The sequence below is a fragment of the Poecile atricapillus genome, chromosome 21, assembly GCF_030490865.1.
Source record: "Poecile atricapillus isolate bPoeAtr1 chromosome 21, bPoeAtr1.hap1, whole genome shotgun sequence".
NCBI lineage: Eukaryota > Metazoa > Chordata > Aves > Passeriformes > Paridae > Poecile > Poecile atricapillus.
This window is the reverse complement of record NC_081269.1, coordinates 3,901,134-4,126,035: the sequence shown is the minus strand read 5'-3', so window position 1 is coordinate 4,126,035 and position 224,902 is coordinate 3,901,134. Positions and strand designations below refer to the sequence as shown.

Here is a 224,902-nt window from a genome sequence, read left to right as displayed (position 1 = left end):
GCCACAAAGATCCTGAAGCTGTCCTGTCTTTGGCTCTCTGTGCTGAACAGCAGGTGCCTGTTTTTACCAAATACTTTTTTTTTTCTTTTTTTCACAGCCTTTGAAAGATAGAACTTAAAAAGAGAGATTTCATGTGCTTTTCTAGCTCAGCTCTCCAGCATCTCCTTGAGTGTTCTTCACTTGCTCCACTCTGTCCATTTAACAAAATGTCAGCTGAGGAATCTAAACCACATTTTGATTCTGACATTTGCTGCTTTTCATAAGCAAGAAGTTGAACTCAGCCCTTCCCCTGGCACAGAGGAGGAAATCCTGTTAATTTAACTTGCAGCTAAGGTGCTACAAGTTATTCCAAGGAGCATTTTGAGGAGGGAGCTGTCCTGGGTTTTGCATAGTTCTTGCTATTATCTTGTACAGCTACATCCAATTATTACCACATCACTTCAGGGTTTGGAGGCAACAACCTGGGATTCACCCATGTCCCACTTCTGTGCCCAGCTCCACCAAAAATGGAAATTTGCTTTTCAGCTGGAGCAGGGAAAGCTGGATCCTGCTACTTCCAAAGGTTGTTGAGGCTTTGAAATTCAGATAGGCTGACTTGTGACCTGACTTGTGACCCACCTCCATTTTAATTCCTGCTTCTTCTCCTATTTTGGGAGTCTTTTTAATATAAATTTTGGTCCTTTGACTTTTTTTTGTCTTCTGTGAGCTCTGCTTACTACTATCTTTTTTGACTGTTCAGCATGCTTTTTAAGTCTTTAAGCAAATCTCTTTTTATCATGAACTTCCCCATCTGACCTGAGCCATGGTCCTGGCTGTGGCTTTTCCCAGAGTGCCCCCACAGCTCCCCCTTTTTGCAGAGGAGTGGAGTCCATCAGGGTAACCCCTCTCCTGAGGTCTCTAAGTCAGCTGGAGCCCAGCTGAAGGAAGCCTTGGGACAAACACCTTTTCAATAAGCTTTTGTGCAAGGCAGGCTCCCTCCTCCTCGCTGCCTGAAAGCCAACTGAGTGCCAGTGGGGCTGTTGAGTCTTGTTTCAGTCCTTGTGCCAATCATTCCCATTGTTTCTTTGTGTCCCTTTCACATTTTCCATGGCCTGAACTCTGTCCACAATGCAGCCCACAGACCAGGGCTCTGTGTGACACAGTATCTCCTTCTTGTGAATGTGAGATCAGCCACAGCTTTCAAAACAAGTGATGCCATAAATGAACTGAGCTGCATTGATTCCTGTAGGTTCCTTAAAAACCTCTCCCTGTTGTTCATCTTCTGTACCTGCTTTTATGGTCGAATGGGTTTTGTATCTGCCTGGGTTATGTGACTTCCAGAAAACTTGGAATTTCAGACTAGGCAGACATTTAAGCAGAGACTGAAGATTGTAGCTGAAAACTTGAAGTTCTGTGAGTGTGGTGTGTGAGCTAACAGGGCATTATTTGATTATTTAGACTCTTGAAACCAAATACTGCACAGTTTATCTTCCAAACCAAAGTCCTCCCTCCCCAGGCTCTGCTGGGTGCTTTTGGAAGTGGGGTAAGGATCAGCACAAAGGGCTGCTCCCCAGGGCAGGGCAGGGCAGGAGCCTGTCTCATTAATTACTGTTAATTGACTCCAAGAGAGGAGTGAGGGTACAAGGAATGAGGGTAGGGGGGAGTCTTGAGCTCAGCTTCTCAATGAAACACCTCTTGCTGCTGTAAATAAAGAATAGAGCCCACCCCAGCACTGCTCACCTCCCAGTTCCTCTAGAGTTCCATAGCTTTGTCATAAATAGCTCCCTTTATTGTTTCTTAATGATAGAATTAAAATAGAAAACACTGCCAGCTCCCAGGCGTGGGGAGCACGGGGTATTCCTCTGTCTCATTCCAGATCCCACACTTCCCTGAAATCCACGTGTCTCACCCAGCTCAGACTCTGCAGTGCTAAAAACGCCCTCAGCCTTGTTTCCTGTCCCTAACTGGCCAAAAGATGTCCCTGACAAGGACCAAAAGGGACATCCTTCCCAGGATGCTACCTCATTCCTGCAAAGGTTTATCCCTGCTGACCATTGGGATCACTGGGAGCTGGGACATTTGCTTCCAGTGTGTGCTTGCCAAGTACAAGCAGCACAGTCATGACATGAAAACCTTCTGGGCTGATGGGTGAGAATTTTACAAGCTCTGGAGAATCCATCCACCTCCCTGCCCTTGCTGCCAGGCTGGGTGGGTGCATTGCAGCACCATTTCCCCAGGCATAATGTAATGCTCCATGCTGAGAGCTCAGTTTTTTACTCTGTAGATAATCCCTTATCCAAATTCCCTTGGGCCTGCACAGAGCTCCAATCTGCCTGCAAGGATGCTGACAGGATAAGGAGGAGCATTTGCATTAGGCAATGGTCCTATGAGGAACATTCCTGCTTCTACCCATATTTTCTTCAATGCACACCCAGCTTTTCTCAATACACCACCTGGAAGGGCACTGTCAAGCCCAGCCTGTTTTGCCTTCTCATGTTGCCTCCTGCACACAAGTTTTAGCAGTTGCTCATGCCATTCTTCTCCCCGGCAGGGTGTTTACTGCTGAAATTTGTGCAACAGCTTGTGAAATGTTCCTGCTGAGCCACAGCCCAGGAGGTGTTAGTGAAGCCAACTGACCACAGAAGCCAAGCTTGGTGTGTGGGGGGAATTGTGGCTCCACACAATCTGAAGTCAAAGGGCACTCCCAGCTTTCGGAGGGCCGTGTTGATGTGAAAAATGGGATTAAACTTTGCAGGAGAAGGGGTGCTCTGTGCTATGAGCCCCCATCAGCTGGGCAGGAGCACCCAGGTGCCAGCTCTGTGTCACGGAGGTGTGGCGGGCACAGACTTGGTGGCTTCCAGCTGCAGCCGAGGAGCTTTAGCAGTAAAAGCCCTGGGAAAATCGTGTCACGAAAGGCAACCTGTAACAACCTGCGTGCAATTTCTAAATACCCCCCGTGCTTTTCCTAGAACAACTTCTGGCAGGTCTATTTTTAACCGGAACGTGCCCAACCTTGCCCGAGCTCCTTTCTCTGCGGTTTTTAGGGTTTTTTTGGCTCGCTTCCCACGCCGCGATTGTATCAAGGTTAATTCGACCGTCCTGCCGGGCTCTTCCTACCTCCCCCAAAAGAGCAGCACCTGCCCGGCTTCGCTCGCTCTCCGGGGCAGGGCAGGGCAGGGCCAGCCGCGGGCTCGTTCCCCGATAAGGTTCCGCAGGGACTCTGCTCTCCGCCCCGGCAGCGTTTCACAACCGGCCCGGCAGTGCCAGCCCCGCTGCCGCCCGCGGAGCCCACGGAGGACGGCGGCGGCCTCGCAGCGCTGCCAGCGCGGCAGGAGCGACCCCGAGCGCGGCGGCCAAGGTAGCGAAGGGACCCCCGGGGCGGGACACGTCCTTCACCCCGCTCTGCTTTCGCCTTCTCCCCTCTCCCACCCAGATCACCGGGCACGGAGGGGGAGCGGGGGCCCCGCGGCCTCGCCCGTTCCGCTTCCGCCATGTGAGCGGAAAGAGGAAGCGGCGGCGGCGGCCCCCGGTGGGCGGCGGGGGCGGAGGGTCCTGCCCGGAGCCGAGGGCAGCGGCTGGGGGGAGAGCCAGCGGCTCGCAACCACCGCGCCGCAAGCACTGCCACGCCTGTCGCCTCAGCCCCGCTGTCGCTCGGGGGTCCCCGCGGTTCCTCGTGGGGTCCCCATCGCGCCGTGTCCTCGCCGGGTGTCGCTCGATACCGCGGGGCGCTCCGCCCCGCCGGGGGCAGCCCCGGCTTCCTCGGTGACATCCCCACGCTCCCACCAGCGCCCTGCGCTGCTTCGCAAACTTTTCTAACTCGGGAATTACGTAAGGCTGCAGAGACAGGCGGCGTGTGAGGCACGAAGGGCGGCGAGTTCGCTGCCCGGGGATGGGGATGGGGATGGGGATGGGGATGGGGCGGGGGCGCGGCCGGAGGCTGCGGGTGGGTCCGGTGCCCCTGGGGACCAGCCGGGCTGAGCTGGGTGTCACCGGTGTCTCCTCAGTGCTCAGCGGCCATGGAGAGGATGCAGCAGATCGTGGGGCGGGCGAGGGCCGCCTTCAGCTCGGGCCGGAGCCGCCCGCTGGAGTTCAGGATTCAGCAGCTGAAGGCCCTGGAGAGGATGGTGCAGGAGAAGGAGAAGGAGATCCTGGCAGCCCTCAAGGCGGATCTGAACAAGGTCTGTGCTGTCGGGGAGTTTCTCCCATCAGCCGTGCATGGACAGTGGTTGGCCCTGAAGGGAAAGCAGGAAGGCCAAGGGCTGCCTTTGTTGTGTTAAATGACTTTTGCTCTTGTCCCCCTTGGCCCTGGCTCCCACTGTGGCCTGCAAAGACCTGCTGCCACCACTTGTAAGATCTACACCACTTGTAAGGAGTTAGTCTAAGGCAGGACTGCAGAGGCAATCCTGGCTGTCAGCTTTTTGTCAGTTCTGCCTCACACCCTTAGGTTGGCTAGCTTTGGCCAGGGATCATTTGTCGCTGCCAGTGGCAGACCCTTTGAAGCAGCAGGGCTGTGATGGTGGCTGTGGGAGGTGGGTGCCTTTGCCATCCCTTTCCCCAACCCCCCTGTTGTTTCAGTGTGGGCCCAACGCCTACAGCCATGAAATTCTGGGCGTGCTGGGGGAGCTGGCCCTGACCATGGAGAAGTTGCCGTCGTGGGCAGCCCCTCAGCCCGTGAAGAAGAACCTGCTGACCCTGAGGGACGAGGCCTACATCAACTACGAGCCCCTGGGCGTGGTGCTGGTCATCGGGGCCTGGAACTACCCCTTTGTGCTGGTCATGCAGCCCCTGATCGGGGCCATTGCAGCAGGTGGGGATCCAGCACGGCCCCAGCCTTGCTGGGCTGGTGGCTGGGAGCTGGGGCAAGGATGTGAGGGCTGAGTGTCCGTGCTGTGTGTGCCCTGCAGGCAATGCCGTGGTGGTGAAGCCGTCGGAGGTCAGCGAGAACACGGCTCGGCTGGTGGCCGAGCTCCTCCCACAGTACCTGGACAAGGTGAGTGCGGCCCCGTGCCTGGCATGACTGTCTTGATCTGTCCTGCTTCCAAAGGGCTCCTGCAGGTTCAAGCCACATCCATTGCCTGCTCCCTTCAAAGCAGCATAAGCAGGAGGCAGAGGAAGGGCTGAGTTAGAGTCCAAAGGTACATTGACAGATTCTCCCCGTGTTTGTGTATGAGCTTACATAACACTGCTGCAGTGTGACAGCCTTATTGACACCCATGACCATATGGAGAGGTGTGTGTGTACTTCTCACTGCAGGAGCTGCTCTTTTGGAGCTGTGCTGGGGATGTCCTTAGGTCAACACAGGTTGTGTAGGATGGTGGCTGTGCCTGGCTCTTCCTGAGAATTAGGCACTATGTGTTCCATGGCAGCCTGTCCTGGGTTTTTATGTCCTGCTGAACTGCACTTGGAGGAGGAGGTGTTGTTTCTCCTCCTCTTGCCTGGCAGTTCTGTCGTCCCCTGTACTGTGTCACAGACTGTTGCTGTCACTGCACAGGGCCCTGTGGAGTTTCCTCCAGGGAGTTAGCACCTTCTCGAGGTGGGAGGCAGGAGCAGAGGAAGGAGGCAGCTCTGGGGAGAGTCTGGCAGTCATGTGCACCCTGATTCTTACTGTGTGGGAGCAGCTCCGCAGCCAGACTCAGCCCTGGCCTCAGCCTGCATTTCTTTTAGTTCTTATGACACAAAGTGTGATATGAAGCTTCATTTCAGGGGAAGGAGCAGAGCATATCTCTGATACCACTATATTTTGTTCCTATCATGAAGTAGGCCACAAATAAGCGTGCCCTCTGCCACCTGCAGAGCTGCTGCCTTGATCTAAGTGCTTTGAGTCAAGGTCTCAGGCTCATGTTTGCCCTGCAGGATCTGTACCCTGTGATCACTGGAGGAGTTCCTGAGACAACCGAGCTGCTGACCCAGAGATTTGATCACATCCTCTACACCGGCAACACTGCAGTGGGCAAAATTGTGATGGCAGCAGCTGCCAAGCACCTGACCCCTGTCACCCTGGAGCTGGGGGGAAAGAGCCCCTGCTACATCGACAAGGACTGTGACCTGGCTGTGGCCTGCAGGTCAGCTTGCTGCTGCCTTGATGGGCCCTGAGCAGCAGGGCAGGGGGAGGTCTCTGGGCCAGCATCCCCAGCCCAGGGGCTGCCAGCAGGGCTGAGGGGTGTGGCAGGGGTTGTCCATGGGGAAACCGTGTCCCTTTTGTCCCTTGTCCCAGGCGGATAACGTGGGGCAAGTACATGAACTGTGGGCAAACGTGCATCGCCCCAGACTACATCCTGTGCGACCCCTCCATCCAGAGCCAGGTGGTGGAGAACATCAAGGCGACTCTGAAGGTGAGGGAGGAGTTCCTTGTGCTGTGGGAATTGTTCCAGGTGTGATTTCCTGGAGCTGTGGCTGTTGGAAGGTGTGCTGAGCACTTTTGTTTCTGCTGTGTCCTTGCTCAGGAATTCTATGGGGAAGATGTGAAGTCGTCTCCAGACTATGAAAGGATTGTCAACCAGCGTCACTTCAAGAGGGTGAAGAGCCTGCTGGAGGGGCAGAAGATCGCTCTTGGGGGAGAGTCTGATGAGGCCTCCTGCTTCATAGGTGCTCCTGGCAGCTGCTGTGGAGGGGAGGTGGTGGTGGGCGCTTCCTGGGCTCCGTGTGTCTGTGCCTGACTTGGGTTGTGTTGAACACAGCAGTGTCCAGGACAAGGTCCTGTCCTGGGCCAGATGTGTGTCCTGCTCATGCTGTTCTGCCATTGTCCCGTTTGCCTCAGCTCCAACCATCCTCACGGACGTTTCCCCGGAGTCCAAGGTGATGGAGGAGGAAATCTTTGGACCAGTGCTGCCCATTGTGCCTGTGAAGAGCGTGGAGGAAGCCATTGAGTTCATCAATCTTCGGGAGAAGCCCCTTGCCCTTTATGTCTTCTCCAACAACAAGCAGGTGGGTCTGGGCTGTGCCAGGGGAGATCAACATTGTAGCTCCCTTTCCAGTATCCTCAGTTACACGGTCTGGTCTCTTCTTTAAGCCTTTTTTAATCTTCTCTTTTGTTTTTTGGGTTTTTTTTCTTTTTCTAGTTAATCAAGAGAGTCATCTCGGAAACCTCCAGTGGTGGTGTGACTGGAAATGATGTCATCATGCATTTCTTCCTCTCAACTTTGCCTTTTGGTGGTGTTGGTAAGTTACTGGAGCTCCTTAAGAGTTGGTACTTATGGCACAGTGTGTGCCAGGGAACAACAACTCATGGTTTGTGTCTGGGTATCCCTGTGCCTCCTACAGCCCAAGTCTCTTGCAGCAGGTCTTGTTAATGATGATAAATTCTGGGAGTGCATTAGGACAGGGGCCAGGAGGGAAAAACCTTTGGATGTATTTTTGGAAAGATTGAAACATTTAGTGCAGCCTGATGGGAAAGGTTCATTAAAACCATTAATGAGTGATTGGTGGAAATGAGGTGAGGAAGGCTGGAGTACATTGTAGAGACTGAGAATGCTGCAGGGGAAGGGGCAGTTGTGGACAGAGTTTTGGCTGACCTGCCTGTCTGTGTCCCTCAGGCCACAGTGGGATGGGCGCCTACCACGGCAAGCACAGCTTCGAGACCTTCTCCCACCGCCGCGCCTGCCTGATCAAGGACCTGAAGATGGAGAGCACCAACAAAATGAGGTACCCACCTGGGAGCCAGAAGAAGGTGGATTGGGCCAAGTTCTTCCTCCTGAAGCGGTTTAACAAGGCCCGAATTGGGCTCTTTGTCCTGGCCCTGCTGGGGGTTGTGGCAGCAGTGATGATTAAGGTGAGTTTTGTGTCTTTGCTGTCTATGGTAGTGCATGAGTGATTTGCCCAATCTGTTCTTTGCAACTGCAGCCCTTTTATAAAGCCTGACCTCTTTTTCTGTCTTGGGATTTATTATATCTGTCCCATCTTAAATTCTTACCTTCTCACTCTTGCAAGTGATCTGTAGAATAGGACTATCCCTGGAGTGACCTCGCAGACTGCTGAACTCCTTATTGCTCTTCCCTGGTAGGTGACACTGGTGGGATGCTCCCTCCAGAGGCAGAGGTTGGTAATCTTGGACTGGTTAGGAGTAGTTTCCATTCCAGGGCTTCCTTCAGCAGTGTTTGAGCTGCCTCACAGCCCAGAAAGCTGCAGTCTGTGCCGTGGCACCCTGGGGAGGGAAGCTGTGTCCCAGAGCCAGGGTCAGTGACGAGCTCTTGTTCCTCCTTGCCCATTGCAGCCCCTGTCTGACCTCAGCTCAATTATTCTCATTTCCTCCCTTGTTTCCATCTGGGTCCTGTGGAAGGGTGGGATGTCCTCTCCTCTCTGCAGGAGGCAGAGGCTTGCAGGACGCTCAGGATGCCTCCTGAGGTGGAGGAACAAGATCTGAATCTCTAAGCGTGGTCACTGTTGGTTGTTCATGTCTGACAAACCAGACACTACATGTGCCTTCACTGACTGCTCTGTGGCATTTAGTGAGCTTAAGGGAGCAGCTCCTGAGGGCACAGGAGGTGGCAGGGTGGATCAGGACTCTGCCTTTCGTCTGTGCAGTTGCTGCTGCAAGGACACATTCAGGAGCCCAGCATCCAGGGCAGATAACCTGCTCACATAATCCAGGAGGAGCTGTAAGAGCCAAGAACTGGCTCAGGCCTTGAGGCAGCAGCCAGGGAGGCAGGCCCTGTGTAGGGGAATGAGAGGGGGGAAACTCACAGCATCTTGAAATCATTTGGGTTTCTCAGAGCCACCAGTCTGTGCTGAAGAGAAAAGCCCTCTTGGTTGTGCTGGCTGTGCAGAGGCTGGGCTGGCCCAGCGGGTGGTAAGGAGGAGCAGGTTTCAGAGCACTGCTGTGGCTGTCACAGTGAGGTAGGAGCCTTTTTCTTCTCCTGTGTGTAGACCCAGTTTGAGATTGGGAAAAGCTTTGTAGATGAGTGAATGTGGGGCTGAGCCAGAGCACGATGCTTCCCCTGACACCTGAGATAACCAGTGCATGCTGAGGGGCAGGAGAGCTGCACGCTGGGGAACCCCCCTGACTGAAGGGGCTTTGCTTCAGGCTGTTCTAGAAAGGGGATTGGTTTTGTCTCAGCAGATCCTTCACAGGATGTTGGTGTTGTGTTTTGCTTTCACAGGTGGTTAACTGATGAAGAGAGGAGAAGGCACCATGTGCGCGTCATACTCTGGGTGCTCGCTTTGTGTCTGTTTCCTTAAGCTGGAAAGTCATTATTTTCTTTTGTTCTGGGTGATTTCAGTGAGCTGTCGAGCACACAGAGTAGACTTAGAGAGGCACTAACCACGAGAAGGCTCAGATTCCTGTTTACTTAAAAGCCATGCTGGAACAGAGGGACCAGTGCGGACAAGCTGTTTGAAGGAGGACTGTAGAGCAAGAAATTCCAGTCCCTACCTCCACCCTGTGCCATGCAGAGCTTCCAGGGACACAGTGTCCTGCACCAAACCACTCACCATCCTGCAGTGACCAACAGGAGCTGAAGTTTCAGCAATCCTTGGGTTGACAGTGTTTTTCCTGCAGTTTAGGGGATGATCTGAACACCCCTCTCTTGGTGACAAGCCTGAGACAATCCGTGCTGCCCAATGCATTTGGCCAAAAGTGATGGCTGTGAATAAACTCGGTGAGGTTCCCCTTGCCATTTAATTGAGGTGAAACATTCTCACATCTCTTCAAACCAGAATCATCCTCAGCTGGTCAGGGGCTGCTTGCTGGGTTCTGTGTTTCATCATGTGCCTTTAACAGTTATTTAGCAGTTAGAAAATTCCAAAGGTGATGCCTGCACTGCCTGTATTGTGCTGATGAGTGTCTCATGCTGGAGCAAAAGAACTTTCAGGCCTGTTCAGAGAAGTGGGAATGACAAATAATACCTTGTGGATTAGCCCAGCCCCACACAGCCATTTGCTTTTTCCCTGTGGGATGGGGAAGAGAATTGGAAGAAAGTGAGAAAACTTGTATATTGAGATAAAAGTAGGTGAAGTGAAAACTGGGCTTCCAGGCAAATCAAAGCAAATTAAAGAATTTGTTCATTAATTCCCCTCATCAGGCAGGTGTTCAACCATCCCCAGAAGAGCAGGGCATCATCATCACACCTGGTGGTGACTTGGGAAGACAAACACCATGACTCCCAATGTCACAAAGAAACTTAGTGTCTACCATGAAAATTAACTTCATCCCAGCCAAAGCCGGTACAAAGCTGTTCCTGGTCAGATTCCTCTAAGGAAAAACAATTACTGGAAGAGTGTGTGTGCTCCTTCATGTTTGAGCTTCTCAAGATGCTGTAATCTTGCACTGGGGGATAATGTGGGGCTTGTTCTAGCTTGGGGGAAGGATGCTGAAGGAATTGAAGGTGAAAGAGCTTTAGAACTGCTTCACAAAATAATTGAACAATTATTACTAAATGCAATTAATATAGAGTAGAAAATTATATTTACTGTGCAATAAGTGGGATTTCTTCATGTCTGGTGAAAATCCATGTACTAAGCCTTTTTGATGATACATTTTGCAAGCCACTAAATAAACACTGAGAATTTAAATAATAAACCGAGTGTGGTAAGTCCTTGCAGTCTCCTGAGGAATCCTGCTCTGCTGGTCCCAGCTCTGGCCTTGGCTTGGCCGAATGGCACACTTGTGTTGTCAGGTGTCCCTGGCACCCTGGGAAGGGTCCCCAGGAGCTCTCTTGGGCACTGAAAATGCTCCTGGGAAACCAGGCAGGGAGTGGGGTGAGCCAGTGGAGGAGCTGGCCCGTTTCCCCCTTTCAAATCCATGCCTGGTGGATGCCACCTGCCTGCTTGGGGTTTTTTGGCTGCCAGATCTGAGCGTTGTCTCCCGACAGCAGCTGTGGCATGTGGGCCACACATCCCTGGCGTGGGCAAAGCCACGTGGTCTCTGCCATCCCACACCGGGGCTGAGTCACTGCCCTGGCTGGGAGCAGCAATCCAGGGCTCCCCAGCCCAGCACAGGGTTGGGTAAAGGGCATCTTGTACCCAGCCAGAGCCCTGGGCCAGGGCCAGCTCTCCTGTGGGAGGAGGGATCGCCCCCAGCCATGGAGGGGAAGGGCTTGTGCCTGCTTGCACTTGCCACAGGAGGCTGGTGGAGAGAGAAGCTTCTCTGAAGGTAACTTGCCTTTTTTCTTCTTTTTTTTTTATGAGTCACTTTCTTGGGCTGTGTCACACAGCTGTGGTGGTGGGTTGGGAAGGATTTAATCCTTGTCAGGGGATCTTGGTGTCTTGGTTGGTTGGGCAGGGATGCAGGACCAGATCTCTGGTTGTGACTAAAGAGTGAAATGCTGCTCCTGGGAAGCAGGATGAAGTCTGTGCAGTGTTTTGTCATTTTTCTGTGAGGACATGTGAGAGCCTCAGGGTTATGGTACAGATGGGCTCAGGCTGGCTCTGCGCACACAGCTCTGTTTCCAGCTGGCTGCCCACCCAGGCCACAGCGATCTCTGTGTTTTGGCTCCTTGGGAGCATCCCTGTGAGCAGAGGGTGGAGTGGCTGGTGCCTTTGAAGCTTAGAGAAAGCACCCTCAGAGCAGGAGCAACCAGCAAAGCCCAGGTTGCTGTGAGAGGTGCCCTGTGCTTGCTGTGAGCCCGGAGCGCTCAGCCTGGGAGTGGGAGCTCCTCTCCAAGAAGGACAAATCTCCCAGCCTGGCTCGGGGTGGGACACCTCATGGTGGTGTTCCCAGGGCTGAGCAGCCCTCGAGGGCCCGCGCTGAGCTGGGTGTCACCGGTGTCTCCTCAGTGCTCAGCGGCCATGGAGAGGATGCAGCAGATCGTGGGGCGGGCGAGGGCCGCCTTCAGCTCGGGCCGGAGCCGCCCGCTGGCGTTCAGGATTCAGCAGCTGAAGGCCCTGGAGAGGATGGTGCAGGAGAAGGAGAAGGAGATCCTGGCAGCCCTCAAGGCGGATCTGAACAAGGTCTGTGCTGTCAGGGGCCTCTCCTTTTTGCTGTGCATGGACAGTGGGTAACCCTGAGCAGAGCAGGAAGGCCGAGGGCAGCCTCTGCAGTGATGAATGGTTTTTGTTGTGTCCCACACCATGGAACTGGATGACTCTGACTCTCCAGGGTGCCACAGTGGCTGTGGGAGGTGGGTGCCTTTGCCATCCCTTTCCCCAACCCCCCTGTTGTTTCAGTGTGGGCCCAACGCCTACAGCCATGAAATTCTGGGCGTGCTGGGGGAGCTGGCCCTGACCATGGAGAAGCTGCCGTCCTGGGCTGCCCCTCAGCCCGTGAAGAAGAACCTGCTGACCCTGAGGGACGAGGCCTACATCAACTACGAGCCCCTGGGCGTGGTGCTGGTCATCGGGGCCTGGAACTACCCCTTTGTGCTGGTCATGCAGCCCCTGATCGGGGCCATCGCAGCAGGTGGGGATCCAGCACGGCCCCAGCCTTGCTGGGCTGGTGGCTGGGAGTTGGGGCAAGGATGTGAGGGCTGAGTGTCCGTGCTGTGTGTGCCCTGCAGGCAATGCCGTGGTGGTGAAGCCGTCGGAGGTCAGCGAGAACACGGCTCGGCTGGTGGCCGAGCTCCTCCCACAGTACCTGGACAAGGTGAGTGTGGCCCTGTGCTGGTGCCCAGGTTTCTCTGAGCCACAGTGATGAGCTGGGCTGGGGGGACCCTGACACCCCTGCCCTGCAGGATCTGTACACCGTGGTCACTGGAGGAGTTCCTGAGACAACTGAGCTGCTGACCCAGAGATTTGATCACATCCTCTACACCGGCAACACTGCAGTGGGCAGAATTGTGATGGCAGCAGCTGCCAAGCACCTGACCCCTGTCACCCTGGAGCTGGGGGGAAAGAGCCCCTGCTACATCGACAAGGACTGTGACCTGGCTGTGGCCTGCAGGTCAGCTTGCTGCTGCCTTGATGGGCCCTGAGCAGCAGGGCAGGGGGAGGTCTCTGGGCCAGCATCCCCAGCTCAGGTGCTGCCAGCAGGGCTGAGGGGTGTGGCAGGGGTTGTCCATGGGGAAACCGTGTCCCTTTTGTCCCTTGTCCCAGGCGGATAACGTGGGGCAAGTACATGAACTGTGGGCAAACGTGCATCGCCCCAGACTACATCCTGTGCGACCCCTCCATCCAGAGCCAGGTGGTGGAGAACATCAAGGCGACTCTGAAGGTGAGGGAGGAGTTCCTTGTGCTGTGGGAATTGTTCCAGGTGTGATTTCCTGGAGCTGTGGCTGTTGGAAGGTGTGCTGAGCACTTTTGTTTCTGCTGTGTCCTTGCTCAGGAATTCTATGGGGAAGATGTGAAGTCGTCTCCAGACTATGAAAGGATTGTCAACCAGCGTCACTTCAAGAGGGTGAAGAGCCTGCTGGAGGGGCAGAAGATCGCTCTTGGGGGAGAGTCTGATGAGGCCTCCTGCTTCATAGGTGCTCCTGGCAGCTGCTGTGGAGGGGAGGTGGTGGTGGGCGCTTCCTGGACTCCGTGTGTCTGTGCCTGACTTGGGTTGTGTTGAACACAGCAGTGTCCAGGACAAGGTCCTGTCCTGGGCCAGATGTGTGTCCTGCTCATGCTGTTCTGCCATTGTCCCGTTTGCCTCAGCTCCAACCATCCTCACGGACGTTTCCCCGGAGTCCAAGGTGATGGAGGAGGAAATCTTCGGACCAGTGCTGCCTATTGTGACTGTGAAGAGCGTGGAGGAAGCCATTGAGTTCATCAATCTTCGGGAGAAGCCCCTTGCCCTTTATGTCTTCTCCAACAACAAGCAGGTGGGTCTGGGCTGTGCTCCCTCATGGGAGTGTGTCTGCACAGCTGGATCCTGAACATGGCTGGTCCCAGACACAGCTCTCTGTAGGGTCTGTGTCAGTTCCTTTTCCATGTAAATTGCAGCATTTGGGGGCCATGAGAGTGCCCAGAGCTGCTGGAGGCTCCCAGTTTTCTGCTGAAGGGCTCTGTGTTTGCACATCTCCACCCACACAGGTGGGCGCTGCTTCCTGCCGTGTCTGCTGCCCCCATTTCCAGGCTCTGTTTTCCAGCTCAGGAATTCAGGTCAGGGCTTTGCCCTGGAACAACAGCCTCAGGCAGTTTGGGTGGGAGGGCTGAGCAGCACCCTGGGCTGACATGAAGCCTTTTCATTTTGTGGCTGTTCCAGCTGGGCAGATCCTGTGCTTAAGTGGTGTAAACTGGCCTCTCTCATGGAACAAGGCACAGCCTGTGCCCCCCAGAAAGGGGGATGGAAGCATCACCTTGAACCCTCCCTGCTCTGGTTCACGGTGTCCCATCTTGATTTGTGCCCTCTCCCATTGTGGGCAGCTGATCAGACGGGTGATAGCAGAGACCTCCAGCGGTGGCATGACAGCCAACGATGTCATCATGCACTCCGTGGTCCCAGGTCTGCCCTTCGGTGGTGTGGGTGAGTCCTCACTCCAGCACATGCACAGCAACGAGCAGCAGCCTCTGACCCAGGAGCTGTCCTGCCCACTTGGCGATTCAGGAACTTCCAGCTGCATTTAATGTTATTTTCTGGGGTGGGTTGCTTTGTAAAAAGGCTTATTGGGCCTCCCAGTGAGAGAGAAAACCCCCCCAGCACATAAATGAGCTCTGGTTCTCCTGTGCTGAGGTGTGGGATGAATTTGTCCATGGCCTGGTTGAGTTTCCACAGCTGCTGTCGGGCTCCTGTGGCACAGACTGTTTGGCTGTGGGGAGGGCTGAGGTCTTGGGTGTTGTTAAGTGTCCTCCTCATGTCCCACCCCCTGAAATCACAGGCCCAGCTCCTCCTGTCCCTGACCCCTGTGAGAATTTTGTGGGAAAAGCAAGGCTGGCCCTGGGAGGACAGAACTGGTGTCATTAACATTTTACGGGTGGTCTCACACAAGCAGCAGGTCAAGGCAGTGAGCGTGTCCTCACTGGTTTCTGAGAAGTTAAAAAAGCTGCTCTTTGCTCCTCTGCCCTGAGCAGCAGCATGGCCAAGCTTTCCCTGTGTCCTGGGGGCTGCCAAGCTGAGTTTGAGAAGCGCAGGTGTCCCTGTGGCTGGTGTGACCTGCCTGGCTGTGTCCCTCAGGTCACAGCGGGATGGGCGCCTACCACGGCAGGTACAGCTTCGAGACCTTCTCCCACCGCCGCGCCTGCCTGCTCAAGGACCTGAGGTGGGAGGCTGTGAACAAACTGAGGTACCCACCTGGCAGCATGGAGATGATGCATTTGGCCAAGTTCTTCCTGCTGAAGCAGTGTAACAGGAGCAGGGTGGGACAGTTCATCTCGGCCCTGCTGGCGGCTGTGAAAGCCGTGGTGGCAAAGGTGAGCTTTGTGTGTCTGCTGTGCCTGTGAGTGTGTGCTCCCAGTTCTGTTCCCTGAGCCCCACCTGCCCTCAGCCTTCATCACCCCATTTCTTTGAGCTCTGCTCCCTCCCTAGAGGACTCATCCCTGTTTCTGTGCCTTTCCAGGTGTTGTGCCCCCAGCGAGAGGTGTGATGGGCAGCCGGCCCTTGGACCTGCTGCTCGCTCCCTGCAGTCCTGCTGCTGAGCTTTCCTTTGCTGCAATTTCATTTCTTCCAAGGTAGACAATGCACTGAAGAGGTAGAAGACAAAAAAAAAATGCATCTATAGCAGAGACACCCCAAGCTAAAGGCTCCAGCTCCTGCTGAAACAGGAATCTATCCAGACCTAGGCTGTGGGTCATGCCTGAGCAGTGAGTAGCCGATGGAAGGAAACAGCATCCACCCTGCTTTGTAAACAGTAGCTCCTCTAAAAACTCCTGGGAACGTGGGAGTGTTTATCACAAGGGTGTCTAAACAAAGCCAGTCGTTACTGAGCCTGTTATCTGTGTAACACCTCACCTGATCCCCAGAGGAAGCCCTCATCACAGAGATAAGCCTGGAAAATGAGGGTCTCACTGCAGGGGACAGCCCAGGCTGGTTGTCCCCAGAGCAGAGGGAAAGAGCCTCGAAGGACCTGCAGCATCTCATCCTTGAAGGGTCTCATGACTGAATGGGTGATGCTCCTTGCAGAGAAACCACCTTTAGCCATCCAAGGTGTGCAAAGGCCACCAGAGGTTGTGGCAAAAGCCACCTGAGCCGTGGCCATACTGTCCCAAGGACTTGAGAAGTTCCAGGGACTGTTGTACTGCTGCATTTGGGGCTACTGGGGCAAAGACAGGGGCACTGCTGCAACTGGAGTCCCAGGTCTGGGGCATCCCCAGCCAGAGTGGTAGAGCAGCCACAGCCATCCCCTCTGTAACTGAATTTCAGGGTTTTATTCATTTATGGGTAGTCTTTTACCTCCAAACTTGTAACTGAGCGCTTGACCTTGACCCTTGCTGAATAAAACCTTTGCTTTACTGCGAAGGCCACATGGGGCGGGGCAAGACCCACTTGTGGATGTTCCCTGTTCTGGCCCCAGCCCTGCCCTCAGCCCCCACCCCAAGGAGCCAGCCCCACTCCAGCCAGGTTTATTCTTTATTGGGCATTTGTCATGGAGCAGCAGGGGGAGCTGGGCTGTGCTCAGCCCCAGTGGGTGGTGGCAGTGTGGGCCGGGGGTGCCCCACACGCTCAGGCAGCCCAGAGCAGCATTTTGGGTGCCAGGGCAGCCTCAGGGCCCATTCCCAATCAGTACCTGCACAAACGCTGCTCAGCCCTGGCAGAAGCCCTTTGGCTCCTGCGGGACAGGCGTGCGCTCCATTTTCTCGCTGGCTGGTCCGTGCTTTGTACGCCTGTCCCTCAGGAAAGGCTTTCACCCCAAAAACAAGTCCCCAAAGTCCTTGGTGCGAGTCAGCCTGTGCTGCTGATCAGCTTTATGGCGATGCCGAGCGCGAGCGCGGCCACGGCTGCGGCCACCGCCAGCCCCCGGCGCAGGATGAGCTGCTTGGTGACCACGGGGGTGGCCGGAGCGGGGGTGGCCTCCCGCAGCTCCAGCTGCTGCGAGGCTCCCTCCGTCTTGGTGATGCCCGTGAGCACGACGTCATCCTGCACTTCTATTCCTGCTGCAAGGAGAACGGGGCTTGAGGGGTCTGGGGGGGCACTGAGGGATTTTTGGGGAGGGTTTTGTCACGGGGTGGAATGCACGAGCAGCCCAGGGTGTGGAGACGTCAACCAGGTCCTGCTCCTAGAGGTGGGACCGAGGTGAGGACTGACCACCCTCTGCACCCCTCCCAAGCCCACACTTGTAATTACTGCTCTCCCAGTAACTGAGGGTGTCACCAGCACAACACTCTCTGCCCCATTTGGTGGGCTTGTTCCTGGCTTATGTGAACCCTCAGGGACCCTTCCCAAACCCAAACCCTCCCCAGCATGCAGCACCCCGCTCCTGCTGTACCGACAGACCCCAACACTGCCCTGGCAGGGAGGTAAGTGTGGGGCTGGGGGGCTGGTCCCACGTCCAGATCCTTGCAGGAGGGCTCGGGGCCCAGGCTCGGCAGCTCTGCTGGTGGCAGCTGGGTCACTCCCGCACGGCGCTGAGCCTGGGGAGGGAATGTGCTGGCTTTAGTTGGGAATTCCCACTCTGTTGCCTCTCTTGAGGTTTCCCTGGAGCTGTTGAGGCACAAGGTGATGCTCAGGGCTGCAGGACTGAGGTAGCCTGGGTCACCCCATCTGCTCTGAGCTTCATGTCCCCAAACAAGGAGCAGGGGGAAACCCTAAGGCCACTGAGTGCTTGTGCAGGAGGAATACGGGGATGTCATGGGAGCGCCATTCAGGGCACCAAACAACAGCACTGGCCATGAGATTGAGCCTGTCTCATCCCAGCAGGGCACTGGGGACCTTCCCAGTGCAGGGATGTGCTGTCAGTGCCCGGATTACCTCCTTAGCTGCCTTCTCCCAGTTCAGGCGGGAGATGTAGGTGATGAAGCAGGTGCAGAGGATGAAAACGCAGACGAGCATTGAGATCCACAGGCCTGCGGAGGGCACGCGGCATCAGCCAGAGCCAACCCAGCATCCCAGGACAGCAGGTCCAGAAAGGAGATGTCACCCAGGTCAATGGGGACACAGGGTGGTCATGGGTGCCTGCTTTGAGGTTGTAAAAGCTCCCAGCAGCTGCAGGAGCCACCCCAGTCCAGCCCAGTGTGCCCAGGCAGGTCAGAGGGGGGACAGAGCCAGGCACAAGGGTTGTGGTGAGCCCCCAGTGGAGCTGCACCTGCCTGTGGGGGGTTTGGGGGTGCAGTGCTCAGTGGTCAGTACCGATGACTCCGATCTTGGCCACGAAGAGCAGCACAGCTGCCAGGGGCATGCCCACACCGTAGTAACTCACGGCGTTGAGGATGGCGCCGAATTTCTGCTTCCCGACTCCTCTGAGCACTCCACTGCAGGCACCCTGCCAGGAGAGCACGAGGGGCTGGGGCAGGGAGCATCTCCATGGAATTCAGGAGGTGACCCAGCCCCCCCACCAGCTCCCTGTGTCCTGCCCCAGTCCTATGGGTCACCATCTTTTTATGAGCTCAGTGTTTTCTAAGGGATGATCCCAGGATCCCAGGAGCTCTGCAGGGTCCTGGTGTGGGCACTGGTGCTCAGCTGACGGACCCTTGGCTGCCTGATCCACAACGCTGCTGCTGAGCACCAAGGTTCCCCATGGAAAATAGCAAACATTCCCTGGGACTTACAGTCATGGCTTCAAACAGGTGGAAGACAACGTAGATAGGCATGACCCACGCCACCAAGTCAATGATTTCCCTGGGGATGGAGGAAAGCCACAGATCACCTCTGAGAACTGACCTCCACATACCAAGGCCAGGAGCTGGGGGCACTCACTTGTCCATGGTGAAGATGTATCCCAGCACATTCCTTGTGGCAGCTAAAATGGACCCCACAATTACGGAGAACACCCCTGAAAACATGGCACAGAGCTGAACCCAGCCTGGCTGGAGAGCAGGGGGAGAAGAGGCAGGCAGAGAACTGCAAACACTCCCTGCTCCATGGGAAGGAGCAGGAAGAGGCTTTCCAGGCTGTTGTGGACTGACCTGTGCAGATCAGGCTGGTGCTGGAGGATCTCTTGGCCGCCTCGATGTCGCCGGCGCCCAGCGCGTTGCCCACCTGCACACCAGCAGCTGTGCCCAGCCCCAGGGGGATCTGCAAGCACAGGGCTCACATGTGTCTGACCACGGGCTTGTCACAGTGATGGGGGATCACCACCCAGCAGAGAGCAGGATGGAGTTAAAGCATCCCTGCAAGGAGGGATGGGCAGGAGCAGGGAGAGACTCGAGTGCAGAGGGGGAGGACGGGGCTTTGCTGGAGCTGATTTTTGCTGTGTGCCTGTCTCAGGACAGCCCCCATGGAGCCCTGGTCTGCAGTGATAACCCAGCCCTTACCATGAAAGCCACAACAGACACCTCATAGATGATGGACTGGACGGAGAGCTCGACAACGCTCAGCAGGCCTGTGGGACAGGAGGGGTCAGTGCTGGCTGTGGCTGCTGCTCTGGGTCAAGCCTGGCCATCTCCTGGCAGCTCCCCTCTCCACTGACCTATCAAGAAGCTCCCAATCTCATAGGTCCACCACTCGATGCACATCATGAGCATGCTGGGGATAGCCAGGGAGGTGAAGCTGTCCCACTCCAGCAGGCACTCGCTGGACCAGCCTGTTGAGAGGAGAAATGACACCTGATGGATGATCAGGCTGGCCATGTGCTCCATCCTGCACGGCACCTGGGGCAGCTGGAGGTGCCATTCCTGTTCTCAGAGCCAGCAGCTCCACAGGAGCACAGTGTCCACCAACAACCTCTCTGCTGCTGTCCCATGGGCCACAGAGCAGCACAAGCCTCAGCCCATCCCTCCCTGAGCGGTGTCCAAGGACAGCCTCCTGCTCACATCTGTGCTCATCCGGCTTTGGGGCTGAACTTCCAAAGCCTCAGCAGAAAGTTTCATTTCCGCAGAATTAATGTTTAGTGCTGATCACACAGCTCTGCCAGCGCTGGCATGTGATGAGCTGCCACTGAAGCAGCACTGTGGCACCTCGGGCTGGGGTTAATATTTCACCATCAGGATGAGCAGAATTCCTCTTCTATCAAGAACACCCAATAGAAGCTTTATGGACACTTCAGGGTAAAGCAGAGGAACCAGGGGAGATGCCCTTACCTCCCCACGTGTTCAAGTGGAGTTTCCTGCCTATGATGAACAGGAACAAGAAAATGGTTTGTGAATACTGAGCGATGGTGTTGGCCCAGGCAGAGCCCCTGCAGAGGAAGTGAGAAAGGTCATTGGAATCCTGCTTGTGCCCCCCTCAGGGTGGAAAAAGACATCCTGCTGTACCCCTGAGATCTCAGCATTCCCCTGCCATTGCCAGGTGCCCTGTTTCCTCTCCAGGGGACGCAGGTGCTACTCACGTGACGCCCAGGTGGAACACGTAGAGCAGGACGTAGTTTGCAGCCACGTTGACCATGTTGCCAATGACCCCACTCAGCACCAGTGGCCACATGATCATCTGCAAAGAGGAGGAGATGGGGGGGTCTTCACAAAGGTTTTGGGAGAGATGAGTGAAGGTTCCCCCAGCCCCACTCTCAGTGCTTTTCCCCCCCCCAAAAAAAGCCCCAAACTTCCAGTGATGTCATCTGCTTGGAAAATGAATGTGATGGAGGTAAATCCTTATGTGGGGAAGTATGAAGGGAGATGGATGGATGCAGCTGGCTGTGGGATGGGCTGATCTGTCACCCTGAAAACTCAGTTTTCCGATCTTGTTGACAGTTTCTAAGAACTTTCCCAGGACAGTGACTGTAAACATAGATAGGTACACATTCTTTCTGATACATGTCCTTTGATGGATGTCTCACACGACCAGTGTGATTGGAAAGGTGGTAACCTAACTATCCAATCCCTGGTCATGGCCAAAAATCTATAAATACTGAAGTTGTAAGAATAAAACCAGGTTTTTTTCCCTGTTATACGGGAGCTGTGTCTGTGTGAGTCATTGTGTGTCCTACAGCAACACTGATCTACAAGGTCAGAGCTGTTTTGGGGCACCTGGGCACCCTGTCACTGGGAACAGCGAGCATGGAAGCCCTGGGTGCACTGTGGAAGGGAGCCCTGAGCCAGGGTGGGTGTGAGGAATTTGGGACCCACCTGGTTCTGCAGGTATCTTGTCTCCAGGTTATACAGAAAAACCGCCTGCAAAGGAAATTTTGGATGGGATGAGCCGGTGCTGAGCTGTAGGATGGGGACAGCCTGTCCCCATGGGCAGGGGGCATCCAGGATGCCCACGGGCACTCACCGGGAGGGCAGGGAGAAACGCATTCACGTAGTGCTGGGTCAACCTGGGGGTACACAGAGGGGTGTCAGGGAGGGGCATGGCCATGGCCACCCTGCTCCCAGCCCGTCCACACTGGGGAGGGATGAGGGGACCACCCAACCTGGAGACTTCGGGATCCTGCTGCATGACCAGCATCAGCTCCTCGATGTTGATGAGGATGGCGCAGCAGGGGAAGCAGCAGAGGAGGATGATGATGGTGGCACGCTGCAGGATCACCCCCACACGCAGCAGGTTCTTGCTGCCATAGGTCTGCAAGGTGAGAGGGCAGCAGTGAAATGAGCTGGTGCTGGGGGAAAAGGGGCCCTGAAAAGCATGGAGCAGCCCTGACCACCCTGAAAACCTCCTGGGAAGGATTTGGAGAATGGATCTTCTCGTTATGGGATTGTTACCTGGGGATAAGCTTCCCCAGCTCACAGGAGCAGCCAGGGCTCCATGTGGTGCCTGGGCATCATCGGCTCATGCTGGAAACCACCCCACACTCCCTAGGACGAGTGTCAGCATTTCCTACCCACCTGGGATATCAAGGTGTCACACGCTGAAGTCAAACCGTAACCTACAGAGATGGCAGTGACATTTATAACCTGTGAGTTAAAAAAAACAAGGATGGAAGGTGAGCATTTAAGACTTTCAGGTAGGGAAGAGGGGCTGAAAGGAAAAGCAGGAGTCTGAAATCTCCTCTATCCTTTTCCCATGCCACATCTCCTCCCGGTGTCAGCAGGGAGGGATGTGGTGCCCGGCCCCGGGAATGCTTACAGCGATGGCCAGAGTGACAGAGGCCAGCTCAACCTTGCCCAGGTGGCCACAGAATATGGAGCTGACAAGGTGGATCAGGAAGATCAGCAGCTGGATCAGGATCTAAGCACGGAGGAGAGCCGAAGGTTAGGGATGGAGGTGAGCAGGGGTGCTTGTGCTGGGGGAGTCTCTCCTCCCGGCTCCTTACCAGCGGCCCCGCCAGCACCAGCAGCTGCCTCACGTCCTCCCAGAAGTTTTCCGGAATCCAGCGGCGTTTCTTCTGGCAGCTCCCGGGTGTGAGATTGCCCTGGCCAGCATCCCTTCCCTCCCCGAAGCCATTCTCCTCGGGGAAGTTCTCCGGCTTCATGCTGCCCTGCGGGGGAGTGGAACGAGCCCCTTCCTCCGCGCTCTGTTAAACCGGAGCAATGTGTAACCACGCTGGGGTGAACTTCAGCCGGGGCCGGACGATCCGGCCCCAAACTCCCTGCTCTGGGCTGGCCACGGGGAGCGTGGGCAGCGGGGCAGGGCAGGACACGGGCGGCGGAGCCCAGCGAGGCTCCGGGCAGCGCAGAGCAGCGCGGACGCACCGTGCGAGGCTCCTGCTGCCTGTCCTGAGCCAGCCTTAGGGGCTGAGCCAGCCTAAATCCACCCTGTGAGCCCTCCTCCTACCTCTCCTGCTTCGGCACAGCTGCCCCGGCCGGCGGGCTGGGGCTGCTGCTCCGGTTCTGGCTGTGGGAGCTGCTCCGGCCGCTGTGTCCCGCTCGCCCCCATCACAGCCGCCAGGACAAGCCGGCCCCCTTGGCTCCAGCTGTCCCTGACACGGCCCCACCGTGTCGGGTTTCACTGGCACCGCTCCCCCAGGCCTAACACAGCGTCCTTGGCCCGGCAGGGAGGCAGGGGAGGGGAGATGCTGCCCGGTGCAGACCCCACCTGCACGGAGCGGGGCTGGGATAACTGATGGGACACACCGAGACACCTTCCTGCTCTCCCCTCACTCCCATCCCAAACCTACCGCGATTCTGAGCAGGGAAGAGTCTGACACCTCCTCCCACTGATGTTGGGGATGGTGGCAGCTTCAAGCTTGTTTGTGTCACACTTTTTCATTCACAGGCTACCAACAGCAGGAGAGCTGTGGGTGACAGGGAGGTGTCGCACACCTGTATGAGGTATTGACTTGCCAGGAGCCAGCAGCTGACATGTCACAGTCACTCAGCCACAGGACAGGCCCAGATGGATTCAGAGCTGGGCTGTTTTGCATTATGACATAGGGAGTTCTTTGATGGCTCTGTAAGGTTGAGCAACACAGCCTCCCTCTTCCATGGTGCTCAACAACCACGACAACAACAAATCTTGTTTTTGTACCCAAGGGGAAGAGTGATAACACTGTCTGGAGCCAGCCCCAAACCCCAGGGCCAGCACCAGACCCACCCACAATCCTTCCTCTTAACAGCACTGTCCTGACAATGACCAGAGTCACGCTCACACCATATTAAACAGCCTAATATTTTCTCAGAAAACTTTATTGTATCAAAATCCCACCTTACAAAAGTGCAAAGAAGAGTTGCTTTAGGCCCTGTGCCTGCCCTGCAGAGGGAGAGCAGGGTCAGGGCCAGCAGCCAGCACCCAACAGCAGAGTCAGGTATCTTCCAGCAAAACCAATTTTTCTCTGTGCTGCCACAGTAGCTGCAAGTGGGATTTGCCACCCCAAGATGCTGGTACAGGCTGGTGAGTGAGGAAACGTGCTGTGGGCAGCAGGAGCTTCTACTAAGAGCAAATGACATGGTCCAATGTCCCAGAGAGCAAGACAGCAGCACCAGGACCCTGTCTCCTTCCCAGGTCAGCCCCAGGATACACTCCCACCGCTCCTGAGTGACATCCCAGTGCAGTGCAGGAGAGGAACCAGCTCTCAAGCCTTTTTTATCCAGGTGCCACATCCTCACCCCCTTTAAGAACTCTGCGTGTGGAATAAAACATTGTGAGTTAACCAGAAACAACAGAAGGACTTTTTGTAAGGCACCAAGGGGGAATTACTGCCCCACACCATCCTCTGGGACATTGCCACATGCCCTCCTGCTCCGTGCACAGCTCCCCAGTGTCCCTGGTTTTAGCCATTGCCAGTCAGGAGCCGGACCAGAATTCCCACCAGCAGGACGGTGATGGCAGCAGCAGCAGCCAGCACACGGCGGAGGATCACAGACCTCCACGCCACAGGAGGAAGAACAGGGACAACAACCAGCTCCTCCTGTGTGGTGAGCTCATGGTCAGGCTGCCTCTCGCCCACCACGATGCTCTCAGGCAGGACCGTGGTGTCCCCGGTGTCCGTGTCAAGGGAGGTGTAACCTGTGGGACAGAGAGTGCTGCAGGGAGGCTGCACAGCCCAGCCAGGGGCCTCCAGGCTGCTACAGCACAAACACCTGTGATAGTCCTCAGGAGCCTTTCCCAAGGCTTGAGGACACTGGGACACACAGCTGCAAGCTGTATCTTGTACCCCATTACTCAGTGCAGGACAAGTGTCCCTGGCCCAGGGCCGGCACCAGGCACTGTGCTCTTTCCAGCCATTTGAGCCTCCAGGACAGACATGGTTGCCACAATTGGGAAGGAAAGGAAGGGGTTGGGTGGAGAATTTGGGCTCCCTGCCTGGTGTCAGGCCCAGCTACATACCCATAGCAGATGTTTTGTTAGCAGCTGTGCCATTGGAGTTCACATCTTCCACTTGTTCTTTCTTTCCAGCTCGGACTTGAGCCTAAGAACACCGGGAAGAGTTGCTCTTCTCAGGGCAAGGGTGTCCTGCCCAGCCCAAAAAACCCTCCACTCTCCCAAGACAAGCATTCTCAGTACCAAACCGCTCTGCTACAGGAGAGGGACAGACCCCAGTTCACTTCTCCCACCTCCTAGAGGGCTGTAGTGTTGTACTGAAACAGGAGTTAACTCAGCACCTTGCAAGAATTACCAGAGAAAAGCACAATTCTCACCTCCTCTGCAGCTTTCCTCCAATCCATTCGGATAACAAAAGCCAAGAAGGAAAGGGCTTGCACGGAGATGCAAATGATCATCCCAACCCACAGACCTGCAGCAGTGGGAAGTTACTTCAGGGAGGGCTTGAGGAAAACCTGCCTTCGCCACTCACTGCCAGAATACCCGAGGACTTCACCCCAAGAGCTTTCAAGGAAACAGCTCCTGGGGAAGCTGGGAGTAAGCCTGGATTTACTGGGGTGTTTACTGGGATTTACTGCCTGCCCCAAACACAGCAGTGTGCAATCCGGCCCCAATGAGCCAAAGGAAGATCTGGGCACGATTTCCAGGGCTGAGCCTTTGCTCAATACAGCTAATACCATGCCAGCTGGAGGGCACACGTACCTAACACCCCCATCTTGGCTGCAAACATCAGGGAGATGCCGATGGGGAAGCCGATGGTGTAATATCCCACGGCGTTGGCGATGGCGCCCAGCTTCTGCCTGCCTGTGCCTCGCAGCACCCCGCCACACGTCGCCTGGGGAGAGCAGCCACAGGGGTCACTGCCAGCTGACCCTCGGGCAGGACACAGCCCTGGGGACAGGGAAACCCACAGCACTGCCCCACCAAGCCAAGAGGCAGCAAAGCCACGTTGTGAAGAATGTGATGTGGGGCTCGTCTCGCTCCAGCTGCCAACACAGAAGATGCCCAAGAGCTTCCCCACAGTGCCCAGGTGCCTCCCCCAGGACATGGCAGGAGGAAACAGGCCAAAATTACTGTCTGTTGAGTATCCCAGTGCGCTGGGAGAAGCTGGTATCTCTGAAGACCCAGCTGCTCACTTGTGCTGCTTTGATAAACAAGTAAAAAGCTGGAGCCTTGGCCAGGGGAAAAGAGGAGGAACAACTGGGGTGTCTGCAGCAATGCCAAGGGACAGCTACAAGCCCAGAGGGTACCCAGGTACTACAGGTAACACAAGCAGCTGCTTTGACACTTTCTCCATTTGCTCCTCTGGATCATTTTAACAGGTCCAGAGTGGGCCTCAGGCAGCTTTGCACCCCGAGCTGCAGAGAGGAGTCACTCCATGTGCTGGAATACTCACTGCTGTTGCATCCAGCAAGTGGAAAGGAGCAAAGATGAGCATCACTTTGGACACCAAGCTGACAATCTCCCTGTTGGGAAGATGGAAGGACTGATCAGGGGAATCAGCACCATCTGGTCCCTGGTTCAACCACAAAGGCTGATCCCAATTCCCTGATCCCACCCTGCTACCACAGTAGTGTCCCAGTGTTAGAAGCAGCTGTGCTGCCCAGGGAGGCTGGGAAATGGGGAGGAACCTTTGAGGAACGTTTGCCAGATGGGGGTTTATGAACTCTTATCTGTCAGCAGCTTCTGGGGTATTAATAACACCCTCCAAGAAGGCAACAATACTTAAACAAAGCTGTTAACCTACTTGTCATTGGTGAAGATGTATCCCACCACATCCCTTAGGCTCCCCAGTAATGCTGCAACCACCACGGCGAAAACTCCTGAAAGAAAAAGGAATGGTCAAATTGCTTCAAGGGCAGCACATCCTGCTCCTGACCAGGCCCAGACCTCAGGGGCTCCACGTGGTGGGGATTGGAGTCTGCTGACCTCAAATGATACTGCAGCAGAGGACAAGTCTGTTTTCCTCTCACTCTCCCCAGATATTCCCTCTACTCTCTGGGAGTGTGAGGACAGAACACTAAGCCGCATTTTTTATTATCAAAACCTTTGCACCAGGCTCGTAACAGAAAAGATGAGTCAGGATCTTGCCTTGCCCAAAGGGTCTAAACAAGTGGGACTGTGTTCCTATGGGAGATCCCTGGCCTTGAGGGAGGGAAACTGAACCATTTGCTGGTAATTGCCCTTTATTCTGCTCTGCAGGACTGCACTAACCTGTGCACAGCAGTGCAGTGATGCAGGAGGTCTTGGCTTGCTCCACATCCCCTGCTCCCAAGGCATTCCCTACTCTGACACTTGCAGCCACGCTGATGCCCAGAGGCACCTAAGAAGCAGGAGACAAGAGGAGGTGAGTGACAGCAGAGCCTGCAGGGACAGCAGAGCCTGCAGGGACAGCAGAGCCTGCAGGGACAGCAGAGCCTGCAGGGACAGCAGAGCCTGCAGGGATTTTCTTCTTCCCCAGTGGGGAATTTGGGACAAACTGGCATTGCTGCAGTGAAGAGATTTTCCATCTGCAGCACATCCTGGATGTGCAGGCTTGAGAGGCACCACCTGCCTGGTACCAACCCCTGCTTCCCACCTCAGCACTGACCCACAGAGCCACTGTTTTGGGGTTCCTCCCAGGCTGTTTGGGGATTCACACCCCCAGCCCTTACCATGTATGCGACACAGGCGAGCACATAGATGACAGATTGTGCACCCAGCTCCACCACACCGATCAGCCCTGGAAAAGATTTGCCACCTCCTTGGTTTGCTGAAAAGGAGGCATCTATCCCCAGGGAATAGATGGGAACACCTGCAGGGTGCTGCAGACCCAGCCCTGTGGGTGAGGAGGCTGCTGCTGGCAGCGGGGCTCTGGGGACACGCTCAAGCAGCCATCAGGAACCAGAGGGGAAAGAGGATTTGGACTCACCAGCCAAGAAGCTCCCAATCTCAAAGGTCCACCACTCAATACACATCATGACCATGCCAGGCACTGCCAGCCAGATGAAGGAGCCCCAGTCCACGAGGCACTCCCTACTCCAACCTGACAGGAGGAGGTGAAGCAGAATGAACATGTGTCATCCATCTGCTCCCCCAAAGGGGAGCCACATCCACTCTCTGAGGACAACCACCCCTGCAGCTCACAGGACATCAGCCCAGGACTGCTGCTGTGCCACGCTGCATTCCTGAGACACAGTATTTGCCAACAATGTATTTGGAGCTACAGTAAAGGCCTTGAGGACATGGCTACAGCATCTTCCCACTGTGAGGGGGTGGCAATCCCTTTGTCACGTGCTGATGACAATGCCAAATTCCCAGGGTCAGACACTGGAATTCTGAAGGGTTAAGATAGAACAGTACCTCCCCAGGTCTTCACATGGATCTTCTTCCACCACATGTAAAGAACGAGGAGGATGACCTGGGTGTACTGAGAAACCATGTTGGCCCAGGCAGAGCCCCTGGGGAGAGAGACAGGCAGGTCACAGCTGACATCCTTGCCCACCTCCTCAGCCACAGCAGGACAGACCCAAGGCCACCCACAGTAACCTTGCTGCAGATATGGGACAGACCCCTCCAGCCTCAGATTTGCAGACTGGAGAGGGGGTGGCAGAACTGGGCACCCAGGGAACCCCCTCATGCCCTGAGCAAACCCCTGCACCCAGGGAGAGACTGTACCCTGCTCACACTTACACCAAGCCCAGCTTCAGAGCATAGAGGAGGAAGGCGTTCATGGCCGCATTGAGGATGTTGGCTGCAATCCCTGTCACCACCTGAGGCATAATGATCTCCTGGAAGCCAAGGAGGAACTTTGGAATTTGCTTCCCCAAAAATGCAGCCCAAGCCCCATCCAGTGAAGACAAAGGAGACCTCCAGCAATGCCCAAGGGGAAAGCCAAAGAATGCAGCTCATGTTCCAGGTGAGGCTGGGCTGTGTGAGACATGCAGGAGGTGACAAGCAGAGCCCAGGAGCTGGTACAACCCATAAAACACAGAGCTGGGAAGTAGGAAATAGAGCCAGCTAAGGGTGGTTCCCATGAGCTCAGCCAGGGCTGGCTCATTACACATACCTCAGCTCTCCCCAGAACTTGAGATCCCCAAGTTTATCCATGTTCCTGGGAATACCTTTATTCCATGGCCAGAAGCTGACTAATGATACAATACCTGACTCAGTAAATATCTTGTCAGCAGCTGGTACAGAAACGCCGCCTGCAAAAGTCAGAATTCAGTTCATCATCACCACTGTGGTTCAACAGGCAAGTGACCACTGACCACTGACTGATCAACCCCTCTCCACCTTCTTCCAAAACCCCTGTGCTCCAGCTGAAGCACTGCCAGCACCCAAAACCAAGAGAGACAGAAAGCACATTCCCATTGCAGACAGATCAGCCTCCAAATGGGAAATCTCCAATGCTTCCTCATCAGCGTGAGAAAGCCTGGAAAGCTTGGAAGAAAGGATAAACCTACAGATCCTAATCCTACAGGGGTGATGTTCCCTGCTTCAGAGGAGTCAGAGCCCAGCCACTGTAAGTGTGGGAATAGCTCCAGCCTTTATCTCAGGGCTAAGAGTGAGCCTGGAGGCCCTGGTTCCAATGTCCATCACAAGTTATGTGGCCACAGCCAAAGCCTTTGCACAGGAAGATGAGAGAGCCCCTGTTTGCTGGGCCAGCAGCTGCTGGCCTGTGCACATCTGGTAAGGCACAAGGTCAAGGGACATGCTGTAAAACCTTAAAGCTGCCCTGTGAACCACACAGCAAAGGCCCTCCCTCCTTTCCCTGGTGTTACTAAGGTATACATAACTTGTAACAGCTTTAGCAGAGACTTACAGGAAGTGCTGGAATAAAGATCATCACGTAGAGCTGAGTTAACCTGGAAAGAGAGTTGTTTCCCCAGTTAATGATACAGCAAAGCAAGAGCCAAGCCAAACAGCGGTGCACTCAAGCTCCATGAGCCTTGATTTCAACATTCCATGGCAAATGCCTGATCCAGAAGGGCTGGATCTCACCCCTGACCTGGAGACCTCGGCGTCTTGCCGGATGAGCAGGAGGATCCTCTCAGTGTTGATGAAGAGGGCCCAGCAAGGGAAGCAGAACAGCAGCAGGATGAGGATGCCCCGCTGCAGGATGGTGCCCACCTGCTTCAGGTTCTTGCTGCCATACGTCTGGGGCAGGAGAGAGACTCAAGGTGGGCATCACAGGGAGCCAAAGGGGCTGGGCAAACGCTCAGGGCAACAACAGGACAATTAAATGCCTTTCCCATGCCCTGCAGCTGCAAATACTAGACTGGTTGGGTGTAACTTGCAGATTGCAAACCCTTGGCACCCAGGGCTCCTTGGGGAGGGAGCAGGCTCCAGCCAGAGTGTTTGCAACCCTGTTCTGTCTGGCAGCTGCCACGGCCCTGCCCTTTGTGCCCAGATCACACTGCACAGGAGGAGAGACACCACCAGCAAACAGCCCCAGGCTGGGGGAGCTGCTACTGACCTGGGTCATCAGCGTGTCACATGCTGAGGCTAAGCCAGAACCGATGGAGATGCCTGTCACGTTGATAACCTGGAGGAGAGACAGGGGAACCTGGCCCACAGTACTGCCTCCCTCCCAGCTGGGTGGGGAGACAGTTCTGCTACAAGTTTTTGGGAAGTTTTCCAGTCCTTCTCTATTTCTCAGAATAACACAGCCTCATTAACTAAATAGTGGGGAAAAGGATCTTCTAGCAAAGGGTGAAGATCTAAAGCACCACAACAGTGCTGCTCCTGGCTACATGCCCAGGTCTGGTGGGTTCAGGGAGCTGGCCAGAGGCTCTCAGGTGCTGGCCTTGCACTGCTCAGCTCCCCTCTCCTTCCTGTGCTCAGGGCAAGGAAAAAAAAAAAGAACAGAGCCCTCACATACTCATTCCTACAGGTCTGTTTTTGTTTTTTTCTGGTGATATTTAATTAATCTGTTTTAAATCCAAGGGGAACTGGAGCAATACATACGGACACAGCCAGGGTGACAGCATCCAGCTCGGCTTTCCCCAGGTGGCCACAGAAGATGGAGCTGACCACGCTGATCAGGAACCCCAGCAGCTGGGCAAAGAACTAGGATGAGAGGAGAAGGAGATGGTGAAATGAGGACCTGTTAGGGCTTGTGGAACACCACCCCTCCCCCAGGAGATGGACTATGAACACTCAGGTTTCCTCGTGTTTCTGTCCATGACTCGAGGCCTGGGCTCTGCTGAGGGCCTGGGAACCTGTCCCTGCTTGCCAACACTGCTGGGCAGAGGAGGCAGCTCCAGGACTCAAACACAGTCTCAGTAGCTTTGTCTTTCAAAGCCAACCTGCCCTGTGATATTTTGGTGTTACACAGCCAATCTGCCAGATGACCCCATTTAAGAGAGGCTTAAGGACTTCACTAGAAATCCTCTTTCCCAGGATGAAGGCTTCATAGAGAAAGGAAAATAAAACATCCCAGTGCTTTTCCACATCTGTGTGCATCTGTGGAAAACTATCCTCCAAAACCACAACATCCTCTCCTCCTGGAGAGACACAAAGGCCAGTCTGCGTGTTCCTTGCCAGCAGTGTGTAACAATGCTGCAGCAGAGATTCACTCCAGAGCTCATTTTCCTTTGGCAAGAGGATGTCCCCCTTACAGGCACCCAGGGCACAGAGTCATGGCACAGCTTGAAACAGATGGCAGGAGTTAGGGACATTTATACCCACTGAGGGGTGGGCACAGCTGGAAACCATGCCCAGCAGCTGTTCATGCTCCTTCCCACACAGCAGTTGGCAAGACCAGAGCCCAGAGCTGCTGGAAAACCAGCTCTGAGGGGTCAGAGGAAGAGCAGAACAATCCCTCCAGCCCTGCAGACCTCCCACTGCTGCCTGCAGATGCAGTCCTGCTGCCAGGCCCGGGCATGTTTGACTACTGCTGTGAGTAATCCCCACAGGAGGGGTCTGTACCTCCAGCATGGTCCCAGCAGAGTGTTTATCATGCAATGATCATTAAACAGCAGCTGTAGGTTTGGGTTTGAGGTGTCTGTGCACATGGAGGAGCAGGCTGTGCTGCAGGCAGGATGGTTGAAGGGAATGAGAGGGCTTGATGTGTTCAGCTGCAGAAACTGAAACTAGACTTCCTCTGCTGACTGGACACAGCAGGTCAGGGATTTGATGTCAGGGAGAAGTTTAGCAGCTGATCCTTATTTACCAGATATAGCAGAAGACTAAAAGCACAAAATTTCACACACGAGTGATTAAGACCAGGGCTGTGGTGCATGGTTCCCCTTGGCAGAAGCCTCTGCAAAATGTGCTCAGCAGCCTGTGCCAACTACCAAAGAGTCCATTTCCCTCCAGATGGTCCAGATAAATGGCAAACAGCAGTTCCAGGGAGGATTTCAGGACAGAGAGACATAGGGCACCCAGAGCCCGCTGGAAGGGTCAGCTATGGAGCTGGCACTACACAGAGTGATTCACTTGTCACCCAAGGGGTGAATGGCCAGGGCTCAGGTCTGATTTCACTGAGCAGTTTAACAGCTTGGTCCCCTTCCCCGAGCCCACCTCTGCTCTTCCACAGCCGCGCTGCAGGGAGCACGCTGGGCAGCAGCAAGAGCACGTGGGCTAAAATGAAAGGATCCGGGCGCCAGCCCCGGCACGGAGAGCGGCGGAGGGACCGCGCTGCGGCCCCGGCGAGCCCGGGAGGCACAGCTCCGGTGGCACAGCCGTGCCCGGAGCCTGGAGGCAGCCGAAACCCGGCGGAGCGGGACCAGCAGGGTCAGAGGTCTCCCTCCTCGGCATCCCGGAGAGCCCGGGGAGCGCTGCCGGACAGCCGAGCCCAGCCACGATCCCCGTCCCGGGGACGCGCTCCTGCACCTCCGGCGGGAGGGCACCGTGTCCCCCGAGTGTCCCTCCCCGTCTCACCCAGCCCAGGGTCTCACCACGGGTCCCGCCAGCCGGGCCAGCTCGAAGCACTCCTGCCGTGCTCCCGCGGGCAGGAGGCGCCGGGCTTCCCGCAGGCACCGCGCTGCCGCCATCGCCGCCGGTACCGCCCGCGCCCCTCCGCCCGCCCTATGGCACTGCCCGCCCGTCCCCGCCCCCGGGGCCGCGGGGCTGTGGGCGGGGCGGCTCGGCTCGGCTCGGCTCGGCTCGGCCCGGCTCGGCCCGGCTCGGCTCGGCTCGGCTCGGCTCGGCCCGGCTCGGCTCGGCTCGGCCCGGCTCGGCTCGGCTCGGCTCGGCTCAGCCCAGCTCGGCTCGGTTCGGTTCGGCCCGTCCCGGCTCGGCTCGGCTAGGCTCGGCTCGGCTCGGCTCGGCTCGGCTCAGCCCGGCTCGGCTCGGCTCGGCTCGGCTCGGCTCAGCCCAGCTCGGCTCGGCTCGGCTCGGCTCGGCTCAGCCCGGCTCGGCTCGGCTCGGCTCGGCTCGGCTCGGCCCGGCTCGGCTCGGCCCGGCTCGGCTCGGCTCGGCTCGGCTCGGCTCGGCTCGGCTCGGGCAGCTGGACATTCCCCGCACACACGTGCTGGCCAGAGCCGGGGCGCATCGCGGGGGTTTTGGGGGTTGGGGATCCCGTGTTGGTGGTTTGGGGATCTGCTGTGCAAAGAGTAGGGGACCCCCTTGTTTGTTCACCGACATCTTCAGCTCTCCTGCTCATCCTCTGGTGATCCCCTGAGGAGACACGTGTTGACCAGGGAGTCACCAGATGTCCAGAGACCCGCAGGTGGTGGTGATGGACTGGGGAACTCCTTGTGGGACGATGGTTTATGACCCCCTAAGTGCTGTCTGTGAGGTGGGTCTCCAAACTCAGGGGCTGTCAAAGACAGGAACGGGACATCTGAGCAAAGGAATGTCCCCTCTGCCATCAGCATCATGGAAACAGCGGAGGGCAGCTGGCTCTGGGCAGCCTTCCCTTCTCCTCCATGCACTCACCGATAGCTCGTGAGCAGGGGTTGTCTCTGATCCAGGGATTGCCACCCAGCAGGCCGGTGCCCAGCGGTGCAGCTGGCAGGGTGAGGAGGTTGGAATGGCTGTGCTTGCCCAGCCCCTGGCAAGGAGATTTGGTTTGGGTCAGAGGCTGGGTTGTTACAGGAGTGAAATTTTACCTAAGTGCAGGTACTCGTAACCAAATAGCTGTAACCAAACCTATTGCTAATGCACGGAAAATTACAGTGGAAAGTGGGTCTCGGTTTTCCAGCTGTTTGAATGCTGCCGTGGTGCCTTATAGCTGTGGTGTCACCAGCCCAAAATGTGATGTCTTGTTAATATTTCACTTGCCCCCTTGTCCCTTCAAAGACGATGTGACATCATGAAAAGTCTTTTAGTAGTACTGGTGAGACACAGTCCTTCTGATTTTATGTGCCCTGATGAAATCAGGGTATTTCCAGACAAAAGAGAACTCCTCTCAATGATCTTTCCCTCATCCCCTGTGGCCGGTGGGTGCAGGATGGTGCTGCAGGGGCAGCTATGAAGAAATAGAAATGGTTATGGGAAAAGGTGATAACTGGCTGGTGGTGTGACTGTCACCAGCCTGGCTGTGACACGGCCGGAGGGTTCCTGCTATGCTGTTATCTCTGGTGGAGGCAGAGGGGAAATGATAAGGCCCAGATGGTGCTATTCATGGTTCTAAACGAGAAGTGCAAGTGTGAGTCCCTTTGAAGTTTACTGGTGACCCTGCTGAGATCAATACCCTGGGCTGGTGAAGAGCAGCGAGAGAATTGGGCAGAAACCTGAGGGAAAAGAACTTTGAAAATAAAAAGGCCCATCTTTACAAGCTTGGAGAGAATAAGTTCCCTCCCAGTCCCAGGATCCAGGTCCTGGACTAGCCCCCAGATACACACAGAAGGGCTGTGATTGAAATCCCTTTCCTTGTGTTTTGCTGGTGGTGTTTGAAATCAACTCCAGTCGCTTTCCAAAGTGCTGTTCTGTGTTTCTGTGGTTACACGTGGATCCCAGTCCTTCTGGAAAGTGTCAGAACAGGTACCCCAGGACCTGGTTGGATGAGCAGGGGTGCCCTGAGGCCTCCTCCATCACTGGCACAACAGACCTGGCACTGCCTCTGCCTCTGTGACAGGGACAAGGACCTTGCCAGTTGCCCGACGTGATTCAGCAGGACTCATCTTCTGGGGCCACAGACAATGAGGAGGGTCAAAGGTACCAGCTTGCCCTCAGCAATCCGGATATTAACAGGATTGCACCACCAGCTGGAGGAATTTGAAGGGTCAAATTCCATGCGGTTGTTTTAGACCTCCAGTGAATCTGTAGCAGCGTTTTGGGAGGCTGATAGCTTAACACAGATCTGTTTAAAGGAGTTAATGTGTGACCAGCCACAATCCAGCTGGAGCAGGCCTGCCCTCCTGGAGCTGGTTTCAGCAGCTTGGACACTGTGAGGTTCTCAAAAATGCTGATGTCATTACAGAAGAAAAAAAATGAGAGGAGAAGGATTGCAGTTGACTTGCATCATGTGCAAAGCAGAATTAGCCCTTTTTTCCCCTGCATATTCCCATCAGGATGGCTACCCCAGGCTTTCTCTGGATATGGATGTCCATAACCTGAAACACAGCCAACATCTTGCTGCTAAAATACACCTCACACATGTAATCATGACTAAGAACTGACCAGTAGGGAGAATGTCACGACACAATGGGTTTATGGCAAACATAACTGTTTGAACTGTTTGAAGTGTGTCCCTTTCCTTTAAAGGACCTTGCTGCTGCCTGATGTCCACATACTGTGGAAAATCCACTGCCCTCAGCGCAATGTGGAGTTCAGAATGCAGCTGAATTAAAACTGAAGCCTTTCGCAATCAAATTAGTTCTTATGTAAGTGTCATGCCATAGGATCATGATCAGAGCCATCAGTGGATACTTCAGGGTAACTCTGCTGTTTAAGTGCCACATTCCAGACAGTTTTTGAACATTTCCAGTGATGATGACTCCACCACAACCCTGGGCAGCCTCTTGCAGGGCTCAGCCACCCTTTCGGTGAAGAACCTTTCCCAAATATCCAGCCTGTTGCAGCTGGAGGCTGTTTCCTCTTGTCCTATCGCTTGGTACCTGAGAGGACAGACTGACCCACACCTGGCTACAGTGTCTCTCCAGGGAATTGTGGAACTCCATAAGGTCCTTCTGAACCTCCTTTTTTCCTGGCTGAGCTCGCTTTGCTCCTTCCCCGGAGCGCGGTGTCCCCGGCAGATGGCACCAGAGCCCCGCGGGTCCGAGGTCCCTCCCGGCGCTCCCGCAAAACCGAGCGGGCTCGGGGGGAGGACACGGATCCCTCTTTTTCCACCCGTTCTTGTCTCCGACCCTCGGGCTCGGCACTTTTAGCCCTGCCTCATTTCGTCAGTGTTTGTATTTTTCAAGACTCTAATGAGCACCGGGTGTCTTTTAAACATTCAGGGAAATCCCAAAATGTGGCAGTCGCTTGCCAAATATACGCCAAGTATTTGGCAAATACTTTGGGAAAAAAAAAAAAAAACTTGCTAAGTACTCCAGTGAAAAATATAGTATGTATTAGTCAACCTGGGGGTAATATTTAAAAAACTCAGTACTTATAAAAATAATTAGGAGTAAGAAAAATACAGATAGGCATTGGCTTTATATGGACAAGAAACTGATTATTAAAAACCTTGGGATGCTGTTCTGACTCTTTAATTCCAGTGTCTCAAGCTGGTTCTCAAATGGGCATCCTTAATCTGTGATTCTGCTGCAGATCCAGCACCTGGACGAACACTCACCCACCAGATTTTAAGCACTCTTGAGGTGTAACTTTGGCTCAGTCCCACCTCACCTTGTGAAATTTCTCGTTAAGAATAGTTGTTTCCTCATTTTATTTTATTGTTCCTTAAGAGAGAAATGCTTTTGACTTGTTCTGTGTTTCAGAGCATCTTTCTCCTGCTTTGTTCACTAAAAGCGGGGCCACACATACTAACTGCAGCCATAAATATTATTTTTACAGCAGAATATTTATCTTGCTGCATGGGTTGGTTGAGTTCAGGGTTGCAGACTTAAAAAACAGCTTCTCTGCCCTGAAGAATCCAGATACTTAATTAAGGCAGATAAGGAAGGATGAATAAAAAACAAGACAAAACTTCTCCTGCTTTGAACCACCTCTGGGGAGCAAGCCTTGGCAAGAGAAAAGAGAGATTGTAAAGCTGTAATAATAATAATAATGTTAATTAATTGTATTTATAAAGCATCCCCTAATGGCTCTGGCTACACAACGATTTTAAGTACAATTGAAAGCAACAACAGTAACGAGAAGCCAAATAAGGAAAGTTTGTAAAGATAAAGATGCTTATTACAGTAGATGTAAGATTTCAGTGTGCTGTTTTGGGGCTCTTGTGCAGCATGGACACATGGTCATCAGTTGGGAGCAACTGAGGATCCTGCAGTGAATTCTGCAGGCTTGCAGATTGCAGGCTTTGATTACAAAGAGCAAATACATTTTACAGCCTGGTTTGCATGCCACTGTCTCTGCTTTATTTCCTTTCTGTATCCCAGCCAGCCAGACGGTGTAACTCAATGCAGTCCAATTTATGTTTAAGCTTCTGGATTGGCTTTCAGGTTTTTTTTGCCTACATTTGGTAGGGGTAAATATGTATTTATGTTCGATTTTGGAAGTAAAAAAGGGAACAAATCTGTGGGTTTTGGGGAGGCTGGATCTACCCTCATGGAGCCAGCGGGAAGTCACAGAATGGTTTGGGTTGGAAGGGACCTGATGGAAGGAGCAGCTGAGGGAGCTGGGGGTGTTTAGCCTGGAGGAAAGGAGGTTCAGGGGGTGTTTAGCCTGGAGGAAAGGAGGTTTCAGGGGGTGTTTAGCCTGGAGGAAAGGAGGTTCAGGGGGTGTTTAGCCTGGAGGAAAGGAGGTTCAGGGGTGACCTTATCACTCTCTACAACTCCCTGAAAGGAGGCTGCAGCCAGGTGGGGGTCAGCCTCTTCACCCAGGAAACAGCGACAAGAGGACAGTCTGAAACTGCACCAGGAGAGGTTTAGGATGGACATTAGGACGAAGTTCTTGACAGAAAAAGTGATTGGACACTGGAATGGGCTGCCCAGGGAGGTGGTGGAGTCACCATCCCTGGAGGTGCTTAAGGAAAGACTGGATGTGGCACTCATGGTCTGTTTGACAAGGACTTGGACTCGTGACCTCAAAGGTCTTTTCTCATCCTAGCTGGTTCTGTGTGATCCTGCATGTGTGATCACAGGCGTCCCACGGGCTGGCACTGGAGCAGGCTGCTCAGAGCCACATCCAGCCTGGCCTCGGACACTCCAGGGACGGGGCATCCACAGCTCCTCCGAGCAAGTTGCGCCAGCGCCTCACCCTCTCAAAGAAGAATTTCTCCCCAGCACCCCAGCGAACCGTGCGCTGGGTCAGCGTGCAGCCCTCGCCCGCCGTGCCGTGGCTCCGCTCGCCGCCCCGTGCCCGGGCTGGGCGGCCGCGGCTCTGAGGGGGTGGGGGGGGCCGGGCCGGGGCGGCGCTGCCCGAGGCGGGGGCGGGCACGGGGCCGCGCGGCGCGGCAGCGCCCCCTGGCGGGGCGGGGCGTGCGCGGCCGGCGGGCGCGGAGCGGAGCGGAGCGGGCGCGCAGCGGGAGCGGAGCGGGATGGCGGGCGCGCTCACCGACGTGCTGGGAGAGGTGCTGGTGGCCGCCGACGGCGAGGAGGTGGCCGTGTCGGCGCTGGCCGCCCGCGGGGTCTCCCTGGTGGGGCTTTACTTCGGCTGCAGCCTCGGCGGCCCCTGCGCGCAGCTCGGCGCCAGCCTGGCCGCCTTCTATGGGCGCTTCAGGGGGGAGGCGGCGGCGGCCGGCGGGCAGCGCCTCGAGATCGTCTTCGTGTCGGCGGAGCAGGAGCAGCAGCAGTGGCAGGAGGCGGTGCGGGCCATGCCCTGGCTGGCGCTGCCCTTCGCCGACAAGCACCGCAAGGTGAGACCCGCGGCCGGGAGGGGGGCGGCGAGGCGCGCCCCGGGCTTTGTCTGGGGGCCGCGGGGCTCGGCCGGGGCTCGGCGCCTTCCAGAAAGTTCCCGGGGGAGCCGGGGAGGTGGCGTCTGCTGCCGTCCCGCAGGGCGACGCCGTCTCGGCCGGTTCCTGCGGGGCCTGGGAGCCGCGGCGCCGGGGGAGCCCCGCGGGACGGGAGCCCCGGGCTGGGCATCGTGGTCTGTGCGGGCGGCCGGAGCGGGGCTGCGGGCGAGGTGTGAGGGGAGCAGCTCTCCCGAGCCCAGACACGGGCACGGCGTCACTCCGGTGGGCACCCCGGGAAACCAGACCTTGGTATGGGCAGCGGACACGGTGCCCGTGGGCTCCTGCGTGGGTTTGGGCACAGAAAGGAGCCGTGGCCTCTGCCGGCCGTGGGAGGACACACGCTGTTTGAGGAGCGAGTGAGCCCGGCTCGACTGGAGCTGCTGGCGAAGCTGCCCGGCCAGTTTGTGGGATGGGGTTTGTTCCTCTCGTTTGGTGCGTTCGATACTCTGCGAGTTACAGCTTCTCATCCGTAGAGTTTAATCTGAAAGGTAATGGACAGAAAGCACGCTAACCCCGGGACGGGGCAGGCTGTGAGGAAAAGGAAGGCACAGGCTGAGCCTCCGCTTCCCAGCGAGCTTGCAACGCTTAAAAGAAAGAAAAAAAAAATACTCTTTACAAATCTAATCTCTGGAAGCAATTGAGTAAGAATTGAAAAGATGGTGTCCCGCAGTGCCATTTCTAAGCATCTTTCTGGCTAGTGGTTGAGGCAGCAGGTGTGGAAGCAGTGGGCAGAGTCTGGCTCGGCTTTGGTTGGGATTGGGATAATGCTGGGGATGGCTGAGCCCCTCAGGCATCGCCTGTGTCTGGACACCTCCAGGCTGTGTTGGGATGAGAGGGATAACATCTTCCAGGATGGGTCTCTGAGCCTTGCTCTGTTCCTCAGGTAAAGGAACTGTTTAAGGAAAAGTTTGCTGTTGTCTGGCAGCACCGTGTGATGTCCCTGCTGCTGAGAAGAGATGCAGCTTTGAAATACGGATTTGCCTTTTTTTACCTCGTTTGCCACCTTTTTTTGTCACTAAGCCCCCAGTTCTGCAAAACCTCAGGTATTTAATGCTGTGCACCTGGATGATAATGCTGCCCAAGGCCCCCAGTTTGCCCCTTTGAAGTCCAGACACTTCTAACTGGGAGCTCATCCAAGTGGTTGGGATCTGAGCAGTTTCATTAATCAGAGGAGCTGCAATAGAAGCTTCATCCTTGAGAGAAACTAGTTTAACTCAGGTTTCTTTTAAACCAAACCCTCTTCCTACAGGGATGTGAAAACATTGTGGTTCCAATTAGTACCTGACCATTTCCCTACAGAACATTTCAGATTATTTAGATGGTGGGACTTCTGCTTGCCATATTTGCTTTAAAAATTCCACTGCAATGTAGTTAAATGGTTGGGAAATCGTTGAAGTGGAAGGTGGCATTAATTTTACATGCTGGCCAATGTTTCCATCTATTAGATGGCAAGAAAGCATTAAATAAAAAGATTATGGGGTCTTAAACTCTATTCCAAGAAGCCCTGAGTTAAATTCAGGATTATTTTTGTGTAAAGTAATTGAAGCTCATGCTGTATATTTTCAAAACTAAGCAGATGTGATGTGGCTTTGGAGGAAGCTTAATCTACGGATAACAGAGAACCTATTTGTAAGTTGTAAGGGCAATTATGTCAGAATATCAGATTTCTAAACAGGAGATTTATAACCTGTAGCTCAGGCAGTTAAGAGTTTCTTTGTATAATAGGCTGATTTTTTAAATAGTTGGGTTAATGACATGACTCCCTAGAAAAGCACAAACTTTCTATTTTTCAAAAACACGCCAGCAAAAGCTGGGGATGTCGAGCATATGTTCAGTACCTCATGGGCTTAATTTGTTTTAAAACAAAAGCATTAGAGGAATGTAGGCAATGCTTTTGAGTTATGGTTCCTTTGCACTAAGGGATCCTCCTAAACCCCAGCGAATTATATAGATTTATGGGAAGAAAAGGATTTTATAGATGCAGGGTAGAGACAGCAAGAGAGGTGGGAACACTGAGAGCTCTGTCCCTGAGCTGTCAGCTCCCTATCCTTGTGGGTTACAGGGCTTGTTTGGGAGAAGTTCTGCCCAGCAGGGTTGAATGTGGGTGATGTCCACACTCAAAGAACTCCAGAAGTCCTTTCTAGCCAGCTTTTCCCATTGTGGGTTGGTTACTTTATCTACTGAAGCCATAAAAGCCTTGTGGAGAGATGATGGGTTCCTATCCTATATACAAGCATCACTTTTGTTGCTCAGTGTTACTGAAAAATATGACTTTTAAAGTCATTTATCACTGTCCTTCTCTGGAATACTCTGCATTTTTCTACATCTCTCCTTTTACCAAACCCTGGGCACCAGACACTGATAGCTCTTAAAACCCAGGCTCCTTTCTGGGTTTGCAGTACAATTCCCACAGTCCTAAAAGTAAATTTGCATCTTACTCCGATGGTTATTGGGGAAAGTAGATGGAATTGTCAAAGCAAACAGCCACTCTTTGTTGAATGCCTCAGTAACTCAATAATGCCGGGGTGCAGTTACCAGGGACAACCAGTTCAATTGGAGTAACTTCAGCACACAGCAATTTTTGCCTCCAAACCAGTAATAAAAGAAAGCAGTACAAGTCAGCAAACATCTGGCCGTGGGGAAAGCCTTTGATTAATGAGGAAGATGGCATTATGCCTTCGTCTGAGCTGCAGCCAGACCTATTATTGGGTGGGTTTTTTTCAAGGACAGAACCAGAACGTGCCAAATGAGATTGGAGTAGGCCTTTAACTTGTGGTGCACGTCCCTCAGTTAAGTTGTTCAGCCCCAGATTTGGGCAGCCACAGGTAGCTTTTGGTAATTGATTTGTCTTGTGATAATGCCTGGCATGGCTGAGCAGAGCAATGGGGAGAAGATGTGACTCCATGTCTTCGTTTCGGTTGTGGTTTAACATCACCCTGTTGTTGTCTGTTTGCGTGGACATCTGCTGGAGTTCTGGAGGGTTGATTTAATAACAGCTTTAATATCCTGATTGCTGCTGAAAGCCTCAGTATAAACAGCCCCCATCCTCCTACATGCCCTGATATCCCCCAGCACCCACAGTGAGGTATCTCCCTTCCTGCTGTTGGAAGGATCCCAGACTTCTCCTGGTGAGCTCCACACCATTCCTGCTGCAGAGTCCACCTACACTCGGGGTGAATTTGGGTGCTTTTCAAGGCCTTATGGCACACAGGCTGTTGGAGGAGTGCTGTGCTGCTCTGGGACATCTTGGTTATCTCTGCTAAAAAATGATAAACCGTCCACATTCTCCATTGGGTAGATCCTCTCACATGGTTCTGCGTAGGAGTGAGAGAAAGGAGAATTGGGGTGCTGGAGGAGAAAAAGCTCTACAGTGAGAGAGCAGCAGTTTATCTCTTGCTGTTGTTTATTTGCCTTTGCTTTTGTTTTTACTTGTTACTTTCTTTGCCCAGTCGTCTTCCTCATTCCTTTTAATCTTGAATTTTCTCCTGACTTTTCCTTGGTGCATCCACAGAGTGCTGCAGTGGCAGTGGGGCTGGGCTTTGGCTCTGTTGTGTTTTCTGTTTTTCTGCTGTATTTATGCATCTGGGTGAGTGTTGTGCAGATTCTTCTTGGGAAGGCTGAGATGCTTCTGTTCTGGATTTAAATAAATGCAAAACATGTTGATCGTTTTTCTGTGATTATTCAGTCAAGTATCTGAAAACAATTTGAGGATCTCCCTTTGCTCACACTGCTGAATTCTCTTTGGTTGGGACAGAGTGTTTTCCCTTTATCTGAAAAGGTCATGCCATGGGAGCCTCTCCTAATAAGACACCAGGTACTAATTTTGTAGGTAGACTTTATACAAGAAATGGTGAGGAGAAGATAGAAATGTCATTAAATTAGACTATCATCAATTTTTTTTGTGCAGGAAAAATCTTCAAACCCTTGATTATAGTTTAAGGTACACCCTGATTTTCAGGGACTCTGAACTTTTCTGTTTGAAATTGCCATCTGCTGAGATCTGGGAGGCAAGTGGTCAGCACAGATGTGGGATTTGTCTTACAGAAGATTTTGTAAATCACTTGAAGCAGCTTTTGAATTTCATCATATAAAAATATCTAAGTAATCACTTTCAGCTGTGTTCCTGACTTTATATTTCTGGGGTGGGAATGTATATGAAATCTTTGGCTTGCCGAGCTGTAGATTTGAAAAATATGGTCTTTTCATGACATCAGGCTATTGAGTAAGAAGCAAGGCATTAGCAGCACCAACGGATTCTTTGTTTGCTTTGAAACTTTGATGGTTCTGAAATGTAAGAATGGGAGATGTATGAAGGGAGCAGAGGGAAGCCTGTGTGCTGTTTTTCATTGTGGCATCTTAATCCAGATGTTGAAATGAAAACGTTTGTTTAAAAATGCACGGTTGACAATTTCATTCGTTACTCTATGGTTGCAGGACTGAGCAAAGGAACTTTACTTTGTAATGTAATCAGTGCATAGTTCTTCTCCAAAAATGCATTCTTTAGAGGCTGAACACGTAACAGCTTTACAAAAGAAAGTGCAGAACAATGGAGAGTTTTTCCCTGCAGTTTTGGAGATGTTCAACAGTGAACTCCAATTATGAGTGAGGAATAAGCTATTCAGTATTTCCACATTGTGCAGATGACATTGAAGCCAAAACATTTTGACTTGTTGTTGCTGATGCCTTTTTTCTAAATTATTTTTCTGTGTGTTTTACACAGCTTTGCAGTCACCCTCCTTACAATTAGCAGTCCTCTCTTGTGCCAAGACCCTAATCCTTCTGTGAAATCCCCATAAGTGTCAGTTGTCTGCAAGTCTGGGGACCATGTCCTGGTCCTGCAAGAGCTGCAGAAACACCACTGACGTCTGTGGAGGTTGGATTTCCCCCCATATCCAAACTGTTGCCTGCCTGAGCACTTTCCCTGGGGTAGAATTAGTATTTTAAAAGTCTTGCTGACGTGTCGTCTGCGATGGTGTTTATTACATCCTTCAGTGGGTAATTGCCCATGTTTTAGGACTTGCTCCGAAAGTCCTTGGGCATCTTTCCATTATCAAATCCTCCTGGCTCCAGGGTGGGGACAAGCAGTTTGCTGTTCACATGATTAGTTCTTGAACAGGGCTCTGTGCACATCTCATCTCAAAAACTGACATCAGGTTTGCGTGGCCTTTGCATGGTGGCTTCTTCAAGTGGGTCAATAACATTTAATTTGAAATGCAGTAGCTGTCTCCTTGTTCACTACTCAATCCTTCTGTATTGTTGCCTACAGATATTGCTTAATACTAGAAAGTTTGGGTGAAATTCATATTGAGTTAATTGCTGGCAGGTTCAGGTTTTGGGAAAGTCCAGGATGGTTTGGAGTTTTTTGATCCTTTCTCATGGACAAACTTTTAGTGTTTGAAAGCAGCACTTGGTGGGGTGAGTGTGTGGGACTGGGGTAAGGTTTCGCTTCTGAATTTCATCTGGGTAAAGCTCTCTGTTTTGCATTCTTGTTTTTTTCAGCCACGTTCCCAGCATGGAAGTTGGAGCATGGTTTTAATCTAAATCAAATCAGAAAATATTGCAATTTTTGGTGACTGCACCACAGGGATTCTTGTCCCAGCCCTCCTCCCCAGCAATCCAGATTCAACATAGTGATTGCGTCCTCCTTATTGTGAGAGTTTGATGTGAAATGTACAGATCTAGGGAAACTGAGATGGCATGGGAAGTTGTGGTACAGCAGGCTGAACTCTGAATTCAGCAAAACAAATTTGAGCAGCGCTTTCCTGAGCGTTTGTTTGATGAGAAGCTCACTGGTGTGTGTGGATTGCTTCCTCCTCTTTCCCCTCCCCATTTTTTATCAGGGAAACAAGTTCCAAGCAAAATATTCCAAAGTGATATTTAATTACTCTTTAAAATGCAACTATTTGTCTTATCAGCCATGTGGATTTCTATTTTCTGCTTTGATTTGACAGTTAGTAGTTTGTAATTTTTGAAAAGCTTACACGCTCCAGGAATCTGTGATTTTTATGCTTTTGAAAGTCGAGATGTTGAATTAACTGCAGCTTTGAACTATTCACGGATAATTTCAGGCCCCCCGCTTTCAGCAAATAACAAGCTGGCTCCTGAGCTTTCAGGCTGGGTTGAATACTGAATAATCACGACTTTATAGCTGCGTGTGCTCTCTAAACTGGTTCCATGGCACATCACAGCGTAATGCACAGTAGGTTTGAAATGTTGTTGTAGACAGATCACTTTGTGCCATCTCCAGATAATAACAGTTGGAAAGGAGGGAGTAGTGCCAGCCTGGGGAGGATGCTTGGATTCATTACAAGCTTGGGCTTTGGGCACATTAATTCCTTTCTGTTCTTGAGGTGGGAGCCCAGATGGGGGACTTGGGGGTGTTGTGGGGAGAGGGCTTTCTCCAGCACTGCCTTGATGTCCCTCTGCAGAGCAGCTTCCTCTGTGCTGGCAAGAACTGCTGCTTCTCAGCTGATGCTCTGTAGGCAAAAACCACAATCAGAGTTAAATCTGTAGGTTGTAAATTAAAGACAGGGTCAATGGAGAAACTTGGAGTGGGGTGAGTTGACAAGTAAGCAGATAGACCTGTTAAATTCTCTCATGGGAAAGTGAATTGTATGACTATTTCAGATTGCAACATGAGTATCTTGTCTCATAGCTGATCATATTTTCATCATCTCAGTTTTCCAAGGAAAATGTGGTGTCTTATTGATTTGGCATAGAGTACACACAAGTAATGGAAGGGTGGAACTAAAAAGATGCATGAGTGTTTTCTGCATATTCTCATGTCTGTCTTTCAGCACTGTGAACAGTTGCAACCAACAATTAGTATGTAAAGAATTTGCAGTCTTTATTTAGTGTGAGTGAGTGACTGCTCAGTTGCATCAGGGTGGTAGCTGAGCATCTGCAATCTGATCAAACCCATGCTGGGGCTCACCAAGGCCTTCTGGCCTAAAAACAAAGGGATGGGAGCCCTCAACCAGACACAGGGCAGTGTGGGGGTGCTGCCTGTGTGGGGAGAGCCCAAACACCACAGAGAATCTGGTTCCTAAAGGATGTGTTCCTAATGGTGCTGTTCCAGCTTTGGAGACCAGGAGTGGTGCACAGAAGGGGAGCAAATCCTCACCACAGCTGAAGGCTTGTGATGAGGAAAAGGCAGCAGGGATACCCTGGGACAATTCTTGGATGCATCTCTAGGCAGACAAGGCACTGTAGCAGCAGGGTGGCGTGAGACATTCATTGCTGGGAGGTTTTTGCAGCATTGAAATCTGTCCTGTCCAGCCAAGGAGAGAAGCTCCAGGGTCCTCCAGCAAAATTTTGTCTGTCTTTGCAACTGTGGCTAAATCTAGCCGGACTTTAAAATATTTTAGTGGAGAAAATGTGCAAAAGTCCCTATTTAAAATGAAATTGGCATGAGGAACCAGATTTTAGTTACATGTTTGACGTATAAAAGATAGCTGGTGGTATCCTCAGCTGTGGGCTGAGACCCCATGGAGTGGGTGGCAGCTGGTACAAGGGGTCAAATCCCACCAGGAGGGATCTCAGCAAGGCTGGGCTTTGACAGCTGAGAAAAGAACATTCTTTCACATTTCAGAGCAAGGATTTAAAAATCCTTTAAAAATCTGTGTGAGAATTAAATAATATTTGCAGAAGAGCGTATAAGGCGACTGAAACAAATTGCAACTGCAGGAGTGAGCCAGAGAGAGAAATTCTAGTTCTCCCTCGTTCCCAAGAGATTTCCACTGGAGAGATGAAGTCATAGCTATGACTTCATTAGTGTTAACTCAGGATGCTGACAAATGAGCCCGTTTGATTTGTGTCAAGCTGACGGGGACGCTGCTCAGGCTCTCTCTGTGTGCCCCGGTGGTCACTGCCCTTGCCATGACGGTGGCAGAAGCAGGCACCGCTTCCCCAGCCAAGCTGATCCAGCTCAGCATTTGCTTTTGAACTGCCACTGGTTCATCCTTCGTTCCAGCTCTGAGCTGGCTTTGATAAATCCTGCTGGGCAGAAGGCAGCAGCCCAGGGATGGGCGAGCAGCAGCCTTGTAGTAGCCAAAATGTCTCCATCAACACAGGAGCCTGTGCCTGGCATGGGGAGCATTAATGGTACCCAGCAATTCCAGCCTGGCTTCCTGAGTAAACAGAGGGGTGGAGGATCTCACCCTCATGACTCTCAGCATTGCTGTAGGAGTCCCTTCTGGAAAAAGTGTGAAATTTATTGTAATACACACTGAGGATCTTATGGCAGATCTGAGCTGCAAATCCTCTAAACCTGAGCCTGCAACTTCATTGACAGGGCCTCTCACTTCACTCAGCTCCAAGCTTATGGTTTCACTGCTCCAATATTTTTCCATACATGGAAGCATTCCTGCCCCAGCCTGGGCTAATCCTGACATGCCACTGCATCTGGATGTTAGCTCATTTCTCGCAGCTGACACTGTGCGAAGGCAAATGTCTGAACTTAGTTTTGTTTAAATAGATGTAATTCAGCCAGCAAAAGTCTCACTACATAGGTGAGCATGGGGGGGGAAAAAAAAGAAAGGAAAAAAGGTGCTTTTCCATTTTATGAAGCTCCCAGGGCTGTTGGGTGGATGAATGGGTCACCAGGAATGCCGTGCTTTGGAAATTTATACTTTAATTTGCAGAAGGGTAACAAAACACGTATTGGATGTCTCTAAACCCATCTCCTTGCTGTGGCCCTGTCAATGGAGAGGGGCCCCAACCCATCCCATCAGAGGATGCTCCTGGTTGTTCTGCTCTGCTGGCTCTTCAAAGTCTCTGGGCTGTTTGATGTGTGTTTAGCAGCTCGGTGGAGCTGGGACTGCAGTGCTCCTGCAGCTGAACCGAGCGCCTCAGCCATACCAGAGAAAGAGATGCTTGTGCTGCTGAGCTGCTGCTTGAGCTGGGGGCCTGTCTATAATCCCTTCCTCACTGGGGCGGGCTGTAGAATTTAATTAAACGTCTGTGAGGTGCTCTGCGAGCCTCTGCTGAAAGGCCCTGCGTGAGGGCAGTGCCTTTGAATAAAAGCTAGAGACCTTCCCTGGAAGGGGCTGGAGCTGAAGCAGTGAGACCCAAGCTGTTGAATCTGAACAGATGTTGGTTCTCCCCCACTTGGGTAGTTCAAAAGGATTATTCTGCCTCTCCCAAAATAAAGGAGAAACACAGGGATTTTAGTAGTATTGCCAGGGATCTCAGCTCCATCCCCTCGTGCTCGCCGCTTGTTGAAAGGTTGCACGCTGGGCTGGAGCTGTGTGTGGAGTGTTTTGGTTGTGGGCTGTGCCCTTGTGTTTGCAGTTCAGAATCCACTTGCCTGGCCCTCGCTGGGGGTCCCAGTTTGTCCACTCTGCTTGGCTGCTGCTGTTGTGTGCAGGAATAAGACAAGCTGAACTGAGCCAGGAGAAAACAGGTTTCAAATGAACCAAGCTGTGTGATGGCGTGGGAAGGAGATGACAGTTTCCAGATCTGCTGTCAGATCTGTGAAGCAAATGAAACTTCCTTTGTGTGACTGTTTCAGCCCCTGAGAACCAAGAGAGTCCAAGAGCTGTTGGGGTCTGTGGTGTCCTCGGCCCCACTAAGGGACTGCTGTCCCTCTGGCTGCCCTTCCAAGTGCAGCTCAGGGTCTGAGCAACAGCAGCACCCTGATCCTTGTGCACAGTCTTGGGTCTGCTGGGATTTTCAGCATCAGACGGGTCACCAGAACATTAGAAATGTTCTTCCCCTTCATATTTTTCTGACTACTGTTCTGTCGCTCTCAGAGCAAATCAAAGGGCACCAGGCTACAAATCCTGCCTTGCAAGTACTGCCTGGGTGTTTGACTTGCAGGTTTGCTCCTCTTTTATCAGCTGATATCTGGTGTTTTAAGAGGGCAGGGAGCTGTGCTTATTTGCTTCTGAGAAGCTGATGACTCTACGAGCTTTTTTAGGATGCTGCTCCCTTTTTGATTCAAGTTTGTGGCCGTAGAACAGAGGTCCCTGTGCTGTTACATTACAGGCTGCTTCTAATGAGCTCTTCCCTGTAATCTCTGCTTGGAAATTTGCAAATAGCTGTGTGCTTAGGGAAATCCTGCTGGCTTCACATCATGGGCAGGGAAGCAGAGGTGAAAGGGGACTGGGGGCTGGATGAATGACCAGAGTGGGGCTCTGCCTCTGCCACAGTTGTGATTTCCAGGTCCCAGCACTCCAGGCTCCCAGGAAAAGCCCCATCATCTCACACAGCACTTGAACATGACCCCGAGACTGTGCTCTGCTTCCCCTCAGCCATTGCCCCCTGCTGCTGCTGTGCCATGTCCTTCTAAAATCGCTTCGTTCCAGGGTTAGAAAAGACCCATTTTTATGTCCTAAAGCGCTGGATTTCACAGATAGAGAAGGGGAAAGGTCTTAATGCCTGCAGCTTGATCTGCTAATCTGAAAGCATGGGAAGTTGTTCCTAGGGAGATTTGCTGCCTGACTTTCTCAATGCAACTTTGCACAAATAGGGTTTGTTCCTACAATGAGCCGTAGCAGCTGGATGTCTCCCACCAAGATTGCTGATATTTAGGTCTTTGATTTTGGTGGAGACACACAGCAATAAATTAAATGAGTCGGGGAGTTTCAGAGAGTAGTACAGATGGTGGGAAACTGAGGGTAGGGACTACTTAAGTGCTAACGTATGGCACAGCTCCATTCCTTCCTTTCTTAAAGGATTGGAAAATGCTGTGGGCTGCTGTTCCAGGGATTTTGCCTTCTCCTTGTCATAAGAGACCTGCAGACCACCTCTATTTGCAGTATTTTCAAGAAAAGGATTTTTCTGTGTGTGCTCCTGCCTGTAGCACAGCAATGCCCTCGGTGCCTGTTTTCATCCCAGCCTGATCCCGGTTTTGCTGCATGCTTGGTTTTCTGCTTTTCTCTCTGGGAAAAGCAACTGTTAAATGAGATTTCTTCTATCTTTGCATTTTTCCTCAATAGGTCTGACCCGGTTTTGCTTTTGTTAAACTGTGAAGATTCAAGTGAAATTATTTCATTCCTTTGTCACCTTCTGTCTGCATTAATTCGCTGTGTCCCGACTGATGGTTTAATTATTGTGTGTGACAGAAGCATCCAGGGCCTCGATCGGTGTTTATCTCTTAGGTGGCGCATGAAATAGATGTTTGTCACCCTGGTGGCTCCCAGGATGAGTTTTTTGTCTAGAGAGGCAGTTTTCAAACCAGTTAATTGCCACGTTGTGAAGCAGAAGAGTAGGTGGCTGTCCCTGCCTTTCCCTGCCTTTCCCTGTAGGCATGTCCCTGCTGCTGCGTGGGACCAGGGGCTCTTCAGGTAGAAAGATGGGGATGTGGTAGGCTGGAAGGAGCCTCCTAGGTTGGGAAGAGATGTTTTTGAGAGGGATGGTGAGTGTGGGACAAGCAGGTGAATGTAGGGATGGATGGAGGGAGAGAGGCATGAGGACCAGGTTGGAGCGAGGAGCAGTGCCTCACCAGAAAAGTCACTTTGCTTCAGACAGCCCAGATTCGCAGGACTTGCTCAGTTTTAAAAATGAAACTCCCTCTGAGCCCTGCATGTTTTGTGTTGTTCTTTGGCTCGGGATGACTGAGCAGTGGCCTTGTGTTGAGCCACATCCAGATCCTGGTTTGATGTTTGTCCTCACAAGGATTTGCTGCAGGCTTTGCTGCTGAAAAAGTGGAGTCATCTGCATAAACCCCAATAAGTCTCTAGGTTAAGAGGCCACCAAATACCACCTCTGTCTGTGGCCATCCCTCTAATTATGAAAATAATCACCCCAGGCAGAGCTTGTGGCCCTGCTGGCGGCTCAGGGTCTGTTGTGCTGGGCTCTGTTCAAGGAACTGCATTTAAAGGAGATGGTCCTTTACCCTGCAGTTGGTTATGCAGGGCTGTGTGTTACGTCTCCCCCACAGTGACAGGCCAGGCTTGATGCCTCCTGCCTTGTGGACACACAGGTTTGGGATCTGGAAGGGGAAGTGCAGACTTCCCTCACCTCCCTTCTGTCTCCATGGCTCTGCTTTCTCAGGCTTGAAACTAGAAATGGGATTTACCCCGGCAGGTGGCTTTAAGTTCCCTAAAAGTGGTGGCTGCCACCACTCTGGCTGAGTGCATCTTCATCTGTTTCCTCCCCTCCTGAGAGCAGGGATTATCCAGAACAAATCCTGTTACCCAGCTGCCTCCTCAACCAAGGAGTCACAGGATGGGAGCGTCCCATGGAACATAAATCTGTTAGCAGATGACATCACAGGTAAAGGCTTTTAGGGTTTCTTTGCCAGAAAGTGGCAGTGTTGATTGCCAGGCTTAGTAGTGAAGAATTTGAAGTTGTGATTCATCCTTCAATCTATGTCTGAAGTATGTAGTGGTAAAGCTTAGGAAAATCTCTGTATGTATGAAGTGTTTCCTCCTAGGGAGCTGAGAGCCCCTTAGGTGCAGCAATTACAATTTTACTTAATTGGGATTGAATACCAAACGCTCAGAACATGCCAGCTCGTGTCTGTTGTGGGGAAAACTCAATTGCTCAAGAAAAAGGGCTTTTCATCCTGTCTGAATGAAAATCTATTGAGAAGAAAAATACCTGACATTTTTTGGTCATCTGCTTAAACTTCTGTCTGGGTCCATGGAGGTGGTTCTTGGTGGGGAAAGTCATTTGTGAGAGGCAGCTTCCAGAAAGGAAAAGGGTTCTTTGCTCATTCTCAGACTTGTGGTATTTAGTTTGGTATTTTACTTTGTAATTACTCCAGTAATTAGCACAGCTACAGATTTTGTCTTTCCTCTGCTGCTCTGTGTGTGCTTCTTGCACAGCATTTGCTGGCCCTGAGGATAAACCTGCCTTGTGCAAAGGCACAGGCTGGCCCTGGAGAGGCTTTGGTGAATTTAAGGGAATCAGGATCCATGTGGATGTTGGCTCTGACCCTTTGCAGTCAGTGAGACTGTGCCTGGCCCTGAGCTGCTCCTGCACAAGTCAGTGCTTTGCCCGTGTCCACCTACAGCTGCTTAGGGACATAAAAATGAGGGGCAGACAAGCTGTACCTGTGCTTTCCTTCAGCTCTTAAATAACTCCAGTCATCCTTTCAGTAGCTGAAGATGCATCAGTGTTGGTGCTGTGGGTTCATGGCCAGAGTGATGCTGAGAACATGAACCTTGTAAAAAAAATTAAACCTCTTCTGTAGCTGAGCAGATTGGATGTTGTGTCACAGAGATAGAAAAGTCCTACCTGATACGAGCTTGGGCAAACACTTTTCATGCCATTTTGGTTTTTTTTCTCCACCATTACTCACAGCATTTGCTTTGTCCAGAGCTTCAAGCTATGTGAACCGGTGTGTAATTGCCCTGGAGGGTACATCACACTGCCACAGAGCTGCCAGACACCTTCTGATTTCAAAGTGCCATTTACTCACACATTTTCTTGTTTGTGCTGGTGAAAGCAGCTCCCAACAGAGAAATGGATATTGGTGTGAGCAGCTCCTGCTGCTGTGCCGAGCCTGTTCAGTTCCTCGGGTGAGTGAGCAGCCTCATTCCAGCTTCCCTGCTAAGAGCCACTGAAGGACACCACAGGGTTCTTCCCTGCTTGCTTAGCTAAATGTTACTAAAGAAAATAAGTTGATAATCAAGTCCAGACCTTTTTGCAGGAGTTGCCATACTCTTCTCCCACCCTGCTCTCCTTCCCCTCAGAGTGAGCAGAGGACCCTCATGGTGTTGGAAGAGCCTTGTTGACTTGGTGGGGTGCAAAGATCCTGCAGGCACCATCCAAAGGAAAATACAAAATCCCAATGGTCTGGTTGCTGTCCCTCCACTCTCCTGCCTGTGTCATCCCATCCAAGCCCATTTTCTGCTCAGTTAGGAGCTCTCCTTCATTCTGTTTATGCTCCAAAAGATGTCGGAGGCAGGTGATTTTTCTGCAGAGGATTTAATTTCATTGGAGAGAAGTGGCAGTTTGTAAAACAGTCCATGGGATTAGTGTCACCCCAGCTCCTACACAATATTCCCACCCCCTTCTTGAGTATAATTTCTTTGAAAGCTGAAATTTCCATTGTTGTTGATGCTCTGCCAGGCACTCCAGTAGGGCATACTTTCCCTTGGATGCAGTTCAAGAAAACATCATTCCTTTTCTCTTATTGTTTCTCATCAAAGGAGAGGAGCACCTTCCCTTCAGTGCTCTGCTCCCTGCAGCACTGGCCAGAGCAGCCATGGATGTTCATTGGTCCAACCATACTGGAAATGTGACATGGAAATCATGGTGGCATGGGAGCTGAAGCATTTGTGTCCTCAAGAAAATAGACTTCAGCATTTAAAAATGTGTTCAGAGTACTGGTAGAGGTCTTGATTAAAGCCTGTGCATGTCATTGGAATATCTTTAATTTTGGGGATGTATCACCTGTGTTGGGTGAACTTGTGTGTGTCTGCTTCCTATGTGTTCACTTGATTTACCTGATGTCTCCTTAGCCCCACCTTGACTTATCATAATGAAAATACAGCAGCTGGGTTGTTGGGGGGAAAACCCCTTTTCCTAGAGAGAATACAGAGGTTCAGTGGATTTTCAGAGAAAATGTAACGAGCTTCACTGGCAGGAGAACCAGCTGAGCAAGTCCGCAGTGGATTTGAGATGTTGGCTTTGTGGCTTTTGTCTAGCAGAGCCTGAGCAGCATTTGATGTGTGGACATGTTTTCAGACATTTCGAATGGAGAAGGTGTTGGCAGGTCTGTTGTTAACACCCTCGCCTTTAGGCCAAACTATTGAAAATTCAAGTTCAGCTTGAATCTCATTTCAATGGCTTGGAAGGCTGCAATCTGATGGGCTGCAAAAACCTCATCCAACTCTAGCCCTTATTAGGAGCTTAATCTGAAGTACAGCCAAAGCCCAATAAGAGAAAAAAAAAAGGCAGTAAAATGGAACAAGAAATGTGTATCCAATTTACAGTATTCCTCTGCAACCTTAATTCATCCCCTTTTATACATTACGATGCCATTCCTAATTACAGGATCACATATGGTTTTTTTTCCATGGCACACCTGCCCTTGCTGCTCCTGGAGGGCAGCTGAGGCAACCCAGTGAAGGATGGGGTTCCATGTGTGGGACCTTGGAGGCAAGGGAGTGAGGCAAGTGATGGAAAAAGAGAGGGTAAAGTGCTGGTTAAGGAGACGGGAATTCATGCTCTGCTGCTGCTGCAGGGCTCGGGGATGGTGCTGGGTAAATTGCTTTTCATGCACAATGAGGGACTTGATTTCCCAGGTCCCCAGGGTGAGTGAGGGTTGGGTTGCACAAGTGCCGAGTGCTCCTGCTGCAGATGATCTCATGGGAAGTTGTACGTCAAACATTTAAAATGCTGCTCCGTGCTATTTATTTTTTTAAAAGGGAGCTGGAGGCTGATTCTGGAACTGAATGCCTAGAGTTTCTCTGTGACTCTTTTCTTCATCTGTAAACCCGAGGTGTTGTGAACGTAGTTCTCTAGGATTTTATGAAAATAAATTCAGAATCCTTGTAGAAGAATCCCAGTCTGCAGTGGCAAGATGCCTTCGTTTTTGCCTTGGAGCAACACATGAAAAGTGTGAAGAGAACTGATGCTGTGCATGCAGAGCCTGCTGAAACCCAGAACTGAGTAATTCCTCTCTTGTTGAGCATCTATTCTTGGTTCTAACTGCGTCAGGACTGTGTGCACACATGGTATGTGGCCATGCTGTAAAGCCCCCTGCAAGTGATCCAGATTAAAGCTACAGATACAGCATATTTCCAGCACATCCTCCTCGCTTTTCAGGGCTTGGCAACTGTGCTGTTTTCTTATTGCAGCCCTTCGGGTGCAGTATGGGATAAATTACAGCGCTGGGTGAAGCAGGAGGGTACAGGCATCACTCTCCAGCAAACAGTAACAAGGAGGAGGCTGAACAGCTCAGTCCTGGAGATGGTAATTCCTTTGCATTTCTGACCTGTAGCATAAAGTGGGAGGTTTTTGGATCACCCAGGAAGTGTGTAGTTTAGGCTGCTAATGCCAGATGTCTGCTTTTGGCTTATCTGAACGTGGGCTGTGTTTGATCTTTAGTCTGGACCAGTGCTGTGTGTTGGAGCCTCACTTGTGGAATAACTCCTTGTGTCCACTGAAGATGGAGGTCGAGAAATTATTTTCTTCTGTGGTTTTATGGAGCTCTATATGGTTGTCTGTCTCCAAGGAAGAAATGACTCACAATGGCTTTGCAGCTATGCAGCTGATGGAGAGGCACATAGCTGTGGATGCTGCCTCAGAGATGCTCCAGCAAGAGGGGTAGAGAGCCAAGAGGCAGCCGGCGTTCCTCCCCCTGCTTCAGTACCCTTTGGACCTCGTTCCAGCTTATTTTCTTCCTCCCAAAATGTGGATTAGGAGCTGCAAAGCTCTCTGCAGGAGGAGCAGTGAGAAGAGCCCCAAGAGAGGTGCTGTTGGGAGGAAGTGCAGCACTCAGCCCTGCTCCTCCAGGGCTGTGCAAGGGTTTCAGCAGAGCTCTCTTCCATCAGCAGATGTTGTCAGGCATGCACAGGCAAAACCTTGCTCTAATTCAGTAATTATAAAAATTCCTGGCAGAAGCTGTGTGTGACTCAGCTGCAGAAAAATTACTTAAGGGAAAAAAGAAAGTTTACAGAATTAGGTTGACTTTAGCACAAGAAGAGAAAGAAGCTGGGGCTTTCTGTAAATCCACTTGCTCGTCCAGCTTTAGCCCACCATGTCTTTTCCTGGAGAGAGATGAGAGGGGAGAAGCAGAGCAAGGAAAGCCCAGGAGCTCATCCTGCCCTGGCCACAGCTCCCTGAGGCAGATGGAAGAGGAGGGATAGATGGAGAGTTCCCTTTCCACTGCTCCTCAGAGCCAGCTGCTGTCTGCTCAGCATTTGCCTCTCCCCTCACTGCACACACTGCTACAGGAATCCGAGGAAACCTCACCGGCAGAGAGGAATCCAAGGACGCCTCAAACAGGTCTTGACTTATCTGCAAAGGGTGTTTGCAGCACTGTCTCCCAGGGAAGCTGCCTTTTTTCCCTTTGTAAACATTGGATTTCATTTTATTTTTGTTAAAACCCACATAACTAATTTCCCTTGGAATCTTTTGCAGGCGTCTGCTCTCAGTGTGTTTTGGCCTCACTGCCCAGTGCTGGTTTTGAATCCCAGTCCCAATGGTGGGAAGTTTTTAGAATGAATGCCAGTTGTATTTTTTTCTTCAATAGAATCACAGTGTCTGCCTGTGGGTTTTGAACAAATATCCTTGGTTTTATGTTTTGTTTGTAAGCAGCCAGGATCCAAAGGGTGTGTAGGCAACCATGGAGATTCGGCAGGGATGCAGCACTTCCCCTTTGTCAAAAATGGCTGCATTTTTATTTTTATTTTTTGTACCCTGGCATGCACCTCCCTGCTGCTGCTGCTGTGCCTGCCTGGCTGTTCATCCCTGCCTTTGTATAGAGCTGTGGTGCAGGACCCAAGGGAGGTGTGTGACAGCCCCAGCAGTGAGTAATTTAAAATCACACCTGGGGAGTGTGGAGTAGGAAACAATCCTGCCTGGTGCCTCGGGGAGTGGATGTGTCTTCACTGGCTTGACTTTTCAGGTAGGCAAAATGTATTTGCTTGCATTTGATGCTGAATTTTCTGCCTCCACTGGTTCTGCTGTGGTCAGCCCCTCACAGCCACACGTGTGTTACACTGGCTCTGTTGTCCAGGTGCTTTTCAGTATTTCCATTACAAAATGTAGCTGCAGTAGCACTGAGTTGTCTGCAAAGTTGCTGTTATTTGGGGTTTTTTTGTTTGTTTTGTTTTTTTTTTAATACACCATTCACTGAGGAACTTCTAAGAACACACAGCTCCCTGGTGTCTGCAGTGAAGCAGTAAAACTGTAGCACTCATCAGCTGTACTTTTTATAGTTCCTTTAGTCTGCAGTTTTCTTAGTTCTTTTCCCTTTGATGTTGGTCACTGTCTGAAAAGAAGTTTGAAGCCAGTTGGATAAGTAATAGCTGATAGATATTATAAAGTATTAGTAAAGAAATGGGAAGTGACTGTGTGGTGGTGGTATCAGCAAGAACACCCAGTGAGAACAGTTGATTCTGGTGTTGGGAAAAATCAGTATAAACTTGTCTTTTGCCTGGTATTGGAGAGGGAAGCAGAAATCCTGCAAACAGCTTTGTACCTGCATGAAGCTTCCATAACTGAAGAGCCATCTATGTCTTAGGGGAGACATTATTTATTCCTTGGAATCCTGAGTTTTTAGAGCATGTGTTGGCCATGCAGACTCTCAGCTTTGCCATAAATCTGTGTTTTGGCAGTGCTTGTCCAAATGCCATATTATCCAGAAAGGAGTAGATAGGGGATTAAAGCAGAATCCTTTGCTATTTATGGACTCCCTTGGGGAATACATTGTAATATTCTTTTGAATGGGCTCAAAGATAACCACAACAACCTGAAGCTGCACTTGCTAAATCTTCCCTGTGGCCCTCCTGTAGATCTGCAGGGGGGATAGAGGGGGATATTTCAGCTTGCAGATCTGAAATAGCCTTGTTCTGGCTTTAACCATCTGCTACCTGCTGATTCCCTGGGATTCGGAACAGAAGCTGGGACTCTTGCTTACTTATTTATTTATTTTTACAAACAGCCTGGCTTTGGAGCTTTAAATCTCTCCTTTCATAAGCAAGTACAGAATTGAAAAGCATTAATTTTGTACAGTCTGTGGAAGCATCTTCCTTGTAGAAGTTGTTGATCCTTTCCCCTTGGCTTTGGAACTGCCGTAACCAACGCGGGTCCTGTGTATCCGGGTGTCCCTTTTGGCACGGAAAAGGAGGAGCAGGCTGGGTGCCAGGCTGCCAGACAGAGTCTGGAAATGTTCAGCAAAGCTGCTGGCTCAGGCTGTACTGATGCCCTTCAGCAAACTGAGCAGCAAGAGCTTACCCGAGAAGGGCTTTTCTCATCCTTTTGAAGTTGTCAGTAATCCAAAGTGCTGCCAATTCTGTGCCCAGAATTTAAAGTGTCAGGCTTCAGCTCTGCCCAGTGGAGGGAGGAACAGCTCAGCCTTCCTGGAGAAAGCACAGAAGACCCAATCCAGCTGTGTTAGAGCTACTGTAGAAGGTTCTGTGCAGGTGGACCTCTTCCTTTGGCTACTTCCTGGCCTGGCTGGGCACCTGGACACTCAGACCCCCCTTCCTTTGGTGTGTATTTTATAATGTGCAGAGCAAACACCATAAACTTCATAACTTGAAGACAAAACATTTCTGTGGGGTTGCAGCCTTACAGACTGGCTGGCTCTGGTTTGGTTTCTCAGAGTTTGGGAATTCCCTGGGTTTGGGTGCTTATCCCAGCTGCCCAACAAGGGGGCCAAGGTGTGCTCCTTTCTCACTCAGTGGTGGGGGAGAGCAGTGCAAAGACTGTGAAGCACAGCTTTCTTTTGCAAAACTCTTGGTTTTTGTTAGGAGCAGCAGGTTTGTTCTTGGAGAAGAGAGCATGTGCTTCATGCAGGACTTAACGTGGCCCATTTCTGTGTGTGCTCACTGAGAAACAACAAAAATCAGGAGCAGACCAGGCCAGGGCTGCCTTCTCTTTTATGTGCCTGTTTAACTGAATAATATGCGTGGCCTTGCCTTTGTGTTTACCTTAGGGTTTGTTATGACATTGAAGATGGATTTTTCTTGGCTCTTGCACACACAGCATGTAAAACCAACACAGCTCAGTGCACGGTCAGTGTGTGAACCCTAATGCAACCTGGGAACTCAGGCTGTACTTGGATGCACCCCATTGACAGCAGCTTTGATGATCCTAGTGGGTCCCTTCCAGCTCAGGATATTCCATGATTCTGTTCTATGATTCATTGCTCACACACTGGGAAGCTCATCTCTTCTCGTACTTGTAGCCATTTGTACTGCTTGTCAAACACAGGGGCTTGTTTCAGATGGGTTTTTCTGGAAATAGGGATATTTGGGAGAAGAGAGACCTTTGAGGTATTTCTGTCTTCAGCTGTGGACTCGGTGAGCTCTTGGTAGCCATGGGGAAGGAGTGTTTCTGCATCTGCAGCTGGTTTTGCTGTCTCCTTTTAGTACAAAAAAAATCCTCCTAATCTTGGGATGATTTTTGTACAGACTTTTCCTTCAGTTCTCAGTTTCTGAGCTCTTAGTTCTTACCTAGGGAATTGGAGGTTTTTTTCCTCATGTGCATCATAATTCCTGGGAGATTATATAATTTATTGATGCTGGCTTGTCAGGGGAAACTTGGAATAAAAGCCTTTGTAGTGTGCTGCTTAGCTGGCTGTATAAACATGAAAGTACCAGGTTTTTAACTGGCTCGCTCACATGGCTTCCCTCTGCAAAGCTTTAGCCAAAACACTCCTCTAGATAAAAGGATGCTGAGAAAGTCCAGGTCAGGCAGAGTTTGTCTGAGAAGGGATATAACATTGATCTTTGGTTTAGTTTAATTTCTTGTAACCTCTCAGTAAGAGCAGGGAATGAGGATAAATTGTTTTCATCTCTCGGTGGTCAAAGATTAAGACGGATGAGGCAGTGGATTGCCTGGAAGAAGCTGTTAAGTAAGAGCCTGGCTGTGACTCCTCTCTCTTGGATCTTGGATGAAGCTGACTTTGTGCTTCCTGCTTCCCAGGAGCACTTCCCCACACTCCTCCTTAAGTATCCGAGCTGCTGAGTGATTGCCTTGAGTTTTCTGAGGTCTTTGAACTAAAATAAACGAGAAGGGCTCTGGGAATGAGGCTTCCCATCGGTCACTTGCCTTTCACCTCTGAGCACAGGGCTTTGAATCAGGTGAGGCGTTAAATGCACAGGGTTTGGTGCCCCTAAGGTCGCGTCCTGCTAAACCTCTCGTGGGTGATTGGGAGGCCCCTGGCACCTTCTGCAATGCTCTCTTGATGTTTTCATTTTGTTAATAAGCATCTGAAGAAGATGCTGGTTGGATCTTGATGGGGTTACAGGTCTGGGACCAGACTGATGCTCCCTCATGTTCTGCTCTGGATGCTCAAGCACTGATGGAGGAGGAATATTGGAGAAACACCCAAGTTTTGGGGCTCCCCAAGGTGCTGCAGTAGCTGGAGTTTTTGAAGCCCCAAGAGAATTGCCTGCAAAATACATGGCTGCTGTTTGCTGCTGCTGGAACAGACAGCCCCTGGTTGGCATCTTTCCTGCTATTGAAGAGGCATTTTTACCCTCTGTCCTCTGTACCCCGAGCCAAGGGTTTGGGGAGGAGAGGTGGTGGTGAGGCAGAACCCTGGACACTGGATCATGGCAGGGTGGCTGCCTTCCTTCTTTTCCTGCCCTTTGATGTACTGTGGGATATGTAATGAGCATCTGCCCTCTAAGAGAAAACAGATTTGAGTTCTGAAGTTGAAAAAAGAGGGAGCAATTTTGTTTAATCATTTTCACACAGATCCACAGGCGTTTCTGTAAGAGCGAGCAGCATCTGGTTCAAGGGCAGCCTTGACTGCTTTGAGCTCTCCTGCAGCTTCTGCACTCTCAGGCAGAGATTGATGTTCCAGATGCTGTTCTCAGCAACCAGATCAATGACGTGCTTATTTAGACTTTTCATTTTTTAAAGGGAAATAAAAAAGTAGATTGCACTTTATAAGATCATTTGAAGTATCAAAGATCTGTGATGGGGTTTTGTTTTGTTTGTGTCCCAGATCTGGGCCCTGCAAATTCTTTCCCTGGTTTTGAATACCACTCAGAAAGCAGGAGGTGAGCTGGCTGCATTGGTACCTGGGTATTCGCCCATTCCCTCCCTTCAGCTTCTAGCCTCTGCAAGAAATACAGGATTTTTTATTCCAAACACAGAATATTTGTTTTAAGGAGAAAATACTTAAATGCAGTAATGCCCCTGTGCCCTGCAAGCTGCACTGGCTGTCTTGGTGTGCGCTTTGGGTTGTCTCCAGACTTGTTTGTGTATGTGGGAAAATTACTGAGTGATGGGGAAAGTGCTGGAAAGCTTTGGGGATTTGATTTAAATCTGATGAAAATCAAGGCTGCTGTTCTCCTCTGCCAGCGCCCATTGGGGTGGCTGTAAAAAGAGCTGCTGTGAGTTTGTTGCTGTGGTTTTCCAAACCCAGGCTAATGATTTACCCATTTCCATCCACCCAGCATCAGTGTTGCTCTCCCAGAGCCCTGTGGTGGTTGGTGTGTGTTGCTTTTGGAGGATGTCACTTGCCAAAGTCCCTGGATTTGTCAGGAGCATTCCAGGAGTCCCATGGGAATGAGACTCCTGAACCACTGTCCCAGCCTTTATCTGCTGCCTTGGCAGATGAGCTTTAATTATGGAGATCACAAAAGCTGTGGTTCCTTGGGAGGCTGAGGCAGTGTCTGGCTCCTGGCACACCCTGGGGCTGTCCTGGGATGAAAGTCTCTGATGGTGATCAGTGAAAGCTGCTCACCAAGAGGAGCAACAGCATCTTGTCCCTCTCAGGACGGGTTTGGCTGCTGGACTGAGCCCTGATTCCACACTTGGCTTCAGCTGACAGGAGCATGTGCTGCCTGAGCAGACCTGAGGTGTGGGCCAGGGTAGGTGGCACATGTTAATTTTCACCCCTTCAGGTTCTGCTCACAGTGTGAGATACAGAAAAAAAAATCCCACAAAGTAAGCCGGAATTAAGCCGCGGGTTTTGTTCTCATTAGTGTAAAATCAGAAAATCTGGTGTTTCTGATGCCTCTTAAGGAGAGAAGGAGAATTAACTCCCGGTGAATGTAAGCAGAGGATACTTAAAAGGCAAATTGTTCACATACTTTCTTTAAAATTTGCATGAGTGTAGCAAAAGGTCATCGCAACTGCAGTCTCCTCCTCAGATCCTGCCTGCCGGTGGCTGATTGCAAGAGCCTGTTGCTAAGTGTTCCTGGAAACAGAATAAAGATGAAGCAAGATAATTGAACAAGAGGAGGGAGAGGGAGAGGAGGGGAAAAGCTTGGAGCTCACAGCAGAACTGCAGGGCTGCCAAACGAGATGAGTGTCTTGGAGTTTGACTCGGTGGCTGCATTCAATCAGTGCTGACCCCCAGGGGTGGGGAAGGGGTGACTGAGCCTGAAGCTTCATGGCAGATCCTTGGAAAAAGTCACTTGGACACAAGTGGATTATTTGCTTGCGTTTCCTGTGGCTCATCCAACTCCAAACATGTTGCTTCCTAGCCCTGAGGCTGGAGTGGGGATGGGAAGATAGACTGTGCTCCCACAGTGCTTTTCCTGGATAAAACCTCTGTTCTTGCAGCATGGATTTACCTACCCTGGAATCATCTTCTGGACAATTCAATAATCATGGAAAACAAGAGGATAAAACAAGAATGCAAGCAGACAAATCCAGAGCTTGACTAAGGCAGAAAGCCTTCAACTCCGCGTGACTTGAGGGGTGTTTTCTGTCCATCTCAAGTCAGGCTACTCTCTGAGGAAACAACTGATGGTGGTTTTGTATGTTGCAGAATCAAATAAACCCCAGTGCAGCTCCTTTTTATTGCTGAAAAGACAAGGAAGCAAAACTTCCTGCTTAACTTTGGTCTTTCTCTAGTTGAAGCTCTTGTAAAAACACCAGGCTTTCTCCAACTCTGTGATTCTATTTCCTGGAAATGGTTTTACTGTTTCTGTAGTGATTTTTATCATCCCAGAGCATTTTACAAACTGAATATAGTAACAGTTGAAATACAGCCCCATCTGAGGAGATTCACTGCCAGCGCACAGAAGTTTCGACATCTTGTAAAAGAACACACAATTTGCTTTTTCTTTTGTACAGAATCTCCCTTCTCACAAAAAACATGAGGAAGCCCTCCTGTCACCCAACCCTCTGTGTCACCTCCTGCTTTGCTCTTCACTCAGGGACTCAGTGGCAGAGCTGGTGCCAGGTATCCTTGGCTCTCTGAATCCTGCGGTCTCCGAGCCTCCCCCTCCAGCTGGGGCTGGCTGTCAGCAGAAGGAATTAATACACTGCATCTTATCTGACATTTTGAACACCCCCGTGGGATTCATGTTTCATCAGTTCCTGGCAGCAGCTCCTTGTTTCTCCAGGACTGTCTGTGCCTGTTTGTGGTGGCAGGAGGGACGTGGTGGCCAAGGCTCTCTCACCAGTGTCCTGCCATCATCCATATGCTGGCTACAGGCTCTTGGCTCTTTGGGAAAGTGTATTTTCTGACTGTCATCGGTGGAGCTTTTGACCTTGCTACTGATTTTTCAGTGTTTGTGCTCATCTTTACTGGTTTGGCTGTTGCACAGTGCCTTAAAATGAAGAAGGGGGAATTGCAGGCTGCTGTCCCATTCCTCCCCGGTCGATGGCTCTGGAGCTGGGAGCCTCCTGTGGCTCAGTGCTGATTTCAGGGATGGATCAGGTTCCCATTCCTGCCCTGCACCTGGCCCACCATGTGTGTGTGATAAACCCCTCAGCCTTTTCTACTGGCCCCATACTGGTTGTCCCTCCCCTTCCTCTGTGCCCAGCCCATGCCAGGACTCTGCTCCTTTCCCTGTCCCTCCCTTCCCTGTTCCCCAGCTTTGCTGGAGCACAGTGGGATAGAAAAGCTGCTGTGCAAAAGGAGTGGGTGAAGAAATGGCTTCTCCAACTTCTCACCTGCTGGTTTGTGCTGCAGTTGAGGTGTTGGTGCATCTGAGCTCGGGGCAGCTTTGTTCTGCCCTGGTTTTTAGTGTGTCCTGGTGATTAATTGCAAACGTGGGACTCTCAGTGGGATTTTCCCATTTACGAGATCATTGGTTGGGGCAGGTTTACATTTCCAGCACTGTTAGTTTGGGGAGCAGGAGGGAGAGAAGTGCTCAGCAGGAGAGCATTTTCCAGCAGCCTGTGTTACATCTGTCCTTCCCATGTCACACCCCACTTGGATGCTCTTCCCTGCAGTGCTGGCTCAGGCCAGCGTGGCTCTGGGGCTCAGCTGTGCTGGTGAAGTGTGACAGGAGGACATCATCATCATCATCATCATCATCATAAGGATGGACTTGGGGCTTCAAAGGAGAGGTCCCCATGAGTGCTGTAGCTGCTCTGGGTCAGCACAGGCTGTGGGATCCCTTCCACCCCAAGAGCTGAGGAGGAGCAGGATAACTCAGAGCTGTCCCTGGCAGGGCTTTCTCTTTCCAGCTGGATCTGGAGAGCACCTGGCTCTGGTTAGTTGCTGGCAAATTTTGATCTGTGGTTACAGAGCGAATCCCTTGAGCTGTGCCGCCCTCCCGAGCTGTGTGCGGAGCCTGTTGCATGCAAAGCCCAGAGCTGCCCCCGCAGCCGGGGCTGTGGTTGTGGCCTTTGTAGCTCTGCAGCTGTGTAACCTTTGCATGAAAATCCTCCTTGGCTTGCAAACCAGGAGTGCTGCCAGATGAGATTCAATGCTGTCGGCTCTGAGACACCGAGATGGATGCAGCTGTAGGGAGGACCAGACCAACCAATGCACCCTGTCCCGAGGTCAGCTGGAGAAAAGTGGCTGCTTTTGAGCAGTCTGAATGTTTGCAGTGATACAAGGGCTGTGTTGAGTGGAGGTTTTTGTAAGGAAGCATCACAGTGATGAGATGGATGAGCTATTGCATTTCAAAAGCAAATTTCCCATCCACCCAGTGTGTACCTCAGCAGCAGTGGGCACAAGAGGATATTTGAGATCTCTTGATAATTTTACAGGAATCTTTTGTGTAGCTGGTCTGGGGGATGTCCTGGTGCTGGCTTGTGACTGTTTGGGAGGCTCCTGGCTTCGAATTCCTGGAGCTCTCACTCCCCAGGGTGTGTGACGGTGCTAACAAATACTCCATTGTTTTCCAGGATTTTGTTGGTCTGATTGTGTAAGGTTCCCTCTCGGATTAACCACTGAAAACAAAACAGAAACCCCACTAATACCTCATTGTGTGCATTAAACAAAACAAAACAAAAAACCAAATCCCGATTTCCCTGCTGATTTAAAAGGCTTTTGTGTTTGGTGGGAACTCTGTCTAAACTCAAGGCTTTTCAGAAGTGTTTGTTTCTTAATGATCCGGGATTGCAAGGTGTTTGACCTTGAGATTACTGCCGGCACTCAAGTGAACAGTAGCAGCAAAGGCGAAGGCAGTGGGTAGGAAACCCATGTTCTGGCAGCTGTCCCACTTCCAGTGACAGATGAGACATGGGACCAAGGGAGACCCTGAACTCCAATTCAACATCCCAGACTCCCATCCCACCCCTTGCCTTTCCTATAAACTGATGGAAAAATATCCCTTTCCCATAGAGAGACAGAAATTACTATTTTTTCTTATCGCCTTTGTGTTTACATAGCTATTTCTTACTCAGCATTAGTCATTTGGGGGCATAATTTATAGAGGCCATGGATGATACACTTCTACACATGTCTTAAATTTTTCCCACATACACTTTTAACTCCCGCTGCCCTCACTGCTTTTTGTGTATTTGCAGAAAGAAAAAATGTTTATTAAATACCTTGCTCATGTGCAAGCCCCCTTTTAAGCGGTAAAACAAGATGCGGACATAGAGGAAAAAAAACCAACCATTTATTTGAAATACATGGAGATGTATTTCCTGGTCCTGGGTACAATCCTGCATCTTTAAATTCTGCACCATCTTTGGCTATTGAATACAATGTGAGAAACACTTGAAAAAAAAAATATTTATTTATGAAAAGCATCCTCATAGTGTTGATAGACCAGCCTGTCTGGTGGCATCCTCCCTGCTTGATTTCCTGCCTGTTTTGTTATCTGTGTGTTTAGTCAAATGCTGCTTCCTCCTGATCCTGAGATCAAATCAAGCTGCCATCGCAGCACCCCTTTGAAACCTGCACATGTAAAACAACCGGGCCAGCTCCTGTGTCTGCTGCAGGCCCTGGGGCTTTGCTCTCCATACATCATGTTAACTGCTCTTCAACTCTGCTCAAATTAAATGTTTTCCTATCAGATGTGGGCTGCGGAGGATCCAGCCTGTCAGCCTGGGTGTGTGTCAGGGGGAGAGGAGGCAGCTTGTGCTCGGAGCCAGCCACATGCTGCTCTGCCCTCAAATAAAACGCTCAGCTCGCAGTGCCATGGATGGCACAGCCTGGGAAATTGCAGAGAGTAACAGCCAGCATTGGGGAAACAGGGTGCTGAGGGAAGAAGATGGGAAGAAACGCCAGGACGTGAGGTTGGGCTGGCCCAGATCCCTCATCCCAGTTCTTTGGCTGAGGAGCTCCTCAGGGGAACAAAGAGCAGCCCTCAGCCGCCGTGCCAGAAACTCACGGAGAGGATTTCCTTCCCCTTTGCCTCCAAACCTGCGGCTGCTGTGTTCCCTGATCAGGAGGAACAAAAGCCCAGGATCCCCCTTGTCCCCCCACAGCTGTGGGGTGATGAAGGGCAGCCACCAGCTGGATCGTGCTGTGCCAGTCTCCCACCACGGAGCTGCAGCGAGGAGAGGTTGGAAGTGACAAGCAGAACTTTTAGGTTGATTTTTTTAGATTTTTGCTTGCACTGAGTCATATTGCTGTAATGTCCACAGCAGGTGCTGCCAGGCTGTGAGTGCCAGGGGAAACTGGTGCTAAGGTTGGTTTTAACTGGGCTTTCAGCCATTGCAGGCAGCGTGCACATAGAGGGGAATGATGGGGTCCGTGTGTGCCCTGCACTGTCTGTCTCAGCTGTTCACATCAATCTTGTTTATTACACTTCCAAATCCTCCCTTCTCAGCTCATTAACGTTCCCGGAGCAGACATCTCTCTCACCATTGTATTTTGTAATTAGATTTTGATTTGCTTTCAGAGAGAAGCAACAGCACAATGGACATTAATTTATCCCAAGCCTCGCTCGATCTCCTCCGTGTCACGGGGTCAGACCTTGGCGTGCACCATCTGGTCTCCCCCCACTGCTTGGCTGTGTGTTGTTCCCTCTCTGTGTTCCCCTTCTGCTCAGGGGCTTCCCTGATGCACGAAGGAAAAGAAGCAGTGAGGGAGGGCTGGAAGAGGAGCTTTGCCCAAGCTGAGCTTGAATTGCAGGGACAGGCGTGAACTAGATTTGAATCGACAGGGAGAGGGAGCAGCCTGTTGTCTGCAGAGCCTGGGTGGCCCCTGGTGCTTGTAAACCCTTTAAGGCACGATGTAAAAGCTGTAGTGTAACACTGACAGGAGAGGGGTGCCGGAGAACTGGGAATGACCATGGCTACCTCAGCCTGGAGCTGCCCTGTGAGACAGAGCTGGGCATTGAGCTCTGCTGGTCCCTGCAGCCCTGGACCAAGGGCACTTTTCCACCTGAGTGCTGCTCGTGTGTTCCTCAGACAGACTTCATGTTTCAGCCTGTGGCTCTTGAGTGAGAGACCAGCAAGAGCTGAGCCCATGCTGTAATGGAAACCCCTCTGTGCTCTCATATGGTCACTTGTGTGCCTGTTGGAAGGTGGGATCTTTCCAGTGCCTCACCAGAATTTACCAGAGCCTTGGGGGTATTGCCTCTAAGAGTCAATTATTACAAAAATGGCTTTACATTTGCTTTAGTACAAAGCAGCACCCATCCACAGCAGGAATATGTTCATTTATTGCTGCCTTTGAGTATTTAAACTGGCTTTGTCTTTTCTCGTTGGTCGGGTGGAGGTGTGGGATGCAAGATGAGTAGAGACCATGCCTGCCTCTGTATCCCTGGGCAGAGTCAGCTCCATATGCTATGGAAGAGGGAAGCATGAGAGCTTTCATGGTCCTGTTTCACACAAGAGCAGAGAAATGCAGCCCCCAAGGAGGGTGGGAGGACCACTTTCCCAGCAGCCAGGGCTCAGTGTGCTGCAGGCAGTTGTGCTTTATCTCTGCCAGCATTCACCGCTGCAGCTCAGGATTTATATGAGCGAGTGAACGCGACCAGGACTGATAAATCAATCAGCACAACCAAAAATAGCACCCAGCAGCTGTTGGAAGTGGGGGATCCCTTCCCCACCAGAATGAGTGGAGCAGGAGGGGATTTCATCCGCCCCGGCCGGGTGCCAGCCCTGTGCAGAAACAGCCGCGGGCTGCTGGGGAGACCTCTCGTCTGACACCTTTATCTGGAAAAATTACTGTGGCTGTCTGCAAACGTCTCCCCAGCCTCTCAGCCAGGAATTCCCAGTCACCAGGATGAGGGGAGCCAGTAGTGGTGGGGAGAGCAGCCTTGTGCTGCTGCATGGTTGATGTCTGGGGGTCGCCTCATCCCTCAGATCATGAGTGATCTCTGAAAGCCTCTCACAGCTGGCTGTGCCTGGAGTCATGGAGGGAGCCCACGGAGTTTGTGGTTTCCAGGACATCGTGGTGATGCTTTTGTGCAGGGATAAAGTTACCGAAGGAATCTGGTGACTCTGTTTTTTCCACTGGACAGCTGCTCTAAACCACCTGCAGAGGAGCCAGGGAAGTTTCTGTAAGGCTGCTCAGCCTGCACAGAGTCTTGTGAGGGGCTGTATTTCCTCACTCCTTCTCCACTGGGTGTCCTGGGGTGAGCAGTGACTGTAGCAGGCCTGAACCAGGAGCGAAGGGCACTGCAAGAGGATCAGCTGCTTTCTGGCTGAATAGTCCGCAGATTATTTCCACATCTGTGTTAGCTTTGGCTTGATCCCACAGATTTGCAACAGCTGTTGGGAAGCGGAGCAGAGATCCCCTCTTTAAATGGATGATCAAATCCTTAGAGTGTGTGGAGTATGTTATTTCTGTGTCATCTCTTCACAGCGGGAAAAACAGCTTTTCAGAGTTGCTGAGGCAGCACTCTGCCCTGCTGCCTGAGCTATCATCCCATCAGCCCGTGGTCTCACAGCAAGTTGTAATTTGCTTTCTGCATCCCACACCCAGCCTGACACAGAATCCTTTGTGAGGTGTGTGGTTGTGCAGGTACCCATACCAGGGATGCCTTTTTTCTCCTGGATTTCCCTTTGTGCATGCACCACAACCAGTGGGTGTAAGCTGAGCTTGTCCCCTTTGCAGAACATTCACATAGGCAAATCCTTGGCATTTTACCCTGAGAAAAGCTAACTAGCACAATGGTTTGCCACAAGACAGGTTGGGTCATCCAGTGGTTTTAGGTGGAGATCAGATGTCCTTGCTGGAAGCTGTAGTTTAGGTGCAAAATAGTGGCACAGCGTGGGAATCCCATAGGGAGATGTCTTCAGCTTGGCTAAAATGAACCAGCCCATTTCCTATCAAGGTTCTACTCTTTCAGGTCAGACCTGCAGTAAAAGGAGCCATCAGGCTTCCTCCCAAATGTCTGACAGGCTCTGGAAAGGCTGGAATCTGGCTGATGAGGGCCAGGCTGGTGGGAATTGTGGTAGATCCTGGCACTCCTCCTGCAGCACGTGCTTTTCTCATTCCCCATCAGCTTTCCTGGCGCACAGGGGAGTCATCAAACCAAACTGCTCCCACTTTAAAAAGCACATTCCTGCGTAGAATTAATATGGTTAATGCATCGAGACTGCTAACTTCCAATTCAAGGCTTTTATAGTAGGCTTCAAATGACAATCCAGTTCCAGTTGGTTTATATGCAGTCGTTGTGTTTGTTCATTGGTGTTGTGTGATGTGTTTCAGTGATAACCCAGGCAGCAAATCTGTTACAAATAGGAAATGCTGCTCAGTCCATATGAAGCTCTGAAACTTGGTTTGGAGTTACCTGGGCTGGTGGGTTGTGTCTGGGAGCTTTTGCACAGGTGCAGGGTAGAACCTTTCCATTTGAATTGCTTTTTTCTCATTCACCCAAGGTGTAACTGAGCATGATATGATGTTTCTTAGGTTCAAGTTTTCAGAGCTCAGTGATGGACACACTCCCCCAACAGCAACAGATGTCACATTGACCTCTTGATGCTTTTTGACCCTTTTGAGACACACCTGGCTTCATGCTTGCTTGAGACATTCTGCTGTGGACTCTCATTGATGAGTGAGAAGTGGCAACTCCTGATTTCATGGGAACAGAGTGTCTGATTTGTATATTGCCTGTGCCATCGATGTCTAGGAAGCCAAGAGCAGTGCCTGCAGTTTGGGTCCAGTAGGGCCTGGTTTCCACATCCTGAGAAGATCCAGAACCAGCTCTTGGCAAGAGCTGCCACATGTGCTGGAGCTCGTAGACTGCCTGGAGCCAGCCATGCCACGCTTGCTGCAGTGCTTTGAGCAGGTTTGGTTTGCTGTTATCCCCTTATCTGGGTGTTCCAGCCCCATCCCTCTGAGCACAGCCAGTCCATGCAGCCTCTTGGCTCCAAAGTGCAGACCCTGCTGCTTCCCCAGCCAAGCAAAACTGCCAGGACCCACCGTGATGCCCCGGGGGAGCTGCTTCTGTATACAAAGGACTTGGCAAAATGAAGTGTAATGTAAGCAACTATTTAAAGAGAACGATCCGATTGCTAGCTGTAATTTCCTTATTGTTTGCAGCACCCTGTTAAATGCTTGTGATCCTTATAAAGGGCTTTCCCCCACCCTTTAAACTTCACAGAAGTGGATTTTACCTTCTGTGGTTTGAACTGCTGTCATTGTGAGGGGGCTGGTTTGCACTGAGTACGGTTTCTTTATTATTTTCATGCCCAAAGCCATTTGGTTTGTGAATCCATTAATGTGTCTGCTGGAAATGGAAGGCTGGTAGGTAGGACACAAAACCTTGCCTTTCTCTACATCCCCAGATCATTCCCATCTCGGGAAATGGGATTGCCTCTCTTTGCAGATCAGGGGCAGCAATCTGAAGAGTTCTTCCTCTGGGAACACGTGGGTGCAGTTTCTGTGTGAGGTACTGGTGGAAGCAGCAGCACATTGTGTGATGGTTTCTCTGGCTCTCGTACTGGCTGACACTGGTGGGCCCCTTCTGTGCTTCTCCAGTGTTGGGCTTTTATTCTCCAAAAACTGGAGTATGTTGTAAACACACGGAGCCTGAGGGGCTTTGTAGAGCAGAGCTTGATGTTAGGGAATGAGAGGAAGGTGGAGATTTCCTTCCCCATTTGGCTCTTGGTTATGGTTTGGCTTTTGTTTGAGAGTTTGATAATTCACCACTGGGCAGTTTGGGTTGAAATACTTGGAGAAATGTAAGGAAAATGAGGTGATGGCAGCAGCTCCTCCATGCATGGTGGGGAGAGTGGCTCTGCCAGCAGCTGTTGTGGTCCTGTTCCTCTCCTTATCCCAGCCAGCTTCTGTACATGAGCTAAGCTCTAAATTATCCTGTGGCAGAAGTGTATCCTGGGGAACATGAGCCCACGAGTGACACCCAGAGGGCTCTGTCACCAATGTGCAGAGCTGAGCTCGCTGTGAAACGTAGCAGACAGGCCCATCCAGACTGGGATGCCCAAAATGTGACCATCAGCCTTCAAAGCTGGCAGTGCAGGATGGATCAGCTGGGCTTCCAGGCTGATGTCAAAGCCCTTAATCAGCTCCTGGGAACAAACCCGGGAAGCCCCAGTTGCAGAAGAGTAATTTTTTTTGTGTGTTGGCCTTTGTGCTCAGCCTAGCAGTGTCTTGGCAGGGGTTGCTGGTTTGTTTAATGAACATGGAAGTGGGAGGGGAGGAAACAGCCAGGGAAGCATTACAAATTGCTTCAGAGCAGTGGCATTGAAAGTATTTGTGCTTACCACGTCTTCTAAACAAAGAGCTCAAAGCATGGCAAGTATTGTCCGCATTTTACTTGCAAAGAGGTAAAAGCAGGAGGAGGAGAAGCTTTGCCTGTGCTCATGAGCAAGCCCACAGCAGGTGTGAGACACACAGGGGTCTCACCTGAGATCCTGAGGGGATGGTGGTGGTGGTGAGGGTCTCTCTGGGAACTGGCCCAGCAGCTCTTCCTCACATTCCTTCACACTCATCCCTGAAGCACCAGCTCTGTTTCTTTGCTCGCCTCTGACCTCTGCTCTGAAAGATGCTAATGCTCAAAAATCTTCCTCTTCACACAGCCAAGTCTACCTTCCTTATCTCCCCTTCCAATCTCTTTTACAGCTGAAGCTGTGGAACAAGTACAGAGTGTCCAACATTCCTTCCCTAATATTTATCGATGCCTCCACTGGGAAGGTGGTTTGCAGGAACGGCCTCCTGGTCATCCGAGATGACCCTGAAGGTAAGACCTGGAGTCCTCTGTGCCACAGAAACATGGACACACAGCTGCCTTTTCATCTCAGTTCATTTGGAATGGCCTGGGGGAGTGGGAACAAAGAACTATTGTTGTACTTAACTATTCAAAGCACTGTGCTATTTTCGGCATAAAATTTTCTGCATCATTCCTGCCAGATCTTGTGTTTTGGTTTTGCTTACTGAAAAGAACAAAGAATTTCCCTCCAGGATTTTTGTCTGGAGTGCTAATGAGGAAAAGGTTAGGCTAACTGAAACACGAAGGTTGGATTTTTCCCTAATGGAGGCACATGGACAGACAGACTGAGGGCCCAGACCTTCCATAACTTGGGAGCAGAATCCTTCCAGAATACTGAGTGGGATTTTTATCACTGACATCACACTCAGGTTAATGCATTTCCCATTATTTAGAAATTAAACAGAAAAACGTTACTATTCTTCCTTGCTGAGGTTTGCTGTGCTGGGAGTTGGTGTTAAATCTATCTTCCTGCAATTTGGAAAAACCCATATGAGCCAAATTGGAAAGAAAAAAACCACCAAATGTGCCCTTACTCACAGACCCTGCAGACCCATCAGTCATCTGCTGTCGTTGCCCATCTATTTCTTTTATCACTGGCTCATTGTTTCGTGGTGCAGTAAATACTGACAGAGTCTTTAATTCAGTGGCAGGAGCTGTACAGCAGGAACATGTTGTGGCCTGAGCCATCTGTGATGTTTCCTCCTCTCTGGCTGAACACATGCATTGGCTGCTCTGGGAGCTGGCAGCAGATGATTCAGAGCATGTTTGTGTGTACACACACAGCTTGCTTTGGGGTGCAGGGGGTTAGTGTAAGATATATATAGAGATATATGGATATAAACATACCATCTTTTACATGTATATATACCTAAGGTTTATAAATAAAGCCATGTATGGATATGGGTAAAAATATATGATTAGTACCAGCATAAAGGACAGATTCTGACTGCATTCCTGAGCATGTACCACCTTGCCCTCTCTTGCTAAAGTAAACACTGTTGATAAGGAAAAGATGCCTCATCAGGCACAAAACCAGAGCAGGCTTTGCCAAGCTGAAGGTGCTGCCTGCCTGGGACAAAGAGCTGACCCTAGCTGCAGTGCAGAGCTTGGCTTCCTCACCTCAGGGCAGGGCTGTGGTGGTGCCTGACAGCTGAGGTGTTCTGCATCCTCCTTGCATGGGAATAAACCCCAGGAGGGTTCCTCAGACAGGATCCCCTATATCCTGAAGATGGGATGTTTTTTCTAGTGGAATTTTCTGAAACTGTAAAAGCTGCATGCACATGTTACTGTCTTGTGTCTTCTTTCCCACCCCTATCCCGACCCCTCCCCAGGTCTGGAGTTCCCTTGGGGGCCAAAACCCTTCAGTGAAGTTGTTGCTGGGCCTCTGCTAAGGAACAATGGGCAGACACTGGACAGCAGTGCCTTGGAGGGCTCTCACGTCGGAGTCTATTTCTCGGCACACTGGGTGAGTAGGAGCTGCTGTGCAGAGCAGTTGGAGTGGGCTCAGGGAGAGTAAAAACCCCAGGCTGGTTGGTGCTGAAGAATTTAAGATTCTTTGATTATCAGCATTGCAGTGGCCTGTCATCCTCAGCTGGCCCTGTAAGGGGGATAGTGGTCAGATTTTAAAAATGGAACAGGTCTTGTTGGTAACTCTACAGACCATAAACCCCAGCCACGTTCAGGCACTGCAGCAAAGATGAGGTCACAGCATTTCATGGTCACTGGGTCACCTGGCCCTGCAGGGTGTGGGTCTGGTCCTGAGGAGGAGACAATGTCCTCCTTGTGCTTGTGTTTTGCAGTGCCCGCCGTGCCGAAGCCTCACGAGGGTGCTGGTGGAGTCCTACCGGAAAATCAAGGAGGCAGGCCAGAAGTTTGAGATCCTCTTTGTTAGTGCAGACAGGTGAGGCAGCACTGACACCCTGTGCAGGCAGAGCAGGTTGGCTCTGGTATCAGAAAGGCTGCCTGAGTCCTTTCCCTCTGCCCCGTGGGGAAGTGCAAGAGCAGGTCTGTGCTTCACTTTGTATCTTGTGGCTCTGGGGTCTGAAGGATGCTCAAGCTGCTGCTGTCACCATGGGTTGGCCCTGGAGAATTTGAAATATTTTACAGGGGAGAAATACACCGTGGACTTCTTCATGAAGGAATGGGGGCTTTAAATTTGGTCAAACTCTCTCCCAGCTGGTGGATTTTGGTGGGAGGGATAAAGGGCTTTGCAGGCCAGGTTTTTAATGAGAAAAGAGACTGGCAAGTGGAGGGCTCTGCAGGCCATGCCCTGTTCCCCTTGCACAGGTCAGAGGACTCCTTCAAGCAGTACTTCAGTGAGATGCCCTGGGTGGCTGTGCCATACGCTGATGAGGCCAGACGGTCACGCCTGAACCGACTCTACGGCATCCAAGGTAGGAAAGGCCACACTGAGGCACAGATCTCCTTCCCACCCCCCCTTTCACTGAGTATTTGTAATGTCTCCTCTTGTTTAACTAAACCAAAAAAACAGCAAAGCACAGTCCCCCAGGCAGAGCTGCTTCATGTTTCTGCTTTCCACAAACTCACATTCCTACCACCTGCCAGGCAGGCTGTTAGTTGAAACAGGACTTCCATAAACAACCTAATTCTTCCTGGAAACTTGGAAGCTGTTTTTGGCTTGGATGTTTTTTGTCTAATTACTGATTTATTTATTTTTTGCTATTTCTTGAAGGTTTAAATTTCATTTTCTTGCTGGTTTATGTAATGCAAAGGCAGGCCATGGTTCTGTGCAGGGGCTGAGGAAGATGGCATCTGGTTTATGTTAGTGACATGAATTACAAAGGAGAGAGTGTTTGATGTAAACCATGGCTTTGCTTTTACTGTACGTGCCAGTGCCAGAATTCCAGCAGCCCTGACTGCTCATAGGGGCAGGGAGAGACTCTGTGTGTCTGGGTGGCTTCAAAGAGTCACAAAGATGATAAAAGCTCACAGCAGCTTTCCTGGGGGCTGGCACCTTGTTCCTGCAGGGGACAGACCACAGCACAGAGGTGTGCAAGGTGGCTGGGTGGCGAGGAGATCGTGTGTGTGTACAAATAGTTTCTCCCTGTGATTAAAGGGTCTTGCTGCAATGTGGCTGTTCCTCATCTGTTTCTGTGTGATGTCATAGAATCAGAGAACACGGTGAATTGGAAGGGACACATCAGGATCATAGATCCAACTCCTGGCCCTATGTAGGACACCCAACAATCCAGCCCTGTGCCTCAGAGCTTTTTCCCAACACTGCTTGGGCTCAGACAGGTTTGGTGCTGTGAACACTTCCCCAGGGAGCTTCTTTCAGTGCTCAACCACGCTCTGGGTGAAAAAATTTTTCCTGATATCCAACCTAAACCTCCTCTGATTCAACTTTATGTTGTCCAGGTGGGTGCAGGTTGGCAAAACGTTAATGTGATCTGCAGGGAAGGAGGAGTGTTGCCAAAGGTGGCTGAGGGCTTGGGAAGAGTGATAGGAGAAATAATCCTTCCTTGGAGTCCTCTCCAAACACCCCTTCTGGCCTGAGCTCAGGTGCTGCCACTCAGTTCTGTTCCTTGACCTTAGCCCAAGAATAACCATTTGCCTGCTTTAAATAGCCATCAGTTTGCTGCTTAATGACCTTCCCATGAGGTGAGAGCTTTCCAAATTCATCTGTCTTTTCCCCAGCCCACTCACAGCCCTCTCCAGTGCTGGTTTCAGCAGAGCCCTGCAGGACTGCTGCCAGTTTCTCTGGGACTTTCTGTAAATAAGGTGTCCAGACATGGATACTTGAGCACCAGGCATGCTGTAGTCAGGGAAACAGTTCCAGCAGCTTTCCCTCCAACTCCAGCCACTGCCTTCTTAAAGGTATCTCTCTTTGTTGTGTGCTGACCTGAAAATGTAAATATTGGCTGTTCCCCTGCAGCCCAGTCCCCTCCTCTGCCCAGGTAGCTCCCATGTTATCCCTGAATCTCAGCTCCATGCAGACTTTGGATCTGCCTGCCTGTTTGCAGTCAGGCTTTTCCCACCAGCTGGGACAAAAGCTTCCTGCAAGCAGAGCTGGATGTCATGGGCTCTGCTCATCATCACGTGTGGTTATTCCACCTAAATGAAAAATCAGACCTGTGTAACCACATCTGCATTTCCTCACATTGATGGTTCTGATGCTGCCTCTCTGAAAGCTCTCTTTGGAGCTGCACCTGTGATTAGTGAGTGTCCAGGTTACCATCCTAGTGCCTGTGCTGTAAGCACAACAGGTTTCCCTCTGTTTTTTGAAAGCTGGGTACTGGAACAACAGAAAAGTTTGTCTTCCCTGTCTGCTTTAAGTTCCTGAGTGGAGGAAAGCAGCAAGAAAGTCAAACCTCTGTTGTTTTAGTCCTGTGTTGGCCCCTACAACTTTTAAAAACTCGGTATAAAATGCAAGTTGAGTTATAGGCCTTTATTTGGGTTTACTTGAATGCCTCTATTCATAACTCATGTGCAGTCAGAGGCTGTACCGTACCACCTCTAGTAAATTGCTTCTGGGTGCAGTGCTGTTCTGAGAAAGAGTCATGTCTTGTGTTGTGGCTGCTTAGAAATAATTCCCCTTTGTGCAGGCAGCTCCCAGTCCTGCCCTGGCTGAAATCCCCTGGTCTTAGCTCTCCTTCCAGCAGGATGGGGAGCAGTGATAAACTTGATGCTTTGAAAGGAATCACCCCTTGTTGTTGTGTATCTCATGGGATCCTGGAGTTCCCCAGTATTCCCCTGGACTCAGTGGTGTCTCTGCAATTTGCAACACCTTCCCAAAACTGCTGTTTCTCCCCTTCCCCATGCTTTAGCCCAGACACCCACAGATCACCCTCACAGCCTGGAAGTCACTGCTCCAGGAGATTTCTGGAGCTTTCTTCTGAAGAAAGTGAATAAAACAGCAATAAAATGCACCACCTGTGCTGTGGTTGGTGTGGGGTTTGCTTCGTGTAGATTGTGATTACTCACCCAACAGACTTCATGCAGATGAGATTTCAATGTTGGGTCTGGGTTTTAATGTATAAATATGTAAATGCCTTGCCAGGTTTGGTAACAAACCATTTGGCCCCTGTGTTTTCATAAAATGCTGGCCCTGTGGGAACCAAATCCATTTTCTAGTGCATAAAATCCAACCAAGGCTGTCTATGCTAATTCTCATCCAAGCTTATACAATATTCATTGCAGTGTCTGATATCTGATTCTTCTTGATAAGTAAATTCTGGTGTTATGACTTAAGGCAATTACCAAATCCCCCAAAAGGCACTAAAATAACAAATAGTGGCTGGAACGAGTAGGGAGAGGGATTTATTTGGGTTAGTAGGTGTGAATAACGTTAAGGACGGTTTCCCTGGTCCTGCAGGTCTGTGTCCCCTGAAAACAGGGTGTGTCTTTTAGGGAAGTAGTCACAAAGAGCACCTGGGAAGACAGGGATGTAAATTATCTTTAAAAATATTCTGTTTTCTGATTCAGTTTTGTATTTGCAGTTGGAGGTTTAATGACTGGGTACTGGGGGGGGTGGTGTCATCTGCATATGCAGATTAGGTGAAGTCTAAAGGAATGCTTTGAATAGTGGATTAAATCCTTGATAGCTGCAGAATCCCAGCGATCTGTGCCTAAATTGGGCCCTTAATTTTCCCAGATCAGCCAAGTTTATTTGAAACCTCTGCTTGGGAGTGCTGGTTGCTCAGGCTGGCTGATGACCTGAGAAGTTTGTCCCTGGTGTATGATGGATGGAAAATCGGGCGTTTGGGGTGGGGCTGGCAATTGTAAAAGGATGAAGATCCCAATCCTTGGTGCTGCTGAGCTTCTCCTGGTGTCAGTAGCACTTTGTGCCTGTAAGGGCAGGGCTAGCTGAGATTTCCCAATTCCTTCCAGTCTGTTTAACCCATCCCTGCCCTGCGGCTACGTTGAATTACCAGCAGGTAATGAATAAGCCTTTCTGTGATACAAAATGGTTTTCTTGGCGTACCCTAAGGATCAGCAAGCTCAGGCACTGGGCGGGTTCCTGCACTGCTGCTTAGCTCCGGCCCCAGCGCAGGCAGGAATGCGCTGGGCTGGAATGACGGGAATGCAGCCGCTGGCCTGGAGCTGCAGGCAGGCTGGGACACACATTTGGCCGTGTATTTCCTAGAGAAATGCCTCGAATTCAGAGGGTTTGTGAGTAACCCACTGTTGGACAAACACAGGAGTGCAGTGCCAGCAGCCTGGCAGGGGCAAACACACTGGGAAGGGCTCCGCAGGGTGTTTCTGAGGAATGAGCTTTAAAATGAACCTTGGGATGAAAGGAAGGAGTGTTGGAATTGCCTCAGCTTGCCAGGGATGTTGCTGGGTGAAGGAGATGCTGGATGGGGAGCAGGTCAAAGCCTGGCTGATGAGCAATGACAGCAGCACTTGGCACTAACACTGGTCACTTCATTTGTCCCGTGGGGCCTGATCCTGCTGTCCCCTCTTCCTTCCTTGTGGGACATTTCTTTGTCTCCCTGATGACAGAGGAATGGTGTTTTTTCCAAATGAAGTCACCAACATGAGCTGCTCCTGCTGACCCCTCTGTGTCCGGAAAGCCGGTGCTTTATCAGATGGGATGGTCACCAGCTGGTGTCCAACCTGTCCTGCTGCCAGCCACATTTGAGTTGGTGACTTGTGCTGTATCTCTGCTGCAGCTCTGTTCACCTCCTGTACAAAGCTTTTATACCTTTATGACAAAACTTTTCAGCCTCATAGCTCAGGGCAAAATGCTGCTTTTTCCCAAGGGCCAGACCATCACTGGATATCTCCTGAGTCACAGCCTGGCAGTGTCCTGCAGACCTGGACATTCCAGCACAGCTTTGTTAGTCTCCAGAGGGATGTGCTGTGGAAATGGCTGGGCCATTAGTGCAGAATGCTGGAGGGTTGTGGGGACAAAAATACCGTGGTGTTCTTCTGGGAAGGAACACACCCTGCTTCCTGGCCACTGTTGTCTGCAGGTCTTGTGAGTTCCTGGGAATCAGGCTCTTCCAGAGGCAGCCAGATCTCAGCACTGGGATGGTGGGGCAAGAGGGAGGTGGTGTGGTGGGATTTGCACCCGTGGGCACCAGACAGCAGCAATCCCTGCCTGCAGCTGGGCAGAGAGAGGCAGGCAATGCCAGAGCTGTCTCTGGGCTTCCTGCTCTGGCTCCTGAATTGCAGTGCTCTGCAGTTCAACTCACTCTGTGAGCTGCGGGGAGGCAGGAGGATTGCTGGGCTCCTGCCAGAGCCAGAGGCCATAGGAAAAGGCCTTTCTCCCCACACCCTGTTGCTGGCCAGTTCATCCTTTGGCTGATCCCCCTCCCTGTTTTTTTCCATTGCAGGCATCCCGACTCTCATTGTCCTGGACTCCAAGGGAGACATGATCACGCGGCAGGGCCGGGTGGAGGTGCTGAACGACATCGAGTGCCGCGAGTTCCCCTGGCACCCCAAGCCCGTGCTGGAGCTGACGGACTCCAACGCCGTGCAGCTGAATGAGGGCCCCTGCCTCGTTCTCTTTGTAGGTATGGATGGAGCATCCCTGCTGTGACAGCAGAGCCTGTGCTGGGGAAGGGGGCTGGGTGACCTGCCAGCTTGGCTAGAGCTGGCCATGGGGCTGGGAACCTGTCTCTGGTGATGACAGAGTCCCTGGGAAGGGGTAGCACTTCCATTTCCATTTCCCATTGCTTTGTGCTCACAGAAAGGCCAGTGGGGGGAGTGAGCTCCCTGTGGAAGCCCCTTAGGGCAGAGCTGGAGCCTTTCCTGTACCACAGCAGCTCACAGGGGTTTCCCAGAGCCTGCTGTGCCCACGGGGGCTCCTGCAGCTCCCACACACCACCCTGGGATGCGGTGGAGCAGTGATTGGCAGCGCAGAGGAGCTGTCATAACAAAGGTGTGGTGGTGGCTGTGGATAAGGAATGCTGATGAGGTGTTGGGAGGATGAGAATTACACTGTCACAGCGGCTGGTGATGGAGATGGGAAAAGCCTTTCAGGAGCAGGGACTTAGGTGCATGTGATGTTACAGAGGAGTCAGAGGAAGTGTCTGTGAGAGGGATTATAGATCTGTGCTTGAAACCACAGCTCAGGGCTTGAGTCCCTGGGCTAAACAGGGCTGTGACAACCAGAGCAGCCTTTCATGCTCTGCTGGTCCTTGATTCCCCCATTCCCCTGGCTGCAGGGCAGGGCAAGTTTTCCCCCAGAGTTCCTGTCCTTTCACTGCTAACACACACATGATGCTTCCCTGCAGTTAGACACAGGCCTAGAGCTCTCCCAAAGCATGGATGGCTCATTCCTCATTGCTTCCCTGCCAGCAATGGACACAATGACTCAGGAAAGGGCATGGCTGGGATGAGCTGTGCTGCAGGCTGAGCCCTGTGCACACAGCATCCCAGGGAGGGAATTGAGGGGTCCTGGGATCCTGGGGGAGTGCAGCTGGTCCCCTGTTTGCAGTTTGGGGGGTTGTGCTGAAGAAGCCCCCCTTGCCTTGCTGGTGTTGTGCCAGGCCCAGGGCAGGGCTCGTGTCTCGCTTCCTCGTGTGCCCTTTGTGAGCAGCACACGCTCCTCTGCAGCGCTGATAACACAGCCCTCGCTCCTTTCCTTCTTCCCTTTCAGATTTCCTTTTGACCCCTGGTTATTTATTCAGTGCAGCCCAGCAGGGGATGTGAGCACAGAGCCAAAAATCCTCTCCTCACGGAGGAAGGACTGGCTGGCCACGCCAGGCTTGATGGGTTGGGGCTGGCCCTGCAGGCCTCTGGAAAGAATTATTTTTATCTTGCTCTGAGCAAAGTTTTTCTATCACCTTGCTGCAAATAGTTCATCAGGAGAGCAGCTGGGGCTCTTGCTTGGTGCTTTTGGGGGTGGATGGTCTTGATGAAATCCACCAGTGATGTGCTAGGACAGAGATGCAGCTGGTGCTGCAGCAAGGCAGGCACTGGGAATGGGAGCTGCTGGCCAGCTTTGTCCTGATGGGAGACCCCCCAGCAGACCAGTGCCTGAACTGCACAGGCAGCAACACCCCAGGAGAAGGCAGGATTAGCAAGTGCTGGTGCAGAATAAATCCTGACTGATCTACCTCCTCCCCCAGAGGGGTTAGGGCTGGGTTAGCCAGAGTGTGCAGGGCTGCCTGGAGCACTGCCAGCAGCCGATGTTTGTAGGAAAATCAATCCCTGCAGACACCTCACAACTCAGTGTATTTATCACTGCCATGCACACAGGACAGACCCTGAAATCCAGCGTGCAGCGTCTCTGGAATCTCCTGCTTTGCTTGGAGAAGCCTGAGAGGAGGACAGGGATGTGTGAAGCAAGGGCAGAGAGTTTTCCTGGCATGAGCATGGCTTTTCCCAGCTGTGGGTTGGACCTGTCGTGGTGGTTACATCAGGGACCATGATGGGAGACAAGGGGCTCTCTTCTGCCTTCTTCCTTTAATGCCTAGAAGTTGTTCCTGAATTGGAATCATTTAATCTCCATGCTTCCCAAGGACGCAGACTCTCGTCTTTCCAGCTCACTATTTGAACTTCAGTGCTGGCTGGCATTTGATTGATGCTGCCATCTCTTTCTGCCCTACCTCTGTCAAATCAAAGCTGCCTTCACAGTGCTGAGACTGGAGCAGCAAAGCTGTGGCTCAGCTGTCCCAAGGCAGAGGGATGGTGGGTGGCAGCAGGCTCAGATCAGCACCTTTCTTTAGTCTTCAAAACATGCTCAAATCACAGAGCAGCTGGTTTTTGTCCCTGTTTGTCCCTGCACATCACCAACAGCACCAGGCAGCGATCAGTGGAGTATTTGGGGAGCAGGAGTTGCTTTTCTGTTTGGTGTTTCCCTGTAGTGCATTTCAGCTGCTCCCTGGCTGCTCCAGAGCTGTGTGGCTTTGAAGCCTGTGTGGCACATCCGGGCTCCGGCTTCCTGCGCCGTGGTGCCGAGGGACAGAGCTGCCAGCACCTGGCCCGTTTGCATCCTTTGATCCTAATCTCCTTTTTTTTTGCCTTGCCTCTTTTTGTTTTGTCTCCACAACCCGCTGCCCTGCAGATTCAGAGGATGATGGGGAGTCAGAGGCGGCGAAACAACTGATTCAGCCCATAGCTGAAAAAATCATAGCCAAGTACAAAGCCAAAGAGGAGGAGGCACCGTTGCTCTTCTTCGTGGCGGGTGAGGTAAGTGAGAGGAGAGCACAGGGCTGTGTCCTGCTGGGTATGGGGACTGAGTGGAGTTGAGTACCATGGTTGTTGTTGTTCAGGGGGTAAACTGAGGCACCAAGCTACTGCAGCTGTCAGGCAGCACGGAGCAAAACCAGGCTTGAGGCCTGGCTCAGTCTGTGCTGTCCTTGCTGGATATTACTCCTAGCAAAGGGTTTGCTCAGAGGTGGAAAAGCCTGAAGGTGGGAGAGGGACAGGCAGAGTAGGGTGGTGGGAGGGAGTGAAGCTGCCCTGCTGGGGCTGCTGCCTGCTCAACCCTGAGGCTGTGTGTGCAGGCTGGAAAGTGGCTGGACAGGAGAAGATGATGAGGGTTTGAGTTTCAGCCTGGCCCAGCCAGTGAAATTTCAGCTGTTTCCCTGAGCTGACCATGTTTTTCTTGGCTGGGATGGTATTTGAGGCATGTGCAGGCTGCAGTGCTTGGAGTCAAAGACCTGGAGTGAATGGGAAATGGGAAAACCGGAGGACTTTTGGCCTCCCTTTCCCCCACAGAGACACTTTGCCCTGCTGCAGTCTGGCAAACGAAGTCAAAAAGGCTCCCAGCACCCCCAGGCCTGCCGTTCCCTCCCACATCACTGCTCAGGGCCTGGGCAGGTGGGAGCCGCTGCGCCTGCTCCATCCCTGCACGCCCACGTCACAGCCGCAGTGTTCCATGCGCGGAGCCCTCCGGAGCCGCCCTGCGACAAAAGGGTCCCCACTGCCACACCCAGGCCCCCCCAGCCAGACAGACCCACACTGCCACCTCCCACAGCCCCGCTGGCCCCCTCCGTGCAGCCGCTCCCGCTCCCAGCACCGGAACGGGTCTCTGAGCATCCCAGCTCAGCCCCGCACCCTTGAATAAGTCCCTTGTTGGAAAGGGCTATTTTGGGAGGGTCTGGGACCTTCCCCCCTCCCCCAGAGCCTGCGAAGCGTTTTCCTCCCGCTCGCCGGCTGTAGCTGAAACATTGCTGCTATTCATGCAGCTCCCGACGGCCCTGCGGCGGCCGGCACGAAGAATGGGGAGCGTCCGGCACATCCCATTCATCCGTCACCTCAATAGCCGGGAGCGCTGGCCCCGGGGCTCCGCTGGCCCCCACGCACAAAGCAGCCTGGCCATGGCCGGAGCAGGCACCTCCCATCGCTCTCCCTGCACCGTCTGGACCGATTTTGCATTGATTAAAAATATTCCTTGGTGCCTTTGTAAATAAAGGACGAGGCGTCCCGACACCTGGGTGGGGGCGATGAGCCCAGCCTTGCTCGCCCTTCCAGCCACGTGGTCCAGCTGCGCCAGAAACCCCTGCAAAGGAAGGGGAGGCGCGACCGGAGCTCCCCAGCGTTGCTGCCACACGCTGCAGAGCCCCAGCTGCCAACCAGGTGGATGGATTCCATTCCTGCCCCTTGGAAGGGGCGCGAAGGAACGCCCCACTCCGGGTGCGGCGCGCTGTGGGCTTGGTGATGAATTGCACCAGTGCTGGCTTTTTGCATCCCACAGCCTTGGGAGGGATAAATCATTGCCTTTGCCCAGAGCTGAGGCATGCCTGGGTGAGGGGAGGGCAGCCCTCTCCCCCTGCAAGCAGCCTGCTGCTCCTGTGTGTGCCCAGACACTGGGACCTGCTGGTGGGGTGTCATTGTTGGCTCAAAGCACGAGTCTTCATCCCATTCCCGTTCTTTGCTTTGTTCTGGGTGAGCGCTTAGGTCCCTTTGGTATCCGCCCTTGGTGAGCAGCAAGGCCGTGGCTATGCTGGCAGAGGGCTGGCAGTCCCCACATTCAGCACTTGTCCCCAGTTCCTTGAGGATGTCCCAGACATTCTGGGGTGGCCAGGGCAACAGGTTGTTCTGGAAGCAGTGCCTCTGAGTTGGAGTGCGTGTTCCATTCCAGCCTGGGATAAACCAACCCCGTTTGGTTCTGACACAAACCATGAGCAGAGCAGGCACCAAGATGGATGTTGCCTGCTATGCTCACGGTACTGCAGGGCTGGTGCAAGGCCCAGCCCCGTGGGATACACTGGGGGCTGGACTGTGGCAGCAGTGAACTGCTCCTGGTCTCCTGCCTCTGCTGATGACTCCTCTGTCCTCCTTTTGGCCTCCAGGACGACATGACCGACTCCCTGCGGGATTACACCAACCTGCCCGAGGCTGCACCCCTGCTCACCATCCTGGACATGTCAGCTCGGGCCAAGTACGTGATGGATGTGGAGGAGATCACGCCCGAAATCGTGGAAGCCTTTGTCAGCGACTTTCTAGCAGACAAGCTAAAACCCGAGCCCATCTAAGGGGCCCCTGCGCCAACAGACGTTATTTAAAACTAGGTCTCTCTTCTGCCGCTTGTGGATTCTCCAGCGTGTCCTCACGCCCGACCCAGTATCCAACCTTCTTGTGGTGCCTTGTTTTACGCAGTGAATCCTTCTCCTAAGCAAACTCCTTGAGATGCACTTTCAGCAGGGAGTTGTTGGCGTTTGGAGACTTCGCTTGTGCTTCATGGTGATATATTCTCTAATAACCAGGCCAGAACTGTTACCATATTGTTATTTTATACGTGGCACTAGCTAGCAGGCAAATCTTTCTGCATGGTGTTCTTCCCAACGTATGCATCATGCAGTGGGTGGGGTTCTTGGGGCTCTTTTCTTTCTTCTCCCACTTCTTTCCTTTCTCACCACCCCTGCTGACTAAATGAGTTCCAGGAAGCAATAAGGAAATGGTCCCCATCGCCCCTGGCCAGTCCTTTCTCTCCCACACAAGTGCCCTGACAAGGCCAAGACAAAGTCTTAACTGCTGACAACCTCTGAAAGACCACGGCACAGCCAAGCTCTTCCTCCTGGGGGTGAGACCTTCCCTTGTGGGTTTCCCACCCCCCACTCCAAGCACCTACAGCCTTAGGCAGCGCAGGCTGTGCGTGTCAGGATCCATCCCCCTGCCATGGGTAGGTATTCCCTCTGTCCCTCCCACTCTGAGCCAGGAGGAGGATCACCACCGGGCTGCCCTCACCTCTTGTCTCTTCCTTGTGCTCTCCCTGTCCCCTCTCGCCCCTCTCTCTCTGGTATGAATTGTCCTCTCCCTTCTGTGTTAGTTGATTGAGCTGTTTTTTCGTAGGTGTGTCCCAAACTCAACGTTAATGGTGCTGTTCTTTAAAAAAAATAACCAAAAAAAAAAAATCAACCCCAAACCTTAAGAAAAAAACCCTCCCTTAATCCAAGCAGCACAGCCGAGCCCTTGAAAAGTGACATTGTAAAAACTGTACATGGTGATTGGAACTTTGTAATAAAACTGTTACAATGACCTTGTCCAGGAGGTGCCGATTGCTCCGTCCTGCTGGCAGGGAGAGGGAGCCTGTGTGGGGGGAGAGGAGCCCACAGCCTGACCCCATGGATCGGTGGCTCCTGGGATTGTGTGTTCCCCCCCTTGGGCTCACACAGCCCCTGGCTGTGCCTGCTCTGCTGAGGTGGCTCAGAGCTCCCCAGGAGGGAGGGAGCCCTTTGGCAGCCACTGGGGCGTTCCCAGCCTGATGTCCCAGCCTGAATAGCCCGTGTTGTGCAAGCCACTGCTTTTCTCTTTCAGCTCATTAGTCAGCTATGGCAGGATTATGGCCTCCTCTTTTATCCTGCTGCAGCTTCCCACCCTGCCAGGAGCTGGGAACGGCCGCCAGCTCAGCCTGTATAAACCCAGCCTGTGTTTTGCACGTTTCAGGGGTTCCTGTGTGTTCAGCAGTGATGAACTAACTGGGGACAGTTCCAGGAGCAGCCCAGCACCTCCCAGCAGCGGTGTGGTCAAGATTGCTGGAGCTGGGACACTCCACATGACAGCCAACCCCACCCAGCCTGGCCCACGGTGGGGTTGGGGCGATTGCTGGAGCACAGGGTTTGGGTAAACACAGGCAGGACCTGTTCAGGTGACAGCAACCTGGCCTTTCTGACCCAAAACCACAGCCAGACTGGGAAGGCCACACGCTGTCAGCAGCAGCCTGGCTGGGCCAGCACAGATGAGGGATCTGAGGTCTCCACAGATGTGCTGGATGAAAGGGCTGGAGCAGGAGGTGAGGCCAGGGCTGGTACCCGGCCTTTCCCTTCTCGCTGTGATAACCCTTCCCTTCTCTCTAGCATCACCGTGTGGCCACCACATCCATCGGGAGCCACACACTCATCCCAGCGCTCTCCAGCCTTAAATATTCATTTACTACAAACCAAACAGCCCGAGCTGCTCTTTTATTAACTCTCATGGGAACCAAAGGCAAGAGGTGCTCCTTCATCCCCCGAACCACAGCAGTTCAGCCTGGCACAGGCAACTTGTGCCTGTCATCCTCCTGCTTGTGCCTCCACAGCAGCTGCCTCTTGCCCTCAAACAGCATGATGCCAGCAGCAATGGCAGAGTTCAAGCTGTCCACTCCTGGCACCACAGGAATGACCAGTCTCTTCCCCCCCGTGCTGGCTGCAAGGTGAAGTGCGGCTGGACTCAGGCCGTGGGTCTCCCCTCCGATCACCACGGCCACCGGAGCTCGTGCCCAGTCCTCGTAGTAATGCTGTGCAGCCAGCTCTGGGATTCCTGCTGCTCCCTCCTCACCCTCATGCTCAGGAGGTTGGAGCATGAGGTCCTCAGGGCTGGGTTTCACAGGAGCTTTCGGGCTGGCGGGAGCTGAGCCAGCCCTGTCAGCCCCTCTTGGCACGGACGTGGTGCCGGCCGGAGCGCTGGGGTTGTTGTCGGCCACGCAGACCTGGGTACCGGCTGGGAGGTTGGTGGGAACAGATTCCCAGTCCAGGTTGGTGATGATGGGCACACGGAAATGAGCCCCCATGCCTGCACGGAGCACTTTTGGCTCCCATGGATCCACACAGCCTGGGAAGGAATGGGGAGAAACAGTGACAGGGCAGGGATTCCCACCGAGGGGGGATTCAGCAGCCATGCCAAACCATGCCAGCCACTCCTTACAAACTCTGGGGAACATCTTCAAGCACCTCATTCCCTGCCTTAGCCCCAGACTACTCAAACTTCGCTCTTACCTTTGGTGAGCAGCACTTTCTCACAGCCTGCTCCTGCTGCAGATCTCAGAATAGTCCCCAGGTTTCCTGGATCTCGGATGTTGTCGCAGATGAGGAGCAGTGGCAGGGAGCTGGAGAGCTGAGCTGCAGGGTAGGACATCTTGGCAGGGTCAGGCTTGGAAAAGATGCCTGAGGAAATGAAGTGTGACAGATTTATGACTGACCCACCCCAAGGAGAGGCCTGGTCTGAGAGAGTTGGCCCAAATCTCTCTAAAGACGTGCTGGAGGAAGTGTTAGGAAAAGCACCACCTAAAGGTAAGTTTGAGCAGAGTTTGTCACTTGGCAAGGAAAACTTATTTTCCAGCAGTGCTATGTCTAAGGAAAGATTATTAAGAGTCATTATCCTAAATATGAAAAGTTTCCCTTCGGGCAGTGTTGCAACTGTTTCAGAGACAGCTTACCTAGAAGCCCCTGAGGAGTTACGAGGTCAGACCAGGTCTTAATGTCTTCAAATTTCACCTTAACCAAGCTGGCTCGTTTTATCTCTGCCTCAGGCAGCAGCTTCAGGTGCCCCACAGTGCTGAAGAAGAGTGTCTGTGGCACAGCTCCTGCCTCCAGTGCATCCTTGATCAGCCTGTGCCCCTCCAGCAGAACCTTCCCGTTATTATCCCGAAACTTCTTTGACTTGGCGATAGTCACCACTTTTCTGTGGAGAAATTATTCAGATAATGTGGCTGTGATGCTCACACCACCTTCAGTCTGACCTTCAGCAGCCCCTGAGAGCTTCTCTGGGCAGTGACAAAGATGATCTGAAGGATTGAGAACCTGTCCTAGGAGAAAAGGCTGGGTGAGTTGGCTCTGGGGTGACCTTAGAGCACCTTTCAGTGCCTGAAAGAGAGCTGGTGAAGGCCTTAAGGGCTTGGAGTGCCAGTACAATGAGGAATGGCTTTAAACTGCCAGAGGGCAGGATTAGATGGGATATTGGGAAGGAATTCTTCCCTGTGAGGATGCTGAGGCCCTGGCACAGGGTAGCTGTGGCTGCCCCGGGATCCCTGGAAGTGTCCAAGGCCAGGCTGGATGATGCTTGGAGCAGCCAAGTGTGGCAGAAGGTTTCCGTGCCCATGGTAAGGGGTGGAACGGGATGAGCTTTAAGCTCCCTTCCAACACAACCATGCCCCGGTTCTACGAACCCCTCCCGGTACCTTCAGCCTGGCAATGCGTGTCAGCCTCCCCCTTCCTCCCACGGGCGGAACTCCCCTCCCGTTCAGGAGGGTTCTGAGGGGCAGCACGGCCGGGCCCCGCTCCCCGCGCTCACCCCAGCCTGCGGTCCCCGGGCGCCGCCTTCTCGTACCACAGTCCCGGCGCGGCCGCGCTGCGCTCCACGGCGGCCGGCGGGCGCTCCGCGGGGCTCTGCGGGCTCTGCCGGGGGCTCTGCGGGCTCTGCCGGGGGCTCTGCGGCTGCAGCACCCGCACCGGGCTCCGCCGCAGGGCCCGCACCCCGCGCCGCCCGCCCGGGTCCCCCCGCGGCCTCAGCAGCGCCCGCCCCGCGCGGCCCAGCGCCGCCATCGCCCCGTGACGTCACCGCTGCGCCGCGTGACGTCACGCTGCCGCCGCCATGGCCGCCCGCAGGGCGCTGCACTTCGTGTTCAAAGTGGGCGATCGGGCCCGCACGGCGCGGTTCTACCGGGAGCTGCTGGGCATGAGGGTGAGCGGCGGGGACCGGGGGACCGGGGGACCGCGGGGCGGCGGCTGCTGCCGCTCCGGGACTGCTGAGAACCGGCGGTTCTGCGGCCTCCGTGCCCTCCCCGGAGCGCGGCCCAGGGGATGAGGATGAGGATAGGGAGAGGGGTGGGGTGGGGATGAGGATGGGAGAGGGGTGGGGTGGGGATGAGGATGGGAGAGGGGTGGGGTGGGGATGAGGATGGGAGAGGGGTGGGGTGGGGATGAGGATGGGTTGGGATAGGGATGGGATTAGGATGAGGATGGGTTGGGATGGGAGTGGGATAGGGATGGGGTTGGGATAGGGGTGGGGATAGGGAGAGGGATGGGTTGGGGAATAGGGATAGGGGTTGGGATAGGGGTAGGGTTAGGGGTGGTGTTGGGATATGGATGGGGATGGGATGAGGATGGTTTGGGATAGGGATGGGGATGGGGTTGGGATAGGGATGGGGTTGGGATGGGGATGGGGATAGGAGTGGTGTTGGGATGAGGATGAGTTGGGATACGGATAGGGGTGGGATTGGGATCGGGATGGTGTTGGGGTAGGGGTGGTGTTGGGATAGGGATGGGGCTGGAGCCCACAGCCTGCCCACACTGATCCCATTCCCACCCATTATCACCCATCCTGGGGAAGCCTTTCTGGGTTGGAAGGAGGTGATCATGTGGTCCCCTGCCAACCCCAAGCGTTGTTGCTTCCCAAGGTGCTGCGGCACGAGGAGTTCGAGGAGGGCTGCAAGGCCAGCTGCAACGGGTGAGTGCCCTGCCTGCCCCCCCAGCACCAGCTGTAAAGTCTGGGCTGGGTTGTCTTTGATTAAATTGCTTCCCTTGGAAGCTGCAGCCCCCTGTTCTGTCATATTGAATATAAATACCACACCTATAGATTGACACTTAACTGTGTTGCATTATTTCTTACCAGGAACTACATCCAGCTCCACCGATTGTTTATGTAGGCATGGCACCATCGAGGTTCTTGAGTTAAAAATCCCTCCTGGTTGCCCCAAAGGCTTTTGTAAGGAAAAAAGGATGAAAGAAGAAATAGGAACGCATTTCTTTCTGAAATGGAAGGAATCTTACCGTTTGGTGCCCTTTCCTACTTAGCAATAAGGAAGTGATTATGTAATTGCAGCTAATGAGCAGCCTGTGCTCTTAAAGCAGGAGCTGTTAATGAGGTAGAATTGCTTTTATCATTTGGCCACCAACAACAGCCTGGGGTCAAAGCTGCCATGATTTCACTCTAGGAATGCAATTCCTCCTTGAAACACAAATACTTGCAATTCTTGGTGGTTACTTTTAATATTAATGACATTAAAATATGGATAATATGGATATTCCAGCCCTTATGATGGAAAATGGAGCAAGACCATGGTGGGCTATGGACCAGAGGACAATCACTTTGTGGCAGAGCTGACTTACAATTATGGCATTGGAGAGTATCGCCTGGGCAACGACTTCCTGGTGAGCTCCACTCCAAGCAGCCAAACTTTCTCATCATAATCTGATTTGCTTCAATACTTAGAAGCTGGTTTGTCACATGGGTTGTACCAGCTGCTTTTTTTTTGTGCTGTTTTGTCCCTTAAACAATTCAGTGTTGCTTTTGTGGTTGTCTCTGAGTTGAAAGAGCAGAAGCCAGAGCAGATTAGTGCTCACACGTGGTCCAGGAAACATTTCTGGAGCTCTGCCTCTGCTCTGTGTGTAGGACAGCTGGTATTTGCTGCCAGACCCAACATGGAATGCTGAACTTGCATGGGAGGACTTGCTGCAGGAAAACACTCTTATATTTATTATTAATTTTTTTGTGTGTGTGTGATTTAGTGGCTGGCAGCAGGTGGAGAGCTCCTGTTTCCTTTCTCTGAATCCAGCCCATGGATTTTGTTGTGTCCTCTCCAGGGCATCACTCTGGTGTCCAGCCAGGCTGTGAGCAATGCCAGGAAGATGGGCTGGCCCCTCAAAGAAGTCACCTCTGGTGTCTTTGAAGCTGAAGCCCCAGGAGGATACAAGTTCTACCTGGAAGACAAGAAGCAGCTCAAGCAAGGTGAAATCTTTACCCTTTCTGGTGTTCAGCAGAGATTTACCAGTGGGGTATCAGAGTGTGTTTACTCTGATGGCATTTTATAAAACAGAGCACTTCTTTATCACTTCTCTGTTACTTCTCAGCAATGCAAAACTGTGTGTTTAAACCTATGATAGGTTTGTAGCTAATTTGAAATTATTGCAATCCTCAAGATCCCGTGTGGAAGGTTACCCTGGGTGTCTCAGACCTGCAGAAGTCTGTGAGCTACTGGTCTGGTTTGCTTGGGATGAAAATATATGAGAAGGATGAGGAGAAACAAAGGGCTTTGCTGGGCTACGCTGATAACCAGGTCAGTCCTTGCACAACTCACCATGAAAACCTCTGGTTTCCTGAGAACAGAATCTTAAAAGGAAAAAAAAAAAAGTTCTTAATTAAAGGAACTTAATTATGAGTGTTTTAATTGAAGCTGTATACTCTCAGCTATGTTTTTAAAAAAGTCAAAGCTGTGGTTTGCTCTGGTGCTTCTGGCTTGCTGGGAAACACGTGGATGGGGGATTTTGGGATCACTCATATCCTGGAGAAAAAGCTGCAGCCTGGAGAACAGTGTCCCTGCAGCCAGGCTGGGCTTTTCCCTGTTGCAGTGCAAGCTGGAGCTGAAGGCTGTCGGAGGGGCAGTGGATCATGGCACAGCGTTTGGACGCATCGCCTTCTCCTGTGCCAAGGAAGAGGTAACAGCCCCACTTCCCTCACCCCTTTCCTTCCCCCACAGCTGGGGAAGGCAGTTTTTAATGTTAACAAAACAATCCTGAGCAGATAGTTTGTTTATCTTCCTGGCAGCAGGATGATTTTAGTTTGTTTTCTGTTCTCAGCTGCCAGACATTGAAGCCCTGATGAAAAAAGAGAATCAGAAAATTTTGACGCCCCTGGTCAGCTTGGACACGCCTGGCAAAGCCACGGTGCAAGTGGTTATTCTGGCTGATCCTGTGAGTAAAACTGGAAACAATGATGAAGTTTGGGTTAAATTTCTCCTTGCCATTGGTTATAACTGAGCTGCTTCCTTTTAGGATGGCCATGAAATCTGTTTTGTGGGAGATGAAGCGTTCAGAGAGCTGTCCCAGGTGGACCCTAATGGTGACAAGCTGTTGGATGATGTAAGTGCCTGCACATTAATTTTCTTCCTGATTAGAGAGACCTGTAAAATCCAATTTCCATTCCATGTTGAGTTTTTTCCTAGAAGCAAATGACCCAAGCTTAGTAAGGAAAATAAATCCGTTTTTAAAGCTGACTTAGTGCCCTGGGTGGAGTTTTCCAGCTCGCTCCTGGGGCATGGTCACGTTATTTGCTGTGGCAGAGAACATTGGTTTTCAGAGTCAGTTCTCCTTACTAGTGACTAGAAAAATAATTTATCCCCCCAGAGAGATTTCCTCCTGTTCTGACCATGTCCACACTTGTCTCTGTGCAGGCCATGGCTGCAGACAACAGTGACAAGTGGTTTGCTGAGCACAACATGAAGAAGGTTTCAGCTTAGCTGGAGGAACGGACTGGGCTGCTCCTCTGTGCCTTGGAGTTCTCCCAAGAAAATTCCAGTCCTGGTTAAAGTGCTGCCTTCCCAATCAGAGGGTGCTGGGGTGTCCCTTGGTGGTTGTTTTGAGTTGGTTTTAGCTGATGTCTCTGGCCTGCTGCTCTCTCCCTTCCAGCAAATAACATCTCCCAAAAAATGGGGCTGTGCAGCAAAGGAGCAGCTGAGCCCTTGGCTTCAAAAATAGGGATCATCAGTCAAGAAAACCTCACATTTCTGTCTTGTTGTTACACTTGAAAGAAAGGTTATTTTCTGATTAATTGATTTTCTGATTAATTTGCTTTAGCTATCCTTTATTTGCAGGCTAGAGAGGAGATTTTCAGGTAGCTGTGGCTACTCCCCCTCTCCAGTGGGGTGTGGGGAGCTGGAGCAGGGAGTTCATCCCTTTATTGGGAACAAAGAAATGATCTTGGCAGACCAGGTGAATGAATACTCCAGTCCTTGTTTTCATTCCAAGGTGTTTCCCCAACTCTCAAGGTGAAATGTTCACTGGAGAAGCCCTTGGTGTGTTTCTCACTCGGATCCCGGTGTTGGTGGGGTGGTTTCCACCCCTTCTCAAGGAGATTTCCACGCTCCAGGAGGGAGCTGAGGCTGTGCTTTGGGGTTTGTAGCTGCACTGTCTGCTGAGGTGCCAGGGTGCAGCTTGAAATAAGTTTGGCAATTAGCTTTTGGTGAGGAACTTTGGGGATAACAGTTGAGGGTTTATCCTGTTGAGATGAAGTCACTCTGTTTCTGCTGGTGGAATAAAAGCTGGGAATACAGGGGGACGCTCCTGCCATTGTTTCTGTCAGGTATGCTGTCTGACTTGCCGTTTTCTTGATGAAAACCTTGAATAAAACACCTTAAATCGCGTTTTCATCACAAAACTGAGATGAGTTTCATGGAGATCAGGCAGTGTTGGCACTTCTGAGCTGAAACAGGAAAAATTCCTCGCTGGGCTTTGGTTCGAGCTTTTAAAATTCAACTTTAATGACGGGTTTGAATCCTATTCGTCAAATTAAACATGTTGATATCGGAGCACGGTAATTAATTCATTGATTAATTAATTCACCGACCTCCGCGCCGCCAGGGGGCGCTGCGGGCAGGGCTGGCTACGTGACGATACGCGTCGCCGGCGTGACGTCAGAGCGCGTGTGTGTTGTGACGTCAGACGCGGCGCCGCCATGGAGGCGGCGGAGCGCGGTGCGGAGCGGGGCCCGGGCTGTCCCGCGGGGCCGTGGGCCGTGGGCGAGGAGACGGCGATCCTGCACGGCGGCTTCCTGCTGGCCGCCCGCCTGCTGCAGCCGCGCCCGCTGCGGGAGCTGCGCAAAGCCGACTGGCCCCGCGCGGGGGTGCCCATCACCGACGCGCTGCGGGAGATCGGCGAGCGCTGCCCCTCGCCGCTCGGTCTCTGGAAGAAGGAGGCCGTGGCCATCGTGTGGGCGAAAATCCTGCTGCCGGCGCCCCCCGCCGCGGCGCTGGAGTGGGGCTGGAAGGATGACGGGTTCTTCTCGGTGGCTGCGATGATCCCCGATGTGAACCACACCGCGCTCTTCGAGCTGGTGAAGGCGCTGGGCGCGCCCCGGCTCTTGGTGCAGCTGCTGCTGGCGCTGCCTGCGCCCCTGTGCCGGGCACAGCTGGAGAGCCTGCTGGAGTACATCTCCAGCGACACATCCCCGGCGGACGTCAGGTTCTTCCTGGACGTGTGGTGGGAGGTGATGAAGCACAGGGAGGGAGGGGAGGATGCGACGGTGGCTGCGTTCGGCGCTCTCATCCATCAGCACGGCGGGGAGGCCTCCCCCGAGGATGGGCTGCAGCCCCCAAAGAGGTTCAAGGGTGACCCCGGCACCCCCCCAGCTGCCAGCGGGGTCCCGGTGCTGCTGCTGAAGGGGCTGAAGCAGATCCAGGGCAGCATCACCCAGCCCCGCCTGAGGTGCTACGCCCTGGCCAACCTGGCTGAGCTGCTGTGCCTGTCCACTGGGCAGGGGCCAGGGCACGGCCCCTTGCCTGTCACTGAGCACCTGGCCAAGCTCAGTGCCATGGTCAGCCTCTGGAGCAGCGACACTGACAGCCAGTACCACCCCTGTGGGCTGCCAGAGAAGGTCAGGGAGGCAGAGAGAAGCGTGAGCCTCCTGTCCGTGACCAAACCCTCTCGTGAGGAACTCTTGGGTGGCTTGGACTTGCTGTGCAGCTTGTTGCAGGCCTGGGGAGAGGAGCTGCAGGACTCTCTGAGGGGATCTGAGGAGCTCTGCTTCGAGAGCTACCGGCTCCTGGACACTCTGAGCACCCTTGGGAAGAGCCTGGATTTCCTCCTGGAGACCGGAGACCTGGGGGAGGGCGAGACACGGCTGGTGTTAGAGCTGACACAGCTCACCAGGAACATTTTCAGGGACACCAGGGCTGTCCTGAAGGATTTGGACACCAGCCTTGTGTCTTCAGTTGCCATGGCAATCATTGCACAGAGGCTGGACCGACACGTGGACGTGTGCTCTGTTTTTGCATCGGAAAAGACCTGGGCTTTTTCAAAGGCCTGGGTCGAGTGCCTGGTGGAAAACAAAGCTCTGTTCCAGAGCCCTGAGCTAGTTTTGAAACTGCTGGAGACACTGGTGAACTTTGCCACGTCCCACCATGATAAGGAGAGCCGAGAGCTGCAGATGCAGGTGACCCAAGCCATCGTGGAGTGTTATACTGAGCTTTCATTAAGTGACAAAAACAAAGTGATCTCAGGTGTCCTGGTGTCCTGGGGTGGCCCAGGCCTGTCCCAGAACATCCAGGTTGTCAGGGAGGGGTTCCAGGAGGACCTGAATGTGACTTTAAACCAAATCACAAAGAGTGTGTCTGATGAAGGCCTGACCAGGGCTGTGGCTTCCGTGGCCAGGCTGACACTGCTGTCCCCTGAGGCCACAGTAAAGCAGGTTTGTCATCTTGCTGTGATCAACCTCGGAGCACACCACTTCCTCGCCCAAATCCTCTGCTCCTTCCCAGCACTGAGCTTCCTGGAGAGCCACAAGGATCCAGGCAGGCCATGCAGCCTTCTGCTGAGGTGTCTGGAGGAGGCAGTGTGGGGGAAGCTTTCCACGGCGAGGGAAGAGGAGCAATTCCTTCAGTTCCTGGCCTTTCTCATGCAGCCAGGCTCAGCCACCCCACTTGTGTCACCTGTAGAAGTGACCAAAGCCTTTGTCCTTCCCTGTTTGAAGTCGGACTCTCCTCAGATTGAGCTGAGCCTGCAGATCCTCAGTAAGGTTTTGGGAATACCTTCCTGTTCAGAGGAGCACTGGATCAAATCCTGCCACCCGTTCCCACTTCTCCTCAGCCTCTGCAAACTTCTGGATGGTTACACCAAGTACTGGCATCAGCCTAGGGAGCAGCTCTTCCCTTCCCTGGAGAGCAAAGACCTGATTCTGAACATCCTGTGCCAGCTGTGCGAGCTGCTGGGGCCAGAGACCGTCCCCTCCTCGGAGCTGTGGGTGCAGTCGCTGGCCTGGCTCCACAGGAAGGTGGCATCACTGGACTGGACCGTGGGGCTCCGTCTGAAGAAGCTTTATGGGGACCACTTCAAGAACGAGGTCCCAGCGACGCTGTTTGAGATCTGCAGGCTCCCTGAGGATGAGTGGACGTCGCAGTCGTGGCCAGCCTACGGGCCGGGCAGCGGGCTGCTGGCATGGATGGAGTGCTGCTGCGTGTCCCCAGCGCTCAGGGACACCATGCTGGCCCTGCTCAGCGTCAACGTGGACGACCCCGAAGAGGTGAACCTCTTCAGTAAAGGCTTCCTGGTGGCCCTCGTCCAGGTGCTGCCTTGGTGCAGCCACGGCGAGTGGAAGAGGCTGGCGCCCGTGGTGGAGCAGCTGCTGCAGAGGCAGGTGCTGCACGTGCCCTACACGCTGGAGTACGTGCAGCACATGCCCCTGCTCAACCTCCGCCCCTTCGCCTGCCACCTCCAGCTCTCCGTGCTCTTCCTGCGGGCCTTCCAGCTGCTCTGCAGCTGCAGCTGCTCCACCTGGCTGCCCCCAGAGGCCTGGCTGCACGTGGTGCAGCTCTACTGCGCCAGCCTGACCGACCTGCTGGCCTCCGTCAAGGCCACGGCGGGAGCCGCGCCGCAGCCCTGCGCGCAGGAGGTGTCCTTCGTCTGCATCCAGCTGTTCTGCCACCTGCTGCACGTGGCTGCAATGCTGCCAGCCGGGGGCTGTGAGGAGCCACTGCTGGTGCTGGCCCTGGAGGTGCTGTCGCAGTACGAGGTGTCCAGCAAGGCCGACGCCTCCCCCTGCGCCGCGCTGCACCGAGCCAACGAGGGACACTTCCTGCGCTCCGTCACCGACAACGTGGGCCACGAGGAGTTGCGCAGCACCCTCCTGCAGAAGCTCAGCAAGCTGGGAACGTGCTCAGAGCACTGATCTGGGTATTGTAATATCTGTAATAAAACCTTATTTTTCTCTTTGGAATTTGCTGCCTCCCTGCTGTTTCCTTCCACTAAGCAATGGAAGTAGCCATATAAAGATGGGTGGGAGGAGCCGCTTTGGTTTTCCGCTGGAATAACTGGGCACAGCTGTTCCTGTGCAAGCTGCCAGTTCTGTGGCTGCAGCCTTGCCTGCTGGCTCTCTGCATTTACACAGCAGCCTCCAGCATCGAGGAAATCGCTTCCCTCTGGCTGCTTTGCCACCAGCCCTCTCCTAGTCCCAGGAGAATTGCTGGTTTTGCCACGTGCTGCCAGAGGCTGGAAAGCAAATTGGAGGCTGGGAAGCGAGTTGGGTGAGTTCAGGACAGGCAGGAACTTTTGGAAATCCGTGTGTGCTGCTCCTGCCCGGAGGTGGGGGAGCAGCAGTAAGCCCACATGTAACACCCCCACCCAGCAATGAACGGCACGTGGAAGAGCCAGCCAGTGGTGTGACTCAGAGAGGAAATCTTTATTGGTCTCCTGACAGTAAATAGGGCAGTGTTAGTGCAAACTGAGGTGCCTCATTGGCTGGGTTTTTTTTTTTTCCTTACATAAGGCACATTTTTCGCAATGAAAACAGTGAGATACAACATCTGTAACGAGTTGCAAGCTGTTTGTAACATCAGCTGGTCTCTGTGGTCATCCGTGGTTACTGTGACTGTGGTGTCTCTGCAACAGCAACCACAGGTCAGAAGAGGCCCTTTTTGTTATTTTTCACTCTATCCAGAACAGCAGCCGTGGTTGGGATGAAATCCAACACCCAAAAGATCCAGGTTTCCCAGGGCTTGGCTGCTGGTTTCAGACAGAAGGAAAGGCACAGAGTGGTCACAGGTCTCTGGGCATGGAGCTGTGCCGGGGCTGTGCCGGGGCTGCTCCTGCCCTGGAGCAGGCACAGGAAGCTGCGGGAGGAGGTGGCTGCCCTGGCTGCCCTGGCTGCAGGGAATGAACTCAGCCGTGGTCTGACGCACACACCCTGTGGTGCAGGGTGGGCTGGGGAGCCTGTACCCATTTTGATGTGACTGAAAGTGGAAATGGGCTGAACCAGTGAAGGACCAGCTCAGCATCCTGCTCTGGGGTTGCTGGATCCTTCTGTGCAGCCCCAGTTCTGTCCCTGGCAGCCCCATGGCGGGTGGGATGGGGCTGGAGGGATCCATTGTACAGGTGTTCCCAGGGTGTGGTGGTGCCAGCTGGAGGGCAGAGCAGAGCAAGGTCTACCAGATGGTTTTAAATTCCTCCTGAGGGGATGCAGGGCAGATAAAAGCAGCTGTGGTTAGGGAAGGGAAAACTGTAGCCTCTGCATAGTGCCCTGTGTGGCGGTGAGACAAGGACTCGGCAGGTTCCCGTCCTCCTCCTGCCCTGAGACAGCAGAACCGTTCCCCTGTGGTGGCATGAGCCCTCCAGCCCTGCTGGGAACACGGGAGTCCCCCAGGGCTGTCAGACTCTGCAGTGGAAAGCACCGGAGGGTAAGCGGAGCTTGAGCCCAGCAGCTGCAGCGGGAGGTGCACGGGGGAGGCAGAGGCCGAGCAGGCTGTAGTGTAGAGCTGAAGTCAGTAAAGGTCAGGAACGGCTCTCAGAGCTGTGCTGCAGCTCCAGGCCTGGCTGGGGCTGCAGCAGCTCCGGCACAAGCTCCCCATCCCCGGGGCCGGGCCCGCTGCAGCATCCCTGCGCCAGTGCCAGCCCTGGGGGGGCTGCAGCAAACCCCTCTCGTGGAACCCTCGGTTCGGCGGTGCTGCAGAGCCGAATCCCACAGGGAATGCTGTGCTTCCAGGCCGGCTCCCACCCCGGCGGGAGGACACGGAGCGCCGGAGCGGTGTGGGAGGAAACCTTCCTCGCCCAGGCTGATGCTGCCTGGACGGCGCTGGAGACCGGAGGCTGCTTCCAGCTCCAGCAGAACCGCTGCTCCCGGTCCCGGGGAAGGGCCGGGGGCTGCCGGTGTGCCAGCTCCGTTATCAGCTCCGTTATCAGCTCCGTTATCAGCTCCGTTATCAGCTCCGTTATCTGCTCCGTTATCTGCTCCGGTGGGCCGGGGAGCCGCCGTAGAGCCGGGCAGCCTTGCGGCAGATGAGCCGGAACCAGTAGAGCTGGGGGGCGATGAGGGACGCGTTGGCGATGTTGCAGTGCAGGGGGATGCGGAACGGCACCAGGTAAAGCGGGATCCCCACCTGGCGGGCGTAGGCCGCGTACATGAAGGGGAAGAGGAGGATGCGGCACACGAAGAAGGTCACCAGGATGAGGATCCCATTCACCTTGTGCAGGAGCGTGTCCTGCATTTTGAGCTGGGGGAAGAAGGAGGGGAGTGCGGGGTGAGAAGCGCCCCCAGCGCTCTGGGGCACTGGCGGTGCTGGGAGCAATGAGATGAGCATCCTGGAGGGCTGGAGGGAGTAGGAAGGTGGGGTGGGAAGGGATGGGGGAGGGAAGGGGTGGGAAGGGATGGAGGAGGGCAGGGCTGGGAATGAACGTGGTGCAGGGGAGGAACAGGCAGGAGAGGGCAGCACCAGCCCACAGCACAGCCCCCAGTTCTGGGTGTGCTGGTTACTGGGGGAAAGGGATGGGACACTGGGAGGAAGGCAGCAGTGCAGGGGAGCTTTGGGCTACAGCTGTGGGGCTGCCCCTCTCTGAGACACCCCAAGCTCAGCCACTGCCTGGGGAGGAGCTGATGGAGCCTGGGGCAGGGAGAGGAGGTGAACTGCTGTGCCTTCCCTGCCCCATCCCTCCTCACCTACCTGCATGAGGATTTTGCCCAGCGATACAAAAGGTGTGCTCAGCTCTGCTATGAAGATGCAGCCCACAAAGAAGTCCCCCAGCTCTCCCCTGAAGTGCTGTAAAGAAAGCCAGCACTGAGCCTGGGGCCCTGCAAAGAGGTGGCCAGGAGCCAACACCCAGCGTGTCCAGGGGGTCCTGGGCTCCTGCAGCAGCCCTTACCTGGGTGATGGGGGTGAGCACGATGAGGATGAAGAGGTGGTGGGTCACCATCAGCCGCTCCTGCAGGAGGAAGCTCCACACGCTGGCCAGGGAGTGCTTCTTCTCCAGGATCCCCTTCTCCTGGCTCTTGTGCCAGTGGCACAGGTACATGACATAGATGTCATAGGTCATGTAGGGAACCAGGACCCATATGTACTCCACAGCCAGCCAGTGCCTGGGGAGGAGCAGCACACACAGAGGCATCACAACGGCTCCAAGCACTTTGTGATGCTCTGGGAGGTGGAAGAGCCTTTAGGACTGAAATGGCAGCATTTCAATGGATTTTGAAGCTGGAAGGGAGTGAATTTTGAGTCTGTTTGGCTCAGCCAGGTACAGGCTGATTCAGAGAAAAGGTGCCTGGTACGTGTGGAGGACGGATCTCAGTGCTGACCCTGCTCCTGCTGGGCTGTGCCAGGCACTGAGCTCAGCCTGGCCAAGCACAAACACGGCGCTAACGAAGGATCCTGATTAGCCCCACAGCCAAGAGTTTGCTGCACGGACCAGGGGCACAGCATTTTTTGGGATCCAGCACCAAGCTGACTCCTTTGCACAGGTGATCTCCTCTCCTAAGCCCTGGGACCCCCAGAGCTGGTGCTTGGTGGTGGAAACCCCTAATCCTGTGTCTCTCCTGCCTGTCACTGCATCAGCTGGCTGCCTAACCCAGAGAATCTTTGGGAAGCACATGGAGAACTCAGAGTTAACCAGGGATGGCCGGCCTGGAGTTTGGAGAGTGAAGCGCAAAATATCCAGCAGAGGCAATAAACCCCCATGAGGCATTTGTCTGTTGGGAAATAATTGCAGGCAGCTGCCTGTTCCCAAAGCATGTTGGAATCCTGGTTGCACAATCTGGGCAGCAGCAAGCCCTGCTCTGCAGGGACACTGGCCTCCTTAAAAAATCCTGCCTGAAATCACACTGATAAATCAAAAATAAATAAATAAAATAAAATTAAAAAAATAAAGAGACAAAAAAAAAGACAAAGCCCCCCTGTGCTGTTGCTTGGAGAAATGTAGCTTGGGGCTCAAATCTCTTTTTGCTCTCCTGCCATCCCAAGAAAAGATTTGTTGCAGGAGTTCCTGCTCCAGATGGAAAGATGTAAGTGGTGTGAAGCACGGGTGGCGAGTGATTGTGTTTGCAAAAGTTGCCCAGGGCTTTGGAGGGCAATTACAGCACCGGCCATATAATGATTGTCTGCCTCTGTAAATAAATTGGCAAATTTTACCGCAACCTTTGTGATGCTTCCTGGCTCGCTGTCTTGCTGTCATTCTCCGAAGCCTTCCCTGCTGAGCACTGGGCTCAATTTCCTCCAGATTCAAAGAAAATCTAGGTCTCTGCCCACAAAGTGTTTGCACAGAGCCCTTGGCCTTGAGTACACCCGAGCAAGCAGACAGCTCTGGGGGAAGGAGGGCTGCTGGCAGCACCTTCTGTCTGTGTGGCTTTGGGATTCATCATCTGCCTTATCTATACAGCAGAAATTTTATTTCAGAGCAAAAAGGTAACTCATAGACTGCTTGGGTTAAGCAGGCCTGAGGAGTCTGGATCTATCCAAAGCAAGGCGAGATAATTCATATCTGTGTATTAAAGACAGGTCTGCTATGACCAAGTTGGAAGCCCTTCCTAAAAATCACCCTAAAATCAGTGTGTGATGCTTGAATTCCAGTTTGGCATAATTATATTCTTCCCCTCTGCAATCTTCTCTGCTAGTCTGGATAATAGCTCTGTTTTTAAGTCTTCTGACCCAGATTACGCTATCATTCCTCCTGAGAATCACTTCTGGGCAGTTTATCCCAGAGCTCTGAGGACAAGGCAGCAGGATTTTCCTTCAGAGGAATCCAACTTTACCATTCCATTCCAACTTTACCATTTCTGGACTCTTTCAGAATCCTTTCTGATGCACCTCTAAAATCAGTTCTCACCAGGTCTTGCTTGACTCTGTAGCAATTTCAGCTTCCAGCAAGGAGACTCCCTAGCCCTTCAGAGCTGATGATGTCTGTATTTTTCTCTATATACAGCCCACGTTACAGCCCATCCTTTGGAGGAGACTGTGCTGGCTGAGCCCTCCCAGGCCTGAGCAAGCTGTTCAGGGGGTGTACATCCATTGCCCAACCCTTCCAGCTGAAGTGGGGGAAAGAGGAACACGAAACTGGTTTTCCTCTCCCCTTTGTATGTGCAAACCTTTGGCAGAAAGCCCTCCAGCCCTGAGCTGGCTGAGCACATCCCTGGGACCGGGTGGGCACTGGGTTACCTGTCATGCACCACGTTCTTGCAGCTGAGGACAACCGTGATCCCTGACACTGTTGCCATGGTGGCTTGCACTGTGGAGACCAGCCTGAAAGGAAGAGAGAGGAAAGGGGTCACCCCAAACGTGACCCCACAAGGACCGAGGCACAGGGAGGGCCGGTGGTTCACAGCCGCCTACTCCGTGCACACCCCAGTGCCTCGTCACGGCGAGGCTGTGCCAGGCGCTGCCTCCCGGGGGATTCCTGCCAAGTCCCGTCCCTTCCACCCCCGTGGAACGGGACAGGGTTTGGTTCTCACCCCCGGTGGTAACGCTGCCGGTTCCCCGTGGGCAGAGGGAGAGCTGCACCGGAGCATCCCCGCCCCGACAAACGGTACCACGGTGCGGGGTCCGGCCGGGCTGAGACACTCCTGCTGGGGGGGATGCTCTCACTCGGGGGGGATGCTCTCACTCCTGGGGATGCTCTCAGTCGGGGGGGATGCTCTCACTCGGGGGGGATGCTCTCACTTCTGGGGATGCTCTCACTCCTGGGGATGCTCTCACTCGGGGGGATGCTCTCACTCGGGGGGGATGCTCTCACTCGGGGGGATGCTCTCACTCGGGGGGGATGCTCTCACTCCTGGGGATGCTCTCACTCCTGGGGATGCTCTCACTCGGGGGGATGCTCTCACTCGGGGGGATGCTCTCACTTCTGGGGATGCTCTCACTCGGGGGGATGCTCTCGCTCGGGGGGATGCTCTCGCTCGGGGGGATGCTCTCGCTCGGGGGGGATGCTCTCACTCCTGGGGATGCTCTCACTCGGGGAGGATGCTCTCGCTCGGGGGGATGCCAATGCTCGAAGTGCTGCTCCTGCCGCCGGTCCTTTCTCCCCTCGTGGGGTCTGTGCTCGGGACGGCCAAGGACCATTCCCCGGAGCGTCGCGGCACCCCCGAGCCCAGGCTCACGGCCGGCGGGACCCGGAGCTCTTGACCCGCCCGGATCGCTCCCGGTCCCGCTCCCGGTCCCCATCCCGGTCCCGGCGGGTCCCGCCGCCGTGCGCGTCACCTCCCGCCGCTCCCGCCCGTACCTGCCGCTGAGGAGGATGCGGTCCTTGAGGCTCCATCCCGGGGCGGCCCAGCGCAGCAACCGGATGCAGAGGATGAAGAGCCCCGGGAAGAAGGCGGAGGCGAGGGCCAGCGTCCGCCACATGGGGACGAGCGCGCTGTCTCCCGCCGCCGCTTGTCAACAGCCGGCCGGGCGGCGGGAGAGCCCGGCTGGGCTCAGCTTAGCTCGGCCGGGCTCAGCTGGGCTGTGCTGGGCTCGGTTCGGCTCGGCTCGGTCCGGACCAGCCCCGCCGCTCCCGCCGCTCCCGGACGCGCCCCGCTCCGCCGGGCGGAGGCCCCGCCCCCGTCCGGTTAAACCCCGCCCACCCAGCGAGACCCCGCCCACCAAGCAAAACCCCGCCCATCAAGCGAAACCCCGCCCATCCAGCGGGACACCGCCCACCAAACCCCGCCCCCTCGGCCAGACCCCGCCCCCCGGCCGGGCCCCGCCCCGCGCGCTGCCGGCGGAAGCGGCGCCGCCATGGAGGAGGACGAGCCGGAGCTGGAGGCCGGGCTGGAGGCGGCGCTGGAGCTGGCGCCCGCCGTGCAGGCCGCCATCGAGCAGGTGCGCCGGGCGGGTCCCCCCGCTCAGGGGACAGGTGCGAGCGCGACCCGGGGCCGCTCGGTGAGGGCCCGCGGCCGCCTCTGAGCCCCTCCCCACCGGCTCCGGGCCTTCCGCTGCCGGGCCCGGGGACGGGCAGAGCCCCCTCAGCCCCGGCTGGGCTCGGAGCGGCCGGGCCCGCGCTGGGGGCTGAGCGGGGCTCGTCGTGTCCCGGTCAGTGTGAGCCGTGCGGTGCTGAGGCGGCTCTGTCGCTGATTGCAGACGTGTTTGGTGGTGTGGAAACACCCAGTGCAGCGCCTGTGGCTCGGCTGCAATAATCGAAATGGCTGGGTTCGGCTGCGGTGAACACACGTGGGTTGGACACTGCCCAGGCTCCCCAGGGAATGGTCCCGGCCCCGAGGAGCCTTTGGACAGCGCTGCCAGGGATGCCAGGCTGGGATTGTTGGGGTGTCTGTGCAGGGCCAGGAGCTGGACTTGATAACCCTTTTAGGGCCCCTACAACTCAGGGGTTCCAGTGTTCCCCTAAAGCCTTCGTGGCACTCAGAACCCATCAGAATCCCGTGAGAGCCCAGGGTAAAACCATGGCTCTTGTTCTCTGTGGCTGAGCCTGCACTGCCTGCAGCCGACCCTTCCATCTCAACCTCTCTTCCCTGTAGCAGAAGTCTGGGCAGTAGCAGTGTCAGTCTCACAAAATATCACTGAAATAAGTTTTTACTCTTTCCTGAGTGTTGAGTCTTCTGGGTCACTTTTGGTGGCCCTCCTCAAAGAGTAGGGGGAGGCCCTGGGAACTGGTAAATTAAATGGCAACTTCTAAAGGGGACCTAGAGCCTGTCCAGAGGAAGAATCCTCTGCACTTGTAGACATGAGTTTTTGAACAGTGGAGAATCCACAACGTGCCTGGCTGAATTATTTTAACAAACAATAAAGCTGTAGGGAAATATTCACATCCTGAGCACTGGGAGATGTTGAGGATGACACCGCCTGCTGCTTTCCAGCTTCCTCTCTGGCACTTCCCAACCCAATAATCCCGTTGTTCCTGTCAGTGTTCCTTAACCAGTTTTGGGCAAAACCTGCCCGGTTCTGGTTAAATGAGCAGAGCAGGCTCAGCTGCCCTGCCGGAAGCGGGGTGGGGAGCACAGGCAGAACTGGTGCCCCACCAAAGGCAGGGTAGCATTTCTGATTAATAGGTTGTGACAAACTCCTGGGAGTGACAGCTCCCACAGCTGCTCCATCTGCCTGCAGCACTGATCCCTATCTGCAGTGTGAGTGGGGTTCCTGAGCAGCCTTTATCTCCCATCTCACCTCTTGTTTCATCTGCTCTTAATACCTGTGGAGATTTGGGGTTAGTGGGGATTGGTTGAGTGTGAGTTGTGAGCAGGACAGGCTGGGTGTGATGCTGCAGTTGTGCTCTTGTATGAGGTGATGTCAGCATTTTCCTCACTCACCAGGACCTCATGGCTGCTGCCTGCTTCTCCTCAGCCACAGGAGTGACTGGGAAAGCTTCCCAGGAGGGCTGGTTCAGGCAGAATATCCTTTTATCTCACAAAATCGCCGATTTTCCAGTGCAAAATGTGTAAAACAACATAAATGCTTTATGTGCCCATATGTGAAGGCTTTCATTGAGCAGGGGGATGCTGTGGGGTTGCCTTTGCTTCTGCCAGGGGGGTTGCTGGCCATGGAGTGCAGAGCTGATGGCTCTGTAAGTATGGGACAAATATCAGAATCACGGAATGCTTTGGGTTGGAAGGGACCTTAAAGACCATCTCATTCCTTCCGCAGCTTCCACCATCCCAGGTTGCTCCAAACCTCATCCAGACTGACCTTGAACCCTTCCAGTGATGGGACACCCACAGCTTCAGTGTGGTAGCAGGGAAGGGAAAGCACCACACTTCAGTCTGAGGGGACAAAAAGCAAAGCCTGGCAGTCATGTTTGTGTTGTTTGAACTTCTGAGGAGAGATGAGATCTGTTTGCACCACAGCTGCACTTTCCCCCTTCCCAAATCATTCAGCAGATTGTGTTTCTCTCCCTCTTCTGTGAAAAGTGGCAAAGCCAAGTCTCTAGAGAACTTGTACAACCACTCCTTAATTCATCACGTTTCCTATTACACAGCTGTGGAAAGCAAACCCTGTGTCTGTCACCATGAGGCCTGGCAAAGCTCCTGCCAAGAGCAGGGCAGAGCCTCACTTTGTTCCCAGACAACAACAAAAGCATCAGGATGGTTTGGGATATGTGATTAGTGGTTTGTATGTCTTGGGAATTCCTGGATGGCTTATGCCAGGGCTGTGTGTGAATTATCTGTGTTTATCCAGGCTGATATCCACAGGAATTTTAGGAGGTCAGAGCCCTGCAAAGCACGTGGCTGCTCTGCTCCTGGCCATTTGTTAGAGAAATGCTGTGAAACACAACTGGAAGCAGGTGCTGAAGGAATTAAAAGTAGTAGAAACTGTGTAAAGTTACAGAAATTACTGATGGTGGTTGATTATTCTTGTTTTCCTCCCTCTTTCCAGGTATTTCCCAGCCAAGATCCACTGGACAGAGCAGATTTCAATGCTGTGGAGTATATTAATGCTCTCTTTCCCACTGAGCAAGTAAGTAATGCTCCAAATACTCTCAGACTTTACTTGCACACATTTTACTATCAGATTTTACTTCCACCCTTTACTATTAGTATAACCTGACAGCAAATGACCAAAGCAGTGTTTAAACCTGTACCCAAACATTTTATTTTAAACACTAGCACAGGAAATGAAGCTATAATAATAATAATTTCTTAAATTTGCAGCTCACGGGATCTACTGTCATTATGTAGTCTCTTTCAAACCAGAGTGCTTGCTGCAGTTAAAGTCTTGCTTTGATATGTAGAAATAAATTAATTTTCTGTATAGATGGAGTAAATGTCATAACTTGCCATATATCAATCATTGGTGGGTTCCTGGGGTTTTCAGCCAAATCAGGCAGGTGTTGCCTGTACAATGTCACAGGAGAGTTTGAACCCAGTTGTTTCTTTTAAGATTTCAAGAATGAGATTGCTGTGGGCCCACATCTGTGTTTTGTGTTCATAACTTCAGCCCCAGGGGGAGTTTTAGATGAACCTCTTGCAATACAGAGACATTTCTACAGCTGAAGTTTGTGTTGTGAGGCTGCTCTAACATTTCCCATGTCTGAGACCCTCTGCAGCACTGCTGGTTTTAACTTGCAGCTTTTTCTGGTGGTGTGGCTTGGCTATTTTCCCTTTGCCAGCAGTGAGGAGCTGTTTCCCCAGCAGTGCCTCCACTGCATCTCCTTTCAGCCTGTTTTCTGTGTGTCTGGGCTCTGCAGGGGGGTCTCAGCCCAAAGGCTCTGTCCCCATGCCCACTGGAGGTCACTCTCACACAGTTTTGGTGACAAAGGACAAGGCAGAGCTCAGGGATGGAGCAAGCCTTGAGCCCTGACCTTTTTCTGCTTTTTGTGATGTGACAGAGAAGCAGCTGAGTTGTTGTCTCAGTGCCTCCACCTGTAAAACAAAGCCATTGCTCTCCTCTTCTTCAAGGCCCCTGTGTAATACTGTTTGGGATCACAGCTGACAAATTCCTCTTTAAAACATTCACCATTTCACTTCTCTCTGATTTTTTTTTATGTTCCAGTCTTTGGCAAACATCGATGAAGTTGTGAACAAGATCAGATTGAAAATAAGGTAAATATTTTTTCCATTTTGTTGCAGCTCAGGTGGCTTGGTCTGGTTGTCACCAATAAATGCAGCCTTTGTTCTACAGCTGACAGGATTTAGTTTGTTAAAAAGGCATGGATAGGACCAACCTCGAGTCTAACAGTGGCACCAAAACAATTAGACTTTTTATATTTCACTTCTATTATGTGCCCTGAAGGCTGTTTAAGCTGATGGGTTGCAAAGTGCAGCCTTGAAAAACAACTAAGAGTCAAAAAGTACCAAATTTTAGTACAGTTTGAAGGCTGAGTGAGCAAACTACCCAAAAGACTCAATTGCCAAGAATTCGTTGTTTTTGGGTTCAGAACATCAGTTGTAAAAACTCTCACTCTGTATTTTTGAATTGTCATTATTGGTCCTAAAAGTACAAAATAAACACAGGTGTGCATGAAATACTTAAATTTTCTGTGCTGGCTGATATTGCCAGCATGAAATGATTGAGACAGCACTTTCATATGTGGGAAGTTGAAATGCAAACAGACAAGGGAGAGCTGACAATATTGCTTAAGGGAACAGGAAAGCAAGAAACCCTGGTTAAATTAGGAAATGGATTTTTATTTTTGCAACAGGACTTTTAAATTGTGTAAGGCAGTGCCACTGAACAGAGAGGGAGGGGGGAAATAATGAGTTTAGCATTGGTAACATCATTTTTTTTTTTATTTTAAATTGGTTCTGTAAGTCTCAGGATTCCCCCAGCTGTTTGGGTCAGGCTGACAGAGACTGGGTTTGATGCTCTGGGGTTTTTCCTGCAGGAGGTTGGATGACAACATTCGAACTGTGGTGAGGGGACAGACCAACGTGGGACAGGATGGCAGGCAGGTATGTGCAGCCAGGAATGCCAGGGGTTCTCAGCTTGGGATGTCACTGAGGAATGGCTCTGGCAGGGAAAACCCCACTGCTGTTGGTACTGAGATGTTTCTGTGCCTCTTGCACTGATGAGCTGCTCCCTCAGCAGCTGTTCTGACCTGCCTCACCCTCTGAAGGAAAGTGAATAAGGAATTGATTTAAAGATCAAAAGCAGGCCTGTGTGCTGCTCTGATGATAAAACAAGCAGCACTGAACAGGTACAAGTACATTTGATCCTGGGTAGGGATCAATACCAGGCTGTTTGTCCTTTTCCCTGAGCTGTTTGCTGAGGTGTCCCGAGTTGTTGGTCACTGTGCTGATCACTGGCTGCCACTTCCTCTTGCAGCTCCTGTTCAGCCCTCAGGTTTTCACTTGTTTTTTGCCTGACAGAGGTGCTTGCTGGGAGTTCAGTATTGGTGAGCACAGCCATGGCTGCAGAGGATGTGAGTGCTCAGCTTGGCCCCTGTGTCAGCTGATTTTGAGGTGTTACTTGGTTTGTCTCTGTTTCCTGTCCTGTTTTAGGCCAGGACATTGAACCTCAGACCATCAGTCAAGGTTCCTCAGTGACTTCTTAATACCAGCCCTAAGACTGGCATGTGGTAATTACCCTCTGTGTTTTCCTCTCCTTGCTGCCACAGCAATTGGTATCTATTTCTGATCCTATTTCTGCCACAGAGGCCTCAAGGGAATTATTTAACCTGCCTGTAGTTTTGTCTTGCTTTAGAAAAACAGGAGACATGCTCATCTCTCCTAGCAGAAGTAGTTGAATCATGGATGTCTAAGTACTGCTAATAAACTGGGGATGTGCCTGGGATGTGGCTTTCCTGGGAGTGGTGCTCCTGTAATTACTGTGCAGGAGTGAGACAAGGAATCAAGTGGGGAGGCAACTACAGAAATTGAGGAGGGAGTGGAAACTGGTGCAGTACTTGGAGAGTTTGTGATTGGAAAGCTGGTGCTGTTGTAGTTTTTCGGGCCCATTTGAGAGGATAAATTCTCTGAGAAGACCTCAAAAGAGTGGGGTTGAGAAGAGCTGTGTGTGTGAATTGCCTGGAGTGCCTCAGGACTTGGAGGAAAGGATGAACACAAGCAGTGATCGGCTGTGCCTGTGGATAACAGGAGCATTTCTGTGCTGTGGAGGTTGGCAAGCTTTGTTCAGAACGCTGTCCTGTGTCTGTGGTTTGTCACTCTTGCATCCCTTTGAAGTTCTCCAAGGCCTGGACAGATGGAGCTGCACAGTGTCCTGCTCTGAAGCACTAGGAAAGCAGAGCTGTCTGTGCTGCCCTTCCTTCAGTTTGGTTGTAAAGGAACCAGTTAAAATCCTGATTATGTAAAAACCTTCAAGTGTTCACTTGTGGCTCCATGCAGGACATATTTCAAGTGGCCTGGAGCTGCAGTTAATCACAAATATTCGTGTATTTAGCTGTGGATTTTCCTGTTTTCCCTCATTTTGCTGCTTTGCAAAGTAGAAGGAAACTTTAAGACAGATGCCAGAGCTTACAATTGTGTGGGCTGAGGCCAGACAATCTCCCAGGAGCACAACTGCTGTTTCTTACTTTGAGATCCTAACAAATACTGAAACCATTTAATTATTTAAAGTGTTACTTCTCTGGGAAGAAAAACATTGATTCTGAAATGCTGTGAGTTTTTTCTTTCTATGTTTGTAATCCAAGCCAATCATTTTACACCTGGATTTGTGTTTTTTGTGTGAATTGCTGGAACCAGCGGGTTGTTGGAGTGGCAAGGTCTTGAAGTTCAAAGCAATGAAAGAGCATCAGCAAGCTCAGATTTTGGAGGTCACAGGGGCCTGCAGCAAAGGTCACCTTACAGTGCTGGGGAGCTCTTGAATGGCATTTCAGTTTGAGATGGAGTTTTATATTTGTCACCCCAAAATCAGAGGAAACCTAGAAGAAAGTTTGCTGTCACCCCTGCACCGTGTCCCCTGAGTATCCTGGGTGCTGTGTGGGAGAGTGAGGCAGCCCTTTTCACATGGTCACTCTGTTGATTGCAGATTGTGGGGGTGAAAACCTTGTTTTCCAGCTTCAGCTGCCTGTTCCTGTGCTGAAAAGTGCCTTTGTTTTACCAGCATATTCTCAGGGGAATCAAGGACACTTGGAAATGTTTTTATAGAGCAAGAGGACTGATTTCTCCCACTTGGAGAGGAAGGGTTTTATTTTCCAATGCATAGAAAGAAATTGTTTTGAAACAGCTTGAAAACAAGGTGCTGTTAGGGCAGGTCAGTTCTGTGCTTGGAAGGGAGTTGTGTTGCTGTTTTCCTTATTTAGTTCTCCTGGTAACTCAGTCCCACAGCAAAATTAAGTTCTTGTTTGTACTCATCGTATATTACAACATTTGTAGGAAACTTGTATCCTCAAGACCAGTATTACACTGCAGAATTGGATTGCCATATCCACATGGATAGATAGTGTCATCCTGCAAGCCTCACCCTTAGGCTGCCCAGGATGAAGATCATTATTGCATTTTATCATCATAACCACAACTGCAAACCACCCTTGATTAGGAAGGAAACAGTTGGCAACCAGCTTTTGCAAGAGGTTTGAAGCAAAGCTTAAAAGCAGCCACATCAGTAAGTTTAATCTCTGATCTTCTTCCATTTGTAACTCTTACCATAAGAGATGTCTCCAGCCTGTAGTGCACAGTACTTTGGCTTTAGGAAAAGTCAGAAATTTTTGGAAAATTCCTGTCTTTTGATTTCCATCCCTTGACACACTGAGATCCAAGAGGAACACTGCAATCCATCGTCTCTTTGAGAGCGTGTGCCATAAATAAAAGTCTGTCTGAACTCTGAGTTTGTAGCTGATTGAATTTCAGTGGGAGCTCGGGATCCTGTGTATTTAACAGCAGGATTGAGCCTAAAGGTGTTTTGCAAAAACCTCTTCCCTTCAATCACATTCTCTCTTAGCAATTCCTGATGCTGTGGCCAGTGTTTGCCAGCGTTGCCTGACTGCAGTTGTGTTGGAGATGTCCTTGTCTGAGGGGTAAATAATAGTTTGAGTAAACATCCTTTCAGCCTCTGACTTCCATCCAAAGGAAATACAAACCTTGGATGCAGTGGGAGAAGAAAAAAAAGTTGTATAAGTCAAAGCAAGGCAGGAGGGGGTTCTTTGCTGAGTCCCTGCCCTCAGCTGTCTGTGCTGGTCCATCCCTGCTGCCCTTGCAGGTAAAATAATTGGGAATCTTGTGCAGGCATTTAATTCAAGTACTGCTCGAATTACTGGGGTTTATGATCAACCTACCCAATCCCTTTTTAGACACCAGTGATCCTGGCAGGTTCCTCAAAGACAAGCTGAGGTTATCAGCTTGGCAGACTGGTTTTTTGAGGAAATGGGGTTATTTACCAGCTGTGCCCAGCAAAAAGCTTTCCAAAGCTGTCTTGTGGAGGAGCCTTGTTGAGAGCTGCACCTTCCCAGCTGTCCAGGAGAGGGGAGCCCAGCCTTGGTTTTGAGAACAGGATAACGTTTTGCTGATAATTGATGGCGAGGGAGCACTGCCAGCAGAGACAAATCTGGGCAGTGCTGCTTGTTACTGTCCCAGGAATCTAAATCCCAGTCTGTGCCAGTGGGGAATATGGAGTGTGCAGCTATGGAAATGTGCTCTCCACGCTCCTTAAGGAAGAAGAGTGCTTAGGGATAGGAAGTCCAAAATCCTGATTGCAGATCCAGCTGCTGTGCTCCCTGGGATGGAGTCTCCTGTCCTGTCAGGCTGGGATGATGTTTGGGATGATGTTTGGGATGATGTTTGGGATAACACTTCTGTGCCCCTCTGCCTACTGAGGTAATGGAGCAAGGCTTTGAGATGAGTTGTAGCTATGAGAAGGCATTTCAGTGAGAAATTTTCATGTAAAAGTAGCTTTTTTTTTTTGTCTATAAGCTTTTAAACTGTTTCCCAAACAGTCTTGCTCATGTACACGTGTGTGGATAAATTAGCAGCAAGGTGTCTGAAAAAACAGATTCTGAATCTAAAAATACAGGCCATCAAATAAATGTGGCCCCAAAAGAGTTATTTAAGCGACTCTAAAGACAGGAATGCTCCCTTTTCCACAAAGCCTAACGTTTCCCAGTTCAAAGCATCTGCCTTTTTGAAATTTTGCCCTAGAATTTCCTCCAAATGCAAAAGCCTTAAAATAGTCTGGCTCATTTGGCTTCCCCTTCCTGGTGCGATATTTCAGTAAAATCTGCAGACAATGCCCTGAACCTCAGAAATTATCTCACTAATGATCCTTTTATGGGAGGAAACAACAGCTGTGGGTGGAACATTCCTCTGTAGGGCGTAACAAAATTTTCCTTGGGAGTCCCAGACTTGGACTATTTTGGATGCCTTGGGAGAGGCTGGGAATGCAGGAGCTGCTGTGGCTCAGTTGTAACAGTTTCTAGGGAGCCAGTGCTACACGATTTTTCCTCTGGAAGGTTTTTATTTTTTTTTTCTCAGAGCTGCTGCTGCTGATCTGGAGTGTGGGCTGACCTTGCTGAGAGCTGCAGTCCAGTTGTGGCATGATCTCCTCTCTGCCCTAGGGTGCAGTATAAAAAGTTCCCATAGATTTTTCCACGGAGCGTTTAACGCACTCCGTATGGTTTGATGTGTCACTCCTCAGTTGTGTTTATTGCTGAAGCTTCTGCGTGGACTGGCTGTAATTTTTTTGACAGTTGCTGACATGCCTTTACTGGTTGTTTGGCTGAAGCTGCTTCACCTATCAGGCTTTTGTCCTTGTAATGAGTAGCCTCTGCACTTGCTGCTGGTTTAACCCTTGACAGTGTCTGTGCAACCAGGATGAGGTGCCTGGGTGGGTAAAGGTGAGGTGGATTCAGCTGAAATCCGTTTTGGAAAGAATCAAGAGGAGTCTCAAGATCTCAAATGGATTTGTGGCTTGATAGTTTGAATCTAAATAAAATCCAGCAAACTTATTTCTGTTATCTCTGGTCCATCTTTCCCTTCCTGCCTTGTTCACATGGCGTGTGTAAATGACTGAAGTTGCATCAAGTAAGGACTGTGTTTCAAAGAAAAATGTGTTTTCTTGTTTAATGTGTCTGACTCCATTAGGATCTGGCTCAATTACTGCTAGAACAAAGTTAAGTGTTAACTAGAAGAGCAAATGGATGTGCCTGGGCTGGGAAAAGCTTTGGATGTTTCTCATGGCTGAAGATACTGGCTGATAACTTGGATTGCTTTGGTTGGCTCCTTCTTTGTTTTGCTCCTTGAAAACAGTGATATATATTTTATTTCTCATAACTCCAGCAGTACAAGAAAAGGGATGGCAGCTGCTGTGGTCAAATAACAGGGATATATCCTTGCTGCCCAGCCTGAGCCCAGACAGTTCAGTTTGCCATCCCATCTTTTGGTCAGCCAGGGCTGTCCTTTCTCCTGGCACGTGGAAATGAACATCTGGGCTCTGCAGCTGTGGGGAGACTCCGACTGCCTGCCCTGCCCTGGGTGTGCTGCAGTGTCTGGCAGTGTTTGAGTCTGTGGAAATAGGAGGTTGTGTCTGGCAGAGAAAAATGCCCACAGGTTGTGGGTTTGACAAGGTCATAGCTGGAAGTATGTGAAATACTCCCTTGGTTTTTCTTTTCTTTAAGCAGAGATCAGGAAACACTTTGCAGAATCAATCCAGGGAGGAAGGAGGAGATGGAGAGTGAGCAGAGGAAGAGAGTGATGCAGGTGCTGCACATGGCAGAGGGAGTGGGGTCCTCTGCTGCTTTTCTGAGCAGTGTCCTGAGCCCCAGGGCAGCTGGTGGGTGGTGTCACCACAGTCTGTGGCTTGTCCCCTCCAGCTTTGCAAGGGCAGTGTCAGCCTGGCAGGCAGGGAGGTGCTTTTTGTGCTCTGTGTGCATAAACCTGCTTAAGAAGCAGCACTGTTGTTTCACCTCCACCTCCTTGTGTGGAGCTGGCTTTTCTGCCTGCAGGTTGTGTTTCACACTGATCTGAGGCACTCAGTGCCTGCACATCTCCTACCCTCCTCACTTTGCTGCCATTTATTTATTTAAACACATGCTCGCTTCCAGCCATCAAATTCCAGTGCTGCTTCCTTGGCCACAGTGTCCAGGCTTGGCTCACGTGGAAGGTGTTGATGTGTCCCTGCTGCTGGGACAGCACTGACTGTCATAAGCTCTTAATAACTAATTAAACCTAAACCTCTGAAATATTTGGGGGCTATTTTGTGTCACAATCCCTGATGTTGTAAGCACCATCTTTCAGTTACATTCATTCTCTCCTGCCTGGCTTAGCTTTATCTCCTGGATTTTTATGAATGGGTCATTATTCTGAAATGTGAGCATATGAAATATGACTAGTGTTAGATTTCAATACCTTTTTAAGATAGTGAATGGATTGGGGTTAAATATGGCATTTTAAGCTGTGTGACTTTATATATTTTATGAAAAGTCATGCCACAGATTCTGCAAGGCTCCAGCTGAGTGATTAAAGTCCCATAATATTCTTTTGTAACCCATGAATAATAAGCAGGAGCTGAGCTGCCAAAATAAATCAAAAGTGAGTTTCATTCAGAGTTCATTTCCCTAGTGAATTGTGACAGTTGGACAATGTCCTTCCCTTGTAGAGACACTGAGCTTTTTCTAGCCCAGAACACGTTCAGTGAACAGGGTTTCAGGTGAATGGCAATGCCAGGAAGAACTTGTGCTGTTTATTCTCATGCTGGCATAACTTTTGCCATCTGCTGCAAGGCAGGAGCAAGTCTGAGCTTGACCTTGCCTTGTGCTTCAGTGGGGATGTTCCTGTCCTGCAGCCTGAGGCTGGGAATGGGGTTGTGTTTGTGCTGGTGTTGGTGGTGTTGAAGGCACTGCAAGCTGCAGACTGTGTCCAGTCCTGTGTGGCTTTGAACCCAACAAAGCAAGAAACCCAGCCTGAAAATAGAATTCCAAACAGGCAGGAGATTGTGTCTTACTGTGGATATTTAAAACTCTTTTTTCCCCCTTCTTTATCTTTTTGTTGTTGTTGTGGTTGCCCCACATTTCTGGTGTGTTATGTTTATTTGAGCTGTATTGCTTCCATGCTTATAGCAGGTAAAGTGACAGGAATTCCACGTGGAAATCCCTACTTGGAGAGTTCCTGGTGTGCTTGTCCTTTCCCCCCATTTTTATTTGCCTTTAAATAGTCTTAACCTGTGCTGATTTTGGCTGGGGCAGAGAAAGAGCCCCATACTTGTGATGAATATTAACTCTACCCCAGCCCAAACCAGCACATGAACATGGATTCATCTTGCAAAATCTGATTGTAACTCGAGTGGTTGCTAAACTTACCCCCCTTACAGAGGTCAAGCTCTGATATTCCAGATGTGGCTCTGATATTCCAGATGTGGCTCTGATATTGCAAATATCACTGATTGCAGTGTGCAAACACATCAGCACACAAGTCAGCTGGAGTCCCTCAGTCATTTACAGTCTTCCCAAATAAATTGAATGTGCTTTCCCTCTGATAAAACAGACATAGGCAGCTCCAGGAAGGAGGGAGGGTGAGCAGCATTGGATAATTTGGTTATCCAGGGCCCTGCGTGTCCTGGGCACAGGGAGGTGCAGCCAACACCTGCAATCAGGGTGTCAACAGAAGCAGGAGGGCAGAGACTCACATCTTGGCTATTCTGAAACAGATAAAGAGAATAATGAGTGTCTGTACGGGGAGTTTTTGCTACATGATAATAGTGTTTAATCTTGGGCGTGAGGCAAGGCTGTGGCTGCTCACCTGCCAGGTGATGATGGAGCTGTAGTAACCCACCATGAGGCCCAAGCCTGATGAAGCTCTAGGAGCTTTACTTGTTAGGTTGTGCAATGCCCACAATTAGCATTTAAATGGCCACACTGCCCTGGTGCTGTAAAACTCATGTACAATTACTCACTGAAGCCAGGTCACTCAAAGCTTTGTCACATCAGCACCTTCCTCGTGGTGCAGACACCCCTGTGCAGGGCTGGGCAATGCAATAAAAACTGAGAGGTGCAGACACCCCTGTGCAGGGCTGGGCAATGCAATAAAAACTGAGAGATGCAGACACCCCTGTGCAGGGCTGGGCAGTGCAATAAAAGCTGAGAGATGCAGACACCCCTGTGCAGGGCTGGGCAATGCAATAAAAACTGAGAGATGCAGACACCCCTGTGCAGGGCTGGGCAATGCAATAAAAACTGAGAGATGCAGACACCCCTGTGCAGGGCTGGGCAATGCAATAAAAACTGAGATGTGCAGACACCCCTGTGCAGGGCTGGGCAATGCAATAAAAACTGACAGCTCAGAGAGGTGCTGGACCAGCCCAGGGGTGCAGTTCAGGAGTTAAGCTGCAAGGTTTTGGCCAGAGCTACCTGGAAATCACCTCTCACTTCACCCCATGTGTCTGTCAGTGTTTGTGCAGCTGTTGAGAATGTGGGGTTTGATTTCTAAGCATGATTTTGGGTTAAGTGAAGGGGCAGTGAACAGCAGTTTTAAGCTTTGTGCAGTGTTGGATGTAATCTGCTGATATAAAATGTCCTGAGTGGTTGGGATTGGAGCTGATGACACAAAACTCTCTTCTTCAGTGCCAATTGTAGTAGTTATGTACTATTTGCTGAACTCCCAGGGTGGAAATCTGCTAAAATCAAACCCCAGGGTGATGAGCCCTTCAGGTCTGTCTGCTCAGGGAAATCAGCTGGCACTGTCCTGTGCTGAGACAAACCTTCAGCTTCAGTGCTTTAGCCCTGGCTGTAAAACTTAAGGGTTTTCTCTAAAATGAAACCAGTCTGAGAATCAAAGTAAATTTCCACCCTTCCCCAATCTGGAGGGACTTGTTTGTATGAGGTTTCAGCAGCAGAAAATGTGAGACTGCTTCCAGTGTGAGAGGGTTTCTTTGAAATCTCCACAGCTGAGGCCCCTCAGAGAATTGGGGATGGGAACTTATTTTTAGTCGTGGTCTAGATGTTCATTGATCTGGGCTGTAAGTGTGGCAGCAAATGAAAGAAGCATTAACACTCGGTATTGAAGAGCAGGGACCAGGCCAGGAGCATTAAATTCTCAGCATCATGACCACAGCCCTATTTGTAACATTAAAAATACATTTGGATGCTGTGAATTTGGCAGATGTCAAGTGTCTGTAAAACACTTGGTAGAGGGCAGCTTTCTGATGTGAATAACAACAGTCAATTGAACTGTATATTGGCTAGAATCAAATAAAAATAATGTGTTTCTAGCACAACACCAGCAAGCAAACAGAAACCGTGGAGGTATTTTAACCATTACTGTGGGAGGAAAAAAAACCCCAGTGTTAGTTCAGTTAATCCCCAAGCAAGGAAACTTCATCTGAAAATTTTCTTTTTCTCCCGCTTCAATGACATTTTCTAGTAACACACAGGGCTCTTAATTCCTATTTGCATATTTCCTGGTATTGAAGTATTTTCTTGCACAAGATTCCTGATAGGATGCAAATTAACACACCCACTAATGAGCTGCTGGTTGATGGGGTGATGTGACAGCTCTGTACCTGGGCTGGGAGGGGAGGAGGAGGAGGCTGTGTCCATCTGCAGCACTGCAGGGATTTGGAGAGACTGACTCTAATTCACTGGGCTGGTTTTTTTTGGCTGGAATAATTGTTGCTAACACTGTTTTTGTGTGTATGAATGTCAGCCTGGTACTGTAAGTCACTGGAACATAACCTTTTAAAGAATGCATCACTTCCAAATTTAACAAACAAGTCATACTCTGGTCCCACCTCTCGCTTGGGTTATTTTCTTCCCTCCTTCTGCTGCTTGGAAGATCTCATGTGAAAAGGTGGCACAAGGAATGATGTATGGCCTGACCTTAGGAGTTGTTGGGACAATGCCAAGGAAAGCTATTTTTTAGGCAGTCCCTCAGTGATTCATGATTTACCCCTGCTCCCTATTGTTTCACACCAGTGCCTTTGGAGGCTTTTCCTGTGGCATCTCAAGGTGAAGGAGTTTGCAGAGCTGTGGCTGATTCATGGGCTGTGTTTTTCCCTCCAGCTTTGGGGAATTTGGCAAACAGCAGAGCTGCTCACTGGCTGCCCAGCTTACCTGAGGCCAGGCTGTGAGCTGGAGTTGAGTTTTCCGCCTCCTGTGTTTCCTCTGGGCTGTGAACACAAGAATTCCCACTGGGTGGAGAACAGGGATGGCTGGAAAACACATGGTGGCCTTAAACTGGGGGACCCCCTTGTGTGTTCCTATCCATGAATTATTTTGGGAACTTGCTTCTGCTGGGACAGTGTCCCTGGAACCAGGACCCCCCACATCCCCTCCTTCCCTCCCGCATCCAGGACGAGTGGGACACACTACACCACTGAGGAGGAATGTGATCCGTGGCTGAAGCCTTGTACTGAGCACTCTGTGTCTGGATCCTCTCCCCCCGTGGCTGCTCCTGCCCTCTTTGCTAAATTTACACTTGTCAGAGCTCTTGGGAAGCCCGGGGTCAAACCTTACGGAAAAAGCCTCGGACGCCGCTGACCGCTGGCTCTGCCTCCTCTCCACAGCGTATTTCTCAGCTGGAGCTGGGACTCAGAGGTTGCATAAAGTTGAATAAATAATGCTGATGGGTTAATTGTAGCTTGCAGGCTCAGTTGTTGATTAGAGTCATATGGTGTTTTTCCAGCACGTTGCAACCTTAGTTTCAACATCCTTGTTTCGTATAACCACGACAGATTATGTCTCCAGTCTCTCTATTTATTCGTGGTCCTCTGCCCCTGGAATGAACTGCTGGTGGAGGACAGGAAATGCAGTAACTTCACTCCTGCTTGCTGTTTGGGGTGTGTACATTTACATGTTTCCCAGTTGCACTGATGAGGAAACCAATAAATTAGTAACGCAAGGTGAACCCGGTGCCGGGCCACAGCTGGGAGATCACTGCCTGCCATCCATCATGGGAACCAGACAGACTGGAATAAAAGCCATTCCTATCCTCTTGATATTGTTTTTCCTTACAATTTCTGTCCAAAGGAAGCCTATTAATAAAATAGTAGCAAAAGCAGTAAGAAAGTGCTTTTCAAATTGATGATTCACTGTTGTAGCAGGGAAGGGAAATGCATTTTTTCCAACACAGCCTTCAACGTGGCTGTGTTTTCCCCTCTCTTTTTACAGCTGAAAGAACACTCATTAGTGACATTAACAAACTTCTGTATTACACCTTGAGCAATTAGACCTACTTTCATGCCCTAGATATTGGTTTCTTATCCCCTAATAACACTGTTTATTAAATATGAGGTGTTTTCTTGTGTTTGAAATTGGTGTTTTTCTATTTGCTTTACTCTGTCTTTATAGTGACTGGGAAGGTGATGGGTTTCTTTCATTATTGGTTCATTTTCTTTTATTTGTTTCCTGTACACACAGTATTTTACTTTCAGATGCTATTTAATTGTACATGTGCATGAAATAACATTTTTTATTCAGTTCTGAACTTCTCACCGGATCTGTCTGACAGGGCCCTCCTGACTTTAAAAAAATAGATTTTCACATAGTGTTACTTTGAGCAAATGTTTGAAGAAATTAATCTCAAAATGTAGATTATACAAATGATATATATATTATATAAATATATATATATATTATGTAATGAATTAGTGTGTTCTGACTCATGTAAGGAATATGCAGCTCTTTTTTTAGAAGAATAGATAAAGATTTATGTCTTAATGGCTAAGCAAATATTTGAAATAAAGTTTTAAGGAATGAAACAAGTGTTTATGAGCAAATCTGATTTACTCAGGTTTGCTGTTGAGTTCCCTGTGTGGGTTTTTTGTTTGCTTGTTTGTTTTTTTAAATTTTTTTAACAGTTATGGAAATGTTTCCCCTTCTCTGAGGGATGTGATGCAGGACTGGAGCAGAACAGCAGCTGTTGTTTGATTTCTCCCCCTGTCCCAGCCACATTTCTCACAGCAGCAGGAGACCACAGTTCTTTAATTCATCAGATGGGCCAGAGCACACATTGTCTTATTTGTGTTTTTCCAGAGTTTTTAAGGAGGTGAATGTGTCAGGATTAGGTGATGACACCAGTTTGCCTTATTTTTGGCAGTTTTAAGTGCTCAGGGACAGAATCTCATTTTTCTCTGCTCAGTGTTCCAGGGGCAGTTTTTAGGTGGGGATTTTGCCCACCCTGAGTGTGCTGCTTTCCTCTGAGCAGCAGGAACATGTTCTTCATCCACTTTCCTGTAAAGGCTCTCTGCTGGTTTTTATCACAATCACTAAATACCTCCATTAGAGAAATAGGTTCTTTTGAAGAAGCTCTGAATTCCTGGGATCCTGCAGAAAAATTAGCATTAGCCCTTAGTGCTGAAGCACAGGGAAACAGCAATTGGCATCTGTAAAGAATTTCAGGCTGATTCTTTAATTTTATACAGACCTTTACGAAGCTCAGACCATGCAGGACAGTTGCTGCTTGCTTAATAACCCACTTGAATAATGTGCTGCAGGCCTGAGTACAGAGACAGAGCTAAATATGTTCAAAAGAGCATTCTTTGCTTTGCATTTAATCCACAAGCCTTTAAATGAAGGAGAAAATTTAATTCTCAAAGGTGGCCCAGGGAGAAGCTGCTGGGGCTGTTCATCCCTGGTACATCCACCCTGCAGCACATTTTTGTGTGTTCATACCCCTCAGTGAACATCTGGCAGCTCTGTGACACCAATCCATAAAGTGTTAACTTTTACATGATTCAGAAGATTTTTCAGAGGAGACTTTTATTTCCCCCCCTCTGGAAAATTAATTATAAACCGTCTCCAGCTTTTATACTTTTATTATAACCCAGCTATATTCCAGCAAAATCTCCTGGCAGATAGTTTCCTCATCCATTTCCAAATGAAGATGTGTTAAATTTATTTGCTGCAGGAACTTGTAGCTTGTGCTGTAACCTTGGTCATGGGACTGGATATAAAAACAGAGGGATAGAAGCCCACTTAACAGTGGGGAACAAAGTGGAGCTGGAAATGTTATCAGGCTGGGAAGGCAAAACGTGTTGAATTACTTGAGAAGGCAGATTTTGGACATGTGATTTTGGACATGTGGCTTCGCTCACTGAATCCACGTGTGGTTCACACTGCTTGTGTGAGGTCAGGCTGTGCCATGGTTGTATAAAAGGGACCAGGTGCCCCAAGAAAATAGCACTAAAATCCAGGTGAGAGCCATTTCCTGGGCTGGACCTCTTTACCTGTGCTTAGAAAGAGCCATTCCTCCTGCAGGTGTGTGGGAGGCTGAGCTGCCCATTCCAAAGGAATCAGCATCGTGCTGCTAATTCAGCGAGGGATTTGGGCAAGCACTCAGTGTTCTATATGTGCATTTTTTATTTATAATTAATGATGAGCATAGAGGTCTTGTGGAGGTTTCATTTTTCTGCTCTAAAGATGTGTCAATCAGGAGCAAGTTCTACCTATTTTTCCACACTTAGTATGTCAAAGTATATTCCAGTAACCTTAAAGAGCTGCTTTCATAAAATATCTTTATGAAATTTTGCCGAAGTGTTATTGTAAAGTGGATACTGAAACCCTCTCCCACTCAGGTTTAATATTCTAACATGGTATATTGACTTTCGTTGTGCTGCTGGCATTTTCTTTGTAAGAAAGCTGCCCCCCTCCACTGCCCCAGCCTCAGGGAATGTTAAGGGCAACTGTGTATTCCTTAAAAAGGTGAAAACTGAATGCAGATTTTCTTTCCACTCTGACCTCGTTTCTTTTCCAGGCCCTGGAAGAAGCCCAGAAAGCCATTCAACAGCTCTTCGGTAAAATTAAGGATATTAAAGACAAGGCTGAAAAATCTGAACAAATGGTGAGCAGCACTTTCTTTCTGGCCTTTGAAATGGAGGGGACACTGACTTGTCCTGTCAGTAACATTTTTGTCCTTGTCCTTTCTGTCTGGTTGATAATTTCCTACTGAGCCTGTACTGAACCAGCAGCATTCCCAGGGCTGCTGAGCTGACACCCCTGCAGTCCTAAAGAGGAGAGAGTGACTTCTTATCTCCTGAAAATTTCATTGCTGGGGCTTGATATTTAACCAGAATCCTTTTTCATTCACTAGGTGAAGGAAATCACCCGGGATATCAAGCAGCTGGACCATGCCAAGCGTCATCTGACCACCTCCATCACCACCCTCAACCACCTCCACATGCTGGCAGGGGGGGTGGATTCTCTGGAGTAAGTGTGGGAATTCCTGCTGGTGCTTTGGCACCACTGCTGAGTTGTGAAGTTTGTGCAGTGCTCTCTATGGGTCTGTCACAGCCTGACTAGTTTTTTGGAGGGAATTTTGCTTCAAAGTCTGGATTTCTGCTGGCGTATCCTTTCAGTGTTGCTCTGAGTGACCCTCAGGCTGTGTTGTGTTTAAAAGTTTGCAGCATTGATTGCTTGAACTGCTCTGTTGATCCTTGGTGACAAGGGATGAGTCTGGCTTCATTAAAGAGTAGGACAGCCTGGTAGGAATCCTCATTAGGGATGTGCTCTTGGGAATTTGGGAGGATTTTTGTCAATCTTGTATCTAAAATTGCAATGAGTTTTGGTAAAAGTTTGCTCTAGTTTTCGTTCTAGCATGAGTTTAAGGAAACCTTGCAGCTTGTACTGTGTGTGAATTGGGGGTTATACATTTCTAATAATCCATTGTGGGTTTTTTAATATGCTTGAGGAACACATAATCTAGGAAAATACAGCCTTTTTACATGTTGTATCTGTGAAATTGCACAGCCTGTTCTTGGTTTGTAGCAAATCCTGCATGAGTTCTGGGTCGTGAAATGCTGAGAAGAAAATTTTACTTAGCCTGCTGTCTCCACTGGAATGATCCTAAAGGATGATATAAAAATAAATTAACTTGATTTTCTTTTTTTCGCTGTCAGTTCCCTGTGAAAGTTATTAACAGAGAAGTCAAGGCTAATGGCTTTTCAGCATCGTTCTCCTCTGGAGAAGCTTTAACTCACACTTTGTGTGTGATGATGAATGGCTTCACTCAGGTCATTACAGTGAAATAACATTTACTGCCTCCGGACCCATACTGGGAAGCGGATGCATTCAGTAGTTTACATGTTCCTTGCCAAGTGTTGCTTTTGACATTTATGTTTTTTTGAGGCATTGTTAGATGTGTGCCAGATTGGTTTATTTTAGCATCGTTTAAGTGAAATTTTAATGCTGCGTTGGAATGTTAATGAAGAGCTGTGTATTTTAGAAAAATAAATGTCAGTAGGGACCAGCCTGACCCAGTGGGGATGAAGTAACCTGTGGAATTACCACCAGGGATTTTCATTCTGCCTTTGTAAATCTTTAATTTCCCCTGCAGGGCTATGACCAGGAGGAGACAATATGGGGAAGTTGCCAACCTTCTCCAAGGTGTCGTGAATGTGTTGGAGCACTTCAACAAGTACATGGGGATCCCTCAGATTCGACAGCTCTCTGAAAGGTAAAAGGTTCAAACACCTTTCTCTGCTGGGGAGGAAGGGTAGGAAATGTCTTAGGCAGATTTAATCTCGAGGATGTGAAGCATGGACATGGTCCTTGGAGCTTTTTTACAGCTAAAACAAGCAGGTTAGTACTGGACAGAGTTTGCTCCAATCTGGAGCAGCCCATTCTGTTCATTGGCAGTAATTAGTGTGGTTGTAACTTGCTCTGTGCTTTTTACTGCCTGGCTTTTCATTTTCTCACCTGGAGGAAGCTGTGCAGGTGCAGATTGTTCTGTGTGGCGTTGATGTGCAGGTGTTTGTGGTGAGCCCTGAGGTGATGCTTTCTCCTTCTCTGTTCAGCTCAGTGATGGAGCTCAGCTGCCTGGCATGAAGCACAAATCTCTTCATGCTCATGGTGATTTCTGGGCCCCTTTGTGCCTCACCATGAACTGAGCTGTTGCTGAGCTGCTCTCAGCCTGCAGTGCCCCAGGGCTCAGACAGGATTTCTCCTTGTGCCTTTGCCAAACTTGGTTATTCTGAGCACCTTAAGCTTCTTCTGCCAAAACCCGCTCCTCTTGCCCAATTCTGCTGAGATTTGAGGCTTATTGCCAATCTTCTTCTGCTGGGCTTATACAGTTTTGATTTTCTGAAGTGGAGTTACACTTTAATTTGGTGAGTTTTGGTGCAAGTCCCCACCCCTACCTCAGCAGCAGCAGGTGAAGGCTCAGTGGTCACTAAGCCATCATTTCTCCCCAATCTTGGCTTCATTTGGGATGTGACAGCTGGGAGTTGAGGGAACAAGACCTTCCCTGTTCTCAGGGACATTGCTGTCCCTGTCTGAGATGACTTTGCTCATCACAGAGGTGCTCGAAGGGGTCTTCCAGGCAGTCATTAATTTTTTTTGGTGACTCCCTTTGCTAAGCCAGCAGCTGGCTCCCTGTGTTGTTTAGTGATGGAAACAGAGTTTGAGTGATTTGTTTGTAATGTTTTCATGTAAATCTGTTAGGCTTTTTTTATGGTATAGATACCTCTTCCAGAAAACACAGATGGAATCCATGAAACAGAGCAGAAGAAAAATCCCACTCTAAATCTAGAGAAGGGATGGGGCCTTGTTTAACAAAGTATTTGACCATAAGCATTTGCTTAAATTAACATGAACATCAAGGAAATGTAAACATATGTCAGTGCTTTTCAGAGTTGAGGCTGTTGTCTGTTCCAAACTTGTGCTCAGAAAGATTGCTTGCTTCATTTTCTTCCAGAGGGGGTAATGCCCTGTGGGCAGAAACCTGCTCTTATTGGCCATTTTAAGGCCAAATATAATTTAAGCCTTGGTCTAGAATTCTGGCTGGTTTTCCCTTTCTCTGGTGGATGATTATTTAATACTTTTGTATTAAAAGTATTATATATATAACAATCAAATGCTGATTGTTATAAAATCCAATTCAGGCTCCTGCTAAAATGCACGGTGGTTTTGAGTCACACCAGTGAGACTGGCAACAACATGGAGGAAAACTTCTTTTGTTTTATTCTCCCTTCAAGATAAGGATCTGAAAAGCTCAAGAAAGTCTGTTCCTCCTATTTTTAGAATTGCCTCAGCAGGGTTTTCCTTCCAGTGTTTATACAGGGAGAGCTGCACCATCTGGTAGTGATAGAGGAGGCTGCTTGTGGGGCAAAAGGAGCTGCTCTGGGGTGCTGCTGGGAGCTCTTTACAGCTCCACATCCAGGCAGAAAATTCCTACAGGGAGGTCCATGGCACCATAATTCTGCTTTTGGAGTTTGATTCCATGGCTGTGTGTTAGGGCCTGGTTTGGAGTTGACTTTTCTCTCTCCTTTGCTTGGAAATCCTTTTGTGATTCACGAAATATCTGAGGAAGTTTGCCTGGCTTCTTGCAGGGATATATTTAGACTGTGAAATTGCTGGGGTTTGATATCTCATGGATTTGTTTTAATGGTACAAGTGAAGCCTCTAGGATGTTTGGGAAGGCAAGAAATGCTTTAGTAGATGTTGGCACAGACCTGTGACAGTAACCAATGTCTGTTATATACAATAAGCCCATTATATACACTGCTAAATGAGCAGATTCTGTTGCTTTGTGAAATAAAAAGCCTCTTTTTTTCATGGTGTGAATGGAATGAAGCCAAATATGAATGGGAAACCATGGGAAGGAGAAGTGCCTGCTCGGTGGTGTTGGATGTGCTTTTTGTCATGGGGTATTCAATTTAGGTTGCTGCTCCTGGATACTGTGAGAAGTAATGATGTGTTTTTAATGTTGTTTTCCACCTGTTCTGTCCCTTTGAAAATAGCCAAGCAAAAATCCCACTGCAAGAATTCATGGGAAACCTGGACTGAAGTTTTAATTAGTTGGTTTCTTGTGCTGATCCTGTTGAGTATTGATGTAAAAATGTCACAGTTCATGTCCAAATGTAAATATTTTCCTAAGAGTGTTCCTAAAACAATTTCTAAAGCAGTGCTTTGGTAGTTGTTGTAGTAAACAGGAATATTTTCTTATCTCTCAATCCTCTGCTGTTTTCTGTCTGTGGAGGGAGGTACAATTACAAACCCACCCAGAAAAGTGGTCCTGCAGGCCTAGCAGATAGTGGAAAAAAGCCTGGAAAATATTTAGGAGAAAGATAATTATAAGTTTGCCACAGGAAAACAGGCTGGCTCAGCCTCTTTTTATCTCAGCAAGCTGCCAGGCGTGGTTTAAGATTTCTGGTAGCTTTGGCTAAAGGAATTATGGTTTCTAGTAATTGAATGTCATTTGAAACATAGCAGTGGGATTTCTTGTTGTTATTTTTTAAAGGCAGGGGAAACGGAGAACAAAAGCCACTAATAATAAAACAGAAGTCAGAGAAACAGAAATTATTAACAGTTGGATAACCAGAGGGTTTGGCAACCCCAGGAAAAGGCAATTCCCTGATATCTGATGGCTGCTGGGATATCCCAGCACATTTCTGGGGGAACCTACCCAAGGAAAGAGACCCTTATCACACCTGAGGCTCTGAAAGAGCCTAAATCTCTGATCTGGGCTTGCTGAGCTGATTCACTTGGTCAAGTGGTTCCACACACCCTCAGGCACCTGCAGTGAAGGTCATTCAATGCTGAATGTCGAGGCTTCATGGAGAATATTCTGAATTATTGAAAAGATGACAGCTTTCCATGGGGGCAGAAACCTCCAGTGGCTACACAAGTGCCCCCCTGTGTTCTCTGCCTAAGGCAGTTGAGCTCTAAAGGGGTGACAGAAAACCTTTCTTGCTTCTGGGTGTGTGTTCATAATTGTGAAAATGATTGAGTGTGTCTGTGTGTGGTTATATTAAAAGTGATATTTACTGGGAGGGCACTGGGGCTCCCTGTCCTTGCTCACACACACCCAAACTTTTGGCTACCTGAATGGCTCTGCCCTGTCCCTCTCTTAGAAAATATGAAAGGAGAAAAAAAAAAAGATTCAAACTTGTTCTCCCTGCCTTCTTTTGAGAGATTTTTATACCTATTTTTAAAAAATACATATTTTTAACATCCCGCTTGAGCAAGGCATTCCTGCAAGTTTCTTAATTTAAGGATTTGAGAATCCCCATTAAGACTATCCTTAAGTACTTTCCTGAATCAGAGCCTAAAACAACAAAGCTTGTGGACAGGGCTTTTTAACTGCTTGACAGAGGTTCTTTTAAATTTGTTGAGTCTTTAGGAATCTGGCTGCTGCTCTTTTCAGTGCCTCCACTGTGCTGCACTGCAGCTGTTGTCAAATAGAAAGGTCCCCACAGCCACTCATAAAGAAAGTATCACTGCTTAAAGCTCCCAGTTGTTCATACAAACTCACTAATTTCTGTGATTCCTAATTCTGTACACTTCTTGTTTCTTGATTATTCAAAAGATAGAAATTACCAATATGTTTCAGTGTCTTTTTTTTATTATTTTTTTTTGTTTTCCCACTTTTTTTCCTGGAGATTTAAAGGGATTGGTTCTGTGATGCTTTCTCACATGAACTACAAGTGTTTTCTTGTGGAATTTAAGCAGGAGTAAACCTGTAGCTGTGGCTTCCTCCTTACTGATTAAATTTCCCACTCCTATTTCAACGTATTACTGAACTCCTTTTGTTTCCCAGTTATGAAGTTGTTAACTGGGTGTCTTTACCTGGAAGAGTGGAGGAGTTTCTGAACATTCCTGTGAAGCAGAGAGCTTAAGTGAGAATTATTTCTGACATTGCAGGCAGGAAGCTTTTCCAACAAAATCCCCATAAATAAATCCTGGGGAAGGCAGGTCATACATCCAGTTAAATCACAGATATAAAGTTATATTTCAGCCACTTTTAGAGGACTAAAATTTTCTGCATTTGGCACCATGAAAGAAATCCAGCATTGTCAGATCATCTCGTAGGTTTTTGCTACTAATGGAACTCAAATGGGAAGATTAAAGAAGCAGATCATTCCTTGATAAGGCTGAGGAGTCTTAAACAAGCACAAAAAAAAATTCCCAAGTCTTCTCCCCACAGTCTGAGCAAACATTTTCACAACAGTAAATGTCGCCAGTCTTGCTAAAGTATCAATCTCAGTGGAAAAATCCTCTGTTTGAGTGATCAGTTTAGACCTGAAAGCATTTCCAGTATAATAAAAACTGATGGAAGAATTCAAGGGCTGCAGAGGGGTATAAGTGCCTCACTGTTTGCTTTGGCACTTTCTAGTGTGTGTAGGCATTTCCATTTCCCTAGAAGTATCAATTAAGCTGTATTGACTTTTATTTCTGGAAATTGGAAGCTTTATTCTCTCAGCCAAATAAAGAGCAAGGTTGTGGTTTATTCTATTCCCATTTCATACCTTTGCTCTTTTGTGCTTCTCTAAGACACGGGGAATTTATAGAATAAAAAACTGCTGCCAGCAGGATTCATTTAAAAGCAGATCAGTACACCTGGAACTGTGAAAGGTTCTTGGGGAAGATTGAAACATTGTGAAGCTTTTTACGTGTTAGAAACATATTTCTGTTGAAATGTGGTCAACGTAAATGAATTTAAAAGTAGATCCCACTGGCATTAAAGGATTTTTAAACAGCTGATTTCTCAGCTGATTAACTGGCCCTTATTGAAATATGAAATGGCAGCAGGGCAGGAGAATCCAGGACACGTTCTGCTGCAGCTGAAGGGTCAGTGCTGTGCAGAGTTGTCATTCAAGGAGCAAACACTCTCCCAGTTTTGACACACAGACCTTCTTAACGTGGATGATTTCTCTTCAGCATCCTTTTAATCCCTTACAAAGCTTCATGCAGCTTGGTGGTGTTTCAGGGTTGTTGAGCCACCACCAGAGCCCTTCCTGTGTCCCCCTCAGGGTGAAGGCAGCACAGAACGAGCTGGGCCAGCAGATCCTGGCTGACTTTGAGGAAGCCTTTCCTTCTCAAGGTACAAAGGTAAAGTTCTGACTTTCCCTCTTCCTCCCATTGAAAAGTGGCACTGAAAATGCTTCAGTATGATTGTTGCTGGATTTAATCTCATTTTTCCTCTAGATTTGTCTCTGCCTGTTCCAGGAGTTTGTTTAGAAAGCAAAAGGTGATTTCTCACTGTTCCTGTCAGGGGGAAGTGCCACCCTTCCCCTGTCACACTGCACACAGCTACTGCAGCCAGGGAATGCCTCAATAATTCATTTATGGGACCCCAGTGGGGTTTCCTTGGGCTCTCACCCAGTCCCTGGTTATTTGTTTGTCACAAAAATTTGTGTTTTGTTCAGGGGAGGCCAAGCACAGTCTGGCTGTCCACACGGTGCCACCAAGTTGGTCTCTGGTTTTCTCAGCACAGATACAAATCTGGGCTGGGTCTAAGGCACCCACTGTGCTTCCCCAGCATTGTGCATCCCAACATTTGCTGACAGTAAGGGGAGTAGGTGTGAATTTGAATTTACTTCCAAGAAAACACCACTTCTGTCTTTCAAAGTACCAGCTCTGCTGTTTTCTTCATACAACTGACAAGTACAGAAATAAGGAGGCTCTTTGGAAGGGTTGGTGAAGGGCAAATCTGTGTCCATGTGAAGCAGCACCAAAACAGTCTTTTTTTAAAAAAAAAAGTTCCTAAGTTTTCCACCTTTACCATGGGACAACTTCATGGTCAGTGAAATGGAAGCAGCTCAGTTTTTGTGCAACAGAAGAAAGATGCAGCAATAAATAAAGAGTAGCAGCAGAAAAGAGAATAATAGGAAAGGATAAACCCAAGGTAACCTGGATGCATTTACAATCACCCATCCCACTTATTTAATCTGAAATCATTTTCTTCCTGTTTATTTTGACAGAGGACTGGTGGGCCCAGCAATGTCCTACGTGATGCCTGCCTGGTAGCCAACGTCCTGGATCCCAGGATCAAACAGGAAATCATCAAGAAATTTATTAAACAACACCTCTCAGAGTATCTGGTCCTTTTCCAGGAAAATCAAGATGTAAGGGAAGCTTAGCACGCTACATTTAGATTTCACATTTTGCTCTGCTGGCATTCCCAAAATTCACGCTTCCACAGGTTCCTGTGGTGAAAAGTTTTTATCCCAAAGGCTTGGAAAGTGATTGTGGGTGTGATCTGGAGTGGCTGATGAGCTGGGAGTTGGTGTTCTCTCTGCCAGGATCCTCCCACCTTAGACCTCAGTTTCTCAGATCATCACTAGAAATGTTTTATCTCCTCATATAGAAAATAAATTTATTTATGTTAGATTTATTTCCTGCCCTGCAAAGGGCTGAAAAATGAAGCTCTGAAAATTGCAAACTCAACACCACCACCCCCAGACAATCAATAAACACCCCAAAATGCTTAGAAAGCTAAGGGGGAGGGATTTCTAGGAAGTTAATTCTCTTTGTAGCTAATTTTTTAACTTCCTGTCCTGATACTAACAGCTTTTTAGAAGTTTACCATAACCACCTTGAATTTGGAAAAAAACACTGCCACACTAACCAAAATCACCTTTAGATCAAAATGTATTTTGTGAATTTCAAATGTTTGACATAGAGAAAAGTTAAACTGCCTAAGTTGAAATAGCATTTTTCCATCAAGGATTTTTTGATTAATCTTCTTGGTTTTTGACCAGAGAACACTAAAACTAGAGGAGAAATCCCTTCCTGCTCAGGTTGTAAGAATTTTTGTTGGAGTTTAAATGTGAGCTGAATGTAAGAATCCAGGAATTCCTGCACTCTCATCCCACTTTAACCTCTCTGTGAAACAGAGGGTGGGATCAAATGAAATATTATTGGATTGAATTTTCAATAATCTCTGTATGATTTAGGAGTACTGTTATCCTCATTTTCAACAGAACTTGCTCTCTTAATTCACACAAGATAGGATTTTCAGTCTGGCATGTGTTTAAGCACTTGGAATCCCAGAATCATTGAGGTTGGAAAAGACCTTTAAGATCTTTGATTCCAACCGTGTCCAAGTTCACCGCTAAACCCTGTCCCTACGTGCCACATCCACACATCTTTAAAATCCCTCATGGGCTGGTGACTCAGCCAATTCCCTGGGCAGCCTGTTCCAGTGCTTGATAGCCCTTTGAGTGAAGAAATTTTTCCTAATATCCAATCCAAACCTCCCCTTGGAGCATTCAGAGGATGTTAATCAATGTCAAATCAGCTCTGATTGATCACCCGAGCTCCTCGGCAGAGCTGCAGCAGCAGCAGAGTTGTGAATATTTGCAGCTGCTGCTGCTGCAGGTGCTGTTGGTGGTAAGAAGTCTCTGTCCACGGGGTTCAGGTGGCCTGGCTGGATAAGATCGACCGGCGCTACGCTTGGATCAAGAGGCAGCTGGTGGATTACGAGGAGAAGTACGGGCGCATGTTCCCCGCCGAGTGGTGCATGACGGAGCGCATCGCCGTGGAGTTCTGCCACGTCACCAGGTGAGCCCCACGCAGCTCCTGCTGCCTCCCAGCTTCCTCCAAGGGTCAGTGTCTAAAGGCAGGCTGCAGATATCTCTGTGGAATTGTTTGTGATGAAAAGGGAGTGAAAAGCCTGAGGAGCATGGCTGAAGCGATGAGAAATTGAAGTGATGTGAAAATCAATTTTCAGCATAACAGGTAAAAATCAGTAATATTTCAGGCAAAGTGGAATAGCGTGAGCTGAGCGTGGTGTGAACGCCTCAGACCAGGCTCTTTGCCAGCCCAAGGGCCAAGTGGAGTCCCAGTAGCACCATTGCCTTTGTTCTGGGACCCCAGTGGGAGTCACTGTGCTTCCCAAGGTTGGATCCTGAGGGCTTTCCCAGCTGGCTGCTAGCAGATGGGGTCCTGTTACCCACAGAGCTTGGAACAACTGTGGTTGTGTTTGAAATGGGATCTGCAAAGCAGTTTTATGTTAGAGAGCCTCTTAGGAATTAGCCTGAATTTTGTGATGAAAGTCTCTCTGGGGAATGGACTGAGTTCCAGTATTAGGTTTCAAATCTTTATAGAAAACCACATTTGTTTTTTCTATATCTCTTGCAGGGCAGAGCTCTCCAAGATCATGCGCACAAGGGCGAAGGAGATTGAGGTGAAATTGCTTTTGTTTGCAATTCAGAGAACAACCAACTTTGAAGGGCTCCTGGCCAAGCGCTTCTCTGGCTGCACTCTTGCTGATGGCACAGTGGTAAGGGGACTGTCCTTTACTCAGCAGCTTTCTCAGGAGAAGGAAACCCCCTCACACATAGCTCAGGTAGTGGAGACTACAAAAGGTGTCACCTGCAGCCTCCCCTTGTTCAGAGTGTTTAATGTGACTCTGCTCAGTGGCCTGTAGTTGGAAAAGTGATTTTTAGTTGTGTAGACTGTAGAGGAGATGACACAGGGCTCACAAGAATAAAAATACACTGCCTGTGTGCTTTTCTGGTTCTCCTGGGGCTCTGTGCTGTTTGAAGCCACATGGAGAGCCACAGAGTGATTATGGTGTTGTAACTGCCTTGTAATGTTTGTTCTCTACATGTCCCTGACACTTTATAACTGAAAGTCCCCTCTTCTCATTTCTGGGTACCACACATTCACCACATGGTACCAGCTTTCAATCCAGCATTGTCTGTTGGGATTGCAGGGACACTGATAGCTTCTGCTTTGTCTCTTTTGGTAGATTATAAGGGCAGAACCAAGAGAAAAACTCAGGGAATATCTCTGGAGCCATCTCTGAGCTTTTCCTGCCTGGAATCTCAGCCCAGAGCTCTGTCAGCCAAGTGCCCTGGGACCACAGAGCATGTGTGGCTCAGCAGCCTCTTTGACATTGGCTTCTCTGTCCAGAAGAAGACACCTTCTGGTGTCTTGAAGCCTGCTTGGATGTGATAATTCAGCCTCCAAGGAAAGCCTGCTGGACCCACTTGTCATTTGCTGTGGGTGCTGCTAATTAAAAGAGGAAGTCCTGTAAGGTTTTCTCTCTGGCTGAATTTAGATCTCTCAAGAATATGGCTTTATTTATTCTGACAAATTTCATAGAAAATTTTCAACTTTAATTAAGTTGGCTTCACTGGGTTGTTAAAAGTAAGAAAACCAGAAGGGGAGGGTGTGGTTCCAAATAGCAGAAAATGTTGTGTTTCCCCCTTTCTGACATGCCTAGAGGCTGTGACACTCTGGCTGTCATTTGCCCTGTTTCATACCCAAAATGAAGGCCACTGTTATAAATATCTGGCTGGTGAGTGCAGAGGAGGGGACAAACAGTGAGAGCAGCAATTTGGGGTTTATTGCAGAGCAGAATTTTGGAGCTGCTGTTGCAGGTTATCCCAGTGGAGACTGCACACTTCAGAGTGGGGTTTGGGAGAGGGGGAAGGTCACACTGGAAAAACCAGCCCTGTCAAGGAGGATTGAGGCAGCGTGGGTGCAAACAAAGCAGGGGCTGAGGATGGGGGGATGGAGAGGGAGCCAGGATCTGATCACCTCTGCTGGGAGAAGGGAAATTGCTGGGCAGTGTTTGAAGAGCTCAGGAATTCAAAGTGTGGATGCAGTTATGTGCCAGAGGGCACAAAGCTGGCTGTTCTCTAAAGAGCTTCCTCTTTTCCTACAGAAGAAGCCAGAAGTGCCACCTCCCTCCACCAACCCCTTTCTGGAGGATGAAACTGGGGCAGAGGCAGATGAGATTGTGATGGAGAAAAGTGATATGGACAAAGTAAGTCTTTGAAGTTCTCAGTCATCAGCCTCTGAATCTCCAGTGGGGCCTCAGCTTTTCCCATCCCATTGATTTGAAAAGTTTGTTTTCACAGCAATTAATTTAGTGCACTTTTAATCCTTTGTGCAGCATTCAGGCTCCCAGTATGACCATGCTTTGCTCTGGCTCACTTCACTGAAACCAAAGCAATCTTTATTCCAGTTAATAGTGCAGAGACAATTCTGCCACGTGAGAGTGAGCTGGATTCTGTTCCAGCCTGTACAGCCCAAATGTGACTACAGGATTTCTGTCAAAGTGAGATGAAACAGCTATTTGGGTTTTCAGATCCCCAAAGAAGCTCCTCTACAAACAGTTGCAATTCATATTTTGCCCTGTCAGCCAAGCAAACTGTCTGGAGTCACCAGGCAACTCATTGAACTTTCAAGTGTCAGCTTTAGATTTTCACTCCAGATAAATCACTTCTGGGATTTTTTATCTTTGCAGTGCTTTTCATCCATTACCTCTGCAAAGCAGGGAACACCTAACTGCTTGTAGAAGCACAGGGCTTCCAAAGCCCTCTGCAAACATTAAAGGGTGAATGGTAAATGCAATTGTTTTAATTGGCACCAATATCAAAGCCTGTATTTTTTATACACCAGATGGATGTTTTCTAAATGTTCAGTTGTGAGTTACCTGAGGCTGGTGCTCTCCTCATATTTAAGGGATTTACAGCCTTTTAAATGGGCTGTGTACAGGTGTATCTTGATGGGTGACCAGAGCCTCAGGACCTACTCAAATCCTTGCCCCTGGGGACATGAGGAGGTGGGAGCTCTCCTCCAGCACAGTCTGGTCCACTACATCCCCTCCAGATTTTCACATGAGCAGGGCAGCCCCTCTGCCTTCATCCAGCTTTCAGCCAAAGCCCTGAAACAGAATTATTGAAGCAAGATTTTGCTCGTTTCTTTAAAACACAGCTTGGACAGTTGGTATTGTGTGGACTTTATCAGGGAGACAGAGTTTGGGAACTTGGGGAGACATCTCTGATGCATTTTTTGGGAAGAGCTTCCTATCCAATACCTAATGACTGGAAGGTTGGCTTTGATTTGGCAGTGTTGAGATGAGAGGACATCCTTGGAGAAGTCAGTGGTGTTGGGAGGCAGGTGAAGAGATAATTGCACCAATTAGGGCTGGGTTTATTGAACAGCAGAATGCAGCAGTTCCTTGTAGGAATGCTCTGTGTCAGTGTCACAGTGCTGGGCTCTGCTGCCCTGCAGCCTCCTGTGTGCCAAGTGGGCTCCAGCATTTCAGTGTCACAGTGCCAGCAGCTGCTGGTTGGTGCTGAGAGTCTGGAAGTGCTGCAAGTCTCATCTTCTGCTGTCACTGCGTGAGGAACAGAAGGGACACAAAGAGTTGAAGATGAAGGGTTTTCAGTAAAAGAGCCCTTCCAAGACACCAGTCCTGAAAATTCAAGACTCTTGGGAATCTAAGAGGGAGCACAAGAATTTTGGGGGGGAAATCCATGCTAAAAAGGCATCTCTTTTTGGTAATCCTAGCAGTTCGATTTAATCTGTTTACTTTGGATAGTAATGAAAGGAAACTGGGCCAGCTGCAGACCTCCTTACTGTGACAACAGTAACCTTTTATTATTTCCATCAAACTCAAGGAGGAAATAGCTTAAACATCTGCAGCTTTTGGACAGGGTTGCACATTCAGAAATACAGCTTCACTGCTACTGTTAAAAGATTTAGTATTCCTTCCACCAGACACGCTGGGAGCAGCGTGATGCAGAGACACACAGCCTGCTTCAGGAGTTGGCTCTTCCAGCCTGATGAGTGGTAAACATGGTGAATCTGCAGCCTTGTGCTGGCACTGCCATGCCAGGGATTTGGCAGCTGGGAGGTTTCTGTGATTCCCAGCCATTTTTTTCCTCCCAGCTCCAGTGAGTGTGTGCATCCAGCACGAATGGGCACTGGCAAAGGGATTTGGGTGGAGGATGCCTGGTAATGGTTCTGTCCCAAGGCTCTTAAATTCTTCATTCAAGGCTGATAGAGGTGGTCTGGCCTCCATAAAATCATTTCCTCACTTTAGGTTTGCAGCCATAAGTTGGGGTTCATCATTTGGAGCTGAATTATTGTTGAGAAATGTTTGCCTCATCACACTCTGATCGTTCTGCCAAATTCTTAGTGCCACCTCCTCTGTCATTTAGGAGAGAAAGTCCTTTAGGCTCTCTTATTTTGCTTCTTTTGTTTGGCTTTTCTTGAACTAAAAAAAAATTCAGCTGGAAAAATTTGTATCTTCATTGGCTGGGAGCTGATCTTGGCTTTTTGTGGAGAGAGAAGCAAGAATTCCATTCCAGAGTCACTGCAGCCCTCTTTGCAGCCAAGGAAAAGTTGCTGGTTTGCTGGGAAGCAGCAAGAGAAATTATCTATTAGTGAAAAAGAATAATAACAATCTAGCTGTAGGGCAAAAAAAGAGTTTAAAGGCTGTGCCCAGCCTGGTACTTAAAGATGCACAAATTTAAATGTGTGAGTAGTCCCAGTGGCTTTGGTGAGCTGTGCTTGGCTGTGGTTAGAGTGCAGCACTAAACTCAAATGAGGGTAAACAGGATGGCTCCCAAATGGCACATGTGCTTAATGCTCTAAATGTGATTTAAAAATAGAAATCTTTGCATCCCCAGAAACGTATTTCACAGTGAAAGCAGGCCTGTATAATTCTGGCTCGTCCAGTAGTTACATGCTGTTTATCTAAATAAAATTCATTCAGATGAAGCCTGGAACTTTGAGTTATTGCCCTTGATATTCTAAAATGTAAGGATTCTTCAATCTTGCATCCAAATAACTGCTACATTTGATTTCAGAGGGGACTAGTGGAGCCTTGTTACTGCTTGAAGGATTCAGGGAGATTTTATTTGCGAACTGCATTAAGATTCTTCAGCTGAAATCTGTTAGCATGGAGCAGCCTTCTCTTTAAGGCTAAGAATATTTTACAAGTGGAAAGATAATTCCTTGGATTGCTAACAGCTCTTTAAGAAAGAGGGAAGACTTGGATATAATGACATTTATGTGCTTTGATTATTTGACAGCAAATTTCTGTGTTAAAGTATCTCTAAAGATTTATATCCTTCTGTGCTGTTGCATTGCTGTTCCTTCAAGGTCTTACAGGGCATTCTAAATGTTTTCTTGCAGCCAAAGAAGCCAAAGGTCCCTGACAATCCTTTCCATGGCATTGTTTCCAAGTGCTTTGAGCCTCACCTTTATGTGTATATCGAGTCCCAGGACAAGTGAGTAACCAGCCTCAGTTTCAGGGTTTATTTGCTTTTGGATGTGTTGGGTTGTACTGGATTCTGTACTCAAGCTGCAGAAAATTAATTTATTGAAGCTCTGCTGCCTGATTTCAAGAGGAGCAGTGTTTGTGGTTCAAGAAACTTTGAGTGGGGCCTTTGCTTGGACAAAATGAGTGTTCAGAGGGCTGTGGAGGTTGGTTTTGTGTGTAATTGCAAAGAGCTGCAGGAGTGGTGCCCGCTGCCTTTCTGTGGAAGGGGCTTGGAGTTCCTGAAATTACTTCTGTTGCCTCTGCAATTCCCACTGCAGACATTTGTCTTTCATCTGGTGTCTTTCACAAATAATAGGGTTGGGTTTTCTGTAAAATACACGTGTGGCTTCGTGGCAGAGGAGTTGCAAGATTTGCTCTGTAGAAATAAGTTATTTTTGATCCTTAGATGAAAGCTGCTGTAGAGGAGTTGGCTTCAAGATATCATTTTATCATTGCTCACAGGTTGGGACTTTGTCAGGGGCTTTAGTCCCTGGCACCCTTCTTCATCTTCCTCTTTGACTTGCAGCAAAACAACTCCAATGAAAGGAGCTTTCAGCTTCGAGCTCTGAGAAGTTTTCAGGGCTCTCACCACATTTTCTTGTGCACCTTGATTCACACCAGGGTTTAAATAACATCTCAGTAACAACTGCAGTGGCACCTGGGAGAAGAAATAGTTGAAAAAGGTTCAATTTAGTCTTTTAGCACAGATTAGTGGCTGGAAAGGAGGAGTTGCCTACTTTGTGCATCTCATCTGTGTGTGCTCTTCTATCTTCCAAGGCTTTACACATGAGAGAATGTGTAACTTGAGGCTTGTAGTGTCCTGATTTTATCCAAACTCCATGATAAGCATCTTGAAAAAGCTTTTCCATGTCCCATCAACTTTTTATGCTTAAAAAAAGTCATCATTAAATAGCTGAAACCTTGCACAGTGCTGTGTCCTGCTGGGTTTAGGTTCTGCTCTGCTGTATAACAAAGGGAAACTGATATTTCCCCCCTGCCCTCAGCCAACTGAGCACAGACTTGTTTGAGTATTTCTTCCCTTCTCACTGGGGGCCATTTTAATCCCCATTTTGGTAATTCTACCCCACTGTGCTCCTAGCCCCTTCAGTTGCCTTTTTTTTTTCTCCTTTTCCTTTACAATCATGAGATGTTTTATATTAGCTTTATAGCCACAGGCTGCAGGGAGTTCAAAGGAAAATTGCCACAGTATTCCCCATGCTGCTCCTGACTGCCAAAAATTGCTTTCCTTCACGATTTTCTCTCTTCTTCTTCCTTTGATTGAACTTTTGAGGAATCTGTTGCCGATGTCTGAAAATGAGATGTTGCTTAGATCACTAATTGTGTGTTTGAGCTCTGACTAGTGAGAGCAGTGTGATAGTTCTGTTCATCATTGCCTTAAATCTGTGGCAGAAAAGAGCCTGGACATTTTCTGCCAAAAAAATTGTTTCCATACCTGTTTAAAGAAATATGGTGCCAAGATCTGTAGCAGTTTAAGAGGACACACCTGAAAAAAGGAGTTTAAAGATGCTGCAGAGTAAATATCAGATTTCTGACCAGCAAAGCAGATTTAATTCCTGTCCCTTTGGGATGTGAGTCTTTAGCTCTCCTTTGTGGTCAGCTGGAACAGCAGGAGCACGCAGATGTGAGCTGAGCTGTTCTGCTGGAGAGGAGGAAGAGCTCTGTCAGGTCTGCAGGGCTGAGAGTATGCAGAGCCCTCCTTAAATCTGCTCAAAGGCACGTCTGAGTCAAGAGTGCTCGGAAAACTGGCACTTTGTGCTGTGTGTTTGCAGCCTCATCATCAGCAGAGGGGCTTCCAAAATTCCCAGTGTGTGGAAACTGCTCTGCAGTGCTCCAGGTGTCTCAGTGCCCAGCTCTGTTCACATCACTGGGCAGACCCAGCTTCCTGAGCTCTCTGTTCTTCTCCAGTGCTGCTCAAGAGTTCCTGGTTCCTCTCATGACTGCCAGAGGTGCAGAACCCCAAATGGGTTGAGTGAAAGAAGAAAAAAAAAAAGGATGAGGAATGCAGGAATGAAAAGAACCAGAATAGAATTCCCTTTATGTGATTTCATTTCATTTTTTCTCTTGGTTAGATTCGGCGAGTTCTCACTCCCAATAAATGTGCTACTGTTAGGAAATACCACATCTGCACTACCAGAGAATTTTCTTGGAGCTTTTTCTGCAGAGTCTGTGGAGAAAATATTAATTTTCTGTAGCTCTCCTGCCTTCTTCATGTTTCATCTCCCAGCAGCTTTTTCTGCCAGACTCTCTGTGCTCCCATTGTACCACACAAACATTTGTGGCCTTTGTATCATATTTGGGCCAGCTGAGACTCATGTGAAAGTTTGCCATCAACCAAGGTGTGCATTAATGATGTATTAGTTCTTTTATTAGTGCACAATATCCTGATGTTTTGCTTGCACCAGTGCCATTCTGAAATAGGAGCAGTCCCATAGCCTGGTTTGATGGGCAGTTTTATCCAGGCTGGGATCAGAATAAGTGTGAAGCCCCAGCGCTGCTCTCCCAGCTCTTCTCAACAGCTGCATTTTCTCCTGCATCCCAGTTGACAAGACCTTGTGGGACCAGGAAAATGCAGATCCATTTCACTTTGCCTCAGAGAAGAGGAGAACATGTGGGCTAAGCATAAAGAAACAAAAGCCACTGACATTCCTGACCACGTCTTGAGACTGAGAGAAGGCAAAAACAATCAAGTGACTGGTGACTGCTAAGAAAGCTCCACTTTGTTGCCCAGCTGGAGCCCAGCACAGATGCAGAGGTGGAGATGCAGCTGTTGAATTTGACAAGGAGTGAGCCACGTCCTCTTTCCTTGAGAAGCTGCAGGAATCTGCAGCCTGCAGCACATGTGAGCCCTCCTGCAGCAGCCATCTGTTTGGCTCTGCTACAGCTACAGAGGGAGGCAAATTCTGCTTCTCTGTGGCCCAACACAATCAATGCTTCACTTCAACCTTCAATTGCTGCTGCCAGTGTGGAGATTTATCACATCAGTGGAGCAGCCTGATGTTTTTACAGTGCCTGTAACACAGCTCAGGAGCTGTGAGCGTAGAATCAGAGCTGTGTGCAGTGCTCAGGGAATAGGACATGGAAAAAGGGGCTGCTTGTCTTTGCAACAGCCTGGCTAAAGACAGCCAGTGCTGCTCCATGACTGACAGTCCTGATATTCCAAACACATTTCTGGAGGTAAGCTTGGCCCAGCCCATCAGCCATGGTAGGAACTCATCCATTCTGAGGCAGCAGCCTCTGAGTGTATGAGGGAAGGGACTTGTGGGTTCTCTGGTAAGGTGGAATCAGAGGGGTTTTTTTCTCTCACGAGAGGAAAAGCAAAAAGAGGTGGAAACTGGGGGGAAGTTGGCATTGCTGGCAGGTTTTTCCCCTTTCACTGGCAGAGGTGAGAATATGCTGCAGAGTCTCAGCCATTCTGAGGATTTGGCTCTCTCCTTAGGAGCCCTGGGTCATGGCACAGCCCAGCCCTTGCACCCTCCAAGGGGTGAAGGTTGTGCTGTGGGAAGGGAAGATCATATTCAGAATAGGAATATAAAGTACAGGAACTCCTGGTCAGCAGAGCACCTCTCTCATCTGAAAGGCCTGTCCATTTCCCAAAAGCCCCTTGAGGAAAAGCTTCCAAGCTTCCTTGAGGAAAGCTGTGTGTGAGTGTGTGTGGGGGAGTAGGTTTTATTGCAGGAATTCAGTTCATCTGGCAAAGGTTATTCCACGGAGCTGAGCTGGGCTTGGTCTCTGACAGGGATGTGGGGGAGTAGGGCCAGAGGAACTCCCCAAGATCAGAAGATTCTCTGGTCCTGTGCTGATGGCTCTGGCCCTCTGCCATGCTCAAAAGCCTTTTTGTCCTGGTGAAAGGATGAAGTTTATTGTTGCCTAAAGACCGAAATATTTGAGTAAGGACCAGGCTGTAATGAATCACTGGAGACAATAAGAGGGCTTTTTGAGCTTTTAAAAAGAGCCTTAAGTAGGAAGTGCACTTTGTGCTCACGCTAAATAAAACTTCTTTAAAGGATGTGTGAAGTTGTGCAAAAGCAGGTGGTATCCAAATGGGACCAAGAAATGGCAAAAGGCACACACCATTTTGAGCACATCCCTTCAAAATCCATATTCCCCGAGGTCTTCTCCGGAGGCCGCTGGGATGGGAAGCCTGACTGTTCCTTTTCCTGGTGCCAGGAATGAAACTTGAGCACAGGCTTAATGCACTTGCATCAAATGTGCTGAACCAAGTCCTGGCAAACCTGAGAGCTTTTATGTGTGGCTGGAGAAGAGATTTGAAGCTGCCACTAAAACTCCCGAGCACAAAAGGCTGGGGCTATGGAATTGTGTGAGCTTTGTGCTGGGAGCATGGAGATAAGAAAGGGCTGGGAATACCCAGCTGCTACACCTGAACCTGCTGCTGTCACAAGACAGGGCATCTCATTGGAAGCATTATTCCCTCTCTTCACTCCAGTTCCTCCCTCAACAGACTCAAATATCTTTTTGTTCCCCACATCAGGAACCTGGGTGAGCTGATTGACAGGTTTGTGGCTGACTTCAAGGCTCAGGGTCCCCCCAAGCCCAACGTGGACGAAGGAGGAGCTGTCCTGCCCAGCTGTGCTGACCTCTTTGTGTACTACAAGAAGTGCATGGTGCAGTGCTCCCAGCTCAGCACTGGTGAGCCCATGATAGCCCTGACAACCATCTTCCAGAAGTACCTGCGGGAATACGCCTGGAAAATTCTCTCTGGAAACCTGCCCAAGTGAGTTTGGCTTCCCCCAGTGCTGTAGACATTCCACTGCAGTGAGGAGCAGATGATTTGTAAAGATAATTAATAAATACATCCTTGTGAACACTCATTTCCCTGTCAAACACCCCAGGTAGCAGCAGGATCACTCCATTTACTTCATGGTTTTCTCCAAAGTTCAGTTTCTTGCACAGAGAAAAAAGCAGGAGAGCAAATGGGCAGTCACACATTGTTTTTCTTTTAAGGGCCCCTGGAGAATAAATTCATATTTGGCTTTGATTTGCAGCCAGATTTGCAGTTTCTTGAAGTTCCCTTTGAAATGCCAGGCAAAGTCTTTTCAGAGAGGCCTGGCTTTCAGAATTGCTACTTGGGTAACCAGCTCCTACTGGGATTCTCAGCTGCCTCAGCCCAACATCGTCCATATGGTAATTTATAATGAAGGTGGTTTATTTGTGAGATGCTAAAGTGCTTCCCTGTACCTCCCTCTGCTCTGGAACATTTTATCTCTGTTTAAATAAGATCTGTAGATGTAAATCCAGTGAAGGGAAAGGAAATCATAATGAATTTGCACCAATATGTATCAGAGTACAGGCTAAAGGTGCTCCTGAGATGTTGCCAAAACTCCACTGCACATAATTTTATTTGCTATTTAACATCTTCAGTTTGTTTCCTTTGTAAACCTGGGAGCAGCAGAATGACTTTCTGAAACCAATAAAATCTTTCACAGACGGAAGGGGAGAGGGTTCCGTCCAGACAAGTGGAAAGATAAATTTAATGTGTGTTCTCCATCAGACCTCAGTTGCATTCTTTATCCACGTTTTTTTTTTGAGTGCTCCATTTTTACTGTCCAAGATAAATATCACTGTCCTATTTTTTTTAATGGATTTGGATTATAAAGAGTTGAGAGGTAGGGAATTTCCTGCCTCTAAACTGCTCTGGGTCTTTCTTTGTTGATACATGAACGTTGCTCACTTGAAGACAGTGAAGGGGAGGGCACATCTTCTATAATTTACTTTGTTGATACCATCAGCTTTTAAAACGGGTTGCCAAAGTCTCAAATGCATGTGGACAGCTGTTTAGTGCTGCAGAGATAAATATGACAAGTTTCCTGATAGTTCTGAGGTTCCTCTGTAATCTTTAATTAGATTTTGGATAACTGGCAGTGAAGGTGAAGCTACCTGGGGAAGGCTGTGTTCCACTTGCATCCTAATCTGTTTTCTTGTCAATGAGTGAGTTGTCCTTCACTTGAAGACCTGGTACAAAGCTCTTTGTAAAAGAAATTCCTTCACCAGAACAGCAGTTGTGGGTTTGATGTCCTGTGTTGGGTTGTGGTCATAAAGCCTTTCTATGGCATTAAAATCCAGCAGTAACTTTGCACCTTCTCTGTACACTCAAAAACCTCACAGGTTTTATCTCTTGGCTTGTTTTTTGTTGTTTTTTTCCCCCAGGACAACCAGCAGCAGTGGTGGGCTCACCATCACAAGCTTGCTGAAAGAAAAGGAAGGTTCTGAAGTGGCAAAGTTTACTTTAGAAGAACTCTGCCTCATTTGCAGCATCCTCAGTACTGCAGAGTATTGCCTGGCCACCACCCAGCAGGTGAGTTTTCCTCTGAGGGGGCACCAGCTCCTCTTCTGTGTTGCAGTGGAGACTGGGACAGCCAAAAGTACTAAAAAATGCATTGATTATTGAGCTCTGCATTATTCATTCTGTATTTCAAAAGAAAATAATTGATTTTGTTATTTCTACCTGAGAAAAGTAATTTGCTTGTAATCCTGCTTTGCAGCATCAGTTTTGGGTTCCATCCTTTTCTACTTGTTACGTAATTTGTTTTGGATTGGGGACCAAATGTTTTTATTTTTAAAGTTTTTGGGTTCATTATCTCCCCTTCATAAAAACAAGCACTACAATAATTTGAAATATTTTTGGAAAATACTTGCATGAAATATTGGGCCAATGTGGAGTGGAGAGAGGAGGAATTTATGCTGATGTGATTTGCAGCCGTGCCGCTCGTTACATTCAGGTGCTTCCAAAATGCCATGGGTCAGGAATGAGCTGTGATGTTTGGCTGTGTCCAGGCCTCTCCACCACTAGTTCTGGCAACCCTCCTCCTCCTCCTCTACAGTCTGGGCACAGGCAGAGTGTTGAGAAACATCTTTATTAGCAGGACAGATGCCACGGTGTTAAGCTAGGACGGTAGCATGTCATACTAGAGTTACATATTTGACCTTGGAGCTTTAATTCTTTGGGGACGTGGAGCCACCATGGCCCATCCTGGCAGCTCAACAGCTCTGGGATGCCAAGAAGGAAAGATTCCCAGTGTCATTGGATGAGTTTTGGGTATAGTTTGGTCACAGATTAAGTTTGAAGAAGCTGACCTTTCCAGGGCATAAGTTTTCAAGAACGATTATTTCAAGTTAGAAACCTGATCTCCCCGTTGCTTGTTTTGTTTCCCAACAGTTGGAAGAGAAGCTCAAAGAAAAAGTGGATGCGAGCCTGATGGAGAGAATCAACCTGACGGGAGAGATGGACACTTTCAGTGTGTATGTCCAGCACATGCCTCCTCCCACAGTGTATCAAACATCCCTTTTGTCAGCCAGATGGTGCTGGAGCAGTAACAATCCTGAGATCCTGGTGGATCCACACGGATCTACAGCCTGGGCACAGGCATTTCCCTGCTGAGGGAATGGGATCCTCTGGCTGCTCCAGGAGCAGCACTAGCACAGGCTCTAGCTGCTCCCCATGCTCCAAGCCAAAGGAACAAGAGCACTGGAAAAGGGAAAGGAAATAGTGAGTTTCCATTTGAAACATCATTTGCATCTTGGCAGCTCTGCGAGGTGGCTGTTACATTTCAAGAAAGGAAGCTATTTCAGTACATTCCTTCCTGCTTTAACTTCCCCCTGTTAATCAGCAGCCTTGTCAGTATGATCAAACCCCATTTTAGATGACATAAAAGACTGATCCAATCTTATATTTGGGGATTATAATTGAGAGAAGATTATCATTCATTAAAATAACTTTTCATGTAACGGTGCTAAAAATATTCTGCTCTAACATCCTTTCCTCTCCACCCCTGACAGACAGATTGAATATATTTTTTGAGACAAGAAAATTGAGGCAAATGTTGTTTTGCTTCATATCAGACAAAAGAATATCTTGGCAAGGCTGGGAAAATAATCTCTGCCACCAGCTTCCCCTCTCCCTAAAACTAAGATTCAGCCCAGATAGCAGTACGGTTTTTTTTTCAGCAGACTTCCTTCCTGTGATTCCTCCTCTCCTGCTGCAGTGGGCAGGATCCCACTGAATCTCCATCCAGCTCTTCCACATGTTCTCAGGCTCCATTCCAGGCTGCAGAGGTTCCCTTCCCTTCAGGCTCTTTCTTCTCAGACCTTTTTAAGAGTGAATCCCTGCCTGAAATCCAGGGTTGCTGTGTCCACTCAGCCAAAGCAAGCGAGGTAGCAGGGAAGGAGAATTAAAATGTGCCATAAGATTGGGTTCTCTTATTATGGACAGGTGGAGGGTGAGTTTTGGCAGCAGGGATCAGCAACCTTGAGTGGCTGCTTGGTTTCCACAGTGGCTGCCTCACGAGGTGGTTGGTCCCAGGCAGCCAATGTGAAGTGTTTTGGAAGTTGTTTAATGTATAGCTCACATTTGCTGCTTTGGACAGGTTTAAAGTCCAGCTGACAGGGCTGATATATCTTGTAACAAAGGCTTTTAATTGACTTTCATTCTGTTCCAGCTGAGGGCTTTGTCCAGCCTTCTGTCAGTGTAAGTCAGAACTATAAACCTCGCTGGCGTTAGCTCATTCAACATCAAACAAGTTGTTTCTTCTGGGATTTGATGTCTTGTTAGGCACAGTCATAAAATAAGTGATAAAACGCTGTTTATGCACCCTGGAAAGTGTTTCTTCTTTCAGAGAAAGGCAAGTGCAGAACCACCCCAATTGTGTAGAAAAGGAGGGTTTTATCCCTGAGGTGGCAAAGCAGTTTCTTTAGGGAAAAGTGGGAGAAATTATGAGCTCTTCTCGAAGTTCAAGGACAGAAGAATTATTGTAATGTAAATCCAGAAATCCATCATTTCCATCTGTTCTGTGAGATGATGGGCAGCACTCAGAGAACCCCTCAAGTGCTGGGCTCACTGTAGCTGCTGTACTGCTCCTTTATGTCCTCAGCTTCCTGATCCATTTCTTGTGTGCCTGGCAGGGATTGTGTGAGGAGTCACCCACTGCTGCCTGGGGTGAGGATTTTAAGTGTCTTCCTGCAGATCCCTCTCAGCACATCCTGATCCTTTATGTTCCCAACACATTTCCTGCTGCACCACCATCCCTCCTGAGCAGCTGTTTATTTTGAAGTGCAGACAAATGGGTTTCTCTCCCTGTTTGCAAACCTGTGACTTTCAGGTGAGAGCATGCACTTGGTGATGCAGCTTCTGAGAGACTCCTGAGCATAGACACACAAGTGGTGGAGTCACTTTGAGCTTTGTGTTTCTCTTTGGTGCTGAACCACAGCTCTTCCCTCCTGTCAGTGGCAGCAGGTGCCCTGCAGGACTCAGCAGTGCCCATGGGGTGGTTATTTCAGTCTGGCTCCCTTGGCCTGGTGGAATCCCCCAGGGAGTGGATTATGTGGTGCCCAGCAGAAGCAGAGGCACCAGCAGAAACAGTCACGGGTTTTTTTTATCCCAATGCAAGTTTTAGATTGTGTAACTTGAAGCCTGTAGTCACTTCATCTCCCATACTAATTTTTCCAACTAATTTTGGATGAGTTTGCCTTTACAAACAAATTAATTTCTTTGAAGGAAGCATTGTACTTTGCATTCTGTTCCAGACTTTATGTGCTGGAGCCTGTAGGAAAGGGAACAGGCAACCTTTCCTGGGTCGTGGTGAAGAACAAAACCCAGGTCAGAGTTAAGTATGGGTGACACCATATCTCAATAAACAGTGAATCCCAGAGCAATATCCAAAACTTCACAAAGGCAATGAGGGGGAGGGAAGATGGTTTGAGGAAGCATTGCTGAGATTTCTCACAGTCCTGTGATTCTCATCTGTGCTACCATCATGAGAAAGTGCAAAAGTAAAATCCACTTCTTACAAATACAATCCTGAGGTTGTAAACACGCATCTGTGGCAGATTTAGAGTTGACACTGCTTTTAAAAACTGTGCTTAGAGAAACAGAATTAGTTATTGCTTCTAGCAGAAGCTGTTTGCAGTGGGAGTGCTGGTTCTGTGCCCCTGAGGGGGGTCTGAACTGCTGCAGGCAGAGTTTCTTGGCTGTTGTTTAAGGATCAGCTGCACCTTTGTGCACATCATAATATGGTGGCCTTAAATATGTCTCTAAACAATATCATGCTGTTAAAAAAAATAAAGAGGGGAGGGAGGGAGGGAAATGTGTTACACTGATGTGTCCTTTAGTCTGGTATATGTCTCAGGAACTCAAACAATGGATGGCAGCAGTCCTAGACATAGTGTAAATAAGACATCTGCCTTCATCTTCACACATGGGAGACACAGAACTCATGCAGATGTCATTTTTAAAATCCTCTCTGCAAGTTCCTGTGAGCAGTAGAATATTGGCTGTGAATAAATGGAGAGATGATAAAAATGTTGGTGTTACACAGACTGGATTAAATTTGGAGCTGAATCCCAGTCTGGGTTTGATACTTGGGGATTTCTCCTCTTCATCTGCCACCTTTGATCCCCAACCCCTTACTTGTGTTAAAACAGAGAAAGGTCAACTGTAAAAACATGCTTTCTCCACTGGAGCCCTTTGTGCAGCTCCCTGCAGAATTTCCCAGCTCCTCCTCAGTACAAGTTGTAGCTGTGTGCATTCACATCACAGCACTGCTGTCAGCCAGTAGAGGATTTTCCTCCTCTCACAGTCAAACACTCCAGTTCTGGCACTCTATTACTCTGTGATTCTAAAACTCATGCTTGATTCTTTTTTTTTTTTCCCTCCTTTGCAGTGTGATCTCCAACAGCATCCAGCTGTTAGTGCAGGACCTGGATGCAGCCTGTGACCCTGCCCTGACTGCTATGAGCAAGGTAGGGGTGGATTTTCAGGGAGAGGTCACCTTAAGATCTGTGTGGAGTTCTTGTGTGCTTTGACTGCTTGATTTCACTACTGATACATTCTTTTACTCTGATTTTTTTTTTTCTTACTTTTTAGAGCATCAAGTGCTGTATTTATAAATACATAACTCACTCCAAACCCTCTTATTATTCAGATTAGAGCTTTCAGGCTTTTTGCACCACATTAAAACCTACAGACAATGAAATACATTCAGTAAGTACTCAAGGCTTTCTCTTTCCACTCCCAATGCCAGTGAGAGCATTTAAAATTGGAAAAACTTTTGTCAGCGTAAAAATTCGAATACACCTTCACGTTTGCTCTCCCCTTTATCTTCTTTGGCAGGGAGTTTTACCAGCCTGCTTGTTTGGGGCTCTTAAATGGAGGTACTCAAATGGAGGTGATGTGGAATTGAGATTGAGCCTTATTGCTTCTGTGATCCTCTCAAGGACATATGGAGCCATTCCTGGAGAGGCCCCTATGACTGGAGCTTAAGGATTTTGTTGCACTTACACTGCTGGCTTTTATATGTTTGAAATGCAGAGTTGTGTTTCCTTGCCAAAGTATTGTGAAAACCCAGACTTGCTTTAGACAGAGGTGAAGACAACAAAAGTGGATTGAACTATATATATATTTTTTTTTTTAATTAGAAATATTAAACATAGAGCTCCATTTTTGTAGGATCAACACACTGTCTCGCTGCCATGAATTTTAATAGCTTTCTGCTTTATGATGTATTCCAGCTGTAACCAGCCCCACCACCCCCAGCTAATATTTGAAGTGGAATGCAGCTGGTAATAGAGCTTGTACAGGTTCCAAATGGAAAGGGGATTTTTTTGCCCAGTCAAATAACACCACTAGGAAGGGCTCAGCACTTCAGGTGTTGCCTGTGTGCTGTGGCAGCCCCTCAGATCTCCTGAACCTACAGAGTACAGTAATATTGGAATCACTTAGCTCTGGCTGTTTATACCCAAGTAAACCACAACCTTGAGAAAGCAGCAGCTGGTAGGCCATTTATTTTTGTCTTTGGAACACTGGTAAAATGCAGCACATGTGATGGGACTGATGATATATAAACAAGTTTAAGTGTTATGAAATTAGCTAAATAAATACTTGTCACTTGTGCACACACTCCACTATTTGTATCAGACAGAGTCGCTTTTATGTGATTTTTTATTAGACCTGGATTTGGTGCAAGAGGTTTTTTATCTTCACCCTCCTCCTCCCTTTCCTTCAGGACTGGGTTATTACTCTGACACTTGAATAAGAAATGCATGGAATTATTTAAACACAGAGTTAGTATTTGGAAATGTAAAATTTCAGTCTGTATTAAAGAAATAAAAATTGTGTGGCTGACCCATTCCAATTTTGCTCTCTCAAGATCCATATTCCATTAGGGCTCTTCCTTTGTTTAGCTTCTTTTCATTTACTTCACTCTGGTGTCCTCCAGGATTGAACATTCCCAGTTCTTTGTTGGAGTCTGGCTTTGGATTTATTTTTTTTTTCCTTTGCAGAAATGTTCAGGAACTTTAGAGGTAAATTATGAAATGCTTAAACCTCTCAATCCACTTTGGCTGCAGGCCACGTTGAGGGATTTAACACAGAAAACAGCATCAGGAATATTGCTTTCAGCTGGGAATGCTGCTCTGTTTCCATGATTCTTTACTTTGTGTGTTCTGAATAAAATGGTAAATGCTGAGAAGGCCCCATATTACCAAATTTGCCGGTGATAATCCTTACTCAGACTTTACAGCAGGTGTAGGATGATTAAACAGGGCTGTAGGACGGGGAGCTGGGATGTGGGTGGGAGGAGAATTTGCCCTAAACCCCCTGTTGTTATATTCTGGATAACAAAGAACTGTTAATGTGTTTGGACTGATCTGTAGCAGGCACTCACATTGCCTGGTGTGCTTCCTTTTTAATCTCTGGGGTGAGGGAGCTGCTAATCTGCATGGGATGTTTTCACCCCAATTAAGTTTATGGATTGCACTGGGTAAGGCTTGATTTACATGCTGAATTAAGCTTCGATTTATATGTAAAACTGTGCCTGTAAGTGGGGCTGGGGGACATTTTAGTGCCTCACATCGATCTCTTGCTGGCTTTTTACATTTTCCTAAAACCTTTTTGGCACAGCTGCAATTCCCGGTATCCTCACAGCCGAGTGGACAAAGCAGGGCTTTAATCATTTCTCCACTCCACACACGGAAAACCCCAAGAGCAGAGCAATCAGAGCTGCCCTGGAACACTGTGCAGAGTGTGACAGTGCAGAGCCCAGCTTGTGGCCCCAGACTCTCATCTCCCACCATTCCCCTCCCAGCCTTTCCCACAGGAGCAGCTCCAGCTCAAGGCAGTCTGGAGAAGCTGGCAGTGAGGATGCTGCTGGGAACAGGGAGAATTGAAGATTCCTTCATTCTCTGCTCAGTCACAAAGCAGCCCCTTTGCTGGAGGGCTGGACACAGGGGAGGGACCTGGTGGCTCTTTGGGGACACAGAACCATGGCACACTTGAGGCCCTGCCATTCCCAGGAGGCAGAACAGCTCTTGGGAAGTGCCAAACCACCCCAGTTTTGCCCAGGGTTTCTCTTTCCTCCTGCCTGTTTTAACCTAAACCCTGTGTTTTGTTGGGAGAACCAGGAGGCAGCAGCAGCTCTTCCAACCTTTGCAGACACTCCATGTCCTCCCAGCCTGCAGGTGCCTTTGGGCTTCTCCCTTTCACTGAAATCTCACTGCTCCTGTTCCTTGGACTCATTTCCAGCTTGTGTATGTAAACTATGTGGATATCCCAAGGAAAACACAGGACAAGGGAAAAAGAGGAATAAATTTAAAACGACAGGAACAAAGCTTTACCAGCAGAGTTGGACTCATATTTCTTTTGATGACTTTTCAGTATGTGTGCTATTCCTTTCTCTCCAGCTACTGGGTGGTTTTTTTTTGGGGTGAAACACACCCACATACACACACACACACAAAAGGACTATTTTTACTGTTCATGCTTTAAAGGTTTGGTTGTAAAGTATTGCTTTTGGAATGATGACCAACAAAATGAAAAAGCTACTGTTTCATTGTTGGTGCAATAATTCAGCTCAGCAGTCCCTTCCCACTTTCTGGCTGTTCCCACACTCTGTGGGGATGGTGTGTTGGGTGAGGATTTCTCTGTCAAGAAGGGAATGTGTGAATCCATCAGGGAGAAATGCACAGAATATTTTGTTTGGATGTGATCAGTACCATGAAGAGTAGAAAAGCAGGTGACCAGTGACAGGACTTGAAGGAATGGCTGGAGCTGTTTTAGGTTGGATATTAGGAAAAGGTTTTTTCCCAGAGGGTGTTGAGGCACTGACCAGGCTCCCCAGGGACTGGTCACACTCTCAGACACAGGCTGGGATTGTTGGGGTGTGTGTGCACGGCCAGGAGCTGAAGTTGATGCTCCTTGTGTGTCCCCTCCAACTCAGGACATTCTGTGACTCTGTGAAAACCTGTGGAGCAGGTGATGAGGGAGATCTCCCTTCCAGCTGATGTGAGATCAGCAGGCTGGGGATTGCTTTGTTTGGTTAACAAAAAGACAGCTTTAATGGGACATGTGTAGACTCAGACACTGTGGTTTTGCAAAGAATTTGGCTTCTCTTTCCCACTAAGTCACTTAGGCTGCGTGTTGTTTGGATGGAATTGAGTCAGCTGAGTTGCAGGGGGCAAAGTAGCCAAATTAAATTAAAACCAGGAATAAAAAAACTTTATATGCAAAATGCAGAGCTTGGGAAAACAAGTTTGAGGACAAACAGCCCCTCAGTGGAAAAGCTCATCTTCCATATGTGCCCAGTTTCCTTTCCTGATTTCCTATGAGTTTTCCTCCTGTCTCATCTCCAGCATGAGGAACAGATCTCCAAAGAGTTACTGGGAGAATATTGCAGAGTTCTGAGCAGCAGCAGAACTGAGTGTGCTTTTCTGGATGCTTGTGTTCCTCAGTGAGACTCTGGTGGACCAAATCACCTCTTTTTTTTGTTGTTTTTTTGTTTTTCCACTTGACTTAAATTGGGAGTACCCTGTGTGTGTTGCAAACCAGGCTCAGAGAAAGTCCAATTGAGCCACACATCTGGCTCACAGGGGCTGTTCTCTTGAAGTTCTGCTGAGAATAAATGAAAACAAAATGGGAGGTTGAGTAACTCTTCTTGTTCTGTGCTTTTTACATGCATTTGGAAGAGCTGGAATTGGGCATCCTGGCTTGTACACCAGCAGTGTTTTCAGTGAGCTATGCTGGTATAGAGTGCTTTGGACTTTAAGACTTTTTACCTCTTCCATCTATCTGTCATCAATCTCACCAGTATTAAAGTCTTGGCTGCCATACAGGAATCCAGACTTTGCAAGCTTGCAGATATTTTCTCAAATGCCTGTAATCAGGATTTATATGGGCACTTCATCCCAGCAAATTGGAAACTGTTAAATATTAAAGCAGCCTGGTGTGCTCCAAAGGCTTTTTCAATCCTAGTGGTCCCCATTTATGTGGGTTACTGGTCACAGTCTCTGTTCTGGTGCAAAAGGGGTTGCTCTGGCTTTTCTTTGTGTCTTCTTATGGAAGGGTTTTGCCTAATCACTTTAATGATGAAGAGCTTGACCTTGGTGGTGAATTGCAGAGGCAGTCTCTAAATGATTCCTTAGCAATCCCCTGGCAGGAAGTTTGTACAATTTCCCTTACCTGCTGCTTGAATCTTAATGAATTGAACAGTCATTTTTGGTTGTTTTTCCCCTTTGTGCAGATGCAGTGGCAGAATGTGGAACATGTCGGTGACCAGAGTCCTTATGTCACCTCAGTGATCCTCCACATTAAACAGAATGTCCCCATCATCCGTGACAACCTGGCCTCCACAAGGAAGTATTTCACTCAGTTCTGCATAAAATTTGCAAAGTAAGTTACCAACATGCACAGTTTATTCAGCTCATCCCATAAAACAGTGTGATGGTCACTGTGTGTTCTCTGGCAAGTGCAGAAAGTTTTGGGTTTGGCATCTTTAAAAGACTTTGAATATCTGACTTTAGATATGATTCTTGCTGTGAGAAAACCTACTTTTCTTCCATGGGGCTTCCAGAGACTGAGAAATTTGCCTCAAAATAACATTTACAGTAAACCCTGTAAGAAGGGCATGTGTGAGAAATATATTCTACCTTCACAGTCTAAAAGCTGCTGTTCTGTGCAAAAATAGCTCAGTCAGGAGGGGAAATTCCCATTTAAATGTTGGGGGGTATTAAAGTATCTTCCTGGCAAGTCACTTGAAGTTGAGCAGCATGAAAGAAATGACAGAAGAGACAGAAATCCCCCGTGCTGCTGGATTCAGGCTGGACATCCAAACTTTCATCTCCGTGTCTGAAACAAAAATTCACTTCTTTGGGAAGACAACTCTGAGCTCTTCCCTGGTTGTCTGTGGCCAGCTGAGCTCCACATGTCAATGCCCCAGGAAAATCCCTCAGGAGGGCTCTGCCAGTGTAGCTGCTGCTTTTGGTGTCGCATGTGACCGTGCTGGGGGACTTGTGAGCAGTGGCGTGCGTGTCATATGTCACTCTAAAATACCTTAACATTTCATTCATCTCTGATAAGGTAATCACCCTAAAATAAGCTCTGTGGCCTGGCAAGGACTGTGTGGGTTGGAGATTTGAGCTGCAGCTCCTGCCTCGGCAGGGTGGGATGCAGCAGCTATCCTGGGAACTGGGAGCTTTCACAGCAGGGAGGCTGTGCTGGGAGTTTCATCCCTCTCTCTGTCTTGGGGTACTCATGAGTTTGCATTAAGGAGCAGTTACTGATAAATCATGTAATGGTATTGCCCATAATCACTATTTGAAATGCTGTCTCAGTGAGAATTTATTGTACAGAAAACCTTCTGTGTGGTTATGCTCGACTTTTATGTGATAAATAAAACCTCCCATTTATTCAGCTGTTCACAGCACACTCTTAATACCTCAGCTTAGTTGCCTCCCTTTTAACTTTATTGTTAGGCACATACCAAGTAAACTCCAGATGAAACAGCTCTCAGATTGAGTGAAGTTCCCATCTAAGCTGAGTGTCCTCATCCATGAGCACAGAAGCCACTGCTCTCCAAAACCCTTTTTCTAAGACAACTGCAGCTCTTATCTGCAGCACATTAAAATTAAGACACAGTCCTGAACTCAGTGTGCCATGGATCAGGTGTAGAAGGGTAAAATGGATTCCTGAAGATTGATTTTGCTGGATCTGTGCAACTTGGTGCTAAGAAGAACCAGCCCAGTGGCAAGGGAGCACTGATCTCCTCAAAATGCCTTTTAATGCCTACAAATATTTGTATTTTTGAAACTCTGAGTTCTTATGGAATATGCTGGCTCAGCCAATATAAATACCTGGCCTTTTGTGTGCCCCACAATGCTGCAAATCCTTTTAACAGGCCTTGTGCTTCTCCACATGTTAATGCCTGTGTCTTTGTGAGCTGCCACTTCTCAGCTCTAATGGATTGTATAAAGCACGAGTGTTGAGTTACAGGACCACAGGGGAGAAGGCAGCTAAAGTCACTAAATTTAAAACAGCAGGATCTGAGCCAAGTCTGGAGAGAAGAAAAATGACCATCAGAAATTGCATCAATCCTCTAACCTAATTTGTCATTTTTGCTTTGTTTTGACCGATGTGCGAGTGGCACTCGCTGGGGACAGCGAGCAGCCAGCAGCTGTCCAGGTGGCACTGGCAGGCAGGGTGGGGGGCTCCTTGTCCTCTGAAATCAAACCCCAGAGCAGCGAAGCCATGGCTGCTATGCTGGGATGTGTTTGGGAAGTCCATGACCTGACCTCAATGAGGAAGAGATTAGAACTGAGAGACAGGAAAAACAAACACTTCTCCCCCTCGCCGGGGACGCGGCTCCTCCGTTAGCGGCAGCCAAGCGTGGTGGGTGCTGTGTCCTGCCAGGTGCTCCAGCTGAAAAGTGACAGGAGTTTGGTGGAAGAAGGTTGTGGTGTGGAGGCTTCTGGAGCTTTCAGGGCTGAGCTCAGCCTGGGCAAGGGCTGGTCACCAGCTTGGAGGACAGCATAGAGCAAAACCTTCCTCGGCTGCAGACTCAGAACCTTTGAGGGATGTCCTGCAGTAGCTCAGGCTGTCAGACAGACAGACAGACTGTGGTTGCATGTCTGTCTGTGCTTCACTCAGCAAGGCATTGTGTCTGATGCATCATCTGTGCAGGGGATTAGGAAAACACAGGCTTTGGTGGAGCCCCTCCTGTTGGATGGGAGCCTCTCAGATGCTGTGGTTCCTCATCTGGTTTATTATTACACTGGGGACTTATCTGCTTCTAGGGAGAGTTTGCTGGGCTCAGTTTTATAGCTGGAGCTGTAAATGAATTCTGGCATCCAATCTAGCTGTGATTGTGCAGGGAGTAAAGGCATTCAGAGCACAGAGCCTCGTGCAGAGCATTACCCCTGAACATGCACATATTATTCACATCAGGATTGCCTGCTGTACTCTGAGAGCAGCAGGCATTGAGTCCAGCCTAGGCAAGAGGCTCCAGTGCATTTTTCTGTTCCGTGCAACTGCTCTTGATGGTCTCTGCTAGTCAAAAAAAAAACGGGGGGGGGAGGAGAAAAAAAAATCCAGAGCAGCCCTTGGCTCTTACAGTTTGTCTTGTCTGTCCTGCTGGAGCTGGGAAGCTGTTTCCAATAAGGCAATGTGAAATAAGAGGCATGTGGGGATGGAAGGTTGCTTTACCCCTCTGCACTGATGGTGGGTGGCCATCCAAAGGGGCCTGGGAATTGTTTCATGCAAGACAGATTGCTGTCTATGGCAGATTGTGTGGTTATATAGAAAAGAAGATTAAAACCAACAGGGGAGGGGGTCCTTGGGCTGCCAGTCTGCCACCCTGCAGAAGGAAAGGCTCACCCTGTTTCTCATACACAACATGAGCTTTAGCTCCATGCCTGACCTTGCAGAGGGAGGGACAATTGGATCTACCTACACTATCAAAGGCACAATTAATTTCTTGCTCTCTTCTGCCAGCAGTGAGCTGCTGCATTCAGAGTTGCTGCCAATTTATCATTTTCTAGAATCACCTAAGCTCCAGCTGTGCTCATCACTCTCTAATTGCCCTCTGGGAATTAGTTATAGACCTGAAAAATGGACTTTTAAAACAGATAGGTTAAATCTCCACTGTAATGCTTTTGTGCAAGAGGAGCCAGGGCTTCTTTTCTTCTTCCTCTTTTTGTTTTGTTGCCAGGGTTGTTTCTCTGGTGGCCAAATTCAAAGCTGTTTGGGGCAGCCCAGTAGCTGGTTCTCAACAGTAGTTTGAAATGTTTCTCCTTGACACCTCTCCAGGATAAAATGATTCACTGGGAGAGGTAGTGACTGTGTCTGAGGGAAGGAACCTTTGCTTATGAGGGCTCTTCCTTTGGGTTTGCTCAGCAGCTTGGCATGCTCCGTGCCTGAGCTACACTTTTGTCATTCTTCCATGAGAAAGGATGAGAAATAAATGTCCTGGCTTGGAAAACAGGTGGCAGGACAAACAAGATGCTATCCATGCTCCTTGCTTTGTGGGGAGGAAACAAAAAGCTTAACAGATGCGAGGAGGAAACCACACTGAATTTAGATCATCATCAGGAGCAGCCTCAGTCCAAAGCACAGCAAGCAGACCGACTGACACTCTCCTAGGACAGAGCCATTAAAACACGAGAGCTGCCACCAGGTCATGGACAAGTCCTGGAAATGTGAGCCCTGCAGGCATTCAGCCAAAGGAGGACATGTGAAAGAAGCAGAGTACATTAAAAACAAGGCAGCAAGAGCAAGACTTGTTCAAGTGGTGTGGTCCTGACAGAGTTTGCTGCTCATGCAGCTCCTGAGCTTTCCTGGTGCTGCTCCTTGGTGGAGTGGATGGGCAGGAACTTGTCCTGCGGGAATGAAACTGCTTCAAAGCCTCAAATCAAGAGGCAAAAAGCTAAAAGCAAAGCTGATGCTCTGAATTGGTGAATATTGGGCTTCCATCCTCACCAAGCTCTCTCTGATTGGGCAGTCATTTTTCTCAGTCTGGAGTCCATGACAGTAAAATACGATAAATGGTGTTTTCCTTTTCACAAAACTTATTCTTGTCTTGATTGTGTTGGCCAGGAGCTTTCTGGAAGGATGCCTCTGTGTGAGTGTCCAGGGCCCAGCAGACCTCCAGCCTTGGCTGCACCTCAAGTTCAGTGTGTAATATTCATGTTATGGAATTAATTGTGTGCAGGAAAATGTAGGTTCTGGATACAGTCAAGATACATCCACTCATGAGCAGTGAGACTAATCCTGGTGTGTTGCTGTTTTTATGAGGCACAATAGTTTGTTTGCTGACCTTTTACTGTAATATTTCATATTTAGTTTATAACAATTCATTTACCTAGAGTGTGTGTGCAGCTTCTCGGTAAACTTTGAAATCAGGAGGGATTAAAGCAAAAGATCTGTCCCTAGGGGTTGGGATTTTTTTATTTAGTATATTTAACATGTCTGGAATCAGTTTGGGAAGCTGGCACTCAGAGTAGTGTCTTTGTGGAAGCCATCCTGGTTTGGTTCTGCATGCTTTGTCACCACAAAAGACTGTCTGACTGCAAATATTCTTATGTAATTGTGTCATTTGGTATCTCTCCTGCAGTTCCTTCATTCCCAAGTTCATTAACCATCTCTTCAAGTGCAAACCTATCAGCATGGTGGGTGCAGAACAGGTAAGGAGAAATAGGTGCATTGGTTGTCATATTTGATGGCTTTTGGGTTCAAGAAATTGAGTTATCTCCTGCCCTGCCTATGGGCTGGACCCTGCTGCTCTGGGAGGATGGCATTTGGATTTCATCTGTCCCCTGCACACAGAGCTTGTTAGCCCTGTGGGCTCATTAAAAAAAAAAAAGGAAAAAGGAAAAAAGCTCAGAAACATCCCTAATGGGACTGCAGTGAACTTCAAATGGGTGCCTTCAAAGCTGCTTGGGTTTTAGGCATCAAAGATGGTTCTGAGCAGTGTCTGAAAAATGAAACAGGAGCTTTACATCAAAACCTTCCTCGTCCTTAATGGAAAGCAAATGAGTAAAGCTGGGTACCCACTCGTCTTGTGTGATGAGCAATAACCTAAGAGTGATTAAAGGGAGTCTTTTTAAAATAAGCTGCTCAAGTGATTAACCAGCAGTGGGCTTGTGTCTAATGTTAAAAGCTTTCAATATTCCTGTATGGGAATAACAGGCCCAATTTGCTTCTTTAAAGCAGACTGGGAAGGTTTTTATTAGCCTGATTCCCAGAGAATACATCTCATTAGAAGTGGGACATACCTCCCTGGGGCTAGGGGTACAGAGGTCTCAGTAGCTGATCTCTCTCTCTGCACCATGTAGAACCCCAGTTCCCTTAAAATCTTTTGAATTCCCCTGGTCACCCACCAGCATCTTTCCATGCCACTGTCTCCTCCCTGGTGCAAGTGTTGCTGGGGAGTGCATTTTCCTGGCCTTTCTGGTTCTACACACAGCTTTTTCCTGCTGTTTGCTAATAATTACAGTTGGAATATGAATACTGGGGTGATATTTATGGAGTTATTCAGTGTTGAGTGCAGAGAACAAGACCTGTGGGGTTTTGCTTTCTGTATTTTCCTCTCTGACTTAACAACTCTGCATCCCAGCGAGCTTTGGCAGTGAGTTAGCAATGCCAGGGACCTGGAATGGGTCATGGGGGAAAATGGGGTGGGGGAAGAGAGTCTGCAAGAGCTGTGCCTGTGGGAAGGGCTGCAGGGTGTGCAGAACTCCTGTGAGCCATGAGAAAGTTTCTGTAGGAAAGGTGTGAACTCCCCAGCCATGGAATCTCTCCCTCTCTGGGATCCCTGGTAGACACACAGGAATCCAGCTGTGACAGCCTGAGCTGTGGGCTCCAGCAGCCTGGGGTGCACAGCTCATCTCTGCTGTGGTTTCCTGGCTTCCCAGGAGGACATTGATGGCATCAGTTCTTCTCTTGCAAATCATGGGAAGGCAGCACCCAGCAAGGACACAGTGTGCAGATAACGGGGTCCAGATTCCAGCCAGCCTGACCTGCCTCTCCTCCTCCTCCTCCTCCTCCTCCTCCTCCTCCTCCTCCACAGCCCTTGTGTTCCTTTGAATTCCCACATGTGCTGAGGCCAGTGTTCACATGGTTGTGGTCGCTGCTGGGTGTTCTGCAGTGCCCAGAATGTTTTGTGTCCCTGCAGAACGAGCTTCCACTGGCTCCCTTTGTGAGGAAATGCTCTGGGTGTGCCCAGCGGGCTTCCACACTCACTGCTGGCTAAATTAATTGGGCTGCTCTTCCTCTGGTTTGATTTCAGATTTCTTCACCGCTCTTGTCTCTTCAGACATACTTTGTGCAATCAGAGGAGTGTGGGATTTGGGATAAATTTGTTCTAATTTGCCTTAACCCCCACAGCATTTTGTCATGAGACAGTGCTGCTCTGTCTGGGCTCAATTTCATGGTTGCTGCTTATTTATTTGCTGAGGTAGTAACAAACAACATCCAGGTTGTGAGCTGTTCTCAATGTAGATGTATTGTGTGGCAGTTTTTAAGGAAAGAAACCCCAATCAAGGGGCTGAATAAATGCAGAAAAGCTGACACTGTGGGTGGCAGGGTGCAGGAGGAAGCGTGGTGTTAGTTCATTTGACCTCAGTATCTAAACCGTGGTACAGCTCCAGGTAATCAGGATTGTTTCACTTCATACTGCTGGGGGAAGGACTGGAAATCTGTGCCTGATGTGCCAGATGTTGGGCTGCCATAAGTCATTTCCAGTCAGCAGAGCAGTGCTCTGTTAAAATCAGCCAGGATGCTGATGTGTAGCCATGGGTGATCATGTCTCCTGGAAGTGTCATTACATGGCTCAGTCCCTCCTGTTCCTGCAGTCCAACCACCAGGACTTCCTCCAGTGTGGGAAGTGTTAAACTTTTAGGGATGTTGGGTTACAGCAGCTGACAGATCTTGGTAGAAGGAGCCTGAGTAACAGAGTGTGGTTAACTCTTGCAGCTGCTGCTGGACACTCACTCTCTGAAGATGGTTCTCCTGGATCTGCCCTCCATTGGGTCCCAAGTGGTGAGGAAGGCTCCTGCCAGCTACACAAAGATAGTGGTGAAAGGCATGACTCGAGCTGAAATGATCCTGAAGGTAACTCAAGACTTTTGTTAACCTGCCAGCCAGACTGCTGGACTGGGAATCGGAGCGAGCGAATTCCAGGGGGCCCTTCCTTTGAATGCAGCAATCTGCAATTGCACATGAGCTTTTGTGAGCCTGGCTGGGGGCTCTGCCAGCTGCTCACAGAACTGGCTCACTCCCCTTGGGTTTGCCCCCACTCTCTTCTAATACCACATTGGAGTTTTCACCCTCACTTCTCAGGGCAACCAAAGGCTTGAGTTCTGTTTGCTTGGAGAGTTGAGGCACCAGGTTCCCTCAGGAGCTTGTGAAAATCAGAGTTTGCATCCGTGAGTTTCTGCTGTGGGGCAAACCCCAGGGTTCAGGTTACTGCAGGCCTTTGTGCAGACTCCATCACGCAGGGGAGCCAAGCCGTGCTTGAGTCACCTGTTTACTGTCTAGTGTAACAGCCAGTGCAAACATGTCTGGGTTACTGTATTCACCAGAGCCCTTTTTTTCATTTTCCAGACCTGGTGCCTGGAAAATGACCCAAAAGCAGTGTGTTGTCTTCATAAAAAGCAACAAGCAAAGCAATCTGCCCTTCCCAGTTGGTGCTGGAGTGAGAAGTCAGGTTTGATCCCGGGAGAAGCCATGGGAGCTGTACAGTTGTACCCTCCTGGGTGATGGGATTGTCCCCTGCTCAGCAATGCTGGGAAGGCATTCCTGTGAGGGAATTAGTGGGACCTGGGGTCAGGCAGGACAGGCAGCTGCCAGCCAGAGCCTCCTGTAAAGCACAGCCAAGGCAAGGGGGGGTGAGGAGGCTGAGCTGTCCCTCCTCACCTGCTGCTCAGTGCGGCTCTGCTCCCATGCCCAGGGGAATGTCACAGTTGAGGCTGTGCTCTGCATTCAGGCATTAGCTCTCCATGCTTTTGGAGTAAGGTGACCAAGATGTTAGTGAATTGTAGTCCAAATTTTCTTAGAAATGACCTGAATAAAAATGTCCTGGTTTGTGCTCATGGGAGCAGGGGAGATTGGTGCCTGTTGCACACAGAACAGGTCTTTCCTTGGAGCTCGTGTGTGAATCAGAAGAGTAATGGAGTTAATTTGTCTGCCCTTAGCATCCCACTGGAGAGGAAAGCAGCACAGGGAGTGCTGCAGGTCCCCAGGCTGTGCAGCAGCAGTGGCCCTGCTGTGTCACCCTGTGCTGGCCCTGCTGTGTCACACAGCCTGTGCTGGCCCTGCAGTGTCACACAGCCTGTGCTGGCCCTGCAGTGTCACACAGCCTGTGCTGGCCCTGCTGTGTCACACAGCCTGTGCTGGCCCTGCAGTGTCACACTGTGCTGGCCCTGCTGTGTCACCCTGTGCTGGCCCTGCTGTGTCACCCTGTGCTGGCCCTGCTGTGTCACACAGCCTGTGCTGGCCCTGCAGTGTCACAGCCTGTGCTGGCCCTGCAGTGTCACACAGCCTGTGCTGGCCCTGCAGTGTCACCCCGTGTTGGCCCTGCTGTGTCACACAGCCTGTGCTGGCCCTGCAGTGTCACAGCCTGTGCTGGCCCTGCAGTGTCACAGCCCGTGCTGGCCCTGCTGTGTCACCCTGTGCTGGCCCTGCAGTGTCACACAGCCTGTGCTGGCCCTGCTGTGTCACCCTGTGCTGGCCCTGCTGTGTGACACAGCCTGTGCTGGCCCTGCAGTGTCACAGCCTGTGCTGGCCCTGCAGTGTCACACAGCCTGTGCTGGCCCTGCTGTGTCACCCCGTGCTGGCCCTGCAGTGTCACACAGCCTGTGCTGGCCCTGCTGTGTCACAGCCCGTGCTGGCCCTGCTGTGTCACAGCCCGTGCTGGCCCTGCTGTGTCACAGCCCGTGCTGGCCCTGCTGTGTCACACAGCCTGTGCTGGCCCTGCAGTGTCACACAGCCTGTGCTGGCCCTGCTGTGTCACAGCCTGTGCTGGCCCTGCCGTGTCACAGCCCGTGCTGGCCCTGCAGTGTCACACAGCCCGTGCTGGCCCTGCAGTGTCACACAGCCCGTGCTGGCCCTGCAGTGTCACACAGCCTGTGCTGGCCCTGCAGTGTCACAGCCCGTGCTGGCCCTGCTGCTGCACAAAGCACTTCTGACCCCAAGCGAGGGTTCTGGCAGTCACTGCAAATCAAGCAGCCACAGCCTGACGGCACTGGGAGCTCCAGAGCGTGTTCCCAGGCTTGTTCTGGGGCAGGTAATTCAGGAGGACAAACTTTGGGCCCATGGGCAGCACAAATAAATCCGTTCAGCTGAACCCCACGAGGCGCAGATGGGAGCGGGGAGGAGGGCGCCAGGCCATGCACATCCCGCAGAGCTCTTCCCCTTCTCCTCTGGCTACACTGTCTGAAGCTCCAGCTTTTCATCTTGGCAGAAGATTTTTACAAGGGCTGTAAATTAAGGATTTATAAGTGTATACATGGCTATGATGTTTCAGTGGTCTGAAGTGCAGGGAAAGAAAGAAAGAAATGTCTTGGTGACAGAATACAGTGTGGGGTGAGCTGGGTCAGTGCAAACATATGGAAATGTTTTTGGAGACAGAGAAGAGTCTGGCCTGGTGCTGTTTCTGCCCATTTACACACACACACACACACATATTCACACTCTTCCCCAGAAAGATGGTTTGGCTGTCCAGCATTATCAAAAGATGTGCTCTCTGTGGAGCTTGCAGCTTATATAAGAAAAACACATCAATGAGGGATCCTCTTACCAGCTTTGAGGCCATTTTGATTTTTTTCCTGTTTTTTCTGATTGTTCCTGGGCAGATGTTGGTGGGGGGGGATTCCCATCCTTCATCCCAGTCTCTCTGGAGGTGTATCCAAGAGGAGCTGCACCCCAAGGACAGTGGCCCCTGGGGACATGCCAGGAGAGCTGCAGAGCACAGAGCTCTGGCCCTTGCTGTCCTGGGGACTGAGGGGGTGACCCCTGAGTGTTGTCATATTCCCCTGTGGCACACTGTGTCCTGGCTCCAGGCAGGAGGGAGCAGGAGGACACACAGCCAGAGTGAGGGTCTGGACTGTGTCCAGGCTGTCTGATCTCTGGGGACTTTGTGAGTGTCACCACCACTGCCAGCGCTGTCCCCTGAGCGACTCCCAGCTTGTCTTCCCCATTCAACATGATAAAATCCTGAGCTTCAACAACAGCCCAGTGCCTGCCAGCCCACAGGCCACAGACAGAGTCCTGCTGCTCTTTGAAACATGATGCAGAGCCCTGAGCAGCACTGCTGTGCTGAAAGAGACCAAACTCCCTCCCTGCTCCTTACTCTGCTTCTCTCCACTCACCTTTGCCTCTTTCTTCTTCCTTAAACATTTTATTTTATGAGCCAGTCCTGCTGTCACTCCTGTGCCAGAGGTGACTGAGCACTGCCTTTAACTTCCATTATTTGTCTGATCTCTTTTTCCTTGTCTTGGCAGGTGGTGATGGCTCCACATGAGCCCCCAGTTGTGTTTGTGGACAATTACATCAAGCTCCTCGCTGACTGCAGCACTGACACATTCCAGAAGATCCTCGACATGAAGGTTAGAACCTGTCCAGGGCTTCTGCTCATCCTCTAGTGCTGCTTTGGGGTTGTTGGGGACTTTATCTCAGTGGGAATTCTGAGGGGCTTGGGGGTGGAAGAAGCACTATAAGACAGGTGTGTCTTTACTCTGAAAGCAGAGTTGCTACTGAAGAAGTTTGCAGTTCATTTCACATTTTCATACCTGCTCTGCTCCTGGGGCTGGGCTGGGGGTCATCCCGAGGTCTTTGTGCATCTCCTGGTCGGTGAGCAGGAGGTGGAGGTTTGAAATGGGCTCTGCTGCAGCTGCTCCCAGCTCAGTGAACGCTGTGCTTTGCTCCCTCAGGGCCTGAAGAGGAGTGAGCAGAGCAGCATGTTGGACCTTTTCCGCCTGCGCCTCCCCGCTCCTCCCCCCGGCGGGGACAGCGCCGGCTCCCTCTCGCTGAGCGCTCCCACGCCCGAGCAGGAATCCTCTCGGATACGCAAACTGGAGAAACTCATCAAAAAGAGACTCTGAGGGAGCAGAGGGAATCTCTGTGGCTCGGGACTGCTGGCAGTGAGGGGGAGCAGAGCTGGTCAGGCCTGTGATTTGCAGTGTGCTGCTGGAACACCCGTGTGCTGTCACTCCCAATCCCCGTCATCTCTTACCCATCGCAGACCAAGGAAGAATCTGACCGAGCTGTTTGCCCTGAGCTTAGCAGGAGTGAAACAGGACATGGCCAGGTCCATGTGATGGAGAAAATAGAGGCATCTGGAAGCCAGCAGCTCCAAAAACAGTTCAGGTGGATCCAGAGACTATCTGGCTGTGTTACCCTGGCTGAGCTCCTGCTGCAGCACTGAGGGTTTTGCCTCAGTTCTGTGTTACTGCTTGCTCCCTTCTCCTGTTCCTGTGATTAATTATTTATTGTGGGCTGGGGGGAACCAACCCCAAACCATCACCACCACCAAAACCCCAACCCTTTAACAGCTAGGATCTGGCATCTGCAGCTCCACTAAATCAATGAGATGCCCAGGAGGGAACCCCAAGGCAGACTTCTCCCCTGCTCTTAGGACAGGCCTGCATAAAGCACCGTGAAACAGCCAGGCAAATCCTTTTCAGAGCAGGAGGAAAGGGCTAAATTAATGCCTTCTGCACCTTGGCAAAGCTCCTGCCAACCAGCTGGCAGCCTTGGCTGCTGTTAGAGCTTAGAGGCCAAGCAGGACATGTGTGGAGCCCTCTCCAGCTGCTTGGTATTTCCCTGGTGTGTGCTGGGCTCACCCACTGTCCCCAGTGGGAGTTCCCAGCCTTCCTGGGCAGCACCTCTCCCTCTCTCCACAAAGAGCCCTTCATGGAGAACGTGTCAGACTGCTTCAGCCCCTCATTCTCACTCCAGCTGCTGTGTCCTGAGTAGGGATGTGCCACCTTGTGCACCTCTGCTGCCCTGCAAGGAGAGGTGCTGGAAATGTTGGCTCTACCAGGGAGCCAGGGCCACTCGCTGGGACAGGAGGCTTTCAGCAGCCTCAGGTTTTAAGGCCCTCCTCCTCCTCCTCCTCCTCCTCCTCCTGCTCTTCTGAGTTTCAGCTTGCAGCAGAGCAGAGGGGAGGAGAACCAGCAGTGAAATATTTTGGATAACCCAGGCCCCTCTTCCCATGGCCCAGATGCTGGCTCCCAGCCACAGAGCCAGCGTGGAGCAGGGTTGGGGTCAGTGGGTGCTTCCCGTGGAGTCTCCTTGCAGGGAGGCCTCCCCTTGTCATTGGCACTGCTGGACTTCTTCCCAAACTCCTCAGTGCCCTTCCTGGGACGCTTTGAAGGCATGTGGCCAACCATGAGTGAATCCCACATGGATTTAGGGCAGACCAGCCAGTCGTGCCTGTGTTATTAACTTGAGCTTCACTTGCCTGTGCAGGAGGGAGAAGTCCTGCACCAGTGTGACAGGTGAGGAACAACCACACTGCCTTCCTGGGACGGTCCTGCTCCCCAGCAGGGCAAGTTTGGGTCTTAGGACTGTATTTGTTTAGGGGTGTACTCACAGGATGTGTGTACAGGATGTGCTGCACATCAGGGAGCAGGATCAGACTCCAGGAACGTGAGCTCCATCCAGAGCTTCACGGGATGGGGAGTGAGGAGCAGCAGTAACAACACCTGTGCAGGGGGACAGCAGTTTCTCATCACTCCAGTTTTACAAATCTGCTGTAGCCTTGCTTACTTCCTCTCCTGATTCCCTGTTAGGTGACAAAAGAAGGAATGTTTGGAAGCGCTTTGGGATTCCAAGCAGCCGTTCTCCAAGGACAGATTATCTCAAGATGCATGTGCAGGATGGCTCACGAGTTCCCACACTGCAGAGCTGGGGAGGAGGGAACATGGGTTTGCAGAGATTGGTTATTCCCATGAGGGGATGAATAATTTATTTTAGATGAATTTTTCTTTGCTTTGTCTAAGGCTGAGTCTCTCAATAAATTATGAATAGCTGAAGACGATGTTGAAGTTATCATTGTGTGTCTTACCCAAAGGCTTCCCCCAATACATTTTCTGCATTTCATTCTGTAGATAAGAGGAAATAAAAGGAGAATTTTTTTTTTTTAGCTTCAGCCTTTGAAGAAGGCCACAGGGCTGGGTGTTTGGAGTTCCACTTTCAGAGAACAAATCCACAGTTTTCTACTTCTGGTGTAAGAGTTTTGTGCCCCTGGCTCTTGAGTGTTTATTAGATTTGGCAGGTCTCTATTTGTGCATTAGCTCTTTGGAGTTTACAGCTTTGGGGAATAAAGGATGATTATGTGTTTTCTGTACAAAATGCCACTTTTTATGGTTTCAGGCCGGCTGTATGTGGGGTGTGACATTAAAATGAATTAAATGGTTACTGAATCAAATGTTCATTGCTGGGTGTTTTCTGTATGGCTGCAAATCCCAGTGGCTGGGATGGACCTCACCCAAAATGTGCTGGACCCAGCACTCCCTGCTGTCCATCTGCTGCTGCAGGTCCTCTCTGCCTTTTCCACCTTCTCTGGCAGCCTCCACATCCACGGCAGCTCCTGCACCGTGTGGGTGGCTCAGCACTCCCGACCTCGTGGCCCTAAATAATCACATCATTTCTGCTGTCTGCCACCGCGGGAGTGATTTCTGAGAGATCCTAATTTTTCCTTTGAAATTAATTAAGGGGTAGTGCCTTTCTCCACGCTCTGCATGACGCTGGAGCAGCTCCTTTCGCTCAGAGAATTAATGACTCATTTGCTTTTCTCCTGGCGGTCCTGCCCCCTCCGCCCTTGGGCAGGCGGGCGCTGGGTGTTCCTTTCTTTCCCCAGATTTACAGCCAGGACTCTGAGCATCCAAGTGACGATGTCCAAACCTCCAGGAGCCTTTGCTTGGCTCCACGAGGGCGGTGGCAGCAGGGCTGTAAAAGCTGATGAAACCTCAGCAGCTTCAGCCACGCGCTGTCAGCGCTCGTCAAGCCCAGCGCCGAGGGAGCGCAGCTCCTCTGTGACAGAGCCTGGCATTTCCCATCCTTTGGAAATAACTTTCCATCGTTTTCAAATATCACAGGATCCTTTGGGTTTGCTTCTCCCAGGGACAGCCCCCACCTGGCGTCGCCTGTGCTTCGGTTGCTGATTAAGCCGAGCATGCCCGGCCTGGTGGAAAGTCCTTTATGGAAGGAGGATCTTGATAAGAGATTTGTGTCTGCCCTGTCCTGCCTGTGTGTGGGCAGTTAAAGAGTAAATAACGTGGGCAAACAGGCAGGGGAAAAGATTTCCAATGCCATCAGGGGTGGCACAGGTTGGTACAGTTTGAGAGAGTTAAAAACAGACTTTTCGAGAGGGCAGAGTACACGTCCTGAAAAGCAGAGCCCCTGTACACAGTGACTCAACAGTATTGGAGTTATTGAGCAGTGAAAATTCTGCTTAAACACTTCCTTTTCATCCTAGCAGGCAGATGGGCAGGTCTGGATGTTGGTGCTGCAGGAGTCCCCCGGGTGGGCTGCAAAGCCCAGACTGGAAGGGCACAAAAAAGTACCCTTTGTGTCAAGCCATGCCAGAATGGGAGGGGGTTTTGCTAGTAAATAAGGAGCAGAAAGATTTCCAGGAGCTCTGCTTATCCCAGGCACTGAGATCCCTCTCCCTTGGACCCTGATCCCCTTGGGAGTGGCTGTGGGAGCACCCACAGCTCTCAGAGGTGACCACTGGGATGTGCCACAAGTTCCCCCCTCCTAAATTGCATTTAATGTGTTGTTGGCAGTGGGGATTTTCACCCAGGAGCTGCACAGCAGCTCTGAAATTATGATTGTGCTCATCTGGAAACTGCTCCAGTGCTTTCCAAAGCATCTGATTTCATAAAGGGCTTTTATGAGAGATTTCGGAGTGAGGAGTAATCAGTTTTCCTATTGCTTGCAGAGACCAGCATCTCTTTTTTTTTTTTTGGGGGGGGGGGGGGGGATACACTTAAAGGGAAGAAAACACCTGTCCAGCACATTTGCTCAGACCCCAAAGATTTCAGTCAAAATTCTTAATGTTCTTTTTCTTTCCATCTGCATTTTTCAGCAAAGACAAACAGCCTCATAGCATTTCTTCAAAGGAATGTAAATTCCTTGAGGAAGTCTCCGGAGTTCCCAGCACCGCATAGCTGCAAACCACAGACGCCTACGGCTGAAAGTTCTGCTCTGCTTTTAATTTTGGGGCAGGGAAGGAATTTTTTTTCAGAGGTTTGGGTTCACTTGCGCTGGGCCCGTCAGCCCAGACTGCTGCTCTCTGCGCAGGGGAGTGTTGTCTTTGGCCGGCTGCAGAGCTGCTTTCCCTCCACAAGAGTATTCCCCCACCGAATCTGATGACATGGCGCAATTATTTCATTAGGATTTTCCGAAAAAGGTTCCCTGGGTCTCCTGTAGTGCTAGAAAGACCGTTTCCTTCTGTTCTCTCGTTTCGGCTTCGGCAGCTTTGCCTGAAAAATGCGATTAGGGGCGGCAGCGCTGCTGCCTGAGCCCGAATGCTTGGGAGTGGGAAGGGAGAACTTGAGGGGCTTAACCCGGCTGCCAAAATCCCTTCTGTTGGGGAAAGCAGCACTGGAGATGGGGGCAGCCAGCAGGATCTGGGAGCCCTTTCAGTGCTCCCCAAAACCCGTGCTGGCAGCACACCGGGGCGGTGCACTGAGGGTTGGACCACGATGCGCGGAGGGCAGCACGGTTCCACAGAATCCCAGAATAATTTAGCTTGGAAAAAACCTCCGAGATCACCGAGTCCAACCCGGGAGCCATCCCCGCCTTGTCAACCACACCAGAGCACCGAGTGCCGCGTCCGGCCGGTGCTGGCCCAGGGACGGTGACTCCGGCACCTCCCAGCGCCGAGCTCGGTGCGGCTGCGATGGGGAGCGGCGCTGGGCTGGGATGCAGGACGGGGGCACGGGCTCGCCGGCAGCACAGGGACAGCCCGGGGGGACACGGGCGGCTGCAGGGGCACGGCTGGAACACACACGGGGACAGCGGTGGGACACGGCCCGCCCCTGGCATGGCCCCTCCCCGGCTCGGCGGCCGCCCCGCCCGCCCGGGCTCAGCCGGCGCAGGGAGCGCAGCGCGGGCAGCGGCCGGGCCGGGGCGGGCACCGGCGGCTCGGCCATGGTGGGGCGGCTCAGCCTGCGGGAGGTGCCCGACCTCCCGGACATGAGGAAGCGGGGCGACTCCGGCCTCGACAGCCCCGACTCCGGGCTGCCCCCCAGCCCCGGCCCGGCCCCGCCGCCCTGGCTGCTCCCCTCGGGCAGCCCCGAGCGCGCCGCAGCCAACGGGCTCCCGGAGCCCGAACCGCCCGCAGCCTCCGCAGCGGTGAGTACCGGCCCTCCCTGCTCTGCCCGCACCCCCCGGGACCCCCTGGACCCCCCTGGACCCCCCGGGACCCCCCGAGCAGATCCCGGCCCGGAGCCGCCGCCGCAGGTGCCCCGGAGGAGCCGCTGCCCTTCGCAGCCCGCCCGGGACCCCGCGCATCCCGCGGGGAAGGGAGGCTGGGAAGCCGGGTCTGGCCGGCGTGGGAAGGGCTTGGAACACCCTCCCGCCGCCTCTAACCGAGCCCTCCCGCCGCTCTCGGGGCTGCACCGGGAGGGAAGGATCCGGCCGGGAACCGGGCTGGCCGGGGCTTTTCACAAAGCTTTGCCTGCGAGGGAAACTCCTCTCCCTCCTGCCCCGGCTCGGGGCTGGGACGGCACCGCAGGAAATCCCTGTGGAAAGTGAACTCCCGTTATTCCGGAATGACCCGCAGCAGTAACTTTATTGTGCATAAAGTTTTCAGTTAATTTGTTTTCTCATCAAATAGTTTTTGGATGTTGAGCTGCTGGTACAAATACTTTGGAGACGGCAGATTCAGAAGAAAAATCCTTTTTCTGCCGGGGTGCTGCTGTGAAATTGGAAAAGGCCATAGGAGGGGAAGATGCGCGCAGCCCCCCAGCCCCTCGATTGTAAACACACGTGCAGAGGTGGCTTCAAAAACACACAGGGCTTGGGTTCCATCCCTTCAGGGCTGCTTTGGTTTCCTTGAGCTGTGGGATTCGGTGTCAGCTCCCGGTGCTGGGTGTCAGGAGAGGAGCGCAGGGACAGGCAATGAATCAGCGCTCAGCGGGAATGAGTTAATCCTTCCCAACGCTTGGTGTGTGAATTAGGTTGGATTTAATGCCTTCAAACAGGAGCCAGGGCGTAGCTGTGGAGCAAGGAGGTGGCTCACAGCGAGGTGATCATTTCCTGCTGCAGCCTGTCCGTGTGCATGGGTTGAATTCAGCAAGGAGGGAGCTCTCGGACACCCCTAAAATGTTGGTTATAACTCGAGCGTGGGTTAATACAGGGAACAGACTACACTGCACCGAGGGGTTGCATTCCTCTCTCATTTCCCAGAGCAGCTCCTCTGAATTACGTTGGGTCCCTGAAGTTTGGACCTTGTCTTCAGAAAATGCTCCTGAGCCACCTCCAGGATGCTTTAGACCAGAGTGGAGTCAGGCCTAGAGGATGCACCTGTGGCACATCTTGGTCTAGCAGATCCTCCTGTAAATGTGAACCTCAACAGCTCCATACCGAGGGATAAATAAATCTGTTTTCCTCTGTGTGTACTGCATTGTAACATAAGTTACAGCAAGGTTAACATAAAAAAAAACATTTTGTGTTTTTCTTGCAGAGTTCTGTGTTCTCCCCCAGCCCCGTTCTCTCCAGCTGTCCTCCAAGACTGTGTCCTTTATCCTTCGGCGAAGGAGTTGAGTTTGACCCTTTACCACCAAAGGAAATAAGGTAAATATTGTGTTACAGTAAAGGAGCAGTTAGGCCTTATCAGTGCCTGTGAGTCAAGTTAATTTATTTGCAGAGCCATTGTTCACTGCAGCTGTACATTCCTGGACCTGGACATTTGTACAGGCCGAAGGAGTGTTCAGCCTCTTTTAATCCCACCCATATGGTTGTTTTCTTGGTTATTTTTCCAGGAAGACTTTCTTATATTTTAGTCTCCTGCTTTTCCTTCCTTGCACTGCTCTAAAATGTTGCCCTTCAACTGATTAGCCAGGAGGTAATCATGAGGGAAGAGCTTCAAAAGATCTTTCTAGGACTGTTTCATTAAGGGAAAGAAATTTTGCTCTTGCAACCTCATGGTTTTATAATAAGCACTTCCTTTCTTAACAGCTCTGGCTGGTTGTGTGAACTAAAAGAAATGGTAACATTCAGAGGAGGGCATAATTATTTTTTTTTTTTAATGCACTGCATCATTTCACAGCCTGTGAATTATTCTTCTGAACACCATGATTTGCAGTAATGAGAGGAGAAGGCTCGTGGTTGATGACTGTGCAATTAGAGGGAGGCTGATAAAATCAAAAGGAAGCCTAAAGCAGGGGAGGGTAGGGAGAATTACGTCCTGGTGTGGGGAAGGAGCCTGTGCTGTGGCTGCAATTGGAGGCAGTTAACTCCTTAGTCAGTGGAAAAGCCAACACAGAGCTGTGGCAGCGCCAAGGAGATGAAAACTTCCTTTTGCAACCCAAAGGATTTGCGAGAGTTTTCCTGCCAGCTGAATCTTCAGGAGTTTGTCCTCGGAGAGTGCCCCGTGGCAGGGGCGAGAGCAGAGCACTCCTGTGTGGTTCCTGGCAGGGAAAAGCTGAGGAGATAACGTGTGCTTCCAGGGGCATGGAGGAGTTGGGTGTTTATGAGCCCAGGCGTGGATCAAGACCTCGGGTTTGGGAGTTTGCAGGAGGACTCAGGCTCAGGGCTGAGGAGTTCTGGCAGTGCTGGCAGCTGGGCTGAACTCTGATAATCCTGGGCATGCTGCTGCCACAAGGCTCTCCTCTCATCCTGTCCGTGTGTAGAACACCAGCAGATGGTTCTGGTGGGATGAGGAGCCGCCCTGGCAGCTCTGCTCCTCTTCCCCCCAGAGCCATGGGCAGAGCTCACACAGCCATCCCCAGCCCTGCTCTGCACAGCTCACATGTCCCATGTTCATGCTGGTGCCAGAATATCTTCATGCAGATATGAAACCTTGGCCTTTTATTGACTCAGAGTTATTTACTAGAGGTAAAGAATCATTGGCCTGAGACTACACACAGTTATTTCTATGGATGAGGTCAACAATGTTTTAAGATTTGTGTTTCTGTGGCTGGAGCTTGTCTCCACAGAAATGTTCTCCAAGTTACAATTGCACTGCTGCAGTTAAACCTCTGTGGCTGTATTAGAATTACTTCTTCTATTGCATAAAAGTAAAAAACCTTGTTAAAAAAAAGCCTCATAAAATCATAACTCAGGCCCATTATTTTAGCTAAATTCAGTTAATTTAGCTAAAACTTTTAAACTGGCCTTCTAGCTAGCAATCTTTTCTAATAAGAAAACCATTCACACCTATAGAAACAAGAAATCCACCCCATGAAAATCAATTAACAAAAATATATAAAGGACCTAAAGTTTAGGTCCTTTAAGGAAAAGTTTAATTAAGCATATACAACAGCCCTTACCAACTAAATTTCTCTAAATTACTTTTAACACAGTACCTTCTAATATTTCCTATAAATATGAACGTGGATTAATATAAATATTAAATATATTTAAAATCTATTCAAATACATAAATACACATAAATAAATGTACATAATACATAATAATAAAGAACAATAATACATATAATACATATAAATGCACATACATAATACATAATAATAAACAGTAATACATATAATACATATAAATACACATGCATAATACATAATAAAGAACAGTAGTACAGATAATAAATATAAATACACATACATATACATAATAATAAAGAACAATAGTACATATAATACATATAAATATACATAATACGTAATAATAAAGAAGAATAATACAGTTAATACATATAAATACATAATACATAATAATAAAGCACAATAATACATATAATACATATAAATACACATACATAATACATAATAATAAAGCACAATAATACATATAATACATATAAATACATAATACATAATAATAAAGTACAATAGTACATATAATACATATAAATACACATGCATAATACATAATAATAAACAATTATACACATAATACATAGCAATACATATACATAGTACATACTAATAAAGAACAATACATATAATACATATAAATGCACATACATACTAATAAAGAACAATAATACATATAATAATATAAATACACATACATAATAATAAAGAACAATATTACATATAATACATACAAATACACATACATAGTACATAATAATAAACAATAATACATATAATACATATAAATACATATACATAATACATAATAATAAACAATTGTACACATAATACATAGCAATACATATACATAGTACATACTAATAAAGAACAATACATATAATACATATAAATGCACATACATAATAATAAAGAACAATATTACATATAATACATACAAATACACATACATAATACATAATAATAAACAATAATACATATCATACATATAAATACATATAAATAATAATAAAGAACAGTAATACATATCATACATATAAATACATATACATAATAATAAAGAACAATAATACATAAAATACATACAAATACACATACATAATACATAATAATAAACAATAATACATATAATACATATAAATACATATACATAATAATAAAGAACAATAGTACATATAAATACATATAAATATCAATAAACACATAATAACATTATACATAACAACACCTATAAATAAAGAAGCAGACTTTGTTCTGCTCAGAGGAGTTGGAGCCGTGTCTGGGCTCCCTGTGGCTGATGATGGCTGTGGATTTGTGTTGCAGGTACACGTCCTCGGTGAGGTACGACTCGGAGAAGCATTTCATCGCCGACGTGTTCCTGCCGGTGGGGCTGAGCGTGGCGTCCTGCAGCCAGACCATCGTCTGCGTCCCCGACTGCTCCTGGCGCAGCTACAAGGCCGAGGTGCGCCTGGAGCCTCGCCACCGGCCCCGGCGCTTCACCAGCACCACCATCATCTACCCCAAGCACGCCAAGACTGTCTACACCACCACGCTGGACTACAACTGCCGCAAGGCCACGCGCAGGTTCCTGTCCAGCGTGGAGCTGGAGACCTCGGAGTGCCTGGGCGCCGAGTGCGGCCCTGACGGCTGCTGACCGCGGCCACCCTCCGGCCCACGCCCGTCCCTGGGACTGTGCTGGCTGCACTTGCCAAAAGCAGGTGCAGAACTTCTCCCTCAGCTCTCAGCTCCTGCTCTCCAAGCGTCACGACGGCCCCGGGCGCGGTTTTCTGTGGGAACGTAATTTAGCGAGGGATTTGTCTCTTCGCCTCCCAAATGCCGTGAGCTCCCTCCCCTTCCCCGCAGTGGAGATAACGGGAAGGGCTTTCCCTTACCTGGACAGGTAAGGAGGAGTGTGGGGTGGTGCCTGGCAGGTGGAATTCCATTTGATGCTTCGTGGTGATGTGCAAAAATAAGGGCAGTTGAATGCAACTTGAAGTTGAATGCAGTCTTGCAGAGAATGCAGAGGTGGTTTCGTTACACATAGAGCTGTCGACCATTTCAGTTTAGATCGTGTTTTTTCCAGGACAACCATCCCCTGGAAATTGCTGGGAAAGGCTAACAGAGAAAACCCCAGAATTCTGCATTTAACACATACAAAACTGTTCCCATATGGCATTCACGCACTGAGTGAAGGTGTAAATTGGGGAGAGGAGGGGTTCTGAGCAGAGCAGGAGGAGAACTGCTCCTGCAGCTCCAGGCAGCAGAGACAGCATCGTGTGACTCCAGTTCTTTGGGTGACCAGGAACCCGCGTTCTGTGTGACACACGAGCGTTTCTGTGCCTGCAGCCGGCCTTGCACAGAGAATACCAGGCCAGAAATTATCCCTGTCTTGTTGGATCTTGGTGATCTGGAGGTGGAAAACCACAAGTGCCTTGTTTTTGTGCACTAAAGGAGCTGTAACCAAAGCAAGGTTAGATAAGGTGCTGGACAGAGGGACCCAGGATGGCAAAGGAGGTGCTGGATCGGGTGTGAGACGCTGTTGTGGTGGGGCTGGGAGGAGGTGAACAGGTAGCAAGGGACAGGCAGCTTTGTAGTGCAGAGAAAAATCCACAGCTCTGCTTCCCTGCTGAGCCTGTGGTGGCACAGATCCGTGTCCTTGGGATCAGGGATGTCACTGGGATGGGGCAACCTCTGCCTGTCTGCAGGCTGCTGAAAATCCTCTCCTGAGTGCCTGATGAGTTTGGGGACCAAAGGGAATAGCTTCAGATACCAGGAAAGTCTGTCTGGATGTTACGTGCGTTCGTTTATCGTGTGCCTTGATGAAAATAAGACAGAGAGGTTTCCTTCTTTTCCCAGGTTGTTTTTTTTCCCTGTGTTGACAGAGCGCAGTGTGGAGAGCATCTGCATTGGGGAGCGTGGGCTGTGCTGGTTTTTGTGTGGTGTAGTCTCTCAGAAACCCCTGATAGACCTGTCTTAGCTGGACGTGGCTTTTCCGTGTATTCCCAAACTCTTCCGAGGTGTGGGTGTGCAACACCAGTCCTGGAGCAGCTTTTCAAGAGGACTTTGCACTGCCCCAGGGGTGAGTTTTGTCAGTGGCAACCTCGGGAGCCTGTTCTTGAGCTGTGCTTAACGTGTGTTTGTGCAAGTGTGATGGATGGTGTGCAAGTGGATCCCAGGGAACTGAAAGGAGCCCGGAGATGAAGAGTGCAGCAGGAAGGGAACCTTGGGTTTGTATGGTTTGAGGGTTTTTAATTGTTGTTGTTAGGGTTTTTTACTTATTTATTAGCTCAGAAGAGAACATCCTTCACCTTTGGAACTTGCCTTGGAAAGGCAGCTCCTAAAACCATCCCAGGACGAGAGAGGACACGGTCAGGCAGGCGGCACTCCGCGGTTAAGAACATTTTGGTCTCGGGCTGCAAGACTGGGGAGATGTGTCTCAAGCAGATGGTGCAATTCTGCCCTGACTGCTGCCCCAGGATGTCCTGGTGGTGTAACAGAAGGTTCAGCTCACCCCCAGCCCCAGGGGTTCACTCTCTCCTCTGTGGGATGGGGCTGCTGCACCCTCGCTGCCCACACCTCGCTCCTGAAGCGGCTGCTGCTGTTGGAGACGGGATTTTGGGAGAACATCACCCCGGATTGCTCCCACAAACACTCTCCCAGTGAATCCACCCGGAACAGATCTAAGAGGAGGTTGTTGTTTTAAGTTGTAGCCATTAGTTGTTCCTAGTTAGAAGTGTAATAATCCACAAAATACCCCTCACGCTCCGGTTTTAGGATAAAAGCACCTGATTTTTATAAAGCAAACTTAATATGTACCTCTTAAGAATATTTTAATTGGTCTCTACCAATGCCTTTTAAATTATTTATGTTCCAACATTTGCAAAGCTCTGTACAAGTGTTTTGGTGTCTGTGATGTTTCCCACCCCTTCCTTCTGATTTTCAATTTGTCTTTTACTTTATTGGTAATAAATGATCTGAAAACCATCCTGCAAGGGAAGTCTCTTTATTTCTCATTCAAAGCTTTTCAGTATTTATTGTGGTTGTTACTTAGAAATAAATACATAATATTTCTTGCCAATCCCAGCTCCCCTCCTTTCTCTTCTATTTGTTGTTTACATATTCTAGGAGGGTGTTTCCTATATAAAATTGTCTATATTAAAAACCAAACCAACACCAAATGTTGTGGATTTGTCAATTTAGAAAGACATTGAAAACGTGCTTTAAAGACAGCTGAAAATCCTCTCCTTAATGAGTTTGAGTTATTCATCTGGTACAGTTTTATTTTTAAAGAGAGTTTCTGGTATGAATTCTGGTATGAATATCCTACAAGTGAAGAACTAATCCCTTTGATATATAACATGTATTTAACCAGGCAGGAATTTATTTTTAAAATGTAGATGCTCAAATGCTGCATTAGTAAACACAGCATAAACATAAAACTTGAGTGTGTTATGCATTAAACTTTATAAAACCAAAAGAGATGATTATAAGTTATTGTGCTGAGGGAAACGCTGTGGTGTTTTTCTGGATGCTTAATCTCTTCTTTTAACCTTCCCACACTTTGCAGGCGTGCTGATTTTGTTAGTGACTCTGGCAGAGCAGGAATGGATGTAATTGAACATCAGTTAATTAATTCCTGATGGGATTTTTTTTTTTTTCCTTACATTTTATTGTTCATCTGGTTCTGTGCTTGTGGAAGCTCTGGAGTTGCATGTAATGACATTGTTGGGGTCTGGGGAGCCGTGGAGCTGCTCCAAAGCCGCTGCTTCCAGCAAAAGGCTCTGAGAGCTTTTGGGTATCCTGGAGTTTTGAAGTATTAAACAGGAGAAAAGCCACAAATAAACATCAGTTCTGTATAAAAGGGGCTATTTAAGAAGCCATTAAGAAAAAAACCTTTAAAAGTCAGCACAGTGTCTTTCAGGGCAGCTGAGGGAGACTTTCAGATGTCACCTAACTTTCAAATCCTTCCTGTAGTGAGGGCTGGGCTGTTCTCCTTAAATCTTGTCATGACACTCTGTGTGAAAAACATTCTTTTACTATAAAAATTTGAAGTAGGGGAGTACAAGGCTGTTCCATGTGATTTTAATTCATATTGGCCCAATGAGCTTCTAATTAGCACCCACCATTCCAAGGAAACCCTGTGGTTCTGGATGTGCTGTTTCCCTTTCATGTGTGCTTCTCCAGAATGTCACATCTGAGGGTCTGAGATAATGCATTTTTGTAACAAAATAAAACACTCAGCCTAACAATTGGATCAAAAGGCAGGAGGTGAGGTTGGATTCCCATCCTGACTTTGCAGCTCGCTCAGTTTCAAGGAAGGTAAGTTCACGTTCCTGGAAATAATTTCAGCCTCTAAACAAGGTGTTGTCCTTAATTTGCTCACAGATCTCCAGTGTACAACGTGAATACCTGGAAAGTTTAGGAGCATTATTTGGCAATAAACCAACAGCAATAATTAGTGATGTTCCAGGACAAACACACAGTGTGGAAAGGAGCACTGCTAATTGTCTATGTGTATTTTAACAGCTTGGTTTGCTTTATAAAATATAAATGTCCTCTCCTCCACACAGACAGTGAGTAAGCACTGCTAGGACACAGAAATTGTTGGGATTTTGGGTGACACCCCTGGTGCAGCTCAGAGGCTCCTTCAGCATTCAGTTCACTCTTGCTCTTCCAAAAAATGACCCCTGGAATCTCCTTTACCTGCTGCTGCCATGGAGGGGTGGGGAACTCCTGGCAGCTGGGAAGTGCTCCTGGATATACAATTCATACCTTTTCCTCCTGTTCACTCTGTAAACACACAGCCTTTCCTTCTCTGCCTCAGGATCCTCCAGAATCCCATCCCACCTCAGGCTTTCACTCAGCTGAGCGCAGAGACCTTCCTCTGCCCCACTGGAACCCAAAATGCTGCAAGCTGATGCTCCAGCCTCCTTTGTTTTTGCATCTTCCTGGTTCCCCTCTGCAGTGTTTTGGGCTGACTCAGGGTTCCTCCCAGGAATCTGAAGCACTGGAGGGGAGTGAGCTCGCTGCTTTCTGCTTTTGTGGTGCTGTTTTTCTGTTAAAATGATAAATGCTGTTAGCAAAAAAGGGAAGTGTTGCCTCTGAGGCTTTCCTGCTTATTTCGTAAAACAAAAATAAAATGAGGCAACTGCGTGCTGCGACTTAATAAAACCCCAGATCTACAGGAAAAATAGTATTGGCCCAAAAATCTCACTATAAAGTAGGAAATATGTATTTTTCTGATTGGCCAACATAGGGATTGTCACATCTGTAAAATGTATTTATTGAAGCTGTTAATGGATTAATAACACCTCTGCACTGGCATCAAGTTCACTGTGTTTGCCTGACCCCATTTAAGCAGGAAATTGATTCTGAGTTGTTGGAGATTTTTTTTAAAGCTGTCATCCATTAATACAGTGAGCCGTGTGATTTGATTTCTTTTAACAGTACGATTTCTAGAAACTTTCAGGCCCTTTTTGTACTAAAATAGTGGAAATGAATGGAATTATTCCTTTACACAGAACATTTTTGGGAATTACCCTTCCTTTTCTGCAGTTTTACCAACTCACCCCCACCGATAATCAGTGCTGTAAGCCACACCAGTGGAAGGGTGAATATTTAAATATCCATTAATATGAGCAGCATCCCAAATCCCGGGCAGTTTATGGAATTCTCTCCTCCCTGGCAGGTGCCTTATGCCTCCTACTGCTTATTGGGTGTAGTTACATGTGCTCCATCTCTGGGATGGATTTGTAGCTGTAGAGGAAAATCTGTGTATAAACAGGGTTCAGGGGAAGGTTTTAAAGCATCATCTGTGGTTTCCTGGGAAAAGCTGGTTTTTCTCACCTGCCCTGGTGCTGGCAGTGGTGCCACTCCTGCTTGGTGGCTTTTTCCTCCGTGGTGGCTTCGTGCCAGGTGCTGGAGCTGGTCCCGGGTCCCGCCGCCTGCCCACATCCCTCTGCTGCCCGAGGGGAATGGGCCTGGAATGGGCTGGCAGGGAGAGGGGAGGGAATTCAGCAGCCCCGGCACGGCATCCCTCCTGTGTGTGACCCCTCTGCAGCTTCCTTCCCTCTGAGCCTTCCCCCTCAACCTCCCCTGGCCCCTTCTCCTCCTCCTCACCTTCCTCCTCCACCGCCCCTGTCCCCTTCTCCTCCTCCTCACCTTCCCCCTCCGCCTCCCCTGGCCCCTTCTCCTCCTCCTCACCTTCCTCCCCCTCCCCTGGCCCCTTCTCCTCCTCCTCACCTTCTCCCCCCGCCTCTCCTGGCTCCAGCCGCTCCATCCCGGTCCCGTCCCTCCGCCCTTCCCTCCCCGCAGCTCCGCCGGTGTCTCCAGGGCAGCGGTGGCTCAGGGACAAGCCTGGGCTGGCCTCTGTCCCTGGGAGCAGCTCCCCTGCCCTTGTCCCCTGCGAGTGCTGGGCTGTGCTTGGCCCTTGTCCCGTCTGCCTTGTCCTGTGTCCCTTGTCCTGTGTCCCCTGTCCTGTGTCCCCTGTCCCCTGTCCCCTGTCCCCTGTCCTGTCCCCTGTCCCCTGTCCTGTGTCCCCTGTCCCCTGTCCTGTGTCCCCTGTCCCCTGTCCCCTGTCCCCTGTCCTGTCCCCTGTCCCCTGTCCTGTGTCCCCTGTCCCCTGTCCTGTGTCCCCTGTCCCCTGTCCTCTGTCCCCTGTCCCGTGTCCCCTGTCCTGTCCCCTGTCCCCTGTCCCCTGTCCCGTGTCCCCTGTCCCCTGTCCCGTGTCCCCTGTCCCCTGTCCTGTCCCCTGTCCCCTGTCCCCTGTCCCCTGTCCCCTGTCCCGTGTCCCCTGTCCCCTGTCCCCTGTCCTGTGTCCCCTGTCCTGTCCCCTGTCCCCTGTCCCCTGTCCTGTCCCCTGTCCCCTGTCCCGTGTCCCCTGTCCTGTCCCCTGTCCTGTCCCAGGCAGTGCAGCCCCGAGGTGCTGCCGGATTTGCACCAAACCCCAAATCATGGCAGGGAAAGCAGCTCCAGCCCTTCCCAACACCTCAGCCGTGTGAATCGAGGTGCTGAGGGAAACTTGTCTCTCCCTTCCTTCCTCTCCCCATTTCCCTTCCTCTTCCCCAGTTCACCTTTTCCTTCCCCTCCGTCTCCCCCTTTACTCCCAGCAGATTAACACAGCGCAGTTTCTGGGGCAGCAACACCTCTCAGAGGTTTCTGGGGCTGGTGCAGCCCTGCCCTTGCTGCTGGGTGTTGCTGGGAAGTGCTGTAAGATCCTCACATCTCCTCCAGAGGTGAAAATCCTTCCTTAGAACTCCAGGAACGGCTGCTGGAGAAATGCTCCTGTTACTCATCCTCTCCCTGGGAGTAACACGCAGTTTAATCCTTTTCGGGCGCTTTCTCCTCCTCCCTGCCTCCCTCTTCTCTCCTGACCTGTCCCAAAAGTCCCCAAAGCCTCCCGTGGATAAAAGGGACGGTGACACAGGACAGAAGATGAGGAAAACGGCATCAGCGGTGATGGGGTGTAAATAATTCACCCAGACTGGGAAGGGAGCGTGGTATTTTTGGAGAGCAGCTGAGGGAAGGGGATTACTTGTTGCTGATGACAAGTAGTGGCTGTTGTTAATTTTATTATGATAAAATCTGACTCGCCAGCCGAAGTTAGAGCCCAGTGGGAGCTGCTGGTCTGAGCTGCTTCCTGTAAAGAAAATCATCATCTGCCAGCTTTTCCCTGGAATAACAGTGTTCTCCTGGCTGACCTGCTCCTGCTGCTGCTGCTGCTGCTGCAGGGACCTGAGCCTTGCCCATGCAAGCACAGTGTGGATCAGAATTTAATAGATAAAGAAATAAATAAAGAATTTTTCTTTAAAACAGATGAAAAAAGAAGCAGATTTTGCTATGAAGCATCAATATTCTTCCAGTGTTTGCTTTGTCTTGTACACCCTTGAGCAGGTGTGCTCTGTAAACAAGGTTTTTTGGTTCAGATTAGGGATGGAATCATTGACCTTTTTATTAAAGAGAGTTAATTAGAGGGACGAACACAAATTGAATCAGAGGATTGCAATCAGAGCAACAGCTTGGAGAAAAGCCCTGGATTTCTTGCTGTGAATTGTGAAGCAGCTGAAGTGAGCTGGGGCAGTCAGGAGGAGGGGAAGCAGTGCCAGGAAGCTCCCTGGCAGCTCTCAGCCTGTTTTCCTGGGAAAGGATGCTTCACAGAGAAGGATCCAACCAGTTTGACCTCCTTGAGTTCACCAGCCCAGTGTCCAAACTGGGAATCACTTCCTGGAGCACTCCAGGATTGTTCCAGCTTGGATCATTGTGCTGTACAACAAAGCTGCTGTTAAGCACCTGTGATTCCTCTGCAGGACACCACGAGTTTAACCTCTCCAAAAAGCTGCTCTTTGTTTCCCATTCCTTGAGGAGTCCCAGCCTGAGGTGGCAAAGCAGAGGTTCCCTGTGAGGAGGAGGAGGGATGAGCTCAGGGTGAGCAGTGTGCCACTGTCAGCAGCACTGCTAAGCCTGCAGGAGGAGGTTGTTATCCCTTATTGTCCTTGTCACGGGGATATTTAAAATCTCCGGCAGCTGTGATCTGGTGAATAATTCAGCAAAACCCATCATCGATAAAAGAGAGACTTTGAAGGGTTCTTTGGGTGGAACTGCAAGCCTGGCTTCTGAGAAACGAGTCCATTAAAAATTGACTCAAAGATAAAACCCGTATTTAGCCTTTAAAATTTTTTAATGTAACATCATATTTATTCTCTGTGGCACCCGGCTGCCAAGGCCCAGCCTCGCAGATCTGTGGGGATCCTTACAAGCAAATTCAACAGCAGGATGGATGCAGGCTCTCAGATGTGTGTCATTTCCCTGCCAGCACAGCTGGTTAAATAAAGTAATTTATCTTTCTCCTGAAGTTGGCTGAAGCGTGTGTTTAATTTATTTATGTTATTGACCGTGTGGAAGAACTACCCCGGTGCGAAATGTCATCATCAAGTGTTTTCTTCCACACAACTGCAGGCTCTGTGCTCATGCAAAATGCTTCCTCTGATGTATTTTTCAACAGCTGCCTGAACCAAAAAGAAAAATATCTGCTTAGACTTGAACTTAATGCAGGTGAGAGGTGGCTGAGGGTCCCCCAGCTTGTCCTGAGGGCTGCTGGATGTGGGGAGGAGAAAGGGTTTGCAGAGGCTCCAGATTTCTCAAGAGAGATCAGCTCGCAATGGGCAGTAGCAACACCATTTATTTTCTCTTCCTTTCCCTTTTCCCTCTCTCATTTCCCCTCCATCTCTTCCTGTCACATGGCAAATTTCTTCACAGCATCAGCTGGACATTTAGACAGTAATGAGCCCAAATTCCTGTGTTTTAGTGCAAGGGAATAATTGTGCTCCTGTGATTTGCTGTTGACTCACCATAGGATCCCAGGCTGCCCCTTCACAAACCCAAAATTTGCTGCTATTACCAGCAAATGTCTCTTATTGGGATTGCTCAGGAGGTTGGGTCCTTGTGTTTTAAAAGGTTTGAGTCCCCTGTGATTACCCCAGGCCTTGTTCTGTTCATGGTGTGAACACTTTCTTTAATCCCTGTGAAGTTTTCTTTTTGTTGGGGTTGGGGTTTTGATTTTGGGTCGGTTTGGTTTTGGGGTTTTTTTGCTTGGGTTGTAGGAGGGTTTGTTTTGTTTGTGTGGGTTTGTGGTTTGTTTGGTTGGGTTGTTTGTTTTGTTTCTGCTTTGGGTGGGGTTGTTTGTTGTTACTGTTTTGGGAAACTTTCTCTTTGGTTTTTTGGGGTTTGTTTTGGTGCTGCCTTTCCTTGTTTATAGTTGGGTGTATTTTTCCCGTGGATTCTTACTCTGTTTTGGGATGCACATCTGGCAGCACCCACATCCCTCCAAGCCTCTCCGGGTGCACATCTGGCAGCACCCACATCCCTGCAAGCCTCTCCCGGTGCACATCTGGCAGCACCCACATCCCCGCAGCCTCTCCCGGTGCACATCTGGCAGCACCCACATCCCCGCAGCCTCTCCCGGTGCACATCTGGCAGCACCCACATCCCTCCAAGCCTCTCCCGGTGCACATCTGCCAGCACCCACATCCCTCCAAGCCTCTCCCGGTGCACATCTGGCAGCACCCACATCCCTCCAAGCCTCTCCCGGTGCACATCTGGCAGCACCCACATCCCTCCAAGCCTCTCCGGGTGCACATCTGGCAGCACCCACATCCCCGCAGCCTCTCCCGGTGCACATCTGGCAGCACCCACATCCCTCCAAGCCTCTCCCGGTGCACATCTGCCAGCACCCACATCCCTCCAAGCCTCTCCCGGTGCACATCTGCCAGCACCCACATCCCTTCAAGCCTCTCCCGGTGCACATCTGGCAGCACCCACATCCCTTCAAGCCTCTCCCGGTGCACATCTGGCAGCACCCACATCCCCGCAGCCTCTCCCGGTGCACATCTGGCAGCACCCACATCCCTCCAAGCCTCTCCCGGTGCACATCCCGGTGCACATCCCGGTGCACATCTGGCGGCTCCAGCAGGGGACGCCCGGAGCGGCCGGGGGCGGGCGCAGGTGCGGCTCCGTTTCCGCCTCGTCCCGCCGGGGCAGCGGCTCCGCGGAGCGGCCGCGAGTGAGGCCGGAGCTCAGGTGGGTGCGGGGGGCAGCGGCTCAGCCCAACCCGGCTGGGCTCAGCTCAACCCGGCTGGGCTCAGCTCAACCCAGCTGGGCTCAGCCGAACCCGGCTGGGCTCAGCTCAACCCGGCTGGGCTCAGCTCAACCCGGCTGGGCTCAGCCCAACCCGGCTGGGCTCAGCCTAACCCGGCTGGGCTCAGCCCAACCCGGCTCGGTTTAGGGCGGAGTTGAGCTGAGTTTCCGCGCCCCGGCTGGCGGGCAGCTGCGGGAAGAGCGCCGGGATTTGTGGGTTCTGGGAACGGGGAGCAGCTTGGAGGGGCCTCCGAGGGTGGCAGAGCTCCCCAAAAGGCTGCGGGGAGCGCTCCGGGAGCGATGGCCGGGACCTGGGAGCCTGCCCTGGGGCTGGGCTGGGAGAGTTCCACAGGTCCCTTCCCACCCCCAGCGCTTCCGTGAGTTTTGCTGGGATTCAGGCTCCTGCAGGGAATTAAAGGTGTGGAGGGAAGCGAGCCGGAGGTGGGAGCTGAAAGCCCCGTGGCAAATTTATCAGCCACGTCCTGCTTTTGGGAGCTGCTTTTGGGAGCTGCTGCGGGAAGCCACGTGCGGCTGGGGGAGCGCGGATTGTCGCCGATTGTCGCCGATTGTCGCGGGTTGTCCCGGGTTTTAGGAGCTCGGACACTCCGGGGTGCTGGGTGTTGGTAACAGCGGCACACTGTGCTCACCCCCGGCGTTTTTGGGGTGCTGCAGCTTGGCTCAGCTGCTCCCCAGCCCCAGCTCAAGGTCCATGGCTCCCTTTCTGCCCGCAGCAACGATGTGTGATAAAAGCCTTGTTTGTGTGTTCAAAGGATGCCCTAAAAGCAGGATTATGCCTTAGGGGTGCTGAGAAAGGCTCTCCCACCCTCCAGATGTCCTGGCAGACCCTTTCCACAGAGAATAAGGAGCTTTTTGGCAAGGCCGGGCTGCTCAGCAGAGCTTCTCCAGTGACCACTTTTTTCCTGGTTCTCTGGAGGTTCCAGCCTCTTCTCCTGCACCGCATTCCTTGACAAACCCTGGCCTGTGCCCAGCACTTCCCTGCTCTGCCCAATTCTTTCTAAGAAACACGATGCTTCTCCGGTGCCTGGGAGGTGCCACGCACCAGCCTCAGGCCTCCCGAGCTCTTTAGCATATCAGAATAGTGAAATGAGTTTCTCTAATTGGCCATTTAGATGCTAATTTGCCTCTCTCAGGCCTATGCCAGATCAGCCTGCCCTGGAACTGGAGTCAGAAAGAGCCTGCTGTCTCTTCATGAATTATTCACTTTGCATAACTCACCTGCCTGGCTGGGGATCAGGAGGAAATGGGTCCAAAGTCTGATAAATAAAAATACACCTTGGCAGGTGGAACAGTGCTGCCTTTCCTGCCCTGCATCCAGGGGTGCTGGGGCACCGGGAGGCTCCTTTGCTTTGGCAAAACCTGGGGTTTTTTTACAGCTCACCATATCTCAAGCAGCCACACTAACGAGTGCCTCTCGTTAATAAAGGATTGTTGGTGCTGGATTTTCCTGTAGAGCTGATTTTATCTTCCCACTCACAGGACTGGCATGCACCTCCAGGGCATTGTATTTTAAAAACTCTTTATAAGCTCCATCTTACAAGCACTTTGGCTTTGTGGAAAACGAGGTTCACTTATTTTTATATAGAATTTAAAAGTGTAATAAATAGACAATTAGGAGATAAAAATAAACTATACAGATACAGCCAGGTGTGTCTGCATTCAGCCAAGAGAGCACACTTCACTAACAAAGGATTGTCCCTTAAAAACAGAACCTTACTACATATCCATAAATTCTCATACGTATTCAGACATTCTTCTTAAGTTTTGGATGTTTCTTTGTTTCGTTTTTACCTTGCCCCCTTCCCAATAGATCAATCTTCTTGGCACCACAGGGTTTTCCACTCTCTGATAAGGATGCAATAAATCCTTCACCTGGAGGTCTTGGAGGACAAGATAATTTTAAGAATGCAGGGGGGGTCTCTGACCATCTTTTCAGTCTCTGGGTTATATAAACAAAAAGTAGTTTGTGCTTTAATATCATGTTATAGCCCAACATATATGTGTATTATACCCCTATTTCTAAATATCATCAATAACAGAAATAGAAGGAACTATATTAATACAACAAAATTTTCTAACCTTATACATAACATTCATTATAATATTTGCAAAAAGCCAATAATATAACACACACTTATAACAGCTTCTTGTTGCTGCTGGGATTGGGAACCAGCTCTGGTGGAGAGGAAACTTCTTGGTTTTGCCTCCCAAACCTCATCCTCACCCACTTCTTTACCAGCCTGGCCTTTCACCATGAGGACACCTCCCAGCTGGTGTTGAATTCGGGCTGGGCCAGCCAGGATGAGGATCTGAATGAGATTGTCCCCATTTTGCTGGTGCTGATGCTGCTTAGGTGGAGCTTTCATGGGGAGACAGACTGGGGAAAGTCTGATTGGGTCCTGAAGTTGTCCCCAGCCTTGCTGAAGCTCTGTGGTGTTTATTTGGACTCTCTTTTGGCTGCAGAGCTGCAAGTCAGCTCTGAGCACGTTGGGTTCCCTGTGTTTCTTGGCTCTCCACTGCTGCTGAGGGCTCGTAAGGAACAGCAAAACTCTGTTCCTCAGCCGTGCCCAGGTGTCTCTCTGCCTGAGAGAGGTGCTGAGCATCTCCTGGCTCTGCTCTGCTTGTGCTTCCTGCCTGCTTAGCCCTTATAAAATCATTTTTCAGCATTTTATTGGTGCCCACAGCTGGATGTGGGTGTGAATGAGCAGCTCAGGGTGGTTCATGTGTGAGAAAAACTTCTCCAAAGCCCTGATTCAGCCTCACTCTGCCTCCCAGACTTGGCCAGACCTTCAAAGCCAACTGTGCTTCTCCTGCCACGCTCCTGCAGCCCCCAGGCTTCCTCTGCCACCCTAAAACAGCCGTGTGCCTTGAAATAACAGCTGTGAGCCTTTAAAACACGAGGGGAAGAGCAGAGCCTGGAGCAAATAACCTTTCTGCAGTGTCTGGGAGGAAAAGGCACCGGCTGGGTTAACCTTATCAATCCCCAGCACTCATTTACCCTCTGTCATGGCAACAGGAGCAAACACTCGCTCAGTTGCCGAGGTTTCCCAGGGATAATGGGGTCTGGCATGTGGAACAGGCTGTGGTTACACTGATTTCTTTGAGGGAGCAGCCACCAGAAGGGAAAAAAGGCCAGCACGTACCTGGGAATCCTGAGGGAGGTGATGCCCTGGGAGCAGGAGAGGTAATTACACCAGCTTGGGAACTGGGAGCTTGGCTCTAGCCAACTGGTTAATTCTGTTTTTTTGTAAAATGAAGTATTTTTTTAAAAAAAAAAAGTTTCCTAATTAATTTCCTATGAAAACAAATTAATCCAGACATGAGCTGAAATAACCAGGCAAATGAAAGCTGACTGGAGGCCTCCTCAGGGGCCTGTGTTGGACTTTTTTGTCTTTGTAGGGCTCTGAGGAATTGATGCTTCATGGGCACCTCTAACGAGCCCAGCTGCAGCAGGGCTGGTGCAGGCTGTGCTGTCATTGCATGAGGAGGATTTTCTGCTGCCATGAGTGCCTCAGTGTCACTAAAACCCTTCAGTTTTAACTTTGGTGCAGTCAAAGTAAAGTCAAAATGTCTGAGGTGGAGCAGTGGGGAAGGGGCTGGATGTAGTGAGATGATGCTGAAAAAAACAAGTTGGTAAATTTGGGGCAGGAAAATGTTGAGGATGTTAAAAACAGAGCTGCAGGCTGGGCCAGGCAGTGCACGATCCAGGAATCTCTGGAGGCTGGGAGGGTGCTCTGGTTAAGTATTGCTGTGTTGTGCTTTGCTCCTGTATTCTTCTTTCAGCATCTGCTCTTGCAGCTGGTGAGGTGGCAGGTATGAGCTGCTGTGTCTGTCTGTGATCAGCTGTTCAGGTAAAATACATGATGCTCATGTTAATGTTCTGCTGACAAAAGCTGGCTTCTTTCTCAGGAATTCTTTGAAGAGCATCGTCCAAGGGCTGCATCTGCCTGCCATTGTTGCCTTTGCTCAGGCCCCACTGGAAGGTTTCTGCCCCCCAGACTGGAGTCCTGTTCTCAGCTCTGGTTGCCAGAGTACAGCTCTCATCGTGGAGACAGCAGAGGCAGAGCCACGTCAGAGCTGCAGGCAGGGATGTGCTCAGTTCTGCATCCTCCAGGATGCTCCTGGCCCCACAGGGCAGTGCTCCTCCCCTGTGCTTCTGTGCCAAGGGCAGCCAGGTGGACTCAGATTTAATGAGGTTTTGTCTCACATGACTTCCTCCATCACAGGAAAGGAATGAACAGGTGGAGTGGTTTTACAGCAGGTCACAGAATATCGATAAGAGCTCCCCTTTTAATTCTGAATTCAGGTAGAAAGCAGAAGCTTGCAGTGGGAGGTTTTTTTGCACCACAGAATGCTTGTGCTTTGCTGTCAGCCTGTGTGCAGGGCACTTGCAGGTGGGCCAGGAGCTGTGGGATTCTCTTGCTCTCTCAGTGGTAGAGACTGGCTGCTTCTACCCTTTGTTAGTTTGTTGAGAGGAGAGGAGGACAGGGAGGGGACAGCTCGCTGTTAATTGGAGTATTTTGGAGAGAAAACGCAAGACTGCATGAGGGGGATGTTTCACCACAGCCCATGGAAACAACTCCCCAGGCTGGTTTTGCTATCTGGGTGTTTCTGATTTCCCTGCACTTCTTGTCCTGTACTGAGATAAGAGGGAAGATGCTCCACGCCTTCCACTCCTCTGGCGTCATTCCCGTACCCAAGAGAGACAGTCCTGTCCCTCCAGTCCTGCTTTTCCCCCAGCACACCATGCCCTGCAGTCCCACTCCTGTTCCCTTCTCCAGGGTGTGTCCCCACCAGGCTTCTTCCAGAGGCAAAGGTGCAAAGCCAGCAGCTCCCATCAGAGGAGATGGCACATCCTGGCGCAGCCGAGAAAAAAACACTCCTGTAAATATTTCAGGGAATAATCTCTCTGAAGACTCTTTTGGGATCTGGTGGCTCTTTAGGCTGTGTTTTGTTTGCCTTCTCTCTTTGCAGATGCTGCTCAGGGAACGGTGGAGGACAGAAAGCGTATGCTGAGTAACAAGAGGCAAAAGACCATGACATTGCTTGTTTTTGTTCAGTCACGCTGAGCAAAGCTCACTGTGCTGTGAGGCTGGAGAATGCCTTTAAGACTCTCCTGAGAAAAATGCTCAGCTCGTGTGCTCTGTTCTGACTCTCCTTCAGCTCTGCTGGAGCAGATAAAGCTCTGCTGAGGAGGGGCAGATGCTTCCAGCACAGCTTTCCACCCTGAAAGCTCAGCTGCTGGCAAAGCCAACTCCTCTGCCCTGGCTGTGCTGTGGGGCTCATCTCCAGCTCCAGATTTTATTCCAAAGACCCCCCCAGCCAGCACAGGCTGCTTGCCTGGAGCCCTGCATGGACACAGAGTGTGGGCTGTGCTATTCTTCAGGTGTTCATGAGTGGGAGGGAGGAATTCATGGTGCAGCTGAAGAATAATTTAATATATGCATTTGTGTGGGGGGCTACATGTGCATATAATCCTGTAACCACACATCACAGGCTTGGGAAATCTCTGGAAAATCCCAGGTCAGCCATTCTGTGTGCAATTGTAGCTTTTCTCTGTTTCTACCCCAGGCCTGAGGGTGGGAACCTGTGTGTTCTTTTGCTGTTCACGCCTGATTGCTCCCCCGTGTGTGAGCGCTGGAGGATGTGTGTGGGGAAGGTGTTCTCGGTGTTCTCTCCTCGCTTGAGATTGTGAGGAAGATTAAAAGAGCAGGAGGCGTTCTGGGGCTGGATGGAAATGCAAACCCAGTGTGTGGCACTGTGAGCAGAGTGGGGAGAGCAGCTGATGCCAGGGTTCAAGGTTTTCTTCGAGGGACGGTCTCTTTCAAAAGCCATCACCTTGACTAATGCAGTAAAGGTTTAAAAAGTGATGTGTGACACTTCTGTCTGTCCTTCCTGCCTCAGCCCTGTTTCCTGCAGCTTTCCCATCTCCTCCATGCCTCGCTTTGCTGAAATCAGACTGTACTGAGCCTTCACCTTTTTTACACACATTTCCCCTTGCACTGAAAGAAATCTGGGTGGAATTTCCCCTCTTCCCTCCTGCCTGTTGTAAACACTGGATTTTCAGGCTCTACTCAGAAACTGGGATGGCCAGAGAGGAGGGAATTGGTTCATTGGCTGTGACTGAGGGCTGAGGTGGGCTTTGGCAGGAGGGAGCTCTCAGATCCCTGCCACAGGTTGGTGTTTCTGTGCTGGGGAATGTGTGAGCTCAGCACAGGAGGGAGAGTTCTGTTATAGATACATATTATATGGTTGGCTTTTCACAAATATTAAAATGAATGTTATAGGTATAAAGGTCAGAAATCTTTGTTATATTAATATAGTTCCTTCTATTTCTGTTATTGATGAAACTTAGAAATAGTGGTATAATATACAAATATGTTGAGCTATGGCATAGTATTAAAACAAAAATTACTTTTGTTTGTATAACCCAAAGACTGAAAAAGATGGTTAGAGACCCCCCTCCATTCTTGGATTATCTTGTCCAGATGAGGACAGCAGTGACCAGAGCTCTGGGGGAGGAATTTATTGCATTTCTGTTATCAGAGAACGTGAAACTCGGTGGAGCCAAGAAGATTGGTTTATTGGGAAGGGGGCAAGGTAAAAACTAAACAAAGAAACATCCAAAACTTTAGAAGAATGTCTGAATACGTATGAGAATTTATGAATATGTAGTAGGATTCTGTTTTTAAGGGACAATCCTTTGTTAGTAAGGTGTGCTCTCTTGGCTGGATGCAGAGACACCCGGCTGTATCTGTATACTTTATTTTTATCTCCTAATTGTCTTTTTATTACACTTTTAAATTCTATATAAAAATAAGTGAACCTGGTTTTTCACAGTTTGATGTGCCCAAGCTCAGTGTGAGGGGGCCAAGGCCATCAGGCTGTGCCTGGCCCAGCAGCACAGAGCTCAGTGTGGCAGCAGCAGATAGCAGGGGTGGGTTCAGCACTGCTGGGGATTGGGAAAAGTGTTTGCTTGGGAACTCCTGGCAGGTGATACACCTTGCCTGCCATTGGATCTGATTTCTGCTTGCCAACCAGCATTAAACACGTTATCTCTGCCCAGCAGGTATGGTTTCAAAGCTGGCGAGTGTCTGTGCTGGGGACAAGCATTAATACCTGGGAATTTATGCATTAGGGCTTGTGAGACACTCGCTCTGCTGGAGAGCAAATCCAGCTGGTTAAAAGCTCGGTACATCAGGTTGAGTTCAGCATCCATTGAAATATTTTGGCTGTGCCTATCCCTCGGTGCTTTCCATTCATCTGAGCTGCTGCTAGGACTCAGAACTGCTCAGCTGCAGAGTCTCTTTGGGGGATGTTTTTCCCTTGAGCTGGTTCTTGCTGCCTTTCCTGAGCGGCTCTGTGGAATTTTCACTGAACACAAGGAATCACTGGTGTGTCCATGCCGGGCACAGGAGCCACAGCTGGAGATCTGCTGCAAAAGGTGCTGTCTAAAGCATCAGAGAATGCAAACAAGCTGCTATTGTAGGCTGGAGTTATAAATATCAGGCTATTATGGAAGCAGTTTTAATGAAGGAAATGACTTGCCACTATTCATGCTGATTGTGGCGTGGGTTTTTGTTTGTTACCCCATTAAGAGGTTAAAAAAAGGCAACTGTAGCTTCTTTGTGTCCTTTAGAGTGGCTTTCTCTGTCAGAACTGCAGCACTGGGGCTCTGGAGGTGGGGAGGCAGAGATTATTCTTACAGACAACGCTTTTCTCTAGTTTGAAATGAAAAATCAGGACTGACAAAGAGTGTCTGGCTTTTTTCTTTTTTTAAGAGTATACCATAAAATCTAAACTTCCAGCCTGGCCTTCAAGGTACCTGAAGGTATTTATTGGTGTATATTTTATGAGGATGATGGTATGTTTTTATCACTGTCTGTGGGTGAGAGTCTGGCTGCTCCCACCGTGTGTGATGCTGGCAGATCACCTCTGTTTGCTTTGCTGCAAGAGTGGCTGCTGTTTGCTTCTTCCAGGTGTGACCCCTGACACCCCACCCCTCCCCATGGCTGATATGATTTTCGGCAGCGGGACAGGCCCCTGGGTCTGCCCCAACGACCGGCAGCTGGCCCTGCGAGCCAAGTGAGTCCTTCCCACCCTCCTCCTCCTCTCCTTCCACCCTCAGCTCTGCCCTGACAGCTTTCCTGGTGTCTCTGTGGAGCTCTGGGCTCTCAGCCCCGTCCTGCACCCCTGGGAGTCCATCCCACAGCCCTCCCCTGGGGGAAAGGGAGGGTTGGAGGCAGCCTCAGATCTCTGCAGCACCCTAAATATAATTGATAGCATCCTCCAGCTGCCAGCACCCTTTTGTTTTAGGAACTTGTCATTAGTTCTCGTTTTCCCCTGAAGTTAAAATTACTGCATAACCTAAAGTCTAAAAGGATGGGGATGAGTCAAGCACTAGAAGTGCATTTTTCTGGGATGCTTTCATTCCCTGGCAGCTGGGACCATGCCACCTCTGCTCTTGCCTGAACCCCTGGGCTCAGCTGCTGCTGCAGAGTGTTAGGAAATAGGGGAACAGCCCGTGTTTGAGGGGGCTGCCTGGCTGGGATCAGTGCACTCCACTGCCACTTCCCCAGCCTGCAGAAAGCCTCAGCAAGACAGTGGTGCCCAAGAGTGCGTTCTCCTTGCAGCCAGAAGTTTATCCAGTGACCTCCAAACCCCTCCTGAGTGGTAATTAATTAATTGAGCTGTGAAAGCTCCTGCCTGTCGCCAAGTGAGCCAAGGAGAAACATCAGCTGCTGCATGTGAGGCACAGAGGGTTTGCTGAAGTCCTTGTGTGAACCTGGGCTAGACCAAGGGAGGATGTTGCCAAATTTATATTTCTGGGCATGCCCAGGGATTTGTGTGTTTGAACAGAGCAAACATTGATCCCTAAAGTGGGATCCTGGAGGGAGGACGGTGCAGGTGATCCCCGTGTTTGGGAGTTTGCTCTTGGCATTTGTGGTGCCTGGCATCAGCACCCACCTCTGTGAGGGTGTCCCCAGGAGAGCCAGCCCCAGGGCTGCTGCTTCTCTCCTGGACAAACAGGAATGGGGGGCTAAAACACAAACAGGAGCAGAAAGGGAGGTGAGAGGGCAGGGAGAGACAGTGCTGCACTCACTGCTGCTGAGGGGGTGATGTGGAAATGTGGTCAGTGAGAGGAAACTCCTGCTTTAGTCATGGAACAGACTTCCCTGATGGGAGGCTGATGTGAGTCCGTGTGCCTGGGCAGCTTCAGCCTGTGGGGCAGGGCAGGGCAGGGGTTTTGTGCTTTCCTTTCCCAGCTGAGTGCTGCCCTCCACCCCCTCCCACAGGCTCCAGACGGGCTGGTCGGTGCACACATTCCAGACTGAGAAGCAGAGGAAGATGCAGGCTCTGAGCCCCAAGGAGCTTGAGGTCATCCTGGGAGTCATCCGCAAGGCCGAGAAGCTGGACGTGGTCGAGCAGCAGCGCATTGGGTACGGTCACGTTCCCTGTCCCCTCCCAAGGAAAGGTCAGCACACACAGGAGTGGCTCTCCCTGCTGCCTGAGCTCAGCCTCCATCACTCAGAGCATCCCTTAGGTCAGGTTTTATCCCCTCCCATGCTGTTTGTTTGGAGGTGATGACCGCTGGGGAGGATGTCATGTTTTCCTCCTCTCTGAAGTCTTTTCATGCTTTCCTTGAGCCCTGGGGATTGCTGAGGCTGCAGCCCTGACAGAGTCCCTGGAAAATGCAGGCAGTGCTGAGGCAGTGGCCGTGGGAGAGGCTGGGAAGGTGCTGGGCTGTGCCCAGGGCTGGCTCAGGACGCTCAGGATCACTGCTGGCAGTGCAGTCAGCTTTTCCCTTGTCCGCACCAGGCCCCTGGGATTTTGCCTGGAGCAGAGAATGAGTTTATGTTCTAGTTGGCTGAGCCCTCTGGATGGGGTTTGCTAGCTTGAATTATTTAATTTACAGGCATCCTTTTGCTGCTGCAGGTTCCCATTTGCTCTCAGTCCTGCTGGAGGTCTGGCCCGAGCTCTGGCTGCGATCGGCCTACACTGGCTGCCATTAAAGCCAGGGAGCTGGGCAGCCCTGCAGCATTTCCCAGCAGTGTTTGTGTTCATGAGACAGGAAACCTCAGGGACTCCCAGCCATGTCCAGCAGGCCCAGCTTCCTGCTGCCCTGTGCTGAGCTCGTTAGCGAGGGCTAACAAGAAGTGACAGCGATGTTTTTGTGATAAATGGGAGACCCCAGCAGCAGCCAGTGACCCTGAGGGCCCGGCTGTTCCTGTGTGGCTGCTGGTGGAGCTGCAGCAAGCACTGCCCTTGCAGCTCCTGTGGTGAAGCATTCTCTGAAATGCCTTTTGTTGACTCCCAGGAGTTCTTTTGTGCCGGAGTCCAAGCCGAGGTTCATAAATCCGCTAATGATGGCTCGGTCTGGCTGTGCAGCCTGACCTCCCCACCACGGGCTGTGCCTCTTTCAAACAGGCCTGGCCTTGCTCTGGGAATGGGACATTAACACTAATGACAGTGGGATTCACTAATGACAGTGGGATTCATTAATGACAGTGGGATTCACTAATGACAGTGGGATTCACTAATGACAGTGGGATTCATTAATGACAGTGGGATTCATTAATGACAGTGGGATTCATTAATGACAGTGGGATTCATGGATAGCAGGATCGCTCCGTGCTGGTGCTGATAAATGGCCTGGCTGCTGCTGTCCCCCTCTGCAGATGGAGGCCTGGAGGTTGCCAAGCAGTGATCTCATGGCAGAACAACCTTGCTCTGCATGCTCTCCACACCCTGCATCCCAATGGCTTATCCTGCCTTCCTCCCCTCTGCCCGCCCTGCTGTTGCAGGCTTTGTGGTGCAGATGTGCTTCCTGCCATCCAGATGGGCTGTGGGATGGAGCAGGGAGCAGTTACTGGCATTCTTGTGCCATAGCCAGACTCATTTTGGTCTGATGGCTTCAGTCTGGCTCGTTTTGGTCTTTGGTCTTCAGTCTGGCCTTCCTGCTTCTAATGGGAAGTGGGCAAGTCAGTGCCTGCACTGCTGCTTTCAGGGAGATGGGAAAATGGAGAAGGCCTGGCAGGTTTAGCTCCTTTGCCCTTTCCCAGTGCTTTTGGACTTGCCCTGGTCTGAGCACTTAAAGCTTTTCCTGTGCTGTGACCTCTGCTCTGCCTCTTGCCCGCAGGCGCCTGGTGGAGAGACTGGAGAACATGAGGAAGAATGCGATGGGGAACGGCCTCTCGCAGTGCCTGCTCTGTGGGGAGATGCTGGGGCTGCTGGGCAGCTCCTCTGTCTTCTGCCAGGACTGCAAAAAGGTGGGTTTGGTCACACGTGCCTGCTCCTGGCAGCAGAACTCTCTAGGAAATGCCATCGTGCCCCTCGGAAGCTGGAGAGCTCTTCAGGGTTAACTCATTTTATTCTCAGTGGTGTTGTCAGACCATTGAGTTTTCTGTTTCAGCCTGATGATAACAAGAGATTCCCCAGGATCCTAAAGCGCCTGAGCTGCAGTCAGTGCTGGAATGGGATGTCCCAGCCCCTCTGCATCTCCCAGCTGGGGTTTGCAGTGTGGGATGAGGGGCAGAAATGTGCAGCCATCAGAGACAACTCACAACAGAGTCTGTGAGCTTTGCTGGCACTCACTGCAGGGGCTGCCCTGAGACTTTCCAAGAGGACTCAAGTCCATCCTCAGGCTCCAAACCTGTGTAAGTTTTCCAGTCCTGAGCCTCAGGGACTGCCTGTGTTGTGTGTGTTGACAGGGAGAGCCCCAGGGATGATTCCTGCTGCTCTTGGCTCCACAGCCGAGGGGTTAATCTGTACTGCTGTGGAGATGATGATCTCCAGGGCAGCCACTTCATCCTGCCTCTTCTGGGAGGTGATTTTCCTGCTCTTGAAACCCACCTTCCCCTGGGGACTCATCTCCGGGAATTCCTTCATCTCAGCGAGGTGAGGGCACCTGCTGAGTGCTGGGGTGTTTCTGACTCAGAAAAACCTGCTGCTTTACCATGGACTGGTGGTTGGACCATGGGGGACAACCTTTTGTGGCACTGCTGGCCTTTGTGGGACACAGTTCTGGTGCAGAGCAGCTGCTGTGAGCTCTGCTGGAGCAATGCAGGGATTATGCAGAAGATTCCTTCTAAAGGCAGTGCCTGGGAAAGGAAACACAAATCTTGGAGCCCCTGGGTCCTAAACTTTGGGGGAAAGCAGCTTTTGAGGAAGGGGTGTGGAAGGAAGCAGGAGTGGGGAGTGAAAGGTCTGGTTTGAATGGGAGCAGCTCTGAGAGCAGCATGGTCTCTGTGCAGTGTGAGGAATAAAGGCTTGGGTGGCAGGCAGGAGATTCTTTGCTTTTCCTGTGTTCCAGGCATGTGGAATAACAGGATGTGCTCTGTTCCTGCCTCCTTCCTGTGGCAGTTCTGCTCTCACCTTGTCAGGAGCCAGCTAAGTCACGTTGCCATGGGGCTTTTTAACCAGCTTCCTGTGAACCCTGTACACGATTGAGGAGGCAGAGGCTGCTTCAGACACTTCCCAGCCCTGTCCATTTCCAGGAGTGACCCTCAGCTGGTGGGACAGTGTGAGCCTGAGGCTCTGGGAGGGCTGTGACCAGAAACCCTCAGAGAAACGCTGGGGTCCTTCCCCTTCCCCTCTTTTTTCCACTTTTCCTTTCCTTCTTCTTTTTTTCCTTTTTTTTTTTTTTTTTTTTAATGTTTATTCCCTTTTTGTCTGCAGTTTGTTGGCCAGTTCAGCAGCATCCATATCCAGGTTGATTTAAGTGAGATCCTACTTTTCCAGGGTGCATTTTGCAGCTTCTTTCAGTCTGGCTGCATCTTTCAGCTCAGTACTAGCCCAAGGCAGTTCTGCCTGGGTGCCCTGGGCTTCTCCCCTTCTGCTTTTTAATGTTGTGGAGTCAACTCAGGGAACAGCCAACCCTTCTGCAGAGCACAGAGTGAACTGCTTGTTCCCTCTTGTCCAGGGATATCCATCACTCATGGAGTGCTGTGTGCATGAAGCAATTTGTCAGGGAATTATGGATTTTTAAAGTTCATGTTTTTCTGGCGGGCACTGCTCCGTTCCGGTGTCATTGCAGCACATTTAATTCAATAACAGGAATTGTAATGATGCACCCGAAACGCAGCAAAGAATTTACCTTCAGCAAGTCCCTCCTGCTGAACAGAGCTGCTGCAATTCTGATCGATCTTCTAAGTGCCACTTCCTGCTTTATAAAGAATGCTTTTGGTATTAGTTTTTATTATCTGGGAAATCTAGGCATTGTGGCAAGGCAAAGGTGTGTGCAAAGCCAGATGTGTTAACAATAGCAGGAGAGAGACAAAGCCCAACGTGCCATTTACCATGCAGAGGGGATTGATATCAAAAAATATAATAATATTTATTATATTTTATTATTATATTTATATATAAATAATATATCAATAATATAATATGTTTTATTATTATAATATTTATATATAAAATATATATAGTATTGATATTAAAAAAGGTGAAGGATGAGTGGGAGAGGAAAGCACTTTGTCTTGTGTTTAATGAGAAATGGGGCTGCATTTAATGCCATTGATTTTTGTCTTCCAAGGAGTTGGGAGTGATGCTTAATTTTCCAGCTACTCTGCAGAGAAGGGGAGGAGGAAAACACCGTTTTAGTATTGGGATTTTTCAGAATTCAAGGGAGTCAAATCGGTTGGGAACTTCCACTAGAGGGAGCGTTTGAATGTGTGTTTGAATGTGGGGATTGGGATCTTGGAGGGTATTTCAGGCTGAGCTGCTCCCTCGGGTTTTGGGTTGGTGGAGGGAGAGTTTGGGGTCTTTTAGGTGGTGTCTGTAATTGAATTTGTGCATCCCCCTTGCCTTGGGGAGCACCATGTTGAGGGCTGATGTGCCAGACTCAACAGGTTGTTCATTATTTCTCTGGGAGGATGAGGATGAGGATGAAGGCAGGGATAGTGGGATGGAGATGGTGAGACCTTCATCCCTGCACACAGGAGCAGCCTGGTGTGGGGGATGTGTAAATCTGGGGACATCCTAACCTCATGTATATCTCAGCAAGCTTCTGCTCTCCTCTTTAGACTGGCTTTTCCCTCTGTGAGGATCAAAGGATTCATCCAATTTCTCATTCAAGCTGCACTCCAGGGCTGATAGGCATCAGCTTCGTTATGTAATATTGGGTGATTGGGGTTGTAAATGGCTTGGAACGCCAGCAGAGACTTGAAAGTTCCCTTGTGCAGCAAAAAGGGCTGTGCAGGACCATCAGCCACTCAGGAAATGTGTGTAACCATGGCCATGCCCACTTGCTGAACAGCCACAGATCAAGGAGAGAGTGCTGAGATGGAGGGGAAAGTGTGGGATTTAACATTTAACACCTGTGTGTGAGAGGAGGAAGGAGAACATTTCCAGTCTTGCACTTGTGCCTGGTTACAGCTGCTTTCCAGGCCACAGAAATTGGGGGTAAGGATTTAGGGGAATAAAAAAGCCACTCTGGAAATACACCTGTGGGTGATGGGGTTTGATTTGCCCTGTCCAGTTCTCTCCTCACCTTGGAGCTGAGGACTCTGCTGTGGATTTGCCTTTGTCTCATGTCCTTATAGACCTCAAGCATCTTCCTGCAGTCAGTGGTTCTCCAGGAAAAACAGGAAAATGGTGCCATTTTATTTTGTAGGTTTTTGAGGAAAGCAAAACAGAGCTGTTGCTTCCCAACCTTCTCTCCCCTAAGGGCTGTGGGGAGCTGCTAACACCACCTCTTTTGCTTTTTCTCTTTTTCTCTCTCCTTGTTTCAGAAAGTCTGCACCAAGTGTGGGATAGAAACTGTTGGAGCCCAGAAACGTCCTCTGTGGTTGTGCAAGATCTGCAGTGAGCAGAGAGAGGTAAAACACAGCTGTGGGGAGATGGGGCTCAGCAGCATCCACCTGCCCACCCCAAACCTGTGCAGAGCATGTGAGGGCTCTTCCCTGTGCCTTGGAAGGCAGAAAATGGGATTTGGGAAGCTCAAACACACCCAGTGGTGACAACTTTGTTTTATTGAGGGAGTGAAGGAGAAAAACCACACCTGCAGCCTGGCTTTGTGTGATTTTTCTAGCTCTGGCCATAACAGGGTTGTTCCCTTACACCCTTTCCCTCCTCACTCTGTGGCAAATAAACTGTTTTTTTAATACAGATTGAGAGATGTAGAGCATAACTGCAATATTTGTCCCACTAAAAATAGCTAGGATTGTGGCCTTTAAATCTGTTTTGCTCCCTGCCTGCAAAATCCCATAACTTTCCAGTGTGTGAGACTTCTAATGCAGGTCTCTAAATTTTTATATCCTTCATCCTTGACTTTACACTGCAAAAGAAAAAAAAAAGTAATGGGCTGCCTCAGTGTTTGTCTGCCAGCCAGCATCCACCAACATCAGGGCTCGCTGCTCTGTGCTGAAGTGAAGTCTGTGAATTTGTTCTGTGCTTACAGATGGATTTTCACTTGTTCCCATCAATTTATCTTGGGCTTTGGCTTCAGCATCAATCCAGTCCAGCTATTTCTGACCAGAGCACCCAACTGTGTAACCTGGGTGCTCTGCTAAATCAATTTTTGAAGTGCAAAGAGAGTGTTTGTGCAGGTGTTGGAGATGCTGATTTATTTATTTCTTTTTTAATTAGTTGTGTAAACTTTGCATTCCTTAGGTTTTACATTGGAGGGATTTTTTTGTGTGGGAGCACCCACAGAGTCCATGTGCAGGTAAAATGAGGGATGCTGCTGGTCTTTGAATTATCAGCAGCAGTGTGGGTAGGGCAGGAAGAGAGCATTCCAGCTCCCTGGATTTTGATAACAATTTGCTACACTGAATCATCCAGATGTTTTGAATTCCAGATAGAGATCCCAAAATAGAGAGCAAGGCAGGTGCAGATATTCTCTGTGCTCTGCGGGGAAACGCAGGGACTAAAATTTCCTTTATTTCTTTTATTCTGTTGGGGTTTTTTAATATCTCTGTACCACTGTGGGTTTTTTTCCTATTTCTTAAAAAATAATAAGTAACCTGGTCACTGGACAGAGAATATTAATGTGTCCAGCAGATGTTATGTATGGCCAGAGGGTGAGGGTATGATAACTATCAGCACTCACTCTGTGAGTCCTGAGATACAGCCAAAGTGCATCCCTGATGGAAATGGATGGACCTTTCCTTCTTAGACTAAATTATAGCCTCAGCTTGCCTCTCAATCCTTAACTTCTGCTTTATTTTTCAATTCCCTTTGAGGTGGGTTCAAATCTGTCTCCTTTCTTATTTATGCTGCTGCTGGTGCCCTGATCAGGAGAAGGTTGGAAAGGTCACAGTGTGGGCTCACAGACATTAAATCATACATCCCCTCTGCCTTCCCACATGCCCTGCCTTTATTTTTGGGTGATTTGGGAACTGAGAATTAGCAGGGCATGTCAGCCAGGGCAAGGAGGTTGAGGCAAATCAGAATAAACGTGGCCCCACCAGGACCTCGGGATGGTGGGGTTGGACATTGCCATGCACCAGCTAACATCTGCAGCATGTGGCATTGTGCTCCTGCTTCCATCCCTCCCTTTCCCATGGTATTATTTATCCCTGCAAGGCTGGAATTCAGCCAGCATAGGTTCAGTGACACATGGTACCCATCTCCCCCTTTTGGTGCTGGCCTAGGTTGTGATTAAATAATCAGCCAGCCTGGGTCAAAACAAACACCAAAGCAACAAGCTGTGCCTTACATGGGTTCTCCAGCCGGAGTCGAGCGCTTGGTGCCCGCAGATCCCTCTGGGAATCCCAGCCTCACCAACTCTGCTGCTTTCTGTTTCCTTGAAAACCTGCTCGGGAAGGCTGTGCTGCATAGCGATGAGGAACGAGTTGCTCTGACACCGGCTTATTTCTGGAGAGTGGAGGCGATGAATGGGCTCTGCCTGCTGTTTCCCAGGATTCTGCCTGCATCCCAGGCATCCCAAACACAGCGGCGTGCTCGGCAGCAGGGGATGTGCAGGGTGAGGGTCTGTGTGTGCTGCCAGAGCCTGGATGTTCCTGCAGGCAAAGGGAACACCCCCAGGGACCCACAGGCACCCCCAGTGCATCCTGAAATAAAACAGAGCTCACCTGCAGCACTCCAGAGGCATTTGTCCCAGCTGTTTCCAGAGGGAGCTGTGGAAAAGCCTCCTTTGTTCTTCCAGGATTCCGTGGGTGTTTTCCTTTGCAATGATGTGTTTGCATGGCAGTGGAACTGAGGATGATGTGGATTGTGGTTTGGTGTTCCTGCAAGCAAGGGCAGAAGCAAATTCAGCCACGCTCACATCTGCTTTTGAGGGCAGGAATCTCCCTCCCTCCTTCCCTCCTTCCCTGCTCCTTGTGCCTTTCTTGGCTCTGATCTTGGTTCACCTTTGTGCAGACAGAGTGAGGAGGGCTGATGCCCCTGGCTGATGCCCCTGGCTCAGTCCTGCTCCTGTGTGGATCCCACGGGGAGCTCAAGGATGCTGACCCCTGACTGCAGCCAGCTCTGGGTTTGCAGAGAAACCTCCCGGGGAAAGAGGTTCTGGGGCAGAAAGGCAGCAGCTCCTGCAGTGCCAAGGGCTGGTTGCAGCAGCTGTCAGAGCAGCAGAACCTGCCTGGCAGCAGAGCTGGTGGCTAAAAACACAGCTGGAACGATTCCCTGCTGCCAGGCCAGTTCGAGCAGCAGTGCCCACGCTGTATTAGCTGTGCCTGGCCAAAACCTGCCTGTCACCTCCTCACCTGAAGGGGAAAAGGGACCTGCTGGGTTTTGTCAAATCCCTGCCCAGCCCTTTAGGTCTCTGCACAGCCTTATTTTGACTGATAGCACCAGATTCTGCAGAGCACCTTCCTGAATTTCCCCTTTATATATGTTTTTATATATATATATATATCCATAATTAGTGATGGTATCATTGTAATTAAAATCCTCTTGGAAGCATTTGTGCACATTTACATTTGAATTGACACATCCAGAATTGTAGGGATAATTAAAGCAGTTTCCCTGGGGTGGGGAGAGACAGTTGTGTTGTTTTTTTTAAACTCCCTCAAATATGAAAGAGAGTGTCAGCTACCAGGGACCTGTTAAAAGTTTTAATTTCCCCCCTCTGCTTCACTTTCCTTTTCATTCCTTCTCCTTCATTACACAGCATTTTCAAGGCTGGCTGCATTTCTCAGTTTATCACAATAAACCACACAAAGATTTTTGCACCGGAAGCGTGGGGTCGTCTCCTCCCCTTTTGCCCCCAGTGCTTCCCTTTTCACATATCCACTCCTACCACTTGGAACACTGTAAAGCAACACAACTTGGGGTTATTCCTGCCTGGCATGACGATTTCCTGGCAAAACACCCCAGGGATGGAGAGGGGTGTTTATTTTGAGTGACTCTGGATTGAATCGGAGTGATGTGCACCTGTTTGCAATTGAAAGAACTCATCAATAGCCTCTGCCATATTATTTTGGGGGTGGCAGCTAGTAGTTAGACTCAAAATAGTGTCCTCTAGAATAGAGCCATGGGTGGAAAAAAAAAGAGGGCTGATTGAAAGGGGGATGATAAATAGTTGAAGGCTGGCAGCCACCGCAGCTTGAGAAACGTCGGGGTCAGGGGGGAGAGAGATTTTGCTATTCCGGAAACAAAGCTCCGAATGGTAATTTCACTGCCTTTTAATTTCCTTCATCCTCAAGTGCCGAATGTGGGAGTTGACAACAGATTGCTGTAAATAATGTAATTGGAAATCTCTGTGTTATGGGAAGGCAGATGAATGCAAATAACGAGGGTGAGGAGCGCTCGCTCTCCCCGCGCTGCCAGCGGTGTTTGTGGGGTGCCAGGGCTGCAGAGCTGGGACAAAGTGGCTGTGTGGGAATGTGCTGCAAGCAAGGGATGCCAGCGAGGTCCTCCCGGGGTGGCTGCATCTGCAGGTGTCTTTTTCTTCTCTGTAACCTACAGGGAGCTGCTTTACCTTTTGGTATTGCTGGTGTCAGCACGGGAGGCTGAAAGGGGTGGTTTTCCTCTCACCAAGCCCAGATTGCTCTGAAGGAAAGGGCTGAGGGATGGGAACAGCCCCTGCATGGTACAAGCAGGAGGTGGCAGAGCAAAATGTGGCTTTGCAGCAAAGATCATTCCTAAGCATCTCTGTTTAGGGGATGTTTGGTGAGGAGGACCCTGGGGAGGCTGGGAGTCATTGTTATGCTTCCCTCAGTTGTGATCCATGTCTTTATCAGCAAGGCCTCATGTTTTCCCGTTCAGGAGCTTGTTTTAGCACTTGTACACTCAGGGAAGTTTGAGCAGCAGCGTGAGTCTCACCAGGGCCCAGTGATTCTCTGTTAGGTCCCATTTCCAGGCTCGATAAAATCCCCATCTGCTTCTGCATGTGTCACTCCATAGCTGCAATGATGGCTTGATGCAACGTTAATGGGAATATTATCAGGGTTAGAAAAGGCATTTATCTGTCATGGCCACGGCTGTCCCTCTCCCTGGTGACATTCCAGCTCCTACCCAAGCTCAGACTGCCGTGGGGAACAAATTTCACCTTAATGTGAACTGGTGGGAGTAACATCCTCCCTTCCTGTAAACTCCTGCTAATAAACAGGAATCTCATTCTCAAGGCTCTGCTACAGATGTATTAATTTAAAATCAAGCAAAAGCTTTGCTGTCAGGCCACTCTGGCCATCAATCAAATGCCATCAATAGCAGTCAGCAATATCGACCAGTTTTGATCCAAGGATGCTCCCACTGCCCCAGAGCAGGATGTGATCCATGGTCCTTTGGGATGGGCTGTGCTGCAAACCTGGAGGGGCAGAGGGACTGAATCCATCCAGGGGAGAGCATCTTGCTGCAGCTATTTTAGAGCTGATTTCAAAACAATTTCACTGCTGCCATAATAGGACCAAACTCTATTAGAAGCACCAATTTAAAGGGAATATATATGCAGAGAATCTGTTTTATATTAGTATTACCACATCAGAGCTGGGTGTGTTATGTCATTAACTCTTTCTGTAACGACTTGCTTTGGGGTAGTGAGAAACCTGGGGGTGCCCAGCCTTTGTTCCAGCCATCCATGCTGTGTCTGATTGGTTTTATGGTGTGTCTAAATTGGAGCTCGCCTGAAGATAATAGGTCTCTCCAGTGCTTCAAATTAAATTACAGATGTTGCAAGGTCTGTTCAGAGAGTGGCTGTACCAGAGGGCTGTTTCCTCCCCAGCAGTTTATCCAGGGAAGGTGTGTGTGCACCAGAACCCCAGTGTGTGTCAGGGATGGGCAGTTTCCAGCCCTGTCCCTGTTCTCCTGCTGATCCCTGTGGGTGCAGCTGCTCCCAAAACCTCCAGCCTTCCTCAGGGAGACCTGGGCTTGGCCAGCCTGCAGCTCCTGCATGGGCCATGTGTGCCTGAGCTGCAGAGGGGCTGAGCTCTGTGCAGAGGTGTCTGTCCCACACTTCAAAAATCTGCTGCATTTCAAAAATCTGGTCCCAATTCTCGGAGAGCAGATCCTGTTCCTGCAGGGTCCCTGTGCTGCACTGCCATGTGCTGTTTGACACGCTGTGCCAACTGCTGTGCAGCCCCCACGTGCCAGCAGAAGGGACAGAAGGAGCTGTGTCAGCCTGTGCCTTGGCTGCCTGGGTCACTCTGGCTCCTGGCACAGTGGAGAAGGAGCTGCTGAGATGTCCTGCCTGCCAAAACCCCCTCTGCAGAAGAACAACTTGCTGTCTTGGGAAATTGGCTTCCCAGCTTTATTGCCTGGGTGGCAGACTCAGCCTCCTGCTGGGTGGTGCACGTTGTGTAGCTGTAGGATGCTCTCACCTCCTGCTTTGCTGATCCTGCTGCGATGCACGAGCCTCCCCCTTGCACATGTGCTGGGTCACAGCAGTGCTCTGCTTTCTTCTGCTGAGTGCTCTTTTGTTTAAAAAAAACCACATTACCAGGTCCCCCTCTGAATTCAGATTGCCTGAACTTGGCTTTCAGGACCTCAGACACAGAGATCTGAGCTCTCTCTGTTGGTGGCTCTGGGCTGGGAACCATCAGTGCAGTGGTGCTGCTGGTGTCCTGCTTTTGTAGAGCAGCTCCTGAATGTCAGGGGTTGTTGCTGCCCTCTGCTTTGATTAAGCTCTAAAGGCAAATTGCAAATGTATTGCTGCAATTAGGGATATCTGCATCTGCGCCCACTGCCATCATGATGAAACTGTGAAAAATGCTTTGGGACCTTGGAGTGGAAACGCTGATGGTCTCCTCCACTCTGAGCAGAAGCACAAGAAGTAAAAAATTATATTTTTACTACTATATTAACTTATTTTTGCCCGGTGTCTTTAGCTCATTATCAGGCTGCTGGAAGGCACACAAGAATTAGGTTTGTAAGAGGCCATTTCTCCTTGTCTGAGCTGCCACCCCTCTCCCTTCCCCTGGCTTACAGCAGGCTTTATATTAAATATACTTAATAGAGTGCCTTCATCATAAGCTGCATTAAAGCTAAATTGGAGAGGAGAGGCTGTTCTTACAGCAGATATTACAGTTTAGTGCTCGAGGTCCATTTCCTGCTGCAGGTTCTGGTTATTTGAGCGTTCTTGTTCTGGGGTTTTCAAGCTCGTTACACGATCTGGCTTGGCCTGAATTGCTCTGTGAGATGAGCACTGAGGCAGCACTTCTGCCATCACCTTCTGCTCCTCCTTCAATCTGTACCTGCTGCTTCTTCACAGCTGGGATTTTTTAGTTGTGGAAGGAGGACCGAGATGAATCTGAGCTGACAGGGGCTAGGGAGGAATTTGGGATGGGAGGGAGCGGCTGGGCCGAGCTTGGTGGGGAGCTCATTTTGCAGGGGCTGTTGCTCTCTTGCTGTAAAAACCCAGCTGAAGATGTCCTGGCTGTGTCTCTGGCAGGTCTGGAAGAGGTCTGGAGCGTGGTTCTACAAAGGGCTGCCCAAGTACATCGTGCCTTTGAAGAGCAGCAGCAGCAGCAAGCCCCTGGAGCTGCAGCCCCAGCCCTGGCAGGGCGAGGCGGCCGTGCCGGAGCCGGAGAGCGTCGGGAGCAGCCGCTCCTTCACCTGGGCCAGGGGAAGAGGTTGGTTGTCCCACCCAGGAACCAGGTGGGAGAAGGACCTGGCTTCTCCCATTGCTGGCAGGATCCCAACAATCAGGGGAGGTTCTCTGTTAGAGGTGTTACCCTGCAGGGTGGGGTGTGTTCCTCACATGGAGGTTGGAGGTTTACGGTGGTTTTGTGAGGATTCACTGATATTTAAGTGCACATTGGTGGCCCAGATTAGTCCCAGTCCTCCTGGACTGCCCATCCTTGAGTCCCTGCTTTCCTCCATTGCTTGCAGGCCTCACCCCCACTGTTTTTCTGGGATGAGCATGGAGCAGACACTTGCCTGCAGTCACAGCCTGAAGAGCTGTTCCTGCTGGACTCCAGGGATTGTGCCACTGGTGGACATCACTGTGCAGCCAAGGCTGGCCCAAGGCTGGTCTCCCTCCCTCCCTCCTTGGGGCTATTGCTCCTTTCTTCTGCTGCTCTCAGTTCACTGTGAGCTGAGTTAGAAAGTGCTCTGCCAGCATGCAAGTGCTGCAGAATCAGAGCCACTGCCAGTCTGCTTGGATTTCCTTTCCCTCTGTGTGGGTTGGCAGAACTGTCTGGCCTCTCCCCTCCTGGTTTTTGCTGTTAGATCCCCTCAGCTGGAGAAGACCTCTGGAATGAACCAGTTGCATGCACTCTTCCACTTACCAGACGTGCAGGGGGAAATCATCTTTTAATAAAGAAACCTCAGGAGACTTGGGTTTACAAACCTTCTCTTCAGGGCCCAGCTAAGAAAGCACTCCCAGCCCTACTCTAACTTTCGTAATTAAAGACAAATTAGATCAACAATAGATGGTTGTGTTTCCCTCCAGGAGATGCTTGGAAGGAGTTGTCTTAGTAGAGGGACTGATTGATGAGGTTGTTTTTTGTTCACATGATAGAGAAAACATTAAGAGTTGGAGCTGTTGAGGCCAGACCTGGCCTGCTGCTTAGTTCAGCTTTTCAGCTGAGTTCTCTTTTTTGGAGGCTTCCCCATAAATACAGGCAGGAGCAGCAAAGGAGCAGGGGGAGGACAGCAAAGTGACCTTTGGTAGGCTTTGATGTGGGTGGTGAGCTGCCTTTGTCCCTGCCCTCTGATGTTTGTCAGGCTGCTGTTTTATGGGTTGGGTAATATGAATTTATGGCTTTATTTGCCGGTGCTTTCTTTCCCTGTTGCCCTTCTCTGTGAGGCTGCCTGTCCTCTGGACAGCTTTCAGTGGGCACTGAGGGCTGTAATTCATCTCTGGAGCTGGGAGCTTGTGCATCTCCCCCCTCCTTTTACCTCTTTTGAAGGTGCCAGTGCTGGGACTCCTGCTGTTTGTCATCCCCCAGCTCTGCCGTGTGCAGGGCAGCCTCCTTCCCCTGTGGAGATGATATTGCCACTGTGAATCTGCAGCTGGAGCTGGGCTGAGCTCTCCAAGGCAGCCTGGTTCCCCCTGCCTGGCTGGTATCATTTGTCAGCTCACACCTTGTACATCCTCACGCAGACACATCCTTGCAGAACGCCGGTGCTGGTTTGGCAGGATGTTCCTGGGAATGAGCTCTGGCACTGAACATGCCTGCCTCTGACAGCCTGCTCTCCATGGGCTTTTCCAGCCCTCTCCAGCCCCTCTGCTCAGCTCTGATGTGCTTGTGAAAAAATGAGCTTCACATATTTTTATATAGAATTTAAAGTGTAATAAAAAGACAATTAGGAGATAAAAATAAAGTATACAGATATGGCTGGGTGTCTCTGCATCCTGCCAAGAGAGCACACCTTACTAACAAAGGATTGTCCCTTAAAAACAGAACCCTACTACATATCCATAAATTCTCATACATACTCAGACATTCTTCTTAGGATTTTTGATGTTCCTCTAGTTTTTTCCTTGCCCCCTTCCCAGTAAATCAATCTTCTTGGCTCCACCGAGTTTCACGTTCTCTGATACCAGAAGTGCAATAAATTCCACCCCCAGAGCTCTGGTCACTGCTGTCCTCATCTGGATAAGATAATCCAAGAATGGAGGGGGGTCTCTAACCATCTTTTTCAGTCTTTGGGTTATACAAACAAAAGTAGTTTTTGTTTTAATACTATGCCATAGCTCAACATATTTGTATATTATACCACTATTTCTAAGTTTCATCAATAACAGAAATAGAAGGAACCATATTAATATAACCAAGTTTTCTGACCTTATACACATAACATTCATTTTAATATTTGCAAAAAGCCAGCAATATAATATGTATCTATAACATGCTGAAGGAGCCATCTCTGAGCTCTTTGGGGATTCAAGTCAGGTGTGGCCAACACAGTCCCTGGGCATCCTCCACACCAGGAGCTGAGATGGAACAAACCTTGAGTTTCCCTTTTTCCCCCTCAAAAGCAGAGGATCAGTGTCAGAACCTGGGCATTTTCTCCCACTGCAGGAGGGTGGAAGGCAGCAGGACCAAGGGAGGGTGGGAATGTGCCCCAAGGAAGAAAAGCCAACCCCACCAGACAGAAGTTTTATTTTTGCACACTCGGTATTTCTCCTGTGCTCACTGACACTGGGATTTGCTGGTGCCTTTAGTTTTTCTGTTATAAACAAGCAGTTGCCATGGGAACCCTGCTATTAGTTAAGGCACCAATGTATTGTCAGGAGGAGAATAGCAGCAATATTTCTTTTGCTGGGCAGCAGCTCTGCTCCATGTGCTGGAATGTGTGTGGGATTCTGTGCTGGGTCAGGGGGTGGGAGCAAGAGCAGCAGGGCTTTCCTACTTCCAAGCTATGAGTTCTGCAGGAAAAACGTGGAAAACAGCTGGGTGGAAAATAGAAGTGTGATCCCCGAGCTGCTGCACTGTTTGGCAGGAAGGCTGCCTGCTGCTGTGCTTGGAGGGGGGATTTTCCTGGGGGAAAATCTGGGGGATTTTCCTGTTCCATCCGTGTTGCCAAGCAGTGGGATGTGCCAGAGGCACGGGAGCAGCAGCTGGGCAGGGGGATGCAGGGGGTTTGTCCTGTGTCTGTGGGCTGGAGGCCAAATCCCTGAGGGATGGGGCAGAGGGGGATGTGCTGGGGAAGGTCAAGAACTCTGCAGGCCACCAAAAGGGACATTGAACTCGCCAGCTTTGCAGTGACAAAGCTGCAACTTGTGCTGCTCCTGAAAAGGACAAGGGTTGGGTCCAGTCACCTCTTCCTTCTTGGAGCACCCCTGGCTGTGATCTGGCACAGGAGCTGCCCTCAATGGGTCCCTGGGCTGGAATAATCCTCATTTTCTCTCCCTTTCCCACCTGCAGTGACCAGGAGCTGTTCCACCCCTGCTCCATGTGTTTGCCAAAAATCTGGGTGCTGCAGGGCAGCCCTGCTGAGGGATTTTGCTCCTCCTGGGGCTGTGTTGGAGCTGTGATTCCCACGTGCTTTTGCTGTGTTTTTGACAGCTGCAGGATGTGCCAAGCTCTGTGTGTGCCAGGCTGGGCCCTGCCCTGCGCTGGCAGCGCCAGGGAGCTCGGATGGCTCTTCCTGTGCCAGAAACACACATTTAATAACAGATCCCAGCCCCAGCCAAGTGTTCCTTCCCCTTGGCCTCAGCACAGCCTCCTCACGTCCTGGTTTGCCTCTGGGGATAAGTGCAGCCAGTTGTGTTTCACCATTCCCTGTGGATCTCTGATGCCTCTGGCTTGGGGTTGAACCTCGTGTGGAGGGACCCTGGGCTCTGCCAGCAGCTGCAGGGCTCCAGGCTCTCAGTGAGTGACCCATTCCCTGGGGAAATACTGCTTTTCTAGCAGGTTTTATCTCAGCAGATTTTATTTTATGAGCTATTTTTTTCAGTCAGCTGGAGATAGGGATAAATCTGTTCCGTTCTCTGGAAGAACAGCTGCCCAACGACTCTTATTGATATATCAGCAACTGCTGGAACACCAGATTTAATACTTCTGGGCTCTGGAAAGGTCTGGGAGCTTTGGATGAAGGATTACCTGAAAGGGAGACTTTGGTGCAGTGAGTAAAATACACTCTCATTGGCAGCAGAGGAAATGAGAGCAGACAGGGCTGGTCCTGTGGTGCGAGTGCCTTCGAGTCATTAATATTTTCCCTCTCTTGTGCTGGTTCTCTCTGAGCTGCTGAATGGCAGGAGGACAGGCAGCTAAAGTCACCTCCACTGATTCACTGGGGCCTTCTCCAAATAAATCCTGGCTCCCAGCATTTTCAGAGGATTCATGGAGGAAGGAGCTGTTCTAAAGTAATGGATTTTATGAATCCAGGAGAGCAAAAAGAACAAAAACCAAAATAACAGATGATGACCAAGTGGAACAGGACTTCATTTTCTGAGAGAATTGAGCAATAAGATGGTCAGAATGAATCTTACAGCTGAGATTTGGACTGTATAGGAAAAAAAAAAACCCCACTCTGGTGTGTATGGATTGTTTTGAACAGTGTTTATGTACAAGTTCCCTCCTCTCCCAGGGAGTTATGGGGTAGTAATGAAGATGTTTATTAGACAAACCTTTGCTTTGAGGACTCTTAGCCAGCATTGCAGCTCCCCAGCTTGTAAAGGGGCCTTTTTCCCTTCCCCAGCCCCTTTCCCTGCAGGGAAAGGCTGTGCAGGGTGTGTGTGAGGAGCTGCCTGCCAGGGCAACTTCAATAATGCCTTGCAATAACACTGGCAGCCAACTTTAATATCTTCAGGGATGTTAGCATTACTTTAGGTATTCACTTCTCTTTTTTTAAAATGAAATATTTTGTGTAGTACAGATTGCTGCCTTGAATACAGGAGTGCCTGCAGAGGTGCTTGGCAGGAATATTTGACAGCTCCTGCTCTGTGCAAGGGGAAGGATTCCCAAGCTCCTGCCCTGGGGAGTGCTGAAGGGTTTGGGCTGACACAGAGAGGTGAAGTGACAGCTCTGTGTTACCCCGTGGTTGTCACCACGTCCCTCTCTGGGGCTGGGCACTGTGAGTAACACGGCGTGGGGGCAGCGTGGTTTGTTCAGAGAAAATCACTTCTCACAGGGATGTGAGCTTCTAGAGATGTCCTGATGGATCTAAAAAAATAATCATCAGGGCTTCCTCTTCCTGCAGGAGAGGCTGTAGGTTGCAGTGTTGTCTACTTTACATCTCTCATGGGCTGATTTTGTACTTTTTCCCAGTTGTGACCTGCTGTTTGAAGTGGCTGCTGAGCTGCCAGGAGAGCTGGAATCTGCCTGCTCACATGGAGAAGTGCTTTAGGTGCAATCCCTCAAACAAAAGACAGATTTTTTTCCCATTACCTTCCTTCATCAGCCCCACCATTTCTGTTCTGGGATCAAACCATCACAAAAACCCAGGAATTGGGAAAAACACCTTTCTCATTTTCCCCAGAGCAGCTGGCAGTCAAGTTATCTTTTACACCAGTATAAGCAGGAGAGGTGTTTGCATAATTGCATGGAAAAGTGGAAAGAACCTGCCAGTTTGGGAAGCTGTGTCTGGCAAAATGAGACTCCTTCAGCTCTTTTGGAAAATATGGGGAGTGGAAAGCAGCAGGAAGAGAGCCAGGATTCAGGGGAAAGAAAACCACAGAGAAAAAAAAGCTTTGGAACAGGAGAACAGTCTCTTGGAGGAAAAGGAGTGACCCTTGCCTTTGGAGCTGTGGGGATGCAGGGGTAACACAGTTTGCTGAAGGGGATGATTTGATGTGCTCAGGATTTGTCTGGTGTTTTCCTCTTAGATCCTGGAGGCCCTGCCACACTTGAAATGCAGCTTGGAGGGAAACAAGGATATCAGGAACACACCTGGTATCTTTGGAACACTCCTTTTATCCCATTCTGCTGTGGGGTTTTAATGCATATTCATATTTTTCCAAGAAGTATTTTGCATGGCTACACCCTGAATCCACTTTTTTAGAGCATGAAAGAGATTTTATTTCTCTTTATCACATTTTTATTTGGGCTGGGGTTTCTCCTTCTGCAGGCAGTCAGTGTTTATAGCAGCCTGGGCCTCATCATCTGTTTCCTGGAGGTTATCTAGCTTTGCACTGACAGGACATTGCCCTAACATCCAAAATTCTTCTTGACCTATGCCTAAAACTTTCTTAGCAGGAGAAAAAGAAAAAGACACAGCAAAAGCATATAACACATAGCATTCATCTTAATACTTGCGAAAGCAAATATCACAATATGGATTTATAACAGGAGAGGAGCACTGGTGGTGTCTGCACCTGCTGCAGGTGCTGGCACGGCTGGAGTTTGTGCAGTGCAGTTATAAATCACCTGCAAAAAGCAAAAGCACATCACGCTGGAGAGGAAGAGAGAACAGCTGCAGGGGAACTGCAGGTAGGGTCTCCTCTGGAGAGGGGGAACGTGAGCAGCGAGTCAGCGTTTGTTCCTGTTTTATTTGGATCCATCTGGCACCTCTTTGGGAAGTGTTATGAACATTGTGAATAACTGTCTCTCTCCTCTCCTCCCCCTGATCTCTCCTGCAGTGGTTTCCAGCGACAGCGACTCAGAGCTCAGCTCCTCCAGCCTGGATGACAAACCCATCCCTGTGGGGTCAAAAGGCTCTCAAGAGAGAAAGCTCCAAGCAGGAATGGGTGAGGAGCTGCAGTTCCTTGTGGCTGGAGGGTGGGAAGTGTCAAGTGCTTGAATGTTTGGCTCTTGGCTCGGCTGCTCTCCTCCCTTCTTGGCTGTGGCTGTGCCAGGTGAGGCTCCCAGCTGGGACAGGTGACTCACCTTGTTCTGGCTGCTGATGCTGAGAGATGCCTTAAAAAAGAGCAAAATCCTCACTTGTGTTGATTATGAAGTTTTTATTAAGGAAGAGGAATATTGAACAGAATGAAACAAAGAAATAGTCAATAATAACCTCGCTGGGATTTCTCCCTGGGTCATCCCATGGTCTGCAGCATTCCAGGCTCTGCCCTTGCAGCTGGGAGCTGCTCCTGGCAGCCCATCCCTGGCCAGCTCCTCACTCCTGGCTCTGCAGCACTACAGTCACTGCTGTTTTCTGGGAGCAGAGCACAAGAACCGGGGGTGACCCTGCTCCCGAGGGCTCCTGGCTGGAGCTGGGACGTTCCTGCTCCTTTAGGATCCAGCTCTGTGTCTACAGCAGCATCTCTGTCCTGTCCCTGCAGCACCCACAAAGGGACCCAGCCAGGCCATGAGCAGAGCCCTGGGGGTCCCCCAGTCCCCCCCAGTGTCGGGGAGCCCCAGCAGCCTGGGCAGTGAGCAGGGGGCCGAGCTCAGCCCCACGGAGAGCGGCCACAGTGACCAAGGCTGGGACAAGCGCGACAGCGACGCCGGCACCGGCACCCCTGGTAAGCTCCACAGGCACATCCCTGTGCCTCCATCCCTGCTTTTTGGGGCTGAATTCCCTGGAAGCACAGCTTTCCCTGGGGCACACAGAGCTGTAGCCCTGGGATCTCTTCCCCCCCACGCTTCTTTTTTGTATTGGCAGATGCTGTGACGGTGTCACACCTTCTTCCCTGAATGCAAAACCTTTTCTGCAACATGAGTAATCGTCTGGGGTGGGAGCTGCCTGCACCCACGGCCAGGAGCACTCAGAGCATGGGGCTGGGGCCCTGCAGAGCCCTGGAGCTCCTCTATGTCCTGCAGAGCCAGCAGAACACCTTGAGCTTCTCCTGAAGCAAAGCAGCCCAGCAGCAGCTTTATGCGACTGAGTAACATTTTTCCTGAAGTAAGGTGGCTCTTAAAGCCAAGCATGGCTCTTCCCAGAACTCTGCAGTGCAGAAGAAAGACACTTTTCCCCCCTCAGAAACCTGAGAACGATTAAGTGACTGGGAAAGCAGAGGCTGCTATCACACCTGAAGCAGCTGAAAGAGATGCAAATGTGTTCTCTCTGCAGTTCCCACTAATTTAGTCACTAACCCCTCAAGTTATCATCCAGCACTGCTCCCTCCTGAGCATTCCTGCTCTCTGAACTGCTTCTCCTGTTGTTCCTGAGCCTGCTTGGTGCTGGGCATGTTGAGGCATAAATTGGATTAGAGAGAGCAGGTTCATTCTTCAGTTCCACATGGAGTCGTGGTCGCCCTCCCCACGCTTCCTGCTAGGAACAGGCAGCACAAAATTGTTCCTCTGCTCTTCCCTCCTTCCCCAGCTTTCAGAGATTTGCAGTTTTCTTTTAGTTTTTCACCAGGTAAAATAAACAAGTGATTCTTCTGCTCTTCTTCCTTCCTCCCCCTGGATTAGAGCCTGCCCTGGACTGGGTGGTTTATTTTAAGCTGCAGTTGTGTGTGTGGAATTAGAGAGGCTGAATTCCTGTTGTGGGTTGGCTGTGAAGAAGAGCTGCAGGTTGTCCTGTGGGGTTGGAATGGGTGTTGGTGGATAGCAGGTGACCCTTTGGGTGCTGCCTCTGATGGATGGATCCACTCCTGGACAATGTGTTTGTACTCAGCATTTTGGAGCTTCTCTGCCTGCTCTTTGAGCCAAACTGCTGCCTGGCCATGACACTGCAAACACTATTTCAGAGGCAAAAAAAAGGAAAAAAAAAAAAAACCAAAAACCTTTTTCCTGCTAAAAACTCCATATGCAAAGCTTGGCACAAGGGGTCAAACCTTTCCAGTGGGATCTCCCCATGTAGGTGGAGGAGAGCTAAAATGACAGGCAGCATGGGCAGATATTAAAAAAAAAGGAAAACTGTGGCAGTCTCCTGAGCCCAGTTAAAGCTGGCCCTGAGATGTAGAGAGGATCCTGCTAAGGAAAAGGTTAAGCCAGGTTGGCTGCCTAGGGAGTTTCTGTAAAGATCTTTATTATGTCTGAGGTCATTTATTTCTCAGTGTTCCTGCAGAAGGGGCTGATTTGTTCAGACAAGAGCCCTGGTACAGGAGCTTCGTGGCCTCCCAAATCCAGAGGAGGGAGGCAGGAAATCAGCAGTGAGTGCTTCAGTACTTTGGGTGCCCCTCTGCCAACAAACAGAGGCTGCTCTTGCTGTTGATGTATTTAAAGAGTGATGGAGGTGATGGGTGCTGGATGTCAGGGCTGGCAGAACTTTTCCCAGCCTCTCCCTGCCTGTGGGACAGCCCCTGAGCTCTGCCCTGCCCCAAAAGCAGAGCAAGGGACAAAGATCTTTCCTCATTTCCATTGCTGATCCTCAGCTGCAGAATGGGGCTGCTAAAAGATGATTTTCAGTGGTTCCTCTGCAAGGCTCTGCACCTTTAGAACACCATGTCATGAGCAATTTTTGCTTCATATTATCACCTCAGGTGTTGTTCCACCGGTGACTTTCTTTGCGCTTCTTTTTCTCACCTTTGCTCGAACTCCAGCTTTGCAAGAGCTCTCCAGCATCCTGAAATCCCAGGCCACCTCCAGAACAGGGAACTGGGGAGTGCTGCTGCAAAATCAGCTGCTCTCCCAGCCTTTCACAGCTCTTCCAGCCCGAAGGCCAAGCCAGCAGCAGGGTGGTGGCCAAGGGAAAACGAGGAGCTATTAAGGAGATGTTGGAGGTTTCCAGTGCGCTGCTCCAGCTCCGGCTGGGGTTTGCTGAGGCAGATAATGAAGCCTGGAGTTTGTCATAAAATGACTCATTGTCAGAGCTGTGTTGGGATTTAGGCAACCTCAGCCCATGAGCCAAAGTTTCAGAAGAATGGTGAGTTGAGAGGCTGCCAATTTTATTATTTTTTAATTATTTTTTTTTTTACCACCTGCTCTCAAAGCCTTTCAAAAGCACCTTTTTCTGAGGGGCTGGTGTTCCTTCTGCTTCTGAAGCTCCAGCTCCTGGAGGTGCCTGCTCTGACGTGATAGCTTTCAAGAGGAAGGTCACACACTCATTTTCCTGAAGAATGTTTTATCCTAAAGAAAATTAAATTTGCACATATGGAAGAAGCACAATCTTCCTTTTTCCTCTTACTTACTCCCAGCTAGGGCAGGTGACTCACCTTGTTCTGGCTGCACAGCTGATGCTGAGAGATGCCTTAAAAAAGAGCAAAATCCTCACTTGTATTGATTATGACGTTTTTATTAAGGGGAATATTAAACAGAATGAAACAAAGAAATAATCAATATCTTACAGTGGTTTTCATTAGCCTAGGGAGAGCTTTTAATGGCAGTAACAAATCCGAGCTTGGGACTGCTGCAGGGGGTAAATTAAGGAAAAGTCATCTCCCCTCAGATCAGGTTCTGCTTTGATGGGTGCCAGGTTCTCAGCATCTTCTGAGGGCCTTGTCCCAGGAATGGCTGAGTCCTGTTCCATGAGCAGCTTGCTGCTGGGGAGTGCTGAGCGAGCCTGGCATGGGCTGTGGGGCTGGAGAAAGCTCTGATTGCTGCTGGAGTCAGGTTTGAGAGGCAGCCATGAGAGGGAGTGCAAATCACAGCCTCCCCATCTCTGCCTGGCTGCCAATGTGTTGTCTAAATCATTAATACTTAAAGGCTGATGCAGCAGCTGGCACTTAAACAGAGCCACGTTAAACAGGGCTGGGAGCTGAGAGAGGATGGCTCTGCCTGCTGAGGGGGGTTAGAAATGTCCTGGTTTGCAATTCCAGAGTGAGACCTGCTGGACAGATCCCCAGATGTCACCAGGACCAGCCTGAAGCCTTCTCCTGCTTCTCTTGGGTACCTCCTTTTAGCTGCTTTGTGCTGGGAGAGGCTGAGCAGAACTGAGGGAGATGGACAGGGAATGTTGCTTCCAGCTCTCTTAATTTGGGGAGATTTATGCCCTGTCTTTCAGGAACTGACTGGATTTAGAAATGAGGTGGTGTCTCTGTGGGCTCAGTGCCTCCCTGGCTGGGGTAGGCATCCACTTTTGCTCATAAATATTCAAACTGTTAATATATGAGCCAGGCAGAGCCATTCAGCATTATTTCCATGGCAGGAAATTCTCTGGGCATCTTTGAAGTTAAAGCATTAACTTCTATTTTCCCTTCCATTCTGCTTCTCAGATGTCTGCTTTGCTCCCTCAGGGACGATGAGGAGGTAACATTTTGCTTCAGTGGGTCTGGCTACTCCATTCCATATTGAAAGGAAAAAAAAAATTGTCCTAACAGTAATTAGGCTCCAAATGTGGTAGTAATTTCTTTAATGACTTGCTTCATGGCAGTCTTTGGGGAGTTGACTTTTGTTTTCCTGTGCTTGGTGAGAAAGTTGCTTGAATGTTCTCAGACTTGTCCCTTGTTTGTGTGAGCCAGTGTGGATTTCCAGGGCTGGTTTTGCAGCAGGATAGAAGAGGTGGAAAATCCCTGCTCTTCCTCCCTCTGCCTGCATTTAGGGCACAGTTTGGGAAGGACAGAGGGATCAGATATGAAGGAAAGACCCTCACCCACACCCAGCCTCTCCCATCCAAGCCTCTGCTTCCTTCACTGGCTGCCTCATCAAATTTTGGACACTGCTTTTTATCCCCTTTTGCTCAGAGCTTGCTGGGATTGAGTTTTCCTGCTGCCAAAGAGGATAAGTTGTCTGTCTTCCCCAAAGTGAAAAAACTGAATTGTGCCTTCATGGCTGAGGAGCTTTGAGCTGTCTCTGCCTCCTCATATCCACAGAGCACCGAGTGGTCCTGCTGTACTTATAAATAAAACATAGCTTTGGGTAGTGGCAGCGTTAGGAAATGATTCAAGGTTTGCATTCCAGATACAATGCTTTTGTAAATATGAACCTCTGGAGAAGCCTGTGCCCCCTTCCATGTTTGAGGGAATTAAAATATTTTCATCCTCGAGTGGTAGAAGCAAAACATTTTCAGCTCTTTCAAGCCTGCCTTGAAGTTAAGTGAATAAAGGCTCGAGTAACTAAAAAATAAATTACTTTCACTATTCCTGTAATTCTTTATGGAGTTTTAAATTGAAGGCTTCTTCCTTCAAAATAGAGGGATGACAAAGATTCATTCTCTCGGCTCTTTCACTCAATATATCAGGAAACAAGTCTGCTGCTGAGGATGAAACTCCTATTTTTGTGCCTTCTTTCCCATTGCAGAGGTCTGTGCTCTGGTCTTTGATCAAACAGCCTGTCTGGCCTCCTGTCCCCACCTCCTCAGACTTATTCTGTGCCCTCTGCAATGCATTCACTCCAGCTCCCAGCTTTCCATTCAGCATTTTGCACAAAGCACCAAGGGCAGGAGTTGATGTCATCTCTGCAAACAAAGCAGGAAAGAAAGAGCAGGAGAAGTCAGTAAGATAGAAGTGAAAAGCCTGGATTTTGGAGCCTTTGTAAACACATGGAGAGGTTTTATGGCTGGGGAGGTTATCTTTTAACAGGGATGTCAGGCAGCAGCTGCTGGGAGGAATTTTCCTCAGGACTCCTCGTGCCTTGAGCAGCTCACGCTGTGATTCCCTGTCCTTCCTCCAAGAGGAGGAGCAGTGGGAGCAGCGTGTCCCAGCAGAGCCTGACTTTGGCCAGGGGGGCCAAAGGGATCAGCTCAGGTTTGTTCAGCCAGCAGGAGAGCAGAGCAGAGCAGAGCAGAGCAGAGCAGAGCAGAGCAGAGCAGAGCAGAGCAGAGCTGTCCTGTGCCCATCCCCAGCCGTGGGCAGGGACCATGTCCTGCTGTGGCTCCTGGCCATGGCCCAGGCACATGGAGAGCAGGGAGATCTCATGGCAGATCTGCTCTGTCACCCCTCAGAGCTGAGCTTTGGCTTCCTCACTGACCTGGGGGACAGGTACTGAGGGACCAGTTCTAGCAGCACAACTCCTCATTTCTCCTTCTTTCCACATTTCCTTCCCCTGTCTTTTCTTCCTTTAATCAAGTCTAATGGGCCCTGACTGCTGGACTAATGATGCATGGATGTTCTCTTTATTATTTTTAGGAAGCTCTTAAAATGGCACTGAGCACGCAAAAACAACGTAAAATAACTTTGTGGAGCCTGTTCCCTTCACTGCTTTCCAAACAAAACTTTGCTCTTTTGTTTATTTTGAAGGCAAACGACGAGTCCACACCAGAACACGGCTCTGATGGAGGGGAAGAGGAAGCTGCTTTTTCCTGGATCCAGCACTCCCATTCCTTAGGTTTCACTCCAGACAGGAACTGCTGCTGGTGGTGACTTTGTGATGCCGGCTCTTCCATGGGCACTGGCGACACGGTGACACCTGGGCCAGCAGCTGCCTGTCCTCTGTGCACCCCAGCACAGCCTGGGGCTGGGGCTGGCACGTGGCTCCCACGGGGAAGGTGCTCCTGGTGTTTCCTTGTTCTGGCTGGAGTGAGCTTGGTGGGGCATCAGGAACCAGCTGGTGAAGTTGTTCTCCCCTTCCCTCTCTCTGCTCAGGGCAAATAAACGCTCCAAGGAGTTTGCTGTGATTTTTTCACTCCTCTTGGCTGTGCACTGGCTCCTGTGAGGGGTCAGGGGAGATTTGTGTTTGCTGCAGCTCCTGGGGGGAGCACACCCCCAGCCCAGCTGGCTGCCTGTGGGTACCCAAATTGGATAAAAGCTTTTAAATTACTTTATCTTGTAAAGCTCTGCAGATTGCCCTCCCACGTGCACACCTTACATGAGCAAGGGCCTTTCTTTTGCCTTTTTCCTGGAAGTCTTGAGCATCTGGTTGACTGTGGTGGTGTCATCATGAGTCAGGCTGTTGAAAACTCTGTGCTCTGGTCCTGCTTATTCTCCAGGACGGACCATTTCCCTCCTAACGCCTGACAGATGAGAAAAATCAAATTACCTCACATCTCTAGAGCAATTAGATCTTTGAAGACCTGAACAAAATCCACACTGGGCTGGTAGGAGACTGTGGATTTTATTAAATGCTCTGAAGCTGACCTGTCTATTATGAAGAAACAAAGGATTCCAAAAAGTTCCCTCTGAAATCATGGCATTGAAGGCAATTTGTGCCCATTAATGTCAGCCTTTCCCCTCGGTTATTACTCCTTTGTTCTGTTTTCCTTTGCACTGGGCACTTTGTGTGCATGTAGTGTGTGTTCTTACAAATGGCTGCAGTATGAAGATAAATGAGGTTGGGTGCTGGAACACTCTGGCAGAAGATCGGAAATCAATCCCTGACTTGCTTTTTAAATGAACATGGCCCACCAGAGGACCATTCCCTTTCTGCTTTCCCAGTTAATGTGCTGTGGCAGGTTACTGGTGAAATGCTTCCAACGCTTCCTCTGTGATCTGTTCCTGCCCTTTTACAAATGAAAACAAAACCTTTGGGCCCTTTGGGCTCCCTGAGGTGGCAGAAAAAGAAATCACTGGACATGGGGCCCGCACCATTGGTGTTGGTCGTTCTCTGCTGAGGGATATTTTATGTGATTTTTATTTTATCTGTTGTTAACCTGGCCATTAAGCTCCATCTCTGGAATGGGCAAGGCCAAAACTATCAGCAGCATCTGAAAAAGTAACTCCAGCTGTCAGCTTTTGCTGAAATACTGGTGTGGTTTCAGAGCTGCTGCTTCTGAGAGCTGTAGGGTCTTCAATTTCCAGAGTGTTTAGGCACCAAAACCAGTTCTGCTTTGCCTTGAAGCTTTTGACAGTCCAAGTGAGGTTTGTCGTGCTCGTTACTGCAGCACCTCAGACAGCCTGGCCTGCCAGCCAAAGTTAATTCTACAGCAGAAGGAAAAAGACTTTTAGGAACTGACTCTGTTTTCTTTAAACCTGTTACTTTCTCATCACTGAGTTGGAAAAAGCTTTGAAAATGGGGGGTGTCATTTGTAACTCTCCCTGAGTCCCTTGTGCTGCTCTCCTGGGCAGTGCAGGCGGGTCAGTCGTTCCTCAGTCCCACACTGTGGAACAGGAGCCTGGGAATCCTTGCTGTGCCACTGACAGGCACCAGCTTCATTTTTAACTGAGGCCAGCTTTAATAAAACACTCTCAGAGATAAATCTGACATTGCTCAGTGAGAATGGAAACTTTTCTTTCTTACCTCTATATTTTAACTCCATGGGCTAATTCCACCTGAGTTCGAACCAGAATTGTTCAATCAGCTGTGGAAAGACTGGGATTGAGGGAAGGATCTCCTGGACAATGTGATACAGGCACAGCTGAATAAGGAATATCTGCAGCTCTGTGCATTGTTTTATTTTGAAGACCATTTTTCCCTTTGTGGTGATTCTCTTGGTTTTGCTCTTTGGTTGTTGGAATCTTGTAAAACCTGTACCTGTCTTTTGAGCTGGTTCAGAAGGGCTCAGTGAATGTGCTCAGTCTGCTCTGGTCATTTGTGTTTATTATTTTCTTGTTCTCGTCTCCACCCCTCACAACTTTTATGTGGTGTTTTACTACTGGAAACAATAAAGCTTTTGCTCAGTAACAACTTCTGCACATGAGTAAAAAGGTTTTTTTGTAGATACTCTCCAAATCCTCCAGCAAGGCAAGACAATAAGGCAGCCAGTGGAATTGTGATTCATGTGGCTGGAGTTTAATTGAATCCTGCACTTCAAAGTCACCTTTTGTCTCGTCCCCTCCTCTGCCTCGTGCTGGCAGGGGCACAGCCTCAGCCCCTCCGTGAAGGTTTTCCACACTGCAACCACGACTCACAAAGCAGCACCAATTGTCCTTTTGTCAAGTGCAGTCCCCACAGCCTCCCGAGGCTCTCTGACAATCAGGGTCCATTAAACTTGGCCCACAGAGGAGTATCTCTGTGTCTCCTCATTGTTTGCAGAGCTCTCACAGCCCTGGCTGCTCCTGTTCCCTCAGCACTCAGCCTCAAGGTTTCAAATAGCTTTTTAATCTGTTCTTGCTTTTCCCCCGTTCTAAAAGTGCCTCGGTAATTGCTGTTGGGATTGTTCTGCTGGGGAGCTGCCATCGTTCCAAGGATGGAGTGTGTCAAGGACTGAGCAGCTCTCCTGTTGTTGCTTCCTCTCTCCGCTTGCCATGACAACAGCTGGGAGAGTCGGCTGTGGGATCTCAGAGTCAGGAACGCTCTCTGTGGATTGCTGAGCTCCCCTGCTTGGCTTTCACAGTTGTGTTTTGGGAGGGGAGGGCAGCGAGAGCGACCTGCTGGTGTTTGGGCAACGTGGTTCTGAGTCTGGGCAGTCAGCAGGAGTGCTTGGACAGTGACACAGAATGGCAAATAACCCCTGGAGTTCATTTTTGAAATGAAACTTGGCAGCAGTTCCTCCCCGAAGTTGTTTCCTCTGGGGGAGAGGGCTGGTGGCAGCAGTGTCTCACCAGCTCAACCTCTCCCTTTGCTTCCTCCCATCTCTCTTCCTCTTCACCTCGGAGACTGCTCTCCCTCCTCCTGCAGGTGGGTGGGATGGACACAGAGTTCAGGGAAGTTTTTTGGGTGGGCTGATGCTGCACTCACCTAATGAGACTTTCAGCAGGTGATGGGGCAGCACCCTGTGGGAATCCTTCACCTCTGTTAGCAGCACATCCAGGTGGTGCTGGAATTGCACAAGATGAGGATCTTGCCTTTACTCCATGGCAGAGCAGACAGGAACACCATGCCACCTGTCACCTCTCCCATTTATTATCAGTTTCTACCAATTTATTAGATATAATTTATTATCATTTATTGTTTATGGCTTGCTGCTGATCAGAGCCTTATCAGGAGAGGGGTGCTGGCAGAGACACCTTCCCCCCTGAGTGTGACTGAATTCTGATTTCAGAGCTGACAAATTACCACAGGGCTGTGGCTGCTTTTAGTTATTTGCAATTATACAAATTTCTGTTTCAGCTGTCCCATTCCATGGGAGCAGCCCCTGAGGTGTGGGAGCTGCCCTGGTCTCGGGTTTTGGGACTGGATTTGGGATGTGGGTGGAAAGATCACACCTCTGAGACTGGTCCTAACAACCCTGCACTGCTGCTGGCTGTTTCAGAGACTCACCCTCAAAAGAATCCCCAGACTGATCCATTCCCAGCCCCTGGGACAGCAGCTGGATCACCCAGAGCAGCTGAGCCCAGCATTCTTTATTTCTAAACTGGTGAAGCTGAGCCCAAGGAACCAAGAAAACCTCAGTGAACAGCTGAGCCCCACGGTGGGAGAGCAGGGGCAGGAGGAGCAGCCATGGGACAGACCTTCATCTTCAAATGGCACTCATGCAAAATTAAACCCCTCCAAGCAATCACACCGTGGCCATTCAAATGGTGCCTTGGAGGAGAGAAAAATAAACTGAGAAATGCAAATTAGGGATGTAAATCTTCCAGGCTGTGTCTGGGAGGTACCTGTTTAATTAGCATCATTGAGCAGCCTTGATGTGGTAAGTGCTAAGGAGGAAACTTGCCAAATTTCCCCAGTTTTGATAGCAGGTGACTTGGGTTCTGTTTGAATTTCCACCCTGTGATTGTTTTTCTGTACTTGCCAGAGTTGCTGTGCTGCCTGTACCATGAGGAATTTGCTCTTGTGTCCTGGGTATCTTGGCATCGAATTTATTCCTGTGATAAATATGAATATCCCCATGAGGGAGCAGGGTAGGGAGTTCCTGAGCCTCTGTTTCTCCCTCACCACTGCCTATCCCAGCTCTCTGCTGCTAACTGGTGCCACACAAATATTTTCAACACCAGTAATGTTTGTGAGTTGTTGGATGCTTGGCCTGGGAATTGCAGGTGAGACTTCCCCGAGGTGCTGCTGGATCCCCCAGGCACTGCCTTGCCAGGTTTGCATCCCTCTGGCAGGCTGCTGCTGCTTCTCAGATCGCTGTTCCTGACCTGTCACCGTGGGAGACGGTGGGATTAGGATGATGGAGTGCTGGAGAGGATAAACAATAATGATGCTACACCCAAACAAAGCCTTTCGCTCCCCTCCTTTCTTTTTCTGTCAGTTCCCCATTCAAGCTTAATAAGATCAGTACAGATAATTTCTGTATTCGTGCAAAACATCATTTTCCCTCCTGTGCTTTGCCAGCTGCACTGCGGTTGGGAAGGCAAATCCACACTTTCTCCTGCATGGTTCTGAATGGGTGCATCTGTTCCTCAAAGATAGGGAAAGGAGGGTGAAAGGGCTGGAAAGGGAGAGAAGAAATCAGATGCAGCCTGGTACATTCCCTCTGTGGAGAGGGAAGTGTGCAGGAGTCAGATTTTTGCAGCACAGGCTCAGTCCTGATGTATTTTGGAGGTGGGTGAGCGTGTGGGAGAGGCAGAAAAGGGGTTTTGCTCTATGGGATGCCCCATTGTGATCAAGGTCTGTGCCTGGGGCTGGTCCTGTTCCTCCCTGGCTGGAACTCACACCTGCCTTGCTCCTGTCCTGTGCAGAATTCATTCCCTGGGCTTTCTTTCCTCCCTCCTTCCTCTTTCCCCCGCTGGAGAGGAAGGGGTTGGATTTTCTCCTGTTATCTGGTGTGTCCAGCTGCGAGCCACACCGGCAGCCTGGGGCTGATCAAACCCTCTGGTGGCCTCCACCCAGCATCCCATGGACATTTCCAGTGCTCTGCCCAAGCCCAGACCCCAGCAGTGATGCTCCAGCACCTCCCCTCCTCCTGCTGCCACCGTCTTGGGCTCTCCCCTCATTGCCTGAGACACGGAGCCATCGCCAGGCACCTGCAGTTGGCTTTGGCACCTAGTGGCACCATCAGCTGAAACGTGTTCTTCCTGCAGAACAGGAGTTTTTCAGCCAGAGATTCTGGTGATGTCCCCTCTTTTTGAGGTGAGAGTCCCCCCGAGCCCTCTGCTGGGTTTGTTCTTGTTTCTCAGGTGGGTTGTGGGTCCAGAAGTTTTCAGATATGGGAACAGCTTTGGAGTGAAATATTGAAATATGATGCACTCCACTTAAAACAAGGGTAAGAGATTCCCAGAGGGTCTTGACATGGCTTTTACGAGTGAAAACATGCCCATTTAACAGCCTGAGTGGCTGAATCAGAGATGTGCTAAATGCCAGGCTTTGAAGCTGTGCAGGGAGGGGAGAAGGTGCTGGATGGGGGTCAGGCTGCCTTCCTCACCTTCCTCAGAACAGAGCTGGGCTCCCAATCCAATCCCCCAGGCTTGGATTCACCCAAGTGAGCAGTTTCTTAACGCTCCTTTCTTTTCTCTGCAGTTCCTTCGGGAGGGAAAGCAGTGGGTGTGGGTTGGTTTGGGTGAGCAGACCCTGAAAACACCATTTGAGCTTTTATTGATGTGGCAGCATCACTGTGTGCACCAGAAAAGGGGACAGAAGGCTGCTCCAGCTCTCAGCATCCCAGGAGAAACTTCCAGTGAGCTCCCTGCACAATTTGCTGCTCTCCTTGCTGCTGATGGGTTCAGGTAAGTTTAATCCCAAGGGCACTTTGGGGTTTTTAGCTCTTTGCATCTTGCAGGCCAGCACTCAGAGATAAATCCCTTTAATTTGCAGATCTTTCAGTGGCAGTGAGGCTTGTGGAAAATGGTTTGGACACCCCTGGGCTGCTCCTGCTGTCTGTTTTCATGGCAGCCTTTGGAAGGAGCCAGCAGCAGTTTTTGGGGCTGGAGATAACCTGGGAGCGAGTGTGCAGCTCCTGGTCCCTCCCAAATCAGAATTCCCAGGGTTGTGAAGGGATTTGGTGAGGAAAACTCTCGGGGACAAGCAGCCAGGCAGCTGCCACCTCTCACCCTGTGATTTTGAGGGTGGGTTTGCAGGATTTTGTGCTCAGATATTACTGCACTCCTTGAATGCTGGAGCAGGTTCTGCTCTGGAGCCCAGCAGGGGAAACTGCTGATTCTTACAGCCCTATAAACCTGATGTTACCACCAAATTGTTGTAACGCTGCTTTAAGGGATTTTTGCCTTTCCATGGTTGCAGAGTCTGTATTTCTACGCTAAGAAATCAAGAATCAAATAATTGGATCTCCCTCCCCCTTCCTATAAAATCAAGCAATTGAATCAAAGAGCTGGTGACTTGAAAAGACAGAGAAAGGAGTTCATTTTGGGCTGCCTTTATTGGCCTCTTAAATTCTGAGCTTTTCAGCCTGCTGGGAGTGTTCTATCGATCCCTTTTCACAGCTGTGAGCAGGATGGGCTCAAGTGCCCCTTTTCCTGGGACCTGGGAGGCAGCAAGAGTTTGTGGGAAG

The 224,902-nt window shown here is 50.0% G+C and overlaps 13 protein-coding genes across 20 annotated transcripts; 8 read left to right on the top strand and 5 right to left on the bottom strand.

Annotated features, from left to right (window-relative positions):
• The first annotated feature begins 3,115 nt into the window (after positions 1-3,115).
• Positions 3,116-10,492, top strand: LOC131587022 (aldehyde dehydrogenase family 3 member A2-like). Of its 5 annotated transcripts, none has more exons than XM_058854437.1 (12): positions 3,116-3,337; positions 3,984-4,157; positions 4,555-4,786; positions 4,884-4,969; positions 5,833-6,041; positions 6,194-6,311; positions 6,423-6,564; positions 6,737-6,903; positions 7,038-7,137; positions 7,512-7,747; positions 8,688-8,811; positions 9,075-10,492. In XM_058854437.1, exons 2-11 carry the CDS (start codon positions 3,996-3,998, stop codon positions 8,766-8,768), a joined length of 1,533 nt encoding a protein of 510 aa, XP_058710420.1. In that variant the 5' UTR covers positions 3,116-3,337; positions 3,984-3,995; the 3' UTR covers positions 8,769-8,811; positions 9,075-10,492. The 5 variants fall into 5 exon arrangements, with proteins under 5 accessions (XP_058710420.1, XP_058710421.1, XP_058710419.1 ...); XM_058854438.1 differs by lacking the exon at positions 3,116-3,337 and adding an exon at positions 3,464-3,837; XM_058854436.1 differs by lacking the exon at positions 3,116-3,337 and adding an exon at positions 3,465-3,807.
• A 405-nt stretch (positions 10,493-10,897) lies between these two features.
• LOC131587051 (aldehyde dehydrogenase family 3 member A2-like) lies at positions 10,898-16,180 on the top strand. Its single transcript, XM_058854493.1, has 11 exons — positions 10,898-11,065; positions 11,689-11,862; positions 12,079-12,310; positions 12,408-12,493; positions 12,582-12,790; positions 12,943-13,060; positions 13,172-13,313; positions 13,486-13,652; positions 14,197-14,296; positions 14,945-15,180; positions 15,327-16,180. The coding sequence occupies exons 2-11, from the start codon at positions 11,701-11,703 to the stop codon at positions 15,351-15,353; spliced, it is 1,479 nt and encodes a 492-aa protein (XP_058710476.1). The 5' UTR covers positions 10,898-11,065; positions 11,689-11,700; the 3' UTR covers positions 15,354-16,180.
• A 138-nt stretch (positions 16,181-16,318) lies between these two features.
• LOC131587050 (multidrug and toxin extrusion protein 1-like) lies at positions 16,319-22,609 on the bottom strand. Of its 2 annotated transcripts, none has more exons than XM_058854491.1 (18): positions 22,511-22,609; positions 22,050-22,250; positions 21,863-21,964; positions 21,622-21,690; positions 21,210-21,358; positions 21,071-21,113; positions 20,923-20,967; positions 20,190-20,287; positions 19,942-20,039; positions 19,332-19,445; positions 19,177-19,244; positions 18,829-18,937; positions 18,620-18,695; positions 18,472-18,541; positions 18,053-18,185; positions 17,675-17,769; positions 17,193-17,337; positions 16,319-16,860 (listed from the first exon to the last, which is right to left on the bottom strand). In XM_058854491.1, exons 2-18 carry the CDS (start codon positions 22,206-22,208, stop codon positions 16,649-16,651), a joined length of 1,785 nt encoding a protein of 594 aa, XP_058710474.1. In that variant the 5' UTR covers positions 22,209-22,250; positions 22,511-22,609; the 3' UTR covers positions 16,319-16,648. The 2 variants fall into 2 exon arrangements, with proteins under 2 accessions (XP_058710474.1, XP_058710475.1); XM_058854492.1 differs by having other exon boundaries at positions 16,319-16,857.
• A 731-nt stretch (positions 22,610-23,340) lies between these two features.
• Positions 23,341-32,502, bottom strand: LOC131587082 (multidrug and toxin extrusion protein 2-like). The gene is made up of 17 exons (XM_058854548.1): positions 32,380-32,502; positions 30,446-30,547; positions 29,955-30,023; positions 29,487-29,635; positions 29,301-29,343; positions 28,639-28,683; positions 28,169-28,266; positions 27,839-27,936; positions 27,408-27,521; positions 27,151-27,218; positions 26,711-26,819; positions 26,244-26,319; positions 25,893-25,962; positions 25,199-25,331; positions 24,814-24,908; positions 24,503-24,584; positions 23,341-24,181 (listed from the first exon to the last, which is right to left on the bottom strand). The coding sequence occupies exons 1-17, from the start codon at positions 32,473-32,475 to the stop codon at positions 23,946-23,948; spliced, it is 1,683 nt and encodes a 560-aa protein (XP_058710531.1). The 5' UTR covers positions 32,476-32,502; the 3' UTR covers positions 23,341-23,945.
• A 5,459-nt stretch (positions 32,503-37,961) lies between these two features.
• Positions 37,962-84,751, top strand: NXN (nucleoredoxin). The gene is made up of 8 exons (XM_058854229.1): positions 37,962-38,348; positions 71,206-71,323; positions 72,685-72,818; positions 73,153-73,253; positions 73,640-73,746; positions 78,655-78,834; positions 81,333-81,457; positions 83,566-84,751. Exons 1-8 carry the CDS (start codon positions 38,031-38,033, stop codon positions 83,746-83,748), a joined length of 1,266 nt encoding a protein of 421 aa, XP_058710212.1. The 5' UTR covers positions 37,962-38,030; the 3' UTR covers positions 83,749-84,751.
• A 906-nt stretch (positions 84,752-85,657) lies between these two features.
• Positions 85,658-88,036, bottom strand: MRM3 (mitochondrial rRNA methyltransferase 3). Its single transcript, XM_058854230.1, has 4 exons — positions 87,761-88,036; positions 86,907-87,151; positions 86,467-86,634; positions 85,658-86,302 (listed from the first exon to the last, which is right to left on the bottom strand). Exons 1-4 carry the CDS (start codon positions 88,009-88,011, stop codon positions 85,737-85,739), a joined length of 1,230 nt encoding a protein of 409 aa, XP_058710213.1. The 5' UTR covers positions 88,012-88,036; the 3' UTR covers positions 85,658-85,736.
• GLOD4 (glyoxalase domain containing 4) lies at positions 88,012-92,780 on the top strand. The gene is made up of 9 exons (XM_058854231.1): positions 88,012-88,150; positions 88,866-88,915; positions 89,499-89,619; positions 90,052-90,196; positions 90,388-90,524; positions 90,817-90,903; positions 91,045-91,158; positions 91,240-91,326; positions 91,638-92,780. Exons 1-9 carry the CDS (start codon positions 88,061-88,063, stop codon positions 91,701-91,703), a joined length of 897 nt encoding a protein of 298 aa, XP_058710214.1. The 5' UTR covers positions 88,012-88,060; the 3' UTR covers positions 91,704-92,780.
• A 108-nt stretch (positions 92,781-92,888) lies between these two features.
• On the top strand, positions 92,889-96,172 carry GEMIN4 (gem nuclear organelle associated protein 4). Its single transcript, XM_058854228.1, has one exon. It carries the CDS (start codon positions 92,918-92,920, stop codon positions 96,122-96,124), a length of 3,207 nt encoding a protein of 1,068 aa, XP_058710211.1. The 5' UTR covers positions 92,889-92,917; the 3' UTR covers positions 96,125-96,172.
• A 448-nt stretch (positions 96,173-96,620) lies between these two features.
• TLCD3A (TLC domain containing 3A) lies at positions 96,621-102,745 on the bottom strand. Its single transcript, XM_058854646.1, has 5 exons — positions 102,430-102,745; positions 101,370-101,453; positions 99,088-99,301; positions 98,889-98,984; positions 96,621-98,441 (listed from the first exon to the last, which is right to left on the bottom strand). The coding sequence occupies exons 1-5, from the start codon at positions 102,549-102,551 to the stop codon at positions 98,172-98,174; spliced, it is 786 nt and encodes a 261-aa protein (XP_058710629.1). The 5' UTR covers positions 102,552-102,745; the 3' UTR covers positions 96,621-98,171.
• A 135-nt stretch (positions 102,746-102,880) lies between these two features.
• On the top strand, positions 102,881-165,471 carry VPS53 (VPS53 subunit of GARP complex). 2 transcript variants are annotated; one of them, XM_058854392.1, is made up of 22 exons: positions 102,881-103,010; positions 105,516-105,596; positions 106,632-106,681; positions 107,464-107,530; positions 121,214-121,300; positions 121,550-121,665; positions 122,792-122,911; positions 128,208-128,286; positions 129,159-129,302; positions 130,598-130,740; positions 131,320-131,461; positions 132,857-132,955; positions 136,120-136,214; positions 140,757-140,999; positions 142,433-142,580; positions 143,442-143,524; positions 146,941-147,019; positions 151,792-151,940; positions 156,655-156,724; positions 159,015-159,152; positions 162,542-162,646; positions 162,971-165,471. In XM_058854392.1, the coding sequence occupies exons 1-22, from the start codon at positions 102,927-102,929 to the stop codon at positions 163,139-163,141; spliced, it is 2,493 nt and encodes an 830-aa protein (XP_058710375.1). In that variant the 5' UTR covers positions 102,881-102,926; the 3' UTR covers positions 163,142-165,471. The 2 variants fall into 2 exon arrangements, with proteins under 2 accessions (XP_058710375.1, XP_058710373.1); XM_058854390.1 differs by having other exon boundaries at positions 132,854-132,955.
• Positions 165,472-168,102: 2,631 nt separating this feature from the next.
• On the top strand, positions 168,103-175,531 carry RFLNB (refilin B). Its single transcript, XM_058854545.1, has 3 exons — positions 168,103-168,404; positions 169,738-169,847; positions 172,871-175,531. Exons 1-3 carry the CDS (start codon positions 168,201-168,203, stop codon positions 173,199-173,201), a joined length of 645 nt encoding a protein of 214 aa, XP_058710528.1. The 5' UTR covers positions 168,103-168,200; the 3' UTR covers positions 173,202-175,531.
• A 1,656-nt stretch (positions 175,532-177,187) lies between these two features.
• On the bottom strand, positions 177,188-178,829 carry LIAT1 (ligand of ATE1). Its single transcript, XM_058854734.1, has 3 exons — positions 178,790-178,829; positions 178,394-178,537; positions 177,188-177,602 (listed from the first exon to the last, which is right to left on the bottom strand). The coding sequence occupies exons 1-3, from the start codon at positions 178,824-178,826 to the stop codon at positions 177,247-177,249; spliced, it is 537 nt and encodes a 178-aa protein (XP_058710717.1). The 5' UTR covers positions 178,827-178,829; the 3' UTR covers positions 177,188-177,246.
• Positions 178,830-182,985: 4,156 nt separating this feature from the next.
• RPH3AL (rabphilin 3A like (without C2 domains)) lies at positions 182,986-221,139 on the top strand. 2 transcript variants are annotated; one of them, XM_058854141.1, is made up of 9 exons: positions 182,986-183,121; positions 191,176-191,281; positions 192,493-192,636; positions 194,337-194,466; positions 197,932-198,018; positions 204,990-205,170; positions 211,569-211,676; positions 212,214-212,396; positions 217,935-220,531. In XM_058854141.1, the coding sequence occupies exons 2-9, from the start codon at positions 191,205-191,207 to the stop codon at positions 217,967-217,969; spliced, it is 945 nt and encodes a 314-aa protein (XP_058710124.1). In that variant the 5' UTR covers positions 182,986-183,121; positions 191,176-191,204; the 3' UTR covers positions 217,970-220,531. The 2 variants fall into 2 exon arrangements, with proteins under 2 accessions (XP_058710124.1, XP_058710125.1); XM_058854142.1 differs by lacking the exon at positions 197,932-198,018 and having other exon boundaries at positions 217,935-221,139.
• Positions 221,140-224,902: the final 3,763 nt, after the last annotated feature.

Excerpts from the sequence above, each read along its gene's own strand:
- LOC131587022 (XM_058854437.1), top strand. The coding sequence starts at position 3,996 with ATGGAGAGGATGCAGCAGATCGTGGGGCGGGCGAGGGCCGCCTTCAGC. Across the intron at positions 4,787-4,883 it reads GATCGGGGCCATTGCAGCAG|GCAATGCCGTGGTGGTGAAG; the intron begins GTGGGGATCCAG and ends TGTGCCCTGCAG. Across the intron at positions 4,970-5,832 it reads TCCCACAGTACCTGGACAAG|GATCTGTACCCTGTGATCAC; the intron begins GTGAGTGCGGCC and ends TTTGCCCTGCAG.
- LOC131587051 (XM_058854493.1), top strand. The coding sequence starts at position 11,701 with ATGGAGAGGATGCAGCAGATCGTGGGGCGGGCGAGGGCCGCCTTCAGC. Across the intron at positions 12,311-12,407 it reads GATCGGGGCCATCGCAGCAG|GCAATGCCGTGGTGGTGAAG; the intron begins GTGGGGATCCAG and ends TGTGCCCTGCAG. Across the intron at positions 13,653-14,196 it reads TCTTCTCCAACAACAAGCAG|CTGATCAGACGGGTGATAGC; the intron begins GTGGGTCTGGGC and ends CATTGTGGGCAG.
- LOC131587050 (XM_058854491.1), bottom strand. The coding sequence starts at position 22,208 with ATGAAGCCGGAGAACTTCCCCGAGGAGAATGGCTTCGGGGAGGGAAGG. Across the intron at positions 19,245-19,331 it reads GATTGGGAGCTTCTTGATAG|GCCTGCTGAGCGTTGTCGAG; the intron begins GTCAGTGGAGAG and ends CCTGTCCCACAG. Across the intron at positions 18,938-19,176 it reads TGTCTGTTGTGGCTTTCATG|ATCCCCCTGGGGCTGGGCAC; the intron begins GTAAGGGCTGGG and ends CTGTGCTTGCAG.
- LOC131587082 (XM_058854548.1), bottom strand. The coding sequence starts at position 32,475 with ATGGCGGCAGCGCGGTGCCTGCGGGAAGCCCGGCGCCTCCTGCCCGCG. Across the intron at positions 27,522-27,838 it reads CCATGTGAAGACCTGGGGAG|GTTGGAGTAGGGAGTGCCTC; the intron begins GTACTGTTCTAT and ends TCCTCCTGTCAG. Across the intron at positions 24,182-24,502 it reads TAACAAAACATCTGCTATGG|GTTACACCTCCCTTGACACG; the intron begins GTATGTAGCTGG and ends TCTGTCCCACAG.
- NXN (XM_058854229.1), top strand. The coding sequence starts at position 38,031 with ATGGCGGGCGCGCTCACCGACGTGCTGGGAGAGGTGCTGGTGGCCGCC. Across the intron at positions 71,324-72,684 it reads CATCCGAGATGACCCTGAAG|GTCTGGAGTTCCCTTGGGGG; the intron begins GTAAGACCTGGA and ends ACCCCTCCCCAG. Across the intron at positions 78,835-81,332 it reads CTGCCTCGTTCTCTTTGTAG|ATTCAGAGGATGATGGGGAG; the intron begins GTATGGATGGAG and ends GCTGCCCTGCAG.
- MRM3 (XM_058854230.1), bottom strand. The coding sequence starts at position 88,011 with ATGGCGGCGCTGGGCCGCGCGGGGCGGGCGCTGCTGAGGCCGCGGGGG. Across the intron at positions 86,635-86,906 it reads AACTCCTCAGGGGCTTCTAG|GCATCTTTTCCAAGCCTGAC; the intron begins GTAAGCTGTCTC and ends TCATTTCCTCAG. Across the intron at positions 86,303-86,466 it reads GAAAGTGCTGCTCACCAAAG|GCTGTGTGGATCCATGGGAG; the intron begins GTAAGAGCGAAG and ends ATTCCTTCCCAG.
- GLOD4 (XM_058854231.1), top strand. The coding sequence starts at position 88,061 with ATGGCCGCCCGCAGGGCGCTGCACTTCGTGTTCAAAGTGGGCGATCGG. Across the intron at positions 88,151-88,865 it reads GGGAGCTGCTGGGCATGAGG|GTGCTGCGGCACGAGGAGTT; the intron begins GTGAGCGGCGGG and ends TTGCTTCCCAAG. Across the intron at positions 89,620-90,051 it reads GCCTGGGCAACGACTTCCTG|GGCATCACTCTGGTGTCCAG; the intron begins GTGAGCTCCACT and ends TGTCCTCTCCAG.
- GEMIN4 (XM_058854228.1), top strand. The coding sequence starts at position 92,918 with ATGGAGGCGGCGGAGCGCGGTGCGGAGCGGGGCCCGGGCTGTCCCGCG.
- TLCD3A (XM_058854646.1), bottom strand. The coding sequence starts at position 102,551 with ATGTGGCGGACGCTGGCCCTCGCCTCCGCCTTCTTCCCGGGGCTCTTC. Across the intron at positions 98,985-99,087 it reads TGCTCACCCCCATCACCCAG|CACTTCAGGGGAGAGCTGGG; the intron begins GTAAGGGCTGCT and ends CTTTCTTTACAG. Across the intron at positions 98,442-98,888 it reads TGGGCAAAATCCTCATGCAG|CTCAAAATGCAGGACACGCT; the intron begins GTAGGTGAGGAG and ends TTCTTCCCCCAG.
- VPS53 (XM_058854390.1), top strand. The coding sequence starts at position 102,927 with ATGGAGGAGGACGAGCCGGAGCTGGAGGCCGGGCTGGAGGCGGCGCTG. Across the intron at positions 107,531-121,213 it reads TGGGACAGGATGGCAGGCAG|GCCCTGGAAGAAGCCCAGAA; the intron begins GTATGTGCAGCC and ends TTTCTTTTCCAG. Across the intron at positions 128,287-129,158 it reads TTCCTTCTCAAGGTACAAAG|AGGACTGGTGGGCCCAGCAA; the intron begins GTAAAGTTCTGA and ends TTATTTTGACAG.
- RFLNB (XM_058854545.1), top strand. The coding sequence starts at position 168,201 with ATGGTGGGGCGGCTCAGCCTGCGGGAGGTGCCCGACCTCCCGGACATG. Across the intron at positions 168,405-169,737 it reads CGCCCGCAGCCTCCGCAGCG|AGTTCTGTGTTCTCCCCCAG; the intron begins GTGAGTACCGGC and ends TTTTTCTTGCAG. Across the intron at positions 169,848-172,870 it reads TTACCACCAAAGGAAATAAG|GTACACGTCCTCGGTGAGGT; the intron begins GTAAATATTGTG and ends TTTGTGTTGCAG.
- LIAT1 (XM_058854734.1), bottom strand. The coding sequence starts at position 178,826 with ATGGAGCGGCTGGAGCCAGGAGAGGCGGGGGGAGAAG. Across the intron at positions 178,538-178,789 it reads AGGAGAGGCGGGGGGAGAAG|CCCATTCCAGGCCCATTCCC; the intron begins GTGAGGAGGAGG and ends TCTCCCTGCCAG. Across the intron at positions 177,603-178,393 it reads CACTGCCAGCACCAGGGCAG|AAAAACAGCACCACAAAAGC; the intron begins GTGAGAAAAACC and ends TCATTTTAACAG.
- RPH3AL (XM_058854141.1), top strand. The coding sequence starts at position 191,205 with ATGGCTGATATGATTTTCGGCAGCGGGACAGGCCCCTGGGTCTGCCCC. Across the intron at positions 194,467-197,931 it reads TCTGCCAGGACTGCAAAAAG|AAAGTCTGCACCAAGTGTGG; the intron begins GTGGGTTTGGTC and ends TCCTTGTTTCAG. Across the intron at positions 212,397-217,934 it reads CGCCGGCACCGGCACCCCTG|GCAAACGACGAGTCCACACC; the intron begins GTAAGCTCCACA and ends TTTATTTTGAAG.